At 38.9% G+C, this 243,793-nt stretch overlaps 2 protein-coding genes and 2 long non-coding RNA genes across 7 annotated transcripts; 3 read left to right on the top strand and 1 right to left on the bottom strand.

Moving 5' to 3' along the window:
• The first annotated feature begins 461 nt into the window (after window positions 1-461).
• Window positions 462-10,054, top strand: nr1d2b (nuclear receptor subfamily 1, group D, member 2b). The gene is made up of 8 exons (XM_044336027.1): window positions 462-1,004; window positions 3,925-4,155; window positions 4,540-4,628; window positions 5,218-5,362; window positions 6,016-6,719; window positions 7,592-7,777; window positions 7,895-8,105; window positions 8,342-10,054. The coding sequence occupies exons 1-8, from the start codon at window positions 986-988 to the stop codon at window positions 8,536-8,538; spliced, it is 1,782 nt and encodes a 593-aa protein (XP_044191962.1). The 5' UTR covers window positions 462-985; the 3' UTR covers window positions 8,539-10,054.
• Window positions 10,055-22,832: 12,778 nt separating this feature from the next.
• On the bottom strand, window positions 22,833-149,281 carry thrb (thyroid hormone receptor beta). Of its 4 annotated transcripts, none has more exons than XM_044336038.1 (11): window positions 148,837-149,281; window positions 78,084-78,150; window positions 53,967-54,039; window positions 51,504-51,554; window positions 35,076-35,176; window positions 34,828-34,975; window positions 32,207-32,412; window positions 30,877-30,963; window positions 30,391-30,537; window positions 28,710-28,968; window positions 22,833-26,342 (listed from the first exon to the last, which is right to left on the bottom strand). In XM_044336038.1, the coding sequence occupies exons 3-11, from the start codon at window positions 53,971-53,973 to the stop codon at window positions 26,101-26,103; spliced, it is 1,248 nt and encodes a 415-aa protein (XP_044191973.1). In that variant the 5' UTR covers window positions 53,974-54,039; window positions 78,084-78,150; window positions 148,837-149,281; the 3' UTR covers window positions 22,833-26,100. The 4 variants fall into 4 exon arrangements, with proteins under 4 accessions (XP_044191973.1, XP_044191974.1, XP_044191975.1 ...); XM_044336039.1 differs by having other exon boundaries at window positions 30,877-30,903; window positions 148,837-149,279; XM_044336040.1 differs by lacking the exons at window positions 51,504-51,554; window positions 53,967-54,039; window positions 78,084-78,150; window positions 148,837-149,281 and adding an exon at window positions 36,135-36,489.
• Window positions 60,816-64,730, top strand: LOC122969990. Its single transcript, XR_006399125.1, has 3 exons — window positions 60,816-64,285; window positions 64,391-64,454; window positions 64,553-64,730. It is a non-coding gene; the product is annotated as an uncharacterized LOC122969990 (long non-coding RNA).
• Window positions 149,282-188,793: 39,512 nt separating the features above from the next.
• On the top strand, window positions 188,794-190,156 carry LOC122969988. The gene is made up of 2 exons (XR_006399123.1): window positions 188,794-188,868; window positions 189,774-190,156. It is a non-coding gene; the product is annotated as an uncharacterized LOC122969988 (long non-coding RNA).
• The last annotated feature ends 53,637 nt before the right edge of the window (window positions 190,157-243,793 follow it).

The raw sequence follows: 243,793 nt of genomic DNA, 5'->3' as shown, positions 1-243,793 counted from the left end.
TGAATGCATGAAATTGAAAAAAGTCAGATTTTAAAAAAGTAAGAGACCTTTTTTATGATTTTCAGTCAAAACTGTTGGGAGGACCTGACAGGAATATTTCTAAAATCCTGGATACAGCCCCGACTAAACGAAAGGAGCAGAGACTGAGAGAATTAAACTTTTCACACTGGAACTATAACTTACAATATAATAAATATACTGCCTCTGAGGTATTTAAAGCAAATCTGAAGAAACGTAAGTGTTAAATTATGCCTGCCAAAGATTTCGTCAGACATGTCTGAGTTTACCTTTGCCCTCCATCAAAAAAAGTACGGTAACAAATTTGGATTCAGCCCAAACTATGACAAGTATCATTAATAAATTATTTTTTTGATACAGGGTGTACTTTGCTACCTGTCTTTGTTCACTTTGACTGGTGAAAGTGTGTCAGTGGGTTACATTGACACCAGTGCAGGGCTGTGGGGAAGGAGGAGCCGATGAACTGGGTCACATGGTCGCACACTGATCGCTACTCGAAACAGTCACTGCAAAAACCAGTTCTTCACAACGCCACCTTTCTCCGTGCTATCTCTGATAGGAAAGCGCTATACTTCTAGATGTGGCTCAATTACACTGAAGGCAGACGAGCAACAGCTTTTTCTTTTTTGACACAAAGAAGCGACCAACACCTCTGAGGACGGAAAAACTGCCCGTTCAGCGTCGTTGAAGCCAGTCTCTGAAAACTTAACCGCGTCGGTTTGATATGTTAGATAGCCTCCTGTGAAATTATATCTTCTCTCGTCTCGTCTGTCACTGTCAACCGACCGTAACGTCTGTGGTCCTTTTATCAGGTTAAGCGTCGTGAATTTTAAATGTTGTAGCTCTATAGCCACTTTCTCAACCGGGAGCAATCAGCGACTTTTCAGTTGCTGACCACTAAAACAGAAAAACGGCTTCAGCACTGAGGTAGCAGAGGAGGAGGAAAGCCCCCCGAAACACCTTGGAAATGGAGTCGACCAAAGCTGGTAAGTGTGCTTTAACCTTTATTTAAATGGCGAATAGCTGCAGCTTGTTAAATGGGCTAAATATTGTAGTCACATCCTATCATTAGCTTCAGTGAAATGACGCTTTATGAAAGTGACACGACCTGTTACAGCAAAATGAGGGCTGTTTTATATTTTAAGCAGTCCTCACACTCTGACGAAACACTTGAAATTTTAAAGGCTGTCGCGTTTACTGGTATGTTAATATTAAACTGGGTTAGGAGTGCCAGTGGGCTGTTGTTATTACTCAAGTACTTGGCTTCAGCAGCACTGCAGTCGTCTCTCCTCACATGGACCCGTCAGCCTAGCCATGTGCACCTGTGTTTACGTTCTCCGTGCGTCGCCGCTCATTGGTCGAGCGGCACCGTGACGTGGTCATTGCATAATTTGTCCCAGCAAGCTGGCGTGGGGTCTCGCCCGGATACACGTGAGGTTTCTCGCAGCGGCGCGCGGTGACCCAGTTTTCCCGGGGAAAGAACATGCTGGCTCCACGTGGGGGCGTGTTGAAAAAAAAATCATGTTATGATGCATTCAGGGCCCGTGGGTCACCCAATGCTCCATGTATTTTATCCTGTTCTAGTCAGGGCATTTAACTTATTAAAGTAGCTAGAAATAGCATCCAATTCAGTTTTCACATGGTTGATGTGAAAATGTGTATTAAATCTCACTGGTTTTAGTGTCGACATTATTCAGCAATATTGGAACAAAAATAAATGCGTAAAGATGCAGAATGGCACATCCTGCTTGACATGCTGAAATTGATTCTTTTAATTAACTGATTGACCATAGCTTCTGTAATCAAATGACAGGATTTGATCATCTTTATTTCTCCAAAGTATTTAGTTTAACTAGACCAACAGGTTTCCCACTGGCTTGAAAGGGTTAAAATCACCATTTCCCATGGGCCATGAATGCAGCACCTTTTTCTGTGTTCTGTTTTCCAGCTTTAACTTGGATAAAATTAGCCAAAACAAAAAACAGCCTCAAGTCTAGCTGTTTTTATCCTCAAAATGAAACCTTACAATTTGTCACTTTAAATTTCACACTTCAGTACTTGCCAGTAAAACACTAAGCAAGAATGATAAATAAGACAAATGGTTAAATATGTGGGGTGAAAACAGCTTTGATAATATCATAATATTGCAAAATGATTCATAGTATTTTGACATATTCTGTGACATATGTTTGTCTATTTCTATTCTGTCTGACTCGACCCAGGAATGTTTTTGAAACATACAGTATTATCTAACACACAGAAATTCAATGACAAGGAGTCCAAAATGACTCCCTATTCTTGAAAAAATGTTTAGTTTTTTAGTATAAATCACATTTGCTGTGAAAAATAATTGGAACAAAAGTTTCTAGTCCATCATTACGCTGGTATTGTTTAGTATGAATGCCTATTGTTAGTCGAAAAATCGTACAACTACAATGTATGGAATGCATTGTCTGCTGACTCGATGGAATCCGCCTGTTATATCAGTATGTGCTATTAGGTTGAATAAAATCATCCTACTAAGAATATCATTTGACACTAGAACATTTTATGATGGAGGCTGTATATGTGAATGGTTGCAGGGATGGGCCAGACTACCTACTACACACACCCTTGTGAAGCTGACATTATGTAATGGCTGTTACCTAATCATTGAGAATGGCAGGGGAAGAAATCAGGTCAGCCTATGTTGAGGGGAAAAAACGGCTCAGCAGCAGCAGCCTGTCTGCTCGACTCCTACTGGCTGAGGACGCTGTTGCCCTCTTTATGTTAAGCCAGTTCCACAGAAAAAGCGTCTGGATGTGGTGATGACTAGAGTTTCATTTCATCGAAGAAGGGAAGGAAACAGCAAGGAGTTAGCGTAAGCGCTGATGGCCACCATGACTGAGCAGACAAAGAAAAGAGCTCCTCCTACAGAAATTTGAATGTCCTCGACGTAGAATCAAAGAATTTAGGCCTAGTCGTCACAGTGCTGGACACAGTAGTTTGATGGGTGATTTTTGGGAATTTTGGTGCTAAAACACCACAGCACTAAGAATGTATAAAGGGAGGACTTTGATGATTACTCAACTAATGCTGGGCGTACGTGCAGCACTCTGCCTTTTGAAAATAATATGCAAATTATTGTTATGCAAATTCGATTTTTTATGACTAAGTAGAAAATAAAGATTAGTGAGATTGAAAGAATAGACTGTTTGTCTCTGGATTCTTAACTTTTGGTGCACTCAACCCGTAGCCCACTGGTTCCTACAGAGGACATAAATCTTTTAAAATAAAAAAAAAAAACAGGTCATAAAAAGTTTGCTTCATTTTTAAAAAAGGTTCAGTAATTCCCTAAAACAGCTAGTCACTGTAGTTAGTGCCAAATGATACTCAGACAGGAGAAAATAGTGCGTTTGTTGAGGACTATTTTCAGCTGTGGATTAATCCACACTTGGTGCTCTAGTCAGTATTTACAGCAGCAGGAGGGTGTGTGTGTGTGTGTGTGTGTGTGTGTGTTGCGCGGGGGTGGGGGAGGGGGGCACCGTAATAAACTACAGTTTGTGTGTTCATGGTAATGAAGGAACAGGTCACCCAGTGCAACATGTGACTCATTTGTATGTGTTTAATTGTTTTTGAGCCATATGGCACAGAGGAATATGATATATCAGTCTTTGATACACACACAAAATACTTGTTCATAGGATCAATTCATTCTTGGTTTAAGTATTTTCATGGGATTTATTACCAAAAATAAAATACAGAATATCACCAGAGGTATCCTCTGAGAAAAAATTAAAGTGCTATCAAAAAAAAATGTCAAATAAATCACACCGCACCTACTAGCACAAAGCTCTGCACAGTGTTGAGTTGCTGCTGCAGTCCCTGTCATCATGGCCTATTTTCTCTCTTGTCTTTGTGCACCAGGAGGCGTAATAGCCTACATCAGCTCGTCCAGCTCTACCTCCAGCCCGGAGTCCTGCCACAGCGACTCCTCCAACGGCAGCTACCAGTCATCCTCCCCGCCCCACGGCTCCTCGCCCAGCCGCCGCCAGCTGGGTCAGCCGGCTGACCCCACACTGCCCGCCGGGGGCCAAAGCCTCCCTGGGACTCAGAAAAATGGACGATCCTCCTCCACTGCAAAATGTGGGATCACAAGTAAGTAGGCGAACTGTGTGAACCTTACCAAAGTTGTGGAGAGAAATGTTTCTAAGAGAACTTGTTTGACATCGGGGGAAGATGTGCACGCAGTCTGAAAGTAGGGCAGCAGCTTTAGTTTTAGTTGGAGTAATACTTTGGTGATGAGTCCTGGTGCCTCCCCATTGCTAGGAACACAAATCTGGAGAGAAACACTAATTCTGCACATGTGAAATAGATGTTCTCACATGTGATGTCTTATATATTTCACATGAGAAATTGCAGTTTGGAGAATGGTTGACAATATTGTCAAATCTAAACAGGCGGCAGATATAATATCCTAAAACATTCCAAATCTCTATCTCCCAACGACACTGTAAGAACGTGTTTTTGTATCAACCTCAGAAATCAACGGCCTGGTGCTGCTGTGTAAGGTGTGCGGCGACGTGGCCTCTGGTTTCCACTACGGCGTCCATGCCTGCGAGGGCTGTAAGGTGAGGTCTGCTCTCTGAATCACACACACACACACACACACACAGACACCTGGCAAACATCGACTGTGACACAGCGTTGGGCAGAGCAGCACTGACGAGGGCTGAAGTTGAAGTGGGTCACCTCCAGCGTTGCCATCTGTACAGCTACAACTGGAGACTTAGGGAACTAGTTCACTCTCCCCATATTTATATCAGCTGCCCCTTATACTTCACGTTGCTGTGTGGCCTAGTTCACTGTGGGGAGCAGGTCACAATGACAGACACGCCACAGCTTGCCGTAGAGGAGGAACACACACTTATGTTAGTTGGCTAGAGTTTTGCTCTTTTACTCAAATTGAGATATAGATCCAATACTGTGCAAATTCTCATTTTTTTTATTACCTTTTTATTCAATCTGCTGCAGTTTTGTAGCAATAAATTTTAATATATACAGAAAAATTGAGTTTAATCGGACATGAAAATGCTCAAATCTAAAGGTGAATACTTGGGCAAAATGTCAGAATCCCCCTGAAATAAATCCAACACTGAGACATGTATACACACAGCTATCTGTGACGTCTGACGTGTTTGTGTTTGTGAACACACACAGGGCTTCTTCAGGAGGAGCATCCAGCAGAACATCCAGTATAAGAAGTGCCTTAAGAACGAGAGCTGCCCCATCATGAGGATCAACAGGAACCGCTGCCAGCAGTGTCGCTTCAAGAAATGCCTGATGGTGGGAATGTCCAGAGACTGTGAGTATCCGCTGTGTGTGCCGCACCTGCAGTAATTACTGTCAGGCTCATTAGAGCATCACTCATTGATTCAGCCTCTACAGAGAGGGGATCACACATACTTTGTAATGTTATTCTCAGTAAAATCAACATAGTGAGGCTACTTCCATTCATTAACTTTAGCTAACACCTAGTGATTTGCTAACACTTAGTGACCAGATTAGAAAATAATATAAAAGGTTTATGCCATATGTTTAGTGTTTTAATCCTACACTTCCCATGATGCAGCTTGATAGTGTATTTTTGTTACATTCCTGCCCAGTAAATACCCAAGTCTGTCAAACTCCTCTCCCCCAGTTTGTAATGCAGACCGTCTTTCATCAGTAGTCTCCAAATCCAAGCTGAGATAACAGCTCATGACATCATCATGACATTATCAGGGTTATTTCACTGTTTTCACGTGTTTTCCCTATGACTAGTGAATTTAACTCAATGTGTAACATTGGTGGAGTGCTCCTTTAATAATGTGCACATGACGCTTGTCATATTGTACATGCATCACTTAAAGCAAACTAAACCAGAAAAATAAAAATGGCTATTTTCTAACTTGTTACTCAAATCTGTAAAATCATTCAAGTGAATCCTGCTGACACGATTGTCTCCTCACTGTTCAGCTGTGCGCTTTGGCCGCATCCCCAAGCGTGAGAAACAGCGCATGCTGCTGGAGATGCAGAGTGCCATGAACAACATGATGAACAACAGCCAGCTGCACAGCAGTCAAGAGCTGCCCATCGCCAAACCGCTGCCAGCCTGCGCCACTGAACCTACCTCTGGGGACACTGGCCCCACCCCCTCCTCCTCTCCATCCGCCTCACCACGCTCCAGCCAATCAGACTCCAGCTCTGATCCGGAACCCACTGTGGCCATGGACACCAGCCCCAGCTCAGCCTCGCCCAGCGCGTCAGACAGCGGGGAGGAAGAGGTGATCGGCTCGGTGACCAGGGCCCACCAGGAGACCTTCATGTATAACCAGGAGCAGAGCAGCCTGACAAGCGACGCCCCGCCCCCCTCGGGCCTGCAGAACAGTGGTGTCGCCAAAAACACCGTTAACCACCGGACAGAGGAGCGGCAAGACGTCTGGAACCACCACAACAACCTGGTCACCATGGCAGCCCAGGACCCCCCCTCCAGCCTGGGCCCTCAGGGTCCGGAGGTCAACAGCAATGGCAGCCACTGCCCCTTCAGACTGTCCAGGAGCGCTGCCACCAGCCACTGTCCCGCCTACACACACGGAGCTTTCAGAGCTCCGGCCAATGAGGACCCCGCCAATGGAGCCTACAGTGGGCCCCTGTGGAGAGGTGGCAACAGGATGCATCTGGTAAGAATTAACAAGGAGAGGAGTGTTTATTAGTATAGCACAAAACCAATTTGAAATGCTTTACACAAGGAATGAAAAAGTATTTAAATGAAAAGACAAAGAAAAGGAGAACATGTGTTGAACTAAAGATTAATGAGTTAAAATAAAGTAACAATAGACAAAAGGACAGAAACAGAAAATGGAAAATAAACTAAAGTTTGGGTTCAGAGAGAATTAAAATAACATAGAAACTAAAAACTGTGTAAGAACACCAACACAGATCAGGGATGTACTTTGGCACTATAGTGCTTTATAAATAACGTAATCTAAAGAAAATCTTGATAAGTTATTTATGACACAGACAGCCAGTGTAGTCATCTGAGAACTTATGCAGTAATAGGTTTTTGTATTAGTTTGGAATCAGCTGCAGGTGTCCCTTTGTAACAACATGGTCCAGCTTCCTAAATATAAATTTTTTCAAAGTCTTGCGTCATAAATACTTAAAACTGCATTAGTTAATTGATTTCTGGCCACTGGGGGGCAGCAAAACAACATCTGACAATGTGTTAAATTAGACTCAAAGGCTATGTTGACCCGACCCAGTTGCTGATGAGCCACTCCGGGTTGGTCACTACATGAAGGCCCTTTCACATTGTACATGCTCCTTTATGCATTGTTAATATAAAAATACTGATAAATTTTTTACATAACTCAGTGGAATGAGTTTAGAGGTAATAAACCAGTGGTGACTTTTGAAGGTCAAAGTGACACTTGTCCTGAATGACTTTGTATTGAATTTTAGAAATACTGTAATGTGGTTAACTCAGATTTATTGTAGGTTATGTGCAGTTTGTTTCATGTTTCAGTATTACATTCTTCTGTCCTGCCCTCAGGTTTGTCCCATGAACACGTCTCCTCACGTGGACCCTCAGAAGTCTGGCCATGAGGTTTGGGAGGAGTTCTCCCACAGCTTCACCCCAGCTGTCAGGGAGGTGGTGGAGTTTGCCAAGAAGATCCCAGGCTTCAGAGACCTGTCCCAGCCCGACCAGGTCAGCCTGCTGAAGGCTGGCACCTTTGAGGTACGCTGCTACCTTTGCCCACGTGCCACACACATTTCTCAGTTTTCATAAAAGGCTGATGATGTAACAAAAGGCGTCACATCAGTTGTTCTCAGACTGACAGTGTTTGTGGTGCAGGTGTTGGTGGTTCGCTTTGCCTCACTCTTCGACGTGAAAGACCGCACCGTCACCTTCCTGGGTGGGAAGAAGTACAGCGTGGACACTCTGAGGGCCATGGGCGCCGGGGACCTCCTCAACTCCATGTTTGACTTCAGCGAGAAGCTCATCAACCTCGGCCTCAGCGAGGAGGAGATGAGCCTCTTCACTGCAGTGGTTCTGGTGTCTGCAGGTTGGTTTTTTCCTCTTTTCCTATCCTGTTAATCCTCTCATGACCCAGCAGACTTGTGTTGTGACCCCTGGGAGTAGTTTTCATCCAATGTACCACAAATTTGAACAGAATTCCCTCAAAAAAAAACAAGTGGATGGACTTAGTTTTGGAATATTTTATGCACCTTTTTAATTCCATCCTCAAAGATGTATACCATCTCTCAGCCTAACACTAACCTATCGGCATCCATCCTCCAGATCGCTCTGGCATCGAGAACGTGAACTCAGTGGAGGCCCTGCAGGAGACGCTGATCCGCGCCTTGCGAAGCCTCATCACCAAGAACCACCCCAACGAGTCAGCCATCTTCACCAAACTGCTGCTCAAACTGCCCGACTTGCGCTCCCTCAACAACATGCACTCTGAGGAGCTGCTGGCTTTCAAGGTCCATTCCTGAAGTAGTACTTGACCCCCAGACACAAACTTAACGCCAGTGAGCGGACGTGGACCACCGTCTCCCCTCACCTCCCACTCAAAAACCACACCTGCACCTCCACACTTCTCCCATGAGGCTTTGGGCCCCCGACGGTTCTGTTCCTTCTGTCTATAAGTTGAACTAAAGCTCAAAGCTGTCATTAAACAGAGGGGGGGAAGAAGACCATAAAATGTCCTTGTACTGTACTGTAGGGCGTAACTGCCTGTGTGATGGTAATGCATACATACAGACACACTGAGTGATGTATATGTTTCTTGTGTTTGTGTGTAGCATACTGTACCTTAGCAACTGTACAAATGTTAGAAGCACTTTTCTGTATAGTGTAGACTGGTATTTTTGCATTCATAGTGCAATATGTGACTGCTTTTTGATTTGAGCTGTATAGTGAGGAGTCAAGAAACTTACGGCAGACATTAATCATTGAATAGGTGCTGTGTTCATGTGATGGGAGAGAGAGTTGTAAACCTAAAAACCCCCCTGGACACCGAATGACTGATGAGGAGAATCCTCTTTAAAAACAAACAAACAAAGCAGAAGACAATGAGAGGAATGTGGACATGAAGCTGCTACAAGTTCCAGCTTTCCAGTTTGGTCGTCAAGAGAATGTTGTTTGTATTTGAATGAATCTGGAGAGCAAAATAAGGTGATCTTCTTCTTCTTATTTCATGCTTTTCATGCAGTTGTGAACGTGCTATGCTGTGTTTTTTTTGTCAGTTGCGTGTCATTTTTTTTCTAAATTATTTGGGCATTGTGACAAATGTATTCAGTGTCACTCTATTGCTTGCAATATCTGATTTCCACACACACAGATCAGTGGAAACGGAGAAACACTGAACCAGTGAAGTCTTGGACTTGTTTCAGCATCTCGGAGATACATTTTCACCTCTCTTATATTTTCCTTAAAGAAAAAAAACTTACAGGTGTTATTTCTGAAATCCCAGTGTCTTCTGTCCCGCCTGTCCCGGGTCGCATCAAGACACCCGATGTCGCTGTCATGACTCCGGATGGCAGAGAAACGTTGCTCTGGTGTTGCCTCACAGTCAGTCACCAGCAACTCCCACTTGCTTGAATAGACTTTTTTTTTTTCCATTTCTGTTAGACAAACTGTACAGACTTTAGTTGAGTATAGTTAAACTGAATAGATAGGATTATCCACATAAAATATGATTGTATTATTACTGAAACGATTGTAATTTAAAGAATAAGCTGAGTCGAGGTGACAGCTGAGTTACTGGTGTTCAGATATTTTGCGACGCCATCTTTTCGTTTCATGCGTTCCCTGTCGAAGAATTCAGAATGTCTGAGCTTTAATATCCAGAGCTTCTGTCATTGTGTTAACATTGCTGACATGTGGTTCTGTTTTCCTCTGTGAAAGGATTGCAGTATGCATAGATTTCTATATAAATATATACATACTATCATACATACATAACTGTATAGATGAATATATCTATATAAATAAATTTTATAAATGCAATTCTCTCACTGCAGTGGTTATTGATTTTGTCTGGTTGTCTTTGAATTAAGCAAAATCAGTTTGAAATTTTATTGGAGACCCCTAAAGTTTCCTAAAAATAAGGTGGGCGATGTAAAAAACAAAAAAATATATAAGAAGTAATAAAAGTTAAGAAAATATTAGAAAATAGTCTTAAAGAATTTAACAGTTTTATCTAAAAGAAGTCTTCAATTGAGTTTGACTCAAAGAACTCAAAGATTTAAACATAAAACAGCATTGAAACTACAGCTGTTTCTCCAATATCACACATAATGACATAATTCATTACATTTGCTATAAAAATAGAGCATTACGTTTACAGCTGCCCTAAAGCTTTACTGCTCACTGTGCTCATTATCCATCTGGGGTTTGTTTTCATTCATCATTAAAAACTCTACTAACGATGCAGTATTTCACGTTAATTCCTGAAACTGTTCTGCACCCCTGCTAAAAGTCTGTTTGAGCCGTTAATCTATCTGTCTCTCAATAAGCAGGACATTTCAAAAACTATTTCACATTACCAATTACATTTGGTGGAAAAGGCAAAGTGTGAACAATTTGGTTTTTGGTCCAGATGTGTTTGGAGTATTTCATTTCATTTATGTATTTATAAGGACAACACACATTAAACAACATTTGTAAATGTGCCAATGTGCAGTTTTCAACTGCAGTCCCTTTATTTTGAAACCTATAAAGTGATCAAATTTACAGAATGAAGACAACAAGACGGCATAAAGACAGCAACAGCAACAATTCAAGAAGTCTTGAGACAGAACATAAGCCATTGTACAATAATACAGCAACAACAAACACTATTTCAGTACATATAGCCATGCAAGCAACACGAAGCAACAAAACAGCCAAGCAATACTGACCACAACCATGCAGAGCCGCAATAAACAGTAGACATAAATAAAATACAATAATCACTATGTTGATCTTGCTTCAATTTTAAAAGATGCAGTTATGGGTTAGTAAAATGGTAATATACACCAAACACAGAGGCACAACACACGTAACTGTAGGAGAACATACCAGATTGTTAATAAAATACTAGTTGATATTGTACCCAAGCCATGCAAAGCTGGCAGCCTGGCAAGGAGCAAAGGACATGGACAAGTTAGCAGCAGGTTAGCCAGTAATAACAACAATAATAATAAAACGAGCAATGTACCATGACTGGCTGAAGGAGCTGCACTTGAAAGGAATTACACAGTCCCCTCTCAGAGCACATCTTGTAGATCTGTTGTTTGACATTTTCTGCTTAATAAAAGTACTAAGTGGTGGAGGAGCCTTGCCATTTAGGATCTTAAACATCAGGCAGGAGTCAGTGTATTTTATTAGATTTTCCTACGTAAGGATGTCATATTTTCCAAGAATATTGCAGTGATGGTAAGTTTTCTGTAACACTTTGAAAGCCTGATTGTACAGAGGGAGAATGGGCTTCAGTGTTGTACCTTTTGCTTGGGTCCAGCTTGTCATACAGTATGTTAAGGGGGAGTTGATCATTGCATTCATATATAGTTTTGCTGTTGTAGTTGTGTGTGTAAAAAAACATGCAAACAGTCTCCTTAACATTAAAAACAGGTGTAAATCATCAAGCCATTTGTTTACATTTATCACTGTTGCACTGAGTTTAGAAGTTTTTGCATGGACATAAATTACGGTATCATTTATATATAAACTGAACAGGAGAGGTCTCAGGATGGATCCCTGGGGCACACCCATTTCATTGCTTAGGAAGGGTGATGTTACACACTGAACTCTGCCTGCAAGATAGGATTTTATCTAATTCAGCACGTTAGAGGAGAAATTAAAAGTTTACAGATGAGTATTTGGTGGTTGAATGTATCAAATGCCTTCTTTAAAGGACCAGTGTGTAGGATTTAGTGGCATCTAGTGGTGAGGTTGCAGATTGCAACCAACTGAACACTCCTCCCCTCCCCCTCCCCTTCCAAGCATATAGGGGAACCTACGGTGGCCGTGAAAAACAGAAAAAGCCCTCTCTAGAGCCAGTGTTTGGTTTCTCTGTTCTGGGCTACTCTAGAAACATGGTGGTGCAACATGGCAGGCTCCATGGAGGAGCTCCCACTCCTTATGTATATAGGGCTCATCCTAAGGTAACGAAAACACAACAATTCTTATTTTCAGGTGATTATACACTAATAAAGCCAAGTCTGTTCTGCTAGATACCACTAAATTCTACACACTGCACCAAGTCTAGAAATATGGCCCCAACAACACCCCCTTTATCCATTTTAGTTTGATTTATGCCTGAGTGGAATGGTTGGAAACCAAATTACATTGGGTGCAGTGTTTAAGGGCTATTGTTGAGATGAGTGATCAGCTGTTCAGCAACAAATTTCTCTGCAATTTTGGATATGACAGGTAAAATGCTAATAGGCCTGTAATTGCTCACATCAGTTGTTCACGAATAAATAAATCCTGATTTATGAACCGGCACAACAATAGCTGACTTCCAGTCCTTCGGAAACTTCCCTTCTTTAATAGAGACATTAGTTATCTTTGTTACTGGTTCAGGGAATTAATCTGTATGCCTTCCTAGTGCCACAATATGGCTATTTGTAATACAATTTTTTTTTTTTCAAATTGTGACTGTGTCCCAGTTCCATACTACACACTTATTGTTTACACTATGTATGTACTATATACCATTGTTTTATAATATTCTGTTTTTGCAGTTAACAGTATTTTATCATTTTTACTAATAGGAAATCATGCAATACATACACCATGTATGTATTATCATAGTAATATCAATTTAAGCAGATTTAGTGTGTATACAGGCATTATTTTTGAGTGCACTAAATTTTAAAGGCAAAAGGCAAAAAAAATCTCTTGTGACTGTTTTTTAATCTTTTTGTCTACACATCTGATATTATGTTGGGATGTGCATACTCTATTTTGAGGCAATGATATAATTAATTTTGTCACTTCTCAAGTTCGAACACACTAAAGACTCAAAACCTGCTTTGAATTTGAGTGCAGTATGGGATTTGGACTCTTGGCTCTGTAAGGTGTAAGCTCTTGTGCTCTGGATTTCTTAAATTATTTATCACCATAAGCCATGACAATTTCCAACAAATTTTTGGCTACTTTTCTCACCACACCTTCACATTTCAGCTAATCATTATCAATTTAGAGACATAGCTTATTGCTACTACAAGCCAACTTACTTAAGAAAGCCTTGTATACATAACCTATTAGACACAAACTGCCACACAGGTATTGCTACAGCAACAAAATTGAAATGAGCAAAACTCAGAGGTCATGAGTCAGACTCACTGTAAAGGGATTGTAAAAGTATTGCACAGCCTTGGCTGAGGAATGCGCTGAGAATGGGTGTTTTGTATTTGCATTGTGTTATTAAGAAACTGCTCATTTAATCTTGCTATAGTGGTGAACATTATCAAATATGGTCTAAAAATATGATTTACTGTAATACTAATAACTGCACAGATTTTCTGCTCCACAAAGTAAATTGACATTTTTTGTAAAATAAACTCTGAATGTTGCATGGTGGAAAGAAAACATACATAAACTAGACTGAATATTCTGCACACCGTTTTTTTGGTGCAAATCAGAGAAATACATTAGGCCTATATCAAAGACAAAAGTTACAGAGCTGTGATGGAAACATCAGGTATAATACTATGAGATTTGTAAAGAAGATGATGTGCAAAAGATTTGGTCCATCTCGAGCTGAGAGGAGTCAAAGCTCATCAGCAGTATTGCTGTGGTAGTGGCACTATCCATCAGCAGATGGCAACAATGCAGCTTCCTCTCTGTCCACTCATTACCACTCCCTGCAGCCTAGGACTGAAACACCATCTGCAGCATGCTTATGTTTGCTCTGGAAAGCCAAGAGGAAATAATTTCAGTTCTACATGAGCACATCATACTTCACAGAATCAATCAAGGCTTGATAATATTTTAGTTTAGAATTATGGCCTTAAACCCAACATTAATATTAGACATTAGACCTCAGGCATTTACCTGTATCAACCAGTCGTTCACTAACAAAGACCACACCATTTGAACAGTATAAAAAGTAGATTTGTTTGGATTTTCGAGAGGTTTCAGGATTGGATGAGGATAGTGTATGGTGGGCTGGATGGGGGTCGAGGAGAGGGATGAAGGGGGTCAATTGCCGGGGGATGGATGGGAGCTGAAGGTTGGTCTGGGTTGTGTACGGTGGGATGATGGGGTGGAGGAGAGGGATGAAGGGGGTCGATGGCATGGGGATGACCGGGGACCAAATGGAATCACGAAGAGGCTGGAGCATCTAGGAATCCAGGGGTCGAGACTCAGGGTGGGGGACATGTCTTTATGAGCTTTCTGCTTCTTCATCCCCCAAAGTCAACTTTATTGGACTAAGTGAGAACGGGCTCTTTGAATGTCGCTGAGGTAGGTATGGAGTCTTGGAACGACAGTGGTTGAGAATTTTATTTATTTAATTTTAACAGGTGGTCTGGGATTTCTTATTTGGATGTGGTTGAAGCGGCTCCAGTGTGGAAGAATTGGCCAGAGTACGGTTAGGAATATGGACTGACTTTGTCGATGTGGGGAGACAGGTTGCCTGTGCGGAGAGTTTGGTAGTGGGCCAGGAAGTCTGAAGTGAGGGGCGAATGTTTGGCATAAGATGTGGCTCAGATTTACAGATACCATGTCGAAGTGTGCGTGAAACAAGGCTAGGTATGGTGCCCCTGAGGACAGTTTTATGGAGACATTAGTTCGGCTGGCGTAGACGTGTATGGTGGAGGATTTAATCTTGAGAATGGAATGAGTGAAGGTGGTGAAGCAGGAGAGGGTCAGGACGTTGAGTGAAGGGAATGAAGGGTGAGGGATGAAGGGTGAGTTATGAAGGGTTGAGGGATGAAGAGATGAGGATCGAGGGTCGAAGGATGAGGGATGAAGGGATGAGGGTCAAGGGGTGAAGGGATGAGGGTCGAGGGGTGAGGGATGAAGGGATGCGTGTGAAGTTGTAAGATGTGCGGCTCATAGACGCAGGGATGAAACTAAACATGAGGCAATGAAGACATAGGGAGCAGGCACGCGGGGAAATATGACCTGGCCCTAGCTAGGGCTGAAGCAGTCTGTTGCTGCATCGTAGTGGCGGCAGGATGGAATCATCGCTGTGCCAGTGCGGGGGGCGCTGGGTAGGTAACCCGCAAGCGAGTGGTTGGCTGGAGCTGTGGTGGAACTGGAGGCTATGCAGAACTGGAAAGCCTGGCATCATTAACACCGGGCACAGTGTTAATGATGGCTGGAGCGAGGAGATCAGCGACAGGGGATGTTGAAGACACAGAAAAAACATTTGGGTGTTGGGGAAGGGAGGGGAACAGGGATAGAACAGTAGGAAATTGAGCGGGTCCATCAGAGGGAGCACTGTGGCTCGGTGCAACAGTTGCTGTGGTGATGGCAGGACCGGAGGTGGCTGAGGGAAGAAACATAAAAGAAGGAGCTGCTGGAGCTGAAAGTGTAGAGGTAGTTGCAGCTGAAGGAAGGGAAGAGAAGATGAGGGGATGTATGTACGGGGGTCGATTGTGCAGCCTGCAGACACGGGGATGAGAAAAAAGACAAAAAACACCAGACAGATCAGACAGGAAGGGAGCAGGCACAGGGGAAGATACGACCTGGCCCTGTGGGAGGGTTGAAGCAGTTGGCTGCGTTGTGACGTCATACACGTGTCATCGACGGCGCACAGGTGGCATTGGGCGGGGAACCCGGAAGTGAGCGGCCGTTCGAGCGGGAAGATTTGAGCTGCCGGTGAGAGGGTTGGTGAAAGTAGAGTCTGCATAGAGTTGGAAAGTTTGTCTTTATCATCGTTTCGTAGGAGTGGGACGACCGTCTCCTTGAGATCTTGCCGGAGGTGAGCAAACATTCGGTTGAAGATGTTAATTGCTTGGAAAAGAGCCGCGTCCGAGTGGGCCATTGCGTGGATGCGTGTGGAGCGTCTGGATCCCAGCTGAGCGCGGCGTCTGGAGGAGAAGGGTTCCATGTGGATGTGGTGGTGAAGGAGATATCTCGTTAGTACTGCTGGATCTAGTCGTGGGCGGTATGTTGCAAAGGAACGTGGATCACGGAGCACAGGCGGGAGGTAAGTGTTTGCGATGCAAGCGTGTTGTAGGTCGCGTGAGAACTGAGATGAACGGGAGAGAAAGGGGTTAAACCCGTTTATATATGTATGCACGGATGATTGAATTAGTGAGGCACAGGTGATTGAATTTAGTGAGAGAGAGGGGCGCTGTCTTGTTCCTGAACCTTTGTTATAATAATAGCTAACTCCATGTAAAAATCCTAGAGGACACATATGCAAAGATACACATGGATGCTCATATAAGTTATTTAACAACTTAAATCCACCATTGTACACACACACACTGTCAGGATCTGTTGGTGATATCAGTAATCTAATCTGTACTAAGGTTTGGTAGAAACCTCAGTGGGAAGAGGGTATTACATAATGCTCCCATACTATGGGAATTCAACAGTGGTGGAAGAAAGTATTCAGATCCTTTACTTACGTAAAAGTACCAATACAACAATGTAAAAATACTCCATTACAAGTAAAAATCCTGCATGACAAATACTACTACAGCTGACCTTTTCAAGAGCACTTATGATAAACATTCCTTAAATACTCTTTTCATTATAAATTCCTCTCTAGAATCTGGCATTTTCCCAAACCCCTTTACGACTGTAAAACCTTTACTCAAAAAACCTAGCTTAGACCCCTCAGTAATTACTGCCCCATTTCAAATCTACCTTTCCTGAGAAAGGTTTTAGAGAAGGTAGTGCTTAAACAATTAAAAAACACTTTTCTGAGAATGGCATTCTTGAAAATTTTCAATCTGGCTTTACAGCGAACCATAGTATAGAGACAGCTCTCATCAAAGTTTTAAATGATCTCAGATTAAATGCTGATTGTGGAAATATATCTGTCCTCATTCTCCATGGCTTTAGTTCCGTCTTTGACCCTATTGACCATAATCTTTTATCTAGCCACCTTGAGAAATGGGTTGGTCTCTCTGGTACAGTTCTAAGCTGCTTTTGATCATATATTACTGGAAGGAAATTCCATGTCAGAATCAGGGATCATGTATCAGAAACAGCAAACATTGACTATGGTGTGGCCCAAGGTAGTGTCCTGGGACCTTTGCTGTTCTCAGTCAACATGCTGCCACTGGGATCCATCGTATCTGTGAGGCCAGACGACCCAAGTACTTCTTTCCAATTTAACTGACTGTGTATCGGCCATTAAAGAACGTATGAGCAAGAACTTCCTAAAGCTAAATGAAGATAAGACTGAGATCCTCCTTGTTGGCTCAAGAAATAAGAGGAAACCTGTTCTTGTTAAACTGGGACATCTGGCATCACAGATACGACCAAAAGTAAGATGCTGAAAAGCTTGTTCATGCTTTTATTTCTAGTCTTGATTACTGCAATGCTCTATATACTGGCCTACCAAAAGCAGCCATTGCAAAACTACAGACTATCAGAATGCTGCTGCCAGGGTTTTAACAAAAACTAGAATGACAGATTACATAACTGTTGTTTTACATGACCCACACTGGCTCCTTGTATCTTTTAGAATTGATTTTAAAGTCTCTCTCTCTTAGTTTTTAAGACACTAAATGGTCTCGCCACCTCTTACATCACAGACTCTATCGTTTTATGATCCTCCACATCCCCTAAGATCCTCTACAGCTGCTCTTTTAACTGTTCCCAAGGTCACCACTAAAACCTTTGGGGATGCTGCTTGTAGCCACTATGCCCCAAAAATATTGAACACTCTACCTTTAAATATTAGACATGCTGACTCAGTGGAGGTTTTAAACAACTGAAAACATATTTTTAATATAGCCGATAACTAGCAACTGTCTTTTTTTAATCTTTTATGATTTTCTCTTAATTTCTATTTAATGACTGTGTAACTGTGTAAATGCTAGTTTATGAATAGTAACTCCTTTTCTCATTGTGTATGGTTTTAAACTTTTTTGGTGTTTTGTTTTTGCTGCTGAATTGTAAAACACTTTGAACTGCATCCTGTGCATGAAAGGTTCATTCATTAATTTAATCAAGACATATATTCAGTTTTGATTTGGCGCAAGAGGCTAAATTAAACTTAAACATTTGACAGAGGTAAAAGCAAACATGGACGATTTCAATTATTCTTTAAAAATATCATTGAATTTTCTGGAAATAAAAGCCGTGACAAAACAGTACAACAATTTTGAATTAATGTCCCTAACAAGCAATTAAAAAGCAAAATAAGAAAATTAAGAGCAAAAAAAAAGCACAAATGAAGAGTCTCTCAAAACCATCTTTATTCTCAAGAGCCAATTCACATTAGCTGCAATCACTGTCAATCATGAGCATCAAAAATATTTCCTCTTGAAGTCCTCAACGCTCATGTCAAAGTACTGTCCTGCTGGACGATGAATCCTGGACAACGTTTCCAGTAAAATGCCAAGTGCCAGACAGCAAATTTATAACAGAACTTCATTCGTCTTCTGTTTCGCTGCCACAGATTCACTCCTACACCTACACACACTTTTTTTTCTCACTCCCTTTCTCTCCATGACGGTTTTTCCAGTACGTGTTGAACAGATGAGTTGAACAAGAATACACTCAAACACACAAGGAGAGAAATCCGTGTTGACGGTGGATGACTTTTTATCTGATGCTGGTTATACTTTGACCTTAAATTGAAATTGTCCTTAAATGTGTTAATGTGTAGCTGTGCTGCGTTGTACTGACAGTGAAGTCCAGCTACAGTAATAATTGATTTTTTTTTAAAAAAAAAAGATTGTAGCACTAATTTAAGTGCTTATGATTTGTAATGTCTTGCTCATAGTTGTTTTGCAGAGATGGGGATTTGAGAGCAAGATACTGTGTTTTTTTTAACGCTATGCAAAACAATATCATGTTCATATAATGCTAACAACATCTGTAAAAAAAATCTGCAGTCTGAAAATATACATCCTTTTTCCTTTGTACTGTAAAATAGCTTTTCTGTGGTGCAACTCTTGTTATTGGTTTGTAACTGAGTAAAATTAAGAGTAACAACTCGTGGGAGAGATAACAGCATAGCCTACTGGCACCTCTTCAGGAACAGTAAACATTTTCTGAACCAGCAGTCAGCATTGACTATGTTTACATGCACCACCAGCTCTATACGTTATGATAATTCAAGTAATTATGTGTGTGACATGTAAATGTCCACCATATTCTTACAGCCATTAACTCCAATTTGTATGTATCCTACAAAAAAACCCCACAAACATTCATATTCAAATTAGCATTTTGGCGCCTTTCAGCCTGTTGTTTTGGTGTTACAACACGCAGCTTTACTGTTTTGGTTCTGTCTAGCGTTCAACTTCTTTACCAGGCAGCGAAAAAATCCGAGATAACTCGACTGCACTCCATCTGCTCAGCATCAAACAGCAGACAGATAACGTTAGCGACTTGCTAATGAAAACAGCGGAGCATTTAGTGGTAAATATTTTTCTTAGGAGTTTTTGGAGACCGAAACAAAGTTAGACAGAGAGTGAATAGTAGACTTATATTCATCAGGTCACCAGAAACACAACTCCAAATTAATGCTGATGTTGCTTAGCGTCTGTTGCAGTGCCTACTGCACAGTCTGGTAGCATGTTAGCCAAATTAACTTTATAAGGCCATACGTTTTGTAACTGTGAATAATTGTGGTTAATGTTGGGGTGAGGTTTTGATCACTTGCTTTTAAAAGACATTTAGGTTGAGTTACATTCCTTTTTAAAAAAATTTTTATTAAACTTTCATAATGAGTTGTGACCATTGGGTTCATCATGGAACTGATGAACTTGGATAGCATATGCAAAGCCTGTCTTAACTCACAGGTTCATATTTTGTTCAAGTGTATCTAGATTGTCTACTCACATAAACAGGAAGGAAAGCTTTTAGTTGAAATACTGCTCTTCTCCATACTGGCCTTACAGTGTTAGCTCTTTACTGCAAGTCCATTGTAAGAAACGGGTGGAAAAAAAAAACATCCACAAACCTATGTAAATGTAAGGCTTGCAAAATTAATGGGCTCAACAGTGATATCACTGTGACTGTTGCCATGAAAAGCTCTCATAACTGTGAGATAGCTTGGACACACGGTGGTTCACTTGAGGCGTAAAGCTCCACTAATCGGTGTTGTTAATAGCAACAATACATTAAAAGACTGCGCAAAGTGACCCAACTCTGTAGCTCTACAGATTTTTTTTTTTTAGCTAAATGTTTTAATTTTAGTAGTTCACTGTGTCTCACCCTTATCATCAACCCTGCACCCATTGTCAGACAGGCAACCCGCTGATTGCTAATGTAAGGTAAGTAAAACATCTAGCTGCTGATGAAATTTTCTCAGAAGTTGTGGAAATCAAACCAGATCTAAAACGGGAGTGACTATCGGACATACATTCATCAAGTGGACAGAAACATGACTCCAACTGGATGCTGGATGAGTGAATATGCAACTGTTTGCTATAAGAACATTATAAGGCCACAATATGCCAGGGCTGTGTATCTGCCAGCTTGCTGTGGAGTACTTCTGCCCCCAAGTGGCCAAACCCCCCCCCCTCCCAAAAAACAATTAATGCAGCTTTAGAATTGATCAGTCTTTATTTTTGTGCAACTGTCTAACTCATGATTAGTTTGACCACTTCAGGAACTCAGGAACTTTACTTGCATGTCAACCGCAGGAATGTAGTTCCACTTTGGTCCCTGGGTGGTTAAAAGCCCTACTCCTGAGATAGTATGTACTGATGGCCCAACAGCTATCGGGGTGGAGTTATTAACAGTACTGGTGTCACTGACCGATCAAACACAAGCCTCCAAACTGCCATAGTATGTGTAGAGCATTCATTCAGACTGCAAGCAAGCAATACTTGTTGCTAGCATATTAGGGCTGAGAATTTATTTGAATGTTATTGACATTTAAAGTCCCCCTCCACTCAAAAAAAGTGTTTAGTTTATTGTTCTGCTTGGATGCTTGAGCTTCACTGTGTAGAATGATGTATGTTCAGAATTTAACACTAGAAGTCTGTTTTCACATTCATCTGCCGAAGGAATGAAGGAAGACAGAAGGGCTGTGCGATATGACCAAAATCTCATATCCCGATAAAGATAATTTCATATCCAAATAACAATACATATCACAATATAGCACATTTTTGGTGAATTTAATGAATAAATAGTTTCCGGTCTGTGTCAGACTTTTCGTATGCAAACCACGTGACAGAAGTCGCCCCTCTTTTAGGTACGAGCTCCTCGTTTTGACTTTAGCCATCTTGGCTTTTTACTTGCGCAGCTTTTATTGCATTTACAGTAACGTGATGAGTGTCTCCTCATTCCTGCTGCTATGCAAAAGTGAAGCTAAAATATCCCCTCTCCGTGAGCTTGCATCTTGCTCATGTGATGTCATTTGCAGCCACAGTCTGCGCAGGTTTGAGAGCGCCTGTCACAGCTGTCAATCATGACACCACACCCTCTTTTTATATTGTCAAATAACTAATTAAAAACAAACTCATCAGAAAAATGAGAACTTGAATGAGCTGTAAAAAAAATTATTTGACATGTAATTTTTTAGTTTGGCTCATGTCCCATCTGTTAACATGGAGGGGGCGGGACTTATGACTTATACTGCAGCCAGCCACCAGGGGGCGATCGAGATGTCCATCTTTATATACAGTCAATGGCTGAACCACAGAGAGCAGAGGAGAGTAGTGTGACCATAAAAGACAGCAAAACACAGTAGAGACAATGTTTATTTATGTTATTTACCTAATTTATGTGCACTCATTTCATCTCAGCTCAGTGTGAGAGTTTCTACTGTGTTTTGCTGTCATTTATGGTCGTGCTAGACTGCTCTCTGTGGCTCAGTGCGGGTGGGACTGAGCCCTCTGTGTGTGTGTGTGTGCTGCAAACACAGCGCAGCAGAGGAGAGACCAGGTGAAGTACTCACAGTTGACGACAACTACACTCGTCATGTTACTGGAAGTGCAATAAAAGCTTTGCAAGAAAAAAGCCAAGAAGAGTAATTTATTAATGTAATCTGCGCAAAAGATGAAAGTCTCCAAATGAAAGAGTGTGATTTCAACAAAATAAACGATAGAGCATAACATGAAACGAGAGAAGTTTTCTATCGTCACACGATATATATCGTCATATCGCACAGCCTTAGAAGAAAGTTTCTCTGCATTTACATTAACGTTTAAGGCGTGAACCTACGAACATGATTTGTGAGAATGGACTTTACAGTGAAGTAGGAGACATCTCCAGCAGGAAAACTTAAGAAATCAACAATATTTACATATTCATATGAGGGAGAAGAAGTAGATGTCATTTTAAGGATTTTAACCAGGTAATTAAATTTTTTTTTTTTTTGTGAAAAAACATATCAGACACAAATTATTATTCAAAGCTGAGTATTTTTATATATCTCAAAACATGTCTGGAGGGGATCTTTAAACAAAGTTATGTAGCCAAATTCCTGAGATTAGCCAAAAAATCTCAAACGTTTAAAAAAGAGGTACAGTAAGAGACAGCAGGCTGACAAGAGATGTTTGTTTCAATGTGGTTACATACTTAAGTAGAACATCACATATGCAACAATAAATTACAAAAGACCACCCAATGGCTGAGTTGTCATCTCATTGCATTAAAAAAAAGAAATCAAGTCTCAAACAGAATGTCACTTTTTAACACTTTATCAGTCTAATTTGCTGATGTACTCTGCTAGTCTAATCTTCACTGTTTTTCACATGCAGTGGAAACGCAAACATAAATACACCAAAGGGGCTTTTAGGTCCTGATTTAGTTCCTGAGTTTAGTTCCTGTGACTGTTTGGTTGAAAAGGGACATTACACTAGTTTAAAAATTAGGGCCTAACTCTATAGAGCAGTCCGCATGTTTGTACAACCGGCCCCTGGTTGTGATAGCTGGCTCAATTTTTTTTCACATCTCTTGAGTTTTTTTTCATTTTGTCACCATCTGTTTGAGACATTTTGATATTTTCTGTATTTGTGTATTCTACCAGGACTATTCTGTTTTATTAATGGCAGCAGGCAGGCTCAGTCACAGGATATCAACGGCTCCTGCAAACAACTTAACATGAAGGCGACCTCAACAGACTGTGGACAACAGGGGTGCACGTAAACATAGCCAATGTCACTTTACCAAAAGAGTTCTGGCTCAACATGGCCCGGGAACCCACATATGAACCAGGCGGATGAGCCTAGGTGCCTACCCCCCCCTCCCCCCCAATCCATCTCTCTCCCTCTGATTGTCTGTGCATTTATTTGAGTCTGTACAATTTGCGAGGTGTGTGTGTGAGGTCCGGGTCATTCAAACACTGCAGCAAGTCTATTGCTTTGATAAAAGGCATCACTTCACAGAAAAGAGAAAAAAAAAAAATCACAAGCTGCTTTGAGGAGTAGTGTGAAGCTTGAAAAAGCGAGATATACAAAGCAAATGTTTGTCACATTGCAAACAACAATACCATAGAGAGGCTTTCAGAACAACAACAAAAAAAAACATGAACATACCGGCTAAAATAAGAGAAAGGAAAGAGCACTACGTTTTCACAATCTCACCAGCTTTCTCAGTGTACCTTGCTGATGATGAATTATACTGTTGTTGGGCCTGCCAAGCTTCACTTGGCCTCCAAATCCCACTGGTTGGTCACAGTGGTGGGGTCTGACCCATATGTTATCTAGGCACATGCATATATTCATATGTGCATGTGTACAGTATGTGTACAGGTATACTGTATGTGCTGTATATGTGCATGATTGTGTGTTAGTGTATATGCATGCCATCATAAGAGGGTGGTGGGCTGTTGTACAAACATAATGTTCATTTCCGCATGTAAATAACAATACAGTCCTATCAGCTATTTCCCCAACCCACCATAGCACCAAGACGTCACTGTTTTAACATACAGTCTCCTCTTTTCAGGGAGTTGTTAAAAAAAAAAACAAACAAATCAGTTGAAATCATTGTATGTGGTATGAGTGAGGCAACATGGCTGAGATTAAACACTTAAAAACTGATACTGGTTGTTGAGTAGAAGCTGCTAACATACAACATGAGTCAGAGTGCTGACTCGCGGCATGCACTACCTAACATAACCAGTCAAGTCTTGATATCGCTATGAAAGCCCAGCAGGGACTCAATTAGGAGGGCATCATTCACTTGGATTTGGCACAGCATGTGGCATTGTTACACACACACAAAAAAAAAAACAAAAAAAAAAAAACGAGTACTATATGATTGTCTTTTCCTGACATCAGTGTCATTATGTGCTTTAGTTAGTCCTGACCAGTCTCTGGCAATGATGAACAGGCTCATTTTAATGCTACTGCTGCGTTCCTTTCGCTAGCGGCAGTCTGAATCACCAGCAGGTAGGTTGCAATTACAACCGTTTTGTGTTTTCATGGTCCAGTTTGTAAAAATAAAGGCAATAAACATGGACACTTGTAAGATTTTCTTCACCCACAATACAGATGATGCAGCTATGATAGCATATTAGGGCTAGGGAAGAAGAGAAACTGTACAATTCTTCTGCCAATCATAGTAGTTGATTATAAATAATGTTTTCATGATATAAAAAGGCCCAAACAGTCATAATGGGTTGCAGGACCTCTAAAATCATCTTGAGTCAAAGTGAATAGCAATGTATTTGTGATTAAATAACCAGATTTTAGAATGGAGTTTGGTGTTAAGTTTTCTACATAAAAGGCAAAGCAATGTGGTTTCCTTTGATAAATTCAGATTTTTTCTTTGCGTTTATTTGGCAGATTCATTTTGTCCAAAGCGACTTATAACAACGTACATTTCCAAAAATTTGATTTTTTTATTCAATATATCCCTGCTTCTCATTTTGTGGATAAAATGGGTAATTTCTTTTCTTCTGAAATGGCCCTAATATGCTGCCATAGCACAACAGCTAATGTCCATGATATTTAGCAATGTTTGCAAGCAAGTTACCATAGCAACATGTTAACCACTTACTACAAAGGTTAGATTTATGCTCAGACTTTACTGAAAGTAGAAACTAGGTGTGTTATGAGGATTAAAAACAGGTTGAACAGTATCGTCGTGTACTGTTAAGTGTGTGCTGCCATGTGGATGTGATGTCAAACTAAAAAAAATCTGAAAAGTTCATTTAGCAAAATCTTGCTCAGGTTTCTTATTCGCAATTCTCTCGAGTTGCTCTTCAGTTGCAAAATTTCAGTTTTTAACGACATCTCTGGAACGCAGCATTATGACTAAATGTTGTGATGTGTGGCTACCCAGAGACTTACAAAGGCTTGTGAGTTGTCATCTATTAGAGTGCGTGTTGCTGTCTCAGGTCACAGTATGATGGTGAGGCAGCTGAACAGCTCAGAGACTCACCAGATGGATGACTGACTATATGACAGTTAATATAAAAACCAACAAATGGGTCCAATAAAGTCGAGCAGGTCGGGGAAAGGCTAACGGATCGCTAATAATGTCTTTTCTTGTTATGAGTAAGGTGAGCAGCCATTTTGAGTTTTTCAAAATAAATGAAGGAAAAATACATTTGCATGGTTTCTAATGAATGAGCAGGTGTCGATAAGATCACCATTATGCCAACTGTACAATCATCAACACAAAAAATAACCGATAGTAAAATCCGAGGTGAGAGGTTATATCCACAACAACAACAACAACAAAATAAACCCAAAAAAAAGAGAACAAATTGCTATTCACATGTACCCGCACTGTAAGGAATGGTTCCATCCAAAACTAGACCAGAGAGCTACTCCTAAACTATGGAATGAAGTGACACTCAGTAGTGCTAATGGAAAGTTCATTGTGACGGGCCTTCTGCTGGTTCCACCCCTGAGACCACCAGGGTGCCCAGGTGCTGACGTATGCACACACGCACACATACACACACATACATGCACACACACACACACACACACACACACACAAACAAAATCCATTGGTCAGTCCTCGAAGACCTCCAGGAAGAGAGGAGGGAATAGCTCAGTGGGACACTCCACTTTCATGTGAAGGAATCGGCTGGCGTGGCAGGCGCCAATCATCCGCAGGTCCGTCACCTTCATTAGCAGCTTGGGCCAGAAATGTGCCACTTTGTGTTTGCGGTAGTTGATGTAATGTTCAAAGGCCATCAGGAACTCCTCTTGGCAGCGTTCAATTCGCTCAATGCTACTCAGGCCTGGACGATCTGGTGAGACAAACATCAACCGAAACAATGGGATCAGACAGAGTACTGCAGGGTTTTATGAACATAATGTCTACTGAATCAAAGGCAAACTACAGTGTGGGTTTAATTTTCGTACTCTAGCTCGGACCATTGGTTGTGATAACATTGTAAAGTCAAGATTTCAGAACGTCGCTAAAATAGGTCCAATGGCGCGGCCATTCAATCAAAGAGGTTGTAAACAAACAAACAGTACAGAACAGAGGACACACGGTTTGTACCTAATTGTGATACAAAATCATGTAGTAGTAAGTTAATTATAACTCGATCACTCGTCATCTCATAATTTAAAGGACGGGTTCACAATTTTTCAAGTCTGTCATAAAGCAACAGTCAGGTGCCTAAATGAACATTGAAACAGGCTTTTCTTGCCATAATAATTCCTCCTGTTCATACTGACCATTAGAAGATCCCTTCATAATGCAAAAATGTATTTAAAAGTTTATCTGAAGCTAATATGAAGCTTCCAGATGGGGCAAATCAAGTAGATATCTTTCAGCGTTACAGTCTTTTTAGTGCCAAAGTCCCTCTTTTTGTTACTATACTTCCACCTGCAGCTCAACAGGGAAACACTGTCTGAGGAAACACAAAGAGGGAATTTGATGCTAAAAAGACTGTAAATGTGTCAGATACTTGACTTGATATGACTAACAAATTTTAAATGCAGTTTTGCACAAAATGACTGTGTGGACACACTGTGGATTTTGTCCCCCATCACTTACATTGAAAGCACATTTGAAGGGGATCTTTTAATAGCCAGTATGAACAGGAGGAATGATTACAGAGAGGAAAACCTGTTTCACTGTTCATATGGACACCTAATTGCTGTTCTAAGACACACTTGAAAAATTGTGAACCTGTCCTTTTAATAGCTAGATAGAAAATAACGCAGGTTGAATCTGATGCCGGTTGTTGTTTATTTGAGTATGCATTAGTACATTCTCCTATTCCCTCAGATCAGAACATCTCATTTCATAACATTTTCTGACAAATATGTTTTTCTTACTTTTATAAGGAATGATAGCGAATCAACTTTCAGTCCAAAAATATTGATTTCAGTCACATTGATCAAACCCTGGTGCCTATTGTAAGTGTGTCAGAGGACAAGACAGATGGGCAGGTTAACCCCATGTCAAGCATGGCATATACAGCACACAGCAGAACAGTATTGATCTGGACTGAGATGCCCTGTGTTGCCCAGAAAAAATGGTGGTGGATCAAAAACCAAGCTAGCTGGACAAAGCTCCTCAGAATGATTACAGTGATTAATTGATTGAATTGTAGTTTGATATGGATTTCATGTCAAAAAATAGTGTCCACACAATCTGTGCAAGGCAGACCAAAGCAATAAAGAAATAACATTGCTTTCAAGACAGCAGGAGGAGTGATTTTTGTTATTTATGGATGGACTCTGATTGTTTTATTCATTTGTCTTTACTGGTTTCAAGAAATCTGTACAACACTTTAATTAACTAATGGTTTACTGCTCTCTAAACAAATGATATTTACATTTTTCAATACTCATGTGACTGTATAGTGTATCTTTTGGTCTATTCTACGACCTGTGGTGTTACTTCATAAAAAGAAAATTCCACTTTCCATTTAAACAGTTCCAAAATACCACAAATCCATTTTGGTAAAGAGGGTTGCCATCTGTATATTACTTTTATTATATTATTACTGCACAGTATAAATAATGGCTGGCAGTAATGCAAAGAATATGCAATTTCTAGTTTATGGGCTAAAATAAATACAACTACCATTATGGCCCTTTGATGGTGTTCAATCCACAAGCAGTCTAGGGCTGCAACTAATAATTATTTTCATTATTGATTACTCTGTCGATTATTTTCTTGATTAATCGATTAGTTGTTTGCTCTATAAAATGTCAGAAAATGGTAAAACATGTTGATCACTGTCCTAAAGACCAAGATTATGTCCTCAAATATCTTATTTTGTCTTGACCAACAGTCCACAACCCAAAGATAGTTTACTGTCATAAAGGACTAAAAAAAAACAGAAAATATTCACATTTGAGAAGTTGGAATGAGAGAATTTGGACATTTGTTTTCTTAAATAATGACGCATAGCAATTAATCGATTGGTGATTAATTTAATAGTTGACAACTAAATGATTAATTGACTGATTGTTGCAGCTCTAAAGCAATCCAGTTAAGGTGAATGTTATATTTAATATTGAATAATCATAATCATAGTGTCAAGGGGGGAAACTGCGCAAACCTGTTTTTTAAAAACAGCTATACTTTATTCCTTCCGTGTCAGACGGAAACTCCCTAATAGGCTAACGCATGTTAGACAACAGGTGCTTACCGGATGAAAGCAGGATGACAGCCTGTAGAAGAGCCACCTCAGAGTCATCCAAGTTAAAGGAGGACAATGACACGCCAAGGTCAAAGATGGCATCTGACACTACGCCCAGGCCTCCATTTTTAAGTTGACCGCGCGTAACCGCCATCTCCCCGTTGAGTGTGAGGGTCTCACTCTCTGGATCATAGCGAACAGCAGCTCGCAGTGACATGATCTCCATGCAACAGCCTTTCAACAGGATGATCTGGTCTTCACAAGGCAGCTGGTTATAAGGAGAAAGAGATATGCATCTTTATTCTAGTAATAAAGGAATATGGCTAATATTACGGACAGCCTTACTTTTTTGTCAAGTTAGAACTGAAAATTCAGACTTGAATACTATTGGAATTAGGGAATGATAAAAAACAAAATCCCTTTCAACATTAAAATCATTTCTACTCTGAAATGTAGCATAAAGAAGTTAGACTGAGCTAACTGTTTTACTAGCTAACTAGTCAGACTGCTAATTGAACACTGCTATTGGCATTAGCAACACATTAGCTTGAGTGAAAATGTTTTATTAATACAAAAATGGTTAGATGACCTTATACTATGGTTAATAATTTTATTATTGGTAAATTATGAAATAGTGTTTCCAGCCAAAAATGGTGCACCGTTTCTAGAAAATTGTCTGGACACTTAACCAAGTTGCATGTCATGTTGGAGGTAGAAGTAATGAATTACATATTTTTTTCTCTTTTACAAATTTGAAATCTTCTTCCTTATTCTTTGGAATGACTACAGCTAAAATCATTTTCATTGCTGAATTTAAAATATAGTTCATAAATGAGCTGCAGCAGAAATTTTTTTTTGAAGAAAACTTTTTCAGTTGAGACTTGCGAAAATAAATGAGAATTTGGTAACCCTTTATTTCATGGGTCTGTAAATTCTTAATAATTTCTGAAGAAGTTTCCTGAAAAGAATTACATAATTTGGCACTAATTATAGCTAAAGTAGAATCAGTGTTCATTGGTACACATCTAGTCAATTAATTACAATTAAATGCTAAGCTAGCCAGAGTTAGAAGGCCAGCTGAACATGCAAAAATGTGCAATTTGTCTGCAGGCAATTCATTCGCAGAAATATATGAAAAATATAGTAACAACAGTAAATAATGATAAATATTTACTTGCTTTAGAAGGTGCAGTTTTTTTGAGAAATCAACATCTACTTTAAAGCCAACACAGCCAATAAAACTAATGGTCTAAGAACTTTGACTCCATCGTCACTATAAATAATACCAAATTACATAGTCCTTTCAAGGATACTTTCAAGAAATTACTAATATTAGAAAAAACCTGTTGGAGAACTTTTATTTTTATTTTCAAATGTCAGCAGTATTTGAGAATTTAAAATTAAACAATATATTGTATATATTCTTTTTTCCACTGAAATACTTACTATATACTGAGCGAGACATCTTACATATGAAAAATAAGCTTGTCAGTGCTATTTGGTGTAATGACACTGTTACCAACATATTTTGAACATTTGGAATTTCTTTGCTGAAATTTCTAGTTATTTATTGGCTAATATTTATGTCAATGTTGATACATCTGTGATAAGCTCAATTCTGCTCTGTCAGGCTCTCCTGTAAATTTCTGTATTCTGTATGAAACTTTGATAAATAAGTGGCTGCACTTACCTCACAAAACATAGGCAGTTTTTTGGCAAAGTCCACCACTCGGGTTATGGCAGGGGTGATAATTTTTGTAAACTGACTGAAGGCTTCTATATCCACTTTGTTTCCATCGGGCGTATTGACCATGGACGCTTGACCAATATCCTCAGGCTGAAAAGACAAGTGGGGGAAGATCAGTGTCAAGATCAAAGGTAAGTTGAGATGTGTGAAGCATTCACAGTCTAACCGGAAAAACAAGGTGGGATAGGCAAATAAAAGCTGACTTAAGTGGTTCAATTTTGATTTAGTTGACAAGATTTTGACTGGACAATGTGATGTAAAGATGGAAATGGGGATGTTGCTATAAACATGTAACACAGATGTTTCTAATGCACTTAATTAAATGTGTTATGCACATAAATGACTGCAAATTAATATTTTCATGACATATAAACTGTGTCCTCAACACTCAATCATTTTCAATAAATATTTTTATCCACTGTGTCTTACCTTAGTTTCCTTCACCCCCGCTGCACTCTGGTCAGAAGTATAGAATAAATTACATGTTATTTCATTAAGAAGCATAGCTTCCTCGACCTGTTGGATAATCAACAGGAATTGTGAAGTTTCAATGAAGAACCCGTGTCAAGCCAACTAAAAAGAAAACAAGTTAAAACTGAGGACAGATGAAAGAGTGTACAGATAGAAAACAGGCGAGGACAGAAATCCAAGATGGGTATCTATGGTGAGATCCAGGCTCAGGACCACGACTTCAAATAAGTCCTGAGAAACACTCAAACGACTATTTCGAAATGTATTATTTTCCAGTGAAAATTTGACGACTATTTAAACAAAGCTCCATGGCTGTGATGGGAGACTTATATGACTTTAAAATATTTTTTTTCAATTAAAAAAAAAAATCAATTTATGGAAAAAAGTATGTTTTTGTGATGGGGTGAACACTACTTACTCACTCACTCACTACAATACAGTCTGACTAAAAATCACCATGTAACATGATGAAAGTAGTGAAATACATTCTTATATTTATGTAAAGCGACACATTTGTAAAATCTTCAGATATTCCCAGACTTACCCTGAAAATTAAACAAATTTGATTTCCGCAGTCTTGAATACACCTATAAAAATGTTAATATTCCACAAATTCCTCAATGATTGGGAATCTTAAGTAAAAATGATTCCCCGCTTACACATATCTGTTACTTAATCTCACCGCGTAAAAAATATATAAACTTAATTTTTTTGGGCTTAATGAGTGTTCCTCCTGATCGTACCATAGACACCCAAAAACTGTAGAGACAGACTTGCAATCTGGACAAAGCAATTAGAGTTTACAGAAAAGAAAACAAAATTAGTCAAAAAAACCAAAAGCAAAACAACAAAACAAAAACAAAGGTGAATTGTGAAATTTAAAGCTACAAACAGAAAGACAGAAAAGAGAAACAGCACAAAATAGGAAGTTATTAGTATTAGCGATTAAGGATCATTGCTTTGTAAGACATAAAAAAGACAAGAATAAGATGTTCCATTATAAATTAGTGCTGCTGCGTTGAGGAACACACTTTTCTCCATCGTCCAGCTAATTCTCCCCACTCTACAAGGAGATACAAAAAAACACATGGACATATTAACACAGGGAACAGTGGAACAGTGGTTGTGGTGGAGGTGGAGAAGACAGGGGCATGATGTGGAAGGGGCATGGGGAGGGGTGGTGGGGTAGGGTTGGGGGGGGGGGATTGGATAAGGCAGGGTAAACAATACAATGAAGGCTGTGGTGAGGAGAGAGGGAGGGAGGGAGGGAGGGAAGAAGATGTCTCACCAGGAATTTCCGCTTCTGCTTCCAGTGGTTGCCCTGGGCGTTCGTGGCCATATGGGCCTCAGTAACCATACGGATGAGGTCCCACTCCTCTTGGGTGGGCTCCAGTCGGTCCCATGCCGTCTTCTGCAGTTCCTCCTTCCGACGGCGCTCCCGGTTCTCCTCGATTAGCTTCCGCTTGGCCAGCCTCTTGCTGTCGTCCAACACCACTTGGTGGGGGGGAGGGGGGGGTTAGGAGCAGAGGAGGAAAAAGGGAGACAATGAGAGTGGAGGGAGGAGGAGGAGGAGGCGGGAAAAGCATCAAATGATGAATCGGTGATATACAATAGTTGAAAATACAAGGCAATGCTGCTTATTAGAACATGCAGAAATTAACTGGTCAAACATAGCATAATACTGTAAGTACATAGTACATGCATGAGAGTTATAATCAGGGCAATACAATGACTACAATATTCACAAGTAGCTCTTTGATTGAAGTTTAAATGTATGCATCTTTATTCTGCTGTTCAGTCACTTTGACCTGCATTACTTCTCTGTGTTGCCTCACTACCAGTTTACTGACAGAACTTCAGAAACATAATGCGATTACAGGAAGGATAAACACAGCTGTCACTCAACAAAGTCCCATTAAAAGTCATTAAACAACTCCGACAGCATACTCCACTTCTCCACTGTTTATTGGTTTGCACTAGGGCTGTATCTACTGATTTTTTTCATCAACGAATAATCTGGCAATAATTCCTCAATACATATTATAAACTTTGTTTATAAAATGTAAGAAAATTGTGACAAATGCTCATCGCAGTTTCACAGAATGTATGAGCTTGTGATGTATTCAAATTGCATGTTTTATCCTATTACCAGTCCAAAACTCAAAGATATTCAGTTCGCTATCGTATATGACAAAGAAAATTATCAAATCCTCTCATTTAACAACCTAGCAACAGTGAATATTTGCAATGTATTGGTTAATTGACTAATTGTTTCATCTCTAATTTGCATGCAATGTTCTACACGGTTTGTTTTTTTCCAAAATTTGGCTAAAAGTGTGATATATGTGCCAGATTTAGCTAAAAGGTGCATTTCATCAGCAGTCGCTGGGCAGGTTGATGTTACACATTAAAGGAAACAAGCAAGACAAGAAGCAGTCAAAGCAAAATCGAAAGAGCAGACAAAATATCAAGAAGCAGACAAAACATCATGAAGCAGACAAAACATCAAGAAGCAGACAAAACAACATGAAGCAGACAAAACATCAAGAAGCAGACAAAACAACATGAAGCAGACAAAACAACATGAAGCAGACAAAACATCATGAAGCAGACAAAACATCATGAAGCAGACAAAACATCATGAAGTAGACAAAACAACATGAAGCAGACAAAACATCATGAAGCAGACAAAACATCATGAAGCAGACAAAACAACATGAAGCAGACAAAACAACATGAAGCAGACAAAACAACATGAAGTAGACAAAACATCATGAAGCAGACAAAACAACATGAAGCAGACAAAACAACATGAAGTAGACAAAACATCATGAAGCAGACAAAACATCATGAAGCAGACAAAACATCATGAAGCAGACAAAACAACATGAAGCAGACAAAACATCATGAAGTAGACAAAACAACATGAAGCAGACAAAACATCAAGAAGCAGACAAAACAACATGAAGCAGACAAAACAACATGAAGCAGACAAAACATCATGAAGCAGACAAAACATCATGAAGCAGACAAAACATCATGAAGCAGACAAAACAACATGAAGCAGACAAAACATCATGAAGTAGACAAAACAACATGAAGCAGACAAAACAACATGAAGTAGACAAAACATCATGAAGCAGACAAAACAACATGAAGCAGACAAAACATCATGAAGCAGACAAAACAACATGAAGCAGACAAAACATCAAGAAGCAGACAAAACAACATGAAGCAGACAAAACAACATGAAGTAGACAAAACATCATGAAGCAGACAAAACAACATGAAGCAGACAAAACATCATGAAGCAGACAAAACATCATGAAGCAGACAAAACATCATGAAGCAGACAAAACAACATGAAGCAGACAAAACATCATGAAGTAGACAAAACAACATGAAGCAGACAAAACATCAAGAAGCAGACAAAACAACATGAAGCAGACAAAACATCATGAAGCAGACAAAACAACATGAAGCAGACAAAACAACATGAAGTAGACAAAACAACATGAAGCAGACAAAACATCAAGAAGCAGACAAAACAACATGAAGTAGACAAAACAACATGAAGTAGACAAAACATCATGAAGCAGACAAAACATCATGAAGCAGACAAAACATCATGAAGCAGACAAAACAACATGAAGCAGACAAAACAACATGAAGCAGACAAAACAACATGAAGCAGACAAAACAACATGAAGCAGACAAAACATCATGAAGCAGACAAAACAACATGAAGCAGACAAAACAACATGAAGCAGACGAAACAACATGAAGCAGACAAAACATCATGAAGCAGACAAAACAACATGAAGCAGACGAAACATCTTTAAGTCGACAAATCAACATCATCTTGGCTGGAGTATCACTACTGATGTTAACTTTGCCTTTAAGACTTACAGTCGGTTGCCATTCCCACCGCAATGCACTTCTTGAAGCGACATTCCTGGCACTGGTTTCTGGTCACTTTGTCGATGATGCATTTCCCCTCGTACTTACATGCATAGGTTGGGTTGAGATTCTTCTGGATTGTCCGCCGGAAGAAACCCTAGAGAGCAGACAGTCACATGCTTAGAACTGCTTTCAAATGATGACGACGAAATGAATTTACTGCTACAATTCACTCGAAGACTCGCCGCTTGTGTTACCTTGCAACCCTCACAGGTAATGCAGCGATAGTGATAGCCTGTAGCTTTGTCCCCGCACACTACACATAGCTCATCCTTGTCCAGGTAACTTGGTATGTACCCTGGGGAGAAGAAAAAATATTAGATTTTATTTTAATACGATCACTGGATTTGCACTCTTGTAATATTTTTCATGACTGCTGTGTTTCATTTACTGGTGTAAGTGTGTTTTTTTAATGTATTTTCAACAATATTTTAGATGGTGTTAGAAAATGTATTAGTTTTTGCTTATTTTCTTTTCAAGTAGGAAAAAGTGAAACTGAAATAGCATGCATTGCTGGGGATCAAAGAGACGGTTCAGAGGCTATACCTACATTTATAAAACACTATTCCTTTGTGTCAGTTTGTAACATCTAGTTGTGGGTGTAAATGCTGTGGTTTCAGAAAGTCACACAGGGAGATTTAAAAGGCTGATTCTTGTATGTCTATTAGTACAACACTTAATATTTGATTAGCACCGACTTCCACAGATAACTGTCACTTTGAGTAAACTAACCAAGTTAACACCTGGCCCAGTTTTGGGATTCAGCTTAATGAGTTCTCTGCTGTGACCTCTGGCAGACTCTGGGACTGGCAGTTAACAAACTGATCAATACTTTTTTGGGGTTTGTGAAGAAAGCAATAATTCATCTTGCATCAGCCTTCTGTTCCCTCACCATCAATCAATAAGGAACCCCCACCCGCCTTGGTCAAACACCCGGAGCATCAGATGCAGCAAGTCCTGCTTACAGACCTGCCACTGCATGACGCCTTAAGTCTTGGATTTACGCTTATCAGACTTAATTTGAAAATCCCAGACATCATTGATTCATTGATCAAGGAGGAGTCATCACTAATTAACAAAAAAAAAACATGGATATTCTCCACACACAATCCAGAGAGACAACCACAAAACGGTGGAAACAATTTCATCCGTCAATTTTAAACTCGATACTTGAACATGTACATGCAGCAATTCTATCCACCCAAAAATACCTTATCACCAAGAAGATGTAAACAATCGCAATCAGGACGTCATACCTTTCTTGTGCGCCTCCTGCATCCATTGCAGGTGTGAGAAGTCTGGTTTGATCTCAGGGAAATATTCAGGTTGATATTGGAAATGACTAAGAGGGATCTCCATGCTGCAGAACTCACTCTTAAAAACAGGAGGACCACCAGCGTACGAGCAAGAGTAGTGCTGGCTGGGTGGCCAAGCCTGCTCCATGCAGGGCGGATGGTGCAGTGGCTGGGGATCACAGTGTCTGTACACAGGTCCCTCACCTGGGTACATGCAGTGTTCCCCACCGCCCTGCACCGCGCAGCCTCCCACCCCAGTGTGAGGCATCTCATACATGTCTGGTATGCAGTAGTTCATCATGGAGATCCACAGCAGAGCACCATAAAAATGATAGGTCAACTCTGTTCTCAAAAAAGAAAAATCTTCTAAAAGGTTCTAAAAAAGTCAGGTCTAAGAAAGAGCATCAAGCCAATTAGAAGTTAGAAGTATTTATTAGAAGTTTCCTGGCCTGAAAAGAAAACTTCATAGAGGTTGACCCTACGTAGACGTACAAACGTTTTACCCACCAAAGCCAAAGACCACAGACTACACCTAACAACTGCCCCACCCGCCACCACCCAGCCGAATTGGGAAGCAGAGATTTATGACGACGTAGAGCTCTAATCTTACACTCCACAAATCCTCGAAGTGCCACAGACAGGGGCGATGTCACAGATTAAGATCTTGCATGTTGCACCTACAGTAAATAACCATCTTATAACATCCAGCGAGCGGAAAACAATTCTAAAGAAAGCAAAGAAAAGTTCCAATAAAAGTAAAAAAAAGTTTAAAAAAACTTTAACTTTAAAGCCATTTGTTCATATCACGAAAGAATTAGTAGTTCTCTTAACCCTGACATCTTTCCTAACTCTTTAACCTTTAACCTTTGTGTATTAACCCTCTTGCTTATCCTGTGGGTATTTTAAACAGAATCCTCAAACAAGCTTGCTTAGGTCAGTGACATATAATTATTCCTGCCAACTAGTTAGGGAATGTCATGACACTAAGAAGATTTTATGAAGGGGTTTGAGATTTAAAGACATAAAATTGACTTTACCATTAAGACTGGAGCATGTACTTAATCCCTACAGCAAAGCTTTTGGAAAATGAACAACTTAACAGTATTTTAACATCAGAAATACTCAGAAGAATGAAAACTTTTTAAAAGAATAAACAACATAAAAACTAACTTTATATAGATTACTGGGCATATAAAAATCTGATAACAAACTCAATTTTAACTATCTGTATTGTTAGCAAGATGATCAACATTAAAATAGTTTAAAAAAAATATATTTTAATTTTAAAAATAAAATAAAATAAACAAAACTAACAAGCTGAAATACACTGAAATTATGGACCCCCCCCCACACATCACAATCCATACTATACATACTGAAACTGTATAAAATAAAACACATTTTCTTTCACAATGTTTTTGATGACTTTTCAGCCTAAAATAGCCAGTGAGTATAACTTGCAAAATCAATATTGTTTCCCCACAATGTAAGACATGCGAGCGACACACTGAGCGACACATTGCGTGATCTGTTTCAGATAATACACCTATTATCCCAGACACCAGCTATACTCAGCCTTATTGATTAGGATTCCTGTTCAATGAAGATGGGATAAGCCTTATGGCGGTGCTGTGTGTCTGTTGGGATTCATAATGCTTTCTTCAATAATGTAGCAACATTTCTTCATACTTCACTGTAACAGGTTGTTCTATGAAGTGGTTTTTAGAAATGCTATTGCTAACTAAACAACCAGACAACAAACCCAAAGAGAATCAAAAATGGAGAGCCTGCTGATTGCTTGTTCCAGCTTATGAATTAAACTGCAAAAAACAGTTAGCATTAAATCAAACTATTTTATGTAGCATATTAATTGTACTAGAATTTATTAATTTATGTGGTTACTTTCACTTTTCACTCCTACAATTACACCTTGTTACTTTAAATATTTATTTTTAAGTTCTAATTTGAGAAAAATAGTTTAAAAAACAACGGATTTTTAATTCTGAAAACAATCTATCATAATTACAGTATTATTATGATACTGATATTATGTAGAGTCCTGTTCAGTCATTGGCACCCTTGTGGAAAATTTGCTGAATACAATTGTTAAAAAGACTGTTGTCAATGCTGGTCTATTAGTTCCCTTTGTATTACCGAAATTACTTCTAAACACAAGTCACAGCAGAATTAAATAAATTAATACATGCCTTTACTTGTTATTGTGTAATGTACAATACTAAAGAAAATGCATGCTTGCTACTCAGTTAACATAGAATTATTTTGGTGAAAATGAATAATTAAGGGTTTCTCAACCATTTTCAACCTGTGAAGCTCTTGTTAGGTGTCACACGAACCAGGCAATTAGAGAATTTGAAAAGCTGAGTATGGAATATTTTAGTTTTCTGCTTTCAGGAACATGGAAATAAATTTGAATTAATCCTAGAAGAAAAAAGAAATGATGATATACCTGTTTTTTTAAATAGTTGAATTCTGCCTTTACACTGAAGCGGAAATCACCCATGATATCACCAAGAGCCCCAAGGGTGAATGAAATAATAAGGTCTTGGTCAATAGAGTCTTAATGGACTCTTTCCAAAGTATCTGTGAACATTAATGTAATGTACATCACAATCAGGACATGAACTGTTTTTTGTTTGTTTCTGCTTCAATAGTCGTTTAAAGGTGGTCGAGATAAGATTTGATCACGCAATGTCTTTTATCTTCTTAAGATTACCACATACCAGAACAGGGAACATCGTGTTAGTTACATGGATCATAGTGATGGACCCGAAACATGTAGACATGTGAATGCGTGAACACATGGCGAAGTCTGAGAAAAGATGCGTGCTGTTTTGGCTTTGAAATCCCTGCTGCTTGTACTTATCTGAACCCTGAATCGCAGCCAGTCTGCACGCTTGCCATCACGTCTTTAAAGAAGAGACGATCAATACTGTTGCTGTATGGGATTATGAAGAAATACGGATAATCATGGTTCCAATGCACTTCTGACTACTAAAGGCCATATATTTTGAAGATCTTGACTGAATTTTGTTATTTTGGTTTCTGTTCAATATGAAGTCAATGTGTATAATACTAATATTACCCTGCTTGACTATGCTATATCCAAGACCCCTATAAGAGTCCTTAGCACTCTTCAGTTTAAGCCTGAGAGAAGCCACAAGCATTTCACTCAGCAAAATCTAACTTTACAAACTTTTTTCTCTTTTCAGTTTTTAAATCATTGTTCCAAATGACATTGCCTTCCCCAAAAAAAACTTAAACATGCCAATGCAAGCCCAAAGTTCTGTTCAACAGACCACAGTAAGTGATATGAACAACCTGTTAACCTGTTAAGTAACAGTTCATTTCCGCATGTAATAATTTCCAATGTAATGCATTTCCAATTCGTATGATTTACAGAAAAAAATATTTTTGACTGTTAAAATAGATTTTCTATCTAATTGTTTACCCTTATTATCAATAGCAGATTGTTTGTAACTCAGCCAAAAAGCTATATAACAATTTATATGTGAGCAATGTGATTACTGAGATTTCTAAATTCTGATTAAAGAGAATCAATGTACTGTATGTCTCCTCATTATACACTGAGAATAAAAATCATTTGTATTTTACTGCACTGCATTTTCACGTCCTCCAGAATGTGAAATTAGCATGCAATAAATTAGACTGCATTTGACTGAAAACACATGAATTGAAGGGGCCTCCCTACAATAAAAAAAACAAACAAACAGCAGTGGTCTACCTAAAATGCTCACACTGAACACAGCTTCCAGTAGGAACTTAAAGTAAATTTAGGATGTTTTTACACTTGCACTTGTGTGACATGATCTAAATAAATGGTAAATATATCACATTTTAACCTCATAATGTTATCTGACACTTTGTCCCTATGACACATATTTTTCAGATTAAAAAAAAAATAAAATACATTAAATAAAAAATCTATATCATTATCATTTGCACAACCGTATATCTTTAAGCGCTTGTTTAGTTCATTTTCAACACGGGGTGTTGATAATCCTGTAATGCGGGTGGAGACCCTGAGACTAAAAGCCTGACAAAGTCATTATGTGTCAAGATATATTATGACATTTCAAGCGACTTAAGTGTGTTGCAGTGACAAGTCTGACAGCGGAGCATCAGCTTTTTAATCTCATTAGTTGTGAAGCAGTTGTGAAGACGATTTGATTGACAGTAATGCATTTGTGTTCCGTGGATCACACACATACTACACAACAGGCTGAGATAGAGTAGACAGTTCTGTTAAATGAAGGGATACTGGCTTTTAATGAAGCATCCAAGTACAAAATGAACAAATCTAGACCCCTTAGGAATCACACCAACAACATTCCCACACGTGTACCCTAGACAGTTTGCATAGGACTTTAAAGGTTTGAAAGTACTTTTTAGAGTCTGTGATGGCCCCTGTGGTGTCATATAGGAGTTTATATCTGTTTCTAATCTGTGTCTCTCCCCTGCAGATGACTAATTGCAGTAACTCAGCCACGGCTGTAGTCATTCTCTCTCTCTGCTCTCCCTTCCTGACGCCTGCTTTTGGTTTGGTTTGTTATGCTATTTAGTTAAATATTTAGCTTTCTGCACCCATACACACACCCATATATTTACACACACATATCATTAAAACCTAACACATAGTACTGATTTCACTGAAATCCACATGCCATATGTTAATTAGTTATTACCTCTTCAATTTGTTGTCAAAAGCTTGCCATGCTTAGGTGTGTCAATGTGATGAAAACTGGACACTTTGTTCAAATAATATGTTGAAATGCTCATATCCAAGTTACTCACAAGATCAAAACCAACCATATACAAACTATTGCACATATGTCCTGTTTTTTTTTTACAGTAGCATTAATGTAACTAGTCATTTTTTTATTGCCTTACACATTCAAGACTGCCAGATTCACTGCCATCTTCAAGGCTTCATGTTCTTTCTATAAGCACCAATTTACAGGTAGATGTGGTAAATTATCACAGTAAGCAGCTCATACTGTATATAAAGCTCCTACATTTCTGTTGTAAATATCATTACTCTGTTAACATTTAATTACTGAAGCAAATAAAAAAAATTATTTTTAATTTGTTAACAAAAATAAAGTAGCACATGTGTATTGACACATAATCAAATTCACCATTTAGGAAAGACATCTTTATGTGTATCAATTAAAGATTCTGTTGGTCAAATTGATTGATTTACAGGTATCCTTAGTTCACAAACTAATTTTTTACTAATATAAAATACCTCAATTTTATTAATTTAGGATGCAGGAGTGCATATGAACAAGTTCACTTGGGAAATGTACATACAGTATAAACAGCTGACACCTAAAAGGCTATTTGGAGGATTCAAGAATAATTTATCATAATTAAAAGCAGGTTTACATATCACCTTATATTTTTGACTTTCTTTCTGATGTCAAGAACTGCATTGTTATTTAAACCCAATAAAAATATACTAAACTATTGTAATTTACAGTCCAGAAAATGTAAACTGAGTAGGTTTCAACTATATACTAACTTGCAATTCTAAATGTCTTAATTTAAGTTAAAGATGTTTTGAACTGAAATTATCACACACTATCTACATATCAACCATTCACATTACAGATAGTTACAAATTAATCATACACAGTGAATATGGAGACTTTTTTTCATATCAAGTAGTTATATTTGCAGTTATGAAGATATATACAGTGCATATGTGTAATTAATGTTTCCCTGCATATAGCTGATTTATATGGGGGTTCAATGTAAATGTTACATAAACTAGTTAAAATTACATATACTCTATAGCTTTAATGCAAAGCTGCAATGAAATCAAATCTAAAAACAGTAAAAAAAAAAAAAAAATTAAAAAAGTGAATTGAGTGTTTGTAACTTTTTATTTGATTGAAAATGACTTTGTCCTAAGTGAAGATTATCTAGTTTGTGATCGCTATAATTACAGAACGCACCTATAGCCGACATACTTTCTTTTATGTTACACTACACTACTTTTTTTTCTTCTATTTTTGTGATATCACTGAAAGATAAATCTTTATTCTGCAGAATATTAACAGCTTGTCTTTGTTTTTGAGCTAACATTTGCCACATGGTGACCGCTGAGAGTCATCTGATGTTCCACAAAAGACCTACAGTCTGATATTGTTGTTTATTTGGACCTTTTCTTTGGCAAGCTTAATTAGTACCTCATTAAACACTGGCGCAATGGAAAGGTCAACCAGCTAAGCCTCTACTTATTAAACACATTTAGACAGTGCTAGAATGAAATGTAAGACAGACAGGTTTTGCTATATGTGGCTCATTATAGTGATCAAGAGTGATGTAATTTCCTGTATAATAATAAGACACCTAAAAATCTGGTTATTCACATTACTTTTGGGGTGCTTGGTTATTAAAAATACCCAAATATGAGATGTTCAACAATTTGTAACTCCCACTCTATCTAGACTTAAAGTTTTAATGAGTCATATATTTAGTATTGTATTGATAATAAATCATTTCTCTCTTATTTTTTGTTTTTTACTGGCAATAAGTCTATTACTAAAATTTAGTGGTAATATAGTATATTCACTCATTAGAATTATGCACACGTTATAAGTATCTAAATGTTTTTACCACTAATAACTGAATTGGAACTGTAAAAATCATTGTATCTTAAATCTTAATCATACAAAATAAAGAACTACATACAGACAAAAATGAATGATCAATGTTTAATTCTTATTATCTGTCCGGATGAACTGTTAAAAAGGCTTAACATAGGATTACTGACTCCATTCATGTGATAAGTGTGAGTATGTGACAAGTAGATGTGACAAACATGCAACAGCTGGTAAGAGGCAGGTCCTATGAGGCAAATCTTCTTGCAAAGAGGGCTTGATACCAGTTTAACTTTTTGATGAGGTGATGTCCTTGCCAATAGACTAATCTTGTTTGGAGTTTCTTAAACGACTGTCGACAAACTGTTAAGCGTTCATCAGACAGAGTCGCCTGTCAATACCTAAACAATCTGCCGTCTGAGCGGACTGTATTAATGCCAAGTGTTTTTCCTGGAGTGAGTTTTATATTTCTAATGATCACTCCGTAAATTTTAACCAATTATTTTTTTAAAATTTTTTAATTTAATGTATTTTTAATTAAAATAACTGTAGAATTTTTTTATCGAAATCTTTTTTGCACAGCTAAAAATAGATGGTTTTGTAGAAAAGCATCACGCAAACTAAAAACATGAAATTTATTCGGATTTATTTATGTAAAATGTATAAAGACGCTAAAAGAATGCAGCAATATTGACTTAACAAAAGTCAATGTATATATATAAAATGTATTTACATATATTCATGTATTTATCACTTAAAAAATATATAAAATACAGATCTATATAAATTGAGGTATTGAACAATGATGAATGATGAATTAAAAATGAAAAGATAAACGATTGCAGTTATGTGAATAACATATTTTTAAGCCTTAAACTTTTCCTATGTAAATGAGTTGCTTTTAATTGCATTATGTCAGCATGGCAATGTTAACATTAAACATATAATTTGGTTGAAAGCACCAGGAAGAAAAGTAATTAGGCTTTAAGTTAAGATGATCTTGTCAAAAAATGTCAATCATTAGTTTGTTATTCTTTTGATATGATAGTATAGACAGAAATTTCAATTTAATTAATGAAGAGCTTTTAAGAGACCACATTAGCAACACATTTATATATGTTTATAAGCAGTATTTATATAAACATTTATAACACACTTTAATGTAGTTATAAGCAGTTATAAGCAGTTATAATTACATTTTTAAATGTTAATTAATGTAAAATGCGATTATAACTTCTCCTAAGAAGACATATTTTATATTAGTGTCCAGATGACAAAAATATCATTAAACATTTACATCTGCTTATATTACAGTGTGTTATAAACCATTTATGAAATGTTTATATACTGCTATAAATGCCGAATAGGGAGACTTTAACTAAATTGTTACCAATACTGCAGATACTATCAGAAGCACCTTCTAATACCACACATTTTTAGCACATAAAAACAGGCACACATATTTTAGTTGTTTAAAATAGCACAGTCTTAAAACATTTGTTTTTACACTATTTCAATATTTCTCTACTTACCCAGATTGTCTTTTGTCTCAGTTGCATGTTTTTTTCTTTAATCTTACTTAAAATGTGTTGAAATAGTATGTCCAGAATATATTTCACATTTCCTGTGTCAAGTGAGTAAATACTCCATGGAACTGTCTCCAGCAGCTGAGCCACTCACTCCAGGTATTCCTGACAAACGACTGAGGCGAACAACAACAACATGACCTTTCTGTTTTAGATAACAATATACTTCTTGGCACTTCTTTACAATAATCTAACCTTGTAAACAGGAACATAGTTTCTCTGTCCATGGCACCTCACTACAGTAGCCCTGCAGCAGGCTTTTGCACAGATATATTCCCTCCCTGATTGATTACTTTAGGCCTTGGGGGTTCAAAGCCAGGTCATGAACAATTTTTGGATGTGGGGAATCTCTTTACCCCGGGCCCTAAATTGATGTGATGCCCAGAGCCAGATGTCCCCAGCTACTCTAAATTACCTGAAGAGGGCACATGAGTTGGTGAACTTTTCCCCTTAAAGTTCAGGGTAAGCTCAGGGGAACAACAGAAGGCTCCCATCATTAAAGGTTAAAGTTTGAGAGGATTATCCAGCACTTTAGAATGAAGTACAGGAATCTATTTTGGATACTGCTATTTTAAATATTATGAGAGCCTCCTGGTTTGCACTTCATGCTGTTAGAACTGTACATATTCATCGACTGCATGTATCTCTGAGAGCCAAAACTTACTACTACTTTGAATCCTTGTATTCACAATACAACTGCAGCATTTTCCCATTAGCCTGAGTATGTGACTTGTGTTGATATGACACATGCTGACCTATCCACACTGTAAATGTGATGCCAAAATACAAGTGTCATTCACAAGCACTTTAAACCTGCCCAGACCCACCAGGGGGGATTTTAGCTAGTCAAGGTCAAGTGATGAATGTTCAAGTGCAGCTCAAGTCCGGTGACTGTACTAACATAAAACATAAAAGCTCCTAATCCTTACACATTTGTCTAATTGACATTAAAGGTCATTCCACAGATAAACACATTTTCTTACAAATGGGCTTTAAAACTGAGGGTTGATGAACAGATGTCTGCTATAGGAATTATGCTATAGCTAATTACAGAAGAACACCTATGTCTCATAGAGACATATGAGTATACATGTAGCCTACAGGGTTGTCTCATTTTATTCTGAATTATGTTTAAACATGGGGAAAAAAATAAAATCTAATATCTTACTCTGCTGTTTTCTTTGCCTCTGGAGTCTGTCTGCTCATCTGTGAATACACTGAACCAGCATGTTTTATTTATTCAGTAGTAAAATAACTTTATTTATACATCATGTGGAGATAAGCTGAGAAAACTAGTTAAATGTACTGATGTAGGGATTTCACACGTTATCTCATTTATGTCTTTACACCATAACATTTTTAAATGTGTGAATTATTAATATTTTTCAGTGATTTACAGGCATACATATACTTTCAATGAAAAAGGTACACAATGAGTTGGGATAAAATCACTTTAGATGTAAATAGACTGTTTTACAGTTGTATTTATTTTATTTCTGCTGTAATTGTGTGCATAAATAGTGAAACAACATTTTTTACAAACTTAAACTGTCTTTAAACTAATAATATTTGGAGTGCTTATCACTAAAGATTTGTGCATTTTTAGATGAGCCTTTGTCATTTTTCTTGTAATTTGGGTTCCTGAGAGCTTTATACTTTGCTAAACTGACAAAATGATTAGTTAGACTTATGCTTAAGCTTGTGCTGAGCTATAAAAAAGGCTGCCAAAGGTGTGGGGTAAGGACAGTTTAAAAGGTGCTGAACAAAGACAAAAATTAATACACAGAAAGTCGGCAAAAATTCACCAATTAAACTTCTTGTATGTATCTACTTTGTTTCCATGGATTTGATTTTGATGACTTTATACTTTTTTATACTATATCCTTCCTATCTAGTCTTTATTGAAGGTCTACATTGGGGTACTTCATGTATTAATGGGAAAAATGGTCTTGTTATTTATTGTAATTTTTTTAACTGTATATTTATTAGACTATATGCAAACATATACATAAAGAGGATGAACATAGATGTTGATTATGTACATATTACAAGGATGAAGATGAGGTAATTACTTAAGTTGTGTATGGTGGACATTGGGGTGGATAGTTGGACTATTCATGACACGGAGTTCATTGCGTAAATATAGAAAAGAGCAATTTAACCTCCTACTCCATTTTGGACATAATATATGGTTGTAATATATATTTCTGTTGTTTATTGAGAATTTGTTGTATATGTTTATTATTCATTTTATTGGTTATTTGTATTTTGTTTTCCTTATATATTTTCTCTCTTTTAAACATGTTTGAAATCAATCTATTCTATTCTATAACGTGACATGAATTCTGTTTCACTGCACAATGATGAACTTCTGTGTGGACCTCATGATCACATGATTTGGGTTATCTGTCATGCCTGTGATCTGTTCTTCAAACTGACAAAAAAAACTCTTCCGCTTGCAGAAAATGTTCAAATAAATATAATTAAGTTTTTAAGTTGATAAGTTTTTGGCGTGTGGAAAGTCCCTCTTTTTTATCATCAAAGGAAATATTGAGATGTTTGATATTCAAGTTAAAGAAGAATATTAATTTTTTTTTAAGTGTTCTGTAATTTTTGCTTTGAAATGTTTGCAGCTTGTGCATTTAAAGTTTTAAGCTCTAGACTCTTCTTGAAGTAATTCTGGTCATTGTCACTTTCATGAAGAATTCATCAGAGCTGTTTTTGTTCCCCTCACTAACCTCATTAAGAATTTTGCAGACAAACCACTGCTGAGATAAAGATGTAATGAGTGAATAATCACAGCAGAGATTTCTAGAGGCCAAACATTATTGAATAAGATTTCTCCTGAGGCACAGAATCCAATTTCACTTCAAACTTAAAAACCAAAACAAAGCTGACAGAACCAGACTATTTCTGTTAGGAAAGAAATGTTGGAAAACTCAGTTCAAAAGAATTCAGGGCAGGGTATAAAATGACAACAGAGACTAAGATGTTGAAGGAAAAATCAGCTGCGGCAGTATAGCACGGTGCTCGGTTTTTATTTTGTGAATTTCAAGAAGACTCAGACTGGGGTGACAAATCCTATCTGCTCCATAGACACTAAACAACAGCAAGTAAACAAGGAAGAAAAACTGAATTTATACATCACAGTTCATTCCCATGAAGACACAATGTGCTTCAACACTGTCACATTAAAGTCAGCAATTCGATGTCAATAGAGAATCTCCGAAGACAGTCACCTGATATCAACATATTATCTTGCCATAAAAACATTATGTGCTTGTGTTATCAGCCTTTTACTGGAAAGAATGGGGCTCCATCATGCTTTCCTGCTTGGAGAGACAGTTCAGTATGTTTGTAACAGTAGGATGGTTTTTCCTTTTTTATGTACTTAAAGTCTGATTATGTTTCTTGATGATTTAAATATATCAATTCAGTGCTAATGTTGAGCTAATGTTTGCTTGAATAAATCTAACCTAGAAGAGGAAGTGTTACTTCTTCATCCTCTCATGTTGGACTGAGGGCAGACTGGACAGTGACAGTGACTCACTATCGCCTCTAGTGGTATTACCAGACAGGATGGGCCAGGGCCAGCTGGTTAGCATGCTAACTGCAGTAGATATCTCTGCAACACAATACATAGATGTTTTTGACATAATGTCAAAACTGTTATTTCTTCACATTCTGTTGATCATTTTAGTCGATTTTTGAATGTATTAAACTGAAATTTGTACATGTGAGGGGCAGATTTACTGAGGCTTTAGTGCCTGTTTTTCAGGTGCAGATTGAGCTTTGTCATTGCATAGCAATGCACACTGCATTTATCAAACAGACGCACCAGACTGAAGTTGCAGTTTGTGTTATTTAACAAGTGTTCATGTCTCTCTCCATATTGCATATGCTTTTAAGGGAAGATGACAAAAACAAGAGGGGGAGATAGGTTAAAATCCCTGTTAAACAGAAGTTAGAGGGTCTTTAGCTTCTATACTGTGATGTACGGAAACGGAATATGCGAGTAGTGTACAGTTACAAGAGGGATTTACATCAAAACCTTCACACACACATGGCGTTGTGAATGCATTGTGATACAAGCCGTGAGAGAAAGTGAGCTGTTGGCTTCTACACACACCTCCATGAGGGAGAAATGAATAAATTAGACCTCAACCACGTTCTGAAAACAAAGTTTTTGTTCACTGATGGAACACACACTTCCCTCTATGATGCTGCTGTGCTAGCTACAACAACTCACAAGCAGTCAGGTGCAGTTTTATATGATGGATGCAGTTAGCTAGTTGCCCAAAGACACATTTAATTGGATTTTTTTTTATATACCCTTGAGTTCTAGATGAGTCATCAAATATTTGAAAACTATTACAGGAAGAGAAAAGATAGAAAAAATGATTAATTTTTTTTTGGACATAAAATTGGCATATAACAAGAGCTAAATGAAAAATTAACCCAGGGACACAGGATTAAAACTAAGAAAATGTATTTTACATTTCACTGTGTCTTTAGCAAAGACTGATTGTATACTTTGCTGGATTTACAAAGGTCACACCATCTGCAAACACTGGTTTTGCAAGAAAGGTGGGAATAAATATAAAAATGAACCTCTATATAACTACAAACCAATTCTAGAGCAACAATTATCATGAGCACAAAATTCAGTTGTTTTGTAGCTTACTAAAGGAACAGGGGGAGGGGTGTTGTTGTTTGTGTTCTTTAAACTTGATCGAACTGAATGAACTGTGAAGCAACTGCACTCTTCTTTCCTCTGATAAGACCTTTACAGAGTGCATTTGGTTGCATTTACCTCAGTTTTAGTGAGATATCAGCCATATCAACACCAACTCCACCTAATGCACTCTGAACTGCCTGACCCGCTGCTTGTGCACATTTGCACTACGCCATTCCCTCACTAAATCTGTCCCTCTTTCCTAGCGACAGATGATCAATATGATGGTCACTATGTTACTGGGATAGTTTCGGAGAGAAACTCCACCAGCAGAAAATCCAAGAAAAAGACATCATTTATGCATCCTATGTTCTCTGAATGTTCCATCATCATGACTTTATATAAAGAAATACATCTCACAGCCCTCTAAAACCCATCAAATATGAGCAGGAAAGTATAGAAATATGAATTGAGGCAGTCTGAACTGTACTGGGACTATTTTAAAAGTCATCCTTTTATGTGGACAATTATCAGAGGACTAGAGACGTGTGTAGTCTGTTCACAGCAGGCCCAGACCTCAATGAAAAGGTCATATAAAGCTGTGACAACACTGACTGAAGTGTCCTTGAATGCACCAGTGATCAGTGGAGAGGATAAAACAGCTGACAGTCATGAGGGAAATGTTGTCTGAGAGACTCTGTGTGCTGCAGTTTTATTTGAAATGTTTCTTGAAACTGTCCTGCAGTCATATGAAAGCTCTGTTGGAACATTTAGTGATGGTCAGAGAGAGAAGAACAGAGATACAGGGGAAAGTGGAGATTTTCCACTGCATGCTTACAGAGCTGTGAGTGATTAGTTAGTTGATTAATAGAGGGGGCAAACATATGGTGAATCACATCAGTTAGTTAGTAATAGTTACTAATTAAAGCAAAGCGGCTTTGAGCAGTTTGTCTGAGCAGAAGCTTCAGTCAGGGCCTCCATTAGTTGAAGAAATACCTGTCGTCTACATGTTAATGTACAACCTCCTGATATGCACTCTATGATTGTTACAACCATTTACCATCTTTTCTTGCATCTGTGTTTTCATACGTGACATTAAAATTCATCTCCAACATTTTAAAATAAGGTTTCTTACTTGTAAACACTCTTTGTTGTTTCATCTATGATTTTGGTTATTTAGTAGTTTGCATTTATTTCTGCTTACATACTATAGCTCCTACATATATGAGAACCACAGATATACAGTATGTTGCAGCTACATTTTGTTGTAAATGTGACCAAATATGTCTCTACTTTTCTTTTGCCTTGACCTCAGTGGTCTTGTTATGGCAATTTGCAAATGAATGAGATAATTTGTCCTGAGGATCAAACTGTACTGAGCACATTGCAGATCTTGGAATTGAAGTCTTTAGCAGTTGTTTCTGGGTCTTTTATTTCCTGATCTTCAGCTACTAATTATAGGGAAACTAGAGTCCTTGAGACTCTTATTTTATTTAGTTGTGTTGAATTTTAAAATAAATTGATGATTTCTAGAAGATTGTTCTTAAAAGAACTGCTCCATTTAAATCCACATACAGTAATTATGAATTCATTATACATTTATTATTGGAAATATTATTCTTTATATATGTTGAATTGTAGGTTTTTCTCAGGGCAAATTTTTACCTTTTTGCAGGTTTAGATGAGCTGCTGTGCATTGACTAAAATACTCACTTATATTTATTCTAGCTCATCATTTATTTGAAATAGAAACCTATAAACACTGACTCTTTTTTAAAATTATTTTACTGATAATTAGTGCCAAATTACATACATAGTTCTTACCAGGAAATTGTCTTTAAACTTGTTAAGAACCATGAAGTGTTGCAGAAATGAATTTTGTCATGGTATGACTAACTGTGAAGTCACTTCATATGAGTGCAACTGTGCTTCAACTTTTATTGCTAATAATACCACAATATCATAATTCCAATTGAGTCTACTTACCCTGACACAACATTCATACACAGATAACTTAGCCTCATGACAAGATAACTAAATGAGTGTAGATTTATGATAATAGAGATTTATGATGGACAATAATTCCAAAGGTTTAATTTATTATTATTTTGCATGTAATTTTGCACGTCTTCTTCAGTCCAATGACGTGTCTGTCTGCAGCTACTCTGCCACATAGCTACACAAGTCAGATTTCTATTAAACATTCTCCATAAGCTTAGTTTGTAATTCGGGTTTTGTTGGAGAGAAAAAGCCTTGAAAACCTGACAGAGCAGAGGAAAACCTTTTTTTTTTTTCTAAATTTGTCCTAATTTCCCAAGTTTAGTGAAAAGCTTGTGAAAAGATTTATCATGAGTGCTCCAGAGCCCACCCTGACTGACAGACAGGAGGAAAAGCAGTGCTTGAGAGGGAGGATAAATATTACCATTTTGAATGGCCTCATCTTTCCAGTGGGGGGAGCAATTTTCTGCTGGCTCTAAAATAGATGGAGAGGCACTTTAAAAGAAAAGGCTAGTTGCTCAGTGAAACAGGTGAGAGAGGCAGACTGATGCTTCCTCTGCTTTTTTACATCACAATGAAAGGAATCAACAGTGGGATTCTAATAACACAGCAGGTTCATGTCAATCATAAACAACAGCATCAAAAACATCACAGTGTGTTGGTCTTATGGTGTTACAATAAGTGAGGGTATTAGGTTCATTTCCTCGAGTAAGTGTGTGTGTTCACTATGCTGAGATCAATAGCATATGTGCTGGGTCAGTGAGGTCGCCAGGACTGGCTCAATCTACACGTGACATTGTGCACTCTCAATCTCTGTTCAGTAAACAAACACATGCACTATCTGTTCAATGTACTGGATAACCTGTCTGTAGACAGCAACACATACTGGTTAAACTAGACCTAAGATGGCTTTTTATGTTTGTAATTGAAATCTACTTTCCTAGTTTGCACAAATGATTAGTAATGAATGAGTAAGGTGTGGAAACAGGAGGGTAATTTGGTGCTCAGTGGCCTTTTTTTAAAGTTCTCAAATTAAAAAAACAAGGCATTTGATTCCTGTTCAGTTAACAATAGTGTTTGACGGTAACCCTGAGATTACACTTTACTTAACTCTGCCTGAAAAATACTCATTCTTTATAGAGGAATATTGATTTACACTGACTTTCACCTGGATTTTATGTTCCTTCACTTCAAAAAGTTATTGTTTCATGCTTCCAGATAGAATTTTTAATTCAGTTTATAGTAAACAGACTCTGCTGGTGGTGAGGACAGCTCATCACCAACTGGTGAAATAAGGACTTTCTTTTTCTTTTGAAATATTTTTTGGGGGCATTTTATGCCTTTATTATAGTGACAGTGGAGAGAGTTGACAGGGAATGAAGGGGAGAGTGTGGTGGGGAGATTACCTACAACAAAGGTCCACTGCCGAAATCGAACCGCAGAAATTGCAGTTATGTGGCATGTGTCTTAAACAGTAAGCTACCAGGGCACGCTGCAAACTTTATTTTTCTAAGACCCTCTACACATGATCAGTGTTCCACTGTCTGCCATGTAAAGCTGGAATTATGCTTCTCCGATAATATGCAGAAATGTCTCTGCAGCCTGGAGAAGCATGTTTGAGCCTTAAGAAGGCTGCAGAGCATAGTGCGGAGTCGATGTGTAGCGTAGGTTTGGGACACCAGTGTGCCACAGCTACTATCTGCCAATAACAACTCTGACATCCCAGCATGCTATAGTATTCCTGGATGCCAAGACAGTGAAATGATTTTAAAGTGATGTTGTACAGTTTCTGTCAATCACTTCCAGGTTATGTCATGGACAGCTGTCCTCTTAGGAAAGGTCACTGAAAAACAAAGTCAAAGTTGAGCTTGACAGCTTATTCTTAACCCTGGAAACAGCAGCTGACTGGTTCCACTTACTGGCTTATTATGGTGCTTTTGACTGTATCAGATGCTTATCAGCACATTGAGTCTGATTGGCTTGAAAGGGCACTCCAGTGATTTTGTATTGCACTTCCATAAAGTTGGGAGACTTGCTAGAGAAAAATTGACTCAAAATTGAAATATCAGAGGCTGAGATATCCTGACTTTTACTCTACAGTATGGGTCAAACTTAAAAAATACTGGGTCCTACAATTCCCATCACGCAACTCCTTATTTAGACTTTCCATGTCTATTACATCCCCTCAAATTTCAAACTCTACAATCCTGGCTTGTAACCCAGGATTTCTGTCAAAAGTCTCAAGCAAACCCTGAGATAATCAGAAAATAACCCTAATGATGTCACCAGGGTTATTTCCTCAGTGTCTTGAAAACTCCCTCCAGAAAATTTAAAATTATACTTCTGACCTTTATGTGTAAAATCAGTGGTGTGCCCCTTTTAAAGTTGAACTTGACAGTTTTGGCAGGAAAACACTGGATCACTGCAGATCATGTGTAGAGGGCCGGACTGTTTTTAATACTCAGATTTAATACAGACAAGTCCTCAGATATTATTTTGAAAACTAAAAAAAGAAAATAATGAGTTTCATATTTAGACTTGACATTTTTATAAACTGTTTCTTTACTGAAAGATGTATTACATCCCATAGTTTTCATGTGATTGAACTAAGGGTTGAACCACTCTGCCTTAAGATACTGTTAATAAACCTATATGTTTGTATTTCAGTGAAGAGTTTTGGTGTCCTGTGATGGTCTACATGTTGGTTCTGAGTCATTGAGAGCTTGTTGTTTTTGGTTTGTGAATATTGGCTTAAATATCAACTATTATCAACTTCAGTATTGGTAGGTATTGAGATAATAGTTGCATACTGTAAATGGTATTGGGAGTAAGCCTGAGGGTGTGAGACTATGTGTGTGTGTTGAGGTAATCAGGCCAGACATCTTACCTGACATACTGGTGGGGTTCAAGGCCAAGACGTCATCCTCAGAGCCTCCTCAGACATCTGGGTACCTACCTCGCTGAACACAGAGACAAAAAAATCATCAGTCACTGAGTGCACTAGTCACACGTTTCAATCTAAAATCTTGAGTGAGGTATTTTGTGCCAGTTTGAAAAAGTAAAATCACGTGTGAAGAGGAAAAAGTGCTGCTAAATGGATGTAATCAGCCTCTTAGCCTGATAAAACAGTTTGAAAGAGATGTTTGATGCCTTTGTTTGCATCTCAATGGACATTCATGGATGCAGCTGTTACTGTGTTGTCAGTCTATCAAAGAGGATCTGTCCAGTGTCTCATGACATTTTGCTCCTGTATAGGGTGACATCTAGTGGTGAAATGTGGAAACCCAAGTCACACAACAGTTTAGGTGTTTGCAGACTTTTTCTTTCTTTCTTCATCACCTGTACAGTGTAATGAAAAAAAAAGTTCTATCCTTCTATCTGCTGCAGTATGTCTTTAACCAGACAGGTGAGTTGAGGCAAAGCAGAGTAAAGTACAAAGGTCTCACAGAGACACAGTCAGCTGTAGTTCAACACACACACACACACACACACACACACAGGGGCAAGCTGTACAAACATATGCAACAGTTAGGTTGCATGTATGGTGTTGAGCAGTCAGACCGATTAACACACACACCCACACCCACACCCACCCACACACTCACACACGTGTGAAATGTAGCTGGTGTACACACTATATGTGAGGGACATCTCATATACACTGCACATCTTGTATTTTTTTGTAGCTGCAACATTTAGTTTTAATTGATTAGTTGATTGACAGATAATTCATCTGCAACAATTTCAATAAGTGAGTAGTCATTCAAGCTATTTTTAAAGCAAAAAGAAAGAAAAACGAAGAAAAAAAAATGGCAAAAATTCACAGGTTCCAGCTTCCCAAATGTGAATATCTTCTGGTTTTCATTCTTCTCTGTGACAATAAACTTTGGGTTTTTGGACTGTTAGTTGGACAAAACAAGGGATTCTGAGAAGTAATTTTAAGTTCTGGGAACTTCTGAACATTTTTTACAATTTAATGACATCCTACAGACTACACACATTCTGTTAATTGGCAAAATAATATTTGACATAATAGATCAATCAGACAGTAAAAATAACCGTTAGTTGCAGCCCGACTGTATTGCATATTTTAGCTTTTTGTGTTTTTTAACCAAGAGTGACTTGGTACAAGGATTTCACTGTGTGAGTCTTTTCTAGATGACCATAAACCTCAACTTGATTTTTTTTAGCATTATCTAGTTTTCTGATTGTTTCCATTGGTCATTGTCATCATCAACATTGTGCTACTGTCTGGCATTCAATGTCCAGCATAAGAGAGAGTTTCCTCCACAGTTAACCTGCACTGATGGATTTAATTACCTCATCAAACAACTCACAGATGACAAGAGCAACAATACAATTTACCACAATACAAGATCCAAAATTAAACTCAAGTTTTAAACCAGCATGTGCATGTACACACTCATTTTCACTATTTTAAGGATTCAGCACCCTGTATTATTATAGTGAGTTGAGCGCGTTATATCATATTTTTTCACACTCATTAACAGCGAGGCTGCCACAGAACCATGGTTGTGATATACAAGTCAACAGATTTTCCATCACTATTAATGTCTTGAAAGAAGTGCTGAATGGCTGAGATGTATATGTCATATTTCATTAACTCATTTTTATGATTTTACAGACTATTGAATTCCCTTCTGCTTACTTTATGTTTCTCAGTTCATCAAGAATTAAATAGGACTTTCCACTACAGACGGCTGGCTGTGAGGAAGAACTACTGAAAACCATCAGTGAATTTTCACTTATTTTATTTTGGTGACACATCCACCCATCTTTACTACGTGCACCACTGTATATGTATGTGTGTGCTCATATGTATGTACTGAGCTTGTATGTGTATAAATTCTTTATTATTGTTCACTTTTGACTCTTATTTTTACCCCTTTTCTTTTCTATTCTTTCTCATGCACATTTGCTCGGGACTGCTATTCAATTAAGGAACTAGTGAGATATCATTCAAAAGCTAATACACTAAATGTATGAAAACACACTGGGCCTTCCTATTTTTTTGTCTTTCTTTGCAAAAACTAAGAGAAAAATGAGAAAACTCAGATTGATGAAACATGTTTGCTGCTCTGCTGTGCTGTTGACACCACACTACCCAGATCACTATAAAGAATTTCAATTGATGGATGACTGATCAAGCAGTGTAGTGACAGGCATAGAGAAACTGAGAGCCTGGCACCGCTGAGCACTATACATCACACGTGTAATAGTGAAAATACAAGCGATCTAAGTTTAGTAACCAAAAAACCGTTAGCTGTCAGCTGTCAGACGTAGTATTAGCTTGACAGGAGAAGGACCTCAGGGGCAAAACAATTTCTAAAAGCCTGAGATGGATGTATGCAGTGGATGCAGAACTCATGGAGATGAGTGTACTCTGCTCTGCTCTGAAGTGTGATTGACAGACACCTGTCAGCAACCGGAGAACATTCCACTGCAGATTTTGGGCGTCAGATATCAGTTATTCAAATGTGCCAAAAATAGTGATGGAAAAGTAAGAAAACACTAACCTGGCATTTTATAAATCTCAGCTATTTTATATTTGCTGTTTCATGACCGAGAACTCACCGCAAAACATAATAACACTTTCATATTAGTTCATGAGAGTTTAGAGCTACTCTTTCACCTGCAATAACAGATTTTTTGGGCACACAACATTTACACATCACCAACTTTTAAGCTGCTATGTTGAACTTGTTAGCAAACAGTAGCTTATTTCCACATCCAGCAGTAACGGTGCAACATTATCATTCATTTGGAGTCGTGTTTCTGTCCACCTGGTGAACATAAGTCCAATATTCACTCTCTTTTAGCTCTGTTTTTGCTCTCTACCAACTCCTGAGGGAAATATCTAGCTGCTAAATGCTCAACTATGTTCACCAGCTAGTGTACAGCTAACTGTGTCTGTTTGCTGCTTTTTCTCTGAAAACAGCTGCCTGCTGTGGCCCAAAATGACACTATGAGAGCGCTGAGAATGAACCAGAATGAACAGTGAACAGATAAACAACGAGTAAAACTCTCTACAAAGCTCCTTAAAGCCGAGGGGAGCTGCAGAGTCTCTGATAATTCTCTGTAGAGTCATCACTACAAGCAACACCTTTCACATTACATATGTGATACAATGTTATTATAAAAATATATATTGTAGTTGCTTTAAACTGATGCACAGGTACCTATTCATTTCATTCTCATCAGTGAATGTTTGGAAAATAAGAAAACACTGATAAATCCAACAAAAGGTGTTGTCATAAATAGTGGATGCGCTGCCGTGTACACATGCTTTTCCTGAATCAACAATGCTGTCAGAGCTTCAACCAGTGCAGCAGTCAGGAGAATATATAATAAATAATAAATAAACAGCAGGAGGCCAACCAAGGCCACACCAGCGGATACACAGTCCATTTAGCAGTTTCTATCACAGGATGGAAGCACACAGAGCCCTGCAGAACATCTCCTCCTCTGTCTGTCTGACTGTTACTGTGTATGACACAGCAGCAGTGTGTTTGTCTCCACAGAGAGTCACAGTGTGCATCTGTCTGTATTATAAGCCCTGGTAAGCTGAGAGACCAGGAAGCAAAATGCCCTTGACTGGCTGTCCTCGTGAGTCTGCCTCCACACACACACACACACACACACACACACTCCACTTTCCTGTAGTTGAAGCCACAACAAGAGGACTCCTTCTGATTGTGATGATAAGCTGGAGGAAGTAGGAGCTGGGCATCTGTTCACAGAGGCATGTATCATTTTACTCTGTGCTAATCAAGAGTCAGGTTCAAATGACTCCCTTATCTGTGTTGGTCATTCTTTAAATCTACCAGCAGCACTTGGATAGATGCAATATTAAACAGGTATAATACATTTTATAACACCCAGGATCATTTGTGCCCATGAGTACTATGTTTACACTGTTGAACTAGCAGAAAAGTAAGCATGACCTGGTTGACTTTCCGCCAAAACAGCTTTCAGTACTTTAAATCTGAACTTAAACACTCTGACATTTTGGGAAATATGCCTGTTTGTTATTTCCGTGCAGCCAGTACAGAGATAGGTCCAGCCTCTGTTTAGCCTAGCCTAGCATAACAACTGTAGCTTAGGGTAGCTTAGCCTCATACTGCCTTCCAACAACACTCAAACTGTCTTATTCATATGGTGTACCTTAGCAATGCATCCAGGAGTCAGCAGAACACTTACTGCAAAATATTCATGAATATTAATTCACTCAGTGTGCCTTACTAACAGGCTGCATTGACAGTCTTGCCTTTTAATTTAAAATGTTGATAAAGCTACTGTATGCTAGCTGTATGCTTCCAGTCCTTATGCTAAGCTAACTTCTTATGCTTGGTTTTGCACATTACAAAACCCACACACACACATCCATCACTCGTGCACACTTACACCACTAACTATACTGACATACGCACCCCACAACCTATTAATCCTTAATTGGCATTTTAATTTACTTAATTTGGTTTAATTTGGGTCAATAAAATATCTTTATCATGGTGTGTGTCCTGTTTGTTGTGGTCATGGAGCTGGGTCATAACAGTCCACTTACACAAGGCTTAAAGTTTAGATAGTATAATTGGAGAAATTGAATGTTTCTTTAGATCAGCTCCAAAGCTTTTCCTTGAACTGTGCAGCTGCCATTATACTCCACACTGTCTGCAAGTCAGTTTCACCAGGCTGGATATAGTTAACTGGTAAAAGAACCGTTTCATAACTGCCTAACATCACATTATAGTTCTGTGTGACTGTGCTGATCTTTCAAAGTGGCATTAAATAAATATTTTTTAATATTTATTTAACAGCATTTTAGAGGAGAATTTCTTTAACTTTTTTCAGGGACAACAGACACAATCGTTCAATCTAAGCTTTTCATACAAGAAATTCAACTCACAGTTGTTCAAATAAATATGATCTGTACTTCTGTATCAACCAGACACAAACCAATCATCTTGGAAAACATCAAATAACCTGTATCTACCCTGAAGAGTCATATTCAGGTCACTTTTATATAACCTGTCCTCGGCTGACCGAGCCTTTACCCGCTCTGACCATGGCACAAACATGAGTGTGATGCTGACAGAAAGCATTAAAGCCTCTGATTAATCAACTAATTACAGTATTAACCTCACAGCCGACCACTAAGATTTCCATTTCAGCCTATATCCTGATTCAAAAACTCACTGTCAACAAGCTCGGAAAAAAAAAAAAAAAAGTATTACAGCTTGCATAATTCCTTTGCACTGAAAGAACAGCTGGCTTGAAAAGCATTATGGGAAACTGTGCTTCAGTTTGCTGCTTTTTACCCTAGAGAGCATTTAACATTCAGACAACAGCTGGGGAAGACCCGAAAGCTGCTTCATCCATACAGCAGGTCTCCGAGGCTCTAAAGAGGACACAGACAGACGGATATATGCCCAAAGATTTTCTGGCTGAAAAGAATATGAACATAGAGTGGGCACTAATATACATATGTAGATGGAAGAGATAAATCATTGCAGGTGACCACTGCAGGACACTGACATGATGAGACAACACATATAATTAACAAAATGAAACTCCCCATAGGGACATTTTTATAAATAACAGATTTGTATATCATAGAACAAGCAGCCTTGATGAGAGAAGTTGGCTCAAAGTTATAGCAGATGTTGGTGCAGGCAAACTGTGTGTCCCCTGGTTCCATTCTGGATCTGGTTTCAAGTTGGTAAAATACCCACATTCATTAGGCTCGGAGAATAACAAAAACTCTGATCAAATTCTCATTTTTAATAAAGCTGCTATGTGGACGTCCCCACTGGTTTTTTATTCCTTACCACTGTAAAAATGGTCACTGGGGTCTTTTTCATAACTTAATAATAGTGTAGTACTACTGTTTATGTTATGACCATCAGTTTTCCTTAAGTTTGGTATGGTGCAAACCTATCGCCAGACAAGAACATCAATATTGTACAATTCTGCAAAATTCCAGATTGCTCTCATTAATAATATCTTTTTTTTCTTTTACATTCAGTGGCATTGATTTCAAAATTACAGGATTACGCAAATAAAACTTGGTTTACAGGCTAAGCATGGTCTGTTCAGCGACCCGCATGCAATATTCACAGTGTGTGTGTGCACTGTCTACAAATATTAATGTGTACATATTCAAATAAGCTGAGCTCTGGTCCATGCAGGAGTTGTATTTGCTCTCCAGCATCACTGCTGTAAAAGAAAAAAGCAGGAAAACCTGAATGGGTTTACAGTTGCTGTACAGCATGTTCGCTCCTTGCATTTTTGTTCTTCATGTCTTTATGAACATGTTGGTTATTATTATTATTAATTATCTATGTTTTTTGGAATTTGGAAGAGGAAATGATTGGGTTGGTCCCACATACCAACAAGCCAATCATCAACATCGTCAGTGTGGCTGACAACATGATTTTTCGAATTTCAAGATGCGTGTACCCGGTCCGCACATGATATAATGGAGGAGGTTTGCAGGACCATCCTTGTGTTTGCGGGAAGAAGTGTATTTTGCAAGAAGCATGCAACGCTCATTAGGGAAAGATCGTGGTTATGGTTAATAAAAAGTTGCATGTTAACTGGGACGGAACGCAAACTCTGGTCTCCTGCATGAAAGGTAAATATGCAACAAACCCATCCACCACCACGACATCCACACTTTTAATTCTAGTGTCACTACATTATTGGAATTATTATTTACATATATTATTATTACCATTATTAAAGTCAGGGGAATAAATTAAAGCTATAAACTAAAGTTTAGTTGTCCGCATTGGGGACCCAACACTACACCAACTGAACTGAGCTGCCAACTGAATCCAAAATTTATCCAAAATCCAAAAGTGAATTGATTTAAACTATTAAATGTTTTATCATGTTTCAACAAAGCTAAATGTTTAGCTTCAGCTTACTGGCAATGACTTGACAACTAAATGTTAAGCTTGATTTCTTAACTGAAATGCTGCTTGGGAGTCACAGTTGACTTCTCTCCTTGTATTTTTGTGTACACAGGGTTATACCACTCATTAAAGGATTGGGTTCCACACCCATCCAAGCCTTGGCAATGCTCCGGCTGTCAATCACCTAGCAGTGACTACGCAGAATGTAGTAAGAATATTATCAGAGGTAAAATGTGTTTCATTTACTATATGACACCTAGACTAATGCATACACAGCAAAAATATAATGATCTTGTCCTTCACAGTGAGCCTAAGACACATCAGAGGAAACTGAGTTAGCGGAAAACCAAGTTTCATCCAACATTCAACAGCTAAACCTATACTGTAGGTGCTCAAATGGAGGCATTTCAGGACAACCTGATTCCATCAGATAGGAGGTCCTCAGATGGCAATTTATTTTGTAAGGGGGGGGAAAAAAAAATCATACGACTGAGTGCTTTTTGTGGCTCTCTAATTGCCATTTCTGCACATTAGTGTCCCAAATAAACAAAAGCGACAATAATGGACCTCCACCGCAGGCATAAATTAGCTGCAGTGGCAGAGAGCAGGGTGGCCCCAGTCCACCCTTTCTCTTTTCATCCAGCTTTGGCCTTTTCTACTTTCCTACTTGCTCCATCTGATCTCTTAGACTTTAAAACAGAGGAACTAGGTTGAACTCTGTGTGGCTTTGGCTGGGCAACTAGATTATTTCACAGTTTGAATTCTGACCCTGTGCTGTCTTTGCAGGGATTTTCTTGTAAGATACAAAAATATACTGCTGATTTGAACTTGGAAAAACACATGGCTGATACTTATAAACACTAATAATCACAAGTTTCTTTGTAATCCCTATTGACAGCATTTAACACCAACATCTGCAAAACAATACTTTCAAAATAAATACCCTAAATAATAATTTAGCCATTCATTTTGTATCTGGTGTAGTTCAAGGCATAGTGGCAACAACATCCAACATGTGTGCACTTATAGCAAAGAGGAAGTTTCATCAAGGTCACAGCAGAGCAGAAATCTCATTTGTTGTTTGCATATTGATTTTTATCCTCGGCTTTCCTGGAACAGCCAGGAGCTCCAAATGGACTCATGAGAGAATCCACATCATTTCTTGATGAGGAAGTGCTGAACTACAGTGCTGAGCAATTTAAATTGTAGCCTGGTGTTTACTCCGGGACTGTGAAAGTTGTGTGTCATGGTGTGAATGTGTGTGTCTGCTTGTATGTAGTACATGAGCTAACATGCTGCAGCCTTCATGCTGACCTTCCTACAACCGCTACAACCAGACACAGCCGCCTGTCTTTATACAAACATCAGCAGTGTTAGTTACTTTCAACAGCTTCATCTACAGTACATATGAGCTACAAAAATCTACTTTTAGTCTTGAGTAAAGGTAAATTTAAAAAACAAAAAACAATAATCAATATAAAATATGCTATTGCTGTATGTATGGGAGTATAACAGGCTGTTATAGCAGGAATTAGTGATAGTATCTGAAAGCAGTATCACACTAAATTGTCACATTTACCTTTGTAAAATAAACTAAACGATGTCTTTTTAAATGCACCTGTGAACAAGGATATCTGTCCTTGCAGAGGACCTCTTAACATTAGCCCATTTGTACTGAACAATAAGCAGAAAATCATAGATGACGTAATTGATATATTCAGCAGTTAAAAACCTCTTTAGACATTTATTATCTAAAACAGAGAATGAAAGTTAAAATAGGCTCTGTTTCACTATCAATATAGGAAAGAGTTAGATATGAATAACAAACATCTGTATAATAGACAGCTGTGTGTGAAATGTGTGTGACTTTCTATAGTTACTTTGACTTCTTGGACATGCACCCATCATATTGCTTGACGTGGTTGTGTTTGTTTGATGTTTACTGAGGTGAGCGTCCACATGACAGATATGATATGTATTTTCTGTACCTGCCCTTCCTCATCTGCCTCCAACACTTCAATTGTTTTCTCTATATGACTGACTCTAATATCTATGGGCTGGACATTTATGGTTAATTAAAACTAGAGTTAATAGTTAATATAAGAACTAGATAGTGGATTCTAAGACAGCACCTATGTCATGGAAATTGCTCGCCCAGTGCACAGGCAGAAAAGTTTTCTAGCGTCCTGCTGTCTCCCTCGCTGGGAAACTTAACCTTCATGCTTTAAAAATTCATAATACAAACACTAATAATGGACCTTGTTTGCCATTCAAGGCGCCCTGCCAACAATTTTACAGGCTTCTCGTTTATAATGGCGGTCTATGGACCACAGGGAATTTTCTTAGTTGCACTACCACAGATAGGTACTCAGGCAAATTGATAGCACAGCTGTGGAGAAGGGTCCTGCTGCAGCCTGTTGACCAGGGGGTGAGGAATGAGGGGCTGCAACGTGTAATCCCCCCTCAGACCACAGTGTGGGTTGCGATGGAAGAGTGGCGCTGTCCGTATTTCTGCTCGCTGACTCCGCGGAACTTATGAAGGCTGCATAAGCAAGGTTTCAAAGTTTATGACTGCTGAAAACTTTAGCCAAAATATGAGATATTAGTTTCTTTTTATGTTTGTGGTGAATGAAACTTTGTTTGGGCTGATATTCATCTGCTGGGCTTCAGTAAGTTTGTTCCTGACATTTATTCAGCTGTTTCTCAGCTGTGGAACCAGATGAACGGTAAGAGACAATGTTGTTTTATGTCTGAATTTTTGTCATATTCATAATGTGACGTTATTTTTCCACTCGATAACATTGGTAATATTGAATGGTAATATCAGCAACGAACAACAACAGATGACTGTACTGTTCTGTATCCTGTATTTGTGACTGACAGTAAACCACTGTAGCATTATAGTCTCTGATGTAGTCAGATAGATAAACTGATTCAGATAAACAAAGCCATGCCAGACTTTGCCTGATAAACAGTGGATGCAGAGGTGCACAATGTAATATTTGAAGTGTGAGTTATATAAATGACCTGTGTGGGAATTCTGCAGCTTGTTGTCTGAGCTGTCAGAAACTGATCTGCACTCTTTCTAGACTGATACTGACACAAGACAGAAGAATTGGCAAGTAATCTTACTGGGTTGTGCTTATTTTCTTTACAGTCACCAGAGACCCAGCCTGATCTGAACCAAAAGGTTCTCTGTGATCACAGCCAATGGATACGTCAATAACTCTGTGACATCATCTGGAGATCTTCATCAGTGGATCTGATGGTGCTTGTCAGATAAATATGCACTTTTCTTATTTCATAGTGCAATGTTATTTTGTGTAAGTTTTTTTTAGTGAGGTAATGTTTATTTTGCTTGTCTGTGTTTTAGTCTGGTAAAAGCTCCTGTGTTTCCTTGAACTGGTCTCTATCTTTAAGCGCATCAGTGCAACATGGTGAGGAATGAAACTTCTACTGGTTCATAAACAGACAGTTTAAGTTCATTATATCACATTCAGTTGTACTGACTTCTGTCCCTCCGGCGTCTGTCCAGACTCTTCTGATCATCCTCCTTACATCCCTCCTCAGGTCAGGCTGCAGCCTCAGCACCAGCTCTGACAGGACTACAACCAGCCACATCTGTATTTACTTTATGTTTTCATCAACATGTGCATAAGTCAATCTTATTGGCTGTGTTGTGTATGATTTGATCAAATGTACTGAATTATAAATCCAATAAATGGCTTGAAACTATCTATTGTCTGCCTTGATTAGTTGTGTGAATAACATTCAGTGATCTTGACACAGATTATATAATCTTATATAATCTGCTATAAAGAAGAAAACATGATAATATTTATTAATGACCATTAGTTAATAGTAATCTTTGTCACTCTGGGCCAGGACACTGCTGAAAAAGATGATCTGTGTCATCTCAGTGAGGCTTTCCATGTTAAATACCAATAAAATTTATAAAAACAACAACAATAATACTAATAGTAATAATAATGTCTTTAAATGGTGAATGTCATAACTGTCTTTAGTCAGAGCAGTCCTCTACAATTTGCAGAACATAATTTTACTGTGTGAGTGTTAGAAATATTGGAAATGATCTGAAAAAGACTAATTACATTTTTCATTAATTTCTTTCTATTGTTACTGTTATCAAAATTATATTTAATAATAATGGTAAATTAAAATAAATCAGTAATACAGGAATAAAAATTTACATATTTACTATAAGATGGTGCGTGGTAGCGCAAAAAGTGTGTTCCAGAGGAGGTTCGATCCTGTGCTTGAATGGGAAAACAGACAGACGTTACATCCGGTCATGAAAGCCCTCTACACCTATCCACAGCAGGCCAAACCCAACTTAACAATGGTAAGACAAGAGGAGGTTAGTAGCCAAGAACCAAAGGGGACGCAGCATGAGGTGCTACAGGCTACAGCCAGACTTTATTGAAGCAGGCAGATCACTGCACAAGTTTTAAAAGATCAAACTTGATTCAAAACTTTTGAAATAGGCTCATCAATATTGGAAATAAAAAAATACAATTAATTGGCAGATGTTTCCACTTGTTTTAAGAAACTGAAAAAATAAAAAATGAAAATATTTGTTACAGTGAATTCAAAGCACAGTTGTAGCTGATTTGTTTGGCTGACGGTCAGAGGTTTCCAGGCCAGCAGTTTGTGAAAAGGTGTTAAGTCAAAGACTAAGTGAATCATTCAAACGGTTCTGTCTGGAAAAGTTAGTGGTTCAGTTTGGCATTAACTGTCCTTGACAGTGATGATGTAAAACACCACTACTTGGGAGACTCAAGAGGCGCCAGCCATCAAGTTTCAGATTCTACTGGTGGTAGAGCTTTTGAGTTATAGCGGGCTGCCAGATTCAGATTTTAGCTACAACTGGATTTAAAACAAACCCTTTTGATCTGCAGTCAAAAAGTTAAATCATATTCACCCTCCTCATTCCTTTTACATCTTACAACTGCAAACACTCAAAAGAATCAGTGCTTCGAAGTCAGGTTTACTCTATGGTTTTCACTGTATTATTGGTGTTTATGCCTCTGTTTGCAGACAGAGCAGCACTCTCAAGGCTGTGGGTGAGCACTTCCTCCTCTACACTGGGACACATCATTTCCCCACCACAACAGCTACCACATCCTGCATGACAAGAGGTGCAAGAACACAATGTACTGCACATTACTATAAACAAACATGATAGTATGATAAAGAAATGTGAACTCACCACACGCCCTGATCACGTTTATACCTTGCCTATTCCTGAAACCACTTGAAAAGCATTATACAACGATGATAACTGCTGTATACTGCTGTGTACAGCGAATGACGCATGTCTATCAAGACACAGATATCAGTCTTTTCAACTGACGTGATTACTGCGGTAATAACACGGTAATGCCATAGTGATGGGGGGCGAAATAAGTTATCCAGGAGTAACTGCAGTGTGCACCAACAACTACCAAGTGGCACACGTGAGCGGTCCCGATGCAGTGTCTGTCTCTCTACTGTAGGGTAGTCGATACAAAATAGCAACATGCTCGTAAAGCAGATGGATGCATTATTCAGCAGACTGGTGAATTTTACGCTATTTTCAGAAGATAGACTGACACTTTGCAACCTAGGTTTTCAAGAATGAAGATGTTATTTCAATGTAGACACACTTGGGGTCACTATCCTGTCTAGTTCGTGGAAAAAGAGCAACGAGGAAGACAAAGTCAAGGGATGTAATTCCTGTCTTACAGTACGACTGAATGTGATATGATGAACATAAAATGTCTGTTTATGGACCAACAGCAGTAAACGTTTCATTCCTCACCATGTTGCACTGATGTGTTGAAGGGCTGCCCTGGAGGTTGCTGCTTGGTGGCCTCACGGTGGCTACGTCCATTATTTTTCACAGTCTATGCACTACTCTTATCAATACTCGTTATTGGTTCTGTTCTTCATCAATACACTGTTTGGTTCTTTTTCATTACTAAATAATAAACAATAAAACTTTACTCACCAATTTCACTGCTCAATGTTTGGAAGGCTGTAACGCCAGTAAACATTGCTTACAATGAAATCATTTTTTGCTTAAAGGGGCACTCCAACAATGTTACGAATCAAGTTCAGTTTATCATGAGGAGTACCACTCAGCCAGAGAAAACAGTTGTATAATGTCTAAAGTGGCTGTGAACGCGCTTTGTCAAGTCTAAGAAGATAACCCCTGATGATGTCATTGGGGTTGGGCTGGGACAATTTTTTAAAGCTTCACTTACCAATAATTTTGTATTAACAATGGGTCAAATGACTATGCGTAATGTAAAGGGGTTGCTTATGGCAACAAACCCACAGAAAACTCTACAGCTCTGCGAAGCATTTTAGCACCTTTCTGCTTAAGGTTTTGGTTTTTCTTTTGTCAGCCTCATTTCTGGCAGTGGCAGGCAGCTGTTTTCAGGAAAAAAGCTCTGATAAGCTGACTCAACGCTAACTGCTCAGCACCAAACAGAGACAAAGTATGTGGCTGGCTGGCACTTAAAGTTGAACATCCGGGTATGCTGGATGTGTAAATAGGAAACTGTTTGCTTGCACATTTGTTATGACAATTTTTAAGGTGATAGTGTGTCAGTATTTACTGGAAAGGAAAATCTGCCTTCTTTGGAGGATTTGTCAGACAGGGAAGATCTTACAGAGAGATACTATTCGTTGCATTATGGGAATTATAGGATTCAGCATTAAAGGAGGTTGACCCATACTAAGGACTGAAATTCAGGATATCTCAGCTTCTGCTGCATTGATTTTGACCATTCCTTTAAAGATCAGTTTCTTCTGAGTTTCTTGACATTACTGAAGTCCAATAAAAATTCATTTGAATACCCCTTTAATTTCTTTGCTAGAGCTGTATGTGCTATGATAGGAATTCCTTAGCCTTGAAAAAACACATAGTTATAAAACCTTGCTTATTTTAAAATATTCCCATGACATGGCTTATGTTAAATTTGGAAGTTGCATTTTTCAAAAGAAATATTAAGAGAAATACTAAGGAAAATATTTGTGTTATGATGCTTTTTTCCTGGGAAATTCCATTTTCAGATCTTCTCTTGCATGCTATTAAGAGGTCAAGTGTTGTAATACACATATTCTCTCAACCTGACTGTCTTCTTTTGCAACAGTCTTCTGTATTTCCCCGAATTTCAGCTTAGCTGTAGATGGAAATAATGATACAAGTGATACCAACATGAGTGTACGATTGCTTGATTGCCTTTATCTTTTCCTGAGAAGCTCCAAAACCTTAGCTTGGCGGTTTATATTAAGATTGCCTAAACATTTCTGCTATCAAACTTCACCTGACACCAATTATACACTGAAATAAAAAGAAGAAAACAGTGGATTCTTAGCAAGAACACTTCATCATCACAGTACTCCAAGCTCAATATGGAAACAAATTCGATGCAACAACACAGACAGAGAGCAGCTAATACAGAAAAAGCATTGTGAAATAACCCACAAGTGTACGCTCAAGAGGCCTGGGGTTAGGCAGGAAACAGGAAATAGGCTCCTAATGGGGTACATGCTGTACTTTTCCTCATTGCTAGCATCCAAAGAAGAGATTAACTGATTATTGCTAATCAGTTCTTGATACCTACAAGCTGTATACAACAAAGTCTAAATGTTTTTATATCTTTTAGTATTTTTCCCATTTAAAACTACAGGTGATCTGAGGTGAAAGACAAGGATGCCCTCAATTGCCATGCTGTCTTTGCATTCAACTTGAGTACCGCAGATACTCTTTGCCACAAGAGTGTAAACATACAGATGAAGACCTCAGCTGACTCTTAGCTGGGCATATTCTAATTTCCCCCTGTTATTAGTTAGTTTTACATGCTTTATTCAAATGTCAGCATTAGCCTGTAAAAGCGTTTGCCAACATTAATGAGGGCAACACATCTTTGAGAGGAGAAGCACGGCAATGCAACAAGTCATCAAATAGGCTTAATAAGCTTGAGGCATGAAAGAAGTCTACATTCTTTAAGTCTGACATTAAGTTTGTGAAAAACGCTTTGGGCCAAATCCACAAAAGGATTGTGCAGCTTTTGCAGCTGCTAAACATGTGCAAATGAGACCAAAAAATAGCGTGTGATTCACAAAGCACCCGCAAACGGTGAAACGCACCGCAAACTGAGCTGCCAAGCAAATAGCGTAATGGTGCACCTGTGCCATTTGCATGTATGTAAGTTAGGTAATATTCATACATTTGGCACAAAATTCGCCCCTTTCTATGCAAATAAGCCTCATCACAAAAACAGTCTAATTCAACAAGACCAGTGCTTATTGCCACATGCAATTAAGGTGGGGTTATTAGCGTCTTCAGTAGATAGTTAGTGTTAACTGCGCACACAAACAAACCTCACTCACTCTCTCTCTCTCTCTTCAAGCTTGTGAGACTTGAATGATATTAAATTGATATTGAATATCAATGGTGAAACCTACAGTTTGACATGTGGGGGATCGAGTGGGGTTGTCGGTTTATCTCGGATTTAAAAATAAAAATAACAACACTGACAGAGTTCAGGATTCATCCATAAAAGCTGCTTTATTATAAACAATTCCACCATATAAACCTGGAATGTGTGTGTAACAGCTGACCTGTAGGTGTGCAGCACAACACAGAATATCAAATACCGTCAGATCCTGACCATACGTCACGCATCCGTCCGTGGTGGTTTTCAAAACGCACTCCAAACTCAACCAGCTGATTGATTTGATTTGAATAATTTGTTACACCAAAAACAAACATTGACAAAAACGGTTCCATAACTCTTTTTAAACTCAAAAAATAACGAAAAAACAACTAAAAGTTATAATAGCCATAAAGTGGTCAAAACTGGTGGATTTGACTGCTGTTGCAAGAGAATTTGTCCAGAAAAATAAGCGACACAGACTGGACCAGGAAGTTCAAGGAACACTAAAGTTAGTCAGTTTTTTTTTACATAACCAACATATTACTGTCATTTTCTATGGTATGGCTATTACGTTGGCTTGTATCGAGTGTGTGGGTGTGTGCACAGCTCTGCACACCCTGCATGTCTCTGTGTGAAAGACTTGCAGCGGGATGTGTTTGGTTGTGGAGTTTATTGTTCGCTATGATTTCATCTGTACATTTATGTGTAAATAAGCTTGGCCTGTTGTGTGTGAATTCTGTGTTGGATTAGAAGGGTTAATCTTAGTGCCTGTATGTGCGTGTTCATCCTGTATGTAGATGTGGTGCTGTGTGGTTTCAGACTAAAAAAAGTGTTCTGTAATGTTACTCAATACTCAGTGATATAGGCCTATGTCTGTTTCAATGCATCGGCTATGCCCCCCACTTCTTTGTGTCTTGAAATTATGGCCCCCCCCCTTGTTCAGATGTGTTGTGTGGTCCATGCATTCTGCGACACCTGAACAACATTATTGTAAGATTCAGGCACGTTTCAGACCTGCCTGAGTCATTAATAGCTGTATTTTGATGGAAATCTCAGTAGATGTTTTATATGTAAAATACTAGAGAAATGCAAATACATGAAAGTTGGTTGGTGATTGTGGAGAGCTCTGTGTGTGCGCATCTCTGCTAAGTAAATACATGCAATTTGAGGCTTTTGTGCTCTCTGCAGTTTTCATTATGGACCAATCTGTGTGCTGAAATGTGGAGAAAAGCTGGAAACACTGGAAACAGCTCCACTCACTCAATTAGACGCACAACAAGGGCAAACTGCACTCAGCTGCAAAACTTTATGATCGTGTTTGTGCTGTCATATCATTAAGCGCAAAATCTTTTGTGAATAGGACTTTAAAACGGGACGGATTGTGGGTGCAAATGCTACACAATTCATGGTGCTATTATTGAGCACAATCCATTCTTTGTGGATTTGGCCCTTTGTATCAACATCCTCCGCTCAGCTATCACCAGAGAGCATCGGAAAACAGCAACAGTCAAAATGAGAAAGAGAATTCCTATGAATGACTGGACCAAAGGTTTCACCCTCACTATGTTCATACTCCCACATCTTCAAATGACTTCTCAGTGAGGCCATTTCTTGTAAATGCTCTAAAATAAACAGGCTTTTCCACACTTAAAGTCCCAGTGAAATGGAGGTTAGAGCATCTTTAGCTTCTGTACTGTGACCCACTGAAACGTAGTATTTGAGCTGTGTACATTTACAAGAGTGATTTAAATCCTTTGCATTTGATTGGGCCGCTAAAAAAGGGGGGGGGGGGGGTTACAGAGTTAAGCGTGATACAGAACTGCAGAGAGAAACGGAGCTACAGAGGACTGTTGTCTCTACACACACCTCTGTCACCTGTTGTTAGATCAGGAGGAGGACAACAGAGATGAATCAATTAGACCTCAGCCACATTGTTCTAGAAATGAAAACAAAGTTGTTGCCCACTGATATCCAAACACACATCTCTTCCTATCTCTCTCCATATTGCTGTGTTAGCTCTTACAACCCACAAACGGTGAAGTGCAGTTTTATATGACCAGTGTGGCTAGCTACTCGCCCAAAGTCACATTTGATTGGATGGACTTTTGTAAATGCCCCTGAGTGCAGGATGAGTCATCAAACATTTGAAACTGTTTTACAGGAGGAGGAAAGATGGGGATTTGGATTTAAAAAACTCTGATACTGTTTTTTTGACATATATTTGGCATATAAGAGATGAAATTAAGAATTAACACGGGGACACAGGATTAAAACTGGGAAAATGTATTTTTTCATTTCACTGGGACTTTTAAAAGTACAATTCCAGATCATTTCCATAATTTCATAGTGAACTTTGTTACATCTTCTACAAATGCTATGAAAACTGAAAACATCTGTAATGCCTCCTCTGTAGACAGGATGTGAGGGAAATCTTAATGCAACAGCATAAAATGGTATTTTAGACAACAGTGAGCTTTCACTTTACTTACTATTTTGGGAAAACCTTTTCCCCCGATAGCAAGACAAATAAAATATTCTAAACTCAAAGTTCACTTACTTGCTTTTTTCTCTGAAATGTATCTCATGGCCTTCTTTCAGCAAATTGAACTTGTTTAGGTATCATCATGTGACTTAAGTATGAAACTCACTGAGGAATTATTTGGGATATGGGATAAGCAAACCTTAAGTTTAGAATATTCTATCAAAGATGTGTTTTCCAAAAGAAAAAAATGAATCACTCTCATAAGAAAAAGGTTCTTTGAGTTTGGTCTGGAAGAACTTGATTGACCTGCACAGAGGCCTGACCTCAACCCCATCCAACACTTTTGGGATGAACTGGAACGTCTATTGCGACATCAGTGTTGGACCTCAATGCTCTTGAAGCTAAATGGGAGAAAATCCCTGCAGCCATGTTCCAAACCAGAAGAGTGGAGGCTGCCACAGCATGATTGACTTGTGTTTCTTGCTCTATATAAACTATATTTAGTGATGTCATTGTATTCAGAGATCTCTCTGGTTAGTTATCATAACTGATACAACAGATGTCCAGAGGTACAAACCTTTATAAGAAAGCGTCGTTTTCCTTTAAAGCCCATGGTTTTTGAATGAGAATGAGGTTTTTGAATGAGGCTGTAATATTAAGGAGTCTACATACAATTGGCCATATAGTATAACTCTGTGGGCTTCTGGGAGGCAAGATTACTGGGATTACTGCCTATACTACTACCAACTATGGGGTGTTTTTTTTATTAATGAAACCTTGGTGCCCCATTGAAAATCCTGCCAGAATTTAGCAAACAATGCTGTAGAAAGTTCTGCAAGTCAATAACAGTAACATGAATACCACACATGGAATCGTCCTACATGGGTTGCTGAGACTATACAGTGTCTGACTGAATGTGTCAGCAGAATGTGTTTCCAAGACTTTTGATTTGCATCAAATAGACAAGACCACACATGGCACACTGGAACAAACAGCAGTGCAAACATGCAGAAGCAGCAAATGATGCATTCACCTGTAATAAAAGTTATGGCTGTGGTTGTTTTGAAAACTGTACAAAGGGCATCAGTGCCTTATCTAAGTCTAAATGTCAGCCCTCCTGACAGTCCTCAGTGGTAATCTCATTGTGCGCAACGTCTGCCTGCATCATGAATCAACACGGACAACCGGCAGTAAACAATAGTCATAGCCTTGACCAATATGCATCTTATTTGAGGTGGCATTCAGATAAGAGTCAGTCTTGATCCGCCGACCATCATGCCTCAAGCTCTCTAATACTTAATTTACGAAGCTGCATCACACTATGCAACGTGATACAGGCTCATCAGCATGGCAACTCGTATCACAAAAAGGACAGCAGATGGTGTTTTCATTAAAGAATTCAAGCTGATAGAAGAATCAACCGATTGACTTTGTTTGGGAGTCCAGTGCACTGATCGTATTACATTAAGTTCTAATGCTGCCGGGAAAAAACACCCAGGCCAATTTCAAAAAGGCTCAGTGATACACAGGGGATATCTGGTGTGTTTTGGAAATGGCACAATGGGCCTCGTGCAAGAAGCAGTCGTATTAACAGATTTGTTCTTAAAATGCACGTTTAAGAACATTCATCAATTTGTTCTTAAAATGCACGTTTAAGAACATTCATCAATTTTCTCACAAGTTAGAATTTTCTCTAAGGTACGAATGAAATTTATGAGAGGTCCAGAAATGTCATACGTGTCATGAATAGATCACCTCTGCCTTTCTTCACAGGGGAGAAACACTTTGACTTACAATTATAATGCCCTAATCTGAATTAATTTTGAGGTTAAATATGATGCTGAAATTAACAAAAAAATTAATGTATATAAGTAAAACAAACTTAATACAGAATTTATATTCTGTTTACCATATTTCCATCATCATGCCTGCCAATTTACTGAAAGGTTTTTTAGATTTTATGATTTATGGCCATATTTTGGCTTCTACTGTTCAGTAGTTGCTAAACTTCTCTCACTGACAGCTGCCTCTGTGTCTCTATGCAGTTGTGTTGCAGCTGACAGTGTAACATCACCTGTAGACTATAATCTTTTCCTCTAATATCTCTGTAACTTTCACATGACCGCCTCCCATCACGGAGCACTTTGCTTTAGAAAGATGTTTTTTTAGCATCTAACTTAACGTCATATCATTCCATCTTTGTTTCTGTAACAGTGCAGAGCTGCTCTGATAACATGTTAGCTGGATTCATATTTGTAATTCTTTCGGGTCTCTGACTGTCATTCCTAAATTTGTTATTGTTGTGTTTGTCTTCTGATTTTTGAAAGCAGGACTTGAAAGTTAACAGCGTTTTCAGTCTTTGGGAACTTTTTGTGACTGAAACTCGCCCACAAACTGAGTAGAACATGGAGCCTTATATGGCAATTTTAGGAGTGTGGATTATGCTAATAATCACACATCTCACAAGCGCACACTTCCTCATGAACAGGTGACATTCATCAGAATGAAACAAGTGATTTACGACAAGTTCAGCCAGTTCAAAAAGTTTGTTGAATCCCACGTAGGAATTTTATTATTTTCCTCTTATTGCTTCGTGCAAGAACAAATATAAGAGAAAAATAAGAAAACATTCATGCATGAGGCCCAGTGTTTCTGTTACACTGTACACAGATATGAGCATGAGCCCTCACTGGAGACAGAGTGGGTCCAAATAATGCTCGGCGAGTGTTACGACCAATAATCCATGCACTACCGTAACGACCAGCAGAGAGAACACAGTCATGGTGTTTGACAAATGTTCTGACGGCTGGGGCTCACAATCACCTGCAGACTCATGAACGACGCTGGCGTCTAACTTATCATCATTACATTTTTTTAGCTCTAACACATTTTCCCATTCTATGTGTGCAGATGGAAGCTGTTTTGATTTCGTTCGGACATCTCCTCTGAGCAATACAGCCGGTCTGTTAGTCTTCATTTTTAATAAGCAGCCACATACAGTATATATCCCTCCTTGCAGTATATTATACACAATGCTGCTTCTGTCAGAGTTGAATTTATAATGTTATATGAGCCTTAGCAAGATGTAGCAGCTGCATTTATTTTATGATATTGGGCTCTACAAATAAAATTGACTTTATTTAACAATTAAAACAATTCAGTCATAACTTTTTGTTTCTTTCCAATTAGCTGGCATTAAATCAGTCACAGTGAGGTTTTGATGTATCAGCTGTTGCATTAAAATGTGACAGCTAGTGCTGACTGCAGCAAGATTTTCACAGCCCTCAATGAGCAGCAGAATGCGTCTATAGGGGAGGCATTTGCATTTTATGCTTTTCATAGCCGACACACTGCTCTAATACACCCATGTGACTGTCAAACTGTTAGCTAGATAGCCCTTTGATTGGAGTCTGGAGAACAAGTCCAATAACATCTTAGAACATGCTGTACCCGTGGGTCATTAAAAGCAGTCTGGTCATTTGTTTGCTAGTTATTGTGAGCAAATATGGGTTCAGAAAAATATGGAAAAAAATATTCAGATAAATGTTACAGCAGCTCAGTGTGTCTTCTGTATGATCATAATTATATTTAATTTCAATGTGATTTCAGTGTAACTTTGCAGCTTCATTATCACAGTGACAGACCCTGTAGCTGCTATTTTTACAGAGCACTTACTGGCGTAGTTACAGTTATGTGTCTAGGAGAGACCTTTTCAACATCTGGTTAGACTACATCTAAAACTGTTTATATTGATATATACTGATATTTTCCTGGTTTGGTATCTTGGAGACTCGTTGTAGAAGGAGAGGCACAGTAGAAGGTGTTGCCGATCCAACAGCTCACTGCAATCTTGTCTGCTGCTCGCCTGCTCGGAGTGGTTCAAAAGCTTTGCACACGTATGTTCCAGATTATTTTGTCACTTTGTTTGGTGAAGGCACACCCACGTAAACCACAAACCACTGTGTTCTTCGTGTTGTGCTTGTCTTTACACTTTCCAGACAGTTTTTTCTTCTGGTAATGGCATAAATTCCTGCAAGACTGAATAAAGTTTAATGAGTGATTCTTACCAGCACCTGTATCTGCAACAGAAAACATCTATTCCATCTGCAGTCTAATTGGAATGATGTTGCGCACTGTCAATACACAATTATGCATGGCAGATCTGCTGCTTAAACTGTGTGGAACCAGTACCAGACTGTCGCAAAATAACCACAGAAACCTCTGTGTTTATGTGCGCATCAAACTTTCGGTTATGAATAATTATTATGTACAGTTTCTAATGGTAAGTCAACATGTCTGGCCAAAGTGTGGCCTTTATCTCCGCGTTTTTATTTGCAATACAGGTAAACTCGTGGCTATGATGGCCAACATGTGGTAGAGATGACTGTGATCTGCTCTGCATGCTGGGTTCGTGAAATAGGGCCCTGAGTATTAACATTAATGTGGTGCAAACAGCACAAGTTGTCAGCCCATGAATGCTTTACAACATGTGATCAACTTTCTGTACAACAATCAGAACATAGACACTAAAATCCTCCATACTGTATGTCACTACCAGACTGCTGTATTACTGTCAGGTGTGCAAGGTGTCATGTTAAGGCAACTAATTCTATCTATGTAAAGTCAGACAGAAGTGAAATGTCAGTAACTGTAACTATTATTCACTATTTCGCGTCGAGCTGCTTGTAGTTTGGATTCAGTCCAATGATTGTGTTTCTAAATACAGCTGAAGCCAGAGACATTAGATTTAGTTTCTTAATTTTTGTGGCTAAATAAACTGAATGTCCGTAATTAATTTAAGGGGACCTATTATGCTTTTTTTTATTTTGCTCACATATATAATGTTACAATGTCATATGTTCATATTAAACATGGCCAAAGTGTCAAATAATGAGGTAAACATATGTAGATGTAATCCTTGTGAGCAGAAAGCACCGTCACACTGCTCTGAACACTGGGTTTCCAACGTTTTTTTCTACTTTCAGCCTGAGCTGAAGTTGGCTCATGCTTGATTTCTTTATATCGTCATCTGCTCCATGCATAGCGCGCCAGTTCACTGCTCCACTCCACTGACATTGTGACATTTTTCCATTGTGTTGGGGGTAGTCACGCTGAGCCATGACTCAATTACACAGCACTACAAAGTAAAATAAGTAGTTTACCTGTTGGAAGTGTGCTACAGCTCTTCATCAAACATCATCATCATTGTGACTGTTTCTGCTTGTACTATTCCTCCCTGCATTATTTCTGACTGATCTGCTAAACAAATATGTCCATAACAAGGCTCTGCTAATTTGGTGAGGAACACCTTTCATTTCCTGTAAATTCTTCATAACAAAAGTCTCCCAGTATTTAGTCATTTAAAAGCTTTTAATATGAAGCAGGAAATGTTGGGTTTTCATTAGCAGTAACACGTAACTCGCAAGCCATCTCTGATACAGCTGCCCTTCAGCAGGCTTTTGGAAAGCTGGCCAATCAGAACAGAGGGTCCCCTTTAACTATTACACCCCTTGTCTTACATTGTGACACTGCAGGGCTGGAGAATCAGGAGAATCATAGTGTGACTATATGATCATACTGTGTTATAAATGTCGTCCAAATGAATCATTTCAAGCTAATTGTAAATTAAAACAATCAAAATGTTGAATGAACTTTTGTTTGATCTATCAGTGGAATAAACATCACTGCACTCAATATCAATTGAATTCTTTTACATGTGTTCTTGCACTTATTTGCCATATTGGAAATAAATTTGGGAAAATATTCTTACCCATATCATGATATTGATTTTAACCAGCCCTGCGATGCCCCTGACACACACATACACAGCCTGCAGCAATCAAAGCCAAAAGGCAAAACACAGAATAAACAGACAGACCATCAGTCTGGCACATCATGATTCATCCAGGAACAGAACCACAATCTGAGCTTCATTACATTTACAACACGACTTGCATCTGCTTGAGACAATGATTATCTGTGTGTGTGTGTGTGTGTGTGTGTGCGTGCGTGTGTGTGTATGTGCGTGCCTTGGCCACAGCAGGGAGGTCTAGTGGAGAGAAAGCACTGTGTATTGGCATTCTGCAAACTGAAGGACTCTGGCTGTGTGGAATTGAGCAACATGAAGGTCTTACCAGAGGAAGTAGTGAAGTCTGACTCCAGGCAGCGCTGAGGAGCTGCTGAGCTCCCCGAGAGAAACACCTAAACACACATACACACACACACACACACACACAGAGAGCAAGGTCAGACTAATGAGTAACCAAGATGAAAGTCACAGTCCAGCTATGAAAAGCAGTAGGTCCTCAGGAAGGATAGAAACCATTGCAACCTTGTTGCCATGGCATAAAACATTTAACCGAGGCACTGAGTGGGTTTTAAAGTTTAAAAGCTTCTCACTGGTGATGGAAAATATATTAAAACACACCTACAATCCAGGTATCTTTCTATGTTTTCATCACCTCTTTGAATTACAGCAGAACAGATTTAAGAGAAATAAAGAAGTCACAGAGAAGCCGCAACATCAGTTTTAACACCATTTGTGCTCAGTCTGTGTGGCAGGATGCAGTCAGAACACTACATCCGGGTAAGATGACCTATATGCAACATTACTCCCAACAAAGCAACTCCCACAGCGGCTTTAAAATGCGCTTAACCTCTGGTGGTTGCCACATGTGGTTATGACCACAAATGCTTCCCCCAATGCTTTCATGCTGCAGTAAGGGCAAAAAAAAAATATCCCAGTATACATTTCTTTTCCCATTTAGATGGGCGGCCCTTAAAATGAGTCAATATATCTTTTTTTGTGTGTCAGCCCCCGAAGCAAAGGACGGCATTTTTTTTTTAAGAGGAAAACGGCCATAAATAAAACAAGAGTAACAAAACAACATGTGCAGGGAGGCAGAAACGAATGCTCGGCTTTGACTTGGAAGTCTGGTGTTTTGCCAAAAAATCATTAGAAGTCATGTGAAGTTCATGGTGAAAAGAAAGAAAGAAAGAAAGAAAGAGAAAAAACATTAGTCGGTTTAATTATCATGAGAGCGAGAAAGGAAAGCATTTGTTTATGTCATTAATTCAGTGGCAGGACAGGGCTGGTCATCTCTCTCCGACAGACAGTAATCACTTGTAATAAGACTTAATGGCCACTCTAATGGGAATGGTTTTCCTCCCTCCGTGCTCTGTCTGCAGCACTTTTTTTTTTTTTTTTTTTTTTTTTTTAACATACTTGTCCACACACACAAACAAAGAGTGAGCAAGCGTGCACGTTCGCACCACCTTTCGGGGGAAATGTAAAGCTGCACTCGCATCTGAAAGGGAATAATTGCTTTAATAACACTGTCTATCAATAACAATACAACATAATCAAGTCCTGTTAATCCGTAATGCTAATTGACATGTTTGCTTGGTTCATATTATCTTCAGATCTCATTTACATTCATTCATCTGTAGAGGATTGGTTGCTCCGCTCAGGCTCAGCTGGTTAAAGCTCTGCTCCGTTGCCTCCCGCTCATCAGCGCTTATGTTACAATAAAGCCAAACACACACTTTATATTCCTCATTAAAGAAAAGGTCTGATTTATTACAACATAGGTCTTATTTTAGTAGTTCTTACCATTAGTTGTTGGTTACGAGGCTATAATTTCCACTTGGGAGGGAAACTGCAAAATCCTATTTTAGTTTAATTTACTAGTCCATCAAAAAAAATTTTATACGTTTTTTTTTTGCCCTGGGTTTCGCTGCTAAGGCAACATATCCTGCCCTTGGGGCTGTATGCTGCCTGTGAGGAAGCCTGCAGATACTAGCTGTTGATCCATATGAGCCAGAAGATCAACCTTCTCAGCATTAATGTTATAACAGCCACAACAGCCAGACTACACAAACTAAAACAACTTAAATATATATTCAATTGTTGTGTTAAATACACCATTTGGAGGATGTGGTTTTATATTGTTTGTTTCCCATTGTTTCAAATCACATCAGTTCCAGCGGGCTAAGACAACAACAACTTAGCTACATTATTATTCTCTTTGCTAAACATGTCACGCTGATGTCATGCTTCTCCTTTTCTTTGCTGTGTCATGATATGTTTTTGCCCAAAGGAGGAAAAATACTAAAAATATCTCCTACCAACAAGTGATTTTGGATTGTGATGCTATCACCCAGACAGAAATGTGTGTGTATGTGTGTGTGTGTTTTAGTGAGGAGAGACACAAGGGGAGTGAGATGAAAAGAAAGTGTGTGAGTGTCTGAGAGAGTTGTGAAAAAAAAAAAAAAAAAACACCCACTCAGTTTCCATGGTGATTTGAGTTATATTTGACAATGTGACGCACATTTTCAGCATCTTCATCTCCTCCAGTGCAGTAAGATAAATGTACGAATGGCTTGTGCTGAAGAAATGTGAGATAAAAATGACATTGAGGAGCTTCTCCTGGGCCTGAGGAGAGTCTTGAACAGACGTTCAGATGACTGTCGACAGGCTGTAAATAGTGAAGTGAAGGCAGGGCTGGGGGGGGGGGGGGGCTGGGTAGCGCACAGCTCCTCCTCAGTATTTTCCTCTGGGGGGTGTGTCAAGTGGTCTGTGGGAAACTTAATGAATGCAAGGCTTTCTTGTGCCCGTGATCCCAACTCCCCACTTCATGTTTCCAGCGTGATTAGTACCGTGTACTTAGCCTCTGATTACTTTGTTATTAACTCCATGAAATGAGTACTGTGCCTTCATGGTACTGCAACAAACTATGTGAATCTGATACTTGAAGACGCAATGATGTAGTCTCCAGCAATGCAGGCGCTGATGTTAATAGGCTTTTACGGCTCATAAACATTGAAGCGAACGACAAAGTGACGCTGTTATTCCAGTGTGTCCGTTGACTCTCTGCTCATATTAACTCGAGTAGATCCGGGGATCACCCTTGTCCTCTTTTCTGCAGCGAGAGGCGTCACTATCTAGTTGTTTGCAACTGTAACTTTTTGCACACTTGTGTTACTGTTGTGCTTCAGGCACCTGACGTGCTTTCTGTGGTTTTTTAGAGGAACAGCCTAAGCGCCGCAGGTTACAGAATGTTCAACATGACTGCAGATTTTCTTGTCTGTCCAATCAGGTAAAAACATGCACAAGGCGTGCTTCTGTTTAACTGGAACTGAGGAGAGATCACAAGCGGATATTTATTTAATACTTTGTTTCAGCAGAGAGAGAATATCACGATAAACACAGAGTTGTTGGGTTGAGTCATTCAATAAATCGGTATTTTCCCTACAGAGTAATTCTGGTGCAGCATAAAAGACATGAGAGAGACATGCTGTACATATGACAACAACAAAAAGAATTTAAGTAGGATTTAGCAGGTACAACAATAAAAGGTGGACTGCAGTTAGCGGTCAATGCCTTACGAATGAAGGAGCCTTTATCTCTGGAGCTCCTGAGCCTAGGGACCCTACGCCTCCACCCAGAGGGCAGAAGGTGGTGTAGGGTGAAACGGGATATGAGCTTCTCAGCCATGACATGTGCTTGTATGGTATTAAAAGTGGAGGAGAAGTCGACAAATAGGAGGCAAGTGTGAGTTTTTTCTTGCTCAAGCTGGTTGTAAAGGAAGTTAAGTAAAGTGAGTGTGGCATCCTCCACCCTCTTATTGCTTCTATAGGTGAACTGGATGGGGCCCAGTATGGCTTCCGTTCTGTTAGTGATGACAGATGTGACAATTCTCTCAAAACATTTCATCAGTTGATATGTGAGAGCAACTGGTCTATAGTCGTTCAGTTCTATAGCAAACTTTTTTTTTTTTGCAATGGGAGTGACAGTAGCTTTTTTCCAGAGCCCTCCATAAATTCAGAGAGGTCTGTAATATGTGGTTTGTCATGTTACAAAGTTGGCCGGCACAGATTCTCTAATGGATGGCAATATTACGTAATATTGTTAATTAGGACAGTGACTGACAGCAGCTGACTTTGTGGTAACCGTGCTTGTCATTAGTCGCAACAGAAAATATTATGTAACTCTGCCCTGTGCTATGATCTAAACCAAATTCTATTCCTTGTTTTGCTGGTAACACATCACTTTCCCAGTCCTCATAAACATTTAATTAATATTTTATAACACACTGTAATGTAGTTATGAGCACATTTTTAAGTGTTTATTAATGTACAGCATTTGTCAGCAATCATAACTTCTCCTATGAAGACATATTTTATATTACTACAACTGAGTTTTACTATATTATCATGCCTGTTCAGTTTATACAGCATCCTCCACTTATAGTTAATAATTCTCTCTTTAAAAAAGGGGAGGAAAAAAAAGGGAAAAAAATGGAAAGATCCTTGCTTCTGATGGAGCGAAAATAGAACACTTTATCCTCCTTCCAGATCCAAGACCAGTATCTTGGTCAAGGACGGGGAGGTTTTGGTGTGGGAGGAAAGTGCAGCACTTAAGGAAACCATGGGAATGTAACGGAGGATCATATTAACCTCATAGTACCATCACTCCATACAGAAACATCCCACTCAGGATTACAGCAGGGCCTTACATGACCATGGTTATGGGGTCAAATGGGAGCTTTTTTGAAAATGTGAACACCATACAGATGTTGGTGAGCTGTAATTCATGCTTGACAAAGGCAATGGAGCGTGTATATGGTGAAGAAGTACATGTCGTAAAAGGCGTTGCGTTGATGTGTTCACCTGCAGCTTGTTATCTAACCGTCGTTCTGTAGCTGCATTCATTACAACGTCTCAAACTGATCTGAACAGAACATTCAAACTGAACAGTGACAATTACAATGCAAGCATATAATGTGGTGTTCAGTTTGCATCAACAGTGGCCATAAAGCAGCGGTGTTTATTACAGTTCTAATATCATAAAGTTAGAACATAAAGGCAGCAGTGAAACTACACGTCGCTAACGTCTCCCGTCATTTCAGACAGCTGACGTTCCTCACCTGTCCTGTAGCTGCCCTCAGTGTGTTCCCGCCAATCCCAGTCACCCATACACACACACATATATATATATGGGTGGTAGTGGTGTACTGGAGTGCATTATATTGAAGATTTGAATGGTGTTTCTAATATTTTGTCCACTCCATTAACATACATAAACAAATCACTTATCGATTATTAAAATAGTTGCTGATTAATTTTCTGTCAACTGACTCATTTATTTCTCAACTAACTGTTGCAGCTCTTCTTCTAATCTACAAAACATATCTGTAATGTGTTCATTATTATTATTATTATTGTTTAGGGTTGTAGTCAACCTAAGGAAATCTATTATTGTTATTGTTATGCTGCTATGACTGTGCCATGTTGCCAGATGCTCTGCTTTGCATAGCTTCGGTATGTATGGTGGAATTAACAGCAGCAGTATTTTATTGATAATATGGTGATAAGATTTTTACAGTTATGTCTTGTGATGTGTCAACAATATTACAGCAGATATTGTTGCTGTATTATAGTTTTCCTGTTGCTCTGCGTGCTTTGTGCAGTCTTGAGAAGGCTTATTTTGTTGTTATTGTTGTCTTTATCTCATCTCGCTGTCTCTTGTGTGCAGCGTCTGACGTGCTTGTCAGATGGTGGAAATTCCCAATTAAACTTGTCACTGACGGGGGCTTCTTCTAAAAAGACTGAAGATGGAACAAACCTGGCAACACATAACCCTGATTTTTTAACCTTTACAGTGAGAAGGGATCACATACTGAATGACTAAATAAATACAGTAGACATCACAATGAACAACAAGTAGATTAGAGGTCAGTCTCTAGGCAACTCCTCCCCCCAAACCCAGAGACTAAACAAACCCTTGTGTGTAACATTAGCAAAACAGAAACGGACACCCGTCAATAAACAACGTGCTGTTTTCATTCTGTTTGCACTGAAAAGGCAGAGAAAGGGAGGAAAAAAACAGCCAGAGAGATGTGAGCGACGAGGACTGTGAACTGTGCGCGGCTCAGATAACGAGTTGGGTCGGACTTTATGAGGATCAAGCAGAAAAGACTTTTAGAAGCGTTTGAGAAAGAGAGACAACACACAGGGCTGTTAAGACACTAGCCTTCCAGCAAGCTGCGCCTTCAAGAGAGCGGAGCTAACGCGGGCGAACACACAGGTAAAAGATAACTGACATAATTAGTCTGAGTCAAGGACCACTCTGAGCTGTCATCACCCGGAGGAAACAGCTGACACCACAGTCAGTCAGAGCCGTAGACGCTACTAGTAGTGATGCTACAAAGTGATGAATAAACAGTCTGTAAAAATATCTCCTTTCTTATTGGTTTCTGAAGCCGCTGTTCAAACGCTGTTCAAATGTGATTATCTGATGTTGATCATATTGTGCTAATGTCAGAGGAAAAGCTCAAGTTCCACTTACTAGCGTTTTCCAGAGCTTTCAACCACATATCAATGTAATCAGTTTGCTGAAAGCTCTATCTTGCTCCCCCCCCTAAAAAGATTTGCAAACTTTACCTGCTGATGAAGACCATGTGATAAAGGCTGCAAGGCCCTGGAATAAGCTAGTAAGTTGACCTTGAGTTGGGATTGTTTTGTCAAATTTTGCATGGTTTTATGACTGATACCGTTAAAGCACAGTAAATGATAACACCGGATTAAAGGCTGCCACTTACAATTATTTGCGTTATCGATTATTCTTTTGATTAAATCAGTTGATTGTTGCTTGTTCTGTCCGATCGACAGCGCCAAACCGAGACAAACACGCTCATTTTTAAAGACTAAATGACAAATCATCCAATCCGATCAATAATCAACAGATTAGTCGACAATAAAAATAACTGTCAAAATGAGAAAGCGGGAAATCCTCACATTTCAGAAGCTGGAGCCAGAGAATGTTTGGCATTTTGGCTTCATAAATGAAAATGTGTGTGTGTGTGTGTGTGTGTGTGTGTGTGTGTGTGTGTGCGTGCATGTGGATTACTGTCGGGGGCAGCAGAGACATACAGGTTAACATTATGAATATACTCTATGTGAAGAATAATAATGTGACACATAACAATGCTGCAGATAAACACTGACAAAATATCTCAATTTCATGCATCTCTCGCCTTTCTAACATCACCACCTTACACACACACACACACACACACACACACACACACGCCTCCCTTCCAGCCTGATAGTTGCTGCTTTTTGCCTGTATGAGCGAGTATGGGTCACATCAGGACAATGCGCCGGCTCGCAGACTCTGTTTGCAGCAAGTTTTTTTTTTCCCCTTTTTTTTTTCAGCCTCATGGACACTATTTCAGAGCCAGAGTGGAAAAAAAGCAAAGAAAGGAGGGTGAAAAAAAAAAAAAAAAGCCCTTTTCAAATTGATGACAGCAGTGGTGCTGAGGGAAACCATTGAAAGGGGTATATAAAGCAGCATCATAGCGTCTGCCTGTCCTCCTCCCCCCCCCCCCCCTCCTCCTCCTCCTCTCTCCCGACATCAAAAGTGTGCGCCCATCCTGAGCAGAGCTCCAGATCGCTGCAGTGCATGCTGGGTAAGAGAGGACAACTCAGGACACATGCAGGGACTTTAAGGATACTGCAGTAAGCTGTTCACAATGAAAAAAAAAAAAGAGAGGGGGGGGATGCAGAGAGGGAGGGCGGGAGGCGAAGGGAGGGGAACGAGACAAAAATACTGTCAGGATCAGTGAAGGATGGAGGAATTCAACATTTCATCCTGACAAACACTCAGAGATTCTCTTTTAACTGTTTATGTCGTTATATCTGCATCAACACACTGACAGGAAAATGCTGTTTTGCCCGACTGTGCCCGACTGAGTCCGAGAGCTTAATATGAAGGTTAAGCTTTTACATATTTTAATAGGAGCATCTGGTTCATTGTGAGAAGAAGCCTCATCATCTCTCAAAGCTGATGTATGGACACATGAAATGCTAGATGAAAGGATTATGTGTCTCAGATTAGCAGTTTGAGATTTTTTTTAAATGGTTAATTAACGCTGCATGTAATCAAACTGAAGAGGTTGTTAATTATTAATAGTCAATTTTGATTTTATTTATTACTTTTTTGATGAATCGATTCATGATTGCGTGTGTAAAATAGTGCCTGTCACGAGAGAGCAGAGCCTGTGGTGACATCTACAACATCCTCCTAGCAACTAAAGCATGATTCATGTTTTTCTGGTTATGTTTGGGGAAACTCACAGCACTTGGATGAAGTTACATTGTGGTGTTGTAGTATTGAAAACATCAGTACTGACATGAGACAGGACGTGTTCAATTTTTCAATATTTGACCGAAGTTACACCCACCGTCCACCTCGACCTCCTCCTCGTGACTTGTACATGAACGTTTTCTGGATTGAAAAAACATCACCGGTGATGTTAATTCACGTAGAGAATAAGTTGTCTCTAAAACAATTGTGGCAAAAACTGTTTAGTAATACATACACGTACAGAGACAGAGTTGACTCAACATTGCTCTGTGGAGCTTTGGGGATTTGTTTGGGAGGTGTACAGACGGTGAGGGGGCTGGACAGCAGGGGGGATGACTGGAGGGGTTGTTGTTGGATATAAACTCAAAAATGATAAATATAGTGTTAAAAAGGCACCAAAAACAGACACAGACACAGTGAGAGCAACACATACTTTCAAAAAAACATAAATCGCACTGTGCCGAAGATGTGCGATGAAAGACAAGCCAGTATGCTGGTTAAAAATCCTCAACTCATTCAGGGTCATCATTCTAAACATGACAAAGAAAAGCAGTTAACAGTATGCAGAGTGCACTTTAAACACTGATCTGAGAAAGAAGATGAAGTACAAAAAAAAGAGATTAAGATTGAAAGATTAAAAAAATAACTATTTTAAAAATGTGGTACCTCTTTTTGTCTTTACAGCATCTCTGTATCCATCTAACCTGGGTCACACAGTTTTAGCCTGGCAGCGATGTTAACACTGACCTTGCATATTGTGCCAACTCTTCCTCCCCCACTGGCTTTCAACTGTTCGGCACCGCTGCGACCGCCACAGCAATGACATAGAAACGTCTGTGGGATGATACTGTGTGAAATCCTGACCCCTGCTCGACCTCCATGTGTGTACAGCGGCATTTGAAGTGTGTTAGTGTGTGAATTAGTTTCACCATGGGTGCTGAGAGTGTATGCTAACAGCGGACAGGGAGCGCTACAGGGAATATGTGTTCACATAGCCTGTGTCACCACTGATCAGCTGCCGCTGCTTCCTGCCAGATGTGACAGCAAGGGCTGCCAGCTTCCAGGCTGAGGCCAGGCTGGGTGGGGGTCCCCCTGCAGCCCTGCAGCAGACCCACAGGACTGCAGCTACCTGCTCTGCACCCAGCTCAGCACAGTCACGCCATTAAAGGTGTTTTTACACATCATCATATCACTGTCAAATTAACTCTCAGACATTAATATCATTACTATGAACAACTGAGAATATGGTTCAGCTTGTATCCCACGCCTTTGGATTTGGAAGGTGAATTAAAACGACAATAATATTATATTGTATCTAGCATGTCTGCCAGGGTTGCAAATAGTACCCAGAGTCCAAGGAGATGTTTTCAAATGTTTTACTTTATCTGACAAACAGTCTGCAGATATTCCGTTTACAATCAGATGAAACAGAGACGAAAATCCACACATTTGATAGAGTGAAACCACTGAATGTTTGGTATTTTACTTAATAAATGACCATCAATTATCAAAATTGTTCATACATTTTCCGCAATCGACAAATTGTTTCAGTATTAACAGACTTTTTTACGACAATTTGACTTGTCATAGCAGGAAAATCGCAGGTGCTACTGATAACATTAATGACGGCTCTGTTCTTTTCAAGAGTCCCCATAAACCATGACAGTGAGAAATTGGACCAGTGTGTACAATACCAGGACCCTGAAACTGAAGCAGCTAAATAATTCATTGGATAATTTATACCTGTGACATGTCAAAACATTTTCTGTGTCTTCTGTTTGTATACTTCAACTACAATAGTGACTTCATATGATAGCAAATAATGTCTGGTAAAAACTTCACTACAGACGTACAGTATAGACGACTATTTTTATTAATTATCCAGTGCTACACCTAGTAAACTGCAAAGCAAGAACACACTAACAGCACACAATTCAATGGGCTTTTCTCACAAAAACAGCAGCATTAAAGGGTGTTCAGGTTGAAAACAGACCTGCATTTTTTGAAGCTACTTGCTCAATCTGAATTTGAAGAACAGCGCCCTCTTTCTGTTTTCTGCAATACAGAAATTCAGCAGATTACTTGCCAAATATGAGAGCTCTGTAGCTAATGATGTAAAATGCATTAAAATGCACATGGCAATTATTTATTGATTAAAATGTAACAGTAATGTATTATAAAGTCATGAAATGTTGCCCATTGGTGTGTGTCTATGATTCAATTTAAAAATCTGAATGAAATTAGGTTACAATATCTTGAGGTGATTTTATGTTATAAATAGTAGTAGTTATTTTACATTTTTTGGCACATTTGAAGCATATATTTTCTAACCAATATGATACACATTAACACTATTCTTTCACGACATCATTCATTTATGATGCTTTACAAAACCTAATAAAACTAACCTCAAAAGCTGTCATCTAAACAGTGACCAAGATCTATCTGTTTGAAAGATAACCATGTGGTGACGTTTAGCGCCGAAGCACATCCACCTCATCCAACCTCACGAACCTTGTTGTTCAACTGTCCCATGCATAATAAAAGCCTTTTTTATGGTCGTATGAAAATGAGATGGCACATTCGAAAATCTAATTCTCATTGTTCTACTGTCAGAGAGCCTGTTAGGTCACTTTAACACTTGCTGATGGAAACTCATTCACATTTGCATTTCTTTTTTTTTTTTTTTTTTTTTTTTTGGAGCATGTGAAAACCCTGGCTGAAATAAATAAACATTTAACTGATGTGACTGATCTGGTTCGATCCTGTTCCAGCATCTATTTGCATTACACTGGCAGGTAAGGTTTAGTATGCCTGTATTTATACCACACTACCATTCTCTTGATATTAAAGGGTTCAATATGCTTCAAACAAACTTGTTAGTGAGGTGTCATACAAACATGTCTTAAGACATACATGTTCACAGCTGTTCCAAAGGTGAGACACAATACTTTTGGACATTCTCTCCTGGAGGATATTCATCACGAAGAGTGATGGAGGTAGTTGTGTGAGGGAGAGTTCAAATCTTCCATACTTTTTCACTACTCAAACCTGGCCAATCAGTGCGTAAAGTAATCATTCTTCATGCAATTGTTGGTTCTGGACAGTTATAATACTTGTCGGTTGCAAGGAGGGGACGAGGGATTTAACATGATATTTGACAATCTGACAAGCACTTCTTTTGATGACGCCTTAAGGACCCACAAACTCATTTGTATTGGCTGATAATGTTCTTCACAGTCAAACTGGAATTACGGAAAAACCAGTCAGCACAATAAGGCCTGCATGTATCACATTTCTGTCAGTGCTCCCCAGCTGTACAGAGCAATAATTCCTAGTAGTATAATGAATAAATGAACCCAAGTGGCTAACTACTGTAGTAGTGACAGTGTTTGCTACAGATCTGATGGTGCTGACTGAAACTCCACATATAGTATGAAACAGCTTCCTGCATCACAATCCCTGTCTCCTGACAGCCCACAACCATATATACAAAAAAAAGTTACAACTAATGTTACTGTTCACAGCTGGAAAGAAAGACTCTAATTCTCATCTATAATGTCACAAGAGAGACAGGATGAAGACTTCAGCATCACAACATAGAGAGAAGTGGTATCAACATCATAGTACAGAGCAGCGTACAAAAAAAACACAAACTACGTCCAATAGCAAACCGCAGGTTGAATAAACCATTCAGACATAAAAACCTACCAAGCCTGCCAGAAGATTTTTCACTATAACTTTAGACTTCCCAGAAGATACCAGTATCATGTTTTATAACATTTTATAGTGAGTTATGTAAAGAGCGAGCCTTGTTCAGCTCTGACTTTAAGGACCTCTGCTGCAGTGATTTAACAGTCATGTATAAGAGATATTGCTGACAGATAGACCGACTGCACACCCAGAATGTCTGCATACAAGATTACTGTATTCCTGAATTGCATACGGAGATGCATTTCAACAGCTTATCCCAGAAAAGACCTTAAGTGAGGTATTATCTCTCATTCAGAACAGTACGTAAACACAATCCCTGAAAGCACAATGTGCATTATACGATATCTGAGCAATAACACAATGTAGTCTAGCGATATTATGGAGCTTTGTTGGAAATGAAATTGGAAAGCTGTATTGTAATTCAGCCCCATTATGTGGCTGTTTGTGTGCGGTCTATGACGTTGAAGGAACAGACTGCTTCGTGGCGGCTCTGCATGGGGAGGGATTTGCAACCTGGATGCGACAACAACACTGGTTTCAAGAAGTGACCTTTAGACCCCTGCCTTCCTTCAATCCCTGCTGACCCCCGTTTCAGAAACTAAATATTTCAACTATAAAAGCTATTTTCGTCCATTCATCTGAGCTGTGATTATTCTTTTATGAGTTACTAACAAGATCAATAAAAGTGCACTTAGACACATTAAAAATGTTGTTAAAACTATGCACTGTGAATTCCTCGCCATGCACCTCAAAGTAGAGCCTATTCATAAAACACACTGCACAGTATAAGCATGTCATTGTTAGAAAGTCCTCCATATAGTCTCAGAACAAATGTTTAACACTTCAAGTGTTATTCAATGGCCCACCATAAAGATAATACAGTGTATAATAAAGGGAGTGAGCTTTACACACAAGATCTAAATTCAGACAGCTATAAACCAGTTAAGGCGGGGATTGGGAAGCTTTTTCCTCCCACTGGTTTTGCAGCACTGTCCAGTTCTCTACAGTAAACACTAGGTTTACCCAGACAGGCAGGCAGTCAGGGCTGGGAAGGGAAGAGAAGGGGAGGATAGAGGCAAGACGGGTACCAGGCTGCCAGAACCATGGCAAGGTATTGGATGAACAAGATGTTTCTTGGCAGACGTGCAGGAAGCTGTTTGCTGCAGCATTCCAAGCAGTAAAATCACAGAGACATACAAGAAAACAAAGAGAAAGAAGGAAAAAATAAGTCAAATAAAAAATGAGAAACTCATGTGGAGATCATTTTGCTGAAAAAGAAAACTAGAGCGTCTAAATGTAACTCGAGACATCAACACAAACCCTCCTAATAAGGCTGCTCTGATAGTTACAGGACTCAAAGAGTGTCAAAGCCTGCCTAACTGCAAATAGGTCAGTAATGGGCACCCTAGGATTTTCTCCAAAACTCCTCCTCTGATTGGTCGGTTTCCACGTCTCTGGGGCAGAAACCTGGATACCACGCTGGCACAACCCTTGCTAGCTAGGAACCCTGCCAGGTTTTAGGAGAACCCCACCCTCCGCCCCCCCACCCATCCACCCACCCAAACACATGCACACACTCAGTTAAAACCCTAACATTACACAGCATTATGTGTATGCCGAATGGCCAAAATACCCCACATACATCCAGACAGTGAGACCTCCAGCCACCCTGCATTCGTAGCATACATGCAAGCATGAAAACATGGTGATGTCACATCAGGCTAAAACCAGAGGCTGAATTCCTTGGATTCTGAAGGCATAAAGATTTGGCGGGTGGTCAGCTTTTTATGTGTACACATGGGCTCATCTCCACCCAACAGCTGAAGCCACGAGGCTCAAGGCTCTGGAAGATTGATTTCACTGACCCTGAACAGTATACATGGCTTTTCCCAACAGCTGGACAGGGACAGGCACGGCTCTAAACACTTATAGCTGTTCACACTGTTCTCTTGTGAAAACCTATTAAAGGATAATTCCAGTTAATTACAATTCATTGTTATAGCTTTGGACATTATTTCTATCAATAACAACACCACTGGGCCCATCAAGGTAATAGCTGACATCTGGAAACATGGCGACGTCACTACAAAGAAGTTCAATAAGACAAGAAACATGAACAGTCAGTCAGATTGTACACAAACCCCAAGGTTAGCAAACTTATTTGGAAGAAAAATACAAAGGTGAAGGGTAAAATTACTATCCAAACTGTCTGTAAACATCCATCACAGGTTACACAATGACCTCTTGGTTCAACTTTGACCTACTGCAGTTTTCAATGAGGGATTATTACCAACATTACAGGTGTGCTCACGTTTCATGTTGTTCTGGTCACATTAGTAAAGAGTTCAACTTTGGTGAACTTGACAAGCAAATTCATGCTGTTGACCAATAACAAACCATCTGAACAGTCCTAACCTTTATGGGAACACGCAGGCAGACAGGCCAAAACAGCCACTACAGCTTATCAGCTGTGTTGCACTATTCACTGATAAAGAACCCTGCTCTGCCGGCTGCACAGAAGGAAAAGGCTCCAACTGCAGACCTCATGTCAGAGGACTGCAGGTTTGCAAGCCAATGGGAAGAAAGGGTCCCCAGACATGAGGTGTGTCACTTCCGTTAGCGGTCTTTTGTTTAAAGGTCTATTTTAGGAGATCTGAAAATGGTCATATTTCTCTCTTTGCTTGAGAGAGTTAACATATATATTTTTTTTTTGATCAGGTAAAACTAAATATTTGTTTTTCTTTTGTGTTAAGTGTGAAAGAAATACTAAATTGCTTAAAAATATACAACCTGTTTGACGTTATATCAAGTTCAGGTGACATTAGCCTGTTGTCAGCCTGTTAGTGACTTATGTGTGCCTAAACTCATACTATCTTCAAAACCTTTACACAATATAGAAATGAAAAAAAAAATTCAAAGTATTTGAGCTACTGTGACTGACTAGTGCTAGAATGTGCTGTGCTGGCTAGCAACGGTTAGCTAGGCCTGCACGTAGTCTCTACGTCACCAAACTTCCATCTTATTTTGCTAGGACACACAGATGAATTTCGCTGTACCACTTTTTAGTGCGACTAAGCATTTACAGTACCAGTCAAAAGTTTGGACACACTTTCTCATTCAAGGGAATGTGTCCAAACTTTTGACTGGTACTGTACGTCTAAATAAAGTTGTTTAGATAATCTGGCTAAACTGTCGGTTTACAACCCGTGATCATCCGATTGCTTTTCTGTGCCATTTTTTTACATGTAGCGATGTCATGTTCCCTATTCTCTTCCCTGTTGTCCTATTCTATATCCATATTGGTAAGACTTGCTACCATTACCAAAAGAATCAATGACAAAAACTACTAAGATAAAACCCATAAAACCCCATAATCCTTTCAACATTAAAGAATAAACTGTACCTATTGTTAGTGTGCAGGAAGGTGCTAACAATATCACCTTCCAGTAAATATAAAATTGTGCAGTGGATTACATAACCGATGTTATCAAGTCTATTTTTGTCTTTGCTATTGTCCTCTTTAGATATGTGTTTATATAGACATAATGACAGCAACAAAACAAGTGAAACATACCTACTTCAGTAATAATAAACGGGATTTGTCGGAAATTCCAGCTTTACATCACAATAGAAAGACGCCCTATTGTCTGCACACCTGCAGCTATCTATCCAGGCATACTACACAAAGAAATCTCAAACAGCAATCTCGGGGTGACAATTGAGTAAAAATTGATTGAGTGATATCAAGGTCAAAAGATATCTAAAATAGAATATAAAATGGCTAGATTTAGTTGAAAAATGACATCTTAAATGGGTTAATTACCCTAATGTGTTGAGATGCTGTTGAAACAACAGTTGCAGGTAATTTAGGGTTCCACAAAAGTACTTTTTAATCAAATAAGGCCCGGTTTTAACCTTGACCTCTGTATCCCTTGACCTGCCACGTACCAGAATCACACAAACCATGACCATTAATAAATCAAAAGATGCTGAGAAACTAACTCATGCCTTCATCTCACGCCGGCTAGACTACTACAATGCACTTTTTTACTGGCTTCCTTAACCAGAACCAAAAAGAGAGAGCACATTAGTCCAGTTTTAGCTAATCTGCACTGGCTTCCTGTAACATTTAGAATTGACTTTAAGGTCCTCCTCCTTATATACAAAGCCCTAAATGTGCAAGGACCAAACTATATCGCCAAATCCCCTGTTAGCTACTTGCCCTCAAGAACACTGCGATCATCCTTATTGGAGGTTCCCAGCAACAGCAAAAAGAGGATTTTTAATGCTCAGTCTAGGGCATTAAAAAAAATACAATGTCAAAAATGACGCCAGATATCCATTCATTCGGAAATCAATAGCGTTTGGGAGCCTCTGTGCAGCGCTGTTCCGATACGTGAGTCAACTATTTAAGAATAGGGCATTGCGTAATATGTTTGCGTAGTGGGTGGGAAAGAGCGAGCGGCAGAAAAGTGACGATGAACGTGAACGGAGCAGAGGAGTAAGTTGTCAGTCTTGCAGTAAATGTACAGCACAGACTACAGTGTGTCAGTTAATAAACGCTGCAGCTTGTCAAGTGCTGGAAAAGTAAAGGGGGTTAGCTCCAAAGTTAGCAACAATGGGTTAGCCTAACCTGAAGGCGCTAAACAGAGAAATAGAGAATGGAGAACTATGTGGCTGCTGAGTTCACTCTGCAGGAGTTGGAGAATGATATCATAAATGTTTAGGGGAAAAGAAGTAAAGGTATTGGTTTACCAAACCATATTCATTCCAACACTTGAAATATGATCATGAGCTTTGGACACTGACCAAAAGAATGAGCTTGCCAATCCAAGCAGCCAAATTGAGGTTCATCTGCAAGGTAGTTGGCCTCAAGCTTCATTTCAGAGTGAGCTACACAAGCTGAGCAAAACTACCTGCTGAGGCTCTGATCACTACTGCCAGCAACAATGTTTTCTATTGAAAATCTGACAGGGATTTAAAAAATGAATCAAACAAATTGCTATTAAACTTATTCATTTGTTCAATAACCACCTTTAACAAATTGTCACAAAAGTAACAGCCTATAAATGATATATTCTCTCTGTCAGTCTCAGTGGGGCTCTAGTAGCAGCCTGAGCCATGTGTTTCTGTTGTTGTTGGGTTTTTTTTTCTTTGGCATGATGTCTTGAGGTCTCAAATGTGATTTGTAAGATTTTATTTGCATATAGTAGAGACCATCCTCTGGACCTTCATCAGTTCCAGTCATAATTATTTTTAGGTTGTTTTTGTTTGTTTTCTTGCCTTGTTAAAGGTATTACTATGCAGGATTTTACTAAAAAACAATGTATAGAGTCATACAAAAGTAATCTCTCTCAATCATTACTCATGACCCACTAGAAATGTGTGGCAGTGTATTTACCTACAGAGACTGCCTGTATTTTCTTATTATTTTGCTTTCTGGGCGTCAACCCTATGAGCAGTGGTGTATAGTCCTCAGCCAATAACAGTGCGCAGGGTGTAGTGTAGCAACCAGGTTACATTGCTGTGACCTTATCTGAGTCAGTGTTTCCCCTGCTTCTCCATATCCCTCCTCTGCTATGTACAGAGTGCTGCTCCTCTGCTGTCGGCGTGTCTGTTTGACCGACACACACACACACACATGCAGAGCAGAGATACTTTAGAACATAACCGCTGTGAAACAATCAGAAAATAATGTTTTATTGCTGTGAATCACGGCTTTGTTCTCGCCAGCACCACTCGCTCTCTAGCTGGCTTGACCCTCCCCCTCTCTCTCTGCATGGTTTATCTTTAACAAATCCTATGAAAACACCAAAACCAACAATGATCTACCAACAAGTATTGTGTGTGTATCCAAAGCCTGACATACAGTACCACTTTCTCATTTACACACCTTCCCATCCATTTGAATGGGAAAGTATATCCAAACTTTTCACTGGTTCTTTACTCCTGTAACTCCTGTAACTGTTATAGATAGATAAAGATTATAAGATTATTAGATAAAGTTATCAGGCAGACAGAAAGATTACTGTCAGAAAACATTCCACCTCTGGTTACATTTTTGAGCGTGTAGAGACCACATGACCAACTGTACTTTGTCAATATAAGTAAAAATGCAATAAATAAAAACATCTGCATAATTCTGTAAATTACCATCACAAACTCATTTCAGTTCATCTTATCTAGATTGCAAACATGTTTTTTTTTAGTGCTGTAGATGCAGATAGTGGCAGCAACAGCATCCTGTCACTATGGAAACAAAATGCACATCACACAAACTGCTTTTGATTATCAACCTGAAAATAGTAGATAGAATAGATAGTAAGTAGAAAGTTTACACTTTCCTGAAAGAAATAAGGGAGGAATAGCAATATGAATATCATCCCTCAGTATTTGCATTTTAAAAAAAAGTATTGTTTGATTTAGTTTGATCAGAAATGGAAAGAGAAAGCAGTCATGGAGGGACACAGCACAGCTATCAACACACAGTATTACAAAATTCTGTCCCTCGGGTGCAAAGTGATCAGAACTTCATGCAGATTTCCCACTACATCACCCTGGAAATGGATGAAAGCTGCACACAGATCTTCTTCAGAAGACTCAAATGCAAATGAAAAATGCGGATTACAAGAAGACAAAGACAATAGATCAAAAAAAGGAAAGAAGAAAATAATTAAAAATTATCTTTGTTCTCAGCAGATACTGGCCTTGCTTTGTTGCTTTATTTGTTTCTCGAGATGGGTAAGAAAAGCCTCAAACCAAAGCTGCATACCAGAGAAAAGGGTTTTGATTAATTTCATCCAAGCAAAAAACAGGTGCAGTATTAAAGGTACCCTGTGGAGGTTTCTTTGTACACAAACACTTTAAACATTTCTTACCAAGACACATTGTGTGTATCCTTAAGGCCTTACAACCATGTTGAATTTATTTGTGAAGGAAAAAAAACACATTAGTATGAATGTAGTTTTCACTGGCTTGTCGTCCTCTTCTTCTTCTCCTCTTAAAATTACTACCTTTAATGGCATATTAATATCACCAGCTGTTAACACGCATTACTACAGTCTGAAGAATCGACCTTTCACTAAACCCTTCCCCGAACAAAACAATTGTAGTTAGTAACTGTAACAAGGTATGGCAGGCTTGTCAAGATTTAGATTTCTCCACACGCTAAAGTGGTGTGCATGGAGCTGTAGAAAGAGAGATACTCCAGATTTAAAGAGTTTATGGTTCAAAGAGTTTTTTAACCAAAAACAAAGTGTGCTGTTTTAACTCATCACATTGAAAAGCCATTGAAGAGACATTTTCAACCAACTTGTGACACCAACGTTAGCTTAATTATCTAGCTAGCTACAGGTGATAAAATCTGTTAGTGTTTGTTTTGTTTTGTTTTGTTTATTGGCTAAATCACAATGCCACCATGCCAATATGCACATAATAACAATGCTAACATGCTGATGCTAAGCAGGTACAATGTTTATCATGTTCAACATCTTACGTTAGAGTGTTAGCATGCTTACGTTTGATGATTGGCACAAAGTACAGCTGAGGCTGATGGGAATGTGATTAGTTTTGTAGATATTTGATTATAAACCAAAATACTGGAGAAATTAAAATGTTGTGGTGCTACATGAAAGATCACCAAAGTTATTTCAGTTTATCCAGTGGGGAACATGAAGGTGTGTACCAAATTTCATGGCAACGCATCCAATAGTTGTCAAGATATTTCACTAAAAGCCAAAAATGTTTGCTAGGGCTGCTTGATTATGGCAAAAATCATTATCACGATTATTTTGATAAATACTGAGATAACGATTATTCAACACAAGTACTCACTTGGACTTGGACTGACTTTGGAAATATCATGCGTTTATTGAACTGTTTTTTTAAATGTATTTCAGTGGATTTCCTTGAACTTTAAATAATAATTCAACTAAAAAACAAATTTTAAAAAAATGTAAAAAAAAAAAAAAAAAAAGATAAATAAATAAAATAATAATATATATATTTTCAAACAAATAATATAAAAATAATAAATCAAAATAAATAAGATCAACTATGTTGTAGTTCACTTCCACAACCTACTGAAAACTACTAAACATATATTCAATATATAGAAATAATAAATAAAAATAAAGTAGACCGAAATAATTGAGATCATGTTATTGTAGTGATTGTTGTGTGGAGAGTGATCAAATACTAAAATGATCATTCATCATGTTACTTTGAGCAGCAAGACGTTTGACAGAAATCATTGACTTGTATTTTAATGCAGTGTGTTTACATGCACTACAGTCGGTTTTCTCCAGACAGCTGATGTCTTAACTGTCAATGTAAATGAGAAACCTGCATTCTGTACAAGGAGTATGGGATTAGAGAAACCTCGTTTCCACAGGTAGATTTTACTCCATGGAGAACACTGATTTCTCTGCCATGTTTACGTAACCAGGCTTCTAATCAGCTTTTTACAAGTGAGCATGTGCACAATAACAGACTGTAGACAGAGAAAGCATGGCGCCGAGCGGCTGGATGAAAGGAGAGATCATTATACCAAGCAAAGCGTCCTTGTATCTAAAATAATAGAATCCAAATGTCTGACTGAAACTAAAACAAAGTAGCCATTAGATGTCTGAATAAGTCAGTTTCCACTGCTGAACATTTGAGTGTTTGTTAAATTCAGACACATTCACACTGTAAGGAAGAGCTCCACTCCGCCTGTCTGTCTCTCCCCGCATTGTCCGGCTGCTCCGACCCATGATGCACTGGATTTATAACACGTCAAAACAAGAGCGTCATTGCAAAATGGAATGTGGCACATTAATCAATTTATCTCAATTAGCTTGTTTTCATAATCGTTGGCCAAAATTGTAACTGAAAATAAAATTTGATTATGTTTTCCCTAATGTCTGCTTCGCGGCGGCACTAGAGGAAAAGTCAGGGGACAACCAAAGTCATGGGGCTTAGCAAATGGTGTGGTAGAATGTGCTGGTAGAACATGTAATACAAAAACACTAAAAAACATATCAAACATTGTTTAACAGTATTACCAGGGGTAAAAAGCTCTACATCATCCCTTTAAATTTTATCACGAGTTAACTGAAAGCAGAAAGGACACACACTGTGATTTGGCACCATTGCTGCATGACTGTGAAAACATTAGGAACACAGCCGTGGTATTTACTGAGCTACATATACATTCACTTTTGACAACAAATGTGTGTGTTTTCACATGTGCAAGCAACTTTAAAAAGGTGAAACACTAATCTGAGGTCACAGTTTGATCCACATCTGGCAACAACATCTGCTCAGCTCCTGAGCATTCAACCTCAGGCAAAGTACGAAAATAGAGCAGGATACACAGCCTGCCCCTATGTGTGTCAGTGTTACCAACTTTTTCATTCTTACGTCTTTAGAGCCGTTAGCCGTCATACACTAAAGACAGAAAAGAAAATCTAACTATAAAGCAAGGACTCTCTATCTGAATGTCTGTATGTATGTGTGTCCATTGCATATCTCAGGAACAGCTCATCCGATCTACTTCACACTTGGCAGGTGTATGGCTGGGGACCCGAGGACATGCAGTGTTGAATGTGGTGCAATTTGGACACGTGTCACATTCAATATAAATAAACAATGAATAAATAAACGAACAGTACTCTGTGCAGCAGGGAGGTGGGGCTTCAGAGCTCTGTGGACTGAGTCAAGCATGAGTCAATAAGCACGAGCAGATAGCATACAGGAACTGTGCAACTCTGCGATAACTGCAATTCAAGTTGTGTAAGTTTGTCATATTAACAACACTAATAACCGCAGGCAAAAAAACCTCCACTAATTAAATCCATGCTCTACTTTATAACCGCGGTGGTTATGTCAAAGCAAGCGACTAATACGCAAATGAACCAGAGCGTATTTCACCGTTTTTTCTGACCACAAGTAGGCACAACTTGGGTGTGTTTGTCAGGGGCGGATTTAATGATTTGCAGGCCCCAGGTAAACTCCGTCTTGCTTTACTTTTCACCCTTTCTCTAACTGGGAATGTTGGTATTGGCAGTGGTAGAAGAAGTACTCTTTTTCTGAAGTAAAACTATTAACTAATAATAGTAAAACTATTCATACCGCACGATTAAAGTCAAGCATTCAAATTTTTACTTAAAGTGAAGAGTAAAAGAGAGACATTATCAGCACAATGTACTTAAATTTACTTAACCTCTGTTCAAGGTGGAGCTTTTAATAGTCAAATAACGAAAAAACTACTGAAAAAATTGAGTGTGAGTGTTCGTAAAGCACTCAAGTCCTTGCATGAGTTCTTTTCACCAAAAATATTTATGTTTCTGATTTTTTTTGTACTCCAAAATAATAAAACCATAGCACAGCTGGTGAACAGAGATGTACAGCGAGTCAGAGAAAAGTTTTTTCACATGGCATGTTCTAAAAAGAGGGAAGTAGGCAACGAAAAAAAGCTTTTCATCAAGAATGGACAGAATCTGAGGCTTCTTCCCACAGGCAGTTCAAAACCAGTATGTCTCATGTAAGCACAAATCTTTTGAGAAAACATACCCACTCAAATGATCTGAACTGAAGCCACGGAACATAAAGCTCACTATGATCAATCCACACATCAATTCTAGGATGCACATTTTTTCAAAAGCTCTCTGTTATGTATTTTATTTTTAAATGAAATGAGAAAAGATTAACTATTACAGTTACATCTGTGTATAATAGAATGTTAGTTTCTTTCATGTTGTTGGTGTATATACTCATTCATACCTGACAGTATTCATTTTTCTATGCGTTGCAGCAGCAATACCAGAGACCAAGCAATTGGCCCATTCCCAACAGGTTCATTTTGAACGGCCACTGCATTAGTAACATAAAAAATGATATCTGATGACATAGCAGTGATTGGCAGGGGTGGAGAACAACAAATGGCTTGTTTCCCTTTTCTTGTATCTCCAATCTTTTACTAAATTTCAGACAGACAGACACATCCTATTGCCACTATAAGCAAGCTTAAGTTGAAACGTACACCATACATTTCAAATAAAAAGCTTTAGTTCCAGATGCAATGAAAGGGTAAAGAGGAGGTTACTGTGTAAAATCCCATAATCCAGTCAGGAGAGCAACAGACTTTGCTTTGCTGCAACAAACAGCTACAGGAACTGGACGACTAATCAGGGCACAGGATGCAACGGATTTCCACAACTGCAAGTTCTTGACATATTTACAGGCAAAAAAGAACCAAAGTTACTATCTTCATCACCGACATTTCAAGCTGAATTGCTGTGTCATGTGCATGTATGATTGCACAATGGGATGTTGACTCATACAATAACTGTAAATGCATAACAGTGACTGGAAATGAAGAGCAAAGGAAGGGTTTAAAGGATGTGGTGTTTGAAAGCACACACAGTACAAATACTTTTGGATGGCACTTTAAAGAAAATGGATAGAAATCAATAGGGCTGGATGTTGAATGAAATGTGAGTTTTGGTACCAAACACTGAACCATGCATTTTTTGATATATTACTTTGAGGAATAAACATGTTTTTCTACCAAATTATTTCATTTTACTTAATTTCTCTTTCATTTAAGTAAGTTCTTTAATGTTACATGTGGTTTAAACAGCAAGCAGACAACATCTTTATCTAAATAAAATATGGTCTAAAATTAAAATTAAAAAATTAAATTCTCATTTAAATCAGAAACTATCTGATCAAAGAATATGTAAACGAGATTACAAATCTACCCAGACATTTGATGCCACCTTTTGGTACTTGACAACTTTCAAGGCTCAGTGGCGCAGACACACAATTCAATCAGTGAAAAAACCCTGCAAAGGTGCTATGTACCCAGCAACGGAAAACTATGAACAATAAACTGGCTGTAATAATATGTATGGGCTGACAGGTGTCCATGTCACTCAGCGTTATTCATTTTTGGCATGTCTCAACCCCCTGAAATATAATAATATATACCAATATATAAAAATCTGAAGCCAAGAATGAATAAATAAGAAAAAATGGTGATGCTTTATCTTCCAGGTTTGTCAATTTTAGTAATTTCCAGGGAAGTTTTCTGAAAAGAGCATTGTAATTTAGAAATAATTACGGGGAATAATACCTGTACATGAAAAGTGATCTTTGCACATCTGTATACATACTATCATTAAGTGACGAGTCAGAGTACTAAAAATCAAATTCTGCACAGTCAACACTTATGGTAAATTTATTATATAGCTATGTTTCAGTGCAGCAACAGCAAAGAAGGTTTCTGTATCAAAATGTAGCTATTCAACAATTTACTAACTACTGTTGACCTTTTATGGAAAATAAAGTCAGTGTTCAATTGGTCCACTTCCAAATAAGGATATATAAAGAGGTCAACTGAATCTGCAAAGAGTCTATTATATAACTAAATACTAAATGGTAACATTGGCATGACAAGATGCTGTTGATTTGTGATGTGAAGATATGTGAGCCTCTTGATTTCAAGTAGCAGATTATTTTTGAAGGTATAAATAACAAAGTTTATATGGACACTAATAATCTGATAATGATCAATACGGCAATGAAGGCAATACTGTGATTAAGGTGTTTACATGGTTTGCCAATGAACCACATTATTTATATCACCTGTTTAAATGATACAGAGCATAGTCTGATTTAGATCCACGAGATGTGCTGCTATCTATAATTCACATCACCTGCATTTCCTTCCAATATCCAACCTCCACAGATCAATTGTTAAGGTCTCTGCCTCACCCCAAAAATGTTGTCTTTTCTTTCTCTTTTCTGCCATTTCCTCCTCTATTTTTGCTTAACTAGCTTTGCCTTTCTTGTTCCTTCTTGGTCGTTCTGCTGTGGCATGTGTCATCATATCCACATCTGTTTGACAGCCATTAAGCAATTTGGAAATGTCACAAACTGACAAACAAACAAAAATCCCCAGTGTTTCAATCTCCAGTTTCCCATGTTTACAAGCTGAATGAGAAGATGCTGTAAAGTTGCTGCATTTCTTAGCCCTGAAGTAATGGTTGAAATAATCTGTGTGGGTTCAAAAAATACCATGTCCTAATGAGGTCTGAGTAAAAAGTAAATAAATAAATAACCTATCCTTAAAGAAATTATTTTCTTTTCACCAGGACATGACTGAGGCCAACACAATAAGTGCCATAGAGGGAAGAACAGTGGGGATCTATGTCACCAGGGGGACTCCCAGCAGTGACTATTCTGATGTGGGAGTAATCCTCAAGGGTGTGGTGGCACTTCACAATCTGGAGAATGTGGCCCTTGTATCTGCTATGCTGTTTGGACTTTTTTATATTTTTAAATATTAGGTACCCGACGAAGCTCTGCTACACCTTTGAAGTTATTCAAAAGGTAATAATGGAGTTAGATGCATCCGAACTATCAAGAAAGGCCCAAAGCTTGAAAAACTAAAATACACCAGTGAGGAGAGCTCTATAATTTTGCTCTTGGCTCACTGTTCCTGGAAAAGTCATGTGTAAGAAACCTATAGCTCTACATTCTTGGATTGAGTGTTCTTTTACCACCAGTCCAGGGCTATTGATGTCTTACAGTTGTAATTACTCTCAAGTTCTTTGCACATTTGATTATTAATATTCCATTTGCTGTTTTACAGTTGGAATTACTGTGCAGTTCTCTGCATATTTTATTTGGTTTATGTCATACGTTATTGAATAATCTTGACATTGTTGCATGGCGCATTCAAGGCGCACTTGTTCAGTGCTTTTCTTGTTCAGGGATATGTGTGAACTGTACACAGACTCCCATAAATCAGGGAGAGGGGGAGGAAAGGGAAAGCAGATTGGGGAGGGAGGGGGTTAAAATGAAGGAGGGGTAGGACAGACAACAAGATAAATGAGGTGGGGGTATAGCTGTAAGGGAGATGCAGATTAAAACACTTTGGTGGAGTGTTTTAAGAGGCAGGCTCAGCTGAATAACTGAAAAAGTTCAAAGTATGAAATGTTATTCCTTATGAGACAGCGCTGGTTGATATGACTGCAAGATAGAGATGCAAGGAGGTTTGGTAATGTAGCAAATTGGTGTCACCAGGCAGAAACACTGGTATCTGCAGTGTAGTGCTTTTTCTTGTTGAAAATATTTGACATTTTATATGTTTTAACTTGGCACATTTAAAGTGGGGAAACCTGTTGTTCATCCAGTTTCTGGAATAAAGGTTCGTTTATGTTTTCAATACAATGAAAAGTATGGAATGTTAAGAATGATCAAGAAAAAGTTCATTGAAAAGTATTAGATGACAAGAAAATAATTGCTGAAATTTTAATTGTAATTGGTTGTGTTTATATTTAAAATCAGTTTTTATATTTATATGAAATTATAGTTATAAATATATGAACATAATTAATAAATTTATAAAATTCAATTTATTTTTACAATAATGAAAACATGACAATAGAATATTAGAATAACAAATATTGCTAGAGTTAAGTGATCAAATAGCATTGGAATAAAAGGGATTGAATTGTGATGGAGTAAAATGATCACAGACTTTAACTGACTTCATTGAATCAAATTTCAATAACTTTACATCAACACAGAGTACTTGCGTTGATTGAACATTAATAGTTTGCTTTGATTTGACACAGTTCTGTAAGTTGCTTCCAAAACAAACGATCTGTGTGCTACCAATGTCCACTATTGAACTGAGTAAGTCCAATGTGTTCTTTTTTTCAGTGTACAGTGGCCGTGCAACTCATGAAAGCTTGAGCTAGTGTTTTGTTTGTCCGTTCTGGGCTGCTGTACAAACATGGCGGTGCAATATGGTGGGCTCAGCGGAAGAGGACCTGCTCCCTCATCCTAAGGTAACGAAAACACAACGATTCTTAGTTATACACTAATGAAAACATAATTATGGTTATATTCCATTTCTGTCAATAGAGCCCCCTAAATCTTACATACTGGTCCTTTAAATGAAAGACCATTCTCAGCATATATGTCTGCCCTTATCAATAATCTTTCCTTTTCTCTCAGTCACAGCTCCCACCTGTGGCCACTTCACTATCCCTCTTTCCAACCCTACAGTTCCTTTAGATCAGGGATGCAAAACAACACCATCAGATTTGCTTGTTCTGTGGCTAAAAAAGGCACAAGGCACAGTTTGCAATGCTGAGCTAGAGCAAAACTCACCTCACATTTATGTCTAGTTCACTGAGCAACCACATACAAAATGGAAAAGAGAACACAAGGTTGTCTACAGTGCCAGAACACACTCGGCCCTGAATTAAAACCATGAAACCTAAATAGAAAGACACATGTTGAAATCAATGAGCTCTAACGTGTTATTAGAAAGCTTCCTCTCCTCTGTTGCCCAAAGCTTAATTTAAAGGTAATGACAACAAACACTGCCTACCAGGCCTACAGGCCTACACAACATGTGCATACTTGGTTTGATTGTGACGCCGTAGCCTCTAGGATTCCAGCATTTGAAAATAGTTTCACAATATGTCTCTGCCTTATTCATCTGTTACTTCCTTCATTCCCTTGGACTCTCTATCCTCCTTTCCCCTCTCTTTCGCTGCTTGAAAGCTGGATTGCTTTCAAGCAGTGAAAGCAGGCGCCATGCGAAAGCAGGCGCCATGTTTTTTTTTTCACCCCCCAAGTACTGTATCCACATTTTGCTTTTTTTGTGCTGCTTTTGTTTTTGAGACAATCGCGGAAATTAGCAGACAGGCTGAGAGAGGTGTGTGGGGGGGGGGGGGGTGGGGGGGGGGGGGGGGCAGAGCTTTTGTGTTATTTTGCTTAGATGTAGGACAGACAATTGACCAAGATGAAGAGGGACAGGTCCCAAATCTGATTCTTCCTCTCACATGTGACACAGATCTTCCTCTTTCTAATTTAGGAGTTTGGCGAAAAACAAAACCCATTGGATTACCATACTGTAGTTTTGCGCTACAAAATCAGAATACATGCAGTCAACAAGTGACTTAATTACTGTAATGGTAATGTATGCATTAAGTAAATCTTAAACCGATGACTTACCCTGTTGACACTGTTGATTGAACCAGCACATCAATGGCATAAAAGACAATTTTTTACTTTATTGGTGCTGCCAATCATAGGACACCCTGAATACAGCCAAAACATTCTGGCAGTAAAAGACGCTTCTACCTAACTGTTTTCAATTGGTTTTAAGTGCTTTATGGACTGCTTGTGAAACCTTTTAAGCAAGTTTGGAGAAACAATCTAAGCACCTATATCAACTCTGAGGACAAATATTCTCTACATGGTTGCAACCTTTTCTCTGCTGTCCAGTCAGATAACAACACAAGGTCTGTCTTTCGTTAGGTCTGCTGTAAACAAGGAAAGTGGAGGAAAAGCTGTTTCAATGTCAGATTATATCAATAAACAGTAAACAACAACAATAGATTAAGTTAGTTGACAACATAAGCTAATGTCATCAAGTAGACTAGCTGATTGACAGCAGCTGACTGTGCAGTTGTCCAATACCAGCAGTTCTGTTCTTCTTAGAGGTGGGCCTTGTGGTTTCAAGTCTACAAAGCGTCCAGTGCTCAGTTCTTAGTGTAAGATATACATCTGGACATGTACAAGCTCATCAAAGGTAATTATGTACCCATTATATTATGTCATATAGATATATACACTCACTGGCCACTTTATTAGGAACACCTGTGCAATCTAATGTAATCCAATACAACAGCTCTGCCATAAATTCTACTTTTATGAAGCTTATACAGTTTCACTTTTTATTGACATTGTCAGAAAGGTGATGATTCTACTTTATGTTTCTTATTAAGGTCATAGTGGGTGGTGGTGGTTTACTGGAGTGCATTAGATTGTATGGTGTTCCTAACATTTTGCCCCACCCTATTAACATACATGAGTGAGGCAAAATATTGGGAACACTTTTCAATATAATATAATATTAGATTGCACATGTTTCCCTAATGAAGTGGCCAGTGAGTGTATATCAATGATGATGCAACACAACATTACACTATTTAATCAAAAAAGTGCTCCAATACACCGTACACTCAGACATTAGCAGGAGGAGACAGATATGTATGGCCTGAAGTAATCCTTCACATTTTTGTGAGTGATCACACTGTCCACCATAAAAAATAATGATCATAAAATAACATTGGTAAAACAGGCTTATAGTGAAGGGATTTGAAGAGCAATTTGCTCATCCTCCCAAAGTCAGGGTGAATCCACTAACCAGCTGTAGGAGCCGAGGAGGATCTAAGCCCCGCCCTCAGTGAGCACAGACACAGAGGACAGAAGCTGCTGCAGCAGTGTGTCCGCAAATGACACTCAGCATAGTTTTTTTCTCTTCATTTGGCTTAGGTAGAGTGAAAAAACACTTATAAGATGGTAGGGAAAACTCAGATTTTTATAAATTGCATCCACATTTCGGCGAATTCCATCCGCGTTTTATAGTTGATTCCATTTTTATTATCAAATTCCGTGATTCCGTCTGTGTTTTCCACATCGCAGAAATCACAGGGCCCTAATTTCAGCCTATCACGTCTGGTGTGGAACTTTAACCCTGTTTTTCCAAGCACATATCCATGATCAGATTATGATGATGAAATTATAAAGCAGTGGAACTACTTCCATGTTAAGAGCTGCCTTCTAAGAATATTCTCCCCGGGTTCTTGACAGAAAGTCTGCATGAATTTCTATGGGCACTGAAACATGTGAGAACCAGCAAAACAAAAGTGATATTATGCGTGAAGACAATCCTAATTTTCTTCCCTAACCACATCCTACTGGAAATGACTGCAGTGTGACTACTGTGTGTGTGTGTGTGTGTGTGTGTGTGCACAATCACTCAGTCAAGACGTAACCGATGCTACAAATCTTTGAGCTCTGACAGAACCACACATACTTTTAGCCATGGCAGCCAGTTTGGGGGAATCTAGGCTACATGACAACAAGGAACAATACAAAGTGCCACAAACAGGACAGACAGGGGTCTCTTTCATTTAGCCAGTGTGCACACTGACGGTCTAATACCACATATTGTTTTGCCTTCCATGTCCCATGTACCCTGAGTGCTCTGCCTCTCTCTGAGCACCCTGTGCTGACTTTATTTGTGTGTGTGTGTGTGTGTGTGTGCATGTGCGTGTGTGTCAATATGCAGCCAAACTAGGGCAGTGAGCCCAGCTGAAGCCTCATGCACAGCTGTGAGTCTAGAAGAGGTCCTTTGTGTCCGGATACATTCATGCACTGAAGGAACATAAAATTGTAAGTCACTGCATAAGAAAGGCCCTTGTGTAGTTAGCAGTAATGGATGCATTTTGGACATCTAAAGCTAAGTACAAAGCTCTTCACTGCTGCTCAGTCTGACAAATATTCCTGTCGTCATTAGCCTCTTGATTATCTCATTCTACATCCATTAGAGCCGGGTTGCATTTCTGCATCCAGTAATTCACCATATTCCCCCCACACTCCCAGCCAAGGGAATTGCTCACACTCACACTATAAACATCAACTCATTGGAGTCCATTAATTTCTCCTTTAAGTGCAGCTAAACGACCGAGAAAAGTCAAACCCCAACGTGTGGATGCTAAGCAAGTTTGCTGGCGGAGGAAACCTGACCGTGGCTGATGTTTTCGTGCTCATCGGCTGTCAACAGCAACTCACATTTGCATTCGTCCTGGCTTGCCGGTGTTACCAGTGTTCTGCTTTTATGTAAATTAGAATTTGCATTTAAAAAGACTGAATCAAAAAAAAGGTTTTGGTACAGCTGAGGTGGAAAAACAGTGGTGATAAAGTGAAGATGCAATAAAAAGCTCATGGAAAGAGTAGTTTGACAAAAATAAATCTCAGATCAGTTTTTTTTTTGTTTTGTTTTTTACAGAGCTTTAAAGACAGTTGAGATTTTTTGGGGAGGTCAACCTACTAATTTCCAAAGTTGAGTAAACTTTCATGGTGAAATCATACAAACAAATTAGTCATAAAAAATGAGGAACCTGTGTTGGTTTCTGTTCAGTGACAATCCATATAAATAGACATTGCTGTAAATGTGCCAGAAAAAAAGCTGTTTTAGAGATTGAGTTGGGTTTTTTAGTTTTAGTTGTTTTCATTAAATGTCATGACTTCCAACACAAAGTTTTACCTTCAGTCTCTTACTTACTTACTACTGTCTCTTTTACTTTCTTAATATGTAAGATGATATATATATACATACATACATACATAGATTGATCTCCAGCAAACATGAAACATAGATACATTCACATAAGACATAAACATACAATCACACATAAAGGTATTCCATTCTTTCATCTTACTATCACACTTACTCACCTCCACCCCCCACTCTCTACAAACATAGATATACACATAGATACAGTTGTGCCTTCTCCCCAGCTCTGCCACAAGCTCTTTTAGAGCTTCACAGATTTCTTCTGTACTTCACTGAACTGCTTTGCGTTGTTGTTATCTTCAGATATTGTCTTTTCTATGGTCAAATAGTCCGGCCTGGGGAGTAATGGAATACATTGGAACAATGTTACGTAATTAGGATACAAAAAAGGTAACTGTGTTCTGTTAAAGTTTCAAAAAAAAAAAGATGTAATCAGATTACTGATACATTTAGTAAAAATGGGGATTATTAGCAGCATTGGAATTTTGGTGTGTAGAGGATGATACCACAGTGGGTGCACTTCACACATGGTGAACTTATTACTGTGGCAGTCTCACAGTCCCAAAGACTTGTACAAATAAGTTAAAAGACAGCTTGAGGATATGACTCAATATGAGCTGACAGTGTGTCACTGATCACTGAGCACATCCAATACTAAATGAGTCAAAGAAAACCATGACGTATCACACAGATATGTCAGAATAAAAGAACATGGTGAAGCCTGCACTACAATATTACATATATCATAATATTATGACAGTAGACATAGCCTTTTGTTTTCATACAGCACGCACTTTATTATTGACAGTTTGTTTGCTAATTTGAGTGCATGCATTTTGGTTAACATTCTGTCATTGATATTTCTTGCTTGTGTTAAATCATGTTCTACCTTTTCTTGGATCCAGCCAGTCCTCCCCTCGCCAAAAGAAGTGGCGCCAGTAAAGATGGCCTCTTATACTGAGGCAGGCAGGAAGTGGAGGAGGCCAACTGGGTGTGTCAGAGGGGAGTCTGCCTTTAGGGATCCAGTTAACTTTAATTATTTTGGGACTTTTTGCTGTTTTTTCTTGGTTTGACATTTTCTTGATTGAAATCTTTGTTGGTATTAAGGTTAATTTGTGATATAGAGTTAATTCCTGCCCTCCTTGTACGTCTGTGTAGGCCAGCCTTTGTTTATATAAACCCTCCCTTTGTGTCATTTGGCAGGTCTGTTATGTTGAGTTCAGTTTAGGTTGCTGTTTGTTTAGTTGACCTCTATTTGAGATAAGGGTCCTAGTTTTGAAATCACTTTTCTCTAGTTTCCCTATTTTGTATTTTGAAAAAAATATTTTTTTTGAGTTGTAAATAAGTTATTTTGTGCTTTACACACCTGGTGTTCTTGGGCCTTACTGCTTGGTCCTTGACAAAGCCCATGATGCCGCTGCACATACAGTATATCTGCTACCTCCATTCCTCTGAGAAGAGCTGCAGAGGAGGACAAAGCTCTGGTAGAGTGGGCACCGATACCCGGCGGGGGGTCTTCCCCCGCTGCGACATACAGTATGCCTGGCTTCACACAGCCAGTGGACCAAGCTCTCCTGCTCTAATATAATTTATTCTTCATCATCAGTTTATTTTGTCTTTCCATTTGTGGTGCTGTTTATGAGATACACTGTTGAACAAATGTCATACTGTGTTAGTGTCTTTAAAATCCTTATTAATATGATCATACAACTTCTGCAGTGAATCATGGAGGTAATATAAACATGTTTCAAACAAAATAGTTCAAATAACATTTCGTCCGTTCACTTCTAAAGGCAAAAGAGTTTATACTTGTTATGAATGCCCACACTAAAAGGCGAGGTAAACAGCCTACAGTCATAGTGAGATGTGAAATGAGGATAGTGGTGCACACTTTGACACAGTCTCTCCTCGAAGGCATTCATGGTATTGCACTTGGTTGTAAACATGAAAAATGATAAAAGTAGCTGCATGATGAATGCAAAGGGAGCTTGAGAGAGGAGCTCCACACATCTGGCCAATTGCTGCATAGATTGTTGGATGCAGAACCTCATTGATTCCACCATTGGACGATTCTGAAAATCCCCTTTGCTTGTGAGGCATCTGAATTCACACTGATCACGACATCACAAGATCATGCCAGAGGCTTCAAGTTAGGCACTTGTGTCCGAACCACCGACGGTTCGGACCAATCGGCATCCTATGAGGATTCTCGCGTGTGATCTTGTGATTTTGCGAATCCAGCTGCCTCCCAGAATAAGATGGCGATAGACGGGGATAGACAGATGGTTCATCCAATCACCTGCCAAGTATTTTTTGAACAGTTTCCAAGGATGACTTCTCAGATGGTTCTGTGTAACAAACCATCTGGCGTGTCAGGTTAACCCCCCCTCCACCCCCCCACAGATTACAATAAATGCCAAACCTTTCTAAAATATCTGCACCTACCGACAACGTTAAGGTTAGAAAGATTGTGACTGCGGTGAATACAAAGACTGATTTTAACTGCTGATCTGCGCTGGGATGCAAACTCTAAACTCCTACACAAAAGTCACACATGCTACATTCCACAGAACACCTCTCTGTATAAAAAGCAAAAGACTTCCTGCATTGGCATGGAACGTTGGCACTGAATGTGAGGTGCGAAATCATCCGATATGGACGTAATTCTGAGGGAACTCGGCTGCACTGTTAGACACTCTGACAAGCACTTTGATTGAAGCATACTGAGGCCTTTAACGCCACATTGGAAAGAAGCAGAAATAAAATGCCACAATTTGCCAGACTGATGGATTGCTGCAATTCAGATAGTCGAATTTAAATGGAAACACATCTAAAGTGATTTTGAAATGTGGTTGATTACAGTTGTACAAAGGTTCCCTATCATCCAGAACTATTGTGTAAAAGACTACAGAAGTAAACATTGTCTGGAGAACAGTTCATTTACGTTAAGTCATTTAGAAGTTCCCCAAGTTTTATTTTCCACAACTGCTAGTGAGCGAATGACTCATCCAAGTGATGTAATGTTATGAAAGGCCTCAAACAAAGCAGAACTGATACTTGCTTTACCATTCATTACTTAATAACTGTATGACACTGCTGCATAGATACAATCAGAGCCTCTTACAACACCTATAACCAATTAGAATAGAGGCACCAAGCCAGCAGGGTATGATGGTTCTTACTGATCGCTCCAGCCTCCACAGCGAAAGCATCATCCACCATTATGAAAAAAACACATATTTCTTTGCGATGCTAACTTGTGAACTGACGAATTCAAACCTCGACCGCTGAAATCTTGACCTGAATCCAAAGCTTAAAATCACCATGTGAAATCACTTTAAAGAGGGCTGAATGCTTTCTCACCCTCCACCCACCCACACAGACGTTTCCATACACACAGATATGGACACACATGCATACACACACATGCCCTGATGTTTCTGTTCATCCACCTACTTAGCATTACTTAGGTTTTTTAAGATAAAATGACTTAGGGCCTGATCATGTTGGAAGCATTTTTGGCAGTGTGAGCTGCTGTATGTTATTTTCAGTATGTGTTTTGTGCACTGCCTTTCTATGAGCCTAACATTAATCTACACAGTGTACCTCATATTTTTGGAGAAACGCTCACAGGGAGCACACAGAGGAACGTGTAGTATTCATTGCTGAGTGGAAAGGCCTTCCATAGAGCACACGACTGCTGTCCAATTAGTCTTAAACAGAGACATCCTTCTTTCTGTTAAGTTGGTGGTTGTTTCTTTAAACCTTAATTTACTGAGAATGAAATCATTAACAGCATTAGGCTTTTATTGAAAAGATTGATTTTCTTCCAGATAGTTAACATCATGATGTAAAGTCGTTAGAAACACTAAGTGACTGACAGCAGCTTCTCGAACAAACAGCCGATTGCTGCACCTCGTGTTTACAAGCCTACAAAGCACATTCTGTGCTATCCGGCCCTTAAAATGTCTCTCTCCCCACCACTGCTAAAAGATGCTTCTATCTCATCAAGTCCTCATGCCTAAACAAGAAAATAGGTCAACAGTCTGTGCCTTCCACAATGAACCATATTGTTTCAAATATGATTCATATGAATGTTTTCTGATTTGCCACTTCTGTGGTTTAGGGTTTGGTTAAGTTTAGGCAAAATATAAACGGTTTGGTAGTCTTCAGTGTTAAAGGAAAGAAAGACAGAGAGTTGCAAGGACGAGATGTGAATGCAGTCTCCGCTGCAGAAGTCACATGCTTTGTACAAACTGTGGAATACCCTCTGACAATTTGGCGAGGGTCCTGTGCCATGTGCTAGACTTCCAAACCAGAGTAGGACTACATCAGCCACACATTCCAAGTACCACACAATTATGCAGTGAACAAATAACAGATGTTAGGTTTTAAAACATGTGAGGATGTTTTTTTTTTTAAATCTCAGCAGCAGAGTTCTGCACAGGTCCAGGTTGCAAACTCGTACCCGCCCCGTACCCACAAAGCTCAGTGCCAGAACCAAACAAACACAAACTGATCTGTAAACAGACACTGGATCTCCTCTATCATTCATTTGTAAAGAGCATTCTAACTTCTTAGACTTGCTCCCTGCAAGTCAAAAGCCAGGGCTTCAACCCACCCTGAACGCTTTGTTAGCAACAGTTTTGTCTCCTGAATGCATGCTGAACTGATATCAGCATGCCCATAAATGACTGTCCCTTCTGTAAGTCTTGGTTGCTAAGGTTGTTGTGAAGGATTTTCCATATGTTGTCCACTCATATTTTGGATTCTGGCTCAATCATGTACTGATGTATCTGAGAAGTTGACATTTCCAATTAAGAAATTCTACCAATATAGTTTGTTTCATGGTTTGTTGACACAGCCTCCTGAGCCGCCGTAAGTCTCCAAGGGGCAGCTTCCAAGATCTGGCCAATCAGAAGGCTGGGAGGGGGGCCTCTTTTTTAACTGTAAATCATAGAAAGACATTCCAAAAAAGCCCCAAATTAAAAACATAGGCCTGTAAATTTGCATAATATGTCCCCTTGAATATGTCTAGTAAGATTACGGGTCAACAATGCCACTTCTTAGCGTGACATCCTCAGTGATGGACCACATCCTCTCTATGGTGAATATGAGTTGTTCCCCTCAGGAGGAAGGTACAGGGTACCACCTTTGACTGATATTTTACCTCTCAGATAAATGAGGAATGTTGTTTCCATTTGTTAACATTCATGGGTCTTTAAAGACATGCATTTCACTTTTAAAATATTTAAAGGAGGAGTAGTACTGCACTGTCTACATGTATTAATTAAACTACTATAACCAGTCGCACCAGTATTCCCACAGCTGTGGCACCAACATACTGTATATCAGCTGCCTGTCCACTGTCAGTCACGCTGCTCCACACCTACAACATTTCAACCTTCAAATGTGATCGACTCATTGTTGGTGAAAAGTTGAAAGCAGGAAACTGAAGGACTACTGCGCACTGAAAAAGACATATGTAGCAAAACTGGATCAAGTTGATTTGTGTAAACCATTTTTGGACTTTGGACTGACTTTGGTTGCATGCACCTCAACTCTCTTGTCTTTGGTTGAACATGTTTTTCATTTTATAAAATGCAAATAGATAAATAGACAACAACTATATTAGTTTTCTAGACCCCCAAATATGTGATTTTGAGGTTTACATGCAAACATCAGAATAGGTTTTTGGCAGTATATCTGCCTGTGCTTTTGCCAATAAGAGAGTTAGTTTAAGCATTTGATCAAACAAGTGATGTTATCATTATTCTGGTGAGGGCCCTCTCTTTCAAACCAACCACTTTTCAATTCTCCAGTGCTTTTACTTTTTACACTCAGCTGCTAGAATTGTTTGTTTGCATCTCTTGAGTCTACCAGCTGGGTTTCACTGTAAAAGCATTCACTGTGGCGAGAACGCTGGAAAATATTTAACAAGCAGCAAGTTTATTTATTACAAATCTTTTTCACTTAAGACTTAAATTTTTATTGCTTCAGCAATTATTATTCTTTTCTGAGTTGACATAAAGTGAGCCAAGCTGTGATTTAGAATCACGACCCAGTGCAGTGTTTCCCCTATAATTGTACAGGCCTGGCAAGACGCCAGGCCAACGAGAACCCCCGCCAGGCCAAAAAAATATTTTTAATGCCAAAAATAACACCACATATCCATTCATTCGGAAATCAATAGCATTTGGGAGCCTCTGTGCAATGCTGTCCCGAAACGTGAGTCGACCTCTGTGTCGTTGTCTGGGAAAACTCTTGGCAACATAGCTTCTTTTAAGGAACAGGGCAGTGCATAATGTGTGTGGTTGAGCGAGTGTGAGAGGGCAAGCGGAAGAAAAGTGACGTGAATATGAGCGGAGCGGAGGAAAAGGTTAGCAGTAAGTTGTCAATCTGGCAGTAAATGTACAGTATGTCAGTTAATAAATGCTGCAGCTTGTCAAGACCAAGAAAGGTCACATCTGTTGTTTCCCCAACTGCTGGAATAGTGGAGGCGGGGAGGGGGGGGGGGAGGTTAGCTCCAAAGTTAGCAACAATGGGTTAGAGAACAGAGAAATGTGTGGCTGCTGAGTCTCTCCCGAGATACATAGATACACATTTCCTAAATTATCAAGCACATATTTTACTTGTTCCTATGCTTATGTAACAATTAACATTATTTTTATTAATGCTTATTTTTTTATTAATGCTGTTTATAAGGCCAAATGTAATTCCAATAAAAATGTTTCATAAATCAGTTTAAATGACAGATGATGATATCTCGCTTCATAACCTAATATGACACAAAAACTCTGTCTCTACTTTCCTCTGTGTGTAAAAATAAATGATGTATTTTTGCACAAACAAAAATAAAAAAACAAGTGGGAGTAAGTCCTCCTCGCCTTATCCTTCTTCACAGCTTCTTGTCAGACGCCGTCTCGGTGGGGAGGGAATCACAGAGGAGAGAGGCAGATATGAAAACCAAAATTGTGCAATACGACCATTGGACAGAGTCAGCTATTTCAGTGCATTATAATTTCAGAGAGTGGAGTGAGTCAGCAAAAGGGGAGAGTGGATGAGGAAAAAGAGGCTTTAAAAGAGGAGGACTATCGGGGATGATGACAGATGGTAAGTGTAAAGGAGAGATAAAGGAGAAAATGAATTAGGCAAACTACAGAACAGCACTAAACAATATTCAGAGTCCAGAGGGCCCTTTGAAACAGCGGGGTGATGAAACCTCCTGTGCTTGTTGGCACAGGGACAGCGCAGGGGCCACGCAGCTCTGAGCTCCACAGCCAAGGCCTTACATAACAGGCCACACTGCTGAGGCTCCCATTCCAGCACCCCTTAAAGGTAGATGGGAAATGGACTGAATTTATATAGAGCCTTTCTAGTCTTCCCACCACTCAATGCACTTTATACTACATACCAACATTCACCCAGTCAGGTTAGTCTGACAAAAAGAAAGTTTCATGAATGTCTGAATACAGATTTTTTAACGGGATATTGTGTGAAAACCTGTGATCAAAAGTTCATGTCAGTGTGGGTAACACTGGACATACGAGGACGAATTATAACCTGCTCATAAAAGCTGAGTCCGACTAGCCACTGAGAACATGATCTATTGATTATCCAATCAAAAGGTGAGTTTTACTCGCCACACAGAGGAAGTCAAACTGTACAACGTTTCAGGGGAATAACAATTCTTCTCACTGGCTGGTCGGTTCCTTCGAAAGGGGAACACGGAGCGACAGAGTGAATCACCCAATTATGTGACATTAATAAACAATGCAACTTTTTTTGCTTCTTTAGGCTCATTGTTTTTTAGTCTTACCACTCATCAACTCTGTCTGCAACTGTTTTCATCAAATACGTTTTGATAAATCCACTTTACTCTACCTTCCCAGAACTAAACAGCACTCAGACATTGTTAGCAACTAGCTGGTGAACATAGTGGAGCATTTAGCAGTTAGAGAGACAGATATTTTTCTCAGGAATTGGTGGAAGCAAAACCAGAATTAAGGAGAGTTAATAATGGACAAAATCCAAAAGGATGATAATGTCGCTGTGGATGCACTGATAGGCAACTGTTCGCTAGCATGTCAGCCATAACATTTTTGAAAGGTGAAATAGGTAGGTATCTGTCAGCTGTTTGTCCACCAATTGGCCACAACAATTACTCTATACAGCTGTAAGTATTATGAAATATACTTTTTCAAGGTGATGCTAGAAGAAAAACTGCAGGCTCATTAAATCAGGGGGTATCCTCTGCATGCAGCATGAATGTACACCAGCAAACGTCAAAGCAATCTGCCTGTTAAGAGTTTGTTTTCTGTGTAATTGTAACATTTTGGCCTAAAATGTCACAGGATCACAACGGCAATAGTAGAGGTAGAGGTTTTGGCATCAGCAACATCATTAAGAATCATCCTCTGATGACCATGAGTAGTCACAGCAAGTTGATGGACACACCAACCAACCAAACTTCACCATCTTTTTGGCCACTAGCAGGACTTAAACCCCAACCTTAGAATCCTCAATTTTATCTTCTGTCTTAGTGTCACTTTCTTTCTAACTGCATCATCTACTTCTTCACTTTGTGCATACCTACTTTTCACAAATGCCTTTAAAAATCCAGGGAGGGCAGAATGTATTTTTCTTCAGGTGGTGTGTGGACTTGAGAAGCAAGCTAAGAAGTTACTTAATAAACACTGGGGTGTTTCTGTGATTGCAAAACAGCTTCATTTCACTCGTCTACTGTGGGTATTGGTTGCTGGGGGATTGGTATTTCTGCCTCTTACAATGGATCTCTCCCACAAAGAAGTGTTGGATTTTTTTTTTATTCAGAGGGGCTGAGATTAAATCCTGGTATTTTCAAAATTCCACTAATGTCACCTATGTTTAGTCAGTTAGCCACAGAAATAACACAAACACCACAAGATCATTAAATGATGGAAATGGACTCAGAAATGTTTGGTGAGCCAGCAACATTTTGTGGTTCTCAAAAATGACATTACATTTTGTATCATCTATTAAATTTGCTTCTTGTTACAAGATATTACTGCCTCTTCCCTTACCCTTTCCTGGTCTTTCTCAAGATGAATAAAGGCCAGTAACAGTGCATGAAAGCAGGCAAGCAGTACTGTGAACAGACAAGTTCCACCCATCACTCTACTGAGAAGAATAAGACGAAGAAGTTATTGATAGATATTAAGCCAATGCTTTTAGAAAATCATCTGCAAACAAAGACTTTCATATATTATGTGTTTGGATTACAATATTTTAAATTAGGTTAATGTGAATGATGGTAAATAAAACTTTTAATATGAACTGTTGGCAAGAGTTAAATGACAATCCCCAGTCTACATTATGTTTGCCACTTTGTTCATAAAGTAGAAAGAAAAAAATACCCTGTAAGCAATGTTCCAGTCCAATTACTGTTTTCATATCTGATGACAAACAAAACCAACAAAAGATGAAACCCATGCCAAGGTTTTAAGTATCTGCTTCTTGCTATTTGGATCTGTAAACACCCAAATGTCAAACAAACTGTCTTGTCCTTGCTTGATATAATGCAAGGTTCAGACCAGACCAGTCTTTTTAAAGGATAAGGCTTGCATTATTCTATGTTTTTCTTTCTGTCAACAAATCCCTACAATGTGTTAGTTTCTCAATACTTTCCATCTCCACTAACCTGTGTGTGGCTCTCAGCCCAAACCCCATTTTTTCCTACTGAAGATGTAAAAACAGATCACACCATAGTATCATTTCAAACAGCTGGGCACTGTGGTTTGTAGCAAACAGGAGTAAGGAGTTCATTTCTTGGGACTATTTTTAGCTGTGGATTAATACACATTTAGCACTCTAGGGCAGTGGTTTCCAACCTTTTTGGCTGGTGACATCTTAAAATGAACATGTGACCTCCCCAAATGACAGGTTATGGAATTAGTGAATTTTCCTTCTCAGATTTATCTTATTTGAAAGATTTTTAGAGGGCTAGAAAAGCACAGTTTAGAGAATTAATCACCAGAATCATCTGGTGACCCCTTAAATGTATCATGTAACTCTGAGAGTTAACTCCCAGGTTAGAAAAGCACTGCTCTAGAGAGTATTTTGGGGAGAGGTCAGTGTGTGTGGGATTGAGTGAAATTAAACTACAGTGTGTGTGTTCATGGTAATGAAAGAACATGTTACTCAGTATAACAGTGTGGCTCATTGATGTGTTTTTAATAGTTTCTGTACAACACGGAGCTCTATGGAGGAATAAGACGTCATTATGTGAATGCAAATCATGGAACTACCTCTATCTTGAAATTCTCTCGTATTGAAAAGATTTCCTTATCCCCTGAAGGGAGCTGTGAACAAATTATTCTGCAGAGAAAGTTGCTGGATTTATGCACTGAACACAATTGGACCATATAGATTATATGAGCAAATAGATTTCAAAATTTTCTATCCGTGTTCGGAGAAATCTTGTGTTCTATGATTGAGCTGTTTCCTAAAAGGTTTGACAGCTTTAATCGGGGACAAGCAGAGGATGTTAGAGGGGCAGGGGTCCAAATTCATAAAGGGCGATTTTCGCAAATAATTAAATAAATATATGCTTGGAATGACTGCTTCTGCAACACCGTTAAAGGGATATTAAAAAACAAATTCATGACTGAGCTACATGACAGTTAATTAATGATGCATGCAAAGAATTTCAGTGTATTTCAGTGAATTCTCCACATGTTAACCAGCCATACTCTACGTATTGTAGCACTCCGACTGACATCCTCACTTGCAGAAGCTCAGCTTAATACTGCTGACAAAGATGCATTTCCTCTGGCTGCACGGCTGCTTCTCTTGCTTCCATATTTGTCTCTTACCACCTCTCCACAGAAGGCATAATTGCTTCAGTAATAAGATGCTGATATTGTACGGCTACTATTACTATGTGCCAACAAATAAGTTTAATATAATTCACATAGCATCATCTAAAAAGCAACACATAAGCTTTAGATAAGGTATATTAGACATTGGTTTATAAAATATTTTAACAGTTTAAGGAAATATGTATGCTAAATGTACATATAATCATGCATTAGGCGCTATAACGTGTTTTTTGAGCTGTAAACTAAATGATATGACGGTAACATGATGAAACACATAAATGCTGGTGTTAATATTGACATTGACAACAAATTTATAAGAAAATTGGCATTTCATGGGTTGAAAACAGCTCAACCTGTCACCTGCTGTTTCAATTCAGCCCTGAAAAGGCGGGGCCGATGCTGACGTAGAGTCAAAAGTTTGGGAATTTCACACATCATGAAATTTATACAAATGGCCCCGCACTCATTTTCAAATACATGCTGATGGAGAGAGACAGTTTTAGCTTCAGGAACTAACGGCAGCTACAGTGGTGCCGGCCTGCTGGAGGGGGTCTCTCCGTCTGTGACTGTCCGCGGGAGGAAGAGCTGCTGGCAGTCACGAAAACAACAGAAATCCACCTCACATCTGCAGCTCTTCAACTCTCCGGCTGTCTGTTCCCGCTGTTATCAGCTGGTAAAATCTTGTTTTAAAACGTTAAATCGCGGTGTAACCTGCGGGAGCAGACAGCTGGAGAGTTGTAGGGCTGCAGGGTGAGATGCGAGGAGGATTTCTGTTGTTTTTGTGACTGCCAGCTCTGACTTCTGGTTCATTTAAATGTCGTTGCACTGTTTGTCTTCTTCTCATTATTATTATTATATGTCATGCTGAGCAACTGCTGCCCTCCTGCCTCATACAGCCACGCTCCCCTCCCCTCTCCTACCCTCCCTTCCCCTCTCCTCTCCTCTCCTCAGCCCCTCCTGCCCTCCTCTCAGCCTCTTGCCCAATTTTTAGAATTTTTCAAAACTTGTGCAGTGGGTGGAGTTAGGTTCAGACCTAGGGGTGCAGTTACACTTTAATGTCTCACATCAATAACACAAACACAATGACAACATCACTGCTGACTTTAGTTAATACAGATCAATTTGACGCCAGAAACTCAGACTAACTTAGCTAACCCTGAACGCACCTCATTGGCTGCTTGTTACAGGAGGAAGGAAAATATCCTTAATTTCTTAAGTGTATCATATCATCATTATCTTGTAGCTTGTGGGGGATAAAGATGCATATCTTTGTCACAACTTTATAACTAACTTGGAGAAACATGTTGCATGACAGTATTCATACCAGCTTTGCATGGGATGTGCAATGACAATAATAGTCTCCCAGAACGTTAGTTCCACGCTACTGAGTTCAGTCAACTGCAGTCACTTTACCTCGCGGTAAATTATTAACACTAACATTTACTAATAAAAATTCTCTGTCAGCTACACTCAGAGACAAGATGAGCTACTGAGTATATTGTTGTGACATGCTGGATGTAGCAGGAATAACAGGAATGTATTGATTTATTTATTTAAAAAAACAGCACAGAAAAGGGGCACGTTCTCTCTAGGAGGCCGAACATGTAGGTGCTCAAACCCTCTTTAAAGTCTATCAATGCCTAGCTTCAATGATGTTTTCATGATATACACTATATTTATAAATGCTGTGGCAATATGGCATTGGCTTGATGTAAGCAACACACAGAATTTTTCCATCCAATGAGAGAAAGTTATTCTTGGGCGCAGGCATTTTAAACAAGGCTTATACCACTGCCTCTTCTTACTCTGATGAAGACACGCTTAATGTCAAAACCTTAGTTGCTTCACCTTCTAAAAAGCTCTTCCTACAACCGTGTGCTCCAGATGTAAGGAGAGTCCTTCACATGTAGTGAGCAGTTCTGTCATAGATCCAATGGCAGTTAATGTAATTCATCCATATAACTAAATAATGTAGCTCACTGCCGGCCCTGCTACGGTTTGCCTCCATGCCTGCTAGTATTACATAGTAACAACTTCTTATTTTACAACCTGCTGACAGCTTCAGTGCGTACTGTATGAGAATGTCAACATGACTACATGATGGTGGAACCAAAACACAAAACAGATGTATGACACCCCCAAAAATTAGCGGTTTGGATCAGAGTCTATAAGCAAAAGGCAATTGGTGTACTCCATTAGCATAGCCCCCTACCTGCTCTTACCCTGCCAGTCCATGTGGTATCGATATTCTACAGGGATAATCACGTGCCTTTTTACCCCAACTCACCCCTTCGCTCAGAGTGCACCACGGAGCGGCACAGCCAGGGGCAGAAAAGTGAAGATGAAGGCTTTTACAGCTCATCTCCTTCTATCTCCATGAATAATTCATCTCCATCCAAGCCTGAGAGCGTTTTTTTTTTAAACTTTAAAGAGGTCAAAACTCCAGCCACACTTGTAGTATATAGAACAACTTAATTGTATAACAATAAAGTTGTTCTATATAATACAAGTGTGACTGGAGTTTTGACCTCTTTAGACTTTTTTTTTCTCTTCTCCATACACCTTGGAGGAAGGTGAAGTTGTGCCAGAAACCCCTACTCTGCTTCTAGCGTTTTTTAACTTTCCCTGAAGCATGAAAACACAGCGCAGCTCCACACTGACTGCCAGGCGGTTCATAAGCTCCTCATACTTAACATAAATCCACTCCCGATTATAACAGGATCACATTAGGCCACACAACTGGAGGTTTTACTGACGAGACTGGCATAGGTAATGTGTAAACCCACACAGTGTCCTCCTGTGTTATCCGTTTTGTCTGAATCATGCACTGAATGTGAGAATCTGGATTTAGAAACAAGTGCAGAAAAACCAGGGAAACAGGACAATTTTTTGCAAATTTGCTGAGGAAATAGTCAAACAAAGACAAAAACAATTGTATTTAATAATAACCGGAAAGTGAGATGAGAGCGGGGATACAAATTCTCCAATGTTCTCAAACACAAGCAGCTGAACAAGAAGTTTAACAAAATAAAATACTATCTGATGTAAGAATTAGAGATTCAGATCACAAATCTGAGCAGACATTCTACACCAGCTTTCCATAATTGACCGTTTTCAACACTTGGTCTTAACCAAAAAATTACTGCAATTTGATACCCCGTCCAACTTACAATGGTAACTAAGCAGTAAAAAAAGCAATATGCATGGAGTGAGAACTTTGTGATTTAGAAAAATGGAAAAGTTAGTTCAGAGGATGCCAACACTGATGTACAGTACATGGTGGATAAAGAATAAAAGGAGATTACAACCTACCTGTAGTGGTGTCAGCAGGTAATTATCATAATCCAGGCACATAGAAGAGAAAGAAAGGGTATAACATGAGTTTATTGCATTGAACATCACTGCACAGTAAATCCAGTCAATCTGTGTCAGATGCATAACCCCATTCACTGCAAGTCACATGAAAAGTTTGAAGGCGCAAGTTATTTATTTCTGAGGATGGTAAACTGTGGCGAATGAGGCCAGGCTGATCTAGTTCAAGTGGTCTGAGTGTTAAAGTACATTTCAAACTCCGCTAAGCTTTACTTTAAGGCCTTCCTTCAAGGATGCCTTTTAAACTTTTGTTAAAAAACAACCGCACACTGAATAGATGATATATCTATGTCGAAATGTTGCTGGCAATGACCTTTTGTTTGCTCAGTGAAGGAAGTGTGTGTTAGCATAAAGATGGCACACAAGATTATCTGCTGTCAGCGTCTGACTACAGGTCAAACCCGCAGTCTGAACCACATGGGAATTGACACATCTGTGAGATCTTCCTGTTCTTCAGTTATATATGATTCAGTACCCCACTACAGATAATCCCAATGGGTTTTTCTTCACAGAGCAGGCATTCAAAATATCAGCATTTGTCAGTGTTGATCTTTATATACACACAGACATTTGATCAATAATATAGCTAAAAGAACATGAACTTTGAAAATAATAGAAACACAATAACAAACGCACCCAGCTATTCCACTGGGACTATTACACTATTATCAGAAAGTGAGGTAAAACCAGGTACATCAGGAACATGTTCAAAGCAGGATAGATGAGTGATGCAAATAGATCTACGTGTGATGTCCAAACAAATGTGGCTCCATTTAATTACGGTTATCTTAAATACAAAGGGGAAGGTACATGATAGTAGCTGCCAAGAGCAACAATAATGTCACTAAAGCTTTTGTCCCGGTGATGAACTGCCACTGATGAAACGCAGAGATTGTCAGTGATTTTAATCACGAGGAAATTCCCTACTTGCACACGACTATTATTAGCCGGGGTCCTTCTGTAATTTGTAACCATTGCAGAGGTCGTTCTTGATCCTGTGCCAATCTGCCAAGTCTGTAAAGTAAAGTTTCTACCCCCAATGGCTGTGCTTACAATATTTCACCAAACACAGAGGTTCATTGATAAAATTCATCAGTCATGTGCAAGTGATTTGGATGGTTTCTTCCAAGAATTCCTCTGTTTTTCCTACTTTCCTTGATCCACCATTATGAAGGCTACAGTGAATATTACCAATAAAAATGTAGGCACTCAGCATTGACCCCATCCATCAAATAAGTGGAATCTCAAAAGAAAGTGAGACATGTACAATTTCTTAAAAGGAACTGTTTTTAGAAATACACTTCTTTCTTTGAGTAAGACGAGAAGATCAATACTAATCTCATGTCTGTGTGTTAAGCACCGGGCTGGAGTAAGGAGGAAATTATGTTAGCTTAGCATAAAGTTTGGAAGGAGGGGGAAAAAGCTGGCTTTCCTCTGTCCAATGTTCCAATGTTCCTTTAAAACTCACTAATTAACACATTTTATCTCATTTATTTAATCCAACCACAACCAGAAATGTAAAAACAACAAGTTGCACTTCTAGGGGCAGTTATGTACTGTAACTATTTCTTGGCAAACACCAGCCAGCTGCAGTGACGTCCCAGTATTCCGACAATGAGGTTGTCAGGAAACCAGCACTATAGCTGTTTCTAAGCATCATTTTGGAGGAAGCCAGGCTAGCTGTTTCCTCCCACTTCCAGTGTTTATGCTAACTTTCATGCTATCACCTTCTGATACAGCTCTATACTGAAGACACAGACATAAGATCTTTTTATCTAACTCTTGGGGAAAAACAAATAAGCTTATTTCCCTAAATTTTCCTTTTACAAGGATTTTATCTTTCAACAGGCCCTGAAACAAACATCTTGGGGCTGCTGCTATGTCTCAGTTTTAAAGATGGATTTGCTCAGTAAATCTGAGAAAAATGCAAACTTTGACTTTTACTTGTGAATGTGCCACACAAAAGACAGATGCAGATTAAATTCCAAAATTGCATAGTGCTCAAGTAATTCTTATCCAGTGTGAGAAGAGTGGTCTGTAATTTGAAAAAGGGAAATTCTTGCACAAACCTCCTCTCATATTCAGGGTATGACTAATGTTCCCAGTTTAGTAATGTGACTTCAGATTAGTCTTTTCAGATGTAATTTGTTTTTGGTGAGTAAGTTCTTCTTTAACTTTCTAGTTGCATGGCCTACAACTTACAACTTAATTGTTGTCTGCTACATTTTAGTCCTTGCGGCAACCCACTGCGTCAGAATTTTCCTCTCCACAGCAATTCCCTTCTGCATAATACTGCCTCATTTATCACGACGTGCCAGCAGTCATTCAGTCACTCAAACAGCACTGCCACAGCAGGAGCTTCATTGTGGTTTGTTCTGCCCCGTTCATTAGCTTTGGTGAGTCAGTTGATATGGTCAGCTTAATAGTCAATCAGTACTTTCTGCATGTGCTTCACAATAAATGGATTTTAATGTGAAGGCAGTGGTAGGTCATTAATGTGAAATCAGCTTTGGAAGTGTTGACAAAGCCAGGACTTCTAATGTTCCAGTATTAAATAGATGTTACCTGTATGTCAACTCAGAAAACATAAATCTACATTTCATATAATGAACAAAAACAAACTTTTAACAACTGCAACATTAACTTAGGTTGGTTCACCCAAGTTAAAACAAATGGACTGTTTCTGATCACTAATAATAATAACTTTATTTGCATAGCACCTGTCATACAAAATGCAGCTCAATGTGCTTTACATTAAAGACATTAAAGGCAAATATTAAGTTTTCTAGGATTTATTACATTGTTTGACTGCCAGACTACTTAGATGTAATGAAAGATTAAAAAAGCATTTTGTAGAAGCTATGTAGTTCAGTTTTAGTTTGTCAGCAAAAATAAGAAAGAGATGGTGCAATGCATAAAAGAATGAGTTTCACAATGATTTTTTTTAACTAAGCTTTCAACCAAAATTGCAGTACTCTAAACTTCTGGTACCCTTAGCAGATCCACCTCTGAATTTTTAGTAGAAAGATCACTTATATAGCTGAGAGCAACACCAATATAAGGCTTGTCTTAACCTTTTACCACCCACTCTTAATAGACACATAGATGTGTGTGTCATCAGCAAAGTATTTGAGTGGTGTTTGCCATAGAAAGCAAAACTGAACTGTAGCTGCTGGCACTTGCAATTATATTCACACTGACTGTATGCATTAGAAAGTGAAGCAAGTAGTGCTGCTTTGGGGTAAAAAAAAATCTTTAGCAACATTTTGCAAGTAAATACATTTTTATAGTGCTGCTTGTGATGAAAAGAGGACATCTAAATCCTGTCAAAACCTGGTCACAACAACTAGATACTCAACTCACTACAGATATTACTGAAATTACTAGTCAACAAGACACTATCCAAAGGAAAGAAAGTGGCGCTACTTGCTACATTTTCTTAATGCAGAGCTTTTCAGCTGTCAAGCCACTCTAATCGGATTGGCTGTGAAATTTTTATATAGGCCTACTTTAGGCTAGGTGTGCACTGTGCAGCTGTATTATGTAGATTAATAGAGTAGGTCTGAACTGCAAAGAATATGCTCCAAGTGGAGCACATACAATGAAAATTAAGTGGGACTCAAGATTGATCAATGAGGTACCCCACCTGTGAACTACATGTTTAACAACTTAAACTGTAAAAGTGTATTCTAAAAAGGGCCGCACTATCGCAACTGAAATAAGATCACAATCTTGCTCAGACTTTTAACAATCTCATTTTTATGAGACAACGATTCAGCCCTGTTTGCACTAGCGGGAGATCCGTTGCATCAAAACAAACGCTCCAAATTTCTCGCTAAGCTCCATCAACAAATGACACGTGTGTGTTACTTCATATAACAAACCTCACAGGGTGGGTGAGGCAGGACATTGCTGCAAATAAATATGATGTGTGTGAGAGACAGCGGCAGTGAAATGTGGTGAAAGGAAAAGCTCCTTGAAACAAAATACAATGTGTCAGAGTCGCAGAAATCTAACAATGGTGAAAAAGAAACAAATAAATCCATCCTGAGTTCTGACAAACCACTGTGCTGGTACCATTAAAAAGTAGTTAAGTCTGTTATGAGGAAACTGAACTGAAACATATTTAACACTGAAAATGAGTATAACTGATTGAAACGTCACAGAAAGGCCAGGAAACCCTCAGCGGGAAATCCCCTTCTCCCCACAATTCAGACATCCACAGCTGGAGCCTTTAACAGACTACGGAAGCTAGGACTTATTACTCAAGTGAGGCAAAGATATTTCTCTGGTCACCACTGCAAAACAACAGATTAATGCTTTGCTCAACAAATGCTACTCAATGCTTTCCCACAACTGTTCATGTTGTGCTTCCTGCTCTAATGTGAAAAATGCATCCTTTTGAGGCCAAAGCAGATTTATTGTCAAGCTGAACTATGGAATCATTTACGAGCCTGACAGTTTGTTTTTTATCAATAATGACTTTATCATGAACAATCTACAGACTGTGAGGATCCTTCACCATCACAAAGGACTAAAGTAGGCTTCATGACTGCTGGAGTTTGGAAGTGGAAAAAATGGTTTCCATAACAACAGATCAAACATTGTGAGAATAGTCTCCCTTCATAACTGGACTAGGCCTCAGTGTTTTGGGGATCAGGCTATATCTGGTTACAAGTGAGCTGTGTATTAGCTTCAGTTTTTATTATTCTTTTAAATAAACGCAGCCAGTGTTCAAAAAAGAAGACAACAAACATTTAGTTGATCATTTCAAATTTAGCATTTTTTGCAGTTGCATATGAGCTGTATGTTTAAATAAAAAGCAATTTGTACTGTCTGCATGAGGACAATATGGACTGCAATAAATATTTTTTGGTAAAAAGACTAAACATGGTTTACCGTGGTGGGCCGACCAACAGACCAACAACATTGCCATCTGTTCAGTCGTGCCAACAGTGTGGCTAATCATGAATAAGGCCAAGTTTAAAGCTAACCTTAAGCTAACAAAACAATGCATGAGGCTTCATGATGGTGTTCTCAAAGTATCAAGGGCTGCACCTTTTGTAAACCTAGCAGTGCAAATAAGTCTTTGTGGTATAGCTGAATATACGCATATGTAGTGGTATGGCTTATATATAGAGTTATATGGGCCCAACATTGCTGACACCACCTCAGACTGTAAAAAAAACAGATATCAAAATTAATGTATTACTCACATTTGTGTTCTTTCATTACAATAATAGAACAAAGAGCAATAATGAAAAGCATTGTAAAAAGTACAGTGAAAAGTAACATTGTTCTTGCTTCCAAGGCTAGAAGAGGATTAACCTCCTAACAGAAGATTAGAGATAGTGTAGGCTACTTAACCAAAATAAGCTCATCACTGGCCAGTCATCAGGGCACAGCAGGCACACTTTCTACTATGTTGTCATATAGTTACCACAGCCAGTGTGAAGATATGCTATTATTTTGGTTGGCATTATGTTTTTCAAGGATGCAGTTGTGAAAATATTAATGTAATAGACTGCACCTAATGTAGTTCAGTTTTTTGCTGATATGTCCTATTGCTTTGTGATTTCATATGTTGTTTAGTTTCTGTAGTTATTTCCTAGTTGTTTGGCATTTCAAATCCTGGTTTTGTTTTACATCACAGAGCCACCATAGCTAATAGTTTTTGAAGTCCTAAAGGTCAAGACCTAATAACATGTTTAGGAAAGAAATAGTCGTGTACAAGAGAAGGACAAATAACAGATCGAAAAGTAAAAGGTCAACATTCTGTAAGAAAAGACTGCAGCTTTTGCTTAAAAATCTGTGGGCCGGCACCCTGCCTGTCTTTTTTATTGGAAAAACACAAATTCTGGCTGCCAGTTTTATATGTGTGTGTGTGTGTGTGTGCATGTGTGTGTGCGTGTGTGTGTGTTTGTGTACATGCTTTTCTGAGAATGGCTGCACAGTTTGCTCTCCAGTCTGAACTCTACATTTGTATGCACAGTAACCTCTGTGATCAACAGCAGTGTTTTCCAGTCAACAGGGGTTCCTCTTAAAGAAATGTCAAAGAACTTTTCCTTTTCAACTAAAATACAACATGCTTTAATTCCAGGCTGTTTTACTGAAATGCCAATTAAAACGGTCAAGTAAGCTTAGAGTGCACTGTTGAACTTTTCAAATAAGACTGAGGCCACGATCACACTTGATGCATTGAATCCAGTGTTTCCCTTATAATTGTCTGGCGGGCTGCCAGGCCAGCGAGAACCCCCTGCCAGGCCAAAAAAAAATCTTTTCATTAATGCCAAAAATAACACCAAATATCCATTCATTCGGAAATCAATAGCGTTTGGGAGCCTCTGTGCAGTAAGTGTGAGAGGGTGAGCAGCAGAAAAAGTGATGGTGAATGTGAGCGGAGCAGAGGAAAAGGTTATCAGTAAATGTACAGTACAGGCTACAGTGTGTCAGCTAATAAATGCTGCAGCTTCTCCAGACAATGAAAAGTCACATCTGTTATTTCCCCAACAGCTGGAAAAGTCAAGGGAGTTAGCTACAAAGTTACTGACAATGGGTTAGCCTAACCTGACAAGGCTAAACAGAGAAACAGAGAACTAACTTCACTAAAGAAGTAATAATCATGTCATAAAATCTGAATCAAAGCTATAATTAAATACCTGACACATCAGCTCTTAATACACTTGAGCATCTACAGTGCATCCAGAACACAAAGGCATTAATGATACTTTGATACACAATGCAGACATTTTAAAAACCACTTGCATCTGAGTATAGAACCAATCACACCACAAGCAAACAAACGCTGGTTCAAAGCATCCACACATTCCCAGAAAACTAATAAATATTTGCTGAAGTTCCAAATGTTTGAAATTTAAAGCGAAACAGATTTTTTAAATTTAGGCTCCAATTTTACATCCTGATACATGGTTTAGTTGACTTTAAATCTACAATACACTCTAAAAGGACTCTAAAAAAGGCTAAGGCATGAGACAAAATCTGCTTTAGTCTCAATCCAACATCAAGAGCTATTGGCGGGCTGTGGTGGAAGCACCAAAGCCTGTTTTCTCCTCAGCCATTTCCTCCAAATCGGGGGGGGGGGGGGGAATCATCTGATTACTAAGATATCTGTAAATCTAATTAGCCTAATGTGTTTTCTCTGAAAATCCCACTGCAAAGACACAAAACTGGGATTTTCCTGTGAAAGCCTTTAGACAATGAGACTGCTGTCCCCGTGTCTTATCCTGTAAACAAATGTGTTTGTCTTTTGAATCAGTTTTCAAAGTTTTGAGGAGTCACAACTTCAAATGCATATTTCCTCTGTAGCCCCGCTGAAACAAATTGCCTCATCTCCAAAGTACATCGTTTCAGATCTTGCAAAATATTAATCAAAACTAAAATCATGCCGAGTGATCTACATGTCAAGTTTAAAAAAAAAAAAAAAAAACTCACTCCTGACCTCCGCTCAGAAATCAGTGACTTGCAGGATTCTTCTTTCTTTGCTCTTCGAGTGACTTTAACATGAACAGGCACCCACAGGAACACATGCTCACATATAAGAGACTGACATACGGTATAGGGAACAAGAAAGAAAAAAAGAAGTGACACAGGAAGAGAAAGCAGAATGAAAGGAATGAGTCAAGTGCACCTCAAGGCAAAAATACAGAGAATGCAAGAAGGATTGGCCAACCTGAGTTCCTCTGTACAATCATATACATGTTCACAGAGACTCTACATAACAAACAAAACAAAAAAGAAAGAAGACAGTGTATGTAGCATGCAGGGCCCGGTCTGACAGCTTCTTTTCTGACTAGCTATCATGTTTTACTTCCTTCTGCCTAAGTGCCTGGCTCTGTGATATGATGAGAGGAACAGGGTGAAGACATGTTACCACTGGCTGAAAACATGACTACATACAATGGCTCTTTTTTTTTGTTTGTTTGCTGTATATCAATCTATTTTTAAGATATTTAACACAGAAATCTTACAGAAATACCTCATACGACTACCCTCTCAACCTTCTGAACTCTACGTTGTTTCTGCTGTTATCGTTCTTTACTGTATGAAGGTCACTGCATGTTTCATATACTGTATATTTTTATCTTCAGAGTATGTTAGGCTATTTAGAAACGCCATCAATGGTATGTCAGTAGTATTATTCATGGTCTAAGACAGAAAAAAGTAGTATTTGAGTCTTTTGCATGTATGTCCACAGGTTTTCAACACACAACAAAACACATTATCTGTATATAAACGGATAGAGAAGAGTGCCAGTGTTTACTGATATATAAGAAATATAACATAAGAAATGTTGATCTGAAATTCTGAGCCTTGTTTGAAAAAAAATGTATTTGGGCAAGAATTACAACTGACAATTTGTTTGAATGAATTACCCACATGGGCTAATGCTAAACTACACTGTAGGATCTAGTTCATTCACATTGTCTCTTCTGCCTCACTTTAGTGACAAGCTAACGTTACTGTAAGGCGGGTGCGTTCAGTTCTTACCTTTATCCATGATTTTGCCATGTATTGTGTCAAACCCAAAATACTCCCTGACATTACTTTACATATGGATTAGTGTCATGAAGTTTCCTTTAGCATAGCATGCTAGCTTTCACTCTGGTTTTTGTGTTAGCAAAGAGAGTGACAATAGCCTAAGTCAACAGGTTTGAGGCAGAACAATCTTAAAGGGGGTCAGTTGGGACCATTAGCAGGGTTAGGTATTGAGAACTGGTTCAGAATTGGAACAATGCCTTTTAAACGTCTGTCTACATTGCTGGTTATACATGTTTTAACTGTTTTTTTAAATGCCAAAAATAACGCCAAATATCCATTCATTTGGAAATCAGTAGCATTCGGGGGCTTCTCTGTTCTGAAATATGACTCAACCTCTGTGTCATTGCCTGGGAAAATCTTGGTAGTGTAGCTCCACTAAGGAGGAATAGGAAAGTGTGTAATGTGTATGCATAGCAAGTGTGTTGAACGAGGGAGCGAGCAGCAGAAAAATGACAGTGAATGCGAGCAGAGGAAAAGGTTGGCAGTAAGTTGACAATCCGGCACTAAATGTACAGTATAGGCTACAGTGTGGAATTTAATAAACACTGAAGCTTCTCAAGACCAAGAAAAGTCTTGTCTATTGTTTCCCCAACTGCTGGAAAGTGAAGGGGGTTAGCTACAAAGTTAGTGACAATGGATTAGCCTAACCTGAAGACGCTGAACAGAACACAGAGAAATATGTGGCTGCTGAGTCTCTCCTGAGTTTTGCTCAGCGCATCAGAATAAGCTACTGCTGGTATGAATCGAGAAAACAAGTGTGAAATAATGAACATTTATGAGCTTGAGAGTTCATTCTTGACCTTAGAAATAGTTTGACAAAATAATCTTAACTCAAGGTCCATCTATTGGCTTTTTCTGACGCTTTCAAATGCATGTCACAGTTTTATTCAGCTGAACAAACACAGTGGAAGCTCAGTTACCATTATTTTGTCAAAGTTCTTATTCAAAATATCAGAATCAGAACCATTTGAACCAGGAATCATTTCAATACAGGTGAAATTTGTAAAATTATCACAAAAATCAAAGCAACACCTGAATTAGTACATTCTAGAGGATCATTGCACTGTCATTTGAATATCTCCAAAGCTCTCCCATAGGTGGGAAGCTGTTTCACAGAAAAGTTATAAGATTGTTCTCTACACTATATTTTTCTGCCTTCATGATTCTTTTTAGGTAGAGCCTGTCACTGTGATAAATCGTGCCCTCTGGAGAGTATGTTGCGCATTGGCCACAACTAAATTCACAACAAAAGGTATGGTAGCCAAAAGCCCCCCGTAGCTATGTTAGCATGGTTAATCAATAGAGCACATTGGCATGCTAACCTAGTTAACAATTAATTATTTTGTCATTATTTTAGTACACATTACGTTTGTGAAATAACTACACATTCGAAACACACAAACAGGAAGTGGGACTTTCTAGTGAAGAGAACTCTGACTGTGCCATGATGAGTAAAGTGCAAGAGTGTTTTCAGGAAATACTTTTATAAAGTAGTTTTTAACAGCATTTATGTCAGAATTATCTGTTAGTACAATGAGAATAATAAATGTTGTTTGTGTGGTTTAATTAACCCTAATTTTGTTTTTTCACTGTGTGAGGAGCTTCCTGTTTAAAAGCAGGTATAGAAGCTCCTCAGTTCAGTTAGTTCAGTTTAGCTGCAATCTTGCTGGTGGCATCATCTGCCCAACAGCCATGGGCCTAGCTTAAAAAAGCCCAAACACACTGAAAATGTCTGACGCGTGTGTTCGGAAGCATAACTTTTTTTTAAAACGGCTGAACGCGCACTAAAAGCATTATGAGGCACGTCAAACTGCCTCGACGCCCCTGCTCCGACCTTGTTTGGATTTAGGAGTGTCAAACAAGGACTCAGCAACCAAAACTGTGTTTTCTGCGGCTGAAAAAGAGAGAGAGATAGCGCGAGCCAGCTGAGAGCACCAGCGAGAGAGAGAGAGAGAGAGTGCAGTGTTGGTCGAGCGAGGAGAGGGAGCGGCGGTAGTGAGAACAAAGCAGTGAACGAGAGAAATAAAACGTTATTTTCTGATTGTTTCACAGCAGTTAAGCACAATAAATAAGGATGAAACACAGATGATGTACTGTGGAGACAGACACTCTTCGTTTTATTTTCCTCCTCTGCATTTCTCCTTTTCATTCGTTCATTACATCCAACTAATACAGCAATAAATAAAAAGAACGGGACAAACCAGTGTTGGTTCTCTGGCGTTGGCATTTCAAATGTGATGCCTGCATTGCGCCATAGGAACATCAAATGAGACGTGTCTATTACCGCTTTCAGTGCATTTAGGCCTTGTGGTTTTCTTTGATTAATTACTGAGTTTCCTCATGTTCTTTTGACAAGTTTTGACAGGGTTTTTTTAATTTGTGTATCTCGTTTTTTCCAACCTCAACCTCTCAAAACCAGCCTGAACAGTTTGGTTTTTTTTTTTCCTATTTTGCCTGGAAAAAAAGAGCAAATAATCCATACACCAGGTGACAATGTCGTTGCCTCCATGTGTCCTTCCTCCACCACTCTGCCAATATTTACTGAGCTGCACAGTTTTGTCAGTTACAATTATTTTCAACTACTGGTGTGGTCCTTCAAACGACTCAGCATGTGCAAAAAGACTACTGGTTTGATTACACAACACCCTTTGGCCTAAATACCAACCACTACAGCTGGGAAACACCAGGAACCACTCATCTGGATAACACCTTTCTTCAGCATCATGCTTATGGGGATTGCTCTCACTGGCAGTAACGACTTTTACAGGGTAGTAAGACTGAGAGCGCTATGAAATGAGCCAAATACAGTGAGATCCTGAAAGAAAACCGGCTGCGGAGCCCATACAGCCTCAGACAGGAAAAAGCACGAGAGGCCAAGGAACGGAGCCAAGGAAAATTTGGAGTGGCTTCAAGTCTCTGAGTGTCCTTAAATGACCCAGCCAAAGTTTGAACTCTACCAAAACAAACTGTAAAGAGAGCTGAAGATCACAGTTAACTAATGTTTTCAAGTCTGACAAAACCTTAGAAGATCAACAAGGAAAATCTGCTTAAATCAAACCATCTGAAGCTACAGATTTAAAGCTTGAATCTGCTGAAAACAGTTACTGATTTGAGGCTGTGTGTTGGTACTGTGTGTAAGATTTCAATATTGTTTTTAGCTTAACTTCCTAAATCTGCTTTCTCATTTTAAGCCACTGTATATCAATTGATGGCACAAAAGTGTTGACTATTGAAATTAATATAAACAACAAAGTGGGGAAAAACTAAAGGGTTGTAAAAATCCTCCAAAGCCACCACAGGAAGCGGAGTCGGATTTGGCATTTAACTGAGGTCGTTATCATTGGAGAGAAGTTCAGTAACCGACTCAAGGACACAGCAGCAGCATTCACACTGACTGTTGCAGGGTACAGGCTAAACCCTGTGATTAAAAGGACAGGAGAAATGATCCTGCATGATTCCACTACAAACAAACATCCCTCTGGTTGCAGATGGTCAATACCACTTCTTTGGCATTGTGTTTTCTATTAAAATAACACATTACAGTATGTTTTCTACTCATTAACTCTTGTGAATGACAACACTTTTAGTCATTTTTAGCAGGAATGTTAATATTGCTGTCATTCTTCCATGCGCATCCCAGCAGGCTTTGACAGTCACTCTGAGATGAAGGTCAAAATTATATAAAAAGACTGCTGACTGATTTGAACCAAATGAAAGATATATTCACCAGGCTATTCAAAGCCTTGTAGCACAAAATGAACATAATGAATGTGTTTACATGGACATTAGTGTCATATTGCCAGTTTCTGGAGAACTGTGTTATCCTGATTTTGAAATACCCCACCATGCTAGCTCAAGATCACCGATAAAAAGCAGCCAAGAATGGTCGGTGTCACAGATAAAGAGAAGCTCAAGGAGACTGTCATAAAAATGCCAAGTGTCAGAGAAAATCATTTTGACCATTTTTAAGAGCCAGGAGAGTCTGTGAGTATGTGACTGATAGACAAGCTACACAAATTTGGAATTATTTCATATTTTACTTTGATGTCTTATTAACAGGGTGGTCTAATGTTCGGGCTGAGTATTACATGAGAATCAACATCCTTATTAGTTATATATTGGTATATGTTCTGCCAAACCAGCTGCTCGTTTTCCATATTCTGTGTTGCATATAGAGTATGTTGTCTTGTGATGCATCATTATCCTGGAAAGGTCAAACCCAACTGCATTGTTTGAAACAAGCCAGGTAAATAAAGTTTCTTAAGAGCACTAGTATGAAAATTTTTTAAAGCTACTGCCAATTTTAACACCAATTTTTTTTTTTTAAGCCATGCAATGTCAAAGTGCCCACCTTTTTGACCCCAAACTCACAGGTACATGTAATATTTACACACACTTGTATGTACGTATGTATGCCGTGTGAGCAGCTGTTTCTGACAGCTGCAAAGTATGTGCAGCCAGCCAAATCACACCACCCGCCACGGTTTGTCAAAGGTTCTGCCTCATCGTCACTATCACAGTTTTCCACATTGTAGTAGCGGGGTGAAAAATGACTGCTCTTTGGCTGCCTTGTTGACAGATTTATGACCAAAACGGGGTATAAAAGCATCTATAATCTGTAATTATAAGAATAGGAAAACAGTAGTGTAGTGTACGTTTTTGCTAGTACGAGCGGTTGTCAAAGAGGTCGGAGATGCCGCGGTTTCTGGTGTCTGATTGGAGCCGACAGTTAAATTCATAAAAGTTCCAGATGTCCCTATGACTCTTGATGTTTGAAATATCAGTAATAATAAATATTGCTCCTCAACATATTCTTTATATTTTCTGGCTCACCCATAGAGAGGTCATCTTTGTGACAAAACAACACCCACATTTGTGTAATAAACAGCAAGTCAATAAACAGCGCAGTGTTGCATTGTTTGGAGGAATGTCTCTAAATGGTTACTTATGGAGTTAATTTTGGGTCCAATAAACAGTCAAAGGTTGTCAGTGCTGTGATGCAGATCACACAAATCACACACTCATGGAATTCATAAAGGTTGTCTAAAGCTAAATCTTGACATTTTGATAGTATCTTTTTTTCTCTTCCTTTGGTAAGAATCTTGAGATAATCCCACAGAGCCAGTAAAACCAGTATTTGTAGATTCATTATTTAGTTTGTGTGTAAATTCTTAACTAGATCCTTAACTAGATTTACAAAATCAGGTTACAGCATTAAAACTTAAAGATCCCCTCCAGACATGTTTTAATCCAGTGGAAACCACTTACAGTGATCACGGTTACAGTCATCAACCGCTTATATGGATCAGCTCAGGACAGAATCATCCCTTTACAAATGCTGCTTTAAGAACTGGCTTATAGTAATTAAGTAGTCCGCTTACAGTGTCTTTTCATACAGACAATATATGGGGAAAAAAATTGAAACTACAGTCATTCTGTTTTTTTTTTTACTTTACTCCCATGATACATATATCATATGTACTTGGCAGCTGCAGCACCATTATTGCCTCACGGTACTCCGTCTGCTTCCGGCTGGTTACCTCAGGCTGGTGCTGTGTGCGCGTTTAACTCATGATGAGAAAAAGAAAGTCATTTTCTCTCAATGAAAAACGTAGTCTCTTCAAAGCTTATGACAAACTGCCAAAAACAAGCCGACGAGCAGTGAAACTTGGTGTTCCTCAGGCTACCTTTTGAACAGTCATGGCTGCTAGTGATGGATACAAAAAAGGAACGCGCATTGGGGAAAGCACCTGCAGTTGAAGCCGCCTTCTTCAAGTGGATTGATAACGTCCAGTCATGTAATGTCCCCTTAAGCGGGCCTTTGGTGAAGGAAAAGGCAGAAGAATTGGCAGCGAGCCTGGAAGAGGACAATATCAAACTTTCCAAAGTTTTGAGCGATTTAAAAAGAGAGAGAACATTGTGTTGAAGAAACTGCAAGGGGGAGACTGCTGAGGCTTATATAGTGTCATGCGATGGATGGCTTGAGGACCAATGGGGACAGATAAGACAAGAATACACAGAGGAAAACATTTGGAATGCCGCTGGGGGAAAAGAAGGAACTTTCTGTCATTGGCGAAAGTCAGAACCCCCGCTGCTTCAAAAATGTGCGCACACTGCCTGTCTGTTACGCAGCCAATGCTTGTGCATGGATGACTGGGAATCTCTTTGTGAAGTGGTTGAAGGAGTGGGATCGCAAATTGGGCCAAGAGAGAAAGAATATTCTGCTACTTATGAACAACTGTACAGCCCATGATGTGAAAAACACAACACTGAGAAACATCTGACTTGAATTAATGCCAAAGAACACAATCTCCATTCTCCAGCCCTGTGACCCGGAGATCATCAGAACAGCTAAAGCCTACTTTCGCAAGGAGATGGGCCGCACTGTAATGCACCAAAATGATGAGGCGAGCAGAGCTACCACTGTAGACATTGCCAAAAAAAAAAATAAAAAAAATCAGCCTTGCTATTCTCATACTACAGGATGCCTGGGCTGACGTGAGGGACTCCACAATAAGAAATAGCTGGAGGAAAGGAGGTCGTGTTACAGGAGGAGGAACTGAAAAAACTGTTGATCCACCTGGCCAGATCAGAACCGAGGAGTTTGAGCAGTGGATTGCAACTGATGACAGCAGCCCTGTTACTGATGATGATGAGGACATCATCGCGGAGGTGGGAGAGCGCTTTGGTACCAATGCTGCTAGCAGTGAGGAGGGAGAGGAGGAGGAAGAAGAGGGGACCAATGTGCCATCCTGGGCATTTTAAAGACTGGTCTGCTGCAACTTTGACCTTTCACATCACTTTGCAAAAGAAGTGAAGCTAGTTTCGGACAAAACCATGATCCAATGGACAAGTTTGTGAAATGACTTTTCCAGGCGGCCCAGAGCTGACACACAAAACAGAGGTAGCCTCATTCTGTATTTTGTTGTTGTTGTTGTTGTTGCAGTTTCTATTTTTGACTAAGATCCAAACATTTTATGAACACGTTTGTTCTTAAACTCTGCTACCAGTTCGCATTGATAGTCTACAGTTTATTTTTTAGGCCTGTTCAAAATGTAGCAATGCACTGAAAGCACCGCTAGGCTGTGGCTCACTAACCTATTTGCACTACTGACATTACTGTATTTGTAAACCGCACAATACTGTTTTAGGCTATAGCCTAATAATAACTGAACTACAATGATCTGTATTTTACATACAGTACTGTACTGTATACTTACTTACTTAAGTTGTAATTTCAAAAGCGTTTGAAACAGCTGTTCTGTATTTTCAAACAGTCAGTAAAATTCAATAAATAGTGAAGTTGTCTGTTTCATTACTTTATATTCATAAAATATAAATATATTTGTGAATATGTTTGTATATCATGAATAAATGCACAAATGTCAATCTGCATGAGAAACAAGAAAAAGAAAAAAAGTTGGTTATAATAATCATCTGCTTCTAGTGCTCAATTTGACCCTGACAGATATGATCACTATCAGCCGTTTACACTATATATACAAAAAAATTACAGCAAAAAAAAACTGAGCTTTGAATAATTTGTGTCAGATATGTTTTTTCCACAAAAAAATTACCTTGTCAAAATCCTTAAAAAGACACCACCTCCATTTAAATGTCAAAAATTCAGCATCTATGAGTATGCAAATATTTCTCGTTTCAGAAGTTTAATTGCTGGACTTCACTCCAGAATAAAGTGGAGAGTGAAGAGAACAAACGACATGGGATGCAACGTCTGTTGCACTGACTGTTGAACTAAAGAAAGCTACTGTGTGTATTTAGGTTGGGTGTAAAATCTTCCTGCTGGTGATTGTCTTCGACAAGTAACATGATGTCAGCTCCGCATTTTGCCTCCAACAAATTGCCACTGGATCATAAAACATTTAAATGTAATAGACACCTTGGGGAGTCACAGTGACACTTTGACTCTCAGTGAATGAAACCCAATATTGCAGGTTACTGACAGAACAAATTGTGCTTTGACAAGTGAATTATTTGTCTCACATTTGACAGCTTGATTGCTGATGAGGCATAAAACATCCTATCACCGGTCACTATGTCCTACATGTGAGCAGTTGTTTCTGACAGCTGCAAAGTGTGTGCATCCAGCCAAACGTCACAGCAGAAGAGGCTTCAAGTTTCATCATCACACTGGTGGAAGTTGAATATTGGACCATGATTGGCTCCAAACTAGCAGTGATGTCATCCTCATTCTGCACGGAGAAGATCTAACATCCAAGTGAAGGAACAATGAGAAAAACACATTTCTGAGTGGAGGGGGACTTTAAGCAGTGTCTGTATCAATGTAAGTAAGGATCTTAGAAATGTATAAATTGGTTGCTAGGAAACATCTGTCCAATCAAAAGCAAGCATCTACATCCAGAGAAAGTCAGTGTAGCATCACAAGCTCTCATAGCTCTCTTTCTTCCTCGCCATTTCCTGTCTGCTACTCTATTGTTACATACAGTATCTAATAAAAGCAAAATGCCACACAGATAATATAAATAATATTAATAACTTCAAAAAATAACTGTTAATTTAAAATGAGAAGGACATATGTGATTATGCAACCTGTCTGACATTATTTAAACAGTCTTAATGGAACTGACGGTGGAAATAAAGTCATAATGATTATTTTAATTGACCATAATTTAATCAGTATCATTAAACTCTTCTGATGAAGAGTCAGGTCAACCATATTCCATATTACCTATTTTATTCTTTAATCTAAATGGGTAATAAAGTGTAGTATTAGCAACCTAGTAGTTTCAGTTAAGTCTGCTATGCAGTTCCACCTGGAAGTAACTGAGTGGAAATATTTAGCAATACTTAAGCTAAATAGGCTACGTTTGAACTTAGGAATAGCTGTTACAATCAGCTCCGACTGTGGCAGCGCTGATAAGCTTTTACAGTAAGTGAAAGCTACCAAAGTCAATTTCGTCCAGTCATTCAGTAAAAGAACAGTAATCTGTGTGGACACAAATTACTGCACTGGTTAAACTTCTAGTCACTGCAGAGGGGGGAGAAGGTTAGAATGAGTGTTAAACTGAAACTAACTGAAAATAATTCATAATCATAGTGATAAGTAGAACACTCCAATCATAACAGCACAGCCATGTTGTGCTGTTATGATTGGTTATGAGTTCAGTGTGAGTTCACAGAAATGAGGTTTCAGTTTAGTTTTGAACATGAGATGTGTAAATCATACACTGGCCCCCATAGTATGATAAAATGCCCTCTAAAGTGTCCCTATAGTATGATAAGGATGCCCGGTAGAAGTTAAACCTCTGCCTAGGCATGTTAAAACATTTTAAAAATTCATCCTGTCATGAAACTGTTATGAGATCTGGAGGAGAACCTTTTGAGTAGCCCTGCTAACAGAGAAACAAACAGATGGAAGTCAAAACATCTTCCTTGGTAGGGGTAAAAACACACATGACAAAGGCAAAAGGGCTAGTTCAGTTTTAGTGCTGTTATGTCAGTGCATTATCATCCCAAGGAACTGGAAAGGCATGAGAGCTGCCAAGGCTGTCAAGGATGTTTGCCAAATCTATGACATGGAGGAAGATAGTATTGCCACTGAGCTGAAGGTGCTCCACTCTTCCTATGTTCTCCCTACCAGCAATGTCCACGCTATGCTTATGTGCCTTAAAGAAAATGATGTGAACACAGTTTTCCCAAAACTCCTCAAAATATATGCTACATTACCAGTGACAGCTGCATCTGTCCAGCGATCAGTCTCCAAACTGAAGCTGATCAAGACTCAGCTTTGAAACAGAGGTTGAGAAGGAAGGCTCTCAGATCTTCTGCTGTTGTCCATTGAGAGGTACATCCCAACTGACCATAACAATGTCACTAACATTAACAAACTCATGACCAAAGAATTCTCCTTTTATTTCACCAATCTTGCTTCTCACTTCTCTGACAAACCTGCTCAAAACAGCTAAGAGGGGTGTAAATCTTTGGGAATCTCACGATTTGATTCCAATTCTTGGGTATCTGATTCAATTCAGAATCCATTCTCAATTCAAAATCAATTTTTGACTGAATGAATATAAAAAGGGGCATAATTTTCAGTCTCTTGCTCCAGTATACTGTGTGCTAAACCATTCACTACTGTCCTTAGTCTACTGAAATACAATAGGAAACATAACCGGCAATTAAGATAAATCTTAATTTGCAGCTTCACTCTTTTTGGCATTGCCCACCACACGCTCAGATTCTTCAAACAGTCCAATAGTTTCACACTCAATAAGAAAACATTTTGGGTGGCATTCTGGCTCTCTTCAGGCTCCTTTAGTTGCAAATCATTCATTTACTCCACCTCTCTCTGATGCAAAGTTTCAGATATGGCACAGAAAAGGAATTCACCCCTTCAAAGATCTTTTTATTGATGGTATATTTCCATCATTGGAACAGTTACAAATTACATGTGATCTGCCCACCCACACACATTTCTTCCGATATTCACAGTTGCAAAACTTTGTCAAACAAAACACTACATCCTTCCCCAACATTCCAAATAGTTCACCAATGGAATCCATATTTTTGTCAAATCCTTTGATTAAATGAGGCACTTCCATTATTTATGATACCTTTTCATATTTAGATTGCACCACCTCCTGAGATTATCCAAAAACAACCTGGATAAATGATCTAGGAGTAGCTATCACAGAAGAACTATGGACAAAAGCCCAGACATTGGTACATTCCTCAGTCTGTGCGAGACATGGACTTTTGCAGTTTCAAGTATTACACCGATTACACTTAAGAAAGAAAAAGCTCTAAAAAATGTATCCAAATATAAATCCTGCATGCGACCAATGTAGGCAGTCACCAGCTGCACTAGCCCATATGTTCTGACACTGCCCAAGAATAACAACATACTGGCAAAACATCTTTCAATCACTATCGGACATCATGGAAAGACCTGTTGATCCTAATCCACTGACGGCTGTCTTTGGAGTCAAAGGATCTGATCTTGTGCTAACCAGCTTTGAATATAATGTGATAACATTTGTAACCCTTCTAGCACGCAGACTGATATTACTAAACTGGAAGCAAGCACAGGCTCCAACCCACTCTGCCCTTATAAAGGATGTTATGCAACACCTGCATTTGGAAAAAATTATTGTCATTGCGAGGGTGTGAGGACTAGACCAGATCTGGCAACCCTTTATTGACCACTTCAGTAAGATTGAACCAACCCCTCCTACAAACTAGCCTGGTTTAAACACGATTCACAAAAGCACTATTGACCTATTCAACATCCACTTACTTTTTTATCCACTTTATTTTTACTCTTTTACTCCAGTATTCCCTTTTTATTTTTTCTAATTCATCTTGTAATACATTTTCCTTCTGTCTATATTTGAACTGAACTTTGCAATACTGCTTTTTCCCCCCCATACATGTATAATTCACCTGTAAAACATTGATAAAATATCTGTACTAAAGAGTTGCCAAAAAAAAAAAAAGTTTGTACATTGAAAATAAGTATTATTCCAATACTGTCAGCTCAACACTATGCTCTACTTTGTAAAAACCCACAGAGATCAGTTTGAGTTGACACTGCTCAGAGAGTCTTTGTCATTTCTGAGGTGGTAGTGAGGATGTCACCTAAAGTCAACATCACATTTACCTCTTATCAAATACACCCACACACAAGATTCTCCATCTTCACAGTGGAGCTCATATTAGTTAACTGATAAACTAATCAACTGAAAATGATGAAATATGATTTACTATCCATAATATTTATTTACCATATTTACAAGTTAAGAACACTTCTGCTAAAACAGAAAATTCAAAGTTAAATACGGCTCCATTTAACCTATCTCGAGAATGTCAAAATACTTTTATGACTTCTTATATCTCATTATCTATTAGCCGGATCTTTGAGAGTGTTTTAGCCAGTGGTGGAAGACATATTCAGATCCTTTAATTAAGTAAAAGTAGAAATATAGCTGTCTAAAAAAACAAAAATCCTGAATTCAAAGTACAGAAGTATTATCAGCAAAATGTACTTGAGGTATCAATAGTATAAGTATTCATTATGCAGATTGGCTTCTTTTAGAGTGTTTTTATTATTATAGTATATTTGTTTTTAATCACATTTTAATGCTGTAGTTCATCAGTTAGAAACCAATCTAAGATACTTTGGGTAGATTCATATTAATATTACTGCATCATATTATATATAGTAAGTGTATCATGTTTTTTATGATACTGATACTAATACTACTACTACTACTCCCACAAAGTGCATAACATGAAACTCCTTCCGACTAGTAAACTGAATGTTCTTGTGGTGTGTTTGAGCCTTGCCTTCCTGTTTACCTGTTGGCCTGTACGTTTATCTGATATGTGTTTGTCTGATTCAGTCACCACTTGTCTAACTGTAATCCTGCCTCAATGACCAAGTGAACTACCTTTAAACCCGACCTGCGTCGCCGCTTGGATCCCGTTACTTGTACCGTCACTGGAAACCTCCCAGCCGATGTGATTTGATTTCACAAACAATAGCTCGACCTAACATGTGCAAAATGCATGAGAAGTTGATTACAGCCATTGAAAGCTGCAGGGAGGGTGAAAAAAAAAATTAACTGGAGACCATAACTGAATATAGCAAGTGCAAGATAAATTAATGTAATTGCTGTTGTCGGTCCTCTTAATTTCTTTTGGTGGGAGGATTTGGTAAGGTAAATTATGCATGACTGCAATTATGCAATCATGAATTTCACTGAACTTTAATGGTCCATGTTAAAGTTACAACTAAATACTTCCACATGCAGTTGAGAAGTGCTTATGGTTCATTGATGAGATGTGTGACTTCCATACTGAGGTATAACCATGCTACCAGTGTTCAAATTTCACAATATGGATCATAATATGTACATGACAGTGATAATCTTTAAGCCTCAGAACCTCATTCTGTCTTGGAAACATCAAATTATACCAGGCAACACTCCAACATGTTCGCCTGTACTTGCATGCTAACACACACTTGCCAATGTGTAGCCGGCGGCTTCATCAGCGACTGCATCAAGCGAAGCAGCACCGCAGTACCGGCCTCGTCCATGCTTGTATCATAACACGGTGTGATATCTGAAACATGTCTGCTGTATGTCAGTCATCACGCTGAGGTTTTTAAATTTAGATGTGCTTTTCATTCTACTGCTAAATCACTGTTACAAAGAGCTGCAGGGAAAAGTCTATTAATCCATTATCCAAGTAGCTGCAGACTCATTATCTGTCAATCATGTAATCAGTTCAGTCGTTTTTCCGAGCAGAAACGTATATCTCGCTGTCAACGTCAAAGTGGTGCCATGTCTCGTCACGGCTTCATGGAAGACGTACTGTAAGACGCATCAAAAGCAGATTTTCTTTCAAACAGTTACTAAATCTGATGAATCTCACGTAGATGTAAAGTCTAGTTATTGCAGTTTTGGAACCTTTTTTATGTTCTTTTTGTTTGGCTTATTTTGCTTTTTCGTGTTTTATTGAAAAATGTGATTTTAAATTGTTTTATTGATGCTGTTTTTGTTTAGACGGCAGGAAGACTACAGACCACTTTGTGGATTGTGAATTAAGGTTTTGGGCTGTTAGTCAGAAAAACCAGACTGAAGACATCACCATAGCCTCTGAGGAGCTGTTAATGCTACTTTTTTTTTAAGATTTCATAAAATAAACCATTAATTAGCTGCAGCCCTACTGTTATATTTTCTGAATAAGTAGAGTCAGGTGACAAACCTCCCAGAATTGTACACATTTGCTCACAAAACAAAGTCCATGTAGTGATTGTCTTATAACATGAGACGTACATTATCCAGCAGTTTTTAGAACAAACAAACCTGTTGAACTCACTTTCATGCAAAATGAAAAGTGTTGCTTATACTGATGAATCCATGGAGAATTATCACTCATCTCCGCAGCTTTATTGAGGTTTTTTTTTAGCCTTTTTAAAACACATTGTTTCAGTTTTACAGCCCACAAACGTCACTCTCATCAGCGTGGTTTCCAGTAGCAGCAGACAGCTGTTTCCAGCAAACAAGCTCTGATAAAACCACCGTACACCACCTGCCTATTAGCCGGTGAGGACAGTGCGACATGTAGTTGCGGGGCTGTGCGTCTGTCACCCTGTTTTACTATACCTCTGCTCCCTAGTGGCATAAAAATCAATGCAGTTCTCAGGAATGCACATATCAAGTGCCAAAGTAATCACACACATCATTTGAATGAACGCTGTTTCAGTTCCTTTAAGACATTAATAGAGATGAAAGGGAACACAAAGAGAGACTTGCAGCTCAGCTTGACCTCAGTCTAGGCCAGCCAGCACGTACACACTGACAGGAAGTCAGTAAGCCTGCAAAATTATAAGACACACTAAGTCAGCATGTCCATAAAGTATGTTAAATTCATGTGCTTATGACATGTTGTAAAAGGATTTATTTTGTATTGCGTAATTCTAGCGACCGCAGTCATTTCCAGGTAAACTCAGAAAGATGAGTGACGCTGAAACTTGAACTGAAGTCAACATTTAATCATAAGATAATGAGTATAATACTAGCAGCGGTTGCATATTTATTATATTACATATTATTATAATGAGATATTTCTAATGCTACTGCCTAAGCTGCAATAGATATTTTTAGCCGTATTATTTCGTATTTATTTGTAGAGGCAAATGTCTTTGTTCAACTTGCCAACTTTATTATTGCAGTCAGTTACACTTGACACCCTGTAGGCAAATACAGAGATTTTTTTACATGATTGCATGTTTACTTGTTGAACATACAGTTTTGGCTGATTGTTGCTGAATCAAATCTCCCAAAAATGATTTGAAAAAGAGAAATAACTGCTCTTGAATCAAATCTGAGGAATTAAATCAAAAAAATAACTCATTGTTCAGCAGTGACAGCAGCTTAGAGGCCTGACTGTAGTAGAAATACAATGAGTTTAGTCCTCACAATACCCATTGATCAAAACCACCTTGAGCAAAGCCGGAGCAGACGTCTTCACTAAGCGTATCGTGCTCTGATGCCACAGCTTTCCTTTATTAGCAGTTGAGACTTGTACAAAACTGACAACTGTCATCATAGGGGTGGGGCATCCATCTGGGCTAGAAAGCAGCCTAACAAGTTTCAACAGACACATCAAAGGACTAATTGTATTCAATATGTAACGTTAATACTGATGCTTTCCAGCGATTTGCTCGGTGCCGTTTCCACTGCATGTAGACGGATGACATTATTCTGACACCTGCTGTATGTATGTTATGTACCGCCGCACGCTTTCTAACATCAGCTCTGCCCTGAGAGATGATGAGGTTCACACAAGCTCCCACAAAACAGCAGCCAACAGGCAGAGGGAAGACCTTAAATACCCTCAGCTGAGAGCTGATGCTGCCTTCAGTAGCTCCTTGGAAACTCCCTGTTTGCATGATGCAAATATGACATGTCATGCACAACACTGCTAATTGTCCCTAAATAAAAATGTTATTATCAACAATGTATCAAAATGATTGTTTATGTACTTATGCTATAGTTTTTAATCAATAAAGATAAATAAACCATGCAGACAAATCAAAAAAAGAGTTATAACGTCAAAATATGTCTTGTAAAAAATACTCTTATTCACATTATTCAACATATTTATACTTTAAATTAAAAACTTCTATTTCTCAACTAGCTCCCAGTAAAATGAGAGGGCTGGCAGATGGTTGAGATGCTTTTGGTCTGTGGTTGCTATCTTTTACAAACAAATGAAGTTTTTGTTTGTTTGCTTTTGGCATTAAAGATGTCAATATGCTTTTATGAAAGTGGTAAACATTACTTGTAACACCAGCTGCTGAGCTATCCGCCCCTCTCAACCTCACATCTCCACTTCAGAGGAAAGTCACCTTGCTGACTCGTTCACGCGCGAGTACACTCGTGTTTTCTGACAGCCTTTGAAAGCATCATCATATGCTCATAAGGTAACATGTCACCTATCACACTGCAAACTACAACGAGGCAAAAAAACCCCGAAAGATTGTCACTATTTTTCTACAGGCCCAGCAAACTTTAGCAGACACTCACAGACAGATCTCTCCGCAGGAATAACGGGACAAAATTTTGTCGAATGAAGCATTAGCAAACAACTCAGTGTGTGTTTGTGCAGTGATACACTGAACTGTAATGTTCAGAAGTCCAACCTTTAAGGTCACTAATGCACTGTGAAGGGCCATGCTTATTCTGCATGCCAGATGTTCATTGAGCGCTTCGGTGAAGTTCATGTTGCAAAAGCGAAAGCAAAGGTTACGTCAGAAACTGTAAGCTTAAATATATATCTGACATATTTTCAAGACCACCGGAGTAAAAGTGAACCAGACCAGTATTATGATAAACTGGAGGGATGCCCTGCGCTATGAAGGGAACGATAACTTGGGCCCATGAACCAACTCCCTCAACTCTCCATAAAAGCTAGCACGAGTAGTGCTGCTCTCCTCTACTGACAGAACCTCCAGCCAGATATCTGTCAATTTAAAGTGCTCTCGCTTTTTGTTACGATTACGAAACCATACAAATAACAAACGAGTAAGTTTCTGGATGACTACGAGCCAGTGTTCAATTCGGCATGGATAGAATACACAAGAAATTGAATACAATATAAACTTTCTTCATAAATTCTCCTTTTTCCTGCTATATCATTACGACGGGCGCAGGGCGCAGTAAACCCGCTATAAAGTTAAAATATTATAGTAACAATGTACTGCTTGGTGGATAAATTGTGCTCCAAATTGTCAGAAAGACTCAGATAATTCTGGAAAGGTCTAACGTTAACGTTCAACCAGGTGTGAAGCGTCTGCCTATTAGCAAGGCAGCACTGAATTGCAAAAAAAATGAATGTAGTTCGGCAAAAACTATTCCCTTCCACATAAAAACACATTTATGGCTCCGTTAAAAACGCGAACATTAGTATGAACATTTAGCTTAAGAAGCTCAATATACGCCACCTCGCTGCTGTACTGTCAGTTTTCGGAGAGGCTGTCATTGGCTAGACTGTTGTCAAAAAAAAAACACCCCAAAAACGAAACATACCGCATATGCAAGACGAAGCTCGTATCCAAATATTATATGGAGTCCCAGTGCCTGTGCATTCCTCCTCAACTGGAACCAGTGTGGATCTCCGTCGGGTGAAGTGGACGGGACACAGCGCCGGGGTTTAACCTGAAATGACCCGCGCTGGTGCAGATCAGGCGAGGTCTGTGCGCGTGTGTCTGCGTGCGGACTGTATCTGTGTGGACACAGTGTGCTGCGGCTGTCAGTCTGAGCTCCAAAAACTTCAACATGGAGCCGAAAACAAACGTTAAAAAGCGACACACTAACGAAACTGACAATTGTAGCGCTCCGACTGATCGCTACGGGGAATCAGAGAGCTGAATCAGGGGCAGGAACCGAGCAAAACAAGCCTCGCCCTCATTACAAACTCCCAACTTTAGTTTTTTTTTTTTTCGACGGCTGGCTGTTTTTACAGTAGGCCTGGTTCATGCCGACAAGGCAGGAAACATACCGCTGAAACTTACTGCATGTGTTCACGGACACTAGGGGGAGGCTGTTCAATGTATTATTATTATAATTATTACATTTAGTAGTCTTAAAAGTTAAAATATCATTAAAAATAAATTATTCCTTTACTATTTTTTATTATATTTAATTTCACATTTATATTTATATATTTTATTATTACATTATTTATATTTTTCCATATATATATATATATATATATATATATATATATATATATATATATATTTTATGATTTTTTTTTTTTTTTTTACAGATTTTATGAGCATGCCCATGTGTCCACCAAATCCTAACCGGAAAAAAATATTTTATGTAGGTCACCAAATTATAAGTCTACAGGGAACACTGAATGCTCTGAATGTTGGCCTTGTAAATAACTAGCTTGGTAAACTTTGTTTTATCTGGTGTATACCCTAGCAAGCGGACTGTTCCAATTTCTTACTGGCATCAGCATTAAATTGGCTCTAAACACATGGCAGAATCACAGCTTGCAGGTAAATTATTAGTGGAAGGTTTCAAAGTCTTCTGCTTTCGTGGTGAATGGTGTCTCTGTCATGCATAAAGTGCCTTGGCTGGGGCTGATCACTTGATGAGGGCCTGCTCGCTTCACTACAAGGACGTCCTGATTACAGTATGTATATAAAAAAATAAAATAAAAGCACATGAAAGTTACAGTATACATCAACAGCAAATCATATATAAGAACAATAAACCTTACCTCATATCACCTTTGCTTTCCTGTACTATATGTTTGACTTGAAACTTCTCCAAGTGTGTAAAAGGGTAGTAAATGGGTTGTTTTTTGCAGCGAGTTGATGTCTGTGCTTTAAATACCAAATTATGTCTGATACTAACATAACAGAGAAGGCTACTGTACAGATTATCTACCACTTGATGACATTTTAGCTCCAGCAGACATTCTGTATGATGTCCATGGAGAAATGTATTTGTTTAAATGCAAACAAAGACAGAAGGCTCCAGTCTCACGATACTCTTACATTATCAATGTTGACTGAGCTCAGTGCATTGCAGGTATACCTTGTCTACTTGATTTAGTGGTTTCCTAGAATTCCCACAATGTCTTTCAACAGCTTGCAGAGAATGGGTGTGAACATCTTGTATTCAAATAAAGATTTGTGTATGAGAGAGACAATAACATTAGTAAAAGAAAAAGTAAGAGTGCTGAATAAAGCTATAGAATGCTGTGTCTTGTTTAAATTGAGGTCAACATGGTGAGAGATGATTTTCTGCTGTCTAACTGCAAATATGTCAACATAATGTCACAATGTCTTTGCAGGAAGAAGTACAACACACCAAATAACAAGATAGTCTCAGAAATGCGAGGTGCTGCACAGCACCGCCTGCCATTTGGAACTAAATTCAATATGAATATACTCATTTGAAGGTGAATTTTTGTTTTAGGGACGATGTGCTCAACCAAAAATTCAAGGTGAAACCCCCCCCCCCAACCACACACACACACACCTTCAGTATACAGTATGTGGAGCACGAAGCAGAACACAAACACTCCAGGAAGATCGCTGCGGCATGCCAAACCACAGCTGCATATGTAAACCACATGACCTGTTGTTGTATGAGGGCTGATGAAAAATGCAGAACCTGTTTGCATCAAGTGTGCTGGTTCCTGGGAAGAACATTGTGTTACTGATCTAGTGATCATTGCACTGTCAAGGTCACACGAATATAACAGGGTGAATGAGTTCACATTGAGGGACTTGCATGCTGTTCACATGCACGTTCACAGATTTTCTAGAAAATGAGAGAAAGAATTTACTCAGCTTCCACGTTTGCAATCTTTCAAACTCCATTAAAGCTTCTGTACCTTAATTGATATTTTTATATCATCATTGGATGAAATGACTGTTATGTATGGCTCAGTCTCATAATTCTCATCAAATCCATTTCCAGCAGCAGCAGGCACCTGTTTTTCAGCAAAAACATCAAATAAATCTTGACACCTTATACATGCCGAACTGACACAAACCACACACCAACACACAGGCGCTTTGGATGTTTAGATTCTTATCTTTCATGCACTACCATCAGAAAGGCACCCGATTGGTCCCAAATGTAATCTGCAGCATGACAATGACCCCAAACACACAGCCAGAGCCATAAAGAACTATCTTTATCAACAAGAAGAACAAGGAGTCCTGCAACAGATGGTTTGGCCCCCACAGAGCCCTGATCTCAGCATCATGGAGTCGGTCTGGGATTACATGAAGAGACAGAAGCAGCTGAGATGCCTAAACCCACAGAAGAACTGTGATATCTTCTCCAAGATGCAAGAACAACTGACCTGCCAAGTACCTAAAACACTGTGTGCAAGTTTTTTCTGTCTACTGCACTTTGTATGAAGTTAATTGATAAATAAAATCTATTCATGGCATAATTTTTGAAAGCATCCTCACTTTTACACATTTAGTGCCTAAAACTTTTGCACAATATTGTATTCCACATACATGATGTGTATGTTGCTAGCTAGCTTACAGCTAGCGTCCATAAAGTCAGAACAACGTCTGTTTGGGGTAAATAAACAGACACTGCCCAGCAGTGCAATCATGATTGCACTGCAATCATTATTCTCAAGTGCTCCTGCTTCCTGTTATTATACTGTCTGTTATCTATTGGGTATGTGGTAAAGCACTGTCAAGCAAATCCTCCAATACCCTTCAAAGGTCTTTCCATAAGAACATTCTGGTGATAGTGGAAGTGTTTCCAGTACTGTGGACACATTGTACTTGCTGTTTAAGTCAGTAGTGTTTGATATTCTTTATCAGTCACTCTTTTCTTTGTCTTTGTAGCTATTATCAGTAAAAATGTTTTTCTGTTGATACCAGGAAATGAAAAAGTTAACATGCACCACAAATGTTTTTGTTTTTTTTTCTAGAAAAGCACAACCAGCAAAGTGTAGAATTTTTAATTACCACCGTAATGTCCAACAGTTTCATAATGGGTTGCTTTGCAGCATCTGAAACCTGCGTTGAAAGATTCTCTCTATGTCTGTATCGGGGCCAACATAAGCATTAATATAGCCTACCTGCTCAGTTCATTTTATTTCCACTACATACTCCTTGGAGCATGGTGGAGGAACCATTTAGTTGACAGTTGTGTTTAAACTCATCCAATCACTTGTATTCAGGGAGTAGCTCAGAGCAGTGCAGGCTGTAAACACTTGCACATCATAGATCACAGGCAGATTTGAGTTTTAGTTGCACAAACATCCTTCATTGTGGAAGGTCAGTAAACAATTAGCTATTAGAGTCTAGAAAGCTTTAAACCGGCAAGAATTTTCTACATCCTGTGTTTTTTTCTTTTTCATAGGCTAAAGCCCTAACCTGACAAAAAGCAGTAAATCAGCTCAATTCAACAGCACAAAAGTTTTCAACTACAGCTTAGAACCTGACTCAGAGCATCATCACGGGAAACACATCCAGAAGCAAAGGAGTCACGAAGAGTCTCATCAAGCAGCCCAAGAAGAACCGGCTCAGGATCAACGAAATTAAGGAGGTGAGAATTGATTTTTGGCTGATACTTGTTGTCATCCAGGGAGAGGACGGTAGAAGGAGTAGTGTAGAAGATTTCCAAAAAATACTTTGGAACAGACATCACTACAGTGAGCTGATGGAATGGTTTTCAAAGTCAACACCCTGGGTTGAACTTGAAAAATACTGTAATGCCATTTATTGTGGTGTCTGTGTGCTGCACTTCTTGTGACCCCAGCCTTAAGGCCTGGTCACACTAGCATTTAAAACTTGACCTGCAAATTTGCACCATTAACCCATAGCAAGCCATCTTGACAGCACTCACCTTTGAGGCGATGGAGAGCCAGAGAGTCCAAAATGGAGGAAGCTATCGCAGCATCATTCACTTTTATTTAACTTCCTCTGTTAGAGTAAAAACTATTCCACAAAAAAACAGTGGTTTGTCAATGGTACAAACTTTTTAATAAACAATGTGAGCCTATTATCCAGTTAGTAAGCTAAGCTATCAGTCAGTTAGCAAACTCATTAGAACTTTATTTTCCCTCTTCAAAAACCCTTTACTGAATGAAATGGTGTGCAATGATAAACAAAATGCCAGGAGGGAGTAAACAGAACAGCAGGGAGAAAATCGACTAAGCTCTGGTAACTATTGTAACTGACTATCACTAGCCCAGCTGGGCCATGTTGCGAGTTAGCGGTTATCTAACTGAAGCTGTTTCCACTCAGTCTGTCTCAAAATGCTATAGCTGCCAAACCATTAATGTTAATGGTGGGACAGTTGATACATCTGTTGTGGCTGCTAAAAATTTACACTGAGTTGAATTCTCAAAGTTTAAAATTTTCAAACAAAGACAAACACTTCACCAGGTGTCTTAAACTCAAATTATGTAGAACATTCTGGCCAAGTTGTTCTCACCATGCATGTTAAATGATAACCTTTAAAGCTAAATGATAACCTTTAAAGAAAAGAGTTAGGACAAATTAAAATGGCCGGGCTGCATATGAAAATATACAGGCCGGATGTAAACATGTGTGTGGGCCACTGACCAATAGTTTGAGACCCCTGAACTAGACCAAGACTTTGAGAATTTAGGGTAATGTGTTATGCAAGGTATATTGTTGGTGCCAAGTTAGGAATGAACAGTCTTTTAACACAACACCTTGTTCTTGCCACTCTGTAACTATAATCTACTCAGCCAAAGACCTTTAAGATGAGTTACATGCTACTCATAAATTGTCAGCTGTAATAATGCAAACATCTGCCACATTGTAAAATCCGTTAGTAGTCAACAGTCAGTTCTGTGTTAGGATAGAGACATTGGATCTTTATTCATTTAGTAACTACATTATACTCACTGTGTTCATCTTTGTAATAGTTTTATCTTCTGTATACTCTCTATTTTCTATTCTTTTCTATCTTTTTTGCTTCCTGCAGTGACCCAGTTTCTGCACAAGAATCATTAAAGTTTCATCTGATCCAATGCAATGTAATCTGATCTAATATTACTCTCAACTTTGGCTTTGATGTTTGTATGGCCTATATGGGATGTTTTCAGTGGATCTTAATGGGCTTCAAGCTGTGGGAGATTTTAGCTTAACAGTACTTTTAGACTGCTGATGTCTTATCTTAATGACTGTCCTGAGGTATTTAGCAGAACAACTTTCTTTCTTTCTCTTTTCTGTTTTCGGTTGTGGCTTTAGAATGTGTTTTGCAAAGGAAGTCTTCCTCTAGAGTTTGACAAGAAAATCGGTATTGCAGAGTGGTCCTGATGAGTTTTCCATTAACAACAGCTTGGGGCTTAACAGTAAGTCAGTCACTGGGCCTTCTGAGAAATCATCCCCCTGCGAGGAACTTGTCAATATCCATATCAGATCCAATGTAAAGTATGGGAAATTGGCTGCCAAAATATGATCACGCTGCAGAAATGCTTTAATGTTTCCAAAACAATGGCGTTAGGAGTGATTTGAACCAAGTGGCAACTACCACTGCTTGAGGCTAAAGCCAATGCAGAAGTATTTTGGAAATTATTGCCCTGTTAATAAGATTTGAAGACTTATAGTGGCTTTGATGTGTGCCATGTGGGTGTTGATTGACAGCTGTGATTGACAGTTGACTCTCCTCCTGCTGTCCACAGCTCCTGGACTCACACTGAGTTCAACTATTATTGTAATATTTCAGTAAGTTTAATAATAACAATACCTGCCCTGTTGGCACAATTTAGCTAAAGTAGCCAAAGTGTGCAGCGCTCGGTGTTCCCACTAGGCTAGCGTTTGCTTATGTCTGAGGTAGTGGGATGTGTTTCCAGGCCGTGAGAGGAAACACCCCACAATCGTTATTTGGAAGGTCCTGGCCCCAAATGCCTACTGTAAGCTGCACCTCCATGGCTTCAAACTGGCTTCAATGCAAACCAATGGGTAACATCACACTTCACTACATCCATCTTTATATACAGTATATGATTTGAACTGATAATTTTATTAATATCATGACAACTGTCCCAAAAAGCTAATTACCAGAAAACCTAATTCTGTCATCATCTACAGATTCAGCTGCACATTAATATATTTTTATTGTAAATGACAGCTGATGAAGCTTTCAACCACATCTCACAGTCTCCAGTCTGGAACTGGCTGAGGTCATCATGTGAATTTACTTTGATAATAAGTAGTTTTATACTGTATAGGGATAGATTGTAACACTGGCCTTGGCAACAGATGTGAATGACCTCCTTGATCATCCTCCAACTCTCTACGTTCTTTCAAAGAGGCCATTCACACGCAACTACCAAAGCCAGTGTTGAACCGAGATCAATTACAACCACTTCTTATAACAATAATAAAAAAACAAATTACTTCACATAAAAACGAACTAAAACACAGCAATAAGAGAATAAAAGTTATTGCGAAAACAGAATAAAAGTACCAAATAAGCAACATAAAAATTAAGATAATAAAACCCATGAAACAGAATAAAAAACTAGAATCAAGGAAAATCTGGGAAGGTGGTGCAAAAAAAGATGCCACTGACTCAGCCTGCCTTATTTCCTCAGGCAGGGTGTTCCAGAGCCTCGGGGCTCTTATTTCAAAAACTCTGCCCCCTTAGTCTTCAGCCAAGAGTCTGGAACAGATAGCGGGCCCCTGCTCGAGGATCTCAAAGTGTAAGCAGGGTCATACAAGGATACAAGATCTGAGATATATCGAGGATTCAGACCATTTAGTGCCTTGTAAGTAATTAAAAGAACCTTGAAATCAATTCTAAAAGCCAGTCACATGGGACTAAGTCACATGATGGAATCTGATTCACCACCATTTGTTAAATAAAGACCATAAGATGTAGTTAAATGCGCAGACACTAACAAGTGGTAATCTTTGTTTTCTCTTCAATGGCTACTGTTCCAACAGGTCAAGGAGTTTCTATGCTTACATGACCAGTATTTCTCCATAGCCTTTCATCTAATTAGTTTATTCCTCACACCTACGTTATTATTGCCACCAATAAACAGTTAAATTCACTTGCATTATCACTTTGTAATTTCCTTAAAAGATAAGTCAAAAACAAAGCATGTCTGTCAGACCAATAAAAATGAGCAGTCAGACACTCAGAAAGGTTGCAAACAAACACCCAGGCTAGTCAAACCATTTGAAAGATGAAAATGATTATTATTATTGTCTGTTGATTCAAGTTTGAATTAACATACTTACTGTAGTTGCGATACAGAAGAAGGGATTATTACCAACATTTCAGGTGTACTCACTTTCAGTTTTTATCTCAAATTAAAGCTTAAATAATCTGTCTAAAATGCTGACTCGTTTACAACCTGTCTGATTGTTTGATTGTCTGATTCTTGCCAGGTTGCACTTTGTTGTAGCGATGTCACCACATTGCTCTCAGCAATTACTTTGGTGAGTACAATGTTATCATAAAAGATAAAATGATCTATGAAAACTATATGATGATAAGAACCATGATGAACTATGACCCAAGTTGTAAAAAACAATTATTAGTAACTATTACAGAATTCTTTGGGAGATATACAGTAATTCACAGTTACAGTTTTGTGTTTTCATGAGTTTACACCACATGCTGTACCATAATCATATAAATATCAAATCTAAAATGTGATGTTTCAGCTGTTCAGGGTTAACACTGCACTAATGCATGTTTTTATATTAAGAATTGGTCAAATGACTATGGGTAATGTGAAATGGGTTGCTCATTGTGAAGAACCCATGGATAAATATCTCCCGACTCCGCAGATCTTTTTAGTGTCTCTTGCTCATTGTTTTGATTTTCCTGTTTTGGTTCATTCTCTCCACTCACATCAAGTTTGTTTCCATCTGCAGCAGGCAACTGATTTAATCAAAAAGCTCTAAAAAGGACTGTACACTACTTGCCCGGCAGCAAACAGCAGAAGACAAAGTTAGCGACTAGCTGGTGAACATAATGGAGCACTTATCAGCTAAAGAGCCAAATGCAGGAACTGATAGTGAATATTAAACCTATACTTGTCATGTGTCCAGAAACACGACTCAAAATCAATGCTAATGTTGCTCCATGCCCTATGGAAATATATTCAGATGTTTATCTGAAGCTAATATGAAGATTTAGCCATCCAAATTAGACAAATCAATTGGATCTTTCAAGGTTTAAGTCTTTTTAGTGCAAAATTCTCTCTTTGTGTTTTCCTGGACAGTGTTTCTTTGTTGAGCGGCAGCAGAAGAATAGTGAAAAAAAGATGGACATTTGTAATAAAAGATCTGTAGCTTTGGAAGATATCTACTTGATTTGACTCATTTGGACTGCTAAGGCCCCATATTAACTTCAGATAAACTTTTAAATACATTTTTGCATAAAACAAGGACTGCGGATTTTGGCCCCCATCATACACTGAAAGCACATTGAAAATTTATTTTTTAATGGCAAGTATGAACAGGAGGGATGACATTTTAGGGAAACCTCTTACAATGTCCATATTGGGAAAAAACTGGGAAAAACTGTTGACTAGCAGGTAACGACAGGTAGTCCGACGACAGCCAACAAATCTGAACAGTTTTTTGTGTTACTAGAGAATGAAAGGAGAACATTATCTCTGGCCATACTCGTTCAAATATTTTTTCCTGTAAATCTGACTAAGATTTCTTATGATCTCTTAAGGTTGCCAGGACTTCAGGGCGCCATTAATGGGAAAACCCTGAATGGTGGCCGAGGGTTGGACAGGAGCCCTGAAACATCTATTATTATTGTGTATTAAAATTCACAGTGTCAGAGCTTGTGTTGAAATGCTATCAGGGTTATAAGGGCCAAAAGATTATTAACAGCACATCTGCCAAAACTGAAAAAAAAAACAAGTTAAAATGACTTGCGACATATGAATGGGTCCAAGCAGACTCTGTATGACTGTTGTCAATTTTGACATCATTGTAACTGATATGAGTAACTTATTTATTCTGATGATTGCTCTTTATCTCCCCCCAAAAGTTGACCAATGTGAAACTTGGTAAACTTGATACTCCAGACTATTCACACATGATCATACCTTAAATGGACTAAAGTAATAATTAATCACTATACTGAAAAGATGTACTTGCATGAAAATTGCATCTGCTCCATATTCCTCAGATGCCTGCTTCAAAGAGCATTCTTCACGTTTTTGTGGTTTGTCTGAAGTGCCAACCAGCAGTGTAAAAAACAAACAGTGATGTGTTGGCAGCTGACCTTGTGAACCCGTCTTCCCTCTGATCTCCTCCACCTATAAATAAAGTATCTGTGTGCAGTTGAGTGCCCGCTCCCTCTGGCAACTGGGGCATTTTGTTCTGGGAGCTGTCAAGTACTGTTACAATCAACATCAGCACGGAGCCCTCCAGACCAGTTCACACACACACACACACACACACACGCATACACACACACTCATAACCAGTTGTTTCACAGGTCACCATGCAGGTGAACTGACATTAACCAGAGTGAAACCAGCTCTGGGCATGGCCCCTGGTAGTTTGGCAGCTGAATCTGATTATTGCAGAGGTAAGATGTTTTGTGGACAAATGCTTCAAGAAAATGCTGCATTAAATGTCTGATACAGCCCATTAGAGGAATTATTTGGAATAAGGTGAAAGGTAAGCCCCCTTATTATTCTTAAACCACCTTTCTATGATGATGTTTATGAAGTCAATTCTTATCATGAATCCACTTTTCTCACCACAGTTTACTTGTTAAAGAGAATTTCTAGAAATCGGTCTTGCTTTCTTGAATAAAAATTCAATTCAATTCAATTCAATTTTATTCATATAGCACCAAATCATAGCAGAAGTTATCTCAGGGCACTTTTCAAATAGAGCAGATCTAGACTGTACTCTTTATTTTACAGAGACCCAAGATTCCCCCATGAACAAGCACTTGGCGACAGTGGCAAGGAAAAACTCCCCTTTAGTGGGAAGAAACCTCAAGCAGAACTGGGCTGTGGGTGGACGCCATTTGCCTTGACCGGTTGGGTTAAGAGAGAAAGGAGAGGGAGAGGGAGGTGGAGAGAAGAGAGAGACACCGAGAAGCTTAATAACATCAATAACAACAATAATATTAACAATAAAAACATGACTAACAATAATAATAGCAGGCGTGGGCGTCTTAAGCATGGCCACGCAAGCATAGCGTCCCCGAAGCCATAGACCAGCGCATCAAACTGGTGTAACTCATATCAGAATGTGGTCTTTTAATGAGGGGTAGTGCATCACATTCAGTTGGGTTGTTAGACAAAGCAAAATATAGTGAAAGTGGGTGTGTGGTTTTATATGTTTGGGTTTTTTCTTTGTTTGGTCTGTGGTCTGGCTATTTCTGTCATATGAAACCAAACCAACCAATCTACAAGCTAAAGATTTGGATAGTAAGATCTCAGCTGTTTGCTTAAAACTTGAGCTACGGTACTGAATCCTTCGTCCAAAGTGTGTTAATTGGTATTTCTCTAATCTAAAGTAAAGTTTGATTAGTTCAAGACATTTAATTAAGAATATGTAACTTTTGAAAAAATAACAGTCATCCTGTTATGAGAAAAGTTGAATTCACTAGCAATTAAACACACTTGTGCTCAGTTCAACACACTCAGGGGGTTTGCTGCTACAGCCTTATTTTTTGACCCTTCGTTACATCACGTTCTCACTCTCCAGTTAAACTTTTATTCACTTAGGTGTTAATTCATTATGGGAAGAGTGTGAAAACTCCAGGTGATAGCAATCTTCCTAGCTGCTTTTAAAACAGACAAAACAACATCAGGCAGCTTTAAAGAAACTGAAAACATGATTAATTCCAACAGAGAGAGGTGTCCTCTATTAGAGTCATTACAATCCATGTAATGGATGACGGAATCAAATATGGTGAAAAATTTCTTTCATGCAGCAATGCTTAAAACAGTAGTCTCATTAAAATATCTGTATAGTTGATTTTACATGGTTTGCATTAACTTAATCTATTTCTGTCAGAATTAATTTATAATTAATCAATTAATTACACCCACATGACATTGTTTAAACTACCTTGTGTTTTATGAACATTCTGCTTGAGGAAGAACTAAAATATCCATGAGATGGTGACAGTCCTGCCTCAGGGAGACGTTACAAAAACGGTTTAATCACAAAAGTTAGACAAGAGGTAAACCATATTTCACCAGGAGACAGGTTTGTCATTTCCTGCTTGCTCAGTCAGGTCGCCTACTCCCACAATCACACTATATCTATTTTTTACATTTATTTTATTGTTTACGTAAGAGGGGCAATGCACAGTATGTTTATTGTACCAGGTAGAGCTAAAAGCTGATTTCCATCTGTAGTCCCTGGGCGCAGGCCCATGATATTTTTGTCTTTTGAAGTGGTCATTGTGGCAGATTAGGTGATCATAGAATCAAAAATTATTGTCATGACTTGGACAAAAGACATGGCAGACTTCACTCTGGGCCCCCACCATGCCATCTTTCACGACTTTTGTGACATAGGTGATTGGTAAGGTGCTGAGGTTTGACTTCAGTGTTCCACCTGACAGCACCAACAATGGATATTGAATATCATATACAATTTTATGAATGAAAGTAAACCTGGAAATATCACTCAGTGGTGACAGTTAATAGGGAGAAGGTGAGTGAATGAAAGTTCAGAATATGCACAGAGGGTTGCTCCCGAGGGTGGGGTTCAATTGGTATAATGCTCCTGGTGATGATCAAATGGTTACAGGTTTACAGTTGTGTGTGGAGGAATGCTCCATGACCCTCAAGGTCAACGTGATGCAACATGCTGTCAAACACGGTAAGAGAGGGGAAAATTATCTTTTTGCTGGGACACTGTGAGGAGTCCCAGATGCTGTGTTGGTTGTCTTCCCAATGCTCCACGTCTGTTGGGTGATATCATGTAGTGTGGTCTGGGAATTATCATGTTGTCTTTAAAGCAACTGACGTGGGAGAATCTAATAATAATAGGGCACACTGAAGTGGATGCCAATCTTTATTTTTGTGTGTTTTTGTGAATTATCTAATATACATATGAAGACATTTACTGTAGGCTAATGTTTTGTTACATAACTGTTCAGTTCACACACTTCATGTTCAGTTGGGAAAGTTGGAAACTTGGCCTGCTTCCAAACTATGTTCTAGACCTTTGATAAGTTCAAAGTACAGGCCTTAAACACACCCTGATAGAAAAGACAGTATATTATTACACAGTCAGTGTGGCTGGGTTCGCTTCAGGCCACAGATTCAGTGAGGAAGAGTGGAGGGTCTGTGCCATTAGGAACAGGCTGAGATTTCTCTAGACCATCATTGCTGAGCTCTCCAAAATGTTTAATCCTAACAGCTGGTTAGACAGTTTAAACACACACGGTAACCTCAGTCTCTGACTGTCACCATCAAGCCTTCCACAGCTGCCAAATCCAAATATTTCACTGGATCCTGGCACTTCTCCCACAATGTTGATAAATGTGGCTTTGATATCAGCTCTTTATTGCAGTGTCTCTCCTCACTGTGAGCATGAACACACACACACACACACACACACACACAAAAGAATTAATCACATATTTGCTCTAGATGTGTGGGAATTTTTTGGTTTTATCTGATTTGTAGAAGAGGTTTTGGTACATTGCCAAATTATGTAACATGGGAAGCATAGTCCACTGCTGCCATCAAGTGGTCATTTGAAGGGACTGCATTTCTGCCAAATTTATACAAGAGAATTTGGAAGAAGATGTCGTTCAGTGTTTCTTTCTGTTATACTCTTTTTAAATCATTTTAACCTCTTCATGGTAGATTTTTAATAAGCTCTTTGGACAAAATCTTCGATGCTCAATATCTCTAAAATTGGTCTCAAATTAAACTTAACTTCATAATCTCAAGCTTATATTTTGTCTCCAGAACAGATAACATGTCCATGTTAATTTTTCAGAATCAGAATCAGATTTATTGGCCAAGTATGTAACACACACAGGGAATTTGGTTCCAGCCATTGGTGTCTCTCAAGCAAGACATTATACATACAATGCATATATTATTTACAGACAATACACAATATCCAAGCAATATACAGATTATATAAAAGACAAACAATATACATAAAGTGCAAGTGTGTGTGGTAGTGCAAATAAAAATAATGTGCATCACGTATGGGAATTCAATTGTGATGTATGAGTATTTGTACAATACCATATTTGTATATGTGAAGCAAGGTGTAGTAAGTATCTGAAGAAACAAGAGTAGTTACAGCATAGCAGATGATATGATGATAATGATCAACTATTTATGAGGGTGGTGGCATGAGGAAAGAAACTGTTCTTGTGTCTGGTAGTTTTGGAATGCAGGGTTCTGTAGCGCCTGCCAGAGGGGTGTCCAGGGTGTGAGGAATATATAATTATTTTCCTTACCCATTTCCTGGTTTTTGATGAGTACAAGTCCTGGCGAGTGGGCAGGGGATCACAGATATTTTTTTCTGCTGACCTTACTGTTTGCTGCAGTCAGTTCCTATCCTGTTTTGTGACTGCTCAGGACCAGACCATGATGGATGTGCACAGGACGGATGTAGAACTAGCTCAACAGCTCCTTTGGCAGACCATACTTCCTCAACTGCCACAGAAAGTGCATCCTCTGCCGGGCATTTTTGAGGATGGAGTTGATGTTGGTCTCCCACTTCAGGTCTTGGGAAATGGTAGTTTACAGAGTTTAACAGCTTGGTCCTTGGGTCCTTGTCTGTTGCAGTCTGAATATTGGGGGGGAGGGCAAGGGGGTTGCCGTTGAGCTGGAGTGGTTGAGGGGTGTGAATTTGCCCCTCACAAAGCTGCAGGAGAAGACATTCAGGTCGTCGGTCAGGTCTTTGTGTGGCTCAACAGGGGCATCTCCTGTAGTTTGTGATATCTTGCAGGTCTCTCCAGACTGATGCAGGGTCATGGATGAAAACCCATTTTTCAGCTTTTCAGTGTAGCTTCTTTTAGCCACTTTGATCTCCTTTGTCAGTGAGTTTCTGGCCTGCTTGTACAAGGCTCTCTCTCCCTCCTCTTCTCTAAGCATCCTCTTTGGCCCTTATGAAGCTGTCTTAGTCTGGCTGTGAACCATGGCTTGTTATTGTAGTATGTGCAGAAGGTCTTGGTTGGCACACGTCTTCACAAAAGCTGACGTAACATGTCAGAGTGTCGTTCAGTTTGTCCAGGTTGCCAGTTGCATCTTCAGAAACACTCCAATCGGTGCCAGCAAAACATTCTTGCAGTTCCTGCTTTGCCTTGCTGGTCCATTTCTTCACTGTTTTGACCACAGGCTTTGCAGATTTTAGTTTCTGCCTGTAGGTTGGAATAAGATGAAACAAACAGTGATCAGAGTGCCCCAAAGCTGCCCAGGGAGCAGAGCAATATGCGTGTTATTATACCTGGTGGGACAATTAATATGGTGTCTATATTTTGGTAGTTTGTGGTTTAATTTTGATCTGATAAAGTCTCCAAGGATTATGAAAAGTGAGTTTGTATGTTTTTATCCCAAGCTGGTCGGCTAGGGTTTGCAGTGCATCATTCAAGCTGGCCTTTTTAATAAGGATTATATTTAATGCTCAAATTCAATAAATGCAACAAACTACTTTTCAATTAAGGTAAATAGACTAAATGTAGTGTTTTTACAGTACCTGAAACTAATTAAAAATGCCAAATATCTAAAATTGCAATCATAGCATTATATTTTAATTATAATGCAATGATTTAAGCTAATTTTAATTTCAATTTTCCTCATTCAATAAAGCAGCATGCAATTATCCAAACAACAACAGAGGAAGAATTCAGCGCTAAATAAAATAGATTGTAAAAGGAACCACAAGAATTGTTGAATTGCCTCGCAACAGCTCACCTTCTTTATTCTTTATATTTATAGCACCAACTATCAACAGACTCATCTGTCTACCTTTACCTTTGTGAAGCACCACCCTCCTACAAGCATTCAAATCTTGACCTGCAGATTACATTTACAGATTGAATTAATTTCATGCTCATTTAAGAGTTTTATGGTCGAATAAATTCTACAAACTTAATGTTACATAAACCTAATTAAAAAATAATTATTTGAGTATAAGTTAAAAAATGAGAATCCTCAGAGATGACACCCTGTAATTTGAGCCATAAAATGATTAATTACACAAATGGAAATTATTGCAATTAATGTGTATACATAAGTCAATTTATAGGTTTATACTAAACAGGGTTCCCACATATTTTTACCAATTTACCAGCATTACAAATTACATCACATTACAAATATTCTATGCCACATTTTTGCTATACCATCTCTCCTGAATATCAGCATTGGCCACATTTATCATTTTAAAAGTAATGATGCATAGAAAGTTTTAAATTAGAGTTTTTTTGTTGGTTTGCCTATCTAGAAGTTAAATTCAGCAAGAGGATACTGTGAGACACAAGGAGGGAGGAACATATGAAAAACATACTATGAGTGGTAAACATAAGTTACACTTAATTACACTTACACTTAACTACACTTAATTAAGTGTAACTTGTGTAACTTTAAGTACCGTGTTCACATTAAGTGTGACTTAACTTGTAACTCATACACCAAATGACTGAAAGTGCCCTGTAACAGCCCTTGGCTTAGCTGAGCAAGACGCAGAGAGTCCCCAAACTGATGCTTCATAGTTTGTTTTATTTCTTATTGTCAGACATTGTCAGATCTCATGCACTTTGAAGACTATAGAAAATATACAAAATACAAAAATTAGAATCCATACTTACATACTAATAAATCAAAAATACAGTAAACAGTACAGTAGATGATAAATTGAATTAGACAACTATTAAAAGTAGTTACTAAATTAGGACTGACAATAGCTTATCTTACTAATACTAATATCCAGTGAGCAAACGTATACACTGAGTGCCAACGCTGTCTACTAAATTCAACTAAACTAAATTCAAACCCTCATACAAAGCTGACTAAACTGCATTTAAACTGAATTCATACCACAAGCAGTGAATAAACAGACAAATCCTAAACATTACAATACAAATACATTACCCCTCATTCAATCAAACTCCAAATAACTTTTCCCTCAAATAAACAAAACACATTTAAATTCACACAAAGAACGAAACCACTGCTACTCTAATAATAATAATAATAACGTAAACAAACGAAACAAACAAAACAAAGAAACAAATGTAGCGTTTCAAACAATTTGAATGGACAACTCAAACCCGGGGTACCTGCAGTAAAGGCAATTAAGACTACTCCACATATCTCATTCCGCTCACCAAGGGTGTTAACCAAGATTTCAGATTGTTTTTCCTCATCTCGACCCTGGATACATCTCCTTGCCGTGTCTGGATAGCATTAGCATCGCTCCAACTCTTTCTGCATGTGTCTCTGCTGAGCACGCCGGGATAATGAACAGTACACAGCAGGTGAGTAGATCAATATACACGGGCTCACCTAGTCAACTTAGCATGGGCAGTTCACTAACAAAGACCATACCATTTGAACTGTATAAAAAGTAGTTTTATTTGGATTGTCGAGAGGGTTCAGGGTTGGATGAGGATAGTGTATGGTGGGCTGGATGGGGGTCGAGGAGAGGGATGAAGGGGGTCGATTGCCAGGGGATGAATGGGAGATGAACGTTGGTCCAGATTGTGTACAGTGGGATGATGGGGTAGAGGAGAGGGATGAAGGGGGTCAGGGGCATGGGGATGACCAGGGACCAAATGGAATCATAAGAGGCTGGAGCGTCCAGGGCTCGAGACTCAGGGAGGGGGACATGTTTCGATGAGCTTTCTGTTTTGTCATCCCCCTGTGGTTCCTAGAATAAGAAAAAGAAGCAGGCGAGTCAAGCGAGCTATAGTAGCTGTGGAAGGAGGAAGCGAAAAGGGGTGCTGTAAACAAATAATATCGATGGAGGAGAGCCAGGATGATTCATAAAGGACGGATTGAGGGAGGGATGAAGGGATGAAGGGATGAAGGGATGAAGGGATGCATGTGAAGTGGTAAGATTTGCGGCTCATAGATGCAGGGATGAAACAAAAACACGAGGCAATTAAGACGTAGGGAGCAGGCATGCAGGGAAATATGACCTGGCCCTAGCTAGGGCTGAAGCAGTCTGTTGCTGCATTGTAGTGGATGGAGTCATTGCTGTGCCAGTGCGGGGGGCGCTGGGTAGGGAACTCGCAAACGAGTGGTCAGCTGGAGCGGTGGTGGAACTGGAGCCTGTGCAGAACTGGAAAGCCTGGCTTTGTAGGCCATGGAGGGGCGGAGTGGCGGAGGCCAGAGTGAAAGTGCTCACGGGCACAGTGTTAATGACGGCTGGAGCGAGGGGATCGGTGACGGCGGGTGCTGAAGACACAGAAAAAACATTTGGGTGTTGGGGAAGAGAGGGGAACAGGGATAGAACAGTAGGAAATTGAGTGTGTCCATCAGAGTGAGCACCATGGCTTGGTGTGATTGTTGCTGTGGTAATGGCAGGACCAGAGGTGGCTGAGGGAAGAAACGTAAAAGAAGGAGCTGCTGGAGCGGGTGGAGCCAAAAGCGTAGAGGTATAGAGATAGGATGAGAGGATGTATGTGCAGGAGTTGATTGTGCAGCCTGCGGACACGGGGATGAGAGAAAAGATGAAAAAACATGAGACAGATCAGACAAGGAGGGAGCAGGCACAGGGGAAGGTACAACCTGGCCCTGCGAGAGGGCTGAAGCAGTTGGCTGCGTTGTGACGTCATTGACATTCGACATACAGGTGGCGCTAGGCGGGGAACCCGGAAGTGAGCGGCCGTCCGGATTGGTGGTGGAGGTGGAGGCAGAGAGGAGCAGGAAGAACCTGGCTTTGTTGTCAGTTCGGTGAGATGGGATTTGTATCTGGAGTTCAGCCTGGCCTTCAGCCGGGGCTGAAGAAGTCTGGGCTATGTTGTAGTAGGCGGCGCTGTGACGTCATCAGTGTGTGGCGTGCGTCGGCCCGGCGGCGGACAATGAACTTGGAAGAGCGGGAGGATTTGAGCTGCCGGCGAGAGGGTTGATGGACGTAGAGTTTGCATAGAGTTGGAAAGTTTGTCTTTATCATCGTTTCGTAGGAGTGGGACGACCATCTCCTTGAGAGCTCGCCGGAGGTGAGCAAACATCCGGTTGAAGATGTTAATTGCTTGGAAAAGAGCCGTGTCCGAGTGGGCCATTGCATGGATGCGTGTGGAGCGTCTGGATCCCAGCTGAGGTAAGATGGTATGAATTAGCGGTCATTTACATGCAGTTTGTCTGGTATTTTTCTCCCCTCATGTATGTTAATGGAGTGGACAAAATATTAGGAACACTTGTCAATATAATGCACTCGAGTACGCCACCACCACCCACCTCAATAATGAACAAAAAGTAGAATCATCACCTTTTTTCAACCCATCAGGGCTGGCAGAATTTAAGCATGGGTGTGTTGCAGCCTGTGACTTTTATGAAGTCTTCTCTGCACGCAGGGCTGTTTCTACAGAGCCAATACAGCATGGAGAGTGTATGGTCCACCTCCCATCTGCTTGCCCAACATCCATCCTGGAATGCATTATGGAGAGTGTGCAGTCCGCATGACCTGATGTTGAGCAGAGATTTGTTGACTTGGACAAGCTCGGATTGTAGTAAAGCGAAAACACACCAGTTTACATTAGGCCTGTCCATTGATAGCTGCACAAGGTTCTTCATTCCGATTTTGGAGAGTATATTTTCCATCCGCTCCATGTCCTGGGCAGTTGCAGGAACTCCGAGCCTACATACTGCCTACATCCTAAATGCAGACGTGCAGGTCCATTTGTTTGAGTTGGAGAGCTTTGTTCAGGCTTTCATCCAACATAATTACATAACCAGCCCGCTTGGACACCTCTCTGACAACAAGAGATTTGAAGTAGGGCGTAATTCCAAATATGGGGCGATACTTTGTTTCCCTGCAACTAAGTTTGGTGGCTATTCTGCTGTATGGAAACATGACTCTGAAAAGCTCACCTGAGCTGTGTGAATAATGTGAGCCCATCGTCTTCAGTTCCCACATCACTTTAGCCAATAGCAGATCAGTTGAGTGTCAGTTGAAGTTGTTGGCAGGCATGAACATGTGCCGACGCTGACAGTCTGTTGAGCGGCCTTTTGGTTGTCTTGATGCTTTTCCCTTTAGCATGGCTGAGCAGAAATGCTTCCCCCATGTTGCTAATAACTTTTTGGTGCAGAGCCTACATCCAGTGCAACTAGGGTCTACCTCTATCTTGAGTCATCTTGTATATTTGTCATTCGAAAGCCATACAGTATTAAACGCACACTTCCCAGGCATTTTTGTGGATAAGCAAACTGCTAGCGCATGCTTACTTCACTCGCTCAGACATTCCTGCCGCCAACTTGCAATGTGTATCATGTAATACAAGGTGAGGTTACAAACAGTCATGCAGACGCAGTTTGTGACAGAATATAGTGTAACACCTGCTGCAGGTCACTGTCACACAGCAGCTCTCATCAAAATGTGACAGGCAACAGAATTTAGTGTAACACCTGCTGTGTAATGTACATGTTATGGGATTTTTATGAACACATTTTAAACAATAGCCAAAAACAATGTATATTCAAAAATTTTCCAGAACATTCTGTTAATTCCAAATCATTTCCAGGACTGGACAACAGTTTTTCTGATTTCAGAACTTTTCCAGGAATTTCATGACCATGGGAACCCTGACTAAATCTAGCATCTATGTAATGAGTCCAATGTAATATGAGCAGGGCTGCATCTAGGACTTTAGTAGAACTGAGGTTGTGAGTCCATAATTCCCCAGCAGAGCCCCACTTACTCAAAATTTTGGTTGGTTGCTAAATTTGGCCAGCCATCAAACAAACCTCTATCCTTTAATGTATTTCTCTTTATTGTGGTCTAAATGTTTTTTCAAAGCCTTCTCTACACTGTATGTACAGTAATTCTGGTAAACAATGTTAAACCCTTTTTACTTAAGTGTATTTAGTTTTCTGCTTGAGATATTTAGTCTAAAAACACCAGAAAAACAATCAGAATCAGAAAAACCCAACAAGTCTGTGTAATGGCAAAATGTAAGCTGCCAAATTCCTAGAAATATTAGGCTACTGAGGCCAAAACCTCAGAGCTCTCAATAGCAGCCACGGCCTCGAATTAAGGACTTAGAGTGATTTCAATGTCAGGTCTTCACACCATTCCAACCCTAGTGGTTTAAAGTAACTAAGTGCATTTACTCAATAATTACTCCACTAAACTTATGTGGCAGCTATAATTACTGGTTGCTCTGCAGACAAGATTTGAAACATAAAATATAATGTATTGTTGTATATGAATCTACTCAACAATGTATAAGGTATAAATCAGCTCCACCCTGACAAACTACATATTACATGCTGCTTACATCATCAATATAACATTAATAATAATTAAGCAATAATACATAATAAAACAACATGGAAAGGGACAATTCTATGGTGGCTGAGAGAGCTCAACACACTGCCACTTACTGTAAGAAAACACATAAAAATCAACAAAACACGAGCACATGCAGAACAGATATTCACTACTTTAACAACACTTATGTCCCATTTTTAAAAACACACTGCAAGTATGTAATAAGAAACAGTGGAAGATGTACAGAACAATATGGAACTCAATTACAAAACAAAAGATGTTGCTATGGGACACTGAACATGTCCAGAATCGTGACTTTGCTTTGGAAAATGTTTGCAGTAGTGTTTCCTTTTATTAATTATTACTGGGTTCATCAGTTTTCAGTTAGGGTCCCTTGGAAATGTCTTTTGTGGATCTGCTTGTGTTTTCTGTATTTACATTGCTTGTTTTCTGCATAATGAGTACTTTTAGTTTTGAGACTTTGAAGTCCACCTCCACTCCACTCAAAAATATGTTTCAATAATTGTCACTTTACTTGGATGTTTGAGCTTCACTGTGCAGAATGAGATTGTTTTTACATCGATCTACTGAAGAGGGAAAGTTTCTCTGTGCTCACCTTCAATCTGACTTTACCTACCAGCATGATTTGTGACATCACAATATTGAGAATCTTTTTGTCACACAGTCTGTACTCTTTCTTTGTAATGGAGTATTTTTACATGCAGCTTTTACCTAAATAGGTCTCCATACTTCTTCCACCTGTCCAAGTCCAAGGTGGGTCTGAAGGCAGGGACATATATTTAATAAATTCTGTGTACTTTGTCCTAGTTATCTTGAACATGAGATTTTATTAAAAAATGAGCAGACCCGCAGTGTTTCCTCACTAGGGGGAGTACTTGTTTTTCATATTGCTGTCACAATATTCTCCGACATATGATATCCTTGATGATAAGACAGCCATTTTCAGGCGACTGTATTGTATTGTGTCATTATCTGCGCCATGTTATTGTTTCCTGTGCTGCCCTCAGTTTGACCCCTTCAATAGTTCCCCTGAGCTGTGCTGCAAACTCAGATAGATAGTCCTCTGAAGTCTGGTGAGCTTACACCACTGCCTGCTGACAGAGATAAGAAATCATGCACCACAGGGCGAACATGGAGCACCATCCATCTGAAATGAGAGGTGTTGTTCTCAGCAAAAAGCTTTGAACAATATCATTTAACTACAGCATCAGCGCTCTGCTGAAAGCTTCTGCGAGAAGCTCGTGAAAATCCACAAGATGCTCAGGAATGAAGAAGATGGATGCAGTTGTGTTGTTTCTGGAGTTGAGACTGAATGATGAATGTGTGGTGTTTGGATGAACCTCCACTGTCAGTGTTTTCATTCTTTAGTGATGAATTCTTCTGTTTCTGTGATGATGCATTCGAGGACTGTTCTCTGCGCTGTGGACTGCTGGGTCGAGCTTTCCCTCCTGATTGCTCTCGTGCTTTCCCCCCCAGAGACTCTGGTGGATCAAATTACATCGGCCAGATCTTGATGAAACCATGGCACGGAGTCATCCATCACAGCTGCAAATTTCACATGATTTTCCTCCATCATATCTGATCTGATGTGATTAAACCTGCGTGATCGCCAATGAAGGAGCTGCCGGGGGTTGACGGCAGGTACTGGAATGAAGAGTTAGAAATGAGTTTTTAAAGGTTGACAGTGATACCGAAGCTTCTGACAGCTGATCTATATTCATCTATATTCAGTATCTTTAAATGTGACCCTTTCATGCTGGACAAACAAACAGAAATGCAACAAACAAACTCTCACATGGATAAAGAAACACATACAGGAAGTCTAACACATTCAATAACAAATAACCAAGAAAACAAGCCATCAACAAACAAAAATAAATACATAAAGAAAAACAAAGAATAAGCAATGAAACAATAAGAAATACATTAAAAAACACAAACAAGAAATCATGAAACAATAAGAAATACATAAAGAAAAGCAAAACATCAAAAACAAAAAAACTCATATAGACTACACAATAAAAAACAAATGACAAACAATCAATCAATGAAACAAAAATACATAAAGAAAAACAAGGAATGAACCTGCAATATTTAAACAAATAGGCCTACATAAACAAAAAACAAAACATGTAGCCTACACATAAAGACAAACAAACATTATACAGTTAATAAATCAAACAAATATGTAAAGGAAAACAACTATAGCGTTAGTTCAGGCTATTGGCTTCATAGCCAGCTGTGAGCCTACATTGTTGTTGGCATGTTCTCTCTGTAATGAACATGCTTGCAGGTGATGTTCTACCCGCTGCTCAGTTTGCTATTATGCTGCTGAATCTCTGTGTATTCATTGCAATATGTTTATTCATTTGCATTGGTATTGATAAAAATTCTAAAGTTCAGTCAATGAAAAGTCCATATAGCAGCCAAACTCATTTCTGTGCTAGCCTTGCTGCTGGTGTCTAAATGATAGATTTGAATCCACCTTTGTGGGCATAATATCCTCAGGGTGATCACTAGCGATACTACTCAACTTGGTTTATGCTTGTTCATATCATAATGGAACCTATAGCTGAACTCCTGCGCATTGCTAATATCTTAAGAGAGGAGAGTCTGGCATGCAACATGTTTCTCGGCATAGTCTGGGTGCATTTTAGCGGTTGCTGGATATCAGACAGAATTGTCAACTCGTTACACTCAGTTTCCATCTTAAGTCTGATATTGAATCATTCTGACTGATTTCCATGGGGGAGGGGGATTTGATTTGATCACCACTAAATGTTCTGGCTGGTGATGACGTGGTGGGTGACGTACTGTGAGTTGGGCGGTGCTTGGTTTTGTCTTGACCGTTTTCAACAGGTCACAAACTTTCTCATATTACAGCTAAACAGTACACTCAAATTTGTTTCTGAAAACATTTGAGGTGAGAAAAAGGCAATGCAGTAACACAATCTTGATTCATATTTGATCAGCACTGCCTAGTTTTACTCCTCCTTGGTTCCGGTGTACAGCGTGACAACAGCTTGACAACGGCATTAAGCCCGCCCATGGCACTGATTGGCTAATTGGAAGTCCCCCCTGCAGCGCTCATTGGATCGATCACTTTTTCAACAGAGAGACCGCAGTTTCATGTCATGATGCCAGCCCAGAATCAGTCAACTCGACTTGGTGGAGTGGGTGGATTCACAGGTTTTAACACAGGCAATTTTACTCCTGACCACTTATATCAATGAAATCTAAAGTAAAAAAAAGCAGAGTTATTCATAAAAATCGAATAAAATTAACACCACCACTGCAATAGTACAATGAATAGGAGAATTAAATGTTGACTCTTAAATATTAGATGACTATCATCTAAAGTCGTATTGTCTTACTGAAATCTGACTGTGCCATGAAGAATATGTCAGCCTGAATGAATCCACTCTCCCCAGTCCTATTAATACTCACATTCCTAGAGACACTGGTTGAGGAGGTGGAGTTGCAGCCATTTTCAACGCAAACCTAATAATGAACCCCAGACCTAAACTTAATTATAACTCATTCAAAACACCCAACCTGGAAAACTTTATAGCCAGTTCTATTTGTTGTAGTGTACCATCCTCCTTGCTCATACTGTGAATTTTTATCTGAATTCTCAGAGTTTTTATCAAACTTAGTCCTTAGTACAGATAAAGTAATTATAGTAGGTGACTTTAATATTCATGTGGACATCGATAATGTAAACTCAATTGGCCTCTCTCAGAGTTCACTAGATGTCTATCTGATAATGCTGTAGCTAAATTTAAGGAAGCAATTCCATCAGCATTAAATTCAATGCTATGTCTTAATACTACAGTGGACTCTTATGCTAATTTGAGTCCCTCCCAAATTGATCATCTTGTTGACAATGCCGCAGGCTCATTGAGAATAACACTCGACTCCATCAGCCCATTAAAAAGGAAGATAATAAAACATAAGAGGTAAGCTCCATTGTATAACTCCCAAACCTGCAAATTAAAGCAAACATCACGAGAATTTGAAAAGATATGGCGTTCCACCAAACTGGAAGAGTCTCACTCAGTCTGGCAAGATAGCCTTAAAACATATAGGAAGGCCCTTTATAATGCCAGAACCGCCTATTACTCATCATTAATAGAGAAGAATAAAAAACAGCCCTAGGCTCCTTTTCAGCACTTTGGCCAGGCTGACATACAGTCATAACTCTATTGATCCATGTATTCCCATAGCTGTCAGTAGTAACGACTTCATGAACTTTGTTAATGATAAAATTATAACTATTAGAGACAAAATTCATCACCTCCTGCCCTCAAACAATACCGATTTACCCCCAAACACAGGAACCTTAGAAACAGCTGTAAAACCTGATTTAATTTAGACTGTTTTTCATTGATTTCTTCATCTAAACCATCAACCTGTCTATATATATGATCAATCTGTCTTTAGTAACAGGCTATGTACCATAGTCCTTTAAAGTAGCTGCAATGACCTTCTTAAAAAGCCTACTTTTGATTTAGGTGTTTTAGCCAACTATAGACCTATATTTAACCTTCCCTTTCTCTTTAAGATCCTTGAGAAAGCAGTCATTAATCACTTGTTTGACTTTCTACATAACAATAGTTTATATGAGGATTTTCGGTCAGGATTTAGAGTGCATCATAGCACAGAGACAGCACTGGTGAAAGTTACATATGACCTCCTAATTGAATTGGATGAAGGACTTCTCTCTGTATTTATCTTATTAGATCTTAGTGCTGCATTTGACACCACTGACCATCACATCCTATTACAGAGACTGGAAGGAACTCCATTAAACTGATTTAAATCCTATTTAGTTCCACAAGGTTCTGTGCTTGGACCAATATTATTCACCTTATATAGCTTCCTTTAGGTAATATTATTCAGAAACACTCCATGCATTTTCATTTTTATGCAGATGATAGCCAATTATATTTATCAATGAAGCCACGTGAAACCAATCAGTTAACTAAACTCCAAGCATGCCTTAAGGACATAAAGACCTGGATGACCTGCATTTTGCTGCCACTAAACTCAGACAAAACTGAAGTTATTGTGCTTGGCCCCAAACACCTCAGAAACACATTATCTAATGATATAACTACTCTAGATGGCATTACCCTGGTCTCCAGCTCCACTGTAAGGAATCTGGGAGTTATCTTTTATCAGAATATGTCCTTTAACTCCCACATAAAACATATTTCATGGACTGCCTTTTTTCACCCACGTAATATTGCAAAAATCAGACACATCCTGTCTCAAAAAGATGTAGAAAAACTAGTCCACACATTTGTTACTTCTAGGCTGGATTATTGCAATTCCTTATTGTTGGGCTGCCCTAACAAGTCTCTAAAGACTCTCCAGCTGGTCCAGAATGTTGCTGCATGTGTACTGACAAAAATTAAGAAAAGAGATCATATTTCTCCCATTTTAGCTTTGCTGCACTGGCTTCCTGTAAAATCCAGAATAGAATTCTGCCGTTAGTCATCTGTGACCGTTTTCTTGATCAGGTTTTCCTTCCTGAATCAGCCTGTGGAGGAGGTGGAGATGAGCCACTGCTCTCCCCACTGTCTGAGTCACTAAATGCGGCTCAGCTCCGCCGAACAGCCTCTGGATAGCTTTGACATTCTGTGTCGGTGTTTACATTTGTGCATCAGAGAGCACTTCAGTTATAGTGATTGTGAAACCACCTAAAATTAAAGCATATCTTCATTTACCAGAGTATACAATTACCAAAACCCAATAATTTTTCCCTCCACAAGACCTTCTGTTTACATACAGCAAACCTGGTAGCTAGCTACATTTATGAAATGTTCTTGATATGTTAACACATTTGTTACCTCAAGTTCTCTGTCAAGTTATATTGTTCTTATATCCTTGTTATCAGTCCTGTGTTTTGTAGATAGGTAAAGACATGCTTTAAAACCAAACTACATAGCTCTTCCTTCATAGCCATGATTGATAATTTCTTGGCCCTCCTCCTCGATGACCTATGAACTTGTGCAAGGTCGTGAACGATGATTGATCAGGGTCATACTTGTAGTGTTGCCATTCTCCCAAGCCAAGACACAGCAAGAAATCATGGCACCACGATTGCCTAATCTGACATGGTGACCATTGTGAAAGACAAAAATATAGTGTAGTCTGATTCCGGCATTAGTGGTGGGATATTTCCCTTGTATTAGTATTATTTTTGTTGTATTATTTTATTATCATTATTTTATTGTATTATGTCTGTGTAGTACAAGTTGTGACGCATTGCAGCTTACTTACTGTGCTTTCAGACAGAATGCAAAGTCAACTTTTGACATTGAACGATTACATACAAAGTTTGTAACTTGTTTACCCAAGTGAGAGAAATGCACATGAGCATTAAACACAAAATTCAATGACATAAAGCACACAGAAAAACTCAAAAAAAAACACTCATACAACATAACACACAAACAAAACCGCACGTTACAAAATCACACTCAGTTACGAAGAAGCACACACAGAAACAACTAAAACTATTACATCCAAGGTCAAGACCGAACCTTCAGGCTAAATAATAATCTTGAAAATTTATGTGGAATCTGACCAGAATAATTGGTTTGAATGAGTTCAGGTTGCGTAAGAACGTCCCATTGTGTAGTATTGATCAGCCACACAACAAACATGCAAATCACTGACCTTCATCTTATCCATTGGGCTGGATCCGATATGTTTTTTCAAAATTAGTTCTGATTCCGTTGTTGCTGCTACACAGTGGAGAGCTGTGTAAGACAGAAAGACAGGATTTACTGTAAAACTAAAGTAATAAAAGAGAAAAAGAGCTATGCCGCCACTGGACCACAGCTCCTGTCAGCTGCATGGTTCAAAGTGAGCAGGACAGTTTCTCAGTAGCATCTTTCCTCTACTGTATAGATGTTCACTAAGCCGAGATGAGCCACAGTTTATCCTCTCACATCAGCTCAATAATTATTTCTTTCTGCGGCACAGGCCTGGCAGCTCTTCTCCCTCCGTCAATCAATGGCAAATAAGAGCCCTCAGAGCATCGGGACAAAGTGGACATCGATTTGTGTGGAGCGTGTTTGTGAGTTAAACATGTTAATAACACACAAGTCCCTCTGCGCAGTCTCAGTGATGAAGAAGCATCAAGTTCTGGAGTATTACTCAGAACAAGAACTAAAGGGAGATGGTGGGCTCTGGCTGCTAAGTGTTCATCTTCATGTGGTTGTTTTGTAACACCTCATTAAATACAGACTGCAATCGCTGTAATCCACCTTTTTGATATGAAAAAGGTGTTAAGAGTTATACTGGGACATCAGCATCCTGGGACACATTAAAACACCAATGGCCTTCGGTGTAATGAGTTTGTTTTCCATCAAACCTACAGTCGGATGAGAGGATCAATATCAATTAGAATGCACAGAGACTGGAAGCAAGGAGAAAATATTGGCAAAAAGCAAAGAAGCAAACTAATAACTCCAAAGCTGTCTTATTTACATGTTGCATCTTGTCTAACATGTTCAGCCTCTGTGACTCTAGGTCCTGTTGGTTGTGTGTGGATAGGTGACTTAGCCTGACTTGATTGTTGATGATTTAGCAAAAGTCTGGATTTTTTAGGACTTCAAAGATAGCTTAGAATGTATCTGGAGCCAACAACTCTATGTGCACTCCAGAACGACACATAGGAGTATTTTCTAATCTGGCACCTCTATCAGCAATAATTGGCAGGACATCATCTCTCTAGCTGTGCTTTCCAAAACCGTTACACATCACTGTTTAAAAATAATGATGTTTTATGATGTGACAACGCTGTGGTTAAGGTCTGGTTAGGCACAAAAAACATTTGTTTAGGTTTAAGGAAAGATCATAGTTTGGGTTAAAATGATCACTTTGTTAAGGTTAGAGAAACGTGGTGTGGCTTAAAGTTATTGCTTCCTTAATGTTAGGCCACCTTCAACTTCATGGCTACAATAATAACCATAGAGTTATTGTTAGGGAACATTTGTAGTTATGGCTTTTAAAAAACTGTCCCAACTTGCGGTTGGAAACAGGAAACAAACAGTGGTCTCACTGTGGCAAAGTCCACTGTTGGGTTAATGCCTCCATCCACCCCTCCTCCTCTGAATGAGGAAAACTGTCAACTTTATACACATCATCTGTTCTGCACCACTGCTCCAGGTCATAATTTCTACGGCTGCTAGATGGCATTTGTCACTCAAACGTACCTAAAAGTCGTTTTTGGGCAACTGACATTACAGCATTTTTCTTTTTTTTTTATGGTTGTTTTTCTTGAGCTGGAGCTGTTGTCATAGCAATAAGTCCTTAAACCCAAACCGTCCAGGCTTTGCTAATTCATTACCATGAACGCCCATGTATTAACTCATTTTCAGATGCATATTAATCACTTTATTATAGGTATGGTGAGAAATGTTGATATAATTATGATTTTACATGAGGACTTGCATGGTATAGAGAACTCAGTAAGGTTGGTTAATTTTCACAAGATAGGGTTAAATACCTATACATGTTAAGGTACACAACAAAATAAAATTTGTACACTTAAAAAGACCCAATCCAAATCAATCAAGAATGAACCTTCAAGCTCAATCCAAATGTAGTTTAGGGTTTTACGAGATGTACTGAGTTGATCCTAAAGATTGGCATCGGGGCATATTTTAATGAATCGGTATCAATATCCAATCTTTTGATCACTTTTCTCTACTGTGTCTTGTCATCTTAGCCTGCTACTCTTGCAAAACCACAGTTGGGCTCTGCAGTGCAGCATTCTGCTGCATATGCAAGTGAAAATGAGTCAACATGAAAAATTATTTGGGCGCAGCGTGAGTGACTCTGATTTCAGACTCTGAGGTTGGCAAAATGCACAGATTTGCTAAAAAAATTTTTTTGTCGACTATAAATATAAAAATCCACGTAGTTTATGTGCAGTGTGGAGCAATAATACATTACTGAGGAGGGAATTACAGTAATAGTATTACTTTTTGCAGTAATAAGTAGTGTAAGTGATGTCACTGTAGAAGTCAGGAATTACACCAGTGCCTTACAACAGTTACTTATCCCAGCCACTTTAGAAGGTGGACTTGTTTGCTGTCTTAAAGGGAAACTTCAGTATTTTTCTACCTGGACCCTATTTTCCCATCTTTTTGTATCTACAGTAAGTGATTAATGGGATCAACAATTTTTGAAATTGGTCCAGTACTGAACGAGAGCACTACAGCCTGCAGCTGTGAAATGGGCTGCAATGTAATTCAACGGTACAAGAGTTGAGTTGTTGTCGAAATCAGCTAAATATTCAGCCATCCCTTTGAAAATCTAGATAACACATTTACACTTTCTGTATTCCAACTATGAATGGACAAAAGACAATTGATAGGCTGACGCATTGTGTTCTTGTACAAATAATCACTGAATATTCATTCAAGGTTCTCTTCAGCATAGCAAACTGGGAGATCCGCATTTGCAAACTTGAACTGGTTATTGTAATAAAACTCTCAAAGACAACTTGCTAATTAATTTTTAAAATTTCCACAACATTTAACTGATTTTGAAAACAACTCAACTCTCACAAGATTCCAGAATGAGACTTCTCCTTGAGCAAGACATGGTACATAAACACAACAACAGACCAGATCAAGTGAGAGGTAAAGAAAAACTTTTTATCTTCTCTGTATGGTCGTTTCCATAATGTTGTCAGGCACTTATAATAACAATCTGAGCCTGTCAGTGGCAAAAACAAGCACTTTTAGTGGATATATATTGACAGTGCGCTATTGTCCCGTCAGATTACATTGCAGCCTGTTTTGCGGCTGCCGGCTGCAGTGTTCTCGCTCAACACTGGACCAATTTCTAAAACTGTTGTCCCCAGGAAAATAGGGTCCAGGTTGAAAAACACTGAGATTTCCCTTTTAGGACAATTCATGGCTGATGCATGTGCTGCCGCAAGTGATGGCATAGGTCCAAACAAGTCAGTTTTTCACTCCACCTTTGAGTGAGGCTGTTCAGAACAACTATAAACGCATTCTATTTCTGATGTGGTCAGACAACACATTGTAAGAACCAGTACCTCAAATTGCTTAAGCCATTCACACCTGGGATTTGGGGAGAAAGATTAACTTTTCTGGAGTTGTGCGTTCAGTCACTGGGACTAAGCTAGCTTTTAATGATCAATAAATATCTCCAAACTGTGGGCTGGCAGATAGCTAAACCATGTTGTCTTGTTTTTGTAGTTTTACACATGCAATTACACATTACATGTGTAAAATACCAGCACCTTTTGGTGGAAATTAATGTAAAGAATAATGTAACTAATTACTGAGAGTGCTAAGTAATAATTAAAGTAATGTGATTTAATGTATGATACATAATCCATGATTGATTACATTTTCCAAGTGCCCTGTAAGACTGTACAATCAACAAAATATTGAGACAAAATATTTTCAAGTCAAGGTTCACACTTTTTCTGAAGGCCTTCTGTAGCAAGTGGAACTTGTTGAGGTGTCATCATGTGACCTACAAACTTGCGTGTGAACCCCTCTCTGGGGGTCTCTTCGTTGCCGACTTTGACACCGTCCCAGTCAGTGTTGTGACCAGTTATCCTGTGGTGAAGCTCCACATTTAGGTAACGTGATGCCACCTGATTCCATTTGTTAAGTAAGGTTTTGGGATACAGTCAATAGCGCCAGACAAAGCTAGTGAAATGTGTTTCCAAGGTCAAGAATGACTTGCTATGCTCAAATACCACACTAACTGTTCTTGCCTACAAGGAGGTATATTTCAAAAATAAACACAGCATATAACCACTAAGTGAAATTTCTTTAGAAGCATTAATGAACGCACTGATGAGACAGAATGAGGGGGGTCTTGAGGAAGCGTCTCCTCTAGGTGTAAAATCCCGTCAGCATCGCTGTGTCTGCAGGAACTGAGCTGACTGCAATAATCAAAAACTCTTTCAGAGGAGTATGCTGTGCCATCGATGCCCATCACGCTGAAATATGAAAGACATTAGGCCTCACTTGCTGACTTCACATTCTTTAAAAAAAAGATGCAATCCTGTAAATATGTGCTGTGCGAAGAAAAAAAAAGGACAGAGGAATTTTACAGTGAAAAACAGATGAGCTGACAGTGACAGGTAAGTGTTTCAAACTGGTATTTGCCAAACAGGGAGGGGGCTGGGGGTCTCCATGCATGGACATTGATCAAAAGCAGAGCTGTAGCAAATCCTCCCCAGCAAATAGACTTTGTGTAATTATGTTGGTGATTGGAGCAGCGCTGCACCGAGGGAAGGAACATTTATCCTCTCCGCTCCTGGGAAACACACCAAAGTTGTCTTCTCCACTTTCAGTGAGAGTCAATAGATGGACAAATGACAGCATTTCCTGTCAAACGTTTCACATTAACAGTAGCTTGGAACTACAAGAACACATTTCTTACAGTACAAGCTGAATTGAACCTGGGATCACTGATAACCTGCCACAGTGGTAAAGATTGAGATCTTCATTCTTTATCTTAAGAGGTCAGCTGAGGATTTTTGTAGCAGATCCAGACTTGACACAAATGTAATTTGGTTTTTAGAGGGACTGTCAGGCAGGAATGAAAGTGCAAGATTTTCAAAGCCTCAGCAATTACAGATGTTTCAATTTTCCTCCTGTAAAGAACTGAACAGTGATTACCAGGTAAGTGGCAGGAGAATCTGTCTTCTTTGGATCCAGCATGAATCTCAATGTAATGACACAGATAATGTTAAAACGTAAAGTTAACTCTTCAATGAAATCCACAGAAAACCCTGTCTCCTAGAGATTACGTTTCTATACTACATATTTGCCACAGCAAATACATTCTGAAGGAAACAAAATGCCTTCCAGATTATGTTACGATAAATCTGACAAGTTGCACAAATGTTGATACTGAACACATCTGTAAAATGTTCAGTGACAATATATGTCATGTTTTTCCACCAAAATATCTGATTTTGTAGTAAAATATCTGCTGATAGTAACTACAGCATTACTGTATGGTTATGTTCAGGCACTGATAGTAGTTGGTTAGGGTTAGGGAAAGATCATGGTCTTAGTTTAATATAGAAAGTCTGTAGTCACTTGAAGCACAAGACATGACATGTTAATGAACTTTTACCCCCTACCACCATCTTTCACCGACCTTAACTAAAGTGCTTTTGTTGCCTAAACATAACCACACACGACTAAGGATGCAAACTTCAGTCCCAACAAACAATTTAGTAGTATATAAATGTCATTTCCAGGTTGGCAGAGTTGTGAAAATAGGCAGAGATTGAAATTCTTTTCCCAGCTCTCTTTTTTCATTCTGAACACAAGTACTTTCATCATTTCTCATGTGTGCAACATGAATGAAAGAATGCTTTCGAGGAGAGACTGTCTGAAAGTGTTCGCCATTATGCCCATGCCCATTTCCCATGGATTAAGACTACAAAGACATGCAAAAGCCTCATAGCTCTTGGGGACAGATCAGTGGGATGCAGCCAGGAGGAGGCTAAGACAGCAATTTTTCCACTCTGACTTAGAGTGTGGCCATTCGGAAGAGGTATAAACAGTTTTGCCTTTAGACGTATTCAGAAGATTGAAGTTCATTTTTACACCAGGTTTTCACCAGAATAGCATTTGAGCCAACTAGAGGGGTATCTCAATTGACCACTCTACTGGCCATCTGGTGTAACATTAGGACAAAAGTTGTGCATTGCAGTAACCAATGCCTCTTCACCTAAAGTTAAAGTTTCTCATTGAAATTCACATTGAATCATGCATGGATGTACCTTGATCAGCATCAGCAAGTCATGGCTGTCCTCAGTCTGGTTCTCCTGTAAATGAACATGTCTCTAATTCTTTGCCCAGAGAGTTTGGACTGAGTCGTCAATATCTGAAAATCTTTCGACATTGTGATGTAGCATTGACAGACTGTTCACAGTTAGACAGAACATACTATTAAAATGTAAAGGAACAGCAGGGGATTGTGTTGACAACACTTGTAAAAGTTGACATCAAGACCTACAACACAAATATCTATATAATTAGAAGATTTTTCATCTCCTATAGATTTATCTTCACTTAAATCTCATAGGGGTTATCTTTCCCCCAATTTGTGCCTCTCACACAATCATCATTTTTAACATTTGAGACTACTGATGATTACATGACATAACAGATATAGGCCACTGTTGGTCTCAAAAATAAAACCCTGTAACCCTGCAGGTTACAACACTTATAGCTATTTTGAAGCTACTTGCAGATTCTTTGGACTATGTACTGTGATTACTAACTGAATTGTTATTTTGGTTGCTAGAGCCAGCAGACGGTTAGCTTAGCTTAGCTTAGCATAAAGACTGGAAATGTGGAAGCCGTTAACCTAGCTCTGTCCAAAGGTTAAAAATCCATCCTACCAGCATATCTTAAACTCACAATTTAACATATTAAATTTTGCTAGCAGGGTTAGTCTTTATGCTAAGAGCTAATCTTCTGCTGGCTTGTTCCTTCATATTTAGCAGAGAGACACAAGAGTGGCCATTTTTCTGTAGTTGTTTTCCATGAATGTAGCTAAGTAGCTAGCTATGTAAGAAGATTATGTGACCATTCTCAGTTAAAGCTCTGGCTGGTAGCCCCAGGAAATAACACTATATTCCCTTGCTCCTCTTGTGTTAAACACCATCATACATGAAAGTTTTATTATCAGGTTCATTTATCTACAGGTATATTAATCTTATTATTGTATATTATCTTATTCACAGTCATATTTTTATTGCATCATACGAAATGAGTAAGGAGACATGTCACCTCCAGCTGTCATTGTTGCTTTGTTCACTGACATCTGCATTCATTCATACAATTCTGTTTCTGATAAAACAAAAGCACAAAACACTGGAGCACTTAGAAACAATGTTGTCTTTCCTTTCACACCACACAAAAAATCCTTATGTAAGACATGAGGTCAGCAGTGGATTTTCTTAAAACACAGCGAGCTTCGATCTGTTGATACGGGTCAACTCATCTGCATTTCTTTGCTCTTGTGTTTGCTGCTGTGGGTCCCCGGCACTGTGCGCTAACAGAGTGAGTGGGTGTGGGAGACTAATTGAGTGTCGGGGCTGTGTGAATAAAGCCACTCTGGTAATCGTCTGGCTCAGCAGCAAATGGGAGCGATAAGGAGCACTGAGTTGATATGGTGTCAAAAAGAGGAGTTTCCCAACCCTCTGCCGCGATCACTCTTTCCTTTCTCTGGCTGTCTGCAGAGGAGGGGAGAGATAATATCTTCAGGAAGAGGAATGCACACTCAGCCCTTAGTGCTGATAACAACATCATCTTTTGCCACTGAATGGGCTGCAAAGGGAGGAGGGGGGCGGCATAGAGTACATTAAGAAGTCAATGGCAAACACTACAATATCTGAGATGCTCTGTACAGCTGGAGAAGCAGCATGAGGCCCAGTGAAGGCCAAGGACCACGGCTACATACTGCGTATCTACTCTGTGTATCTACAGTATATCAATCTGTAATATTGAATGAGCTGCTGACTGCGTACAGGGTAAAGTTCATTTACGAAAAGGTTAGAACGTTAATATTGCCTTGTCTTATTAGTATGCTGTCTCTAGGCAACCTAGCTCATACTATATACATACTATTGACAGAATGTTTAGTGATTAGGAAGGCTGGAAAAAGAAGCAGAATAATGTTTGATTGGGCTTTCAGCCACAGCAGAGATGCTGGTTATATTGGGAGAAGGAAGTTGAAGCTGGAGCTGCTAGGCAAGAGGAAAAGATGGAGGCCAAAGAGGAGGTTTATGAGGTTTTAAAACTATGTCAGTTGCTAAAGTTTGTGAAGGGATGGCTGTGGCTCAGGAGGTAGAGCAGATCGTCCACTAATTGGAAAATCGGCGGTTCGATCCCCGGCTCCTCCAGTCTGCATGTCAAAAAGTCCTTGGGCAAGATACTGAACCCCAAATTGCTCCCGGTGGCTGTGCCGTTGGGATGTGTGTGTGTGTGTGTGTGAATGTGCATTAGATTAGGTCTTGATGAGCAGGTTGGCACCTTGCATGGCAGCCTCTGGTTGGACTAGAGAGTTGCTATGTAAGTGCAGTCCATCTAAAGCTCTGAAACACATTGACCACAAAAAGTCAAGACAATCTGGATCCTTATTTCTTAAGCCTCTTTCACACATAGTTCCTGGTAAATTACTGGGATAACCATTCTTGCACCGCTAGCGATTTTCACTATTTACACATGCAGCTGCATTGAGGAACATTTCCGCCTTGCGCTTTTTCACACATGCCATGGCAATGCCGGAATGGGTGGGGAAAGGGGTGAGTGGGGTGGTGGTCAGGTTGTGTGCGTAGCAGGTGTCAAAAGAGAGAGAGCGGGTGTGGGATGGTGGCTGCCAGACCAGAGCAGAGAGTATGGAGTTAACAGTATACTGTTGAGGTCAAATTAGTAAGAGAACGGTGTCACTCATAATGACAAACTCACAGTGACGTATCACTAACTCAACAAGCAGAAGAGAGACATAAGATACATCCAAATGGCAAAGGCAGAGACAGACAGCAGATATTAATACGGGTAGATTATGACAAAAGTGATGCTTCTTTCATTGATACATGTCAGATCAAGCTGATCCAGTTCTGATTGATCAATAGGTTTCTCAGACTTCAGCTAAACTGGAGCTTTGTTGGCCATGCAACTCCAGCCTGGGCAATACAGTATATATACAGTATATTGTATAAGATCTTTAGTTGTCTGACTCACTTCTTTTTATAATATAGGACTCTAAATTACAACTTTGGCACCTATTATGGCCGTTTTTATTGACACCATCAACTGATATGTGTTGACTGTGCCAAAACATCATCTGTCTGGGTTTTTAATATTAGGTGGAAAGTAGAAGGCAAATTTACTATTGTGTGTACCTATTTTCATATAGTAAAACGAAAATGTATTACATAAAATTCCTTCAGGGAAGTGCAGTTGTTGGTGGGAAAATGATGCTGTGCAGTCTCTGTGATGTTCCAGTAACTAGGTCAGTGTATACTGGAGCTCTGTCTTCTTAAACTCATTGTGTTCTCTGGTGTCTAATGAGTGAAGTTACAGGTTATGAAAGGTTCATTTTTCCAAATGGTTTCTCATACAAGTATTCATTTTTTAAAATGAGAAATATAAGAATGTTTAACTGAACATGCACATGTGAAGAGACACAAACCAGTCTCCAAAGACCTTATGGGAGCAGTACTGTAATCATAAGTATAACACAGGTAAACAAAATGTACAGGAACATTTTATGATTAAAACTAATTTAGATAATAACTCATTTAAATTCAATTGGAAAATCGTCTTTAGCTCACCAAAACATAAATAAGCACAAGACGATGTAACATAAAGAACAAATATGGTGACAAAACACCATCTAAGTGTGAAACACAGAACACTGGTGAAAACAGAAAACAAAACACTATGAAAACATATTTGTTGGTCAGATTCTTACATTCAAAATGCTGATTGCATTTGGACAAAAAACTTTTTAGATGCAAAAAGGAAACAAGATGGGATTTTGTTTGTTTGTGAGTGTTAGGCAGAAAGCAATTTTAAACAAGAAATGAGAATGGATTTAGGAAACAGCTCATAGTTCCTCAGGAGATTTTTTTTTTACATGTTACCTGAACAGGTGGGTACAAGAGGGTGGAACCAAAGCAGACAGTGAAAAACATGGCCGACATTGCAGCCAGTGAATGTCTGGATAAGAAGGTGAGTGACTGGAGCAAAGATAAGTAGGTGCAGAATCTTAAACTTATAATGTTAGCTGGTGATGTTATAGACAAGGAAACTGTATAGTGTGTTGCTTGCTTTGATGAGGTAGCTGAAGATTCTTGATTGATGGGTTTGTTGGGTGGTTTCAGCAGAAAGCTGCTAATTATAGCTGAATGTTTTTAACTGATACAGACAGAGGTGAATGCTTTTTTTTTTTTGCTAAGATGAGGTAGATGAAGGAGGTTGTTTGGTTTATTTGGTGGCTCAGGCAGCCTGCTGGCTAAATCAATGTGTTGTTAGCATGCTGGTTAACTTATCATTCCAGTCAGTGTAAGATGTTATTAGCCGACTGTTGTTGGCTAGCATGTTCTTAGCTGATACTGTTAACTGGTAAAGGTGTAGAAAGCTGTGTTGCTTGCTATGGTGAAGTAGCTGAAGATGGTTGTTTGACTTGTTGCTTGCAGGATGAGCAACATGTTGCCAATGATAGCACCATGCCAACTCAATGTGTTTTTAGCTGCTCATTGTTGTTTGCTAGCATGCTGTTAGGTAGTGATATTACAGACACAAGTGACTATAGCTTGCTTCAAAGGGCTGTGTTGAGTGGGTAAATAGGGGGGTGATTCTGGGACACTGTAACAGCCTTCAGTTTAATTAGTGGCTATATAGTATAACACTAGTGGAACTAGATAAACACTGATGATGATTGGACAACTGAGTGGGCCATGGTATTCAGATGAAGTTGCCTATGAAGCCAGTTAGTTTAGCCTAAGCAGATGCAATGTATACCGTATACAAGGCTGGGTCCAGCCGCTGACTATGTGCTCTTTGCTTGGGGGGAGGGTAGGATTCTATGATGATTTAAGGGTGCATTAGGTCAGAAAATGGTGTGGAAAAGTTTTCTGATATATCTGGCAGCTATTTGTAAAACAAGTGGAGCTAGATAAGCAGGGATGATGGCTGGATTACCTAGTGGGCCATGGTAGATGATACTGCCTATCAAGCCAATGGGGTCAGCGTAGATGTAAGGCCAGTTCAAGCTGCTGAGTATATGCTTGGGTGAGAAGATTCAAAGGCAGCTTAAAATGATATTAGGTCAGGGCTAGAGAATGGTGTTTCCTGTCAGAGGGCTCAGTAAATTTAGGATGGCACAGCCTGTTACCCATTGCAGAGCCTAATGATGGGTTAAAACATCATTTAACATAAATACTGGGTTTCCATAGGAATGCTTACCCAACTTTTGGCACATTTCATTGTGTATCGAAAACCTCGGGTTGCTGGCCATGCCATGACTGACTGACTTACTTGAAAGCTGTTTAGATGTGTTCAGACAGAAAGTGAAATGATGTCACACCTCATGCATCAATGTGACCGCTGGACCATTTATATTCAGCCAAAACAGCCAATATACCAACCCTATGTTAGCAGCAGTTGTGCTTGTATGTTTGTGTTCAGTACAGCCTCTGACTGAACCCAGAACTCACCAGAATCTCTGGTTCTTTCTGTTATTTCACTCTAGTCTCTCTTCTTTCCATACGTTTATGAAGCTGATTCTTAAATCCCCGGATACACACACAGAATTTTTTGCTCAGGTTGAGACATTTTCATCTCACGCAGACGTATCTGCGTGCAAATTTCCATTCCCTTGACTTTATACGCAATTGTGCTGCATCTAAAATTCACTTTGCATTCTGTTTGAACACACAGTAAGAAGTTGAGGCAGCAATGTGCAATATATATATATATATATAAATATATATATATTTATACATAACTTCAAAGTCCCCCTCCATTCAAAAATATGTTTTTCTCCTTGTTCCTTCAGCTGGATGTTTGAGCTTCACTGTGCAGAATAATGTATGTGCAAAGTTTGACACTAGGAGACTGTTTTCACATTCATCTGCTGAAACAGGAAAGTTTCTGTGTTCACCTTAAATCTGAGTTAAAGGAGCGTACCTGTGAGCATGATTTGTGACATCACAACAATTTTGGAGCCAATCCTGGACCAGCACACAACTTACACAAGTGTGATGTGGAAACTTGAAGCCTCCAGTGCACAAACACTGAGAATGGACTTTACAGTGAAGTTGGAGACATCTTGTATCCAGCAGTTAAAAAAATGAACAATATTTGTATGTTCATAGATTCTGGATTTTTAATGAGGGAGAAGGAGTAGATGTTATTAGTAAAAGCAGAGTATTTTTATACAGTATGTCTTCAAAAATGTCTGGCGGGGATCTTAACATTAAATTGCAATTGTGAATTGTAAATTACAACTTTAAATTCTCTGCTGCAGTGGTAATGCATGAGATGTAATGCATGACGTGGGACACATGGATTCATTTGTCAAATTATCATCCCTTCAGGTAAGTTTACAGCTACTGATGATTAACACTGTGAGTTTGTTGCCATTTCTGCATTATGAACAGTTCAGTGCATATTAACTGCAAATAAATATAGAATCATTCAACTAAAACATATTGCAAGTAAATAGGTATAAATGTACAGAGGTGGTGTGATGGTTGCACTGAGGGCAGCTTTCATTGTCTTTCAACATGATTTAAGTCTTTTAAAGATTTTCATGTTATTCATAGATAAATGTTTGTTTGCAGTGTTGCGTCTCAAACATACAGGTGATGTAAGCAATTAGTTTTTATAATAAACATCTAACAGAGCAGCAGATAGTTTAAATGGCTGAGTGAGTGTGAATACCGGTTGTGATGGCTAGTGGGCATGTCAACATGTACTGTATATGTATGAAAATGAAAATTTCTCATACCTACTGTTTTAAGGTTTGGATTGTATAAAAACAGTTGAAAAATAGTCAAATTGTGTATCTAGTTCTGTAATTAGTGACACTAAAGGTGACTAACGTGATTTTCTGTAAATGAATCCATATTTCCAGCTGAGGCGCTCATTACATCACCATAGAATGAAACTCTTTTGGGTGTAAAAATTGCAACAAGCAGCTTGAATCAGCAAATGATGCCATTCAAGTCTCTTTGATTCATCGCACATGGAACATCTCCACACGCTGGATGTGACATATATATAAAATAGCTGTGGACAGCTTACATTGTTGACTCAATTCCTGTTGTACAAAAAGTGGTAACAGTGATTGACAATTATTTAATTAATTAAAGAAAAGCCAACTATGAGGTTTAATTTCTCCCCTAATTTAATATTTTTGAAATTGTGCTGTTTAAAATATATCTCTGGTCTTTATTTGATCTTTAACCCCAACAATGTGTTTACTTTTCTGTATCCATAGCAACGTTTTTCCTCAAATTAAATGGTTCATGTCAATCCAGCCTCCAGCATCCCTGCTTGCCTCTGTTGGACACAAAGGTCAGAGGTCATGCAGCCTCTGCTTGCCACATCCCCCTTGAACTGGAGGGATTCACTACCTTGTTGATCAGCGGTTTGGACATTTGTCCGTTAAAACCATAAGAGACACAGCTGCATCGCAACCCGATCCCCCTTTCAAGTGTAGATTCAGAAAATATTATAGATTATAAATATGGAAAAATTAAAAATAAACATTTTATACAGTTTAATTCAGTCACATATCACCACTGTAAAAGCTCTTTTGAAGTAGTTTGGTCTGTGTTTTTGTTTGGAGTGGAAAATAAATGATTGCAAACTCCATTCTAAGATCTGAATATTTCATATTTCCTTGTTAATTGGAGAAGTAGACACCAAGCAGAACACACTACAAGAAGTTGCATAAATCTTTACTTTTCAAGTCGGCATTCATCAAACATTTCGAGTAGCAATAAAATATAGACTTTTAACAATTGATAGATTTTTCACTCTCAATTAAATACAGATAGTAGGAAGAGGTAAACTGAGATTTTATTGAAATAAAATGTTGCTTGTTGCATCCCTTTTATGCCGAATTTTAAAGAACCCTTTAATGATTTAAAACGGCTTTTCAGCGCTTTTACCACGTTTTTTTTCCTGTAAGTAATGTTCCTATAAATTCCCCAAATTCGTCTTACAGCTGTCCATACAGGACAGGGGGGTGGGAGGACGGGGGGGATTCTGTAGTGTGCCCCCGCTGAAGTCATCAGTGAGGATGAACTGTGTTGTGTGGGTGAGCGCCACCTAAAAGCTGGTGTCATGTGGTTAACAGTGTCAGTTTAACGAGCGCTCCCATCACGCTGGGTTAGACCCCGTATTGCCATGTTGCGGTAGCGCGCCCGTTAGAAACAATAAAGCGCTCCGTCTGTGAGCAGCGGCTGCGCGCCGTCGGGTCGGGTACCCTGTGCCAAAAAGGACTTCACCTCACCTCCCCAAGAGGAAATAACGGCTGCTCTCCACTCTGCTCGGCTGCTTTCAGGCAAAGGTTAAGCGGCTGAGGGCGAGGAGCGCCAACTAAAAAACAAAGAGAGGATACACGTTTTAAATAAAGATGTCAAGAGCAGCTGCGGGATGCGGGTAAGTTAAGTCTGAACGAGCCAAAATTCTGTTCGTCTCGTCCTGCGGTGGATGTATGATGATGGACTCTTTGTGGCGGATGCATATCTTTTTGATGTGTGTGTATGTGAAATTAAAAAGCATCAGAAAAGTTGTGTGAAATGAGCTGCTGCTGCTCATCCGGGCTGAGTCGTGGTCGGTGAAGTGGGTCAAGGAATGACGCGTGGCTGCTGCAAGGCACCTGACGCAGGGTTTGTTTTGGTGCGTCTGGAAGCGGCAACGCTTTGGATCGCGGACCCACAAACATGCAGCCAACTTGCAGCATCGTTGCCCCCCCAGTTTTTTTTTTTTATGTGGTGGTGCTGATGATTCTGGCGCTGGATGATGCTTTTGCCCATCTCAGGGAGAATGTGGTGCGTTGGCGGAGCCAGTTTGGACCATGATGATGATGAAGATGATGGGTGTGAATGTGATGGCACTTACCTGTTGCAACCCATAGTGGACCACTGCAGTCCATCTAGCAAAGTGCAGGGATGCATTTGGGACATTTTTAAAAAATATATACATGCAAACACCATCCAGCATTTAATATAAAATAACACAACATCATCCCTGTGTGCACATTCACCTCTTTATTTGTTAGAAATGCTTTGCAAGTGTAGGTTTATGTGTTGGTTTTTATTAATAAAAAGTGATTGATGTTAAAGGAGAATTGGTTTTAATGCATACAGTACAGTAAATGCATTTATTCATAGCCAGGAGCAAAGACAACACTGACTTAATAGAAATACTTAATAGAGAAAAAATGTGTCTTAGAACCAGTAATGTAAGTTGATCCATCAACAGAGAGCATGATTAAAAAAAAACAAGACATTATTGTTTGAGCTGCCCCACTCCTCCTCCTCCTCCTCTTCCTCCTGCAGCCGGTGGGGTGTGAGCTTCTCTTCAGAGTACCTGAGAGTCAGCGAGAGGCTCCTCTCCTCCTGCAGGCTTTGGCAGTGCTTCTCCTTTTTGAAAGCTCATTTCCCATGCCTTTCATGCCTGCAGTTTAAACCCTTTGATGTTTCCTCGCGCTGAACCCTGTGCATTGAAACAGCTCTCGAGTATGTTAATGTTCTCTGATTGACTTATGAATCTTTTAATTAACCCACTTGTATGCACACCGCAGCATTGTCCTCCGTGAAATGCCATCAAGGGAAACGAAGCCATGACAGAATGACATGCTGTCAATGGGAATTTCAAAGTCAATGGCAGTTTGTGCTTAAATGATAGCTGGTTTGATATTGTCTGCAACTTATTTCTGTGAGAAAGCCCAGATGAAAAAAAAAAGTAGTGCTTTATACACTAGTGGATCTGGTGATTAAGACTTCAGCTACACTATGCAATATTAATGACTTTGGAAGATATCAAAGGATGAACCTCAGAGATGCAATAGCCTGAAGTAAGCCTACATTAATAATGTGCTTAATTCCATCAGCGATTCGAGTGTTTCTCCAACGCTTTCATGTTGAGCCTTGTGCCCAAATCAAAGCTTTTTAATTATTCCATACATTTTCATTTTCTCAGGATTTACATTACTCAGATGTGTGCCTGCTTTTCTTCTATTTCAAATTATTTTTTTTATCTCTTTTTTTTTTCTTTTAAAGCTCAGTACGCAAGGAATTTTTGCACATAAAAATATTGGCTCCTTATATTTATCACTGTGGATTTTTCAAATGTGACTTTAATCATGACTAACACAATCTTACACTGCACCCTGCGTATGTGGAAGGTACGTGTGGATGTGATCAGTCATGTGATTACCACTAACAGTCAGTAGGTGGCAAAATGCTCTCAGGGATGAAAAGAGATCTATCACGGCGCCGTGTGACATTCTGAAGGGCAGCTCACTGTAGTCGGGGATGCTCAGCTGAGTTTCAAAGACATCGCTGTTGCTTCTTTGTCTCATCTCATTTAAGTCTTCTGAGGATGAAACTCAGGCCTCTTTAAAAAAAAAAACAGATTTAGTACTTCAGCCTTATTACAGTGCTAGAAATTTCTTCAGTGCACTGTCAAAGAGTATAGGCTTCAAATGACTCAAGTGTGTTTGAGGGATAAGCGTTGAATTCTAATATGAGTGGTGTGCTCTGTATATCAGAGTGCACTGATGCTCTGTTTTTCAAGGCTGGATATCCAACTGGATAAAGCAAGCAGCTGCCCCAGGGTCCCAGACCCTCAAGGGCCCCGAAAGCCTGACGTTCGCTGTGCGTCAGCTGGTTTACAAATTTGACGAAACAATCTTCACTCAAGGTCCACTTACCGCTTAAAGTGAAGTTCACCTTTTTGAAAGTCCTATAAACTGGACTGTTTGATACAGCTGAAAGCTCCAGAGCTACAGGATAAATGAACCTTGAGTGGAGTTTGTTTTTTTAGTTGCTGTTTCCAAGGTCAAGAATAAACTGTTAAAAGCTCAAATTATTTATTTAGGAAATTGCACCACTAAATTACAATGTTGCCATGACAAGTCCTGAATTATTTCCTAATCTGTCTTGTATGGAAGCCCTGTGTGTCAAGTCTAGTGCTGTTTTTGTGTGTGTGTTTTGTTTTTTTTTGTTCTCACATGGTCCATATTTCTAAACTTATGTTTATCTCTAGATAAGATAAACTTATGTTTAGGATAAGACTTATTGATTCCCCGGGGTGTAATTAACACACTAAAGTAATTAAAGTACAAAAGCAGGATAAAAGGTGCACAAACACAAACAAAAAACTGACCAAGAAATTTCAAATAGAATAAACTTTTAAAAAGAAATGTGAGAAATCTAAATATATATAAATTTGAAGAAATACATGCATTATATACATGAAGATACCATAGACTATATAAATACATGGTGCAAATATTTTTGCAAATGTATATGTGCAGAAAATATAGTCCAGTCTTGCAACTCTGAAATGTTGACTTTTTAGAGTCTTACTGAGGTAACCAATCAGGTGCAGTGTATGTATACAGTATATATACATGACACATACAGTATATGAACATTGACGCAGTATATAATATGAAAAATAATTAAGTAATATAAATAATGTAATATGATTTTACTACTTCTACTCCTAATAGTAATAATACACTGTATAATCTAACACAAAGAAAGAGGCAATTAACAACAATACAACTACACTATGTACAAAAATCAAGTTAATCAAATTGCACACAAAAAACCTGGAGCCAGGTAGAACTCCGGCATAGTATACTTTATGGGAAGTTGGAGGAAACGGCAGGGTGCTAAACATAGCTCAAAAGGTGAGAGGTGTGTGTGGGATGTCAATAGTGACTCAACAACAACCTTTTTTTGCCCAGGCCCCTCTAATTTATTATTGATATTTCAAATAATGTAATTAAATAATGTATGTCATATACATATTATTGATATAGTCATAAATCTGGTGACTTTCGATTTGCTTTGAGAAAACCAAAAATACTTGTAAGTAGACTTTGAGTTTAACCCTAACCCAAACCCATAAATTCAAAAATATGTTATAAAAAGTGTGTGTGTGCACAACAGTGTTGCAATGTTGCAGTTTGGCAGTGCATACTAGCAGACAGACAACACAAAATTACTTTGTTATTTTACTGTCACATTTGAATGCAAAGACTCTACAACAGACAGTAACTTGCAATAAAAAATATTGTATTTTTGTCACAACATACCACACCTGATCATATTGGTTTAATCTGTTATTTAGTTTATTTTAAAGTAGGACATTTTAAAAGCATTCATTATTTTTGTGAATTCACTGTACTACCTATTACTGTTTTAAATATATGTGGTGAGTTGAGCATAGTGTTTAGGACTCAAAACACACAGTTTAGCACTTGATTCTGGACTTGAGACTTGAAATTTATCTGTGACTTGCACAACAATGACTTTGTCACGCCTCTGGTAACCAGTATGTGTAGCTTTTCAATGTGTTTGAATTCAATGTTTCCTTCAGATTTTGCATACTTGTTAGAATGTAAAAGCCTCTTTAAAAACATGCCATAGACCATGATGGGAAAGTCAACGGCAAGTAATATTTGATTAAAATCACTAAAATCAGGTCTAACCTCATATACATATACATATACACACACACACACACACACACACACACATATATATATATATATATATATATATATATATATATATATATATATATATATATATATATATATATATATATATATATATATATATATATATATATATATATATATATATATATATATACAAACCAGCTCTACAGTGTATGAACAGTATATCGTTTCCCTCAGTACTCTTACAATTATTTCCCCCTCCTGTCACTTCTGTATTAGTGTATTTGCTGAAGCAGCTCCCAGAATGTGCACTGAGGCTAACTGTCTGTGAGGGGGTGACAGCTCCAGCCTGCCCTGCAGAGAACCTCCACTGCTTAATATACTGCTTAATAAATACCACCGAGTACTTAACATGTTCCCTTCTACACATTTCAAGATGAAGGGGAGGAGCAGAGGTGTCAGGAAGCCAAATATCATGTCAGAAAGAGATTGACTGCAATTGCTTCTAATGATGAATACATAGTGCAGGCTACAAACAGTGGTACAGAGGAATGATTTGGAGACAATCCCATTCCCTGCATATCAGGATGGAAACCATGGCGATGTTTGTGCCTTGCTCTGGGGAATGGAACCCCAAACTCTGGCAGTGTATGCACAGACATTTTAGTTATGGACAGCCTGTACAACAGTAGTCTTGCAATCAAGTGGTTTTCTTCTTAAGCAGACAGCCAAGCATTGTTCAGTATGTAAGTAACAGAAGCTAAATGGCTAATTTGGCATGTTGTATCACTGCAGACAATTTAGATTTTTTCAACATATGATGAGTTAAGTGCTCACAGTGCTAGGTGCAATGAAGAGGTCAGTGTCCTCTTCAGGTCATAATGACTCAAGTGTAAGTTTTCCAAGGAAAATAATGAGGGTTTCTGTGGACACAGACCCTTAGTGGCTTGCTCTAGATAGATAGATAGATAGATAGATAGAAAGAGTGTAAAATCAACAATCCTATACAAAGCATGAATTCATCACAAACACAAGACAAATGACTTTATGAAAACATAAAGAAACACAAAGTTGGAACAACTAACCCTGGAAGCGTTATGCATCATTTATACTTCTGCATCAAAGTTGTGGTTACAACATGGTAAGTTGTAACCACGACATAGACAACATGGACGCCAAAAGACTCTGGCGAGTACTGTAATGCAGGAAATGAAAAGGCATAATGACAGAGGAAAAAGATGAGGCCAGTGAGATAATCAACATTTTCCTCAGAAATATAATAAAATTACTAAGAAAAATATAAAACTAAAATTACAATATATTAACTTACCATCCACTGAAAAATGAACTTCCATGGCCTCTGCCATTTCTGAAAGCGTCAATAACATGTCACAACTCATGAACTCAGAGCTCTCAGAGAATTTGCACTTCTGAAGTCATGAATACCACAAGAGTGGGGTGTTCATATGGAATGTTCTTGTGAACACGGTAAACACAACCCCATTTGAAGGCAGCAATAGACACGTAGAGGCTATGCAGGCTATTTGGATGCCAGAACTGCAGTTTGCTTGACTACAGAGAAAATCTACAGTCGATCAAGCAGCTCTTTGACGCTGTACTTGGGTACAGTGGTGTTTTGAGTTAAGGGTATAGTGTGTAGAATTTAGTGGCATGTAGCAGAGCGGACTTGGCAGAAATTTAATACAATATTATATAAGTATAATATATAAGAATAATCACCTGAAACTAAGAATCGTTGTGTTTTCGTTAGCTTACAATGAGCCCTTTATATCTACACAGGGAGCGGGTCTTCTTTCACGGAGCCCACCATGTTGCACTGCCATGCTTCTACAGTAGCCCAGAATGGACAAACCAAACACAGGTTCTAGGGACCACCATAGATTCTTCTACACACTTGGAAAGGGAGGGTAAGGGGAGGGGCATTCACTTTGTTGCAATCTGCAACATCACTGCTAGATGCCGCTAAATCCTACACACTGGTCCTTTAAATGCTAATGTCAGTATGCAATGACAACACTAAAATAATGATGTTTAGCGGGTATAATGTTTACCATACTCTTTATCTAGGTTTGGCGTTTTAGCATGCTAAATAACACTAGACACAAAGTAAGCAAACAATTCGACAATTCATTTTATTTTTGACCTGATGATGGCACTAGATGAAAGGTCACGGGATCACCAAAGTCAATAGGATACATCATCTAGAAACCATAGATGTCTACCAAATTTTATGCCAATCCATCTGGTCTGAATATGTTGAGATTCATCTAGCAAAACCATTCCCATTACACACAGGAAAAACCACAGTCCACATTAAAAGTAGGCTACTTATGTCACTGTAACTTCTCAATATCCATAAAACTCTTTCTTCTAAGGTCATTGCTCATCTTTCTAATTGTAATCTGTGCTGTGCAAAGACTTGTACAGTGTTCCCTCCTCTCTGTCCTGCTGTAATTACAGACATTTCTGAACTTGCCGCAACCCCTCCACTCACTCATGGTCTCGTCTCCTCTGTTGATCCAATACATTTAGCCTGCAAACATTTAGGACTTATGGGAAACGATGTTTGTTAAAGGGAGCTAAAAAACATAAATAATGAATAAACAACAGTATTAGAAGGTTTTTCAGAAAATTCCAATCCTTACCTAAACATATGAAGTGAGCCACACAACATACTGTTGAGAAAGGTACTGTTATTAGCAGAGTTACAAATGTCAATTTTTAATGAGGATTTCCTACTTCTAGAATGGAATCCAGAAGTTCTGGTTTGACTTCAGCTCTCTATGACACTTTGCACTGACACTATGACAGTGAATAGGTAGAACCTACACAAAACTAAAGCTGTGTCCCATTTCAGGAGCCCTTTGAAGAAAGGACAGAAATGGGACTTTGATGTCCTGGCCATCGAAGGACTGAAGGCTTCAGGGTTGAACCTGCAGGGTGTAAGCATCATTTTAAATTTCCCGTCTCGTACAGTACTTCACAATTAAACAATAACTGGCACTCAGTGGATTTTGGAATATGAAGGGCTGAGTGATACAGCGGGTATTTTCTCCAAATTTTGGCAAAAGACGGCCATATTTGTATAGGACACATTTGTAGGACAACAGATGGATTCGCTAAAACTGTGTTCCATTCTGGAAAATACCTGGATTTGTTTATACATACATTGTATTCATTTAGGTAACGTTAGCAAGCCTCTGATTTATTGCTGGCACTCGACTGTTGCTTTCACTGATTGAAATGAAACAAAGAAACTGGTTACTGACTAACCAAATTAGCAATAGCTGATATGAAACAACAGATTATGTCATCTATTGCTAATTATGTTGACAGGAAACAAGTTTTAAGATTTAGCACTCATGCTGATCATCTCATTTTCGGGTTTTAGCTACAGGTTCTACCATCAACAAAAGGTGATTACATCTTTGGAAGAACTAACACTATTCAAAGTAGACTTCATAGGATAATGTCGCCTGCAAAGGGACACAGCTTAACTCGCCACACAATTGCCACATTAATACAGAAGTATACCTGAGACACTGATCTATAGACTCTAAACCTGAGCAACCAACTAGGCTACACAGTACACTAATGTGCACAGTACTTTAGTGAGGTAATGAAAAGATGAGACAATGTAAGCTAAACAGTACAATCCATCTATAGACAATCAATCCTCTTACACATGGAAATTTAGCTCTTAATAAGGATATCACAAATAGCAGTTGTTGCACTGTTCATCCCACTATCGTATTATCTACTACAAGTGATAGCATAATTAAACACGTATGGCGAGGGAAAGCAGTAAATGAGTAAGATGGACCATGTAATGTGGAGAGTCAGGGAGTAGAGGGGTGAGAAAAAGAGAAGACAAGATTATAGAGAAGCCTTTGATGCCGAGTCTGGCTATGGGAATCCTAGTGTGCCTTCAGGGGAAAGCTCCTCTCACACAACATCAATAATGAATGAAAGATATCTTGTTCAGTGGAAGACTGAACTTAACTGGCATACTGATTTGTTACCGTGAACCTTATGTAAAAATTGCATCAGGATGTTTGCTATGCTTCATTAGCCAGATAAGAAGTCACAGAGGGAGAATTGGGTGGGGTGTCAAAACAATAGCCCAGAGTAAAAAAAAGAAGAGTTGTGCATCTTATTTTCTCAAATTCCATTGTTTTGAATTGTTCCCTAACTGATGAAGTGTTAATTTGTTCTCCGTGTCAAAGAATACAGCAGTATCCATAGAGTGTCTGAGGCAGGCATTTGAAACAGTGCTTACATTTGAATTAAGTGCCAGTACTCTAAACCATATGCCTTTATTGCATGTGTATACAGCATTTGGGGGGAATAAATCGAAGAATTATTCATTTCGAGGGTACAAATTAGTATTTCGTAACAGGAGGTGCTGTTGAAGCAGTCTGTCTCCTCAACTCACCTCACTTGCAGGTTAACGTAACTGTGGGAAAAAAGACAAATTGTCCAGTCTCATGTCAACTGTTGTCCACAAACTATTAAAAAACACATCAATGTGCCACACAGTTCAAACCGTCATTGCACACACGGTATTTTATTTTGACTCAATCCCACACACACACCATCCTGCTGCGGTAAATACACACTAGAGCACCCAATATGGATCAATCTGCCGCTGGAAATAGTCCCCAACAAATTCTTCCTGTTTGAGAAATGTTTGCTAAAAACTACAGTGCCCAGCTGTTTTAAGAAATTACCATGGCTTTTTTTTAAAAATGACATTATATATTTGTGTTTTTAGAGATTTACATCTTCAGTAGAGACCAATGGGCTTCCAGCTGAGTCCAACAGACAGGGTATGGGAGTCAGAAACTAACCAACTAAAATTGTTGTTTTGGGTCTTTTCATGCAAGTTGACAAAAATATGGAATAACACTAACCTTATCCTTTAATATTTAACCAAAACCTTTCCCAGATGCCTAAACATTACCATGAAAATGTTTTGTTTACAATGAGTGGGTATTGCAGGAAAAGAAATGACAATGAATGTTTTGCTGATATATTCAGCATGAACACTTTGCGACTTTGCTGATCTGTTCATTAAAAACATGTCTTGCTGATAAAAACCACAATCTGACATATTTGCTGTTGTAAATTAGTAATGTCTTATCATAACTCTTAAGAAGACAAATTCAAGTTCACCCAGCAGCTGCACATCATCACCTCCTCTTGCGAGCAGGCCTATGTTACCCAACACAGCAATTATACCATGAGTACGTACATTCATTACAAAGTGACTGTGCTGTATGATAAACACTGTAACAGTATGCTGTGGGACAGAAACTGAACATGCCTGTACTTCCTATCGGAGATTACTGACCCAATTCAAGCGCTGATCTGATAGCATATCTGATCAAAGAGATGCAGAGATGTAAACTTTTTCTGACCTGCCTCTAATCATTCATCACATGTGCAAAGACACATGCTTCAAAATGTTGTTTTTTTTTTGTCGACAAGCACATCCTTCCTCCAACGCAATCTGTTTTTCTTTTCCATCATCTTTGACATCCAAACTGTAAAAGCACCCATGCACAAAACACAATAGTGACACACAGCACTGTGTCACTTTGCCACTTCTCTGTACACTTTTAACACCGTGCGGTTCGTCTTGAGGGCTTATTGATTCTTTAAGCTATTTAACCTACGAGAGGAACACAGAGTGATTTTAATGAATTAATCATATGTTCAATTCCCATACAAAACTGTCCATGAAATGATTATGACACAGTCTGCTGTATCTAAGAGAGGAGGGCGAGCCAATGATAATTCAGTGTGATAGTGATGTTCAGTGTGGAAGCGCTGACTCTTTCATGTGCTGCACATCCCGCCTTATAACTATTTTAACAGGGAGGAGAACTGGGATTTCTCTGCAGCAGAAGTTATTTGAAGGGCATGTTACTCTGCTTTAAATACTGTTTTAATTTGCAATGCAAATGACTCATTCTCATCTGAATAATCCTCTTGGTTACCTAATACTCTGGCATCATCACACCCTGTAATGTGTCTGTCGCAAGCCCGCTGCTGTGGTAAACCACTCGTACTCTTTGTCAGTCCCTGCTCATTCGACGTAGCTCGAGCTAAAAGGTCAAACTGCGTTTGTTCGTACATGGTGTTTGTTTAACGTCTTCTCACAGCTCTGTATGACTTGGGATCCTCAGTTCAGGGCAGTTCACATGATGCAAAACAGAGCTGGACTGATATGGGCTTAAGTTGATACCCACTGATAAAGATTTTTTTGGGTTGAATTGGACGGCCAATAGTTGCTCTCATGATCAATTCTGCATTAAATAATGTATATAATCAAGCAAACTACATCACATCTAATGGATATTATGGGTGCTGGATTACACTAGTGGTGTAAGTAGTTTACTGTAAAAAGCAGCAATGCTACAACATGAGAGAACTTAATTACAAGTAAAAGTTTAACGTAACGCAACATTTTCTTCACTTAATTTGGAGGCAAAACTGAAACTGAGTACCCTCAAATGTCACAAATAATCCATATTTCACAAGACAGTGTGCACAACTACAGAAAGTACGGTAGATCAAGGTTGTGACTGATAGTGATGGCCAAGAATACAGATATAAGATCCAAGTTGTAGTAATAGTCCTGTAAAAATACAGAAGTATCATCAGTAAAATGTACTTAAGTATCAAAATTAAAAGTGCTGATTATGCAGAACAGTATGTCTTAATGTTATAGATTATATATGTACTGTATATATTATGTTATTGGTGATTTTAGCTAATGTTATCTCTGTCTAATACTGAGTAGTTGTCACATCTTTTAAACATATCATAGTTTGGTATATAAAATTCTAATCTAAAAAGTAACCTGCTGCAGCTCTCAGATAAATGTAGCAGATTTTTCCCCCTGAGACGTATGGCAGTAGCAGTATGCTCCTCTTCCCAATATAACAACATGGGTGAAGAAGTTGTGTGGAGGTCAACAGTTCAACAGAATCTCAACAAATACAACTGTGTATCACACTGTATTTGCTAAACCACGCCCACTTTTGAGCCATCCAATCACATCTGTAGGATTTGATTTAAATCCTCTTATAACTAAACCCAGCTGACATATTCAGTTTCACTGAGAATATATTCACATGACTGAAAATAAAGACGATTTAATTTCTGTTTCAGCAAATATGAAATAGAGAAACACCTTTATGTGGTGTTTGTGGCTGTAATTGGCTCTTTTCAGCTGCTTTTCATCATAGTTAACACTGTGTACTATAGGAGAAGCTCCTGCAAACTTGATGTATTTCTATAGTTTATCCAACTCAGCAGTGAACTTTTCCCTGCTGTCGTTGCTGTCTCCACATGGAAGAGTGCAGGTGGAGGTCCTCCTTCCACAGCAGCAGCAAAGTTGCTGTCAGACTTTCTGAAATGTGGATTTAGATTTGACATAATGGTTGAGATGTGCATTGCAGTAGTTCTAATGGTGGCTTTAAAAAAGTGCAGAAACAAACTCCATTTTCTCCCTCAATTCCTTTTCTCTTTCTCCTTTCTCACCCTCATCTCCCACCCTCCTCTGTTTCCCTCTCTGCCACCCCTCACATCTTAAATTAGTTCATTTCTTTCTATTCTGGGCTTTTCTGAAAGTAATTAAAGCAACCACATTGGAAAATGTGTTCAAATACACCCCCCACTCAGCAGAGAGACTTACTGTAGCTGCCTTTTATGCAGAAAGTAGGCGTCCTTAATGAACTAAACTTGAATAACTCTAGTTAACAACAAATGAACTCACTCATGCTGCTTACACTGGCGTCTCATGTTCTTTTTTCAAGTCACTAATGAGTCAAGTCACTAATTATGGTAAATCTGAATCAAGTCATCAGAGTTTGATCCTTTCTTTAATTCCAGCCTGGTTGACAGTTAGTTTCTGATACTGAAGGAATGTATTCACCCCTGCAGCCCTCTGAATATCAAATCAAAGACACCTGACGGGCCAAGGATAAGGATAGGGTAGACTCTGAATAATATACCATGAAAAAAATCTTCACTTCCCCCTAACTACTCAGTAGCCAGGTTCTGTTAAGAACCAGCGTACTGAACAGAACCAGAATAGAACAGCACACCAGACATAGAAGGGTATTCATGACATGTAGCCTCTAGAAAATACATCCTGTGATCACAGGGACTATGAGCAGCTTTTGTTTTGAAAGTGCTGCCCTTTCTTCATAATGAACATTCAACCAAAGTATTTGTTGTCTCTGTGTTGTCCTGATGTTGCAAGCAATGATGATGCATTCAAGGACACTTGAGCAGTACAAATCAAATCTGGAAGACAAACAATATGCAAACATTTTGTAGATGTTGGGGAAAAGATGATGTGAATTTGGTTTTTTATTGTTCTGCCGTTCAGCAACTGAATCTGAAATCTTGGATGTCGGAGTATTTTAATTGTTTTCCAACTACAGCACTCTGTATGCGGCTGCATCGTGTTCTGGTTGAGCCAATCTGTTCCCGAGAAACCTAAATTACATTATTATTGTGAGTCTGAACCACAAATTGACTTAAAGAGATAATGATAACCTGGCTACAGTACAGTTATAAGCTACATGAAAGGAAAAATATCACACATGACAAATAAAACCACAAAAAACGCAAATAAATGCTGTTTTCTTGTAGCCTTGCACTTACATGGGAAGTGGACATAATTATGCTCCTTTTAGAGTTATATTGCTGGTATTTTTTGTGTTCTACAGCAGATTGAAAACACATTTGCAGCTCACTGATGGCCGATGTGGCTGTACTTTACTTGTTTTAGTTACTGTACTATAGCACGTTTTCTTAGTCTTGATTTTGTGTGTGTGTTTGATGAGCACTGGTCCGGGGATGAAACCGGCAAGCTTCCAGTCACAAGAAGTTTTGCTGTGTTTATGTAAAGACAAAGTTAAACAGACTAAATACATAATTAAATATAAATTGCCTGTTAATTGTCAGTGAATATAGGCATTTATATTCATTAACCACACGTGAGGCACTCTGGTGTCGCTGTTTATAACTGCATCACAACATAACTATGAAATTGATTGGACAAAAATGAGTAATACACCTTTAACACACAGTTTGTTATCATTGCAAAACTCTGGTATGGTATGAGTATTTAATAGCAAAATACCACTAATAAAATTTAAGTTGTACAACTGCTGACGTAAACTGAAAACGTCTCACATTCACTTACTTGTTGCCACTCAGCTTCAGCACACAGATACACACAAATATTGTCATTAGTTAGTAGTACTTACTGTAACCTAATTTCCAATATTTTGGTCTATAATTTCCAGATGATGATATTTGCAGCTGCAGCTCGCGGCAGTGTGTTTCTGTGTTTACTGCTGGTGAGTGATGATTCACCTCTCACTGAACCTTCAGAGTCAATGGTTGCCAGAGTGGCTGTTGGCAAATTCGCTGCCACACTGTGCCAAGCGTTTGTACCCGTCCGCTGTGTCTGGCAAGGGGGGTGTCCCTGGCATCTCGCCGCCCCTCCTCCCCCCCCCCCCCAGATCCTCAAAGACGACAATGATAAGGGGGGGGGTAGGGGGGATGGGTGGGGTTGTGGTGTGAAAATCCTCTTCAGATTCTCAGCTTTGCGGAGCCAGAGCCATTCAATATGTTCCTGAAAATCCTCCTCAATGAAGACGAGCAGAGGGAGCGATGCACTGTATCAACAAGCGTCGCCCTGGTATTTAACTGTCACTCAGGTTTATTTATGCCCCACATGTCCCGCATTCCAGACGTTATTTTTGGGAAGTTAGCAGAAATGGGGGCTGGTTCAAAGCAAGGACATGATTCTGTGCTCCACCCTGTCCTCCTCGAGCCTCTCCTTCCTGCTCGCCTTCCTGCTCTCTTCCTGTCGGGACACAGCAGGCTGGGTCATGCCCCTGTCAGTTATTTAGACCTGCGTAGCCTCAGCATCCTCTGTGGCAGCTGACATCATGCAGTCTGACTGCATGAGAGCTAAAGAATGAATTCTCTTTGTGTTAATCGCAACCAACAATTTAACCCTGTCGTAACTTTTGACATTAAGTGGTGCTTTTAAGACACTTTAGTAACATTTTTTATGAATGATTAAAAACTCAATTATTTTTCAGATAATGTATTATGTGTAAAATGTCAGAAAATAGGAAATCACAATGTGCCTTGGTCCAAGGTGACGTGTTCTACTTGCTTGTTTTGTTCCACCAGCAGTCCAAAACCCACAGATATTCAATTTATAGTGATTTAAATCTAAAAGAGAAAAGTACTAACATTTGAGAAGCTGGCACCAGAAAATGTTTGGGATTTTTATCTGATAAAGAACTTACAGGAATAGTTCAACTTTTTTGGAAATACACTTTAGGGCCCAGTATACTCTGCCAGAACTACTTTCTGAAAGTGGATTGGGGGAGGCTGTGCACAGCCATGTCTGTAACTTTCAAGGGTTCTCTCTCAGCTCTCTTTTTTCATTCTTGACACAACTGTCTTCATGTGAGCAACCGAATGCAACACTATGAATGTCTTCCAGGAGAGACTGTCTGAAATATGCTCCGTTATCCCAGTATTTAAACAATATCACGTCTCCCCTCTCTTGTCACTCTGCCTTTAATCGAAGTCGGTCGAAACAACTACAACCACTTTTGATTTTCAACATGCTCAGACAACACATCATACAAACTATTCTGATTGACAATAAGCCGCTCCCTTATTGGCTTTCTTTCCAAGAGTGAGATGAGAAGACCAGTAACACCTCATGGAGATGTTTAGCCTAGCTTAGCATTAAGACTGGAAGCAGGGGGAAACAGCTAGCTTAGTTAAAGCTAAAAAAGCCACCAGTAGCTACCAGTAACTAGAAGTTGCATTCTCTTGAAACCAACAGTTTTTATGTACACTTGTACCTTTGACTTTTTAATCTTTTGTACTGATGAGAGTTTCACTCCAATCCAAACCATAAAAGAGCTCCAACTGTGTCACTTGTCTATGGGGAAAATGAATGGGATTTTTACTTGTGGAACCAGGGGCGCCCGATATATCTCCTTCCACCTTGCAACTCTACTCACAGCTCCTGTATCTGTCTGGCTGATGATTGGTTGATTGACATGCTGCTTCTATTCAACCAATCATTGAGGGGAGAATAGGTAAGGACTGAACAAAAAGTCACTAGATTTGTCACTAGCCTCTTTTTTTTTCAAACAAACAAGCAAAAAAATCACTAAAGGGGTCTTGGAAGTCATCAAATCCCAGTGAGAAAATCATTTAGTTGTCAATACTGACTCCAGCTCCATAGTTACAGATATAAACAAAGACATGAGATTATTGATCTTCTCATCTCACACTCAGAAAGAAATGAAATTAGAATGAACTATTCCTTTAGCTTACAGGCTAAGCGACAGGGACCGGTATGTTCAGGGATTTTTCACCACACTGTAGGTGTTGTGTTCTCCTCCACTTTGCACATTCTGCTTATCACACGACGTTCTGAGTTTGATAATTATCATGCACTTACAATGTGATTACACTACCTACTGATTCCACATGAGCATCATTAGCCTTTTCTTATTGCCAAAATCAAATTTAGTTCGATATTCAGTTGAGGGAAAAGCGTGATCACTAACAGGGAACTGGAATGTTAAATATTCATTTCACTCGCTGTAAATACACATTTTTGTGCCGTGGGGGAGACATTCCTGACATTCCTGCTCATTTTTTAGAATAAACGGGAAAAGGAGAGGACGCATCTGTCTGTCTTTTGTTATGTATGAGTGGATTGAACTGTGAGCTGTTATTCTTCCAGATCGTGTAGACTTAGGAGCTGATGATGTACATGTGACGTGTCTAAAGTAAATACAGTTTCATCACAAGATGGATCTGATGCAATTGCTGTAAAAACGAAGAGATGACTACTTGTTTGATTACATAGGCTTGAATGGAACAGACATGAAAAAACATGAAATGCATATACAAACCAAATAATGGTTGTAGATGGTCAGATTTACAGCTTGGTTAACTTTTTTTTATATTTTTATGTGACTATTTTCACCCTTGGATAAACATGTGCATTCAAAGCAATTTAATAATAGATGCATTTTATAATCTAATGGTGCTTTTTCCTGCCCAGTGCACCACTGCCATTTTTTTTTAAAGTAAGTCACATATACATGCTGTGCTGTCGTCTGTACTCTGCTTCAGGTCTTATTCAGGTTAATCTGCCTACATGAACCTTTGACTGCGCCTCTCTCTGTTTTCATGAATAAACCAGTTAACACAATATTCCCTCCGCTCCTGACTGAGCAACTGTCTTCTTGCTGATACAGTATGATGATGGCAGCATATGAGTTTTCTATGCGTTCAAGCTGAAAATCAAAAGTGAAAGCAGCAAGATGTTCTGTGACCAGTATATGGAGTAGATGTCATGTTACTGCATTGTAGTTACATTGTACAAACATAACCCTGTTGTAGCAGCATGGTCATATTACATATTACAGTCCTGGGGGACTAACAAATGGAACCTGAACATTTCAATCACTCAGGCATTCATAAACTACTCTGTTACAGAAAGAATGTTGAAAATACAAATACTGGCTGCAATTAAATACAACTATAGTCTTGAACATAAGTATTGTTGCAATATACTGTAGCTTCCAGCTTCCATCTTTAATATCATCTGGTCTATATTGACTTTAATGGAAGCCACCTCCTCTCTGTAAATGTAAATCATCTTGTTTTTTCCTTGTTTTGCATGTCCCAGTATCCTTGTGGTTAAGATGCATGCTGCATAACTGTAACAACCTTTGTTTCATTGCTTACCCCTCTCTTGACCCATGTTTCCTCTCTCTCCACTCTTTTTTTTTGTCAAATAAATCCAAAAAGGCAAAAAAGAATCTTGATAAAAATAGACAAAAAAAAAAGGTAAATCATGTTTTTTGTTCCATGCCGCCTGGCATGTTTTTCCCAGCATAGGAAGTTGTGAAGATGATTGCTTACTGTTTCGTGAGTTTGTATGTTCAACACTCATCCTGTGACAAATTTTATGAATGCTTGAGTGAAATGTTCAGGTCCAAGTAGCCATTAAGGATTATGATACCAGTAGGGAAGTTCTGAATCATAACAAAGACTGTGCAATGCAGTCTTTGTTTTTATATTTGATTATTACATTTGAATCACAAAACTAAGATACTGGCTGCCAATAAGTAATGGTAAACAGTAATAAGTAATAAGAAAGAGGTGCAAAAGGTACAATATTTTTTGTAGCAGCAGCATAGCAGAAAAGTATTTCTAGACATATCTTGAAATAATGATAAGATGAGAGGCAGAAAGTGCGTCTAAAGCAGATGTACAATAGCTTGCATGGCTTCAGTTCTCTGAAATCTGGGAACATTGTCCTTCTGTGTCAAACACTATGATTACTTTGCAGCTTGCACTGATTTCAGGTTCGCAATTAGCAGTTAGAGAGAATCTGAAGTCTTGATGTAAAGCCTGCTATACACTAACAGTCCAAGTCATTCAGTTGTAATCTTGCTGCAGCTGTTTCAGGTGGAATTACAAACTGAGCATTGTGTAAACAACCTGCCGTCACTGTGGTGGCATTTCATAAGTTAACATACACAATAATGTCATAAACAAGCAATTTCCACTTTTATAATTCCATGTAAAGGATTTGACCTTCTCCAGATGTTGCTGAACTGTGATTCGTGCACAGAAATATGTGACATCAGATTTATCCAACTAAACAAAGCCAAATACATACCGTAAATCTCTCATGTGAAATAACCAAAACTTTTTCAAATGTGGCAGAAAATTGTGTTTTCATGTAGCACCGCATGGCTCATCATCAGAGGAGGATAAAAATAAATAGATTTTTATGGCCTTTAGTATTTGGGGGGACAAAAAAAGAAAGTATAATTAACAAGCCTCTGCTGCATGAAGTCATTTTTATTTTAATTTAATTTAACCCCACAAAATTTCCCAGCCATAAAGAGGCAAATTCCACTTTTACAATGTCATGTTATTTCTGATTTTAAGTGAAGTCCCCCTCCACTCAAAAAAAAAGTTTTTCTTATTGTTCCCTCAGTTGGATGTTGTTCTCTTCACTGTGCAGAATGATGTATGTGCAGAGTTTGTTTCACATTCATCTGCTGACAGGGAAAGTTTCTCTGTGCTCACCTTAAATCTGAGTTAAAGGCGTATACCTACAAGAAGGATTTGTGACATCACAAATAGTTTAGAGTTAAATGTGGTCCAGCTTACATGTACGCAAGTGTGATGTGGAAACTTGAAGCCTCCATTGGCTTGGACTTTTCAGTCTTGAGTCATCTGTCCAGCATTGAAACTTTTGAAATGAATAATAATTGTATATTCTTAGATTCTGGATTTTTACATGAAGGCACTTGCATATAGTGATCAGTCCACATGTCTCCGCTATCACAGTTGGTGAAACTGCATTCAGTTTGACTATGTTGTTGCATTACTAATGGCATCATCACAGAACACAACCAAGCAGCAACCTCCGTAGCTGTAAAATGAAGCCAATGCGGAAGTGCCAAAATCTGCAGTTCCTTGAATGGCCACTTGAGGCTCCAAAAGCGAGTCAATCCCCATAGATCCCCATGTTAAAATGCCCAACTTTACAGCAGAAATAAACATGTTTACAGCCTGGTACAAAAAACGGTTTAGGTCTCGAAAGCTAATTTCCCCTTTCATGACAACTGTACGGGGGGTGAATTTTTTTATAACTCACCTGTTTAAATTTTATTAAGCCGTAAAGTTATGCATAATGAAGGACATGGCTGCTTTGAGTGACAGGTCCGCCAGCCGCTAGGTGACTTGTTTCAGCCATTCGGCCCGCCTCTTTGCCCATTTTTGATTGGCTGGGAATTAGGCAGCGTCACGCACTGCCAAGATGGCGACGGCCGGAGCGGTTCACTTTGAGCTTCAAAACCGCTCTTCAGAAACCAACGGGTGACATCACGGTAACTACGTCCATATTTTATACAGTCTATGAACACAACACACAAATCAGTGAATCGTAAGGCTTATAAGCCATAAGTCAGCTTATGGACAGTCTGTAGCCAAGTATAGGGAGCCATCATGTAATGTGTGTTTCACCTGTAATCTTTATTCTCTAGTTAAATGCTTACTCTCCCAGCCACATTCAAAGCCCTTGCACTTCTGAACACTTGCTTGTATTTCTCCACGTTTCATCCATCTCACCTCACCTTGTGGCTGATGGAATCCTTCACTTCTTCTGAGGCCTCTGACCTGGTCTAGACAGTCCAGTCACGTCTGCAGGCCCTCAGAGCCATCTTAAACACTGCACAGATCATCTGGCCTCAGCCGCTTTGATCTCACAGAGACGGTAGAGGCAAAATCCATACAAAAGCTTTTGGACTTCACAATGCCGAACCAATCTAGCAAATGACGCCGGGATATGAGGAGCCTTTCAAATGGTGGTTTGATTTCCACCTCTTTAGTGAGATGGACTCCGCAGAATACAAATGGCTACTTTCATATTTAGCCCTGGAGAAATCTGTTACTCATGTGCGCCAAAGGCACAATGATCTGCTGTGTGCTGTAGAGGGGAGCTTTTGACAGCAGACACTAGCTTTCTATGTATTTTTCCCCAGAAGGACTTAGTGTGTGTCCTGGGGAGGATAAGATATGATGTGATTAATGATTAGGTAAAATGTTATTGATCCCTGTGAGGAACTTGTTGTAACAGCAAATTGTGTTGTAATAGGGTACAACAAAGGGAAAACTGAAGATGAATGAGAACAGACAAAAGAACATATGTAACCACTTATATCAAAGGAAAATGTGAGGATTACAGCATCATGATGTGTGCAAAATAACAATGAGAGTGATGTAGCTAAGTGAGGAAAACAGATGCATGTATTTACAGGACATTCAAAAGTCAATTCAGGCATGTAGAGATGCATTATGATACAATATTGATTATAATACTGATTCAGATCATGTTAAGGCCTTTTATCTGTCATACATCAAATTTTAAACAGAGAAGTAGAAATCATCAGTGCAGTGTAATTCACTCAGATGCTGGTCAAATAGAGGCAGAAATGACGTTTGATCTTTCAGTGCTTGCAAAAACACATGTAAAAATAATTTAAGTGGGTCGAGATTTTACTTGTGATGAAGGGAAAACATTTTTTGATTCTCCCAAATTTTAGTATATTACAACGTTAAAGATAGCGTCCTTGTTTTTGGCTTGGCCAGCAGGCCTGTCTTCTCTAAAATGCCAGCATGCGGGCTAATAGCTTGATTTTGAGCTTTGATGTGTTATGGAGTGCAGTGCTGAAAGAAAAGGAAGTTCTCACGGCTATGAAAGAAGTGGTGTGACAATAGCCAACAAAATAGCTATTTGTAAAAATGTGTCATGTTGTTCTGAGTTGTCTTGTTTTTTAATTATTGTGGCTGTAAGTAGCCACACATTTTTCCACATAGTTGTCAATGAAGTTCCAATACTGCTACCAACTAACTGACTGGCTAACTGATAAAACATCCAACAACTAACTTACCAAATAACTAAATAACAGACTAAAACATAACAACTCATTATGAACACATTACAAACACACATTACAACTGTTGAGCAAATTATGAATATGATTTGGGAGTGGCAACTGATCGGAGTTGGAGTGGATCTGTTTCAATCTGGGTCAGCTGGTGCTGACAGTCAACAGATAAAAGCGTTTAGTCTGTGATCTGTAAAGATTCTAATCTGAAGTCTTCAGGTCCAGTCACTGCCAGTTGTTCTCATAAATATTTTTTTAAAGGATTTTTCATCACTGACATCAGCAACTGATGACATCAAGCGAGGGAGACGTACTGGTGAATAATTAAGATGGGAAAATGGGGAGCAAAAAGGTTGAAGTGTGAGAGAGCACTGGACAACTGAAATGAAGGAACAGCTGATTGAGCTGCAAAAAGAATGAACGTCTCTACAACATCAAATCAAAGTGCTACATAGCCGACCAGAACCTGAAGTTAGCTTCCTTTTACAAAGTTCACTCATCTCCAATTCCCTTTGTATGCTGTACAGTCCACATTACCCACGCCTCTCCATCCAAGTCTTACCCAAACTCACTTATTTTATTTTTTTTCGGTTTTTGCCTTTTCAGTGCAAATTGCACCATATATAGAGTACAAACAGCTGGTTGCTGTCCATGTTTGTTTTGGCACAAGAACACAATGATTCTCATGGCATTTGCGGGGTCGTCAACTACCAGCCGTTACTGAGCAGTCGTTCAGTGTGTATTCAGTTGTAAGTTTTATGCACCGTCGTCCTGTCAGACTAAAACATTGGTGGCAGCTGGTGGAAACAACTAACTAACTGACTGACTAACTAATAACTGACACTGACACTGACTGGCTGTGTAAGTCATGGAATAACTAACTGGCTGACTAATTATGTAACTGACTAGTAAAGTCAGTTTGATCGAAATGCATCCCTTATAAAATGTTGTCTTGTAGTACAAATTGGTGAAATGTATCACTGGTACACTACCAGCAGTATTATTAGTAGTATTAGACAGTGTTTACTATGTATTATTAGTACAAAAGACATAATTTAAGGTATACGTAAAAGGCCTAAAAGATACTTCTCTGCTCTATACAGAGTATTGTTTATACATTATAGCTAGGAGCCTATTGTTTGTGTTTGTGTGTGTGTGTGTGTGTGTGTGTGTGTGTGTGTGTTTGGTATACAGTATACAGTAGTGTGTACTGTAGGCGAGTAAGCTCTTTTGACCTTGCTGCTGTTTCTTCGATTTTCACCACTCATACTGAGTCAGACATTTAATGTGGTGCATTGATCAAGTCAGGATTGAAATATTGAAATTGAAATAAAACTCCCTCACTCCATCACTCTATAGCTTTCTCTCATACTCACACACAAACACACACACACACACACACACACACACACACACACACACAAGCAAACAAAAATGCTGATTAATTGCATGTTGCAGAGGATGATAGATTGTGACCTCTGTTTCGCCTTTGCTCTTGTCATTGTCCCACAGCATGAAGGATGGACACGAGAACACAAACCAATGATCTTTTTCCCATCCAGCCCAAAGCCTCTGAGTCTGAATAATTCCATTTGTATCCACAAAAGCCGCATTTGTCATAGCTGGTATGTGCTCTCGGGCTCTTTACCCAGCAAGCCTTGCTCTATACACTTTGATTCACCACATTCAGTCCAGGTTTCAAGAGATCAGTCCACACACGGGGGGAAGCCAGGGTGATGGTATTTCACTGCACTTACTTGAAAATGTAACGTTGTTTCATTACGGATGAAGGCACTAGTATAGTATACAATAATATAATAGTATACAGCACCAAATTAATAGTGATATTTTTTTGTTAAGCTCTGAGAAACTTAAAGTAAGTAGATATTGTGTGAAGAATTTTACTTTATTTTACTTATTTTGGTACATTTGGCCAGTTATGACTACATTGTCACAGATCTGGCAGTGGTGACATCTCTACAACAAATCAAGAAGGATGAAGATCAGTAATGCATCTGTACTTTTACCTAAGCGGTTTAACAAAACCTGGATCTTATCTTCATAGTTCTGTCAGCCATTGGACATGGAATTTATTATTCTGTGAATGTAGAATATACACAGTGTTAATACTTTGCGTGTAGGCTCTGACCTCGTCACTCCCTACAAGGAATCACCAAGCTCGGCACAACAGGGAGTGGGGAGTGATGATAATAACTTAATAACATCGCTATAAAAAAAATAAATATAAATATAAATATAAAATAAAGCTTGGGACAAACTTGAAGACTAGCTGAACCCTACAAAGACTGGATAACCCACACGTGACACCTTTTTTGTGTCAAGGATCCCCAAATTAATACACATCAGGCCGCGGACCCATATTTGATAAGATGTAGTCTCAGGGATCCCCATCTGATAAGATTTAGTTAATCCATAACTGTCTACACTGTAGCAGCTTAACAGTGAAGAGTGTGAAACCTATGAACTGAAAAGTCATTCTTATACATTCTCTCGTTGGGCTAACTTCTAGTTAGTGAAATAATAGTGAAATTAGAACATTACACATTTTTCTGGGGACCCCATATTGAGAACCGCTGGTGTAGGTCTTCACTTTTATGTTGTGATTCTTTCTCCAAAGCTCAATTCGCTTTTCCACCATTTCAGTTGTCCAGTGCACTCTCACACCACAAACCTTTTTGCTCCCAATTTTTCCCCTTCTTGTGTTTATTTAAATGATATCTTCCTCGGGTGACGACTGGATCTGAAGACTCCAGATTAGAATCTTTACATATCACGCACTATACGATTTTATCTGCTGAATATCAACACCAACTGACTGGAACAGACCCACTTCAACTTGGTCCGATCAGTCGTCACACTCAAATCATATTCATAATACGCTTAACAGTCATAATGTGTCCCTAGTTTAAGACACATACATGTGGATACCGAGGTGAGGAACCATCATAATCAAATGGGTGTGCCAGATATGTGTTGCAGTGTGTAGGGTATGCCATGTGAGTGTTGTGGCAGACTCAAATTGAAAGCCTGATCTACAGTAGCTCATAGGCTTTGCTTCATTTTTAGCCATTGGTTCCATCAGTTATAACTTTGACCTGCTGTACTTAATTTCAGGTTTCACTCACTTTTAGCTTGACCCCCAAATAAAGTGGTTTAGATAATCTGGCTACACTAAAACTTGTCAGATGGTCTCACTGTTTGATGTCTGACTGTCTGATTGTTTTTTTTGCTCTGTTGGTCTCTCTTGTTACAGATATCAGTGACTTGGTGAGTACAGTGCGATTATTACTGGTAGAAATAATAGCTGAAACAACAAAAATAAGAACCACATTGCAATAAACTGAAATTATTTCTATGACGTGTCTGTCTATTCTTAGTAATAATTATAGAGTACCTTTGTGGTATTGTTAATGTACCAATAATGACTTATTGCTGTAAAAACAATACACAATAGTACATTTCTATTTGTAGGACATTGCAGTTGTAGTTTTTTCAGTTCTCCAGCTGCATACCCGGGGATCATGTGGTCCTATTATTCCACAGTGTCATGCTTTCCTCTCTGTTATTACTGAAATTGAAGGAAATGAAAGGATAGGTTTAAACTCTATACATCAAGCTAGTGATACTGTCAAGTAAACAGAAGATTGATGGATGTGACCTGAGTGTGACCCGGATGAGAAGGTCATGACAGAGACTGGTGACAGTTGGTGTCCATTCAGCAGATAAATTTAATAAGCAACAGCATGTTTGCGTTGGTGGAAAGGACATTAATGATCAGGGAGGGAGGAAAAGCCTGGAATGGATAGAAAACATACAGATGGAGAGCCAAGAGTCTGAAACCAGAGGATCCCTACAGACTGGGCTGTGGTCATAAGCACTTGAGCTAAGTCCACAACTGACAAGTGTAAAGTCCAAGTCAAGAGTCTGAAAGGACCTGGTCTAAGTGAAGACTAAGACTAACATTTCATTTCATTTTGCACATATTGAAAAAGAAAAAACAACAATAAAAAACCTTCTTTTTGTTATTTTAATATTTGTTAATACATTGTCTGTGTGTGTAGCATGGAGAGGCTACAACTTGTTCTACTGTGCAATCCTGTATTGTATAATGACAATAAAACAGAACCTTGAAACCTTGTACTTTCACAAATGCACTTGAGAATGATGCTTATTTTACCCTTTTATTTATCCTCACATAAGAAATACACTTTAATGGAAATAGAACCTTTGTAGGCTCAGATTAGAGAGCTTGTAAAACCATAACCTATTACGAAGAGTGCATCGCACATGAGAAATTTAGCATACTGTATTATCTTCTCTGGAATCCATGTTGCAGGCTGTAAAACCAAAACAATTAGCTGAAAGAGGATACAACGCTCTGTACTAGAGCTGGGGAAAAGTGAAGGGTCAGGTGGATTTTGTCACTCAGTGGCCACGTTAGTCACTCAGTGCACATTACACACAGTCATTTGACCCATTGTTAATATAAAAATATTTATTAGTGCAGCTTTACTGCTTTAAAAGCCTCTTATCAAGCTCTAGTACATGCACATGTTTCCTTATGCGGTTTTTTGCCAGCAGGAAGTGAAAACCACACTCCCAACATGCCAAACCATGTCAATATTTTGTGGTTTTACAATTGTCCAACTTTTCTTTATATATCCCCCTCAGCACTTAGCTTCCAGGCTCCTCCTCTGGTCCAGGCTGCCTGCAGTTTTAAAATGAGATATTCATCCCTGTGTGTTGACACAGCTGCGTTTTTTATGATGAGAGCATGCCTAGGAAAATGGACAGGAGGCTGCGGTGCTGAGGTCCCACCTGGCGGTCAAGCCAATGAACCTGTCACTTGAAGACTTCAAGGGCTCACCCCAGGACAGAGCCCACATCTGCTAACGTACCTTTAGCATTCCCCTCACACAGATCATCAAAACTGTGAGTAATGAGTGGAATGATTACTCCTCCATGCTTTCATAATGTCTGATGAAAGAGCGATGCAATATCAAAACCATCCAGAGCATGCTGCAGTGAATGTAGCAAGCTCTATTTACTGTTAAAAGCAATGGCAGCGGTTGTAGTGATGTGTCCTCGGGGTAAGACTTTGTGTGTCGTTTGGTGCCTTAAAACCAATTGTAAGTCTTATCTAGTCTGAATTATTGAACCTTACGACAACTGCTGCAGCTGGCTTTAGAACCTAACTATGGATTATTTCTGTCACTCATTCATTTTTATGGCGCTGGCAATCAAAATAAAGCAATAGTAAAGTGTGTTAAGAAGAATGGATAGCTCTGATCTTACTGGGGTAGTACATTCTACGGCTCTACAAGGGGTAGTTGTCTTTTATGGCCTCCAGTGTAGCTGTGTATACAGCTTGGTTAATTGAGAAAACAGCTCAGTTGTGTAGTGTTGGAGTGATTTAGCACCTCAGTTAACTAAGAGCCTCAGCATTGTTTTGGCCTCAGTTTGAGATACAGCTGACTGATTTTAAGCAAAAAAATGTAATTGCAATTTTTCTCACCAATATCACAATTACAATTTAAATTTTTATATATATATGAAATTCAAAGCATCTATTTGTGGTATACATAGTTTTAGACAAGATGTTTGAAGTTTGTACCAAATATATTTATAACCTTTATAATCCCATAAAATAACAGTTCATCCCTGGTTTCTAGTTAGTCGAGTTAGTCTATTTTGTGTGTATACACACACACACACACACACACACACACACACACACACACACACACACATTTAGTGTAAGTGTCACTGAGATTTAGTTTTATATAAATAGATAAGTCATCCAATCAAGCAAATCGGAGCCTCTCTGCATATACGTTTCCACATAGCTGTATGACTTTTTTATGCAAGTTGCTCTGTGACGTCTCCACTCTGGTTCCATGCTGTTGCAGACAGTCTGGTGCTGATGCTACACTATGTCTGAATAGGCCATTAGTCTTGGATGATGATTTGTGTCCCATTTAAATGAGCATTAAGGCGTGAGAGGTTTGCTCAGAGAGACGGGGTGGAAGATGGATGACACCCCGGAGGTGGCTGGAACACTGCTCCGCCTGCCTGGATTTGTCAATATGAAGGAACCTGTCAAACTGAATCAATAGGGGGAGGAGGGATTGCTCTCGCCAAGCAATTATAGCTCCGTAATTGATAAATTTCCTCTTTTTCATTCCAAATGTCAGCCATAGATTTATTTTTACATCATGGTCAATCTTTCATTTGGTATGTAAATGACAGACAACAAATTATAACATCACATTATTATATAGAAAAATGGCCTCAATTTACTGGGTAAAAGTTTGTTTTTCTAAGAATAGAAATTGAGACTTAAGTGCCCTTAGTGGGTATTTTTGGTATACAGTACAAGGCAGACAGTAGAGTGCAGAGGGAATAGAAATACTGTATCGTGAAGACTCCTGAAGTAGGAGTACTGAATTTTTAATTCAATATCTGCTTATAATATTAAAGCAGCACATTTGACATGTTTTAAGTTCAAAATCCGCTGACTTTATATCTGCTCTCTCTTATGCAAGATGAAGAGAACTGAAAGTTAAGTGATCTCAGGAGGTTAGGCAGATATGTCAGTAAAATATACAGTACTTCCAGTATAGGGCCAATAGTTATGCTAGAACATCTGCACATGGTGCCATGGTGTCCCAACTTTGTACACTTTTTAAAATGAACAAATATAAAAACAGTTGCCACTGTCTTTCAGTACTTGCATGAGTTCATCTTTAACACAAAATCCTCAGACTGAGTGTACAGTCATCATTGTTGATGAAAAGTGCTATTGACTAGCAGTGGTATATTTCAATGTCTTACCATAAGAGCACAAAAGCCACAAAAACAACCATGATGTATAAAATCCTGTTGCAGACAGGTGGCCACTGGGCTGTCACCCTTATACACAGTTGAACACTGAACTTAGTACTGAAAAAAATGAACAAACTATATAGTCAGGAAGATAATTAGGTATTTCCACCTCTACTTTGCATATAATTATATCTGATGTCAAGGAGAGAACTAGATGAACTTTTATCAATGCCTAATGGAAGTAGGAAAGATGATGTTGGACCACTTCAGACCAACGTTTTCACTAAACCAATGATTATCCAGTCATAGCGCAACGAAGCACAGCAGGACTGTTGAGCTTTGGATTTCTCCAGATGTTGAAGCAGTGTGCATGAAGCTCTATTAAACGTGCTAGCACCTCAATCTGAGGAGTCTGGAGGGTCATGCCTATTTTATCAGACTTGCAAAATCAAAAATACCCAAGCAAAAGTGAGCAAAAACCTTGTAGGACTAATACATCCCTGTGTACAGTAGGAGCCTGTGTAACACACTTCCTGGATTTGGTGACATATGGTGATCAAGAATAACATAGTTTTCTCACTGTAAATTTCTCGTGTGAAAATGTCAGCACTGTAGGGATGTGGCCTGTCAGTCTGTCAAACCACCGCTTGGATCTTAAGTGAAATATCTTGACAAATATTGCATGCGTTGCCCTTTAAATGTTGTGTTTCAGTAGTTTTTTGGGTTTTTTTTTTTTTTTTTTTTGGCATCCATGACTTTTCATCTTGCATTACAGGTTGACATTTTTGATTCAGTACGTCAACAACTACTTTATTTGATGGATTGCTATGAAATGTGGTACAGATATTTATGTTTTCCCACAGGATGACACATAATAACTTTGATCATCCGGGGACTTTTAATCAGGTAAAAATCATTGAACACTTTAGTTTATTCTTAAATACTTTCAAAGCTATTCTAAACTCAGCCTTGGCTGTACTTTGTATTAAGTGCTAATTAGCAAAAATCTGTATGGTAACATTCTTAAGTAAGATGTTAGCATAAATTAGCTCAAAGCATCATGTGCCTAAGTACAGCCTCACAGAGCAGCTAGCGTGGCTGTAAACACTTCTGCCAGGTTCAGACTACACAATATTTTTGTCTGATAAGATGTCAAATTAGGTGATTATAGAGTCATAAATTCTTGTCATGTCTTGGCCGAGAGACATGGCAGACTACACGTTGGTCCCCGATCTTTCACAACCTGTGTGATGTCATTGGAAGGAGGTGCCAGGAACAAGAATTGGAACAAACAATGACGTCCAAAGCTGTAATATACTGGCTGTCTGGTTGCCATAGCGCTGCAAACCTTTCCGCTGCTTCACAGTTCCACCTAGTATGATTATGGAAGTTTTTATCAGACTTTAATAGTTGTAACCCACAGACGACAATCCACAAACATATACCATGATCCACAAATATTTCACTGTCCACAAACATGAATTTTTTTTGTTTGTGTTGTTTTAAGTCATATCCACAAAACTACAGAGCGATTTGCAAATATGCATAATTTACTCTGTAAATATTTACACATTTATGGATCCATTTGTACATGTGAAATTGGTTTTGCACATTTGTGGATCGCTTCCTGCCAGTTTGTGGGCAACGTGACAATTGTGACTTCTCCCCTATTTGTTTGCGGATTTTTGTCTAATTCGTACCACAGCTGATCTGTAGAAAAAATCCACAAATGTAAGGTGCAGTTACTAGCTACACCAGCAGGTGGTGACATTTCCTCACCTGAGCTGACAGAACTAAAGTCTGTACTGGAAGAAGGTTAAAACGAATCTACCTAGCATCCGCATCCGTACACCAGGAGACAACAAGGAGAAGAACAGCAACCTGGCTTCAACCTGGAGGTGAAAGACAAATTGGAGCATCTTTATATAACCCAACAGTCGTGAGTCAGGATCAGGTTCATCATTGTCATCTCCAAGTGAGTGTGCTGTGCTGTGCTTACTTACTGGTGTTACCTAGTTCGCTAACTTAGTGTTAGCTGTGGTAGCTGTGTACAAGCTAGCTCACATTAGACCATTTAGTTCAGGTACAGAGAGATTTTGAATGTGAGGCATGTATAGCAACAATCTGTGTAAGGCTGGGACATTAAGCATAAGGCTTGGATATGATATAGGACATGTATGTATGGGTTTCAAAATAATTGGTAATTCACAATACAACTGTAATTGCCAATCAATTGCAATAGCTTACATTTACCACTGTCAGGTGATCAGTAAACATTCTGGTTCCATAGTGATGGAATCAGAAGTAGGACAGTTGGCCTCATTACTGCAAAATGATCATTATCCTAGTTTAGTTTGGTTTAGTTTAGTTTAGTTTAGTATATAAGATACTTATCAAGATAAACAGACTTATCTTGGTCCTTGAAAAAAGTACTTGAATAAATCTGAGAGGAGAACAGAATGATAAATTGTTTTATGAAACATATTAAAAATATGTTTTAGACTTGTGAACTAACTTATGGAAGCTTATAACAGCCGTTCTTGCAATTATGTTTTAAAGCCATTATCTCAAGATCACAATTTAATTTATCTCATTATCTGAGGAAACAAAAGGATGATTTCTCGAGATAACAAGATAATTTATCACAACATTTATCACAGGTGGAGCTCATTCTCATTTGTTCATTCCTGTCTTCTCCTCTCCATGATCTCTCTCACATGGATAGCTATGAGATCAAGCACAAGAAGCCTTCAGGTGGCTATTAAGGACATGGGGTTCAAATCTGTCAAATGTTAGTTCTTATTCCCTCTCTCACCACACACTGATTACAGTCTAATAAAATGAAAATGCTTGAAATGTATTGTTTGGTACTTCTCCTACATGAAAAATCTCATCATTTCATGACCAAGAGTTCATCAACCATTTGGCCGTGACACAGATGTCAATAATAAAGGTGCTCTTGATAATAATGGTTACTCCTTGATCTGACGTTTTCAGCTCAAATCAGATGCTACAGTTGTCAAGGAGAAACTCTCAAGATAACAAAATAATTAACTCATTAAAAAAAAGAAGATCAAGAAAGAGGATGACGCTGTGGCCCCCCTTCAAAGCTGACATTGGCTTAGGTGCTAAAACAAGCAGCAAGCAAAGTGAGTGAGGGGGATTTTTGAATTCCAGAGTGACACAAAGAAGTGCCTCCTTCAGTTGTTCAGAGGGTTGATGCTCAAATCCCCTATCAAGAGTTTTTGTGTGAGACAGGCCTTCTGTCTTGACCCACAAACAAAATGCTTCAAACAGCAGGAGGTGTTGAGAAATCACACTCCCTTTCAGTGAGTATTCTCTACATAGCACTGCTCTGGGCACCTTCTTTTCAGAGTATCTGAAGGGAAAGGACAACTATCAAGACCTATAGCAAGTAACTCAGATAGTCCTTGTGCTGTCCCATGGACAGGCATCAGTAAGAAGGGGCTTTTCCATCAACTCTGCTCTCACTGTGGTCAACAAAAGGGAGCAGTCCTACACAGCACAGAGGCTGGTGTATTGAGAATGCAGGAGGTCTAAAGCAAGTCAACAACAACAAGGAAGAGATGTCAAGACTACCTTCAGGAACAGCAGGAAAAAAAGGCGGACAGAGAAAAGAAAGGGGACAAAGAACTGAAAGAAAAAAATAAATTGAGAAGGCTGCTGAAGAGTATGTATAATAAAATCGTTGGTAGACTGTTGAAGACAAAAAGAAGGAGCTTGCTGTGCTGTGAGCAAATGCCACTCACACACTCAGTTCATTGAACTTTGGTGCTGGAATGCTTTCAGACTGAAGGTTATGTCCACCACTCATTTGAAGCTGTGATGTCTGAAAATAGTTAAACCTGCGCAAAATATTTTGGTCTCAAACCCAAGATAAAAGCTTGTTCTTTTTTGTAAACTTGTTTTATTGTTGTCATTGACACTCTTAGATCTTAAATCCATAGCTCCATTTATGAATTTGCACAATTCTTATGCAGCAGATGGTTGTGGAGAAGCAATTTCACCCTTGAAAATAAAATAAGTGCTTGAAAGTCCTTGAATTTGACTTGCCCCTGTCTGTGCGAACCCTGCTTTCATCCCTTTATGTCTCCCCGTCTTCTCAGCAGCACCTTGGCCTCATCTCTCCTGTCCCAGCTGTTACCCTCAACGCTGCATTCTACTGCTGCTGGCTAGCTGGACTCTTCTCTGATTTTCATCTCTGATTTTCATCTAAACTTTTCTGTAAAAGTATATAGTTTACTTTTGAATAGTTTATCACAATGTACTTATTTCACATTTTAATAAATGTGAGCCTACTTTTGAGAATTGTGTTTGTAGTATACAGTCTTGTATGAAGTAGTATAATCAAGTATAATCAAAATTATCATGAATTACTACTTAAGTTGTACAATATACATTTATTTATGTTTAATATATGTTACACTTTCCTGTCAGAGTTAAAGAAAGCTTTGTAAAAGCATATGAAAAGCATAGTATTTATGTATTATATAAAGCCCACTAAGGAATACTGCATTTTAATGAACTTATAAAATACTTTGATGTCAAATGATTAAAGCATTCTTAAAACGAATGCACCTTTTATTCACTCTTTGGTATTAACACATAATATATTTGTAATTCATACATTAAATTGCAACTCAAATACTAGCCTACTGCATATTTAATTACTTTTTATGAGTGCAAATAAATACTACTTGATTAAAATTCACTTCAAGTTTATTCAAACAGTGTACTTAATAGTGTATCACAATAAATTCAAAGTGCACCTCTATTGTATTTATTTACATTATACTTAGTAAAATATATATTTGTAGTACACACACTGGTATTGTCAGAGTATTTAAAGAACACTTTGTAAAAGTGTATTTAGTACATTTTCACACGTATTCCATCAAGCCCACTTCAGAATATTGCATTCCAGTGTACTAATGGCATACTTTTATGTCAAATAATTAAAGTGTGCTTAAAGGTATTGCGCTTTTTATACACTTTTTGGTATTAAAAAGTAATACACTTTTTAATGAATATATTAAAGTAAAACTATAAAGGTAATGCATGTTAATGTACTTATTATAAGAGTATTTAAATACAACCTGATTAAAGTTAACTTTAAACACAAAATAAATACACTTTTTTCAAATTTAAAGTAATGAAAGTATGAAAGTAATAATGTGCTTTAAATGCACTTATTGTTGTTCTTTTACATTTTAAGCGCACTTCAGTGTATTTTATTTTTACTTGGGAAAAGTTGAAGATGAATCAATTCTGGTTGAAGCAGCAGGTGTGTATGTGTGTGCGTGATATGAGCACAACTCTGCGCTGAAGACTGCTCTGTGCACCTATTGACCTATTAACATCATGGAACACGTTGTAGAAGTTGTCATACAGTAACCTGATAACAGCCTGACCTGCCCTTATTTTCCATAGTGGTCCTTGATTTAAAGAAAGCATCTGTATAGCAGGGATAAAAATTCTCATGTCTCATGAGAACAAACACATCTCTGTGATTGTTTATTTTATTAATACTGATGTAAACCCATCACTTTAATATAATATACAGTACATCAACTACAGGTGCTTCTCCCATGACATGTTTGTAATATGCATCACAAAGGTCTTTGTTGTAGAGATCAGTGTGATCTCTATACTGGAGAAAAAAAAATCCAAAAACTGAGTCACACTTTCAGTAATTTGATATAAAGCTTGGTTGCAACCTAGGGAACACTGAGTTTAGTCTCTCAATTCATTTGGGCAAGACAGACCAAGGAAAAACTTTGATCTGTATTCAGAACATATGGTAGCAATCTGCGACATTCCACCTAGACTAAAGCATGTTTTTAGAAGCCGTTTAAATAGCCTAATTTCTGGCCGTGGTGAATAGATTTTCAAAGATGGCGTAGATTCAGTTACTGTTAATACGGGTCTTCAACAGGAGTGAAACACAGGTCAGTGGAGAGAGAGAATGAGTAAGAGATACACAGAGAGAAACAGAGAGATGGTGGCTGCAGAAGCATGAGAAAGAGAGAGGAAAGGAGAGATTAATGGAAGCTGGAAAAAAGTGAGAGAATATTGTAGCTATGTTTGTGTGTGACAGAGATAAAGTGTTGTACTTCTTATGGGTACATTAATGTCACCATGCCAAAATGAAAAATACTGCAAATGCCGTACTTAACTGTAAAAATTGTAATTCCAGCCTTCCAGCTAGATGAATGGGTGCTTGTATTAGATATATGATGCAGTGTAAAAAAAAAGTAAATAATTGAGATGAAGTTCAACACGAGGTAAACAGAAGTTCACAGAAATATCCTACTGTTCCACAACTGGGATTTCATTTCTCCAATCCCTCTGAGATGTTCTTCGAAATGTATTCACTGTATTTATGAACATCCTCGCCTGGGCACATATTGTCACTTGACACATCGAAGACACAATGGTTTTAAAAAAAAAAAAAAAAAAAAAAAAAAAAAAAAGCAGCAGAGAAATTTGAAATAACAACAACAATATAAACAAAAGGATTTATGAAACGGTTTGTGATTTAGAAGTCTCAAAAAGCTCTGCAAATATTCACTCTAGACTTGCCATTAAATTATCTTACAGAAGTCTCGCTTGAAATGGGAATGACACAATGCTAAAAAGGCAAAAAACATCAGCAATAACCCCAAAGCAGCATGACTGTAATGTCTTGATAAGTAAGTCATCAGAAATTGTTTTTATTAAGTTTAGAACAATAGATTGATGCAGCCAAAAATACACAAACTCTTTCCAAGACAACTTATTTTTAATCAACACATGCAATTCAAAACTAGATCTATTCATCTTGTTTTTTGGCAGAATCCCAGTTAACTGAAATGCCATCTTGCCAGACTGCTCATGAATGATGCTCTATAGAGTACATAGGCAAATCCCCTTGGCCAATACTGGCTCAAAGAGCTCCCTACCTGCAGCACTGCACACAAAATTACATTCACCTTCATTGTATTGGGGTAAAGACAGAAATCTCAAAACCTGGACAAATGAAGCCAAAGCTTCACATGACTAGATGCGACTAGAGGTGAAAAAATGTGTTTTTGTAATTTGGGTGAACAGACTCTGACAAACTGCAGGTACTTATTTCTGACTCCTCTACTTTTTTGAACTTGCTGGAGCAGTGGACAGGTCTTTTGTATGAGTAAATCGTATTACCATAGTAATCAGAGAAGTGTAATTAAAGACTTAGACATCATTCATATAGGCTGGATTGCATGTTTAGCTTATTAACAATAACTGGGGTGCATAACATGCAGCATTACTGAGCTATTTTCCATTGGTTTTTTTGTAATTTGCACCCAAAGATTTGCAGAATGTGCTTTTATTCTGTCAGCTATCATTGCATATTACCCAAGCACCCCCATCCCATCTCTCCCATGCTACCACGCCCACTCACAGCCCATCCCGTGTGTTGAATGATCGTATTCCTCCATCCACACTCGCCTACATTACTCTGCTAATGTGTTGACTCCATGACACCTTAAATCTGACACTAATGACTAACGCCGTCATCAGCGGCCCGGTTAATGACTTCAGTCATCAGAGCCATGGATTAGGCCATGCAGTCATACCCCAAATGAGTTGTACATTTTGTGTATAAATATGCACTGTGAGGAATATTAGCTGTTCTCAGCGCTGTCGTTCTGATTTCATAAAAAGGTAATGAATTGTTAATGGCATGATTACTCTGAAAATAGAATAACTGTGGAAAATGGTCCTGGCATTATGGCTCCCATTGCTTTCCCTCCCGTCATGAAATGAAAGGTTATTCATTATGTGTCAATACTTCCACAGTCCATTTGTTTAGCTGTGATTGAATGAAGAATCTCATTACACAATATGAGACCCAATTATTCTGTCTTCGTGAGCCTCTCAGGTCAGTTATCTTTGTTAACAAGTGTTTTTTCTCTCCTTTTGTCACAGATGGTTCTTACTTTGAGCATCCCAGCACAATGTTTTGCCCACAGGGTGAAATGGAATATTGACTTTTATTCACTGCTTTTTTAATCAAGCCCCTACAGTTGAAGGGTTGCTTGTTTGATACCGTGTACAAAGCTGTGCTTTGCCTTGAAGCACGGCTTGCTAACTACATTTGGCATATGTGTGCATAAATGCTTGACTAGAGGTTGAGTGTTCCATAGTGTACATTTTGTCTGGGGCTTTTCATCACAAGAGTAAAATGATGTTGGGTACTAAAAAGGACGAGGCTGGCAATGACTCACTAGTGTCCTATAGTCAACAAATAACAAGACCAGTAATGTGTTAGTCCATATCAGTACTTTCAAACTTGCCTGCCTCTCTTGATCATTTGTTCATCTTGTTTAAAAACGGTTCCCCGCTCAGTTATATCCTAAGGCAGTTGTGCACTGTAGTATTTAGCAAACATTACTTGCGCAGGAGGAATTAGTTGCTTTGTTGGGGACTATTTTCAGATGCGGATTAATAATACACATTCGGTGTCCTACTGTAGTATTTACGACAGCAGGGTGGTGGATGTGGAACTGATGTAAAGTAAACTACAGAGAGAGAGCAACAAAGTCTTAACGTCACCTCTGGGCTAGCTGCTGTTCCACTAGCTTCTGTAACTCAATACAGTCTCTCATTGAGGGTTTCTTTCATCTTTCTGAAAAACTGAAATATATTCCAGTGGTTTACTATCCATCTTTCAAGATAAATAAGTATCTACTACAGCACTTGATACGAGAAACTTAATTTGGCACTCCCAGGTATCCAGCTTTAATAGCCACTAATTATAAATGTACCATCCCTATCGAGACATGGAGTGAACTGCACAACATACTGTTGAGCAAGGTTATGTTCCATGGCTGGAATTTTATAAATTGATGTTGGACTACTATTTCTGGAACAGAACAGAGGTTTTCAGACAACAATGAAGTGGCTATATCAAGTTTTGGATACACAGACTAAATTTTAGTGGGATCAATTCGTTGGCTTGTGTTTTTCATGGGATTTGTTGATGAAAAAAAGAAGTATATGGAATATTGCCATATTTTAATGCTTATTTTTTTAATACATATTTAATATTTTACCTTTTTGGGCATGGAAATAGTCACATTTAAAGATATCTCGGTGGCTACTCATGCCAAAAATATCAGTATGGCTCTTTAAACCCTACACTGGTCAAACCCGGTCGAGTACCCTCCAGTCTCTCCTCAACGGTAAGCCATCTCAATGAGCTGTGATGGAAGTGAAGCTGAGAGGCTGACAGCAGAATGCTCACCTGAGCCTCCATTTGTCAGCGGCATCTTAATATTTCAGAGGCTTCCTCAAACAGCCATCCCCAGCAGTTTCTGTGGGTTTCTCACTGCAGGCAGCTCCAGCATGGGCTTACTTTGCTTTAATTAGAGAAGGAGGGCCCTTATCACAGGAGCAGCCGCAGCAGCAGCAGCACTAGGTGCCAGGATCCTGCTCTGAATGTTTTATCAGACCCTGGGCTGCTGGGGAGCACTTGACTAGAGGTGTCAAACAATGTGGAAAAGTCCTGGAGACTTGTGTATATCAGCACTGGAGGATGTTTGTATTGGGGGCTTTATTTGTGGGGGAAATGGCTAGGAAGCCATTATACTAGCCTCTTTTGGGCTGGCATGCTTCCAATTACACAGTTGCATTATGTACAATGATACACACGTATGTCCTCTTGACATATATGCACATGTTTGTGCGTGTGTCAGTAAAGTAGTCTTTACAAGCCACACTGCATTTTCAATTTGGAGCCCTATACTTCTCAAAAAAAGAAGAAGAAGAATTCAAAATAGAAATTGAAACTTATTTGGCTGTTTGCATTATCCATTTCAAGATAGGAGGAGTGCTGCTGCTTAAATATGACCAAAAAGTGGCTTATGATAAAGAAATGTTTTTGCAGAGAAATGAAATTGAGCTACATGTCTCATGAGTTTGCGATTGGATTGAGACAATAGCTATTACATATTTATCCATTTTAATTTATAATGGCGCAAGCTATGAGTATCACTGGCTGGTATTTTATGGGAAATATTACAGGCAAAGGAGGGTTGAATCAATTATTTAGGCTAAAATGAAAAGTACAAAGGAGCCATATCGCTGCCTGCAGCAAGCTTGGGAAATTAGGTCAGTTTCATAATATTCTAGTGGGATCTAAGCTCTGCAGCTGCTGCACTGAAGGAAAGCTTGGAAACAGAGATGTCTTCCATGGTTGGAGCTGATGAAAATCCACTGCTCGGCTTTGAAAACCATTTAGATTGATAAGATAAGTGCCCAGTCACAGACATTCCATGAGGCTCGTTTGGTTTATTATTAGTTTTCTGCAGGCATGGACGGTATCTTGTGAAGAAATAGTAACGAATAACAGAAACATTCTCTGTAGCAGGTCATCTCAATCAGAGTTTAATTGTGATTGGACTAATTCTAATTTCAAATGATTCTGCACAGTTACAGTACAGTGAAGGAAACAGACAGGACGTTAAGAAGAAACAATTCTAGAGAATAGAAATTTGACTATTTTTTTAAACTATCATTCAAATGTGGGAAAAATTAAATTCATCTGTGTAAATGTGTTTGAATAAAATTCAAATGTGCCTTTTACACTTGGGGGGCATATTCCTAAAATGTCGGTCCAACTCATTACATGTCCTGCTGCTCTCAGTAAACCAGGCTATTGTTGCTATCTTATAGTAAATAACTAATGCAACACTGAGAAAAGTAGCAAGCAAGCAGTGCAGAATGGATAAAAATGGACACCAAAACATTTAAAGGGGACATATCAAACACATTTCCAAGTCTATATTTTTAATCTGTGGCTCTACTGAAATATCTTTGCATGATTTACAGTTAAAAAAACTCCTTATTTAACTAATACTGGCTCTTTATGCAGCCCCTCAGTTCAGCCTCTGTCTGAAACAGGCCGTTTTAGCTCCTGTCTCTTTAAGGTGTCCCCTCCTCATGAGCCCACTCTATTCTGTTTGGCCAGCACTTGGAAACTGCCCCTCCGCAGTCTTCTGGCACCACCAGAGGCTACGTCAACAAACTTTAGTCGTAGGATTTCACTGTTTTTTTTTATTGTTCTTTACTTGAAATGTCAACTTTTCAAATACATCCACACATGTTGGAGTCGAAATCCAATCCGAAATATGTGAGTGGACAAAGCAAACAACACATGGAAAAACCTTAGCAACAAAGGCTACAGACAGACGACTTATTATGCATAGAAAAAAATGTTGCAAAAGAAGCGTTCAGGGCAGGTTGAAAGCCTGGCTGTTGACTTTCTACATTCATTAACCTCATGTTTTGGAACTTGCTATGTTTAGTATAGATATCTGACATTGTAACAATATATTAAAAAACAGAAAATCACAAAAAGCACAATATGTCCCCTTTCAAAGGTAATGTGTGGGAACATTTTGGATTCAACATCATAGGTGGAAAAATATGGATAAAGGCAAGTCTGTTTACTGACTTAAGTTAAAATCCTTTTAAAAAAAATCATTTTTTGATGTGCTACCTTTTTTTAAAGCATCAAAAGAAGTGTTGAGGGTTAATGATCTCTCAAACACCAATCATCAAAGCACCACAAATGTCCACCACCAAGTTTAAGGTCATTCAGCATCACAAAGCTAGGCTGAAAAGTCCTAATCTCTGCTAGTATTCCACCATGAGCTGCCTCTGTGTACTGTGGCTGGAATTTCAGAAGGACATGATGTGCTGGGGCCTGTCTGGAATCTCTGCTGGGGTTTTAATGAGTGCTCTCGGACTGGATCAAGGCCCCAGGGCTGCAGGGCTCTATCAAAGAGGAGAGGGATTGGAGGCTGATTATCCCACTATCAAGAGCTGGATCCTCTCTTGACTTCAGTCTACTACTCGGTAGTGTGTACTACCAAATTCTGCTGCTCACTCTGCGTCAGCTGTTTATTCTCAATATCTGACATTAGTACATTTATTTGTAGTGTGGAAGCATTTATCTGATGGTTTAATCCAGGGAAATTCACAATGAGAATATCGGTAGAAAAGGCTTTGATACAGAGGTCATCAAAATGAAGAAAGGTGGATAAATGGCCAATTCCTTTTAATTCCCCCCAATAATTCTAGAGAAATTCAACAAGCACAAATATCAGACTTTAATAAAACATACAGTAATACAAAAGCAATACAGTAAATGATCTGATAATGAAATGAAAGAATGTTCCTTTGTGTCTCCATGTTGCATCAAACTCATGTTTATGTTATGCATGTTTCTTGTCTCTGTAGACTTTCGATTGTCAAATAAGGCACAAAAAAAAAAAGAATCAGAAAATGAATAGGGTTAGCTTGTGGTTTTACACCAGTAAAATTCCAGAGTGGTAAGGGGTATGTCTGATGCTGGATGTCTATGGGGAGGAACCCTAATTAGTATGCAGGAGGTTTTTTTCATAAAAGTAACTATCAAGTAAGGTATGGTACTATAAAATGACTTAAAAAATGCTTTAAATACTCACTGAGAATGTTTAAAAAATTTTAAAAGAACACAAGGAATCAGCAGCTGAGATAAAGAGAGAAAAAGCAAATGCAAGTTTGCTTTTGCACAGTTGTAACATTTCTGGATATAGAATTATCTTCCACTAGTTCACAATAGTTTAACTTCTGCGTGAACATTGTAGAAATTTGAAGCTAGCTTGAATTATCTTACCTCCTCTGCCACTTGGGGCAGCCAATCTTGAATTATGCAGCTTTAAGAGTGCAAAAGTCAGGGTCTTAATACAATATTGCACTTTTATGGACCTCTAAAACAATCAAAAATGATGTCACATCAAGTCAGGCACATTGGATACAATAAACAAGGCTGGACAAATAGAATAAGAAAAGATTCACAGGGATGAGCCTTGCCGTCTGTTTTTATCTCTTCAGCACACTAACAGTATTAAACAACATTAAAGTTTTAGAACAGTCTGGACTTGACAAGGCTGACCTGGAAACAGTGACTTAGTGTTCAAGGCCACAGGATCCCATGACTTAGTAGACGGCAGTTTTGGTGAAGGAAGTTCACATCTTTGTTTTTTGTTTTCCTTTCCATTTGGACCCCACAAATCAGTCATGTGCTCCCAGAAGCTCTTTAAAAACATCAACGCTACGTACACAATCGTCCGCCTCCGCCCTGCAGGACAATGCCTGGCATTGTTTGGATGTTATTCCAGAAAGACCTTGGTAGACAAAGAAACATCCATTAACACGGGGGGGAAACATTAACAGATTACTCTTGTTATTGCTTTTTAATGAAGGATTTCACAATAGAGCACCATCAGTGTTTGTCCTTATTTTTAAATAGCAAGCCTAAATTACACTGGGCAGCGAAAGCATGTCTGCTGCTGATTATGCATAGTACTGTTTGCATGGAGGCATCGACAATATTCCAACCTGCCAATCCAATATATTGTACAGTAGCTCTAACATCTTATTTTTTCGAGAGTTATGTTCAGCATTTTTCCCTCTTCGACCAATTCATGTCTGTATTGATTTCTCTCTGAGCCTTGACACGGCCCATAATGAGTATCAGTGCCCAGTCTGATCCACATTATGTTAAATGGTGCTGCTATACTATACTATTGATGATGTCTCAACAAACTCGCTGGCCTCTCTGGAGTTTTCTTTCTTGGCATTTTATGGTTCAGTAAAAGCAGTCAGCAGTTTTGAAATATAAGGAAGAAGTGTGTGTTTGTAGCTGGATTGCTGTCCACGGCATAGAGCCACCAATACAATTTGTTTTTGAAACTTTGCAACAGTGTGACTGCAGCCAGGATTTTAGAAATACTGAGGCCATTTTTCCCTAATGCGCCCCTCATCCCCTCAAAAAACCAAAACTGTTAAAGGTCCCCTCCAGACATGTTTTAAGATGTATATAAAAATACTCTACTTTGAATAATAATTTGTTTCTGATATGGTTTTTCCACAGAAAAGCTACATTCTCTTTTAAAATCCTTCTCGCTCATCAAAAATTCCAGAATCTATGAATATGTAAATATTTTTCATTTCAGAAGTTTAACTGATATCTCCTACTTCACTGTAAAGTCCATTCTCAGTGTTTGTGCACTGGAGGCTTCAAGTATCCACATCACGCTTTCGTAAGTTGCATACTGGACCACATTTGGCTTCCAAACTATTTGTGATGTCACAAATCATGCTTTTAGGCCTGCTCCCTCAAATTGTATTTTCAGTGAACACAGAGAAACTTTCCACTTTTAGCAGATGAATATGAAGTTATGAAGTTTAACATGTTATGTAGTGTCAAACTGCACATACATCATTCTACACAGTGAAGCACAAACATCCCACTGTAGGAACAAGACGAAAAACACATTTTTGAGAGGAGGGGGACTTTGTTTTTCAGTTATCTGTTAAATTACATTTTTCTGTAAATTTTACATTGCAACATGAAGGTCTAAATGCTTTTTCAAAGCCCTCTCCACACTGTAATCAAGAACATTCAAGCGTAGAAATAACATCATTTATTTATTTCATTCTTTTTGTTGATATGTCAAATTTACCCTTACAAAAATAGCATTTCACGTGTATATGTGTGAATTCATCACGTGTCTGTATTTTTTCAATATATCAAGTTTGAACAGATGATACATAAAACATAATTCATTCAGATTCATTCTGATGCAACCAACATAGCCTAACAGCTGAAATATACCAGGCGCAGACACAGCGTGTCACATTGGCGAGGCGGAGCAGGGTTTTCTACCTGCTACACCAAATCCATCTCCTTCGCTACATGCATATTGGGTTTTGCCAAATGATTTTGCAGTTGGTTATGCAGGGTTTGGAAGCATAGGCTTAACTGGTACTGAATTAGACTGATTAGACTTGATTTGACTGATTTATTTTAATGTGCAATGTAAAAAAAAGAATAAAGACCCACAAGGCGGCACTGTTGCATCATATTACCTCTGGTACAATTAGGTATTTATTTTAATGATTTTTAGACAGTTTGTACTCATTTTTTACACAGTTATATGTAGTTTTTATCTGTTAGAGGGCTGCATAGCCACGCACGGCTTGCGTGATCAGTGTAGCAGTTTCAGTTGATTATAATGGACCTGCTCTGCTGCAACAGACATGTCACACTGCGTCCATGTCTGGTGTATTTTGACTAGGGATGCAAACCTCTCAGCTAACGTTAGCCCTGGCTCTCCATGTGGATCCAACCAGACTGAACTCCAGTCTTCCTTCATATATTGTCTTTCTTGATCATACTTAGTACAGTCTATACTTGCATGCATAATGGTCTCCTCAGCCAGCTGGAAAAAAATATTGTGCATATAACGGTATCGGCATCAGCAATCGGCCACAATGAGTTGGAAATATCTGCATATCGGATATCGGCAAAAAATCCAATATTGTGCATCCCTGATTTTGGCTATAAGCCTAAACTGTGTTGTAGAACTGATGTTGTTCTGCTGCCTGCTAGGTTTAAGTTTGACGGAGTGTCCCTGATGCCACTGTGTCTTTCACGTTAAGCGCAAAGTGTCCACAAGCTGTTGCAGCACTTGGTTGCGCACCTCTGAATGTTTGTAACTAGTGATATTCTGCTGATTCTGGTGGAGCTGGGATGGCTATCCTAGTTTATCAAGAGATGAACACCAGTTTCAATTTGTAGGTAAGAACAAATGCAATGTTGGGAGGTACGTTGGTGTTTACTACTGTTGCCAGGCAGCCTACTTTCCTTTACTTCCGCTCTTTCTATTGTAGTTCATTTCGTGTGTCTTTATAGCACATGTTCTCTTTTACTTATGGTCAGAAAGTGACCAAACAAAACAGGAAAATAACTTTAAAGTTAAAGTTTTGTACAAATCTTTCCATGTTGTGATACACAGAACAAAGTTAACAAAGTGTACTTTGTGTGGTGTTTTGCAGAATACTGCAACAAACAACATGTTGAGCATAAATGCCTCTGTGCATGCTTGTAGCTTGCACGCCATCTGCAGAGGCCCACGCCACGGTGTCTCGCACGAGTGTAAACAAAGCTCCTCTAACACACCGTGGTTTTTGATGTTGGTCATATCCATACAGATGTAATATAGATGTAATTTAGACTTTTTTCCCCCAAGGTCAAACAGTAGTTTGAATTTTGAAAAAAAAAGAAGTGATATCCTTACCTGTTTGTGAAGCAAACACACCACATGTGCTTGAATGTAAATCAATCTGCAACAGTGTTCCATAAATGATATTACATGTAAAATGTTTGGTTTTTACATGTGATGTGACGGCTTCACATGTGAAATATCTGAAAATCATGTGTCTTTACCATGTGAATTTATCACATGTGAAATTATGTTCCATGTGTGCTTTAACATGTTGAATGTAAAGCTCAGTATCCCTAGAATTATGTTCCCTATTGGACCAAGCCGCACCTCATTACACCCAGTGCCAACATTCAGTGCTGGTGCAGGAAGTGGTGTGCTATATTTGCACTGATTTATTATAAGATACAAGATGCTTAATTTGATTTGCTTGTATTCATTTCATTTTATGAGACACCTTTTTTTTGTCACACTGGACTGAATAAATCAGTTTTTACTCTACTCTTTTACATTCAACAAGAGTCTGAGTCTGCCTCCTACCACCTTCCAAGCCACTCTGGTCAGGCTTTCCCACAGAGAATAAACACACATTTACAGGATATGGTGTTATATTGTCACAGCACACTATTTTTAACCCTCATTCGACCAACTCTGTAATCATACAACCATCTTGAGTTGTCAGATGACGTGAATGAAAACCATTATAAATCTCAACTATGTGCGGACATTGTAGAAAGCGAGAATTTTAAAAAAAAGCATTAGCATTGTGAAGCAACACATTCATTGTAAAAAAAAAACAAACACAGTTATTGAATGCAATCCAGGGTTTTTACAGAATTGTCCAATAATGACATTCGTGTCTGGCAGTAGGGTTGGAAGTGAACCTGCTTTTTATGTATGACTGAATATACAATATTAAGTCTAAAAATACAGGAATCAGCCACCAAGATACTCACTTTATGACATGACCTCAATATCTCCAATGGTGACAAGTAAAATAGTAAAATAACAAGTATTGATTGTCATATTTTGTCATATTTGCCATCATTGAGTGCAGAACAGTAAATATTTTACCATTAGAATTTTCTGAAGCATTGTGTTGTTGGGGAGTTATCGTCCTGGAGCTGTTTTGACATCCATCCTCCAGTAAATTTGCCATCCTTCCCCCTCTCACCTGACATAGCTGCCTCTTTATATGTCAGGTTGATTTCTTATGTGTCTCCTTTGCAGAACATAGCTGTATCAAATCTACAGTGTGAAGTATGAGGCATGCTAGAGGAAAAAAAAAAGGAGGAGACAGAGCTTTCTTTATTTAACATTCCTTTTCTCATGTCCCTTCATTGCTTCCAACTTCCCGCTGCTTTCTGTGAAAATGGGCAAAATCAATTGTTTCCAGTCAAGTTGGTTAAACGGGGTGTATCGTGGTAGAACAGAGTTTTGGCAGATGACACAAATTTAGCCTTGGCGCCCCTGCATCATTTCCTTTCCCCCCTGTTCTGACACTGCAGCTGAATGACAATAGGACCGGAGGCGTCTCTGTGCTCATTTCTGCCATGCCTGAATAACGACAGAGAGGAAGATGGAACGCCTCTCCGGGCATCTTGATGCGTTTTCATCCCAGTGTCCCCCAAATACAATCAGCAAGGGCGCGGAGCAGCGAGGTGCCACGTGCCTCTTTCCCCCTCCGGGTTTCAAATTTGCATGGAGATAATGTTGATCAAAGCCAGCATCCCCTCCCTTTTCTGAACACATCAATCGCACAACAGTTGGAAAGACTAGCATGGATTTTAGCTGCAGAGGAATATTTGTGAAAGGCTGGGAGAGAGTGTGACAGACGATGGTGAGGGCTTTAAATGCTTCAGTGACATCTCGCTGAGGTCACGAGATGAAAAACAGCGATGAAAGATTGCTTTGTGAGAAAGCGTAAAGATGGTGTCTTGCTGCAATAACTGCAAAACTGGTTATTGTTTTAGTTTTATTACTGAAACTTACGTTGTTAGCCTACTGAAGCATATTGTATCAATTATCTGATTATTCAAAGTGATACTATGTGACTTTTGAAAGAAGTCACATTCTTCTCATAAATTAATTAAAAGTTAAATTCATAAGCAATAAAACACACCCTTGTTCAATTTAATAGGGTTTCGGGGTTTTGCTGCTACAGCCTTACTTTGTCTGGTATGACAATTGGTGGCTAACATTAGCTAACATTAGCAAACTTAAACTACAGTAGATATTGCTCCATAAGTGACATCACCGTGTTACTTTGCTGACTTTTTGACTCTCCTGTGCTTGTACTAATGTCACACCATGTTTTAGTGTGTAACAGATAAACATTTCCATGGTTTTATCACAAAAGTCAACAAAGGAAAACACACCTTGTTGTCAGACAATGGCCAACATAGTTAGTGACTTAGCTGAGCTAGTTAGCTGGTGAACATAGTGGAGCCAGATATTTTTTCTCAGGATTTGGCAGAGACTAAAAACAGAGCTAAAATGAGAGTGAATATTGATCTTACATTAATTATGTGACCAGAAACACAACTCCAAATGAATGCTTATGATGCTCTGTGTCTGCTGGCTGTGTAAATTGGCAATTGTTTCCACACACACCAACTTTACAATGGGATAATATGTCAGTGCTGTGTTTACAGCTTGTTCTGCTGTGGCCAGAAAAATCAATAATGTGGCTTTTAAGCAACTTAAGAGAATCTTGGAAATGAAGGGAATGAATATACTGATTCTTGAGAATTTAAACATGTTAGCTGATATATTTATATATTTTCTTTCAATATATTCTTTGTTCTTTGTCATTCTTGTATTTAATTTTGTATTTGATACAAAAAATTTAAAAAGTATTAATAGATAATGAAATAGATGGGACTTTTAACAATTTTTGTATGTTCTGTCAAAAGATGCCCTTTTCTTTGACACATAGATATGAGTGTCTGGAACATGAAAGGCATAAACATCAATATGAATATAAAAACTAGCGCGGCCAGTATGGCCTGGATCAATGCATATCATATTTTGTATTAGCAGCAGCTATAAATCAGATACTGATTCATTAGTGGAAGTCAATATTGGCTGCTAAATGTCTTTAAACTTTATTCCTAGTAAATACTTAAGCCTAGAGATTAACATGGTGATTGATCAGTGTTTATCAATGTAAACATGCTGCATCTGGCATGTTGATTTGAGTTTTCTATTCATTCAGAAGTCCACCATCCTCCAGAATCTCTTTACAGCCTCTTAACACATTCTCCCAGGCATGAGATGATCAGCTGATAACTGCTTCCCCACCACCATCACTCTCTCCCTCTCAATACTGTCCTAATAAATCAGTCATCCCCTGATATGCATCTCTCCTCAGACCTTAGACCAGTCCAATCAGCCGACCGGAGCAAGGAGGGGAGAAGTGAAGAGCGTTGGAGTCAGTCAGGTGGATACAGTGGAGCCTGTAGGGCTTGCAGGAATCTGTATGCCGCATGTCAGTATGAAATTTTAATGATGGCGGGTGGTTGGGCATGTGTGCTGAAACGTCTGTATTAGGAGCTGCAGCGCTTGGCAGGCTGGGAGTCCTTGGAGAGACAGATGAGGAGCTCATCCAGGGGAGGAGAGCTTTGATCAGCTCCTCTTATTTCCATATCGCAATACGCCAACTGCTCTTCCCGCTAAATGAAAGACGACATGGATTATGAGTCACTAGGCTCAAGCAGTAGAGCTGCATGCACCCGCTTCTTGAACGAAAATGAGAATGATGATCCATTATGCTGTTTAGTTCATCCTGTGCCAGTGCAGCATTATTTTCACCAACATTTGCGCACTTCACCTGCAATATCATGTTAATCCATCGGACACTGTAGAGCCTGTTTTATACTTTTGGCCTTGAATTAATAATTTTACACTCTCTATGGCTTTTAAGTTGATCAGTGCTAAAATATGATAGATAGATAGATAGGACAGGAACAGTAAATATACATATCAACACTAGAAGAGAAATATATATATATATATATATATATATATATATATATATATATATATATATATATATATATATATATAAACATAAAGATAACAAAATAAAATAAAATAGCTCAATACAAGAATATAAGAAAAAACCTTAGCATACACCATAAATATAATAAAATATAAACATAGGATAGAATACTATACACATTAGACAAGTGTGCAAAGTTGTTGAAGTTTTAAAAATGCAATGAGGTAGAGTAGGAGTATAAAGATATGTAAATTCACCATGAGCAAAGTTACTGAAGAACACAACACTAGAGTGGAGTTTGGTTGAGACAGAAACTATGAAGCTGAGAGTTCTGAGAGTTCTCTGTTAGACAGAGGTGAGGTGTTGTAGAGAGTTATTATTTTGGGCAGGAAAGATTTCCTGCATTAGTCCTTGTGACAGCGAAGCTGAACCAGTCTGTTAGAGAAAGTGCTCCACTGTCTGTCCAGTAGGTGGTGGAGAGAGTGGTCAGAATTATCCATAATGGACAACAGTTTGTTCAGTGTCCTCTCCACCACAACTTCAAAGGTGTCTGGTTTACAGCCAATTAATCAGTTTATTAAGTCTGTTGGTGTCGCCAGCTCCAATGCTGTCCCCCTAGCAGACTACAGCGAAGCACTGGCCACAACAGACTGGTGGAAGATTTCCAACATCTTGCTGCACACATTGAAGGATCTCAGCTTCCTGAGGAAATAAAGTCTCCTCATCCCCTTCTTATATACAGCCTTGCTGTTGGTCTTCCAGTTCAGTCTGTTATTGATGTGGATGCCCAGGTACCTGTAGTCCACCACGCCAACATTCTCTTCTAGAATACACAAGGGCTGTGCAGCTGTCCACCTCCTTCTGAAGTCAATCACCATCTCTCTGGTCTTGGCCACGTTCATCAAGCAGATGATTTCTTCCAGACCACTCCACAAAATCGTCCGCCAGTGCTCTGTACTCCTCCTCCCGCCCACCACTTATACACCCAACCACTACAGAGTCGTCAGAGAACTCCAAGTGGGATGACCCGGAGTTGTACTGAAAGTTTGAGGTGTACAAGGTGAAAAGGAGGGGAGCCAGCACAGTCCCCTGTGGAGCTCCTATGCTGCTCTCCACCATTTCAGACAGAGCACTGCCCAGTTGGACAAACTGTGGTCTGCCTGGCAGGCAGTCGGTAATCATGTCATCACATGAGATGTGAGGGCAACTGGTCGATAGTTGTTGAGGCCAGATGGAGTCGTCCTCTTGGGAACAGGAACCAGGCAGGATGTCTTCCACAGCACCAGTATCTTCTCCTGGTTCAGGCTCAGGTTGAAGAGGTGTCATAACAGATAGCTGGCTGGCACGGGTCCTCAGAACCCTGGGGCTGACACCAATCAGGGCCTGCAGCCTTGCCTTGGTGGAGTCTCTGCAGCTGTCTCCTAACCTGGCCAGTAGTCACAGTCAGGTGGGTCTCAGTGGAGGAAAGGCACTTCAAAGGTGGGGGGCTTGGGGCCAAGGAGCTCACCAGCGGGATTGAAGGGGGAAGGGCGAAAGCATTGTGGGTAGTGGGGGTGTGTGGAGGTCTGGGTGTGTGGTGGAGGAGAGTGCTGAGGGCTGTGAACTAAGACTGAGTGTTTATGTTTACACTCTGAAAGACAAAGTAACTGCTGATTTTGCTACAGTATGTGCATTGATTACAATAACAAATGCTTTCATGATTTCAAATGCTGGAAAATAGAAGCATGTTTGGATGCATGTTACCTGGGGAAATATGCAATTGATATTAACTATTATTTTAATCAGATAATCAACAGCAATTTTGATTAGTGATTTATCATTTAAGTTTCTTATGGAAATGCTAAACATTTGCAGGTTCCAGCATCATTGTAAACTGAATATCTTTGGGCTTTGGACTGTTGGTTGGACCAAACAAGCCAAATGAAGAGGTCACGATGGGCTAGAGGAAATTGTGATGGAATATTTTAACAATTTTCTGATGTTTATTACACCAAACGATTGATCAAAAACTATACATAAATATATATATATATATATATACACACACACATACACATATATACATATATATGTGTGTATGTATATGTATATATATATATATATGTATCAAAGGACAGAACTCCCCATGCACAGCCAGTATTTTCAGTCAGTCAATATATATATATATATATACGTGTGTGTGTGTGTGTGTGTGTGTGTGTGTGTATGTACAGGAAATACAGTAATTGGCGCCAATAACAGTCTCATTCTCACATCAAATTTTTCAACCAAATTTTCGGGTTCTACCGTTTTGCGTATCTATTTCTTTATGTTCAAAGAGAGTTAACACAGCCTGTGACTGGCTATATGGTGCTACAACCAAAGCAGGAAGTGTATATTTAACCATGGAACCTGATTTTGCTGGGTTTGATTTAGTTAATGCACTGGAAATGGGGAGAAATGACAGCAATAAATAAGAACCAAGCCAAAAATGTAGCAATTTAACATCAATCTTCTGCATTTACAGAATTAAGATGCTTCCTCTCTACAGAATATGTGCACCACTGTGTTCATAGTGTATATGGAGTACCAGTAACTGGTGTTTATACTGTATGCAGCGTGCACTCTTGCTTGCAATGTGCTTGTCTGCTTCTTTAGTACACACCCAAACTCTATGTTTGATGAATGAAGCTCTTTTCTCTCCACTGTGTTATATGTTAATCTCCTTCCCACTGCCTGGTTGTTGTTGTTGTTTTTTTTTTGTTTTTGTTTTTTCGCTTTGGCGCTGAGTTGATTCACTATTCCTGAGGGCTCCAGCACGCATTGTGTGCTTCTGGCATAGGAGGATCGAGCGGGAAAAAACACATAAAAGAGGGGAAGAGGCGGCGAGGAGAGAGAGCCGTGACAGCTGTACGACCCCCAGCTTTTTGCAGGAGTTAAGTGGAGATGTTTCCAAAAGCCCCATCTCTCCATCTTTGATCATGGCTACCACTCCTCTGTGCGCAATGTTAATCTGCATCACTTAACCTTTAGAGACCCACCATAGACCCATTTTTGTCTTTTTTTAGGTGGGTCAGGGGATACTTAGGAGGAGATAGCAGTTCAAGTTGTTCTAGTCATAAAGCTGTGATAAACACTGTGTTTTGGTTAGGCCCCAATTCAAATTTTGAAAGTTTAGAATGTATAAGGGTTTAGGACATTATGATGGAAGTATATGATGGCCATTCCCATGCTCAGTTATGTCTCATAAGTTGTTGCAGGAATTTTTGGGTTGATACCATTTGTTTCACAGATTTGGTGCAAAAATCAACCATTTCAGAATGAATAAAAACGGTCAAAAAACCCTCCAAAATACCACATTGAGACACCAAGACCTTGAGGAACACCATAGAAAAAGTCATGCTTTGATTTGGTATCAAAAACCTTTGACAGTTGGAGATTTCTGTAAGAATTGCATTTTTCTGCGATTGGGTGGCGAGCACTTCTGTTCTGGACCCAGAAAGCCATACATACTCTGAATGCCCTCGGTCTTTAGTTTATGGTTGTAAAGTTTCATGAGGCTGTGATTATCCTAAAGGTCACAATAAATCATTTTATACAGTGAGGTCAAGTTTCAAAAAGTGGTCTCACTACAATGGAATGGCTACTATGGGGACTAACATCATCACACATGAATACAATTGGGCTCATTGAATCCAAAAGAGTCTCAGCTCTCCAGTTATACCCAATTTATGCAATCCAAGACTGTTTAGGGACTCCAGTATGCAGAAATTCAAATACACCATTTTTAGAATAGGCGAAAACAATACATTTATACTGCATGGAAAAAACTGCATAGTTTTTGCTCAAACCTGCACAGGGATTAGCATAAAGTGGGTCTGTAAATAATGTCTGTAAAGGGGAGACTTGTGGGTAACCATAGAACCCATTTTCATTCAGATATCTTGAGGTGAGAGGTTAACGGACCCCTTAGCCCCCCTTCTGACAAGCTAGCATGACATGGTTGGTACCAATGGATACCTTAGGTCATCTAGTTTCATATGATACTAGTATCAATAGTAGCTTTAAAACTGAGCCCACTACAGCCTCTGAAAGACAGTAATGTTGGCTGAGATCGCGGACGCCGCCACGGGTCTCTGAGGGTTAATGCTCCTTTTGTCTCCTAATAGAATCGGATGGGATGGAGTTGTCTTTATTTCTAATTTGTCCACGCTCTGACACCTTCAAAAGATTTTTTTCCACCACAGTTATGCCTCATCACAGCATCTCAATCCCCCCGCCCAAACACAAACTCCACCCGCCCCACTTGGCCCAGTTTTCACTGCATATCTAATCCATTACACTGTGGCGTTTGTTTGTTTGGCCTATAATGATGGCCAAGATGATCACCAAATGAAGTGTGCTGTCGAGTCAGTGTGAGTCACTCGCTGACAGAATGAAGGGATTTACCGAGGCTTTGCTGCCTGTTTTGAAATCATAAATGAAGCATGAAAATGAGTCAACAAACTGCACTTGCACAAAAAATAAACACAGAATTATCATAAAATGGCAAAAATATTTCAATGAGTTCTCCTGACACTGGATATCCTGCAGATACTTACTTTAAATGCGTGAAATGGGTGTGAATTTGAGCAGGGTGTGTTCATGTTCATGTTCTCGTCAGATTATTTGGAAGCTTTTCATTTGACTTGACTGACAAGCTGAGCAGCATGAACTGTACATGATTAGTATGAGACAAGACCAGCAGTTAATGTCATTACTGTGTGACTTTGATAAGCAGTAATCTCAAAGTCTCTGACGTAAATTCAACCGTTAACCTTTCGCAAAAAGGAAGTCACTTCAGTTTCATTACATGAGGGGTATGATAGTAATTGGGGGTACAGTTGTTGTTGAGATTTAATTTGATTTTTTCTTTTCTTGGATATGCTTATATGAGGTTTCATTCTGCATGGCATCTTCAGGTACAGAACACAGTGTCTTTATGCTTTGCTATTCTCAGTTTCTCTAGTGTTAGTACATTTGCCTGGTTTTGAAAAAGTGTTCTTATTTTGAAGTCACCTGTGACTTGACTTGGATACACAAATAGTTTTACAGGTATTTCAGCAGCTGCAGCAATTTATCTTATTGTTTTTGGACAATTTGTACTGCTGATTGAACATCTGCACCAGTTACACATAATGACATTGATTATTAGACTTAAATGATAATGAACAAGAGTGCAATTTGCATATTTTTCTGTAACCCAAATTGTAGCATTTTCTGTATTGTGTACAGGGGAATAAAAACATAAACGCTGCTATAACATCT

The sequence above is a fragment of the Thunnus albacares genome, chromosome 19, assembly GCF_914725855.1.
Source record: "Thunnus albacares chromosome 19, fThuAlb1.1, whole genome shotgun sequence".
Lineage (NCBI taxonomy): Eukaryota > Metazoa > Chordata > Actinopteri > Scombriformes > Scombridae > Thunnus > Thunnus albacares.
Note: the sequence above shows the minus strand (reverse complement) of the source record. Positions and strands in the feature narration are given on the sequence as shown.

What these genes read in the sequence shown, in the direction of transcription:
- nr1d2b (XM_044336027.1), top strand. An exon ending in TGCAAAATGTGGGATCACAA is followed by an intron (nt 4,156 to 4,539) that starts GTAAGTAGGCGA and finishes TATCAACCTCAG; the next exon opens with AAATCAACGGCCTGGTGCTG. An exon ending in GTGGCAACAGGATGCATCTG is followed by an intron (nt 6,720 to 7,591) that starts GTAAGAATTAAC and finishes TCCTGCCCTCAG; the next exon opens with GTTTGTCCCATGAACACGTC.
- thrb (XM_044336040.1), bottom strand. Translation starts at nt 36,474, where the DNA reads ATGATGAACTACTGCATACCAGACATGTATGAGATGCCTCACACTGGG. An exon ending in AGCAGAAGCGGAAATTCCTG is followed by an intron (nt 30,964 to 32,206) that starts GTGAGACATCTT and finishes ATTATCCAACAG; the next exon opens with GTCGAGGAAGCTATGCTTCT. An exon ending in TGTCATCCTGCTTTCATCCG is followed by an intron (nt 26,343 to 28,709) that starts GTAAGCACCTGT and finishes TTGTCTCACCAG; the next exon opens with ATCGTCCAGGCCTGAGTAGC.